Source organism: Ylistrum balloti, unplaced genomic scaffold (genome assembly GCF_031769215.1).
Source record: "Ylistrum balloti isolate Yb309-2 unplaced genomic scaffold, AGI_CSIRO_Ybal_v1 Utg369954, whole genome shotgun sequence".
NCBI classification, from domain to species: domain Eukaryota; kingdom Metazoa; phylum Mollusca; class Bivalvia; order Pectinida; family Pectinidae; genus Ylistrum; species Ylistrum balloti.
Genome location: NW_026782055.1, coordinates 374900 through 663257, shown reverse-complemented (window position 1 = coordinate 663257; position 288358 = coordinate 374900). Strand labels below are relative to the sequence as shown.

Here is a 288358-nt window from a genome sequence, read left to right as displayed (position 1 = left end):
TAGATAACATGTGGATAGGATAACTAATCGAAAGCTTAGCAATATCCATGGCAGTACCAGTATGGGTATTTTTGCCATTGGAACATGTCAGACCTTGTATATATATAAAAAAGAAGAGAATATCGTAACAGAGAATATTGACGAGGTGATCCATAATAAGAGTCCATACTGATGTGTTCACAGATTTTACAGCTAGTACAAAAACAAAAGCAAAAAATTAGTAAACAAACAAACAAGAAGAAAATACCAACATGTCGACGATAAAAAACAATCCAAACTCAAACAACTTGAATAAAACAAGACATAATGTGAACAAAAAGATTTACACGGAGACTCATAAAAAATACAAACAAGGAGAATAAGACCAGGTGTTCCAAAAAAGTAAACGTCATCTGCATTAGCAACGACATCGGCCACCATGTGAATCATTGCCAATCCAAGTCAGTCATGTCACGTTCTCAAATTAGAACAAGGTATACAACAACGGAACCAATAAACACAGTGAAGAGCATTAAATACGTACAGCTTTCTATCCACAAAGAAATAGAAATTTCTCAATGAGACAACTAGTACGACCATACAGCAGATTAGGACGACTCTTGATTACAACTGACTTCGAGAACGGCAAGTTTCATACTCGATATTTTCAGTTTCCGGAAACAATACCGAAGAAGAAGCAGATTTTAAGGTCCCTGGGGCCTTTGAAATAGTTAATAATGCATTTGTGTTCAAACGTCGAAGGGGCCAGCAACGGGTTAACTAGACTTATAACTTGCAAGAACGGTATAATGAAAAAAAAAGATCATCACGTATTCTGAACCTGATGTCACCGCTAAACTGTTTTCCCCAATAATAATTAGATTGCTACTGTTTACAAGGCCATCAGCGGGGCTATCACAGTGAGCGCTAAAGTCAAACACAGTTTACATACAAATATGACTGACAAATTTATTTCAATACTACTGAACAAGTGTCATTGTCGATAAAAAAGCAAAAATGTACATGCTCGTGCAATAAACTGCATTGACATTAATTTACAAATAAAAGGAAATTAAGTTTTGTTTTGCCTCTACATCTAATATTGGATACAGGAAAAAAAACCCAAAGCAAATTATATTTGTAACCTTTACTCCCCCTGTTTTCATGCTTGCCGCCTCTGAAGATTTGATGACGTCATACATATTTTGACGTCATTATATCATGAATATTAATGAGTTAAGAGAGCCCATTTCACCACATGCCGTAATTGAACTTTCCCGTGTGTTACGAGTTTGTCCGTCAGAGAAAATCGTGAGAATACTTATAAGGAAATCGGTCTGTAATGTATAGCGATCGCTTTATGGTATTGTTTGGTTATTCAACCCAAACAAGCTGCCCATACGATCCCCTTTAAAAGGAACTTCATTACCCACAATTCACTTATCACAGCACACAATGAGAACTGCTGATCCGTTGAATGGATTAAAAATGATCTTGACCGACAAAATATCGTTTTAAGCTTTCACGTGGAAATGAAGTCATACTAAACGTAATAGATAATTCAGATGAATTTAACAAACATATACTTTACCTGTTTGAAACGCATATATCAAATAGATCGTTGAAAAAAAATCAATTTTTACCATTCAAGATTTTAGCACGATTGTGCTACGATGTGCCTGATTTGCGGTTTCACCTTCGGGAACTATCACGGTGAAATGGGAAACACATCGTCTCTTACATGGAAGTGGCCGAAAGATCCTGATTTGGTGTTTAACCTGTAACGGCTCCTAATTACAGGGGCAAAATGTGGATGTTTTTTCGAGAACTGTTTGAAATTACTTATGATCAAGTATTAGAAGTATATGATAACTATTAGTGGTGATTTTTTTTTTAGATAAAAGCAGTTTATGTAATATTGGTGACTTTGATAAGAATTTCATTTAGCTGTATATATTTATATTGATTTTCTGAATAACAATGTATAACAGAATAGAACTTTTTACAACTTCACACTCTTCTTTTCTACCAAGAAAAGTCAACATTGCTTGAAAACTGAGGGTTCTAAAGCTTTTTTTTATGATTTATTAAGAAACAGAACGAAAACTCTCAATAGCAATGAGAAAAGAAAACGATAGTGTGTCTTCCTTTAAATAGCGGGGCGCGGGGATAATGTTAAACTTTGTGTTATCTTGTCGTCTTTTGTTCTTCTTCGTCTTAATGTTTCATGATTGTATGTGCATGACTTATTTTCATATGGAAACATTACTATTTCAGCTTATTAAAATAGCACCTGTTGTAAGCATGCGAGTGGCCTAATTATGGCTGGAAACCCGTACCCCTTCAGGTAATCGAAACTCTTGCTAGATGAAAGACAATTGGGTTACAATTGTGCCATCAAACCAACGCCTGATCATGACTGGTGCATTTTTTCATGAAGAAGATATTGTGCTCGCTTTCAGGCAGTGTCTATTTCACATTAGCTATCTAGAACCCTACTAGTAGTAGGTCAAGAAAATCGACCGTGTCATTCAATGTAGAGAGAAAGCTAAGGTGTTCGAATTCGCCCGCGCGATTGAAGTACAAGTCCGGTTCCGGTGTCAACGCTCTTGTTGTTTCTACAGCGATTATTCCCCTTTAATTGTAATTGACTTCCGCTATTTTATTCCAAGATGGAAGCGACTGCGATTTACGACTTCTCACCGACTAAAGAGGATGAACTGGCTTTCAAAAAGAACGACACTATTGTTGTGAGTAAAATTTACATTAATTTTTAAAGTTCTTAATCGACTCTTTCTCAGAGTACTTCCATAAACTCTAGTGTAATCCGATAAAAGACTCTCTAACCAATGGTGCTGATGTAATTAACTTCCTGAAATGTGTTGATCTGTAAATGAACTATTGTAGAGTGGAAACATAAGACACTGTGCTCTTGTAAAATTATATGTGGTCATGATTTTCAAAATCAAGGATCATGTGATGTTTTAAAAGTTCAAGAGATAAGAATATCCTTTCATAAGTTATTCTGTATTATACCCGTCTGTCTGTTGACACAGGGATGGCACTTGAACATTAGTTTGACTATAAATAAAAAACATTTTTAAAATTTTTGATACTGATCAAAATCGAAAGAAATCACAAATGATTATTACTTTTTTCACAATTTGAGCTGGTCATGAAATAGTCAATATCAACTTGACAAGTTCAAGTGAGTTGCAGTTTCGGCTCTGCCATTGCCTACTAGAGAAAACTAAAAGCTAAAAGGAGAGATGAAGAAAAGGGACGGTTTGTGTATGACAATAAGTTCGATAGAAAGGAGAATGAAGAGTCAATGTCTGTTTTAGGGAAACACCATACTGCCTGATTAAAGGGAAATTTCCACTAGTAAAGACTAGACACTAGAACCAAACATTCTCTATATTTATAACGTAGAACTGTGTAAGGATAGTTCATAGCCAATTTCAATAGATGGAGAAAATTAATGACACACAGTATACAATCAAACATTTTCATATGTCTAGGTCAGCTTACTGCATTTCATGCCATCTATAGATGTACAATATAAATACATGATATCACTAAAATGTAACAACTAGGCTGTTGTAACAGGAATTGAATGATGCTGCAGTAATCTGATATTCCAGGAAAGCTCTTCATGCTCAGTATCTTAACCTGAGTCAGGTCATTACCCACCACTACTCAACATGAATTAGATAACACCTCCAGGTACTCCAATGTTTTAGTAATACTGGATTGTGTGTTACACAACTTTCACAAGCAGTATCACAAATAGAGAAAAAAACATCATCAGCAGGCATACCACAGTGGAGCACTAGTTTTATTAGATATTTCCAGAAGATCAACATAAACACCAATAATCACAGTCATGACGTCAATGATATGCCACATGCAATAACATACGCTCATTGGTGTATATCATCAATAAATTACAGGGTACAGGATCTTTGACTCGCGACTCTGGGTCTCTTTATATCGAGTAGGGTAACAGATCACATCAATTGTCTGTTAGTATGGTTTTAGTCTATCGTGCTATGACACTTTGATTTTTTCACATATATTATTCAAATATCTTTTACCACACAAAATCTTAAACCCTACTACCAGTATCAATAAAGGTAACATTAAGTGATGCTGTATTACAGGCATACTTTTACAAATTGTAACTGAAATATTTACAGACACCTTTGATCTGTAGCTTGAGAAAAGAACTAAGTCATGTTTTACAATGCTTTGCATTTTGTTCATCTGTATTCACTTTGTACAAATCAAGGCTGTATTCCCTTGGGGAAAAAAGTATGGGCTTCTGTTTTTTTACAGTTATTGTGACCAAACCAAATCAAGTGAGCATACAATGTAAAATATTGTGAAAGCAAAATACGAATTAAGCTAAACATAAAAAAAACTTATCTTTTTAAAGATAAAGAGATTTAAAGAAGATGAAATGGATTTTTCCTGTGTAAGCAGGACCATAAGGCCTTTTGTGTTTATATAAGAAAAAGCTGATTTATTTTTTTCTTGTGTTCAGATAACAGATAAGCATTCAGATGAGAATTGGTGGTCTGCTCAGCACTACGATAACCCAAAAAAGAAAGGAATGGTTCCGAAGAATTATATTGAAATGAAGCCACACAAGTAAGCTGTAATTTTATCTTGATGAAATCATCCAAAGGTTGACTGTGATATGGTAGAGAAATTTTTTGATTGTACATTTGTTACTAATATCATTTTTTATTTGTTTTGACTTTAAGATCTATAAAAATGACAATAGTATCTTGGCTTCTTCAGATTTTTAGCCCATCTGATAATTATGTGTAGATCTTAGTTTTCTGCCTGTACAAAACTATAGGAATGCATGAAGGACTGCATGAGACATAAGATATCATCAATTTTTGTGAATGCTTGGAGTATATCCATTCCAGTGTTAACACTGCTGATGTATTATCTTTATAGATCTTTGGCACATTTGTCGCCATCATGGTTTTTACCATTATAACTTGTTTGATAAATTTTATTGTACAGAGATAACTCAGCGATATCATTTAAACTGTGATTCACATTGCCAGGTATTATGTTTGTGGTTGTATATGTATGACCTTATATACCATACTTCACTGTGATGGCCATTTCTGGCAGAGAATTTTGTCAACAGGAAACATTAAAATGAACTCTATATCAAGGTTATCAGGTTTTGTTTTATAAGCTGATAGACAATCCAAAATTTGTCATGTACACAGTTGACAAAGAAACTTAAAATATGCAATTAATGAGCCAGTGATAACAAGGAAGGATATCTAGATCTGTCTGGATATGGTGATATGGCCGTCCTGGTGTAGTGCTAAGGTGAGAGTAGGGCATTGATTGCCCTACACGCGCAAAGTGAGGTAAATGGCTCGTACATCATGCAATATGCGTGCACAGTTTCTTTTGGCACCTGCATGTTACAACCAGCTACAGGTATCTATAATGTACAGTATGTTTTGTGCCATTTGAGATGTATATAGGGTTCTCAAGATTTATCTTCTCTTTTGCAAAAACGGGATAATCTCTTGCGTTAGGTGAGAGTATTGGGTGAACTGATACTGTGGCCACATCTAGTTGAAACATAATTTGATGAGCATTATCAATTAATTATGTTCCACCTTTATCGGCATATGTTTAATTTTTTTGATTTTTTGTAAAACATTTTACAAATTTCTAGAGAAATGCAATATCTCCTTTTTGATTGGATAGATATACATTAAGTAAAATTCTTTTATATTCTTCTACTAGACTTTAATCATTGAGCAACAGAATATGTAATGACATAAAGATGAGTATATATATATCAGTTAACTTAAGACCATGTACACTGCTATGGTTTTTAAACCATTTTCAAACTGTATTGTTGGTTTTTGGTGATAAAAGAAGAGTTTTTATCATGAAATCATATTTAACCCATCAATATGTGAAAAGCATACAATTTCTGTTAATACATATACAAACATCTCAGAAATTGTGATCTTTGCTATAAATATTACTTCTCTGCACCATCGTTTCATGCCTTTTTACTTCCCGCATAAAGAGTTTCAATATAGGGAGCTTATAGGTTACATTGATATGCGAGGAAACACTGGAGATATTAGGGTTTTCCTCCTGTAAGAGCTTGCGGCAGTATGCTTTTTACTCGTGTTTGTTCATTGTTAATGTCTTTTCTTGTGGTGGAAAGGGTACAATATTGGCCTGTCATTTTCCAGGCGCAAATTTGGACAACAGAAATCTTTTTATATTTTCTTATCTGTCGTTGTTCATCAGGATTTAGTAGACAATTTCTTTTGACTTTGCCCTGTGTGGTCCACATACACAATGTAGTTTCAGCAACAATTAAGATTGTCCTGATCATCACAAACACCTACATTGTCCATTGTGTTTATGATGACCAGTGTGTTTATGATGACCAGTGTGTTTATGATGGCCAGTGTGTTTATGATGACCAGTGTGTTTATGATGACCAGTGTGTTTATGATGACCATTGTGTTTATGATGACCAGTGTGTTTATGATGACCAGTGTGTTGTTAGTATCACAAATACCTACAATGACCAGTGTGTTTATGATGACCAGTGTGTTTATGATGACCAGTGTGTTGTTAGTATCACAAATACCTACAATGACCAGTGTGTTTATGATGACCAGTTTGTTGTAAGTATCACAAATACCTACAATGACCAGTGTGTTTATGATGACCAGTTTGTTGTTAGTATCACAAACACCTACCTTGTCCATTGTGTTTATGATGACCAGTGTGTTTATGATGACCAGTGTGTTGTTAGTATCACAAACACCTACCTTGTCCATTGTGTTTATGATGACCATTGTGTTTATGATGACCAGTGTGTTTATGATGACCAGTGTGTTTATGATGGCCAGTGTGTTTATGATGACCATTGTGTTTATGATGACCAGTGTGTTTATGAAGACCAGTGTGTTTATGATGACCAGTGTGTTTATGATGACCAGTGTGTTGTTAGTATCACAAATACCTACCTTGTCCATTGTGTTTATGATGACCAGTGTGTTTATGATGGCCAGTGTGTTTATGATGACCATTGTGTTTATGATGACCAGTGTGTTTATGATGGCCAGTGTGTTTATGATGACCATTGTGTTTATGATGACCATTGTGTTTATGTTGACCATTGTGTTTATGATGACCATTGTGTTTATGATGACCATTGTGTTTATGATGACCAGTGTGTTGTTAGTATCACAAATACCTACAATGACCAGTGTGTTTATGATGACCGCTGTGTTTATGATGACCAGTGTGTTGTTAGTATCACAAACACCTACCTCGTCCATTGTGTTTATGATGACCAGTGTGTTTATGATGACCAGTGTGTTGTTAGTATTACAAACACCTACCTCGTCCATTGTGTTTATGATGACCAGTGTGTTTATGATGACCAGTGTGTTGTTAGTATCACAAACACCTACCTTGTCCATTGTGTTTATGATGACCATTGTGTTTATGATGACCATTGTGTTTATGATGACCAGTGTGTTGTTAGTATCACAAATACCTACAATGACCAGTGTGTTTATGATGACCGCTGTGTTTATGATGACCAGTGTGTTGTTAGTATCACAAACACCTACCTCGTCCATTGTGTTTATGATGACCAGTGTGTTTATGATGACCAGTGTGTTGTTAGTATTACAAACACCTACCTCGTCCATTGTATTTATGATGACCAGTGTGTTTATGATGACCAGTGTGTTGTTAGTATCACAAACACCTACCTTGTCCATTGTGTTTATGATGACCAGTGTGTTTATGATGACCAGTGTGTTGTTAGTATCACAAATACCTACCTTGTCCATTGTGTTTATGATGACCAGTGTGTTTATATGATGACCATTGTGTTTATGATGACCAGTGTGTTTATGATGACCATTGTGTTTATGATGACCATTGTGTTTATGATGACCAGTGTGTTGTTAGTATCACAAATACCTACCTTGTCCATTGTGTTTATGATGACCAGTGTGTTTATATGATGGGTGTTGTTAGTATCACCGTGGGTGTTGTTAGTATCACCGTGGGTGTTGTTAGTATCACCAGGGGTGTTGTTTACCTCAGATAAATTGCTTTATTTCCTATTTTGTATAAATCAGGTGGTATGAAGGACTAATAACAAGGAAACAAGCAGAAGAAAAACTTATGCAGAAAAATGTTCAGAATGGACATTTTCTCTTGAGGGATAGTGAAAGTTCACCAGGAGACTTTTCTTTGTCGATCAGGTAATCATGTCACAGTAACGTCCAGGTAATCATGTCACAGTAACGTCCAGGTGATCATGTCACAGTAACGTCCAGGTGATCATGTCACAGTATCATCCAGGTAATCATGTCACAGTAACGTCCAGGTGATCATGTCACAGTATCATCCAGGTAATCATGTCACAGTAACGTCCAGGTAATCATGTCACAGTATCATCCAGGTAATCATGGCACAGTATCATCCAGGTAATCATGTCACAGTAACGTCCAGGTGATCATGTCACAGTATCATCCAGGTAATCATGGCACAGTATCATCCAGGTAATCATGTCACAGTAACGTCCAGGTGATCATGTCACAGTATCATCCAGGTAATCATGTCACAGTAACGTCCAGGTAATCATGTCACAGTATCATCCAGGTAATCATGTCACAGTAACGTCCAGGTAATCATGTCACAGTAACGTCCAGGTAATCATGTCACAGTATCATCCAGGTAATCATGGCACAGTATCATCCAGGTAATCATGTCACAGTATCATCCAGGTAATCATGTCACAGTAACGTCCAGGTAATCATGTCACAGTATCATCCAGGTAATCATGTCACAGTATCATCCAGGTAATCATGTCACAGTAACGTCCAGGTGATCATGTCACAGTATCGTCCATGTATAAGTATCATCCAGGTAATCATGTCACAGTATCGTCCAGGTTATCATATGTTTAACGGTTAGCCATGATATCAGGCCCCACTTGTATAAAACATCTCAACTTGAGATTTCCTCTAGCCCAGATTTTCCTCGGCTAATATCTCCTTGAAAATATCTGGTATGAAAATTCCTCAAGGAATTTCAGGACATCCTAGCCAATGCCTTCCTCCTGTTCCTGGAGAAAATTTTATACAAGCCGTTTTTGAGGAGATATCAGCTGAGGAAAATCTCGACTTCAGGAAATCTCAAGTTGAAATGTTTTATACAAGTGGGGCCTGATCAAATAAGGAATTATTGCACTTGATGTACAGGAAGAATGACTTAATTATCTATGGATAGACTTGAAGATGATGTGTAGTTTGTTTTGTCTTTCTTGTTGTGGTGGCGAATTAATCTAACATTTTTTTTTCAATTGCTTATTTAAATAGAAATACTATGATCACGAAGAGCATCTTAGTCAATGATTTTAATGAGATATTAACATGTAGCAGACAGTTTTAAATGGGATATTGTTAAGTAATTGTACCATGTTTAAGTTTTGCATTTAGCTCCATATTTAGCTTAATTTCTTTCTTAAGTATATAAGTTATCATTCAGGTAGTGAAACATGGAATGTGCTGATGTTTTTGACCGTACAAACAAATATCTCAGATTGAGGATTTCATCTAAGTTTACTGTAGATTAGACTTCATTGTTACTACCCGGGTAATTGGGCCATATTTAAGTTTCCCATTCACCTTGGTGTCAAGCTGTGTTTCTTGTATTTATGCTGTCTCAACCAAACCTGGAATATATTAACATTCATGTATAGCCATCCCAACAAACATTTCAGGTCTGAATTTCACCTACATTGTACCAATTAGCCTTTGATACTTAATGGTGCCATGTCAAAGTTTTCCATTTAGCTCTTCACTATGCTTGATTTCTCTCTAAGTACATACATTTTTTGTTTTTAATCCTGATGATATGTAGAAGTGGGGACAGATGAAACATGTAATTATATGTAATTGTTTATGTTTTTGTTTTAGATTTAAAAATCAAGTACAGCATTTTAAAATATTACAAGAAGAAAATAAATTCCATTTGTGGGTAGTCAAGTTTCCCTCCATCAACAAGCTTATAGAATACCATAAACAGTCCTCAGTCAGTCCTTCAGATAACATCATATTGAAAGAAGGACCAATTCAGGTAAATACATGTTTTGATTTTATGTATTATTTCAAACTAAAGTAACGACTTACAAAAATGAGTGAAATTATAAAAAACTTACATCAAATGTAGGTTTATACTTCTAGACAATGAAAGTCAGATGAACGGTTGATACAACAGAGAAATTTAGTGATGTGGAGGTGATGTGTCTTAATATAACAGAGAATTTAGTGATGTGGAGGTGATGTGTCTTAATATAACAGAGAATTTAGTGATGTGGCGGTGATGTGACTGAGTATAACAGAGAAATTTAGTGATGTGACTAAGTATAACAGAGAAATTTAGTGATGTGACTAAGTATAACAGAGAAATTTAGTGATGTGGCGGTGATGTGATGGAATATAACAGAGAAATTTAGTGATGTGAATGTGATGTGACTGAGTATAACAGAGAAATTTAGTGATGTGAATGTGATGTGACTGAGTATAACAGAGAAATTTAGTGATGTGGCGGTGATGTGACTGGGTATAACAGAGAAATTTAGTGATGTGAATGTGATGTGACGGAATATAACAGAGAAATTTAGTGATGTGACTAAGTATAACAGCGAAATTTAGTGCTGTGACTAAGTATAACAGAGAAATTTAGTGATGTGGCTGTGATGTGACTGAGTATAACAGAGAAATTTAGTGATGTGACTGAGTATAACAGAGAAATTTAGTTATGTGACTAAGTATAACAGAGAAATTTAGTGATGTGACTAAGTATAACAGAGAAATTTAGTGATGTGGCGGTGATGTGATGGAATATAACAGAGAAATTTAGTGATGTGAATGTGATGTGACTGAGTATAACAGAGAAATTTAGTGATGTGAATGTGATGTGACTGAGTATAACAGAGAAATTTAGTGATGTAGCGGTGATGTGACTGGGTATAACAGAGAAATTTAGTGATGTGAATGTGATGTGACGGAATATAACAGAGAAATTTAGTGATGTGACTAAGTATAACAGCGAAATTTAGTGCTGTGACTAAGTATAACAGAGAAATTTAGTGATGTGGCTGTGATGTGACTGAGTATAACAGAGAAATTTAGTGATGTGACTGAGTATAACAGAGAAATTTAGTGATGTGGCGGTGATGTGACTGGGTATAACAGAGAAATTTAGTGATGTGAATGTGAGGTGACGGAATATAACAGAGAAATTTAGTGATGTGACTAAGTATAACAGAGAAATTTAGTGATGTGAAAGTGATGTGACTGAGTATAACAGAGAAACTTATTGATGTGTCTGTGATGTGACAGAATATGACAGAGAAATTTAGTGATGTGGAGGTGATGTGACTGAGTATAACAGAGAAATTTAGTGATGTGGCTGATTATAACAGAGAGATTTAGTGATGTGACTTAGTATAACAAAGAAATTTTGTGATGTGGCTGTGATGTGACTGAGTATAACAGAGAAATTTAGTGATGTGAAAGTGATGTGATGGAATATAACAGAGAAATTTAGTGATGAGACTAAGTATAACAGAGAAATTTAGTGATGTGACTAAGTATAACAGAGAAATTTAGTGATGTGACTAAGTATAACAGAGAAATTTAGTGATGTGGTGGTGATGTGACTGAGTATAACAGAGAAATTTAGTGATGTGAATGTGATGTGACTGAGTATAACAGAGGAATTTAGTGATGTGGTGGTGATGTGACTGAGTATAACAGAGAAATTTAGTGATGTGACGGAATATAACAGAGAAATTTAGTGATGTGACTGAGTATAACAGAGAAATTTAGTGATGTGGTGGTGATGTGACTGAGTATAACAGAGAAATTTAGTGATGTGAATGTGATGTGACTGAGTATAACAGAGGAATTTAGTGATGTGGCTGAGTATAACAGAGAAATTTAGTGATGTGGTGGTGATGTGACTGAGTATAACAGAGAAATTTAGTGATGTGACTGAGTATAACAGAGGAATTTAGTGATGTGGTGGTGATGTGACTGAGTATAACAGAGAAATTTAGTGATGTGAATGTGATGTGATGGAATATAACAGAGAAATTTAGTGATGTGAATGTGATGTGACTAAGTATAACAGAGAAATTTAGTGATGTGACTGAGTATAACAGAGAAATTTAGTGATGTGAATGTGATGTGACGGAATATAACAGAGAAATTTAGTGATGTGACTGAGTATAACAGAGAAATTTAGTGATGTGAATGTGATGTGACGGAATATAACAGAGAAATTTATTGATGTGACTGAGTATAACAGAGAAACTTATTGATGTGTCTGTGATGTGACCGAATATGACACAGAAATTTAGTGATGTGGAGGTGATGTGACTGAGTATAACAGAGAAATTTAGTGATGTGACTGAGTATAACAGAGAAATTTAGTGATGTGGCTGATTATAACAGAGAAATTTAGTGATGTGACTTAGTATAACAAAGAAATTTTGTGATGTGGCTGTGATGTGACTGAGTATAACAGAGAAATTTAGTGATGTGAAAGTGATGTGATGGAATATAACAGAGAAATTTAGTGATGAGACTAAGTATAACAGAGAAATTTAGTGATGTGACTAAGTATAACAGAGAAATTTAGTGATGTGGTGGTGATGTGACTGAGTATAACAGAGGAATTTAGTGATGTGGTGGTGATGTGACTGAGTATAACAGAGAAATTTAGTGATGTGACGGAACATAACAGAGAAATTTAGTGATGTGACTGAGTATAACAGAGAAATTTAGTGATGTGAATGTGATGTGATGGAATATAACAGAGAAATTTAGTGATGAGACTAAGTATAACAGAGAAATTTAGTGATGTGACTAAGTATAACAGAGAAATTTAGTGATGTGGTGGTGATGTGACTGAGTATAACAGAGAAATTTAGTGATGTGAATGTGATGTGACTGAGTATAACAGAGGAATTTAGTGATGTGGTGGTGATGTGACTGAGTATAACAGGGAAATTTAGTGATGTGACTGAGTATAACAGAGAAATTTAGTGATGTGAATGTGATGTGACGGAATATAACAGAGAAATTTAGTGATGTGGTGGTGATGTGACTGAGTATAACAGAAAAATTTAGTGATGTGACTGAGTATAACAGAGGAATTTAGTGATGTGGTGGTGATGTGACTGAGTATAACAGAGAAATTTATTGATGTGACTGAGTATAACAGAGAAATTTAGTGATGTGAATGTGATGTGACTAAGTATAACAGAGAAATTTAGTGATGTGACTAAGTATAACAGAGAAATTTAGTGATGTGGCTGTGATGTGACTGAGTATAAAAGAGAAATTTAGTGATGTGGCTGAGTATAACAGAGAAATTTAGTGATGTGACTGAGTATAACAGAGAAATTTAGTGATGTGAATGTGATGTGACTAAGTATAACAGAGAAATTTAGTGATGTGACTAAGTATAACAGAGAAATTTAGTGATGTGAAAGTGATGTGACTGAGTATAACAGAGAAATTTAGTGATGTGACTGAGTATAACCGAGAAATTTATTGATTTGTCTGTGATGTGACGGAATATGACAGAGAAATTTAGTGATGTGGCTGTGATGTGACTGAGTATAACAGAAATAGTCAATATGAGAATGAAAGCCAAGTAATCAATTCTCTCTCTGCTAATACAAGGTTAATGTTTTGCACAGTTTACGTTTTCATTATGTGTACAATGTAGTTACAGTTATCCTACTTTTTTAACAAAATAATTTCTGTAACATGCTACAAGTGACCAATAAGGCCCTGGGCCTCTTTGTTTTTCAAACCTAACACCTTGCAGAGTGGACATGTAATGTGAATATTGGTTAATAGAGGAATGATGAAAAAGAAAAAAAATTACATGAAACATTTCTTGAATTGTCTTTGTTTGCTTGTTGCTATCTGTCATTTCAGAGACCTCTGAAAAGGTAGAAATATATCTGTAATGTATATATACTGTATATCAGGGACTGAAAGGTAGAAATATTTCTGTAATGTATATAAACTGTATATCAGGGACTGAAAGGTAGAAATATATGTCTAGAAAGGAAACTTCTCAAGAGATTACCTTCACAGCTTGATTACGTAATAATTCTAATTAAAAATTGGTTCTGACAATTTTTCCTTTTACACCATATGTTGTAAAGTTTTAATACTTGTGAAATTCTTTCACAGGTTACCTGTTTGTTTGATTTCTTAACGGCTGCTGAAGGTGAATTACTATTTCGTGCGGGAGATATGATTGAGGTGCTGGAAAAGGATGATAAGGATTCTTGGTGGAAAGGGAGAAACCAGAAAACAGGAGAAACAGGACTGTTCCCCGTCAATTATGTGAAAGAAAAGTAAAGCTTTGTTATGTGACAATTGTGATAAGTTCAGCTATTCAAAAGACAAATATTCTTGAAATTTGAAATGTCTGAATCAAAACCCAAGTTCTATAAGCTTCATATGCTTTGGTTAATTTTGATAACTGAGCAAAAATGAGTATGTCATTAATTTCTTTACATTGGTATAGCTTGAATGACTGGCAACTTGAATTGTGATAGTGAAGAATGCACCAATTTGCTTCACGATGGATGATGTATTTCAGGTTCACGGCACCAATATATTCATGTTGCTATGGATACAATATGTCAGTCACATAACCATGGGACCATTGAATGTATGGTATATACCGCGGGTACATGTTGCTAGCAGAGGACAGAAATTCTGAAATTTTATTTTAAAACCTAAGCTTATTCTTTGGTTCACATGCTTTTGCATTGTTAGTTTGCCTGAAGTGCCAAGTAAGCTTATGGCATACCACAGCATCAAAGTCTTTCTTCAAAGCACTACCCAATAGTAATCATAAACAACTGAGCAGTTTTGACCAAAGTTTGTTAAAAACATTCTCTAGAACGGAGATTCAGTTTTGTATTATACAGTGGATCTGACATGTCTGGGGCCTGAGGGGCTCAAAAGGGAAAATCAAACTCCTTCTTCTGTAGGAATCATTGATTTTTTTTCTAAATATAGTCTGAGCATCTTAGAGAGAGGGTAGGCCTGATAGGGGTAATCAAGTTATTTATTTAAAATCCTTCTCTCTCTGTAAGAATGACAAGTTTTATACCAAAATTTTTTCTGAGGCATCCTTTGGTGACAAGGACTTAATTTTGCATAAACAATATGTCTTATCCACCCCAGGGGCAGAGGAACTAGACCTGATAATGGAAAGAGATATATAAGTTAGTGATACATGCACCATGGACCTCTTGTATTCAACATTTATGAATTTATGTTTAGATTAAGTTGTCTTTCAAAGTGAAATGTGTAAAGAACTGATTTTGGTTCCACTGCTTAGCACTGTTGGTCCCGGTTCCCACAAGTAATTAACGGAAATGGTAATAGTTATGTCTTTAAGTAATAAGAAATAATCTAGTTTTTATATCATTTCCACACAGTGTTAGTGGATTTTCATTAGTAAGACTGTTGACTTCCATGTAGTACCATCAAAGTTTGTTACATCAAATCTCTTGATTTTTACACAGTACATATGTATTGACAAAGTTTGTTACAACAAAACTCTTGATTTTTACACAGTACATATGTACTGACAAAGTTTGTTACAACAAATCTCTTGATTTTTACACAGTACATATGTACTGACAAAGTTTGTTACAACAAATCTCTTGATTTTTACACAGTACATATGTACTGACAAAGTTTGTTACATCAAATCTCTTGATTTTTACACAGTACATATGTATTGACAAAGTTTGTTACATCAAATCTCTTGATTTTTACACAGTACATATGTACTGACAAAGTTTGTTACAACAAATCTCTTGATTTTTACACAGTACATATGTACTGACAAAGTTTGTTACATCAAATCTCTTGATTTTTACACAGTACATATGTACTGACAAAGTTTGTTACAACAAATCTCTTGATTTTTACACAGTATATAGATACTGTCATACTTTCTCACAATAACAAGTACATCAGTCTTCTTGTATCAATACCTGATATGTAAACAGATGTAAATTGTTACATTGTAACAAGATAATCGTCTGTCCATGACATGTTGATTTTCTATATTCTCTATAGATTAGTCAGAAATACTGGCGTATATAACAGTATTTATCTACATCTGAACTAAGTATCAAGTCATTTTAAAAAGGTTTTCTTTATATTTAATGGTTTCCACAATAGTTATAAATAGATGCTTGGAAACATTGTTTGTTATGTTTGAAAAGAATACCGGGTATATGAAATTATATGTATGTAAATGTCTATTTACTTGATGGTGTTTTCATTTGTAGAGATTGTTTATGGAGTCTCTTCTCATTTATTTGTGCGACACACTTGTCTCCTCATTTTTTGTGTAGATCAATTTGAAGTGACAAACATGTTTTATTGTTTTGTAAATAGTGATATGTACTGTTTTAATTTGAGAATCGATACCACCACTACATTTAAATATTATCATACAACATTATTTTATCACCATATATAATCATTTCCAAACTATTTAATCAGGAAGAGTACCACAGGAACGTCTGTCAATCAGGTATGTTAATCGCCAAATCAGAGCCCTAGTGGGTAGGGAGCTTCTCAACCAGGTACTTCTTTTAACAGATAAAGGTCCCATTGGCAAGGCACATCTATAACCAATCTGGGACCTAATAACTCTGAAACCTCTGAACCCCAGTGGCATGGCAACTTCTTCACTAGTACTTTTTATTGGCAGATTAAGGTACCAGTCGTTAGGGAACTTTTGAACCAACAGTGACTTTTTTGTGCTTCTGGATAATTTATGATCGTTCTAAAATTTCTAAGCATTTTGTGTTGAATCCAGTATGTAGTCGTTTGATAGTAGATAATTTGAAACATAAAACAGAAGTTGGTATTAAAATTTACCATTATTATCAAAACGTACCTAATGCAGATTTGACACCATATGAATAATGCAAGTGTTTCCTTCTATAGATTACATTAAATACATCATGGTGTTTATAGTATGTTTTCTTGTGTCAAGAAACATCTGTTGTTAACATTGTAAGGTAACATAGATATGTGTCTGTCAATGGAAACACAGAAAGTGTGTCGTTAACATTGTACAACATGGGAAGAGTCTACAACATGAATTGTCAATGTTTGTATTGTGCAATAAAGTGTTTTACACTGATTGAGGAACATTGTGTCAGTCAACAGCAAGACTGAAAGTGTGTTGTTTGTATAATGAAGTATTTTTCAATGATGTGAGGGACCTTTTGTGAGTCCACAGCAGAGCTGGAAGTGTGTAGTTGACATTGGATATTAAAGTAGTTACTTTATTCAACACTGATATTAATGCTTTACAGTAAACTACCTTTTTGCAATGATTACATACAGACAGTGAATGTCATTGTAAAAGAAGCATTATATTTTCAAACAAATGAATTTTGGTTTCCTTCAGCATTGATTTTCATTCCTGTAACGTTTTTTTTTGCTAGATTGCTTGACATATATGTAGCACTGTTACACTGTTTTGTGTGCTGCCTTAATGCTAAGCATAATATTTTCAAAGTATGTTTATCAGGGAATATATATGATATTCTATAATGCAAATAAGTATTAGAAGAAAAAAGAAGAGAATTTTGGAACCTGTTTGTAACTTAAAATCAGATTCCATCAGTGCTTGAAAATGGAGATATTTTCTGCTTTTCCCTTTACAACAAACAAATACCATTTGGTGTATGATGAATCACTTTGTTGTTGGTGAATATTTGTATAAGCAGACCAGTAAGTGAGTACAAATTTTACTGTTAAAGTCTCCCCCTTCTCACATATATCTGTCATTGGATGAATCTCGATATAGAATTTTTGAAGATTAAAGAAGGGAGAGAACTCCTCTTGTGTTTATTATTTCATAATTTACATTGACCTCAAATATGGCTAAGCAGCCAAAGAAATGTAACTTGATGGTTCTGCATTCTGGCAACTGGAACAGCATTAACAATTTTAGAGACTTTCATACCCTCCTACACTACCCTGTACAGAAGCTCTGGGATGTCCCCCAATACTTATTTTCAAGTTCATAGGATTGAGATTTATTAAAACACTGTATTCTTTCTGGTAATTAAAAATTACTCTCACCATTTGTAGAAGAAGAACACTTCTGTCTGATGATGATAAGTGGAATTGATTTCTACAATATTCTGAAAAGAAATAATCCTGACTCATATTCATGGTCATGGTTGTCAAATTTGTTGAAATAATTTTGTGTCCGATTACCAATTTAAGCGATTTGGACATTGGTACTATCCATTGTTTGTCTGAAATTTTAAAGTCACGATGAAATGAAATTTTCTGGAAAAGGGTCTATGAGTTAAATAAGTAATAGATGAGTAATATTTGCTTTTGCAATGGCATCATGCTAAATGTTGAGGTGTCCAGCTGAGAAATGTTGGCCATACATCATCAGATGGTGAGCTGTTCGGATCGTCTTTTGTCCATGGTCTGTCCATAAACAATACTTGTTATCATTGTTTAAAACTCAACTGGCCTGAAGGGCCCCCTTGGGCCAGATAGGCAGGGCCCAGCAGAGAAAATCTAACCCCCGAGTAGATTTAGTTCATTTTCATAGTATTGCTTTGCACCATCAACATTTCATTTGGATCTTTGGGTCTCATTGAAACAGTTGTGATCCCCACTGAATAGCTAAAGCACTGCTGAGTCTCCGGAGATAAATACAATCATAATATAATTTGCCCTGAGGTCTGGCCCCACCCCAGGACAGGTTATATCTATGAAGTCATTGAGATTAACATCCATAACATAATAGCATTTACTGGACATGAAAAGATTAACAATGATATCTGTCCCCACCCATGGGGAATTTGAGGCTCATCAGAGGAAGAAATGTAAAGTTTTTTATTATCGACTTAAACATCCAGGGGAGTGATACAGGCCCTCTGGGCCTCTTGTCTTCAGAAGTGTCATAAGAATATTTTTCAAATTTCATATTTAGTTGAAGCTTGTTTTTGCTTTATCTTGAGAAGAAAGGGAATGGACATTTCTGAAACATGATGTGTAGGTTACACTTGTTTCATAGTTGTGCAAAATTCTGAGTCTATTTGGAAAACAAACTGGATAATTATGTGGCCATCTTGGATTTCGGCATTTGGAGTTTGCTATTGCTGTCTCAAGAAGAATCAAAATGATAATTCTCATACTTCCTTTGTTTGTTTCCCTTGGTTAAAATTTGCAAATCTTCAAGAAGGACTGCACCATTCAATCTACAGACAAACAGTTAATACACTGTAAAAAGGAAGAGAATTTGTATCTTTCTTTGTTCATTAGCTTCTGTCTCTTGTTTTAAGGTTTATTATTTTATTTCCAAAATGATTGTGTACATAATACAAGAAAAGGATATAGTTAAGCTTAAATGCTGTGGAATAAGGTAACTAATAGTCTGCAAATTACGTTTTTATGGGTCCTCTACTTTATTCTTTAATGGAAATGTGTTGCTTTCGCCAGACAATCAGAGAGAATGTTCAGCTGTCCATGAAAAATAAGAGTGTAAGTCATGCTGTACTCACTGTGTTTAAGACAAAGGTGTGTAAGTCATGCTGTACACACTGTGTTTAACACAAAGGTGTGTAAGTCATGCTGTACACACTGTGTTTAAGACAAAGGTGTGTAAGTCATGCTGTACTCACTGTGTTTAAGACAAAGGTGTGTAAGTCATGCTGTACTCACTGTGTTTAAGACAAAGGTGTGTAAGTCATGCTGTACACACTGTGTTTAAGACAAAGGTGTGTAAGTCATGCTGTACACACTGTGTTTAAGACAAGGGTGTGTAAGTCATGCTGTACTCACTGTGTTTAAGACAAAGGTGTGTAAGTCATGCTGTACACAGTGTTTAAGACAAAGGTGTGTAAGTCATGCTGTACACACTGTGTTTAAGACAAAGGTGTGTAAGTCATGCTGTACACAGTGTTTAAGACAAAGGTGTGTAAGTCATGCTGTACACAGTGTTTAAGACAAAGGTGTGTAAGTCATGCTGTACACACTGCGTTTAACACAAAGGTGTGTAAGTCATGCTGTACACTGTGTTTAACACAAAGGTGTGTAAGTCATGCTGTACACTGTGTTTAAGACAAAGGTGTGTAAGTCATGCTGTACACACTGCGTTTAACACAAAGATGTGTAAGTCATGCTGTACACACTGCGTTTAACACAAAGGTGTGTAAGTCATGCTGTACACTGTGTTTAAGACAAAGGTGTGTAAGTCATGCTGTACACACTGCGTTTAACACAAAGATGTGTAAGTCATGCTGTACACACTGCGTTTAACACAAAGGTGTGTAAGTCATGCTGTACACTGTGTTTAAGACAAAGGTGTGTAAGTCATGCTGTACTCACTGTGTTTAAGACAAAGGTGTGTAAGTCATGCTGTACACACTGTGTTTAAGACAAAGGTGTGTAAGTCATGCTGTACTCACTGTGTTTAAGACAAAGGTGTGTAAGTCATGCTGTACACACTGTGTTTAAGACAAAGGTGTGTAAGTCATGCTGTACACAGTGTTTAAGACAAAGGTGTGTAAGTCATGCTGTACTCACTGTGTTTAAGACAAAGGTGTGTAAGTCATGCTGTACATAGTGTTTAAGACAAAGGTGTGTAAGTCATGCTGTACTCACTGTGTTTAAGACAAAGGTGTGTAAGTCATGCTGTACACACTGTGTTTAAGACAAGGGTGTGTAAGTCATGCTGTACTCACTGTGTTTAAGACAAAGATGTGTAAGTCATGCTGTACACACTGCGTTTAACACAAAGGTGTGTAAGTCATGCTGTACACGTGTTTAAGACAAAGGTGTGTAAGTCATGCTGTACTCACTGTGTTTAAGACAAAGGTGTGTAAGTCATGCTGTACACACTGTGTTTAAGACAAAGGTGTGTAAGTCATGCTGTACACTGTGTTTAAGACAAAGGTGTGTAAGTCATGCTGTACTCACTGTGTTAATTGCAAGGTGTGTAAGTCACTCTGTAAACACAGTGTTTAAGACAAAGGTGTGTAAGTCATGCTGTACTCACTGTGTTTAAGACAAAGGTGTGTAAGTCATGCTGTACACAGTGTTTAAGACAAGGGTGTGTAAGTCATGCTGTACTCACTGTGTTTAAGACAAAGGTGTGTAAGTCATGCTGTACACACTGTGTTTAAGACAAAGGTGTGTAAGTCATGCTGTACTCACTGTGTTTAAGACAAAGGTGTGTAAGTCATGCTGTACTCACTGTGTTTAAGACAAAGGTGTGTAAGTCATGCTGTACACACTGTGTTAAGTACAAGGTGTGTAAGTCATGCTGTACACACTGTGTTAAGTACAAGGTGTATAAGGCATGCTGTACACACTGTGTTAAGTACAAGGTGTGTAAGTCATGCTGTACACACTGTGTTAAGTACAAAGTGTGTAAATTTTCACTTAATGCTTACAAGAAAGATGAAGTGAGGAAGTTTGTGGGCTGGTGTTGGTCAATATTCTATAAGCATTCCTGTGTGATATTCTTCAATCTTTTCATTTTAAAAAGTAAAATCCTTCCTAGATTTTAAAGAAAAGTTAGAACTGAAGTCTTCAATTTAGAAAGAAGATTGATTACTTACAAACTCCTTCATGTACATCTATATATTTACACATACTTAGTGATCAGAAAAGAAATAGGTTATATTTAGTATGTTTATTGTTAATATAAGAGATTACTACATCAATTTTGCTGTTGACATCAAATTTATTTTTTAGTTTGTAACTTGATGCTGTACATACAGCACTGAATACAAAGATATTTGTGGTTAGATTTTGATATAAGAAAAAGCATTGAATTCTGAATTGCTTTTAAGAAAGTTGATTTTTCTATGTGGCTTTTAATGACACATGAGTTAGGATATATTTAATATCTGTCTTTATGGTGTGAAAAAAAAGATGTGTTATGGAATGTATCTTTCATAGAAATAAATTCTTATGCTATTATTTCTAGTTTGTTATATTGTCATCCTTGTCTTTCTCTGAACACATGGTTAGATGTTCAAATCACCTTTAGTTTGTTGTCTGAAACAGTTCTTTTATCTCTATCTTTTGATCTACTGAGTGAATTTTGAAACGTTGTACCTTGGTTTTCCTTAGTTCCTGATAAAACTTTAGAATATGGGTTCACGTTGAAGAGGTTGAGTCATGTATCAAAAGTAGGTCACACTGACCTACATTTTGACCTATGACAAAAGCAAAGAAAGTGACAATGTTATCTTGTCAAGTTTTAGCTCACTTTGCCTGAAGGGCCAACTGAACTATGTGGATAATGCAGCATCTGTTGTCTGTCAACTTTTGCTACAAAATGCTGCTAGTCATGAACAACTGAGGGGATTTTGATCAAATTTGGTCAAAAGCTTCCTTGGGGAAGGGGAAAATTTATTGTGTATAAATGGTTTGTATAATTTTTTTTACATGAAGCTAATCAATTTTGTTTAAACAGTGGATCTTGGAGACCCTCCTGGGGTGGGGAGGGGGCAGGGCTCCTTAGGGGAAACAGAGCAATTCTTAAAAATCCTACTCCTGCAGGAATGATTGGTTTTGCCAAGATTTGGTGTGAATCATGTTTTGAAGGGGAATCTATTTTGTATTAATGGTGGATCTCAGCTCCCTAGGACAGGAGGGGAGGGATTCAATAGGGGAAACGTGTTTAGTTTAGATCCTCATCCCATAACCATGTATAACACTGCTGGTCATAAAGAGTAAAACACAATTGTGATACAAGAATTGGCCCTAGGGTCTGGCCCCACCCCTCTGAACTTAATTTCTGGGAATCAAAAGATAAAGACAAGAACTGGCCCTGGGGTATGGCCCCACCCCTCTGTACTTATTTTCTGGGAATCAAAAGATAAAAGCTTTAATTTGGAAATATTTCAAATATGGACCTCTTGTTAGAAAATCACTAGATATGTTAGCAACTCCATTCCTTCAGGAATTCTCATCAACCTTCACACATTAACGAAGCATCAAAATATCTTGGACATGTTAAAGTATCAGGGTTGTTGGATCAAGACAGCCATAATTGATTCTGATAGTTATATGTTATGTTGATCTCTCGTGTACCGAGTTTTATTCTCATATTTCATATAATTAAGAAGAAATATATAAGAGAAGAGACAGGAAAAGAAGAAAGCAGATGATCATATTATGGTAGAAACAAAGATAATTCTTGTCTTTTTCTTCAAGTATTCAGCACTCTTGACCGGAAAACAAGTCAGCTTATGCTAATTGGCAGCGTCAGCAATCGGTCAAAGGTCAACTTTTGCCTTTAAATAATATTCTCAATATCTACGAGATACAGGGTACTACTGGGCCTGTAGGATGCTAAAGTTCAGGGCTACGAAGTTTGTTCATCTGTTGTTCTTGATTCATGTTTTTTTGAGACCTTGATAGTTGGTCAAGGTCAATCAGTTTAACAGACTTTATTAGCCCTTCATAATGTATCTCCTGTTGGCCCCCTACCCAATGGGCCTCCGACTGTCCAACGAGATCCTCTAGAGTATTGGACCTTTCCCATTCTTTTCTGTCTTTGCTGTTAATCCTATAAATTTGAATATTTGTCTTGGAAAAACAAAGCAATAGCAATAACAATCTTTAACTACCAAGTCTCTTTGTCAACCATTTTGTTTTTTCTGATCAGTTCCACTATCAAAATGCTACAACTAGGGACTAAGGGGTATCTAAACATGAAATCTAAGGAAGATCCACCCAGTGCTTCTCAAGAAACTTGTTCATGACAGACCATGTACAAAGGATTCTTAAAGAGTCCACCATTTGAAGATTGACAACTGTCAGCAATTTTTTTTCAGCAAGTCAAATGGCCCAACCAGGAGACAAGGGAATCCTACATATTAAATTTGACAAAAATCCAAAAATAGCAATATAAAACATTCAGTCAGATTTCAAGATGGCTGCCTGTCAACCATTCTGTTTTTCTAATTTGTCCCACAATAAAGAGGACACAACAAGGGACAAAGATATACCTACACAGGAAATTTAAGGTTCTCCTCCACTGAAAGGCTAAAGGTCGTATTTGTGGACATAAAACCTGTTAAATAAATGAAGTTTGTGAAACAGCCCTTCAGTACTTCTGAAGATAAGGTGATAACAAAATTTGTTGGGGACAAACTACAAATGTAGGATGATTTGAAGAGCCCATCATCTAATGATGGTAAACTAAAAAAAATATTGCCAACAAGTTATACATTGATAAAATAAATTTATTTTTCATCACTAAATGACATGTACCTATTACTGAATGCATAGCCTACCCAGAGGATATAGGCAAGGCAGGAGACATAATGTGGCACACAGTATATACAAGATGGTTAAAAAACCAGACTAGTGCTTCAACAATCGTTATAATCATTCATAAAAAAATAGATATTGTACTGGTCAAAACAACACCATCCCAATGCTAAGATGCATAGTGAACACACTCCAGTATAGTTTTGCAGACACAAGCAGTTTCAGGTATTGCTAATCGATACATCAAAAATTATAGAATCAACTTCATACCACCCTACTTGAATGAGTTTGATACAATAACAACCAAAATTACTTTTGAATATTTTCAACAAGTATTTAAGAGTACAACTCACAGCTACACTCAACCCGCCACTCCCCCCACCAGCTTTTTATAATTAAAACTAAATTGGCTTAATCAAATTAATACACTGAAGGAAGAAACAACAGTTTCAATACATGGGTTGAGAAAGTCAGTATTGACATCAATGCTATTTTGTTTTTACACATTGGAAAATGAATCCTCTCCAGCATAAATGAAATCAGAACCAAAAGAATGTATGTACATTCCAAATTCAACAAATCCTTAATTTGATGTTAACTTGGAAAAAATGCTCCCATTTGATTCATTTGAATGTCTCTGGCAAGTAATTTTCTAACAGTAAATTCTGCTGAAAGTTATACCCGTAGCAAACTACTCGTGTCACATGGAGTACATTTTATTGTGTTTTGCAGTTTTATGCTCTAAGGACATCCATGGTAGAAGTTGAGAAACTGATGTCACCTCTAGTCATCTTCTATCTATAACAATTCAGATTTCTCATTGTTAATTCTTGAACTGGTCAGTAGAAACTTTTCTGTCCTAAACTGCTCCTGTAATTGGGAATACCTTAACTAGGTCACCTCTAGGACACAGTCCATTGCTTTCATCCATCGTTGTGCAATGTATTTTGTGTGTGATCAATCATTTTTTGTATGATTTCTAGGTTGGATGGATTTACAAAAATCATGCTAGTACATCATACGTTCTATTCTTGAGATCTGTTTTGTCAACTCTTTGAACTGTTTAGGAAACTATCAGGGTAAACACTGGAGAAATAGGGAAATATCATGTAAGAATACCATATCTAAGTCTTATTTGGTTTCTAAAAAATCTTTTCACAACACAATAAATGGGAAAAAATACTGACCTGAAACAAATCCGTACAAATAAGAACAAACATGAAGCATGCATACATGAATATAAATGTTATTTCCAAATAAAATTTACTACAACCTTTTGTTAATAAAATTCTTAGGATAATATGCTGTGTTATACAAATGCTTTCTTGTAAAATAATTTTTCATGATTCTTCAGACTTTGCATACATATAGGTTACACAGTACCATAATACAGCAAATTTGCTATTTAAAATTAGCGAAGACCACAGAAAAGACTGATAAAAAAGATATTGTGAGAAAAAACAATAGATACAACACACTCACACAAAAAAATCTTTACATCTTAAGTCTTTCTAAAGCAATAAAGTGAATGATTCAGATGTATAGGGAAAGTTACCGTAAATATCTTATCTACCATATCCATCAGCAACTATTAGTTCACTTCATCATCAGGTCATTACACATTAAAACACATTTATTAGATACAATCAGTTTTTGCATATCATATGTAATTTTAGTGGAGTTATCACTATACATCATGTATATTCTACAGAAAACAGCAACCATGAGGAGTGCCACACTGACATTGGGTACCAAAGTACATATACAATATACTACAATCAACAAGACATGCACAAAACAATGAATATAAAAATGTAAAAAGTTAACCTCCAATGGTGTCATCAACTGTGTTTCCACATATACATACAGAAATATTTGATATACATTCTTAAAATATACAGGACCAAAAAGCAAGTAATAATCAAAAGAAACATTTTAAAATGGTCTTTGCTGTAATTTTCTCATTTATATGTCACTTAACTGGCATTCAAATATTCTTTCCCCTTCTTCTGGTAAAAAAATGACCTTGTTTAAAAGTCTTGAATTAAGATTTTACTTCAAGACGCAAGAAAGTCAATATCATCAACAAATCCTAAATCCTGATAGTACATCAATTAAAATGACTGCAATAAGTAGTCCATGACAAAGCAACCAGACCTTTAACAAATTGCTTATAACTGGACAGTAAGCCTTGTGTGTATAATCACTAGTCTTATAAGGACTGTTAAGGATAGACTTGTCTAAGAGGCATTTCAGTAAATTAATCTGTAACTTACAAATACAAGGCAGCTAAGTTAAGTCACTCTCAACAGACAGACATTTTCAAAAAGTAATAGAGAAGAGTGTGTACAAGTAGTGTTTCATTACACTTTCCTTTCAGATTTGATAATGGCTTTCCTTCCCTGACCCATCAACCCTATAAAACAAATACATGACGACCTTATGCCACATTCTACCTGTATGTGTGACTTCTCCAGTCTACCTGTATATTTAATCATTTAATATTGATCCATATTTAATCTACACCTCTGCCCTGTTTAGAACCATTCACAGTTTTTCTTTGCAGACCAATATCCTCTGCAAACAACTTTCTAATCTATACTGTTAACGTCAAATGATTGGGAGTACATTTTCCTAATACAAGTTCTCCTGGAGTTGATAGCAATATTTGCAATATTTACGCTGTAAAGTGTACCATTACTGAAAGTTTACAAAAAGAAAGGATCATGCTTTGCTATGTTAATTGTGAGAATGTGAGGTTTTGTATCACAACCTAGGTAATTATGAATCAATCACAATGCAATTAAAGACATGAAAGAACTTCTTGTAAAGAATACATGTAATGATAACTTTCCTGTGGTTCTATATTATTGGTATCATTGGACGGGATGTCATCAACCTTCCCATTAAATATTCAATACATATATTATAAAAATTTAATCTGTATATTGCAATAAATGGATGCAAAATATAACTGATAGAAACAGTGCAATTCCTATCAACCAAATATTTAAATCAAAATAATACACTGCAAATGAGTCAATATGTCCTCACAAACTACAAAGTGCATTCCGACTACAATCTTATAAAATCAAAAGTCTTTAGCAAGTCATAACTGCACTTGATATAAAAATCAGATCATTTGTTTAAAAGAGCTATTTCTGTGCCACTTGTAACAGCACTTATGTATAAAGCATTCCTTTATATATCAACACTATGACTGATAATAACTGGTGTTAATCAGACTAGTGGCTCCGGAATGAGCTTACTATCACATTAAAAGCCAAAGGGAGCAACACTATGGTCAAATACATATGCAGTATTAGTGCACTGAAAACATCACATCTGTTAATGTTTTAACAGGGGTTCACAAGTGTCTGTATAAGCACAAAGATATTGATGAACCAAATGCCAGCTAGGATACTGATGAACCAACTAACGGAAAAGTGCAGTCTGGTAGTCTGAATCAAGCTTGAACTGATTGAATTCCCTCAGTGTTCCAGCACTATGGGATGAAATCCACCACTTGGGCAGTTTTCCCTACAATGGCACTATAAAGTGTCCATAACATATACATATGCTGCAGGAAATAGTCCTTCCTTATTTGAACCACTAAGAATGCCACGCCACCAGTTGGAACAATTTTCTCCTGTTTTGATAATTATGTCGCCTTTCTTGAATGAAATTTCGTCATCATTTTGTCCTTCAAAGTCATACAAGGCTCGAAGCTGTGAACAAAGAAAAATGAAATACACACATGACTAAAATTTGTCCTTAATTTACCCTTTTAAAATAATATCTGTATTTATGACTTTTTTACTCCAATTTAATATATATTTTTCACCAGTACATATTACTGAAGTGAGCTGTATATCTCAGGAAATATCTTACACTTCAAAAATGTGCATCATTGCTTTGTTAAAAACAGCAATCTGGACTCTTAATAGATCACCTTCACTGCTAAGGCAGACCACATACCAACTACAGACACTTATATGAAAGGCATTCATTCTCTCTTGTGAACAAAATGTCCATATTCCACCAAGGAGGATTATTACAAGAAGCAAAGGAAATGTAAAAGCATTGTAAAAAGTGATATTTCAGCATTCATGGCTTCAAACAAACTTTGTGAATAATACACAACAGTCCCTACATGTGTTCACATCAAAATATCAATAGTCAATAGAGGTTATCAAGAATTGAAGAAATGCAATTGTTTATATACCTCTTACTAATCAATTAACCTGATGCCTTATCTTGGATACAATGGCAACCTAGACAAGTTTTAAACTGGTGAATAATGAAGATTTTATAGACCCGACATCTTTATCAATAAGATACTACAGTTTCCATGAACATGGCAACAAGGCTAGTTATGTTTTATTGAAAACTTCAACATCAGCTGGACAAAATAAGATTTTTTCCCAAGGGACAATAAAGGGTTGTCCTAGCAAGTTTTAGTGGACAGATGGATGAGAAAACTGATTCATGGAAAAAACCTCTGAACCCTTGCTGACTTTGTAAAGGTAGAGTAAAAATGAAGTGTGTCTTACCTGGACTTCATCTTTCAGCTGAAATTCAGAAAGAAATTACTTATAAAAATGGTTACTAAATAAATGGCTAAATGAATAATATGCGACAGATTTGGTTTTTTTTTCTTCAAATCAAATGTTATTTTGATTTCAATTTTATTTGCAAGATGATACTAGATCTTTCCATTCTCTTATTAAACAAACCATTTCAACTTAGTACATATATCATTTCTAATGTATTTAAAGGTACACAATAACCTTTATGATATCTTGACTCTTCAATCTTGACAAATGACCACCTAAAATCAAGTGTAGAACAAGAGACTCAATGAGTCTGCACAGTTCATCTGGTATTTCATGCTTTCCACAATCACATTAAAATTTTACAACCTTGACATCCAAAGTTTTGGTTAATTAGAAGGATTTGTTTACAGGTTTCAACAATTTTGACCTCTTTGACCTTAATATGGTTCAAGGTCATTTTTAATTCCAAACATTGTAGGGCTTCACACTGGAACCTTCAGTAAATCATTCTAGGCCTTTTGCCTTATCATCAGAAGTTATTTGAATGTTTCAACAAATATGACATCTGTGACCTTGAATACAGTTAAAAGTCATTGATTTTCTCAAACATTACCAGGCTTCATCACAGAAACCTTTTGGTCAATTAACATGATTCTAGACATTTTGGTTAATCTAAAGAATTTTTTCAATGTTTTAACAAATTTGACTGATGTGACCTTGAATACTGGTTTAGGTCATTTCCTTCCACAAACATTGTCAGACATCATGCAAGGAACAATGCAGCCAAATGTCAAGATTTTAGATCACTTGGTTATTGGTCTTTTTTTCAGAAAAGTGATCCCTGTGACATTGAATATAGACCAAAGTCATTTCCAAACATTGTCAAGCTTTTCAACCTAATGTCAACTATCATGATTCTTAGAATTTGGTTATTGAAGGACTTTTTTCAGACAAAATTGACCTCTGTAACCTTGAATATGTATTATATAGTTTCTTTTTAAAACTACCATGGGCTTAATCATAAGAACCTACTTGTTCAGTATCAAGATTCTAGGTATCTTAGCTTATCAGAAAGATGTTTAAAAAGGTAGTAACAAAATTTACACCTGTGACATTAGATATGGGTTAAGGTCATTTGATTTCATTCCTCGTCACTCACCATTCAAACATTTCAGGATTTCAACAAATTTGACCCCAGTGATATTAAATACAGGTTAAGGTCACAGAGGACAAATGTGTATTACCTTTCATCCTAGCATGGCATTGGCCAAATATTAGCACTCTCAGCTTTTTAGTTACAGACAATACCTTTTTAGAATATTTCAAATATCTTAATCCTGTGACCTTGATTGTGGGTCAACAGAATTTACTTGAGCCAATGGAGTTCATCCTAACACTACAGATCCAGTGCCATCACCTAGAGCCCATAATTAGATGTGGGATAATTGTTCATAATGAATTTTCTTTCAGCATACTTACATCTGTTGGAGCCATATCCTTTAAAACCATATTCTGAGAACGACTGATGGACTTTTCTCTATGATAATCAACAAGCTCATTGATGGATGTGAATTTCTGCACCCACAGAAAGTAGTTACCTCGTCCATCTCGTAATATCTTAAAATGCTGGACATTATCACCCCCTGTTCTGAAATGATAAAACAAAACATTTCCAAACACTGACTTTGTGTTTGCAAGCTTAAGAATCCCAAGATTAACAAGCAAAAGCTCACCACTAATAAGCTGACACCTGTTACTTACATACACCTATACCCTAGCCATCAGAAATAAAGAAGGTTGAGGCTGGAGAGTACAAGTGTTGAGTGATGCAATATTTTGGTTGCAATAGCAAGGCAATCTATTATTAAGTAATTAAATATTAAGCCTTTTAAATAAAACTGGATTAAGATCTAATCATCCCCAAAGTAGCCGACCCCGCAAAACTACTATGTACGTCTATCATGTATGCTTAATTCACTACCAGGATTTCTACCATTCTTAAAGACACCATGATGTTGGTGCCATTTTCCAGCAGGATAATGCACAAATGTGCATCAGTCACATCAGCAGAGATTTCCTGAATCAGAATAACTTGTAGGAGTTTGACTGGCCGTCGAAACCACCCGATTTGTCACCAATTGAGATTGTTTCTCAGGTAACACCTAAGAAGCTGATGACCTTGCAAATGGTGTTCAAACCTGTTACTAAAGCAGTTATGTTATGTTTGAAATTGATCCCATCTGAACACAAAGTTTTGCAATTAACCATGACAGCTGTTTTATCCAAATCGTTAATTTTTTTTCATTTGTACATGACTGATCAAGAATTTATAAAGGGAATAATTAATCACAACATGAAGTTGTGTTACCTTCCTTTTTTTGTTCAGTACATGGCAATACTTACTTCACCGATAAAGAAAACTCTCCTTGTTGACTTTCACTATTTCTGACGAGGAAAGCTCCATCAGGGTGTAAATATGCTCCATTACCATCTTTCTGAGTCAACATCTCTTCAGCTTGAAGTCTTTTTACATCCCCCAGGTACCATCTGTCATAAAACATTAATACTTTAACAAATTAACACCATCATAAGAAATTTAATTAGTGTTCCATTTAAAATGGAACTAGCTAGATAATCATAATTCATTAGAAATGAATTAAAATTACATGTCAAAATTACTTTAGCCTTAGTCAGGTATTTATTACAGCCCTAGAAAAATAAAAGGAACCAAGCTTGTCAAATGACAATTTCAAAACAATATTATGTAGGTGCATGTACACCTAACTAAGGTTTAGTTTCAAAGATTCAATGATTATGTTATAATGAATTTGCTTTATTTTCATGAACATAACATTTCCTCATACATATTCATACATACGGTGCTGATTTCCATTCAATGTAGTTGTTAGGAATAAACCCCTCCTTTCCACATATTTCTGCCTTGAACCAGTTAGCATCCTTTTTCGTATCTGTGATCTACAAAGGATAGAGTAATTATATATTATATATCATTAATGAATATTTCAAAACACCTGTTTTACCAAACTAATCCCTTCAATACTTTTTGTCCTTATCAGGCAATTCATCTGATTAAATAGAGTGTATAAAACATGAACACTGACCACAGACATTAAATGCTATACATAACGATGATTATATTTAGAATCCAAAAGTAATATGATACAGCAAATCATATTATTAGCAATTTTAGTGTTGGCATGAAAAACAAGAATTTCTAAGTTTTCAACAAGATATCCCAGTGCAATTTTAGCCCCTGCCATTGTTTGATCTTTATTTGTTCTTTAAAACTTTTTTTCTCTTCTTTACACTCATTTTACTCGGAGTTATATGGTATTTGGGAATCCCTCTAAATTCTAAATGTTTTTTTCTTATCATTTCCAAAATCAAAATAGCACAACTACTGATCAGTAACAGGTAAACTGTGCATGACATAAAGATCCATCCAGTATTTCTCAAGACATAGTGATAATAAACTATCACTGTGAAAATCCATGACAGTTACATTATTTTCTTTTTGCCAATCACTCCCTAAATCAAAAACACACAACTAAGACCATGGACAACCTACTTCTGAAATCTGATAAAAAAAATCCAGTACTTCCCAAGAAATAGAAATACATGTATAACAAGTCAAAGCTTCATAGACAACATGTCTGCCTGTCAGCTATTTTGTTTTTCTAATCAGTCATAAACTCAGAGGGCACAACACAGGGACCAAGAGGCATGAAATCTGTCAAGATCCAAAGTAACTTAATTTAGTTTAAACATATTTTATTGCCAAGTGTAAGAGCAAAAGGATTAGACACAAGTTATTTCAACTCACGAGGTCTTCTCCAATATAACTTTCCAGTACCTGCGTTATAATCCCTTATTGAAGTCACATTTTTCCTTAGTTCTGTCTTATTCCACTACCTTTCAACATTTATCCTGATGTTTCATCGATAAAGATGTGAATTTGTAAAATATAACTATTACTAAAACAACTTTTTTCATATTATCAAGTTGTGATCAATTTAACATCAACAACAAATACACCCTAGACATTGGCAAGAATGTGTCGATCAAGTGAGAAAAAATGTTCTATACATCAAGAAAACGTTCGCAGAACACGAGGACGTAAAGGTACCAGCAAATCTCTCATTGCAGCAACGATAAAAACTACTGTGCATGACTCATGCCAAGATGACGAAAAAACATTCATGAATTTTGAAGCCCAGTTTGTTCACGGTGACGTTATGGAGTACCAAGAACAAAGATATTTTGGCATCGAGTTATCCCAAAAAATCCATCAACAGTTAAACTACGTTCCATATATTACAAAACAAAGAACTTTATAAATAAACAGTACCTGACAGTCTCAAAATACAGTAGACATAATTAGCTACACATAAACATTTGTGCACCGAGGCGACGAGACCCATGGTTTTTGACAGTTTAATAAACAAAAAATATTGAAGAAGAATAAAAGTTATAAATACATCGGAACAGAATGCAAATCAATAGCAAACCTTCAGTGTTACGTTTCTTGTGAAGCTTAATTCATCTTCAGCGGTTGCGTTGAAGTCGTGCTTGGCTCTCGCCTCCATCTTGGATTTTGTTAACTCTTTTGTCCACACAAGATTACTGCGCCGTTCAAAATGTGTTCATTACTACAACCCTCTGAAATACTCCTCCAAATTAATATGAAGCAATAAATTACAACTAAATGGAAACATCATTGGTTTCATCAAAATAAACAACATGTCAATGTCTAGGAATCTTTAAATGATGACCTATATTCGACGTCGAACGTGGTATATTATTGTGAGTAACTCGGTTGTCAGAGCCAATAGGCCTATACCATTGGTACGGAACTTTAGGAGTTTCTAGCCTTCCGTGACTGCAAATATATTTCGGATTCTTAGACCAATTTCAACTAAAGTATCGATTTGATGCACAACTCTACACCCTCAAAGATAAGCCTTAATGTAGAATAGATACGTGTTGGCAACTGTACCTGGAATGTAAACAGCTGAAAATCAGACATTTTGCACGCAGCGTGTCCTAATGATAACTGCTATGTGAAAATTTAATATACTTAAAGTAATCGGACCAATGGCACATAAACAACTTGATTATTAAGCATTCAAACATTCAAAGTGAACTATGATAAAGGAAACCGCCGAGATTAAAATCTTGATAAAATTACCTCTCTGAGAAAACAAAAAAAAATCCTATTAAAACAATTTTAAAAGTGTTAAAATGACCACATCTCAAACGAATTTGATAGAAGCTCGAGCTGTCTAAGAAAGACCTTGGGGAAAATATACACAAATATGATAGATGGCGCTAAAATGTACAACATTTGTGTTTGTTTACGTCGTTCTCATGTCGGCCCTGGCTTTGTAGAGCTTACTTATCTCCCCTTCATCAAGTTACGGAAGGAACATCGAAATGACGTAGTCAGTGAGTGTATCAGATCAACAGTCATAGGATATGGTAATATACGTGATTAAAATGTCCATCAATCACATTTTGATTCAACTCTTTCTGAACAATTTGTAAAAAAAGTTGTTAACGTAAAGCAGGTATCAATACAGGTATCACTGAAATCCGAGACATATATATGTGTTATATACGTCTCTGTTGAAATCAAGTTGAAATATCTAAAATGGAATCTAGATATCGATTAATTTAGATATTAAAAAAAAATCACATTTTTTTGCAGAATACACAATTTTATATTCAGACATCCACTTAATTTACATCTTGCCGAATGTGTTGATTCTTAGACAGCCAGATCCGATGTTGGAGAACGATCGTGATAAACGTGGTAGAAATGTTACAAATTTGAGCATTATCTATCATATATTTCGGATATACTAATACCTAAAGAGTTTTGGATAGCATTAGGTTTTTCGTCGCGCCAATTACTTTTTTTTAGTAATCAACTGCCCATATGGAATTTGTGATCCATGCGAAAACCAATATACAGATACAGCCCCTCCCTCCGTTGACCCACCACATCCGAAATTTGATAAAAATTAGAACTGTTTGAGAATAGTTCAACTCGCTTATTGATGCCATATCTCTAAGTTAAATAAAAAATTACCTCTCAGTTATACCCCTAGATACAGTGGCGTAGCCAGGATCTAAAGTTGGGGGATGGGGGGGGGGGGGGCGCGAAGCTTTGGCTGGTGGTCCCCTCCCCCAGAAAATTTTGGCTCCATTTCCTGCACTTTGAGCGTATTTTGTATTAAAAAAAACCTCAACGGATATACACGTTTCACAAAAGTCCCCCTTGCCTACGCCAGTGCCTAAATAAGCAAATAGGATTCAGCATATGGCTAACAATTCGTATTAAAGCATTACTTATTTAGTGACCAACAGCTCATATTGACATGTGATACAGCCCTGCTTGAAAAACTTGAAATGATACAACACAAAGCACTTAAATTAGCTGAGGGCTTGAAAAATAATACATATCCATCGTAAGCCTACATACAGAGTCCAGCTTTAGTGAAATACCATTAAAATTAAGAAGAGAGACGAAATGACACCAAAATATTACGGTCTAGAACTCAAGACTAGAATTTCCACCTAACGTTATGGTAGAACAAGATATGCAGATCACTCTAAAATTTCGCCAAAATAACACAGTACGATCAGGCATATTCTCACTAGATACGACTTCATTATCAGTTTGACATACAAATGTTCAGTCTACACTAGTTAATTAATAGCGTATTAAATTTTGTAGATAAGATAAATGGCTGACAATTTTTCCGTCTCCGTGACTCCTCCCGTGTCCGAGTATCGTCTCACCGACAAACGTCAGTATTCTGGCGACGTGTCTTATTAGTGATTGACAGGTTTTCCGTCTCCGTGACTCCTCCCGTGTCCGGTATCGTCTCACCGACTAACATCAGTATTCTGGTGACGTGTCTTATTAGTGATTGACAGGTTTTCCGTCTCCGTGACTCCTCCCGTGTCCGGTATCGTCTCACCGACGAACGTCAGTGTTCTGGCGACGTGTCTTATTAGTGATTAAAAGCCATATTTTCCGTCTCCGTGACACCTCCCGTGTCCGGTATCGTCTCACCGACGAACGTCAGTATTCTGGTGACGTGTCTTATTAGTGATTGACAGGTTTTCCGTCTCCGTGACTCCTCCCGTGTCCGGTATCGTCTCACCGACTAACATCAGTATTTTGGTGACGTGTCTTATTAGTGATTGACAGGTTTTCCGTCTCCGTGACTCCTCCCGTGTCCGAGTATCGTCTCACCGACTAACATCAGTATTCTGGTGACGTGTCTTAATAGTGATTGACAGGTTTTCCGTCTCCGTGACTCCTCCCGTGTCCGAGTATCGTCTCACCGACTAACATCAGTATTCTGGTGACGTGTCTTATTAGTGATTGACAGGTTTACCGTCTCCGTGACTCCTCCCGTGTCCGGTATCGTCTCACCGACTAACATCAGTGTTCTGGCGACGTGTCTTATTAGTGATTAAAAGCCATGTTTTCCGTCTCCGTGACTCCTCCCGTGTCCGAGTATCGTCTCACCGACTAACATCAGTATTCTGGTGACGTGTCTTAATAGTGATTGACAGGTTTTCCGTCTCCGTGACTCCTCCCGTGTCCGGTATCGTCTCACCGACTAACATCAGTATTCTGGTGACGTGTCTTAATAGTGATTGACAGGTTTTCCGTCTCCGTGACTCCTCCCGTGTCCGAGTATCGTCTCACCGACTAACATCAGTATTCTGGTGACGTGTCTTATTAGTGATTGACAGGTTTACCGTCTCCGTGACTCCTCCCGTGTCCGGTATCGTCTCACCGACTAACATCAGTGTTCTGGCGACGTGATATAAAAATACCCAAGTCGCCTGCCTGATTACTTTGGTGTTAACGGTCATATTTTAACCAAACTTTTCTAACAGAGGAAATCATGGTTTTGGTATTCAGCATCATTTAAAAAACTTCTGTGTGTGTTTAAATCACTCTGTGTGCAAACGCTCACGTTTCCAGTAGAAAAGTTGTCAGATTTAACAGACGCATTTTATCGCCATACTGAATATGACATCAGGTCCGAACTCGAAGTTTGTCCTGGTCATTGATCTATAAATCATCAATGACATTGATTCGTTTGTTTGTTTGAAGCAGTGCCTCTGGATCGTATAGTGGTTGAAATTAACCATCATCCGTCTCTAACAAATTACTTGTTTGTTTTAATGACGTTGACACCTTCCGTCTCGAGTACCGTCTGTTCCAGTCCTCCCCTTTCCTCTGAACTCTCTGCGTAAGTGTACGCCAGTTATCAATATCATGACACAAATTTCACCAGTTATCACGATTTTACATCTCCTCTCCACACAAAGCTACTCAAACTATGGTCACCCTCATTCTCATGATGTGACTAACATACCACATACTGTTAGCTGTTCTGAAAACGAAATTAGATACAATGTTATCCTATCGTATGCAACCACTGTTATTACTGACCATAACACGTGCCTGTACTTTTGGCTAATGCACAGACCTAGACAACGTTCCCTACAGACCTGTTTATTCAGTAAAGAACTACCATCTCTTACGAAAATCTTACTGAACAACCAAATCGAGCTCAACCCGGGTCAAAGGACACCAAGTTGGCCTTTTGGGTCATTTTGAAAAGCTGTAACTTGGAAATCCAAAGCTGTTGAATGTGATACATGTAACGTATGGCACCACATCGGCTGCCAAGGCATATCATGGTATATATATAATATTTACGGCAGTAACATTAGTTGGCACTACCTTTTCTGTGAAGTGCCAAAATTCTCAACTATTCATTCAATGGGATACCTCTTCCACATGTCTCCCTAAAATTCAGTCTCGAATTTGAGCAACAACTTTAATAGTCCAGGTGTGCTGCTTTTCACCAATTCCACACCATTCCAGCAAAATCAACGGAGACCAGCCAACCGATATAATCAAAGACTTTGACAATAAATATTCAATCGATAAACACAACTGGATCTCCTTATAGAAAGTATAAAACCTTATGTTATTACTGGCACTGAAACCTGACTTTCTCCATCATCATCCTTTTTTGAGTTCTTTGAAAGCGATAAATACCAAGTTTACAGGAAATACAGACCCCAAAATAAACAAGGCCACATTCCACGGAGGTATTTTAATTGCTGTGAATAACCAATTCCAATCTGTTTCCGTTCCTAACCTGAGTGTAAATGCTGAAAACACCTGGGCAGAAATATCTACGTTCAATGCCCTCCTTCTGAACAAAACACTCTATCACTTGACCAACTTTGCCAATCTCTTCCTAAAATGCCAACTCCATCCTGATCCTTGAAGGAGATTTCAATCTGAATAGCATAGGCTGGACTGTCTCCGGTTCCAGGCAAAACAGACATCACCAACCCCTCTAAAACCTAATAAATGACCATTCTTTACACCAAATTGGTAACCAGCCTACAAGAAATGACACAATCTTTGATGTCATTCTCATAAATAACCCAGGAATTACAGACCACATACGTACACAACCACCATTAGGCAAGGCAGACCTTGATATTATTTTGGCAGATTTTCGCATTTCCCTTACCAGAAATAAATTCCCACCACAAAATACATCTCTTCCGGAAAGCTAACTTTACAAAAATGACAACGATCTGAAAGACACATACAATACCCTTAAAGCAGAAAATTATAGCACAAACATGGAAACTTTATGGACCATACTCAAAACCAAGCATTGTAAACAGAACGTCATACTAAAAACCTCAAACACAAAAACATTCTCTTGATCAATGGCCAACTACAGAAATAAGTTATCAAATATAAAAAAAAGTTTATTCCCAAGCGAGAAAAAGGGGGAAAGCACAAAACAAAACAAACTACAAACGATGAAAAGAGAAACAAAAAATCTGTCAATAGCGTCCTCAAGCTCTTAAAAACACTAACGCACATAATGCACTGTCATGTACCCGTTAAGGAAAGGTCTTTTCAAGATGACGGACGCAAACGGCCAAAAAATGTAGGTGCTCACTTTAAACTAAAAAATCGCTGGTTTATGGATACAAGCTGACAGGGACAAGTACCGCGCGAATAGTCAATATTTGTATTACACTATTTGTTTGGTGATGTTATGGTCATCAATAACTGTCCGTCGCAAAGTCGAGCTAACTGAATTCGGCATCGAGGCGAGACTTGTTGTGAATTTTGCTTATATCGAAATATTTAAGCAGTCTTAGGTTTATTTGTACTGTCAATGAGACACTCAAATAATATCCGTAATAATCATAATCACAGCTGTGCTAGGCTAGGTAATTAGCGCCCCTGTGGCTTGAAAAAACAATGGCGAGACGACACGCCTGTAGGCTAACAACAGACGCTTACCAGTACTTGGGTAAAAACCAGTCAAATCATTGTATAAATTTCTAAAACATCAAATTTTTATTATCAACACTGCGGAGGGTGTTATAATTGGTTGTTAACACCCTATCTTTATATACCGTCCTAACACTAACACGGATGGGGTGTCGATGCATGCCTTCCCATTAAACAGGCCAGATTTTTGCAAACAATGAATTCAGTTTACCAGGACATGTGGAAAGGTCCAACGAAATATTCATATTTATGTTCAAAACACTTCGACGGAACCTCATTTCCAATCCGGTATAGTGTAATGAAAGCAATGGATCGGACTCCGCCGAAAAGAGTTCGACTAAATGACGATATTATTTTCCTCCTCACTGGATACATTGTCTTGTAATTCCGGTTCAAATCGGTAGGGCTGGGTTCCGTCTTCAGAAATATCATCCACACCATAAACAGACTCCTCAAAACTCATGTTCAAATCGCTATCAGGTGCGGTGTCGTTGTCACTGTCAGTCATGTTGACTGCCATATCTGTTGAACTTATGACGTCACGAGTAGAAGCGCCTCGATTCCGCGGAAATGACGATTACGCTGATTAGGTCTGAGCGGACAGGTGAAAATCGACAACTTTGAGCTGTAATAACTCGACACTGGGGCGACGGATTTTGACGGGGTTTTCGTAATTATTATTTTTACGGCATTCTTAACAGTATATCTAAATATAAAATTACACTCAGGGTACACTTTAAGCGATATATCATTTATGCTCATCGCCCTATAATATTCACAAAAACGAAAGAAAACAATCTTGTTTACGTTACAGACTGGTCCTCAAAAATATACAACAACGTTAACAGAAAAAATGACTGTAATGGGATAAGAGTAAACTAGAAGTACCTTATTAAAACAGACGTTATACCTTCCTTATTGTGAGTTTTCCACTTTCTGGATAGCAACATGCATACATCCACAACTTGTGATGTTTGCATGCGAGTCTGAGTTCATTCGATATCCAATGGCCTAATTCCGTTATAACGATTTTCATGCAAGAAGTCGTCATCTGACTGACAACCTCGTCACATAGGGTTTCCAAAGATGCAGGTTAATGTAAATCATGAGGAAGTTTTACGTCATCATAGTGATCTCATCGAGAAATATCTTATTTCTTTATGTGATAGGAAGCTTGACGTGCATGATACTCGTTAGTTTGTTTATTGGTTCCGTTGTTGTATACTAATTTCTTTTGAAAACGTTACATTACATACGTGAATTGAGCAAAGTTTACATGGCGGGTGTCGTCGATGAAGCAGAAGACGCTTACTCTTCTGGAGCATATGGTCTTTTTATCTTTGTTCTTTCGTTTATTCATATTTTGCTATTGCCTTACGTTTATTTAATTTGAGTTTGGGTTATATTGACTTGTTGGTATTTTCCGTTGTTATTTTTTTCAGTACACTTATTTTCGTTTTAAATTGTTTGGTCGGGATGTACAGTTAAACTTCGTTAACTCAAATGCATCTTTTTTCTGGTCCAAGCCATACCTGGTAAAATTTGTAGAATGACATGAATAATGATATCGCATTTGAAAAGTACGAATTTACCGCTCTTTCCGAAGTTCCAAAGTTCCCGCTTTAGACGAAATGTTACGCCAGCTACTTTAAACAAAACATAAGCCTCACTACGACTTCAACGAGTAAAATAAAATCCATACGCTTTGAGACACGTGCAAACTTCTACAGACTGCTATAAACGCGCATTCTATCCAAAATCTATCACACAATGGAACTCACGCACCCAGTCTTCTGTTTCTGATGGCACTGTTGACGCATTAATATCACTTGCCACAGTCTTACCATCACTAAATCTCCAGTCTTTAAAACCCCAAACAAACAAATATTTTATCTTTCTAACCAACGTCTTGGGTCTAATCGTCAGAGCTAACGGCTCCAAGTACTATTACTACGAATTAAAGAGCTCACGTAGATATTCCAGACAACGATAAGGCAGACAACCCCCCCTCCCCCGTCCCCCTTCCAAACAAAAAAATCTTGACAACATATATTGTGAGGTTAATCATTCTAACGTTATGACGTCTAGAACGCCAAAATTGAAACAATTAAAATCACTTTTCGCCAATATCAGCACCTTTAGGTGGTACGGTCTCTGGGTGGTATTACTCGCGTGATCACTGAAAACCGTATGTACACCTTGCACGGGTTTCAATTTTATTTGAGGTTAATGAAAAATATCATTTTTTTTCTTTTGCATCGAGTGACGGAACAAATTTGGACTTCAAATTATGTCATCAATTTTATTGATCACCGAATACTTTGGATTTACGTAATCATGCTTTAATTATGTATCCTTTTTATATTAGGAACACCTCCGCCGATTCCAGGGTCATCTAACAATGGAAGGTGATGTAATCGAGGCGAGGTGTTCCGAAAGCTTTACTTAGATCAGTTACTAAATATACTTAATGGCATTTTAAACCAGAATGTTCAGAATGGAACAAGCAAGTGCTGTTATCTACGTCCTTGGAAATAGCAATAGATTATACACCATGAAATATGTTTTATATTTGTAAAGCAGAAATTCTTTATTATTGTAATTTTTCTATAAGCTCAGGTTTGGAGTCATTGTGAGGCCCTTTCTGACATGTCAGTATTGTAAGCATCAATACTCATGTGTGTTGTTTTCCCAGGTATACTTTTAATGATGGAAAAGCTGTTAGTACCTGCAGCTACCACCAGCAAAGTTTACTGAGCAAGCAAGATCAATTTCGCAGCAAATGAGGGAAACTTATTTTTTTTCATGAATCACCTGTAGGCCCCTATGGAGTGCTGTTTCACTGAGGTTCACTGTCATTTCTTTAATCTTTACTGAGACTCTTGTAAAGGAAAATTGTACCCATCACTTATATTCTGAAGGAAATTTTGGAGGTTCCCATGAACTTAAAAAGGTTCTGTGTATTGGCTTACACTGATTTTGTACATACTCTTTACTGTAATGAGATGCTAATGCAGAAATTAACACTAACAAAGTCTTTACAGTTTGATTTTTTAATCAACATGTACACTTTCTCCAAAAACTAAAAATCATTGACAGGTAAGTGTACACTAGAAGTTGTAATTTGCCTGTACATTTCTGCACAGTAAGTCTTTATTTTAGGCTAAATTTACTCTGAAGTTAAACAAATGATAAAGTGTTATATTTGTATTATACATGTAACTTAATAAAATGTTCAATTGCTTTTTTCATAGTTCTCAGTTCAGGTCATCTGACACAAATGGCCATCATGACCTATTAGTCATTTTGTTTCTTCCATTATAGTGTGTTATCTGCCATGCACCTTGCATAAATTTTCAATTCAAATGACTTCTTCTAGATAACTAAAAGGCCCAAGGCTTGTAGCATGCTGGGATGAAGGGCTACTAAATTTGTTAAAATGAATGACCTTGACCTTCTTTCAAGGTCACAAGGGTCAAATGTATAAAAGCAACAAAACATGTTCTCAATAACTAAAAAGTCCAGGCTGTTGATAATGGTTCTTTACCATACATATGTAATTGTATGAAGGGCTACCAAATTTATTAAAATGATTGTCCTTGGCCTACTTTCAATGTCTCCAGGGTTAAATGAACTCTATCAACAAGCAACAGGTCAGGAACTGTGGTATTCATGTAGTAGCATGTATAACGAATAAGATTTCAAGATTGTAGAAAATGTTTTAAAGTGCCAATTTCTTCTTTGTGAGCTGTAGTGTAGTTGAAGAATTTATGCCTAATTACCTTGACCCACTTAAGGTTACAGAGGTCAATATATCTTCTAGACAATAATCTATAAGTTGTTGATGTACCCCGAAAGTTGAAAATGGATTATGTTCAGCCTTAGGTGAGTAGCTTGCTACTCTTTGAAGTTGCATGATTTAAATTAAGATATTTTGACACTTTGAATTGCTTCAGTGATATATAAACTGCACAATATGTCAACATATCGATTTGTGATAAGCCTTGGATATAGCCTCTATCAAAATGAAGTTTGCTAAAACAACATATTCTGTTGTCAGATTTGTTCTTCTTATATCATCTTGTCGAGGCCATGGTTTTTTAACTGTCAAAGTTATCTTGGTGCAAATTCTATTTCACAGATGACAGCAGTGGACTAAATTTAGGTCACTGTGACCATCACCTCAAGTTTAAAGAAGGACAACTACATGTATATCTTGTGTTTCCAGAACATATTTTGGTGGCCATAACTTTGTAAATGTTTATTACTGGGGTACATTACACATACTCTATGATACTTTCTTAAATCCCTGTGTATATTCACGCATGCGCACTCACCACTTGTACTGAATATCTAATGTAATTGCTATTGTGTATCTATGAATATCATTCTTTGTAAAGGTGTTGTATTAATAATTATACATAAAAAACAATGAAAAATTGGTTACTTGATCACCCAAAGACTTTGGTGTTTTAGAAATTTAGTCACTGTAACCTCAAGGTAAATTTTATTGGTGAGATAAGTGGAAATGTTTTAGTTGTAAAATTTTAACTGTAGTATTTTTGAAACCATGTTAAATATGTTGATGAAACTGAGCAGTGCATGGATGTTAGGTCACTGTGACCTTCACCTCAAGGTCAAAGTAAGTATTTTTTGTCACAATATTTTTCAATTTCAAACTAGAACCTTTTAAATATCATGCTGGAACTTTATATAAACATGTATAGAATATGTGACCAATAAGCTTTGATAATTAAATCCATGAATAATTTGATTGGTCAGATATAAAAAAAAGGCATGTTTATCTCCTTCCTAGTTAATATTGTGTAGTGAACAGGACTTATGTTCTTGGCAAGTAAGTTAAAATGTGTAATTAATATTGTTCGCAAACAATTTTCAGTATAATTTGATATGGAATTAATGTATAGTATTAAAGACTATATTTTTCTTTACTTTTTTTATTAGAATAGAGCTCACTGTATAGCATTGAACATTGGTTTGAAACCAGTGTGGCATCAGTCTGGAATTTACATGGATTATGCAAGAAGTACATGTACAGAGTCAGTACATTGAAATCTGTTCCAGGTGTATAGTGTAAGTGTATACTGAGAAATAAAGCCTTGGAATTTCAGAGTAGGACTTGATTAGCATAGTACTGTGCTAACTTTTCCTAAATATCTACAGGGTAACATACATTTCTAGTTCTCAGATGTATTTAGTCAATTTTAATTTTGGAGGGAGAATCAGCAATTAAGTCACTTATAATTCAAAATTGAAATATAGAAGATTGTTGAGCAGTAAATCAAAAAGTTAAAGTATTTTAAAAAGGCTTGACAGGTGACAGGTCTTTTGAACGTACATGTCATATATTGTATATGACTAATCCCCGAGATAGGATGGGGAGGTGAAAATACAGTCCCATGCAATACCTGTCAGATTTCATGTAGATGTTAAGTATAACGTTAGTATAAAATTAGTTCTATGATATACAAATCAGCATATTTACATGTAGTATCATTATTTGGTATGGCATTAATGACACCATATGGAAATAACGAATAGTATAAAGTATTGGTAAAATAGTGGTGAGAAAATCTTTATCATTTGGCCAGCCCCTGGAGTACCAAACAAAGTTACTTTGAAGAAACATCAGAATTGATATTGGTTAATATATATTTGTTTGGCATCAACATCTGTCGGTAATGTACCAGGTTATTAATCAGAAATAATGGCAGGATAACAATCTCTATTCCACATGAATTTGAGATGCATATACCCAACTCAAAAACTTCAGAATATATCATTAATCTAAAGGTTCAAACATTGATGCACACTCAACGAATATTAAGGAAGTTGATGGTAAATATGGAGTATATATTAAAGTATATAAGGCAATTTTAAAAAGCTATTCTACTTAAATAAAGTAGTATAGGATGTTAATATGATGACATCAGAATGCTATTTGTCACATCAAAACAGGATGGGATGGGTTTATATTTGGAGGAATGTCTAAGGGTTATTAGTAAGTAATTCACTATTAACTGGTAATGTGTCACGTGTAGATGACTGTAGGTTGCTGAGAATTAATGGAAAATAATCGTATTTGCAATATATTCACAGTTCAGTAGAGTTTTATTTGAAATAACTAATTAACAGTGTGGCATTTCTTAACCGTTTGTAGCATTCCAAGGCCTGTTATCATTAAGCTGCTTGTTAGGTCCAATTTTAAGTATGTTAGTTCATTGAAATAATTCAGTGTTCAAAACTGATTTTGTTTTATATTTTCAATTATCCAAACCAAATAAAAATGTTCATCAGTACGCCATAAGGTCTTCGTGGCGGGCTTGTGCAAGTCTACTGATTTCCGTTTATTGTGCGTATTTCTGTATTTATTATTTCACAATTAACTGTATAGATGTCTATATGTACATGCGATGATGTTCATACTTTCTATCTGACATGATACGCAAATAATATATAAATAATAAGTGTTTTTATGCCTTTGTAACCATAGCTAGAATAAAAGTAGATCTTAATCAGACTTGAGGTTTTCAGCTGGACACAGCTATCCAATCTCTTCCAGAGTTGTTCCTTAACAATAAGTCATTTCGGTACCACAATGCACGCTGGAAGAGATTGGGAATTATCGTTTTTAAGAATCGAGGTAACAAACGTTCCATGTGTAAAGGGATGTAACTCGTATTATTGTTTTAGTATTTGGAATTGAGTAGTATCAGGCACAAAATCATGGATTAAAAAAACATTATCGGGAGTATGATAATTAAAATCATTAAAGCATACTTGAAACACATGTCCTTGCTATTTTGAAAGTACATGTATAGGGTAGTATTGGGTGATAATTCTACACAAAATCGCTATGGAAATGGAAATGTTCCGGAAAGAAATTTAATTATTAGCAATAATATTTTGACAGACTGATGGCCGATGGGGACCAAGGATGATTGGCTACGGCTTCGGTTAAAAAAATATAAGCAGGCAAATGTGTACGGTTTGGACAACATTTGAGGCATTTTATCAAACAAAAGAATAAACTGAAGGCCCCACTAAAGACAACTCGGATAATTAACTTTTCAACGGACTTGTTATAAAATTACAAGTCCTTCAATTCACTTTGTCCATTGTTTCGGTTAGAGATAAATAAGTAATACATTAATAGCACAAACATTAAAAAATAATAATTGAGTTACGTTACAGATAAGGGAATCGCTAAACATATCATAATTAATCATCTTCCGCATTTAGTAGTTATAAATATTTGTACCGTCGTATTTAGTACTACTTGACGTACAAGGGAGGTCACTCTGAAATTAGATTCGTTTTTGGAACATGCCTCGGTTAACAAACTTTTCGTTAGCTAAACACAAACGTGCATTTGGCTACAGGCCAGACCCCCATCGTTACAAAATATGGAATGCACCGTTTATTTTAGACAACAAGATTAAAGCAAAAGAGGACAGATTATCATCAGGTATGTATCACAATTTTTTTGCCTGGTCAACTCCACAGGTGTCGTTTCCGATATGTTTTGTAATGATAATACACATCTGATTCCTGTACATCTATATAGAGAATACATGGTCAGTGTCATAAAGTATAAGCCATATTGTGGCTCGGAACAGAAAGGCACAAGTGGATCACCTAAAATACCGACCATGTATTCTATTAATCCTGCAACATTGATTGAACGTCAGAGTATTGAAACAAGCAAATTTGTTGTTCAATCTATGTTTACCTGACATAGATTTTACGCTGAATTTGGCCTGATCTCGGACGCCAAAATAATTGCTCCATGCGGAAACATAGTTCACAAACATCATGGGATGTAACAGCGATTCAGGTTGTTTTGGGATATATGCATATATAGCTAAAGGTACCAAGAAAACAAAGGTCATCGGTAGTGATATTTTGCAGATCTTTATATTTGTATCACCTGGGTAGTATCCTGAATCAATTTTCACCTCTCGATTTGGTTGTAGCTAAGTGCATTCGGCTACAGGTGTTTGCTCTTTTCTCCACATATCAGCCTTTTATGGTTGCTTTCAACTGGTTGGACACAATAATACAGGTCGTTCCAACCCTCTACTAGTTGTTATTTGTTTAGTTGATAACTATCACTCAATTTCAGGACTATTACTCATATGAGGGGGTGGGCCTAACATGTTCAAAATCTTGGGTATCGATCTGTGATGTCATTTCTTTCATATCATACCCAGATGCACACATATAGACGTGTGTATTTGGGTTCAGATCCAGACAAAGACGGTGTTAATTACCTGTATATTTTCACACAAGCTAAGCAGGCTGATGAGGGAGTGCATGGCATACTACTATAAATCCTAATGTTACTGGTATGCATGTTAGAATGTGAGATAACAATGATTATGTAATAAGAATTCAAAGAATAGTTAAGGAGATTCAACCCTACATAATACACCAGTAATGTGTCCTGTATCGTTGTGATGTAACTTAATATTTGTGTACCAAGGATTTTGCACTGGGGTGTAATAAAGAGTGAATTTTGTGCTGTGTGAAAGAGAACTCTTCTGGATAAAGAAGATGAAAGGTATGCCATGATATCAACAATGACAAGAAGAGTCTAGAAAATGTGGTTTACATCTTTGATGATAGTACTGGAAGTAACTGATGTCTTGACCATTCATATTCCATGCCATTGACATCAGCTGACATAAGAGATACAAGGTCAGACTCTGATAGTGATGAGAAAAAGAATGCTTAGATTTTTTAGAAAATCATATTCATGTGGTAGCATTTATAATCATTTAAGCAAAAGTTTCAAAAATATCTAATGGTTCATTTGGAAAGGGTCAAGCTTCCTTAAATAAATATTTTTCAAAACACACATTTTTGAAGGATAACAATTAGCAAACACTGAACATTTTGATCATGTTTATGAAGAAATAGTTTAACCTCTAGACCATAATATACATATGTATACACATTTTTTTATCCTACCCATGGAGGTTGATGATGTTTTATGTTTGTTTGTGTTACTGGGTTTAAGCACAGGTTGGTGAGTCTATATTGTCAATACAGATCAAATTTATTAGCACATTTATACAAAAATGCTTTGGGGCTGCGATAAAACATCTACCGCATATATCCAGACGAGTGATTATAGCTGTATTGGCATTTTGTTTTCTTTGTGCATATCAAGTACAGAGCTGGTATGTTGTTTCCAATCATGTGAACTCTGGTACAATACCATTAGAAAGTTGAGAAATGCTGTGACAATATATAATTAGGAGTATAATGGAGAAATATATTTGATGAACATACAGACTTAGATAGAGATATACCAATACCTCAGTCTGTGGTGAAGGTGACTATATACAGGTCTTATTAGGTCTGTTAAATGTTTGTGTACATCAGCATATATACACTGTGCTGAAGTGTATTGGTCCATCATACATACATCCTATCTTTACAAGACTGTCTTATTTTATTTAAAGATTTCAATTGCCCTGAAGATAATATGCTTTGTTTTTCTTAATATTTTACAATTGAGACTTTTTCCAGTTGGTAAAGATAAAATATTTATGTTTGCGTTGGATGGTTTGTAGATAAATCTTACTAAGCACAACATGTACATTTATCAATTTTTATGCTGTCTTGTTATTACTTACACTGGATGTAAATGTCTGATGTTTGCAGAGATATATAAGATATCTAGATGTAACGAGAAACAATCTTTAAATGTTGATTACCTTGGTATGGAATAGGCACCATACCTGCTTGTACTCTCATTATTCATCACCAAACAAACATGGTTGTGAATATTAAAATGGGCTTCATCTCTCCATTTCAGAAGAATTGAGATGTTCATAAGTGGAAAGCCACTCCAACATTTGTAGGTTCCTCAGATTCTTTAGTTTGTGGAAGTTCCATTTAATGAATGATTTGAAAAAAAAAATTGCTGAGAGATGACCTAAATAGATAAGGATACTAACAGTTACAGAGTGTTCAATCTGTTTCTCAAGAAGGACTAGATTGAATTTTCAATTTCATAATTACCTAGAGTTTCCAGTGTCGCCTATATCTGAGAAACTGTCTGTGCAAGCTTAAAGTGCTTCATGGCTATGTGAGTGATATGGTGTCATTGCTTAGCATGCTTATAAATGCTGAAGTATGCTACATAAATGTTATACAAAGTTTCATGAACAGGGAAAATTAATGGTGTTGGTTATCTTAGATTTGTAGGACATCTATTGTTGCTTCCAATTTGAAATAGAACTTATTTTGAATGGGTTTGATTTCAAACATCTGATTTTTATATCAATTTTAGGGCGACCATGTACAGATGCACTGAAGGATATGCTGGACTGCTATAAAATGCATGATTTCAAATACAAAGGGCTATGTGATGGACAAATTCAAGCTTTTGATAAATGCATGGCAGACTTCAAGGTAAGTCATATATAAAGTTTTGAAAATTGTAATTGAAATATGTAGGTAAAAAGTAGCAGAAACTATCTTAGTACCTTATTACATATTATCACACAATACATATGTACATGTAACCCTGGTAAATACAAGCTGCAATACCACTCGGCTACAAAGGACTTCTCTTTAGCTCGATCGGCTGAGCATCACATTAGTACGCAAGAAGTCCCGGGTTCAAATCCTAGCAGAGGTAGTGAAATAAATATTGACCTCTGTTACATTGGCACCCATGTAGGGACTAGGGAATAATGCTTAGTCATGCCCCACCAGTTTCGCTGTAACCCAAGGAAACTAAAGGACAAGGTTTTTCCTGGAGGGGGACTATGTCACCCTGATAAATACTAGCTGAAATATATTGATTTGATAGAGAGTGCTTTTCTTTAGCTCGATTGGTTGAACGTCAGACTAGTAAACCAGGGGTCCCGGGTTTGAATCCTAGTGGATGCATTGAAATAAATAATGACTTCTGTTACATGTGTGTGCTGTGGTATTGCCAAGGTACTCGTGTTATACTTCACTCAATGTAAATATTAATTCAGTCATTCTTGTGAACATTTAATGATGTATGAATATTGGTTCATTCACAATGTTCACATTTTTTCATATGTTAAAATATGATGAGTTAAATTCACATAGGAGACTTTATTTCTTGACTTTGTTTCTATTTGAACATCATACTTTCTCATTTTGAACTGAGAATATTATGAAGAATCCACAATTATTTGTGCAGGTTATCTCCCTTCTACTACTTATTGTGAAAATAAATTCTACATAATTTTGCCCCAAATTTAAAGGATCACCATGTGATGTACAGGCTACTTTCTGATATAGGATCATGATGATCCTGTGATGTACAGCTACCTTGTGCTGTAAGATCTTGATGATCCTGAAATGTACAGCTGACTTGTGCTGTAGGATCTTGATGATCCTGTGATGTACAGCTGACTTGTGCTGTAGGATCTTGATGATCCTGTGATGTACAGCTGACTTGTGCTGTAAGATCATGATGATCCTGTGATGTACAGCTGTCTTGTGCTGTAAGATCTTATGATCATGAGGTGTACAGCTGCCTTGTGCTGTAGGATCTTGATTATCCTGTAATGTACAGCTGACTTGTGCTGTCTTATGATCATGCTTTGTGCTATGATCATGATGATGTACAGCTACCTTGTGCTGTAGGATCTTATGATCATGAGGTGTACAGCTACCTTGTGCTGTAAGATCTTGATGATCATGTGATGTACAGCTGCCTTGTGCTGTAGGATCTTGATGATCCTGTGATGTACAGCTGACTTGTGCTGTCAGTGCTTGATGATCATGTGATGTACAGCTACCTTGTGCTGTAAGATCTTGATGATCATGAGATTTACAGCTACCTTGTGCTGTAAGATCTTGATGATCCTGAAATGTACAGCTGCCTGGTGCTGTAGGATCTTGATGATCCTGTGATGTACAGCTGACTTGTGCTGTAGGATCTTGATGATCCTGTGATGTACAGCTGTCTTGTGCTGTAAGATCTTATGATCATGAGGTGTACAGCTGCCTTGTGCTGTAGGATCTTGATGATCCTGTGATGTACAGCTACCTTGTGCTGTAAGATCTTGATGATCCTGAAATGTACAGCTGACTTGTGCTGTAAGATCTTGATGATCATGAAATGTACAGCTGCCTTGTGCTGTAAGATCATGATGATCCTGTAATGTACAGCTACCTTGTGCTGTAAGATCTTGATGATCATGTGATTTACAGCTACCTTGTGCTGTAGGATCTTATGATCATGAGATGTACAGCTACCTTGTGATGTAATATCTTGATTATCCTGTAATGTACAGCTACCTTGTGCTGTAAGATCTTGATGATCCTGTAATGTACAGCTACCTTGTGCTGTAAGATCTTGATGATCCTGTAATGTACAGCTACCTTGTGCTGTAAGATCTTGATGATCCTGTAATGTACACCTGCCTTGTGTTGTAAGATCTTATGATCATGTGATGTACAGCTACCTTGTGATGTAATATCTTGATTATCCTGTAATGTACAGCTACCTTGTGCTGTAGGATCTTGATGATCCTGTGATGTACAGCTGCCTTGTGCTGTAAGATCTTGATGATCCTGAAATGTACAGCTACCTTGTGCTGTAAGATCTTATGATCATGAGGTGTACAGCTACCTTGTGCTGTAAGGTCTTATGATCATGTGATTTACAGCTACCTTGTGATGTAATATCTTGATTATCCTGTAATGTACAGCTACCTTGTGCTGTAAGATCTTATGATCCTGTGATGTACAGCTACCTTGTGATGTAATATCTTGATTATCTTGTAATGTACAGCTACCTTGTGCTGTAATATCTTGATTATCCTGTAATGTACAGCTACCTTGTGCTGTAAGATCTTGATCATCCTGTAATGTACACCTGCCTTGTGCTGTAAGATCTTGATGATCCTGTAATATACAGCTACCTTGTGCTGTAAGATCTTGATGATCCTGTAATGTACAGCTACCTTGTGCTGTAAGATCATGATGATCCTGTAATGTACACCTGCCTTGTGCTGTAAGATCTTGATGATCCTGTAATGTACAGCTGCCTTGTGCTGTAGGATCTTGATGATCCTGTAATGTACAGCTACCTTGTGCTGTAGGATCTTGATGATCCTGTAATGTACAGCTACCTTGTGCTGTAATATCTTGATTATCCTGTAATGTACAGCTACCTTGTGCTGTAAGATCATGATGATCCTGAAATGTACAGCTGCCTTGTGCTGTGAGATCTTGATGATACAGAGATGTGCTAGATACTTTTGGCTGTTACTGTAGTCAATGAGTAGCTGAATATATCAAAGCATACCTGAATTGACTACAGTACATTGTTACCATTTTGTGTAAACTTTGGTCTATAATCTGTTTACCATCTTGTCACACTTATTTCGACCATAGTGTACATAGGATTATAGTACAGCCGAAAAAGTTGGTCGGTTCCTTACCATCCTTTACACTACATATACTCCACACGGGTGATTTGTCAGGTTAAGGTGACCGTGTGTTCATCAAAATGTCACACATTAATCTTCTAATGGTTGTGTTATAAGAACTGACATTACCCACCTGAAGAAAATGTTCCAAAATAGTAGAGGGTGGGTATTTCAATGGGCAAGTTATTTCATGTTTGTTGGTAAATATTCATAATTTATACCAATATTCAATTATTTGTATGTGTGAATTATACAACATTTTATATATACACATTGATTCTGTGAAAATGCTTGTTCATATTTTAGTGACAAAAATGTGTTAAAGGGTTTTATAGCAAGAGATGTTCTTTACCGTTTCCACAATCTGCTGTGCATCTGTGGAATTAAGTCTCTGTATTTGTATACATCAAATGATAATGTACTAAACACTGAGGTCATCTTGATCATGGTGCCCTCTAGTAATGTTAATTTAGATTGATTATCAAGATAAATACTCAAGTGGTAGCTTATAACACAGAGGTAGCATGTGTTACAGATTCTGATAACTTTCGTATAGAACGACTAGAAATGAGATTGTTGTGAAGCATAACAAGAGCTGTGTGTTGTTGGTTGTGTTTTGTCTCAAACAATTGTAAATTAAAAGTTTTACTTTATTTTCTTTTATTGAATAATTTTTACATACTGTAGATAATAGATATGTACATAAATAGGTAGATAAATGACTGAGACATTGTAAAATACATATATAATTCCAATCATCATGTAAATGATTTTGAACATTCAGGTCTGTTTTTGGATTAAACAGGTTTAATTCAGTAAATTTTGGATGCCTCATCAACAATATATGGAATATTTTCTCTCATTCAGAACTTTGTCATTCTCATCATAACAACTTTTTGAAAAACAATATTTCTTACATATTGTATTTTAATGAGGTAAGAATATATACAATAATATAGCTATATTTTGATAAAGACTTATGCACACCTAAAGTAAAAAGCAATGCTTCACTGGAATTTTCCAGGAAAAAACCTCTCATTTTGAGAAGTTTTCAGATCACTTGATGTAAAACATTGTAACACATACATGTATCCCCATGGAACAGTTTCAAATAGGTATGTAAAGTGAAAAAAAACAACACAATTCTTTTATTTTTCATGACTAATAATTTATGTATGATTATTTTTACTATATTTTTTTTTAAATAATCATACATTTTGTAGAAATCAGATCATATCTACCTACAATTTATGGTTTACACTGAAGGGTCTGTGTTATTATGAAATATTGAGTTATGGCAGTGTTATCCAAACTGTAGGCTCAAGTTCTTCGTAAGTACAAAAAATACCTCTCATTGGAGATTTCTTTATATAAGATCAAAACTCTTGTTGCCAGATCCAATCTTGCACTTGTTATACATGCCAAAATGAAATAAAAATATTGTTAAAACCAAATCTGGTTAGAGTATATATAAGGCCCATGAATCATCTTTTTAGCCCACCATCATCAGATGGTGGACTGTTCAAATCGCTCTGCGTCCGTGGTCCAACTGTCCGTAGTTCGTCCATAAACAATTTTTTTTATTGCTATTTCTTGAGAAGTCCTTGATGGATCTTTCCCAAATTGTGTATGTAGGTTCCCCTTGGTCCCTAGTTGTGCCTGTTCGATTTTGGGACAGATCAAAAACAAAATGGCTGACAGGCAGCCAATTTTGATTTTTTCAGTGAAATTTGTTATCACTGTTTCTTGAAAGGGAAATAAATCTTTGGTTAAACTATTCTTTTGTCCATGACGACAGTGTATGGTGGCCAACTTGCATGAAGAGTTCAATTAATTCCTTTTACGTATACCAGTGGTGTTGGGTGATTGCTTCTGTGGGGCTTTAAACAGCAATATTTATGGCTGCTGAACACTGCCGGATGTATCGCAGATATCTCAGTATGGTATACCATTAACTTGTCATTGGGACATAGCATCTCTGTAAAATTCAAAACTCGTTCTGTCATTGTTTATAGCCAAATAATTTCAGAGAGACATTAAGGAAATAGTCATAAATATAAGTTTTGACAATTGATATTGATTTTATGACAAACATGTTTCCTCAAAATAACTTCTGTTGGAACAACCTATTAATCATCATCATTTGTTTTAAATCGCACTTTCACAGAAAAGACTGATGTAGAGAAAAGCTGTTATGTCCTGAAACTTGAGAGTTTGGGCCCTCCTTCAGTATCATCTTAAAAACAGCTTTTTTGTGACAATGGTACAATGGTATTGGGCTTTGATGACCTCATCAGTAGAGCATTAGAATTCACAAGATTAGAGGTGTATTGGGTGTAAGGTTTGCTCCCAACTCAGGTACATATAATTATATAAGGCACCAGCCTGACTGTAGCCTTGTTCATGGAGAAAGGAGTTAAGGAGGTATACCATAACTAGGCTTATTCCCAAGTTTTTATTGATAAGTGGGGCATGGGGATGGGGATAGGGTGAGGGTTAAGATGTGTACCTGAATTAGTGTCAGTAGAGAGAGGGTTAAGATGTGTACCTAATATATAAGTGTATCTGACTTATTAGCTCACCTGGCATAAAGGGCCAAGTGAGGTTATGTCATACTGCGTCGTCCGTCTGTCCATCGTCCATCCGTCCGTCCTGCGTCCTTCAACTTTTCATTTAAACAACTTCTTTTGAAATACCGAAAGGCGTAGAGTTATCATATTTGGCTGGAAGGTTCCTCTGATGAAGCGCTTGACCCTTATTAAAGGTCACAGAGGTCAAATGTGTTAAAACCTTTAAACGACTTCTTCCAATATACCGGTAGGCCTAGAATCATAACATTGGGCTGGAAGGTTCCTTTGGTGAAGCCCAACAAAGTTTGCAAAAAGAAATGACCTTGATCCATATTCAAGGTCACAGAGGTCAAAAGTGTTAAAACCTTTAAACTACTTCTTCCAAAATACCGGAAGGCCTAGAATCATTATTTGTGGATGGAAGGTTCCTTTAATGAAGCCAAACAAATTTTTCAAAAAGAAATAAGCTTGACCCTTATTCAAGGTCACAGAGGTCAAATGTGTTGAAACCTTTAAACGACCGGAAATACCGGAAGGCCTAGAATCATTATATTAGGCTACTATGTTCCTCTTATGGTGTCCTACAAAATAAAGTAAAAGAAATGACCTTGACCAATTTGCAAGGTCACAGGTGTAAAAATGTTTAAAAATTTCTTCTGAAATATCGAAAAGCCTTGAATCATTATATTTGGCCAGTATGTTCCTTTTATGAAGTCCAAGAAAAATTTGAAAAAGAAATGACCTTGACTCATAGTCAAGGTCACAGGTGTCAAATGTATTAAACGTGGAACATACGCAAATATAGTACTGTTGGTCATAAAGATTCAGGTGAGCGATACAGGCCCTGTGGGCCTCTTGTTCTTAGTGTCTGAAGAGAGAGAGTTAGATGTGTACCTAGCTTATTGTGAGTCACTATAGAGAGAGGGGTAAGATGTGTACCCGGCTTATTGTAAGTCACTATAGAATGAGTGAGTCTGGCTAATTGTGAGTCGTTTTAGAGTGAGTTGTACCTGACTGATTGTGAGTCACTATAGAGAATACCTGGCTTATTGTGAGTCATTATAGAGAGAAGTGTACCTGACTTATTGTGAGTCACTATAGAGTGAGTTGTACCTGGCTTTATGTGAGTCACTATAGAGAGAGGGGTAAGATGTGTAGCAGTCTTATTTTGAGTAACTATAGATTGGGGTGTACTTGGCTTATTGTGAGTCACTATAGAGAGGGGTAAGATGTTTACCTGACTTATTTTGAGTCACTATAGAGTGAGATGTACCCGACTTATTGTGAGTCACTATAAAGAGAGGTATACCCGGCTTATGTGAGTCACTATGGAGTGAGGGATAAGATGTGTATCTGGCTTATTGTGAGTCAACATAGAGAGAGGTAGGTATTTGGCTCATTGTGAGTCACTATAAGGTGAGGGGTACCTGGCTTATTGTGAGTCACTATAGAGAGAGGGTAAGATGTGTACCTGGCTTATTGTGAGTCACTATTGAATGAGGTGTACTTGGCTTATTGTGAGTCACTATAGAGTGAGGGGTAAGGTGTGTACCTGGCTTATTGTGAGTCACTATAGAGATAGGTGTATCTGGCTTATTGTGAGTCACTAGAGAGTGAGAGGTAAGATGTAGGGAGAGGTTATGGTGTGTACTTATCATATCCACAAGCTGTAACTCTTTGCTAACCTTTCATCATTTTCTGGTGATATTCTCTATATGTTACATTCACATTCTATGTTTTGATACAAGTACCTGTATTTATGTGTGGTCTTGGAATGGCAGAATATCACAAACTGAAAATTGATAATTCTCACATTTAATGCTTTTGGAGTTTGGTGATGTGAATTCTTATGTTGCGAATGATTGCATAACATTTCTCATATTTTTTGAGATGTGTATAAAAGTTATGTATGTAGGATATACAACTAGTTTTGTGACGTTCCAAGTTTAATTTACCAGGATTTAGATGCTGCAGGTGTGACCAGGGTTAGGTATACCTGGCCAGTAATTACAATACCTGAGCCTGTTCATGAATCCACTTACCTGGCTTCTCGCCCTACTCAATGGAGTTGGGACATTGTCAATAGTGGAGACTGGTGTGTTGTTTCACAGCACTTACAGCCTGGCATGTTTGTTACCCTCACACCGGATTCACTTATCAATATTATTTGACTTCTGATTTGGTCACACCTGTGAATTTAAAATCTGGGGGCTGTATTCATGTCTTTTTAGCCCCAGATGTAGTGACACACAAATTAGTTACATCTATGCCAGGCAATATTGGTTGAGTAAAGAAAATCCTATGAATTGGTTTTGTGTCGGTATTTAGTTCTAACAGTCAGAGATCGTGCCAATCCAATGCCAGTCATGAGCGTGCATGGTCCACTATGTAGAGGAGTGTATTACTCGCCTCTCCACACCTGTGGCCCATACTTCTACCACTAGGGGGGATAGGCCCTGCCCTAATTCTTATCCAATTTCAATGCCACACAGATTACAGTCATTTCTAATGAAATTGTTTTAATTCCAATTTCAGATTTATTACCTTCTATTGGTCAAAAACTGCTTTTGATAAAATATTTACAAAGTTTTTTAAATTTCAAAAATGTTTGTAATCTGGTTACTGAAAAAATATTGTCATTACAAGTGGGTTCCATGAGGTTCGAGTTGCCACCTGGCTGAGTAGTATATATGTCTGATTCTAACCCAATGGATTAAATGTAATACATTGATTACATATTTTGCTATAAACAGCTGGAATATGCCATGAACATATTTCCTTATTCAGTTTGGAAATACTGTTACCTGTGTGTTGTAGGCCTCTGAGTTTATTGATACCTAGCTTTAGGTGTTTAAGGCTTGTCACGGACACTCATTATTGTTTCTGATCAATATATTTTCTAAAGACTACATGTTACATAAAAGTCCTAGGATCTGCATGAATGATTAACTTTAAGTGTGTTATATTTTATTTTTTGTTCTAAGAGCAGTTAGCTTAAAAGATCAGAAAAATGAGAAAAAAAAAAGAAAATTAACATTCACATATGTTTAAAGTGCATACTGAGTAATTTTTAACTAACAGATTTGACATGAACACAGTTTGTATAAAATGAAATCTTTGCTCCCTGAGATAGCTGCTGTTAGTAATATGTATGTTTTAATCTTTGTTGTTCCTTAAACTTTGCATGAAATAGGCAGATTTCTGCATTCCATTCAGGGAAGGATTTGAACTCTGGTCCTTCATTCTGTAAACAGGTGCCCCTGTTATTAGAACTACCTAGTCACTTAATAGTCACCCTACAATCTCTGGACCTCCGATCTCTGAACAGGTGCTCCTGTTATTAGAACTACCTAGTCAGTTTATAGTCACCCTACACTCTCTGGACCTCCAATCTCTGAACAGGTGCTCCTGTTATTAGAACTACCTAGTCACTTTATAGTCACCCTACACTCTCTGGACCTCCAATCTCTGAACAGGTGCCCCTGTCAGTAGAATTACCTAGTCACTTAATAGTCACCCAACCCACTCTAAAGCTCCAATCTCTTAACAGGTGCTCCTGTCACTAAAACGGTCAAAATCACCTGATAATCACGTTTAATATGTCAATGTTAAGGATAACTGGACAAGGCAGAAAACTCTAATGCAGGGCAATGTGTAAGATTTTCTTACTTGCACAGGTCAAAAGTTTTATTTTTTTCATTCAAGGAGATAATTGAGTTTTAATGAATCAAAATTTCGCAGTCTGGATTTAAAGTAATAGCAGTGAAGGTATATTTTCAGTTTGGTTAGAAACAATTGTCAAAATTTCATTGGGCTTAGTGCTCATATATGTGTGAAAGGATAAACTTTTCTGGAGAATTGAAAAAAAGTTTCCTTCATCAATATAATCAATGATACCAGTGATTGCTTATTAGTTATTCTACGTGTTGGTGTCTTTCTGGTAATAACAAAGTAATTTTTGTTGTGTAATTTATTGAAATGAATTCATGTTTATCAATGATAAAAATGACTTTAATGCCCTTATATGTGATCATAACAAATGGACAATCATAAAAGCAGCCAGCAGGATCGTTGTTATTTCTACTGTCACTGGTTTAGGGAGTGTAAACATCACTATCGGACATTAGGGCAGATCATTTTTACATGTAACATCTGAAGAAATAATGTCTATTCAGTGTTGTTTATGATGCAGATCGCTGATGCTGCCCTTATCATTGTGAAATCAGATTGCTGAGTGTGTGTTTGGTATTGATCTGGGTGATTCCTGGCGATGATTTATGAGGGGGGTTCTGGTTGTTCAGTCACTGAGCTATTTGTCCAGTGGTCTGAGTCAGGATGGAACTGTAAAGGCGGCAGGCAGCTTGGCCCCATTACTTGTTCCCTTTGCTGTGTCTGTGTAAATTGGTCTTTATGAACCAGAGTACAGGGACAGATAAAACATCTACAACCCATTCACCAAGTAAAACAACAGTCACGCTGTACTTTTGTTGTAGTTGTATTACCAGAACACATCAGACTGATATGCCAAAGGTCTGTTTGAGGTGTACATCATTGCCATGTTGAAATCTTCACAAGTCTTGATGTATCTGTTTATCTGGTGGTATTGGTTGTCACCATGATTACCTGGGGTAAGGGGATAGTGTTGAGGAAACAAAAAGGTAAAGTTAATCTTTACACTAACTAAAGAACGATTAGTGGAAACAGTCACCTCTTTAACCAATACAATCCCACAAGTGACTAGTACTACTAGGTAATACAGTCATCCCTACTGTGACTAGTACTACTAGGTAATACAGTCATCCCTACTGTGACTAGTACTACTGGAGTAATACAGTCATCCCTACTGTGACTAGTACTACTGAGGTAATACAGTCATCCCTACTGTGACTAGTACTACTGAGGTAATACAGTCATCCCTACTGTGACTAGTACTACTAGGTAATACAGTCATCTCTACTGTGACTAGTACTACTGAGGTAATACAGTCATCCCTACTGTGACTAGTACTACTGGAGTAATAAAGTCATCCCTACTGTGACTAGTACTACTAGGTAATACAGTCATCCCTACTGTGACTAGTACTACTGGGTAATACAGTCATCCCTACTGTGACTAGTACTACTGGGCATCCCTACTGTGACTAGTACTAGTCATCCCTACTGTGACTAGTACTACTGGGTAATACAGTCATCCCTACTGTGACTAGTACTACTGGGTAATACAGTCATCCCTACTGTGACTAGTACTACTGGGTGATACAGTCATCCCTACTGTGACTAGTACTACTGGGTAATACAGTCATCCCTACTGTGACTAGTACTACTGTGTTAATACATGTGACCCTAGTACTACTGGGTAATACAGTCATCCCTACTGTGACTAGTACTACTGGGTAATACAGTCATCCCTACTGTGACTAGTACTACTGGGTGATACAGTCATCCCTACTGTGACTAGTACTACTGGGTAATACAGTCATCCCTACTGTGACTAGTACTACTGGGTAATACAGTCATCCCTACTGTGACTAGTACTACTGGGTAATACAGTCATCCCTACTGTGACTAGTACTACTGGGTGATACAGTCATCCCTACTGTGACTAGTACTAATAATGTGTTATACAGTCATCCCTACTGTGACTAGTACTACTGAGGTAATACAGTCATCCCTACTGTGACTAGTACTACTGAGGTAATACAGTCATCCCTACTGTGACTAGTACTACTGAGGTAATACAGTCATCCCTACTGTGACTAGTACTACTGGGTAATACAGTCATCCCTACTGTGACTAGTACTACTGGGTAATACAGTCATCCCTACTGTGACTAGTACTACTGAGGTAATACAGTCATCCCTACTGTGACTAGTACTACTGGGTGATACAGTCATCCCTACTGTGACTAGTACTACTGGAGTAATACAGTCATCTCTACTGTGACTAGTACTACTGGGTGATACAGTCATCCCTACTGTGACTAGTACTACTGGGTAATACAGTCATCCCTACTGTGACTAGTACTACTGGGTAATACTGGGTAATACAGTCATCCCTACTGTGACTAGTACTACTGGGTAATACAGTCATCCCTACTGTGACTAGTACTACTAGGTAATACAGTCATCCCTACTGTGACTAGTACTACTGGGTAATACAGTCATCCCTACTGTAATACAGTCATCCCTACTGTGACTAGTACTACTGGGTAATACAGTCATCCCTACTGTGACTAGTACTACTGGGTAATACAGTCATCCCTACTGTGACTAGTACTACTGGGTAATACAGTCATCCCTACTGTGACTAGTACTACTGGGTAATACAGTCATCCCTACTGTGACTAGTACTACTGGGTGATACAGTCATCCCTACTGTGACTAGTACTACTGAGGTAATACAGTCATCCCTACTGTGACTAGTACTACTGGGGTAATAAAGTCATCCCTACTGTGACTAGTACTACTGAGGTAATACAGTCATCCCTACTGTGACTAGTACTACTGGGTGATACAGTCATCCCTACTGTGACTAGTACTACTGGGTAATACAGTCATCCCTACTGTGACTAGTACTACTGGGTAATACAGTCATCCCTACTGTGACTAGTACTACTGGGTAATACAGTCATCCCTACTGTGACTAGTACTACTGGGTAATACAGTCATCCCTACTGTGACTAGTACTACTAGGTAATACAGTCATCCCTACTGTGACTAGTACTACTGGGTAATACAGTCATCCCTACTGTGACTAGTACTACTAGGTAATACAGTCATCCCTACTGTGACTAGTACTACTGGGTAATACAGTCATCCCTACTGTGACTAGTACTACTGGGTAATACAGTCATCCCTACTGTGACTAGTACTACTGGGTAATACAGTCATCCCTACTGTGACTAGTACTACTAGGTAATACAGTCATCCCTACTGTGACTAGTACTACTGGGGTAATACAGTCATCCCTACTGTGACTAGTACTACTGGGTAATACAGTCATCCTACTGTGACTAGTACACTGTCATCATCCTACTGTGACTAGTACTACTGGGTAATACAGTCATCCCTACTGTGACTAGTACTACTGGGTAATACAGTCATCCCTACTGTGACTAGTACTACTGGGTGATACAGTCATCCCTACTGTGACTAGTACTACTGAGGTAATACAGTCATCTCTACTGTGACTAGTACTACTGGGTAATACAGTCATCCCTACTGTGACTAGTACTACTGGGTAATACAGTCATCCCTACTGTGACTAGTACTACTGAGGTAATACAGTCATCCCTACTGTGACTAGTACTACTAGGTAATACAGTCATCCCTACTGTGACTAGTACTACTGGGGTAATACAGTCATCCCTACTGTGACTAGTACTACTGGGTGATACAGTCATCCCTACTGTGACTAGTACTACTGGGTAATACAGTCATCCCTACTGTGACTAGTACTACTGGGTAATACAGTCATCCCTACTGTGACTAGTACTACTGGGTAATACAGTCATCCCTACTGTGACTAGTACTACTGGGTAATACAGTCATCCCTACTGTGACTAGTACTACTGAGGTAATACAGTCATCCCTACTGTGACTAGTACTACTAGGTAATACAGTCATCCCTACTGTGACTAGTACTACTGAGGTAATACAGTCATCCCTACTGTGACTAGTACTACTGAGGTAATACAGTCATCCCTACTGTGACTAGTACTACTGGGTGATACAGTCATCCCTACTGTGACTAGTACTACTGAGGTAATACAGTCATCCCTACTGTGACTAGTACTACTGAGGTAATACAGTCATCCCTACTGTGACTAGTACTACTGAGGTAATACAGTCATCCCTACTGTGACTAGTACTACTGAGGTAATACAGTCATCCCTACTGTGACTAGTACTACTGGGTAATACAGTCATCCCTACTGTGACTAGTACTACTGGGTAATACAGTCATCCCTACTGTGACTAGTACTACTGAGGTAATACAGTCATCCCTACTGTGACTAGTACTACTAGGTAATACAGTCATCCCTACTGTGACTAGTACTACTGAGGTAATACAGTCATCCCTACTGTGACTAGTACTACTAGGTAATACAGTCATCCCTACTGTGACTAGTACTACTGGGTGATACAGTCATCCCTACTGTGACTAGTACTACTGGGTGATACAGTCATCCCTACTGTGACTAGTACTACTGGGTAATACAGTCATCCCTACTGTGACTAGTACTACTGGGTAATACAGTCATCCCTACTGTGACTAGTACTACTGGGTAATACAGTCATCCCTACTGTGACTAGTACTACTGGGTAATACAGTCATCCCTACTGTGACTAGTACTACTGGAGTAATACAGTCATCCCTACTGTGACTAGTACTACTGGGTAATACAGTCATCCCTACTGTGACTAGTACTACTGGGTAATACAGTCATCCCTACTGTGACTAGTACTACTGAGGTAATACAGTCATCCCTACTGTGACTAGTACTACTGAGGTAATAAAGTCATCCCTACTGTGACTAGTACTACTGAGGAAATACAGTCATCCCTACTGTGACTAGTACTACTGGAGTAATACAGTCATCCCTACTGTGACTAGTACTACTGAGGTAATACAGTCATCCCTACTGTGACTAGTACTACTGTGACTAGTACTACTGGGTGATACAGTCATCCCTACTGTGACTAGTACTACTGAGGTAATACAGTCATCCCTACTGTGACTAGTACTACTGGAGTAATACAGTCATCCCTACTGTGACTAGTACTACTGAGGTAATACAGTCATCTCTACTGTGACTAGTACTACTGAGGTAATACAGTCATCCCTACTGTGACTAGTACTACTGAGGTAATACAGTCATCTCTACTGTGACTAGTACTACTGAGGTCATCCCTACTGTGACTAGTACTACTGAGGTAATACAGTCATCCCTACTGTGACTAGTACTACTGAGGTAATACAGTCATCCCTACTGTGACTAGTACTACTGGAGTAATACAGTCATCCCTACTGTGACTAGTACTACTGAGGTAATACAGTCATCCCTACTGTGACTAGTACTACTGGAGTTATTTACATATTTTTGGATTGGAAACTTTGAAGGTCAAAGACCAATGTCACTTGATTTAAGTTTCAGCAATATTACTATAATTGCTTCTTTGTGAGCAAATCTTTGTGTTTGCATGGTTATTTAAAATATAGTTTTTCCTTATTAAATACAAACAGTATGGTTTTCATGTCTAAATGGATTGATGCTATTGATATGGACAATCTGAAACTTGAAGATTGGATTATCTTAGATTCTTTGTTACACAACATTACTCTCTCTAAGATTAATAGCTGCATTATAAGGAGCATTATATATGCTAATGCTATATATATACCAGTAGAGGAACTGAAGTAAAGTTGTATCAACAAATGAACGATATATATATGCCAGAAAGTGTTAAACATCAATTTGTGCCTCCTAGTAACTCATTAGAATATTAGGAGTACCTAAACTATGTTGTAACAAACATTTGGGAAGATTTCTCTTTGCAAGAACATCCAAAATGATGATGGCCATTAAAGAAGCATTTTGTTAATTTGTACATTATGTTGTGGATGAGGTGTAATTGGTTTGCCGAGATAATGGAGTGCTTTCCATTGAGATGTGCAGACTATTTCACAGCCATAGCGATAACAATTACATGACATCAAGAGTGTGTTTTCACCACCGATTTACATCCACCAGCATCACTGCCTCTCAGCTTTACATCAGAATTCTCGACTCTCGTTACAGTTGGCATTGTTCATCAATTATTTCAGGAATATTATATTACTGTTTGTCCATTAATTCAGTGTTGCTCTCCTGTAAGTGTTGTAAAGTTAATTAGAGATTGATAAGGTCCTCTAGGGAACAAACAGTACAATATCAACAGTACCAGATCAAAGTATGAAAAAATATACCAGTCCAAAACAACAGAACAAACAGGTGAACCATGACCTGGACAAACAGGTAAACCATGGCCTGGACAAACAGGTGAACCATGACCTGGACAAACAGGTAAAACATGACCTGGACAAACAGGTGAAACATGACCTGGACAAACAGGTAAACCATGGCCTGGACAAACAGGTAAACCATCGCCTGGACGAACAGGTAAACCATGACCTGGACGAACAGGTGAACCATGACCTGGACGAACAGGTAAAACATGACCTGGACGAACAGGTTAACCATGACGAACAGGTAAACCATGACCTGGACAAACCGGTGAACCATGACCTGGACGAACAGGTAAACCATGACCTGGACAGACTGGTAAACCATCACCTGGACGAACAGGTAAACCATCACCTGGACAAACAGGTAAAACATGACCTGGACGAACAGGTAAACCATGACCTGTACAGACAGGTAAAACATGACCTGGACAAACAGGTAAACCATGGCCTGGACAAACAGGTGAACCATGACCTGGACAAACAGGTAAAACATGACCTGGACAAACAGGTGAAACATGACCTGGACAAACAGGTAAACCATGGCCTGGACGAACAGGTAAACCATGACCTGGACAGACTGGTAAACCATGACCTGGACAGACAGGTAAAACATGACCTGGACAAACAGGTGAACCATGACCTGGACAAACAGGTAAAACATGACCTGGACAAACAGGTAAACCATGACCTGGACAGACAGGTAAAACATGACCTGGACAAACAGGTAAACCATGACCTGGAGAAACAGGTAAAACATGACCTGGACAAACTGGTAAAACATATACAGAGAGGAAAAAGAAACGCAATTAGGAATTTCCAGGTCAACTACGGGAAATAGAAAAGAGTTGTCGAATGTAATTATGGTGTAACTGGAAGATAGTTGACCACTCTGTCATCTACGAGAATTTCATTCATGAAGGTTAAGTTAACCTTTCAAATTTGATGTTGATTCAAGAGTACCCCACTCAAAATGAAGTCCAATCAATATCGTGCGAGCTGCAGTAACTGCACGAACTCTTTTGTGCATTGAATTGATCGGGGGATTAACCCTCCTCATTTGTATATGATTTCATTCCTCATCCAGCGCCAACGCCAACTGAGCGACGTTGATTGGAGGATTCAGCCTACGTCTTATCCTTCTGTCCAACTTGTCCCATAAATGTTCTATTGGGGAGAGGTCAGGGCTGTATGGGGGCCAGTCTAGGGTGGGGACATTGTTTGCTGTGAATAACCACGGCAAACCCTTGCTACATGCAGCCGGATGTTGTCCTGCTGAAACGTCAGTTGACGCTGCTGTACTAGAGGAACAACATGCAGTGCTAGGACTTGATCTCTATAGTGGACGGCCGTGAGATATCCCTGAATAACGACCAGAGGAGTCTTGATACCATGTGCAATCCCTCCCCATATCATGACCGATCCTCCTCCAAAGTGGTCATTCTCTATGACGCAAGCATCTGCATAGCGCTCGTGGGTACGTCTATAGACACGACGTCAACTGACTGCCCGGTAAAGGGAAAACCTGGACTCATCGGAGAACAGGACCTTTCTCCAGTGTTGCATTGGGAAGCATCTTACGGAATGTGCGTTCAGCCATTGTATTCGTCTGGTACAACGCAGCACATTAAGCTGTGGTCCAACATATGGCCGCCGCAGTCTTAGACCGAAGGCACGTAGTCGAGTACCCACTGTCTTTGGAGGATCAATTGGAACATGATGACACCCAATTGTGTTCCTTGCTGTTTCCGTGGCCATCAGAAAGCGATTGTGTAGGTCTGCAAACCTTCCGGTGGCATGTAGTCTTTGGATGAGACGGCAAATGTTCAATGGATGGACTCCAAATTTATTAGAGACCTGATTTTGCAGGATACCTTGCATAAGAAGTGCATTGGCACAGCCCATGTCAACTTCAGACAGTCGTGGCATTTTTTATGGGGAACTGTTTATGCTTAAAATGTGGGAAATCAAGACGGATATGTCTGAAGATTCGCACACACAGATTTTGAACCAATCCTTTATACTGGGTTCGAGATATGGTGCTTTTGTCTCTTATTCTTTTGTACAAGCGGCGTGCGCAGTTTAGCTATGCATCAGCGATTTTAATACGGTACCATAGGGACCTAACTCAAATGCACACATTTGTCAAGTTTCAAGGGTGTATGTCAAGGATTTAATTTACAATATTAACTTTCTGCTAATTGCGTTTCTTTTTCCTCTCAGTATAAAATAAACAGGTAAATTAGCCAACTTACCAATAGCTATTACAACACTGTTGTTAACTAATATCATATCTAAACACTGAAATTAAAATACCATTATTATTAATTGTGCTAATGTCAATCCTTCACAACAGTTTTTATGCCGTGACAGGTAACAAGTTCTTTGATAACTTACTACTAATATGGTTGTTGTATAGATATTTCATATTTTTGTTTGATTTATTGTAGAAAAGTCAGGCTGAGAGTGGTGATGCTTTTAAATCCCGACCAAAACCAAGGGCCATTAACAAGCTATTGCAGAAATATCCACAACCGCCAGTCACTATTAAGCTAAGTAAGTAATTTTATACATAGATATTCCCTTACAACCAACCACTGTCAAGCTAAGTAGGTCAGTTTATATATAAATATTCCCTTAAACCAACCTCTGTCAAGCTAAGTAGGTCAGTTTATATATAAATATTCCCTTACAACCAACCTCTGTCAAGCTAAGTAGGTCAGTTTATATATAAATATTCCCTTAAACCAACCTCTGTCAAGCTAAGTAGGTCAGTTTATATATAAATATTCCCTTACAACCAACATCTGTCAAGCTAAGTAGGTCAGTTTATATATAAATATTCCCTTACAACCAACCACTGTGAAGCTGAGTAGGTCAGTTTATATATAAATATTCCCTTACAGCCAACATCTGTCAAGCTAAGTAGGTCAGTTTATATATAAATATTCCCATACAACCAACCTCTGTCAAGCTAAGTAGGTCAGTTTATATACAAATATTCCCTTACAGCCAACATCTGTCAAGCTAAGTAGGTCAGTTTATATACAAATATTCCCTTACAGCCAACATCTGTCAAGCTAAGTAGGTCAGTTTATATATAAATATTCCCTTACAACCAACCTCTGTCAAGCTAAGTAGGTCAGTTTATATATAAATATTCCCTTAAACCAACCTCTGTCAAGCTAAGTAGGTCAGTTTATATATAAATATTCCCTTACAGCCAACATCTGTCAAGCTAAGTAGGTCAGTTTATATATAAATATTCCCTTACAGCCAACATCTGTCAAGCTAAGTAGGTCAGTTTATATATAAATATTCCCTTACAGCCAACATCTGTCAAGCTAAGTAGGTCAGTTTATACATAAATATTCCCTTACAGCCAACATCTGTCAAGCTGGTATTTATATAATAGGAATGGATTTTTAGAGAGTTGTGTCCCTTTATGCTGACAAAATATTTCTATATTTTTATACTTAGTGTTCAAAATGTACGTTTAGGGTTTGTGTAAGATTGTATTTTATGTGTCAAGAGTGTGTTGCATATGTAGTTTGAGAGTATTTGTGTATTTTAGAAATCTTGTAAGTAATAGTATTTGGGTTGTATGTGTTATGAAAATGAGTTTACACTAATTTATATTTTTCCATCAGTGTTTTGAATGTGTGATGGTATATATTTGAAAATGTATAGACAACTGGGGAGAAGCTGAGGGAATTGGGAGACAGAAGCCATTGCCTGGTATTTGCCCATGTTGTATCTTGGTACTACCTAGGTATTTTGTGGTTTTGATTGATCTTGGTTGATCTTACTTTGTGTTGCTAGATGATGTTTAGAGTAAATAAAGGGAAGGAGTTGTGTGTCTCAGGGTTGTGTGTCTCAGGGTTGTGTATGTCTGTTTTTTTAATGCATAGATGCTTAAAAGAATAATTAGCACCTAGGTTTATAGACACAACAAAATGAACTGTTACACTTAAGACCCTTATTAATAACAGTATATCATCTTCTGAATATCGGTACAACTCATGCTTTCCATGATGGGCCCATATCTTGACATTGTTGATGGAAGGAGTCAGGTTACTGTCCAGTTATGGAAATAACATTCACAACAGGCAAACCTTCATAGCTTGGTGGAAAGCTCTCCCTGTTGGGTTGTTGTAGGATAAGATCGAGGTACAGATTGTGACTGATGTAGAAGGTCTATCTTGTCCTTTTCAGGTTTGATTTCCAACTCCCCTGGGTATCTAGTGGACATTGCCATTAAATTTCTTGAAGACAAACTGTCACCAACTTACTTAGAAGTAAAACTCAAGGACTTTAGTATGTTTTGATCAGCCTTTCATAAGTTCAGTTACGTTTGACAACAAAAATGAGTCAGTCTATAAGGGGAATAGTATTTTCCCATCAGGTATATCAGTAGTCTTCTGTAAGAGCTGACCAAACTTCACGAAGATATTGTCAACCATATTGTCTTACACTTTAATCTTCTATATATATCTTCTTGGTTTATGATGTAGGTTTTCCAACCATATACCTGTACTGCTGTCCAACTTTCCTTTCTGAAACTATTTCTCAGTGGCAAACACAGAAAGTTGTCCATGCTCTTTGCTGTCATATCTCCAAGTTATTAAAAAAATTGGTATTCTCCATGGAATATTGACTTATAAAAATTTTCTCTTTTCATTTTCAGAATATTGACCAATAGAGTTTTGCTGGTGATTGATTTTTGCCGCCTATGATGTTTTTGTGACTTGACCATTAAATGGTAGTAGGTGATGTGTGTACACACTCTGCGGTGGATTAAAATCTTCGTACAACGATGTCATTCTGGCTCTCTTTGACCATAGGATTTCACAGAGTTCACGAAATGAAATTCACAGAGAAAATTATCAATGCTTATTCATGCCAAGTGGTGGTAGAAACTAAGACCTACATAGAACATACTCTATAGGGTTACTGTCTTGTACATGCCTCTGTCTGACTTGGTAAATAAGAAGTGTTTTGATAACATAGTCACATTTCTACTGTATACTGTTTTGAATGAAATCATGAACTGGAAATGAAATAAAGTCAGATATCTATATATATATATATCTATATATTATATATATATATTGGTCTGTTGGAATTACTATCTTCGGACTTTAAATAGTTCTGAATGATACAATGCTAATGAGTTCCAAGAATGATCCGATAATTAAGCTTGTCACTGGTTAGAGGAATCTGTATGCAATCCCCTTATGGGAAACACAATTTTGAAATTGCTTCCCTCATTGACAAATGTTGTAGTACAGTCTTCCCGGTCTCTAAATGTCCTTTGGGCTAATGGAAGGCTCTCTAGGATTCGGGATGCAGCAAAATAATTCTATAGGGATCCTCTTGGTAGGGCAGTTCTTTGGTGTTTTGTCAGTCCACTAAGGAAGGTTCACATTGAGTCAATCTGTACAACCTTTTGTACCAGTACAAGAGTTTTGTCGTTGGATGAAGGATTGTAATTAATTAGCTTGTAACCGTTCCAGACTTTTAATTGGCTACATTTTTATTACGATATTTTGACATTATTCAGTACTTTGTCTGTGAAAAACACAATTATAGGACACACTAAAATTGTATTTGGCAACAATGACAACTTTTCTTCTTCACTGGATCTTTAGCACATATCAAACATTTGGCCAATAGTTCCCATGTCAACTAGAACTTGCTGTGTTTTACCTCCTGAAATACACACAGTAAACACTTTATATGAGAATGAACAAAGGATGCAAAGTGATACAGTATATACTTACCAATGAATGGAGTTACACCTCAGAAGTGTTTTCTCATTTTAAGATGTTAAGGAGATGTTGACTTCCAAAAGGGAACCTAGACACCGAATCAGCCCGAACAAATTACTTACCTTTGATTAACTTTGTATTATGGTCGATTTTAATAGAAATAAAAGATCTAGAACGTTTGTTTGGAAGCTGTGCCACAATTCATAATAATTTAGTCGAAATATATATTGTTTCGGTGTAACGACATCATTACCAATCTGATTCTGACGCAACTGATCTACCGCCTGTGTGTTCTCAAAAAGGGCGACTTAACCATCATCAAACTCAATGAGACAGATAAAAAGTGAAAAACAGTATCAGTGGTTCGGAGTTCGTCTCCACCTTCATTTGAATGAAACAACCAGGAATAAATTGATCAATCCGTTTATTGGAATTGGGGAAATACATCGCCAATTCAATACGTTTGCGGTATGTCAATGCGTTACGATATTCTCTTCGAAGGTTTTAGGAAGCTGTTTAGTGACAGAATTTTTCTTTTTAAGGAGAACCTGTCAACTTCAATGTAGCCGTACTAGTATTCCACATTTGGTAACGTGCCAATAGTGTTTTGCCGTGCACCTATTCACAAAAAGCTTTGTCATGATGATGCCGACAATAATATTTTAGGAATACAGTCAATCATCGATTATGAAGTATTGGACCTGTAGGTGCAAATGAGGAATTAGGTTACTGTTGTGTGATATGTTAAAGTGTTTACACAATGTGGTACGGGGTCGTAGGTCACTAGATAATATTGCTTAAGTAGTATATACCACTGATTTAGTTTGTAATCGATTTGTGATCGAAATATGTGTTATAATGTTATCCATTAACGCCTGACAAAAAATAGACAACAACACAAAGAATATTACCAGTTTACTGCTCTTTCGGTGGTTAACTATCACGATAATTTTTTAAGTGTTGAAAGCAGGGGATCGTGGCCTTGTTGAAAGGTTGCCGCCAACTTACATAGTTATGTAAATTTTCCGCCAGCGCGACAAAACGTGATCATTATGTGTTGATATTGATCTTTCAACATGCGGTGTCAGTAATAGGTCGCTGAGTAATTTATGGTGGGACACTTAGGTATTTGAAGTATGAGGTCTGTGATAAGATTTCTTGGTCCTTTTCTTCAGTATCAAATACGTTCAACTTGCGTCCGCCTGTATTTCGGTTATTGCTAGGTTTGAGTATTGTCTCTTCCTTGGCATATGTTGTGATCTTTGTGAGGTTGATGGTGATATTATTTGGCCAAAGGTGAAGAAACTAGAGACAGGCTATGCCTACAAGACGTCCCAGGTCTTTCGTGTGTATAGGTGATCGTCGCTGAGGAAAGATCACTATCTCTGTCATAATGACAGAATAATCGGACGCACTTTGTAATAAGCAGTGCTATTCCGGTGACGGTCACAATGTCGCATCTGATGACAATCTGGTAAGGAAATCATTATCGGTACGATTTAATTGAAATGACGCCTGACGAGTACGTGGTAGATGTTCCAGCGTCACGAGTCAGCGACCTCGCAGAATATGACATAACTCGAACGGATGTTATCGGGGCGGAGCGTTATCACTGCCACGCCCCTCTCGTAGACATTACAAGATCGTGGACGATTGTTTATCCAGAATTAAATTGTTTTGAACAGGAACTAGAAGACGATGTTATCTTTGTATTCGATTTGCTAAATTAGGAGTTATTTGGACCAAATGTGTTAATGGGACAGTATCTAATCTCTTTAGTTTGAAATAGAAGACATTCATGCATAATTTACGTTTCGGATGTCTAAACATATCAACAAGCGACCGAACGGCAGGAATTAGACCGAAATCTGTTTTTAAATCGACAAGTAACAGTAGTAATTGCCAGTTGTATTACTATACGTGATTGACGTTATATTTTGATCAATTTAAAAACAGTTATTTTGACGAACTAGGCCGAGATACTCGGTCCTTAATATGATTACGCTTGTTTGCATCAAAATGTGAAATTGCATAATTTATGACTGGTTTGTTTTATTAAATTGTCCAAGTCTGTTCTTTTGGATACTTTTATAACGGATCTGCAATACGTTCCCTCGATAGAATGAACGGATCACGTTTCGTGTTGATTTGCCTAGTGTGATAAATGTTGGCCTAATTGGACCTATGAAGGAAGTGATTACTGTGTTGTTGGAGCTCGCATTTCACCCTCATGTTACGGCCCATTGAACATGTTGTGTGTAGCGAGCAACAAGCAGACTGTCGGGTAGCTGGGGACGTGTTTACTCACTAAGATCCTCAAGTCACGCAAAGTCTAGTCAAGTTCTTATGTTTAGGGGACTGCGTGTCGCAATGATAGCATCTTCTAGAGCCCTGAACCCCGAACAGAGAAATGTCCATTCACCACTTAGACGGGCCATCGGTAAATCATCACACAGGCCAGGCTTTAATAAACACAACAGCTAAGTAAGATGAATGCCTTTCAAAAATACAACAGAAAATAGAAAGTAGTGGTTTCTTTCTTATTTCGAAAAAATAGTTGTCATCCGATGAGAAATAGATTAATGTACTCTATTTTCCGGTACCAGTTACCCCACTATAAATCAGACCTGGACAGGAGACAACAACAGTCTCGATTTCAAGCTACAAGACCTTTGTAACAATAAAAGTAATGATAATGTCTTCGTCCTTAGCACGTTTGTGTAACGGACAAAGAGACAAGTCGGCAATATATTAACATTTCACGAAATAATGGGATAACCTTAATGTCAGCCGGACAATTTGTCCCTTGACATTATCTTATACTTTTGCACAGAACAGCGGTATTAGAAGTTTTCCATGATACCGTTCTTTGTCTATAGGGTAATATTGATTCAGTTAAGGTTATATGTATTTAATTAAACATCACCATGAGCACCACATCGCATTTCTCCTTTTGTAATCATATATAGTAGTAAACATCGCAAGTTTCTGTAATAACGCTAATTTATGAGGTACGACAAATTTGTACGGTTAAACCAGCGGAATGTGTAGATTTTCCAAGATAAACAGTTATTTTCATCAGACAAATGACCATCAGGCTAATTTTCGCGAAAGTTTGAAAAGTTGTCGATTGAGTCACATTTCAGGAAAATACGCATTAATGTGTAAACATTTGACTTCATCATATCCATGGAACAGTCGTGCAAAGAACTGCGGTCTGATCGACTAAGGTTTCCTATGTCATGGATTTGAAATCAGTTATCATCAGCTAGCGGTATCTAAGGAGAGAACCACACTTTGAGAAATCAATTCAGCTTTACACAGTTGTATTGCGATTATAAGAGCGATGAACGGAAATGCACGAGTCGTTATGGTTACTGCCGGTTGCGAGGGCGAAGTAGTGGTCAAACCTTATAAAGGCGTCTCGTATCATGACTGAATGGTACTGACAGGATCATGACTGGACATCTTGTTTCATGTCGAAAACTTCGACCTGTCGGACTGATATCAAAGGCATGAAATCACTGTTTTGTAACCGGAATTATACAGAGTAATCAGGAACAGATTCATGCTATTTATACTGAGAAATGAATACACCTGTCGGCTTGGACATATGCAAGACATGTCAAGATCGTTATTCACTATCAGAAAGACGCTTCATCATAATCGTTTGAGTGCGTCCGGATGTTCTACGCAATTTTTAGCAGTTTTAGCAAAAAAATGTAGAACTTCATTCATTATTGAGTTAATACAAGTCACAGGTTAATGGGACCAGGCCAAAGTCATTTGTAAGGAGCACCGCACCTAATCGCTCCGCACCGCACCTAACCGCACCGCACCACCAAGATAGACTTAAGTAGAGTAGTAAGTGCATATAAAATAAGATTTAACATAACAGGACGTCATTGTGTAAATTGTGGTGGATTACAATGAAATAAAATCTACAATAACAAAAAACAGCAAGAAAATACTAACACGTAAATATAATCATAATCCAAACTCAAATTCTGTAAAACTAGGACAAAATATGAACGAAAGAAAGTCTCCTGAAACAGCACAAGACCATTGTTTCGGAAGAATAAATCTTCTGCTTCAATGACGACAACCGACATGTAAACCTTGGTCATTCCACGTAAGTACATTGTAATGTCACATTCCCAAACAAGAACAAAGTATACAACAACGTAACCAACAGGCAAACTAATGAGAATAAAACACGTCCAGCTTCATATCGCACATTCAAATAGATTATTCTAAATAAGATCACTATGGCGGACGTAAAACTTCCCCATCATTTTCATCAACTTGCATCTTTTCAAACCCTGTGTTACAAGTTTGTTTCGTAAGTTGACGACTTGTTGCCAGAAAATCGTGAAACAAATTTTCGTGTTCACCATTTACTGTACACCAATTACTGTACAACATTTACTGTACACCAATTACTGTACAACATTTACTGTTAAGCACTTAGTGTACATCATATACTGTACATCATTTAATTTACGCCAAATAATTTACACCATTTAAAGAAAGCCAAATAATTCACACTATTTCATGTACACCAAATACATTTAATGTACACCAAATAATTTACACCATTTTGATGTACACCAAATACATTTAATGTACGCCGAATAATTTATACCATTTGATGTACACCAAATAATTTATACCATTTTATGTACACCAAATAATTTACACCATTTAATGTACACCAAATAATTTATACCATTTAATGTACGCCAAATAATTTATACCATTTAATGTACGCCAAATAATTTACACCATTTAATGTACGCCAAATAATTTACACCATTTAATGTACGCCAAATAATTTATACCATTTAATGTACACCAAGTAATTTATACCATTTCATGTACACCAAATACATTTATACCATTTGATGTACACCAAATAATTTATACACCAAATAATTTACACCATTTAATGTACACCAAATAATTTATACCATTTGATGTACACCAAATAATTTATACCATTTAATGTACACCAAATAATTTACACCATTTAATGTACACCAAATAATTTATACCATTTAATGTACACCAAATAATTTATACCATTTAATGTACACCAAATAATTTATACCATTTAATGTACACCAAATAATTTATACCATTTAATTTACACCAAATAATTTATACCATTTAATGTACACCAAATAATTTACACCATTTAATGTACACCAAATAATTTATACCATTTGATGTACACCAAATAATTTATACCATTTAATGTACACCAAATAATTTACACCATTTAATGTACACCAAATAATTTATACCATTTAATGTACGCCAAATAATTTATACCATTTAATGTACACCAAATAATTTATACCATTTAATGTACGCCAAATAATTTATACCATTTAATGTACACCAAATAATTTATACCATTTAATGTACGCCAAATAATTTATACCATTTCATGTACACCAAATACATTTACACTATTTAATGTACACCAAATAATTTATACCATTTAATGTACGCCAAATAATTTATACTATTTAATGTACGCCAAATAATTTATACCATTTAATGTACGCCAAATAATTTATACCATTTAATGTACACCAAATAATTTATACCATTTAATTTACACCAAATAATTTATACTATTTAATGTACGCCAAATAATTTATACCATTTAATGTACACCAAATAATTTATACTATTTAATGTACGCCAAATAATTTATACCATTTAATGTACACCAAATACATTTACACTATTTAATGTACGCCAAATAATTTATACCATTTGATGTACACCAAATAATTTACACCATTTAATGTACGCCAAATACATTTACACTATTTAATGTACGCCAAATAATTTATACCATTTAATGTACACCAAATAATTTACACCATTTAATGTACACCAAATAATTTATACCATTTAATGTACACCAAATAATTTATACCATTTAATGTACGCCAAATAATTTATACCATTTAATGTACACCAAATAATTTATACCATTTAATGTACACCAAATAATTTACACCATTTAATGTACACCAAATAATTTACACCATTTAATGTACACCATTTACTGTAAACCATTTACTGTACACCATGTATCGTATACCATTTGCTGTACACTAATTACTTTTCACAATTTACTGTACGTTAAGTACATGTACGATCTACAGGTAATTAGTGTGATTAAGGTGACATATTCAACGATATGTCACACGTCAATATCATTTACTGTCTATGATATATGAACATGTATCTATTTATGTATATTTCGTTTGGAATTCTAAAGCTCCGGGTTGTCGTACTGTAAGTATTTCTCTAAAATAATACAGACACAGTAAATAGCATATTATGCAATTATATGTCAATCGGGATTGGCTATGGTTTATCTTCTGGAGAGATATATTCCGGGATCGGTTTTACGCAAGACTGTACCTGTATTTTAATACAATGTTTTTCCATAATGGGGTATCAATGCTCCTTCGTAATATGTTCTCTTATGTCCTGGCCATGTGACTCACGGTAAGATGATTGGCGGTAATTGATGCTCGGACAGAAGAAATCGTTTTATAAATGGCTACATTAGAGTATAAAGACTCCCTTACCTGACACCAAGTAAGATTGAATACGAAGCTGTGAGGCTGTATGAGATTTGTTTTAACCTGGAGGACTGAATCATTGAAATCGATGGCTGTTTGATTGACTATTGAACAACATGTTTTGTATTATGAAGTGTTGGATTATAAGTGATACACGTCAGCACTGTAATGGTGTTGTGAGCCAAGGCCCAGTGTGTAGTCTGGGTGTAACGATTGCTGACTCAGCTATTATGGTTTTAATTTGATTTACGTAATACTAACGCCATTAAGGACACGTTAGAAAAAAAAGACCCCGTGAAGTGAGAGACCAATGTAAAACTAAGTGGGTGATGAGTAAGAATCCCCAATTTCTTATTTACGAGAAAGTGTGTGTGGCTGATCGGACTACTGTTTAAGCATACTGTGATCTCATTACTCATAGGAAGATCATCAGTTTGAGGGCTACAGTGTCCAACCGTGGCGTCTGAGCTGTTAATCCCTGTCGTCTGTTTGTCTCTACACTGTTAACCAGTCTTGTACAACCGTGGCGTCTGAGCTGTTAATCCCTGTCGTCTGTTTGTCTCTACACTGTTAACCAGTCTTGTACAACCGTGGCGTCTGAGCTGTTAATCCCTGTCGTCTGTTTTTCTCTACACTGTTAACCAGTCTTGTACAACCGTGGCGTCTGAGCTGTTAATCCCTGTCGTCTGTTCGTCTCTACACTGTTAACCAGTCTTGTACAACCGTGGCGTCTGAGCTGTTAATCCCTGTCGTCTGTTTGTCTCTACACTGTTAACCAGTCTTGTACAACCGTGGCGTCTGAGCTGTTAATCCCTGTCGTCTGTTTTTCTCAACACTGTTAACCAGTCTTGTACAACCGTGGCGTCTGAGCTGTTAATCCCTGTCGTCTGTTCGTCTCTACACTGTTAACCAGTCTTGTACAACCGTGGCGTCTGAGCTGTTAATCCCTGTCGTCTGTTTGTCTCTACACTGTTAACCAGTCTTGTACAACTGTGGCGTCTGAGCTGTTAATCCCTGTCGTCTGTTTGTCTCTACACTGTTAACCAGTCTTGTACAACCGTGGCGTCTGAGCTGTTAATCCCTGTCGTCTGTTTGTCTCTACACTGTTAACCAGTCTTGTACAACCGTGGCGTCTGAGCTGTTAATCCCTGTCGTCTGTTTTTCTCTACACTGTTAACCAATCTTGTACGATCGTGGCGTCTGAGCTGTTAATCCCTTTCGTCTGTTTGCCTCTTCACTGTTGACCAGTCTTGTACAACCTTGGCGTCTGAGCTGTTAATCCCTGTCGTCTGTTTGTCTCTACACTGTTAACAAGTCTTAAACAACCGAGGTGTCTGAACTATTAATATCTGTCGCCTGTTAATCTCTGTCGTCTGTTTGTCTCTACACTGTAACCCAGTCTTGTACAACCGTGGTGTCTGAACTGTTAATTTCTGTCTTCTGTAAATCTTTGTCATGTGTAAGTCTCCACACCGTAAAAAGGTCTTGTACAACTGTGGGGTCTGAACTGTTAATCTCTGTCGTCTGTTAATCAATGTCGTCTGTTAATCTCTGTCGTCTGTTTGTCTCTACACTGTTAACCAGTCTTGTACAACCGTGGTGTCTGAACTGTTAATATATGTCGCCTGTAAATCTCTGTCGTCTGTTTGTCTCTACACTGTAACCCAGTCTTGTACAACCGTGGTGTCTGAGCTGTTTAGCTCTGTCGTCTGTTCTCTGTCGTCTTTTTATCTTTGTCGTCTGTTAATCTCTGTCGCCTGTTTGTCTCTGTCGTCTGTTTATCTCTGTCGTCTGTTAATCTCTGTCGTCTGTTAATCTCTGTCGCCTGTTTATCTCTGTCGTCTGTTAATCTCTGTCGCCTGTTAATCTCTGTCGCCTGTTAATCTCTGTCGTCTGTTTGTCTCTGTCGTCTGTTAATCTCTGTCGTCTGTTAATCTCTGTCGTCTGTTAATCTCTGTCGTCTGTTAATCTCTGTCGCCTGTTAATCTCTGTCGTCTGTGTTTGTCTCTGTCGCCTGTCAATCTCTGTCGTCTGTTTGTCTCTGTCGTCTGTTTATCTCTGTCGCCTGTCAATCTCTGTCGTCTGTTTGTCCTTGTCGTCAGTTTGTCTCTGTCGTCTGTTAATCTCTGTCGCCTGGCAATCTCTTTCGTCTGTTTATCTCTGTCGCCTGGCAATCTCTTTCGTCTGTTTGTCTCTGTCGTCTGTCAATCTCTGTCGTCTGTTTATCTCTGTCGCCTGTCAATCTCTGTCGTCTGTTTGTCTCTGTCGCCTGTTAATCTCTGTCGCCTGTCAATCTCTGTCGTCTGTTTGTCTCTGTCGTCTGTTCTCTGTCGTCTGTCTATCTCTGTCGCCTGTTAATCTCTGTCGTCTGTTTGTCTCTGTCGCCTATTTGTCTCTGTCGTCTGTTAATCTCTGTCCTCTGTTAATCTCTCTCGTCTGTTTGTCTCTGTCGTCTGTTTGTCTCTGTCGCCTGTCAATCTCTGTCGTCTGTCTATCTCTGCCGCCTGTTTATCTCCGTCGCCTTTCAATCCCTGTCGTCTGTTTGTCTCTGTTGTCTGTTTATCTCTGTCGCCTGTCGATCTCTGTCGTCTGTTTGTCTCTGTCGTCTGTTTGTCTCTGTCGCCTGTTAATCTCTGTCGCCTGTCAATCGCTGTCGTCTGTTTGTCTCTGTCGCCTGTTTATCTCTGTCGCCTGTCAATCTCTGTCGTCTGTTTGTCTCTGTCGTCTGTTAATCTCTGTCGCCTGTTTGTCTCTGTCGTCTGTTAATCTCTGTCGTCTGTTAATCTCTGTCGTCTGTTTGTCTCTGTCGTCTGTTTGTCTCTGTCGTATGTTAATCTCTGTCGTCTGTTTGTCTCCACACCTCAAAACAATTGTTTTATTAGTTTCTTATGTATTTGTAATACATTCACGGTTAATTGATTTTGCAGAAAGGAAATGAATATTAATTGGTTGTGAAAACGTTCTTCAAACTACCGCCTTAGTTTGTTTAGGACATGGACTCTAAATGTGTGGGTTTTTTTTATCTATTGAGCTAACAACTGGAGAAAGGTTTGTAAAATATCCCGACAAGCTGAACAGGCAAAACGTTTCAGACAGATGTTCTTTCTCGTAATATTTAACTATATGATGAAAAAAGAAAAGTTAAAAACAGACATATTTAACTTGCGTCTACAGCATTTTACACCTAGGGACCTGGGTAGAGGTGTGTTTACCTAACTGATGAGATGATAAAAGCAATGCCACCTCTATATAAACACCTTGTGTTTCACGCCTTCACATCCGTGTGCTAGATAAACAGCCCGAACAAATCTGGTGCGACTACTATTGTGAATGACAAGCTACACTGGCTCTTTTACCGTACCAACACAAATGTCTTCCTGTAATTTAGGGTTCGCGTTAAGTTTGCTGTATCACTTTAGAGTTGGGTGTGGGATACCTCCCTTGCCTCGAACTCTCGTTTGCTTTCATCGTATCGATGCTTCCTTTCTTCTTCTATGAGTTGGGTGTGGGCTACCTCCCTCGCCTCGAACTCTCGTTTGCTTTCATCGTATCGATGCTTCCTTTCTTCTTCTATGATATATTTAGGAAAGTTACCCATATGTGTTCATATATTGGGCTCAAAGGAATAATTCAGTTGTTAAAGGGCTTTCGATTAAGTGTTCAATGGTTTCGATGGTTTAGATATCGGTCAATATCAATTTTCAATAAGTTTTATAAATGTTTATGGTATTGGGTATCCAAAGTTTTTTGTGTAGTAATTGGTCGTGTTGAAGTGATTTTCATACTTATTTCTATCTTGCCGATTGTTACGACGCTATTTCCCCGCAAAATACACAGGAGGAAACACCGAGTGTTTAAAACGTACACATATCGTTTGTTGTCCGATTTAAAAATATGGTAAATAAATGTCTTGTGATATTGTAACTTTGTGTTGTGATATATTGAAAATACTGTGTTAGAAAAGACATCATCAATATCTCTAAACGAGGTATTGAAGGACTTAGTGACCTGTGTTGATAAGCTCTCCAATAAAGTCAGTCTCGTATGTAAAAAAACCAGGCCAGTCTGGAGAGTAGGACGCATTGTGTGTTTCCAGATATAAAAGCAGTAATAGTGATCTGATCTCTTTAAATAAGAAAAACGTTGGTAAGGCACCATGGATTTCTGGTCTGGCGAATATAATTTTAGTAACAGTACATATCAACAAAAAGTGAATTTAATGTTTTGTCTGGCTGTAAGACAGGATATTCTTTAGTAGATCTACACAGTAATAACGATACAATGATGTTATACCGGATATAGGACGTTCTAACTAGTCTTTCCCTGCTATACAACAAAAGGTTAGATGGTGGTCACGTGGTTGGAAGGCACATTGGTTACGCATTCGCCTTTCACTTAGCCATCCGAGGTTCGATTCCTGGAATGGACGTGAAAAGGTATGGGATTGCCTGCCCAATAACACCGGTTTTCCCAGGATCTCCGGTTTCATTCCACACTGGGAACCCTCCTGCGCTCCCATCCGGGCCAACAAGAGTAAAGAATATAAGTTGGAAAACTGCTTAAATAAAATAAATAAAGTTTATTCTGTTATTTTTTATTTTTTATTAGATTTTAATAGGACTCTTGATTATCCCTAGTTAAATACTGATAAGAACAATCGTGGCTTTGGAGTTTTGCGGTACTCAATGCATGATTCTCTCATTATATTTATGTCTGTTCAGAAAGGCTTTACTCATTTTGAAATATTAAAAACAGATTTTGTACTCCATACAAACAAGGAAAAGTTAAAATCTTCGATCTATTATTACAAAAACGGTAACATTATGCAAATAAAAAATAAAAAAAGATAATCTAGTTCCGTTTAACAGCTACAGAAATTCTAGCCATTTGAACACAGAGGCTGTCCATTAAACATGACAGGTTAGTTAATTTTTGGTGAAGTTGATAATGTATAATTAATGGATAAAGCGTGTGCATTCGTCAGACTTGGCAGACGCGAGCTGGGAGACGGAGAACCGCAGACCTATGGTATTGTTCACGCTGTTTCTCATCTTTAAGACACTTCCTTAATCTTTTGCATTAAATCGACACCATCAGGGTTCAGCCCCCAAAATCCCAGTTTTTAGTTATAATTTTCTAGTTTTCCTCAGACACGATATCGTCCCATCAGTTAGTCATTAAGCGCCTCCTAGCTTGGCATCAAAGTAATTTTATGTTAAGACCAAATTTATCTTATCTTTCAGTGAATATAGTGCATTCTATAGACACTTGCCTCGCACCTACGGCGACATTGAATTTAAACTATCTGACTCTGGAGACTTGGTTCTAAGACCCAATTAGTATTTGTGTAGTTTCTTAAAAGATCTTCGTCTCAAGTGCTTTCAGAAAGCCATCAGCAACGAATTACGGCATGTTTGCAAGACGATAACATTTGTTATTTCCCTCATCAACAAAAACGTATGTTAGAATAGGACGAAGCATATGTTTGATATTTATGTGGCATCAGAACATTTGAATGAAATTCTTATGAAAGATTTGATGCTGGAAGGATAGGTATGTAAGTAAACACTGCGATAGCCTGATGGACCAGTAAAAGGAGGGAATAGTGAATGAAAAATAAGCTTTACTTAGAAGTTAAATCGGGAAAACCTCTCGAGTATCACGAGTCCTTAAGATAGGAGCAGATGAGATGTGTTCTGCGTTTGTGATTGTAAAATCCTTCAGACGCCATACTTAAATTCGCATAATTACTACAAACATAACTTTACAACTTATGTTTAGATCTTAAATCTATATATACATCACCGTAAATGATATGTTTCTATTCTATATTGACATATGTCACGATATATAACAGTTCTCGGTGGAAATATTGGCGTAACTACCAAATCAGTAACACAGGGACATGTAAGTGTTACAGTACGGGGGAGAATGATAGAGGAAACAGACAGCGAGACAAATCAGTAACACAGAGACATGTAAGTGTTACAGTACGGGGGAGAATGATAGAGGAAACAGACAGCGAGACAAATCAGTAACACAGGGACATGTAAGTGTTACAGTACGGGGGAGAATGATAGAGGAAACAGACAGCGAGACAAATCAGTAACACAGGGACATGTAAGTGTTACAGTATGGGGTAGAATGATAGGGGAAACAGACAGCGAAACAAATCAGTAACACAGAGACATGTAAGTGTTAACACATAGTACGGGGGAAACAGACAGCGAGACAAATCAGTAACACAGGGACATGTAAGTGTTACAGTACGGGGGAGAATGATAGAGGAAACAGACAGCGAGACAAATCAGTAACACAGGGACATGTAAGTGTTAACACATAGTACGGGGGAAACAGACAGCGAGACAAATCAGTAACACAGGGACATGTAAGTGTTACAGTACGGGGGAGAATGATAGAGGAAACAGACAGCGAGACAAATCAGTAACACAGGGACATGTAAGTGTTACAGTACGGGGGAGAATGATAGAGGAAACAGACAGCGAGACAAATCAGTAACACAGGGACATGTAAGTGTTAACACACGGTACGGGGAGAAACAGACAGCGAGACAAATCAGTAACACAGAGACATGAAAGTGTTAACACAGACAGCGAGACAAATCAGTAACACAGGGACATGTAAGTGTTACAGTACGGGGGAGAATGATAGAGGAAACAGACAGCGAGACAAATCAGTAACACAGGGACATGTAAGTGTTACAGTACGGGGGAGAATGATAGAGGAAACAGACAGCGAGACAAATCAGTAACACAGGGACATGTAAGTGTTACAGTACGGGGGAGAATGATAGAGGAAACAGACAGCGAGACAAATCAGTAACACAGGGACATGTAAGTGTTACAGTACAGAATGATAGAGGAAACAGACAGCGAGACAAATCAGTAACACAGGGACATGTAAGTGTTACAGTACGGGGGAGAATAATAGAGGAAACAGACAGCGAGACAAATCAGTAACACAGGGACATGTAAGTGTTAACACATAGTACGGGGGAAACAGACAGCGAGACAAATCAGTAACACAGGGACATGTAAGTGTTACAGTACGGGGTAGAATGATAGAGGAAACAGACAGCGAGACAAATCAGTAACACAGGGACATGTAAGTGTTACAGTACGGGGGAGAATGATAGAGGAAACAGACAGCGAGACAAATCAGTAACACAGGGACATGTAAGTGTTACAGTACGGGGTGTAAGTGTTACAGTACGGGGTAGAATGATAGAGGAAACAGACAGCGAGACAAATCAGTAACACAGGGACATGTAAGTGTTACAGTACGGGGGAGAATGATAGAGGAAACAGACAGCGAGACAAATCAGTAACACAGGGACATGTAAGTGTTACAGGACGGGGGAGAATGATAGAGGAAACAGACAGCGAGACAAATCAGTAACACAGGGACATGTAAGTGTTACAGTATGGGGTAGAATGATAGAGGAAACAGACAGCGAGACAAATCAGTAACACAGGGACATGTAAGTGTTAACACATAGTACGGGGGAAACAGACAGCGAGACAAATCAGTAACACAGGGACATGTAAGTGTTACAGTACGGGGGAGAATGATAGAGGAAACAGACAGCGAGACAAATCAGTAACACAGGGACATGTAAGTGTTACAGGACGGGGGAGAATGATAGAGGAAACAGACAGCGAGACAAATCAGTAACACAGGGACATGTAAGTGTTACAGTACGGGGGAGAATGATAGAGGAAACAGACAGCGAGACAAATCAGTAACACAGGGACATGTAAGTGTTAACACATAGTACGGGGGAAACAGACAGCGAGACAAATCAGTAACACAGGGACATGTAAGTGTTACAGTACGGGGGAGAATGATAGAGGAAACAGACAGCGAGACAAATCAGTAACACAGGGACATGTAAGTGTTACACATGTAGACAGCGAGACAAATCAGTAACACAGGGACATGTAAGTGTTAACACAATGATACGGGGAAACAGACAGCGAGACAAATCAGTAACACAGGGACATGTAAGTGTTACAGTACGGGGGAGAATGATAGAGGAAACAGACAGCGAGACAAATCAGTAACACAGGGACATGTAAGTGTTACAGTACGGGGTAGAATGATAGAGGAAACAGACAGCGAGACAAATCAGTAACACAGGGACATGAAGTGTTACAGTACGGGGTGTAGAATGATAGAGGAAACAGACAGCGAGACAAATCAGTAACACAGGGACATGTAAGTGTTAACAAATAGTACGGGGGAAACAGACAGCGAGACAAATCAGTAACACAGGGACATGTAAGTGTTACAGTACGGGGTAGAATGATAGAGGAAACAGACAGCGAGACAAATCAGTAACACAGGGACATGTAAGTGTTACAGTACGGGGTAGAATTAACACATTATATACAGACATTGGAAAATCAGACACAGGGACATGTAAGTGACAAATCAGTAACACAGGGACATGTAAGTGTTACAGTACGGGGGAGAATATAACAGACAGCGAGACAAATCAGTAACACAGGGACATGTAAGTGTTACAGTACTTCTAAGGAGATATAAAACATTGTTAACACATAGTATAGGTCAGGTAAACAGACAGATAGACAAAGTAACACAGGGACATGTAAGTGTTACAGTACATTGGTAGAATGTAGAGGAAACAGACAGCGAGACAAATCAGTAACACAGGGGCATGTAAGTGTTACAGTACGGGGGAGAATGATAGAGGAAACAGACAGCGAGACAAATCAGTAACACAGGGACATGTAAGTGTTAACATGGGACATGTAAGTGTTACAGTAACACGGGTAGAATGATAGAGGACAACAGACAGCGAGACAAATCAGTAACACAGGGACATGTACAGTGTTACAGTAAGATATAAGGAAACAGACAGCGAGACAAATCAGTAACACAGGGACAAACACATAGTACGGGGGAAACAGACAGCGAGACATCAGTAACACAGGGACATGTACACAGACACTTCTACATAAGATAAGTGTACAAATCAGTAACACAGGGGCATGTAAGTGTTACATTACAGACATTGTGTACAACACATCTGTAAGTGTTACAGATTCTAAATGATAGAGGACATACAGACACTAAGACATTGTGTAAAACAACAGACAGCGAGACAAATCAGTAACACAGGGACATGTAAGTGTTACAACACGTATAAGACGTGTAAAACAACACAGGTACATTAGAACTTCTAATTAAGGAAACAGACAGAGAGACAAATCAGTAACACAGGGACATGTAACTGTTAACACATAGTACGGGGGAAACAGACAGCGAGACAAATCAGTAACACAGAGACATGTAAGTGTTAACACATAGTACGGGGGAATACAGACACTACAGACATATCAGTAACACAGGGACATGTAAGTGTTACAGTAGAATGATAGAGGAAACAACACAGACAAATCAGTAACACAGATACTTCTAATTAAGATATAAGACATTGTGTAAAACAACACATCTGTTAGACAAATCAGAACACAAGATATAAGACATATAAAACAACACAGGAAACAGGTACATTACGAGACAAAAGAAGATATAAGACATTGGAAAGCAGCATTTGAGAGTAAAACAATACAATAAATCAAATGATTGAGAGCAAGACAACAAAAAGGTGAGAAGCAATGTGAAACATTCACGCGAATGACAGGTACAACTGAAATAGATCACTATAGACATAAGGCATTGTGTAAAACAACACATCTGTCAGGTACAACTGTAATAGATCACTATAGACATAAGGCATTGTGTAAAACAACACGTCTGTTAGGTACATTACAGACACTTCTAATTAAGATATAAGACATTGTATAAAACAACACATCTGTCAGGTACAATCGAGATACTTCTAATTAAGATATAAGACATTGTGTAAAACAACACATCTGTCAGGTACATTACAGACACTTCTAATTAAGATATAAGACATTGTGTAAAACAACACGTCTGTCAGGTACAATCGAGATACTTCTAATTAAGATATAAGACATTGTGTAAAACAACACATCTGTCAGGTACATTACAGATACTTCTAATTAAGATATAAGACATTGTGTAAAACAACACGTCTGTCAGGTACAACTGAAATAGATCACTATAGACATACGGCATTGTGTAAAACAACACGTCTATTAGGTACATTACAGACACTTCTAATTAAGATATAAGACATTGTGTAAAACAACACGTCTGTCAGGTACATTACAGACACTTCTAATTAAGATATAAGACATTGTGTAAAACAACACATCTGTTAGGTACAATCGAGATACTTCTAATTAAGATATAAGACATTGTGTAAAACAACATTTCTGTCAGGTACAATCGAGATACTTCTACAACAACACAATAAATAATTGCCAACATGTGAACATAATCATAATCCAAACTCAGATGCAATAAAAGTAGGGCAAAAAGTATAAATTTGAGCAAAAGAAAGATGGATATGGGAACTTGTGAAAATGTAGAAAGAGAATAAGACCAGGTGTTCCATAAGAGTAAGCCCCTGACGCTTCAGCGGCGACACCCGCCATGTAAAGTTGGGTCAATCTAAGTAGGTCATGTTACATTCCAATATGGGAACAAGATATAAAACCATGGAAAAATAGGCTTACTAGCGAGCATCAAATACGTCCTTCTTCATATTGCACGAAGTAAAGATGTGAGACAGTATATAAAACAATACTAGCGAGCATCAAATACGTCCTTCTTCATATTGCACGAAGTAAAGATGTGAGACAGTATATAAAACAAATTGTATGATAGGTTCTACCCACTTACTTTAAATTAATATTCAAGACTTGAAAAACATGACAACAGTCGATCAGAAAACAGTTGTTATGAAATTTAGAATCTGTATGACGCTAGATTTTGTTACAATAATGAAACGGTCCGGTACAAATCAGCCATTTTATAAATGTACATCTTGGCATGAGGTCGTCGTTAAGCCATCGTCGAACAGTGTTCCGCATTTCTAAATATTTTCCAGTTTTTGATTATGTAAGCAAAATTATTTGAAACAGAAATGACAAACATAGCATCATATTTCCATCGTTATTTGGTGAGTCAGTGCATTGTTTGAGAAATCAGAGGTACTGTCAGGTCTACTTAAGCATGGAGTCTGATAACAATGAGCGACGTCTTTCATTCCGCTCTCGAGAATTGATATCGCGCTAAATTTTCTTCGAAAATACAATGAAAGTCTTCCATCAATTTTATTTTCTGACATTTAAAACAAGGAATTCGAAGAGAGAGACATGATATATATCAAGTCGTGTGTTATGAAGCACCGACAGCGACAGTTTGGCGTTGACAAAGTCCCTACGGTGACGAGCAAACTTTCATCTTAATTAACATCGTCATACACCTCACACTTAAAATCAATCACTGAGGCACTAGCACATTTTTTCACGGGTCAAAATACATTCTATCACTTCAGCGTAATGTTTCGTCTGAAAAATCTGATAGTAAAGATAAATGAATAAAAAGGCAGATTGTGTTATGAGGAATACAACAATTGATCAGACTTGGCGCCAGTGACGGGACTGCTATCACGCTTGGCCACAAGATATTTGAGATGATTTGTTTGAAACTGTCCAGTTCTGTATTATCATAAGCGAAATATATCGATATTTCCATAGGCGATACGGACCTGTGACGCGCTATCTCGCTCACTCTATCTCGCTCACTCTATCTGCTGCAGCACTGAATATGAAAGGTTTATCATGGAATGATGTTTTTTTTAATCGTAGATATATCGATAACCACATCCCGCTCCAGCAGCCGAATTAATAACAATGACATGATACAATATGACCGCCGTCAGAACAACAGGATGTGGTCAAGATTGAGATACTTTCTTGTCGTTTCATTTTCGTTGTTGAATATTTCAACAAAAAATTAGCGTCTTCCATAGTCAGACCATTATCGTATGATTTAAACCTGTCTTCTCAATTTTCACACGGGAAAAATATCCATTTAGACATCCTAGTTATGTTGTGCTCGACATCAATTCCGTGTTGTTTATTGGTGAAAAAAATAAAATGTTGATTGTCCTTGAAATATTAATACGCTGCTGTTTACTGGTATAGTGATAAAATGGTGTTTACCGGTGAAATGATACAATGGTGTTTGCCGGTGAAATGATACAATGTTGTTTACCGATGAAATGATGAAATGGTGTTTACCGGTGAAATGATACAATGTTGTTTACTGGTGAAATGATACAATGTTGTTTACCGGTGAAATGATACAATCTTGTTTACCGGTGAAATGATACAACGTTGTTTACCGATAAAGGATACAAGGTTGTTAACCGGTGAAATAATGCAATGTTCGTTACCGATGAAATCATACAATGTTGTTTACTGATGAAATGATACAATGTTGTTTACCGGTGAAATGATACAATGTTGGTTACCGATGAAATGATACAATGTTTACTGATGAAATGATACAATGTTGTTTACCGGTGAAATGATACAATGTTGTTTACCGATGAAATGATACAATGTTGTTTACCGGTAAAATGATACAATGTTGTTTACCGGTAAAATGATACAATGTTGTTTACTGGTGATATGATACAACGTTGTTTACCGGTGAAATGATACAATGTTGTTTACCTGTGAAATCATACAATGTTGTTTACTGATGAAATGATACAATGTTGTTAACCGGTAAAATGATACAATGTTGTTTACTGTGATATGATACAATGTTTTTGACTTGTAAAGTAATACAATGTTGTTAACATATGACACGATGAAAATGTGATGTGGGGATACGGTAGGATATTTCACTGTGATGTAAGGATAGGTAGGTTATATTACTGTGATGTAAGGATACGGTAGGATATTTTACTGTGATGTGGGGATACGGTAGGATATTTTACTATGATGTGGGGATACGGTAGGATATTTTACTATGATGTGGGGATACGGTAGGATATTTTACTGTGATGTGGGGATACGGTAGGATAGTTAAGTGTGATGTGGGGATACGGCAGGATATTTTACTGTGATGTGGGGATACGGTAGAATATTTTACTATGTGGGGATACGGTAGGATATTTTATTGTGATGTGGGGATACGGTAGGATAGTTAAGTGCGATGTGGGGATACGGTAGGATATTTCACTATGATGTGGGGATACGGTAGGATATTTCACTATGATGTGGGGATACGACTGGATATTTAACTATGTTGGGATACGGTAGGATATTTTACCGTGATGTGGGGATACGGTAGGTTATTGTACTATGTGGGAATACGGCAGAATATTTTACTGTGATGTGGGGATACGGTAGGATATTTTACTGTGATGTGGGGATACGGTAGGATATTTTACTGTGATGTGGGGATACGGTAGAATATTTTACTATGTGGGGATACGGTAGGATATTTTACTTTGTGGGGATACGGTAGGATATTTTACTGTGATGTAGGGATACGGTAGGATATTTTACTGTGATGTGGGGATACGTTAGGATATTTTACTGTGATGTGGGGATACGGTAGGATATTTCACTGTGATGTGGGGATACGGTAATATATTTTACTATGATATGGGGATACGGTAGAATATTTTACTATGTGGGGATACGGTAGGATATTTTACTTTGTGGGGATACGGTAGGATATTTTACTGTGATGTGGGGATACGTAGGATATTTTACTGTGATGTGGAGATACGGTAGGATATTTTACTATGTGGGGATACGGTAGGATATTTTACTGTGATGTGGGGATACGTTAAGATATTTTACTGTGATGTGGGGATACGGTAGGATATTTTGCTGTGATGTGGGGATACGGTAATATATTTTACTGTGATGTGGGGATTTGATGTGGGGATACGGTAGGATATTTCACTGTGATGTGGGGATACGGTAGAATATTTTACTGTGATGTGGGGATACGTTAGGATATTTTACTGTGATGTGGGGATACGGTAGAATATTTTACTATGTGGGGATACGGTAGGATATTTTATTGTGATGTGGGGATACGGTAGGATATTTTACCGTGATGTGGGGATACGGTAGGTTATTTTACTATGATGTGGGGATACGGTAGAATATTTTACTATGTGGGGATACGGTAGGATATTTTATTGTGATGTGGGGATACGGTAGGATATTTTACTGTGATGTGTGGATACGATAGGACATTTTACTATGTGGGGATACGGTAGAATATTTTACTATGTGGGGATACGGTAGGATATTTTACTGTGATGTAGGGATACGGTAGGATATTTTACTGTGATGTGGGGATACGTTAGGATATTTTACTGTGATGTGGGGATACGGTAGGATATTTTGCTGTGATGTGGGGATACGGTAATATATTTTACTGTGATGTGGGGATACGTTAGGATATTTTACTGTGATGTGGGGATACGGTAGGATATTTTACTGTGATGTGGGGATACGGTAGTATATTTTACCGTGATGTGGGGATACGGTAGGATATTTTACTATGATATGGGGATACGGTAGAATATTTTACTATGTGGGGATACGGTAGGATATTTTACTTTGTGGGGATACGGTAGGATATTTTACTGTGATGTAGGGATACGGTAGGATATTTTACTGTGATGTGGGGATACGTTAAGATATTTTGCTGTGATGTGGGGATACGGTAATATATTTTACTGTGATGTGGGGATACGTTACGATATTTTACTGTGATGTGGGGATACGGTAGGATATTTCACTGTGATGTGGGGATACGGCAGAATATTTTACTGTGATGTGGGGATACGGTAGGATATTTTATTGTGATGTGGGGATACGGTAGGATATTTTACCGTGATGTGGGGATACGGTAGGTTATTTTACTATGATGTGGGGATACGGTAGAATATTTTACTATGTGGGGATACGGTAGGATAGTTAAGTGTGATGTGGGGATACGGTAGGATATTTCACTGTGATGTGGGGATACGGTAGAATATTTTACTCTGTGGGGATACGGTAGGATATTTTACTATGTGGGGATACGGTAGGATATTTTAGTATGTGGGGAAACGGTAGGATATTTTAGTATGTGGGGATACGGTAGGATAGTTAAGTGTGATGTGGGGATACGGTAGGATATTTTACTCTGTGGGGATACGGTAGGATATTTCACTGTGATATGGGGATCCGGTAGGATATTCTACTATGACATGGGAATATGGTAGGATTTGTTATTGTGATGTGAGGATACGGTAGGATATTTTACTGTGATGTAAGGATACGGTAGGATATTTCACTATGATGTTGGGATACGGTAGGATATTTTACGTGATGTCGGGATACGGTAGGATATTTTACTATGATGTCGGGATACCTTAGGATATTTTACTGTGATGTGGGGATACCTTAGGATATTTTACTGTGATGTGGGGATACGGTAGGATATTTCACTGTGATGTGGGGATACGGTAGAATATTTTACCGTGATGTGGGGATACGGTAGGTTATTTTACTATGATGTGGGGATACGGTAGGATATTTTACTATGTGGGGATACGGTAGGATATTTTATTGTGATGTGGGGATACGTAGGATATTTGACTTGGATGTGGGGATACGATAGGACATTTTACTATGTGGGGATACGGTACGATATTTTACTATGTGGGGATACGGTAGGATATTTTAGTATGTGGGGAAACGGTAGGATATTTTAGTATGTGGGGATACGGTAGGATAGTTAAGTGTGATGTGGGGATACGGTAGGATATTTCACTGTGATGTGGGGACACGATAGGATATTTCACTGTTATGTGGGGATACGGTAGGATATTTTACTCTGTGGGGATACGGTACGATATTTTACTATGTGGGGATACGGTAGGATATTTTAGTATGTGGGGAAACGGTAGGATATTTTAGTATGTGAGGATACGGTAGGATATTTCATTTTGATGTGGGGATACGGTAGGATATTTTACTCTGTGAGGATACGGTAGGATATTTCACCGTGATGTGGAGATACGGTTGGATATTTTACTGTGATGTGGGGATACGGTTGGATATTTTACTATGATGTGGGGATACGGTAGGATATTTTACTGTGATGTGGGGTACGGTAGGATATTTTACTATGATGTGGGGTACGGTAGGATATTTTACTGTGATGTGGGGTACGGTAGGATATTTTACTGTGATGTGGGGATACGGTAGGATATTTTACTGTGATGTGGAGATACGGTTGGATATTTTACTGTGATGTGGGGATACGGTAGGATATTTTACTGTGATGTGGGGATACGGTAGGATATTTTACTATGATGTGGGGATACGGTAAGAAATTTTACTGTGATGTGGGGATACGGTAAGATATTTTACTGTGATGTGGGGATACGGTAGAATATTTTACTGTGATGTGAGGATATGGCAGTATATTTTACTATGTGGGGTTACTTAAGTGATTTGTTGAAGTGAAGCTATAACTTTTAGATGCGTTTAGGTTGACAATATGAGACACTATATCCTTTCTTATTTAAACCGTGGGATGTTTTATCCATGTATGTCAACAGCGTCGACATTCGATAACGCTGCTTCATTTTATAATAACTTTAAGAGCCGACAGTCATGAACACTTCTCTCGGTATCTTTGGGATCCGGTGAATAGACAGTTACCAGTCTATCCCGTAATATTAAGGTATCCAAGTGATTCGACAGTCACGAACCTATCTATTACTAAGTTTTGCAAATCATTTTTGAATGGTTTCCATACGGAAAGCTATACTTCATTCCGTCTAAGATGGTAGGGCAAACAAAGTTAGGAACCAAATGTCATCTAGTTCGGGGTCATTTCTCGAATTCATGTTGATGTTAACATGAAATATGTTTCACACTTTCGGATACCAGTTTTCCACAAAGTAGGGTACTAAGGTGTTCAGCGAATTTCTCATTACCACTGATATCATCATTATTATTATCATTGTTCTCAAGCTGGTATGTATCGAAAAATCCAATGACACCAAACTAACTTGTAAACAAGAAAGGAGTGAATCTGTCTCATCAACCTCAGTGTAACAGAATAGTGTGTGAGGGGAACAACTGACGCCTGTCTCATCAACCTAAGTGTAACAGAATAGTGTGTGAGGGGAACAACTGACGCCTGTCTCATCAACCTAAGTGTAACAGAATAGTGTGTGAGGGGAACAACTGACGCCTGTCTCATCAACCTAAGTGTAACAGAATAGTGTGTGACGGGAACAACTGACGCCTGTCTCATCAACCTAAGTGTAACAGAATAGTGTGTGAGGGGAACAACTGACGCCTGTCTCATCAACCTAAGTGTAACAGAATAGTGTGTGAGGGGAACAACTGACGCCTGTCTCATCAACCTAAGTGTAACAGAATAGTGTGTGAGGGGAACAACTGACGCCTGTCTCATCAACCTAAGTGTAACAGAATAGTGTGTGAGGGGAACAACTGACGCCTGTCTCATCAACCTAAGTGTAACAGAATAGTGTGTGAGGGGAACAACTGACGCCTGTCTCACCGACCTAAGTGTAACAGAATAGTGTGTGACGGGAACAACTGACGCCTGTCTCATCAACCTAAGTGTAACAGAATAGTGTGTGAGGGGAACAACTGACGCCTGTCTCATCAACCTAAGTGTAACAGAATAGTGTGTGACGGGAACAACTGACGCCTGTCTCATCAACCTAAGTGTAACAGAATAGTGTGTGAGGGGAACAACTGACGCCTGTCTCACCGACCTCAATGTAACAGAATAGTGTGTGAGGGGAACAACTGACGCCTGTCTCACCGACCTCAGTGTAACAGAATAGTGTGTGAGGGGAACAACTGACGCCTGTCTCACCGACCTCAGTGTAACAGAATAGTGTGTGAGGGGAACAACTGACGCCTGTCTCATCGACCTCAGTGTAACAGAATAGTGTGTGACGGGAACAACTGACGCCTGTCTCATCGACCTCAGTGTAACAGAATAGTGTGTGAGGGGAACAACTGACGCCTGTCTCATCAACCTAAGTGTAACAAAATAGTGTGTGAGGGGAACAACTGACGCCTGTCTCATCAACCTAAGTGTAACAGAATAGTGTGTGACGGGAACAACTGACGCCTGTCTCATCGACCTCAGTGTAACAGAATAGTGTGTGAGGGGAACAACTGACGCCTGTCTCATCAACCTAAGTGTAACAGAATAGTGTGTGACGGGAACAACTGACGCCTGTCTCACCGACCTCAGTGTAACAGAATAGTGTGTGAGGGGAACAACTGACGCCTGTCTCATCAACCTAAGTGTAACAGAATAGTGTGTGAGGGGAACAACTGACGCCTGTCTCACCGACCTCAGTGTAACAGAATAGTGTGTGAGGGGAACAACTGACGCCTGCCTCATCAACCTCAGTGTAACAGAATAGTGTGTGACGGGAACAACTGACGCCTGTCTCACCGACCTAAGTGAAACAGAATAGTGTGTGAGGGGAACAACTGACGCCTGTCTCACCGACCTCAGTGTAACAGAATAGTGTGTGAGGGGAACAACTGACGCCTGTCTCATCAACCTAAGTGTAACAGAATAGTGTGTGAGGGGAACAACTGACGCCTGTCTCATCAACCTAAGTGTAACAGAATAGTGTGTGAGGGGAACAACTGACGCCTGTCTCACCGACCTAAGTGTAACAGAATAGTGTGTGAGGGGAACAACTGACGCCTGTCTCATCAACCTAAGTGTAACAGAATAGTGTGTGAGGGGAACAACTGACGCCTGTCTCACCGACCTCAGTGTAACAGAATAGTGTGTGAGGGGAACAAATGACGCCTGTCTCATCAACCTAAGTGTAACAGAATAGTGTGTGAGGGGAACAACTGACGCCTGTCTCACCGACCTAAGTGAAACAGAATAGTGTGTGAGGGGAACAACTGACGCCTGTCTCACCGACCTCAGTGTAACAGAATAGTGTGTGAGGGGAACAACTGACGCCTGTCTCATCAACCTAAGTGTAACAGAATAGTGTGTGAGGGGAACAACTGACGCCTGTCTCATCAACCTAAGTGTAACAGAATAGTGTGTGAGGGGAACAACTGACGCCTGTCTCACCGACCTAAGTATAACAGAATAGTGTGTGAGGGGAACAACTGACGCCTGTCTCATCAACCTAAGTGTAACAGAATAGTGTGTGAGGGGAACAACTGACGCCTGTCTCACCGACCTAAGTATAACAGAATAGTGTGTGAGGGGAACAACTGACGCCTGTCTCATCAACCTAAGTGTAACAGAATAGTGTGTGAGGGGAACAACTGACGCCTGTCTCACCGACCTTAGTGTAACAGAATAGTGTGTGAGGGAAACAACTGACGCCTGTCTCACCGACCTAAATGTAACAGAATAGTGTGTGAGGGGAACAACTGACGCCTGTCTCACCGACCTCAGTGTAACAGAATAGTGTGTGAGGGGAACAACTGACGCCTGTCTCACCGACCTAAGTGTAACAGAATAGTGTGTGAGGGGAACAACTGACGCCTGTCTCATCAACCTAAGTGTAACAGAATAGTGTGTGAGGGGAACAACTGACGCCTGTCTCACCGACCTAAGTGTAACAGAATAGTGTGTGAGGGGAACAACTGACGCCTGTCTCATCAACCTAAGTGTAACAGAATAGTGTGTGAGGGGAACAACTGACGCCTGTCTCACCGACCTTAGTGTAACAGAATAGTGTGTGAGGGGAACAACTGACGCCTGTCTCATCAACCTAAGTGTAACAGAATAGTGTGTGAGGGGAACAACTGACGCCTGTCTCACCGACCTCAGTGTAACAGAATAGTGTGTGAGGGGAACAACTGACGCCTGTCTCACCGACCTAAGTGTAACAGAATAGTGTGTGAGGGGAACAACTGACGCCTGTCTCACCGACCTAAGTGTAACAGAATAGTGTGTGAGGGGAACAACTGACGCCTGTCTCACCGACCTTAGACCTCAGTGTAACAGAATAGTGTGTGAGGGGAACAACTGACGCCTGTCTCACCGACCTAAGTGTAACAGAATAGTGTGTGAGGGGAACAACAGACGCCTGTCTCATCAACCTAAGTGTAACAGAATAGTGTGTGAGGGGAACAACTGACGCCTGTCTCACCGACCTCAGTGTAACAGAATAGTGTGTGAGGGGAACAACTGACGCCTGTCTCACCGACGTCAGTATAACAGAATAGTGTGTGAGGGGAACAACTGACGCCTGTCTCACCGACCTTAGTGTAACAGAATAGTATGTGAGGGGAACAACTGACGCCTGTCTCACCGACCTTAGTATAACAGAATAGTGTGTGATTGATACGTCTGACACCTGTCTCACTGACCTTAGTGTAACAGAATAGCGTGTGGGGTACAACTGAAACCTGTCTCACCGACCTTAGTGTAACAGAATAGTGTGTGAGGGGAACAACTGACGCCGGTCTCACCGACCTTAGTGTAACAGAATAGTGTGTGAGTGATACGTCGGACACCTGTCTCATCGACCGTAGTGTAACAAAATAGTGTATGTCGGATACGTGGAACACCTGTCTCACCGACCTCAGTGTAACAGAAGATTGTATGTCGGATACGTCGAACACCTGTCTCACCGAGCTCGGTGTAACAGAATAGTGTGTGAGGGATACGTCGAACACCTGTCTCATCGACCTTAGTGTAACAAAATAGTGTATGTCGGATACGTCGAACACCTGTCTCACCGAGCTCAGTGTAACAGAATAGTGTGTGGGGGATACGTCGAACACCTGTCTCATCGACCGTAGTGTAACAGAATAGTGCATGTCGGATACGTCGGAACACCTGTCTCACCGAGCTCAGTGTAACAGAATAGTGTATGTCGGATACGTCGGTCACCTGTCTCATCGACCGGAGTGTAACAGAATAGTGCATGTCGGATACGTCGGTCACCTGTCTCACCGAGCTCAGTGTAACAGAATAGTGTATGTCGGATACGTGGAACACCTGGCGAACTGCGTGTTTCCTTGACCCAGAGTGTATGTAACAAACTTGTGACAAAACAATTTGAAAAATGTTCTAGCTTTGTTTTTGTTGTGTATTGTGTTAAAGATTTGGTCGATATACTATTTTTGCTGAAAAATCTTTAAGATTCAAATTTCCTCCCCGGGATGACAAAGACTGTTTTTTTTAAAAAAACGTTTTGTTGTAAATATTCCCCATGCTTAAATACCGCGAAAACGTAAAATTTCTACGACTGTGTGATTTACAATACGGCCATGTTTATCTTCTGTGTCATCATATTGTTGTACATTCATTTTCACAAAGAATTCCTAAGATTCCTACATCGCCGAGTAGATTTACATCTGTCGACATGCGTCTAGATTGTCGTCGATAGCCAGGATATCTATGGTTCCTCCTTGTCTTGTCTTTGTTAAAACTCTTAAAACAGCTCAGCAAGCAGGCTATTAACAATTTATTTATGATATCACGAATTTTTAGACAAAAAAACCTTCATAAACCTTCCAGGTTTAGTTCCTTCAACAATATATATAATTCCTTACTAAACAGCAAAACCAAAAAAATGCACGATTACTGATATTTGATTGTGAAACAAAACTACACAAAACCGCGTGTTTTATTATCTCTGTCTGGAGATACGTGTTCCTACCTCCCACTCCATTCGTAAAAATTATCAAATACATTTCCTTTTCGACAGCACTAGAACAATAAAAGCGTTTTAAAGTTTGCGAGGAAGATGCTGCTAATGTTGTCTACTGATTTGGAATAATCAGGAATAAACCTTTCTAAGAAAACAATAGACTAGCTACAAAAACAAGTAACAAAGCAAAAAACGTTTTACAGGGGACCTATTGTAAATCTTCCTTTGATTAAGTTTCCCACAGTTTCGTGGAATTGAAGTTTGAATTAAGATTGACATGTCGATATGTTGTTTGTTGGAATGATATACTTATAGACATTAAATCCCGCTAAAAGTATAACGTTGACCCACAGAGAACATCCTCTTTTATTATTGTCGATAAAATACAACAAAACACGAATTTTTCCGATATTTGGTAATTTTATCTCGGTTTTTCTTACAAAATATTTCATTATTTACAACCTATGGATGTGCCGTCAATACATTTGTATGTACAAAATGATAGCGAAAATAAACAAAATGGCAATAGGTTCATGGTTGGCTGTAATAATTATAAAACCAGAAATAGTATAGCGTTGGTATTCTAATCGACATTGATGACCTCTTCGACAACACTTGTATGTCCCGTGTGGAAGTGTTCAATGGAGGCTGATCACGCCACCATCCGAAATACAGAAGACGTTTAAAACACACTGTGCAGGGAGTTATCTTTATTTTGCCATTGGAATTGACATACAATGCACAGTCGAGATAAATGACACATGGAAATGCAACACATCTACCATACACGCATCCTTATTACATCAAAGCAGCACCAAAGTAAGACCGGTGTCAGGTAGGGACCTCACCAAAGTAAGACCGGTGTCAGGTAGGGACCTCACCAAAGTACACCAAAGTAAGACCGGTGTCAGGTAGGGACCTCACCAAAGTAAGACCGGTGTCAGGTAGGGACCTCTCCAAAGTAAGACCGGTGTCAGGTAGGGACCTCACCAAAGTAAGACCGGTGTCAGGTAGGGACCTCACCAAATTAAGACCGGTGTCAGGTAGGGAAATCACCAAAGTACACCAAAGTAAGACCGGTGTCAGGTAGGGACCACACCAAAGTACACCAAAGTAAGACTGGTGTCAGGTAGGGACCTCACCAAAGTAAGACCGGTGTCAGGTAGGGACTTAACCAAAGTACACCAAAGTAAGACCGGTGTCAGGTAGGGACCTCTCCAAAGTACACCAAAGTAAGACTGGTGTCAGGTAGGGACCTCACCAAATTAAGACCGGTGTCAGGTAGGGACCTCACCAAAGTAAGACAGGTGTCAGGTAGGGACCTCACCAAAGTACACCAAAGTAAGACCGGTGTCAGGAAGGGACCTCTCCAAAGTAAGACCGGTGTCAGGTAGGGACCTCACCAAAGTACACTAAAGTAAGACGGGTGACAGGTAGGGACCTCTCCAAAGTACACCAAAGTAAGACCGGTGTCAGGTAGGGACCTCACCACTGTAAGACAGGTGTCAGGTAGGGACCACACCAAAGTACACCAAAGTAAGACCGGTGTCAGGTAGGGACCACACCAAAGTACACCAAAGTAAGACCGGTGTCAGGAAGGGACCTCTCCAAAGTACACCAAAGTAAGACCGGTGTCAGGTAGGGACCTCACCAAAGTACACAAAAGTAAGGCCGGTGTCAGGTAGGGACCTCACCAAAGTACACAAAAATAAAACAGGTGTCAGGCAGGAACCTCACCAAATTACACCAAAACGGATCTCACAGTTCTCATCAATAACATATTCGTTAATACAGTCAGGAAACATACTGATAATACGTCTATATTGTCTGAAATCAACGCTATCTTGGCTGTTAAGGCAGGAAGTGTAGACTATTTACTATAAATACTACTTATTGTGTTGACAATCAATGTTTATCCGTACTTGTACAACCTTTCTCGCCCTAGACCCTTTTCGCTCTAACCCGACTTCATGTATACACATAGAAAACTATGTAGGAAAAATCACGTAGTCTTAACCGTACATACGGAACCAAAACGCGACTCTCTGTAGATTCTATTGAATCATATGGTAATTATTTTTGAAACCTATGCAGTGCTTGTAGAATCATTTAGTGATAATATGTAAAACCTAATTAGTTTACACAGATATTCCACTGTAACAACTTTAATATATTTATGTTCAATCACTCTGGTCTTTATTTCACTATAGCGTGTCTTGTGATACGCATACTACATAGAAATTTCTTTCTTTGAACACGGTGTGGGGGTAAACCTGTACCAGATGATCAACCTGTGATGTAGAAGCCACGCCCCTCTGTTGCCTGATCCTTCACCTTGCAGATGAGGCTAAGACGTCATATTACGCTTTAGTCTCACAGACATGGTGAGTATATCAAACAATTAAGCAATATTGGTCCAAATAATTTCAAATTAATTCATTGAAAAAAATCCCGTATGACAAAGTATTTAATGATAAATACCAAAACGTATCAATAGTAAACATCAATACAGTTAAAAATAAGCAAATGTTCCAAATGGCATAATGAGTTATTCTTATACGAAGCAAATAAATCCACGATCAATCACATGTTTCTGTCAACAGTCATACACATACGGCAATCATTTGCACGTGTCGCTCAACATACTCATCATTATACACCGTCAACATTTCACTTCCACAAAATGCGTATGTCTATTCCACATTCATATCTTTCGTACCTTTTTAAATACAAATGTTCAAAGTAGACATACAGTTCAGAACATAAATAAGACAGGGCGCCCTACAAACAAATACATTTTTATAGGTCCACGACTATGTAATGCCATTTCACGGCAGTTCACGAAAGATCCTATAACTCGGAAGTGTCTGTCGTACAAGACACTTCCTTACCACCATCGTTGAGACTAGTGTCTGTTGGACAAGACACTAGCTTACCACCATCGTTGAGACTAGTGTCTGTTGGACAAGACACTAGCTTTCCACCATCGTTGAGACTAGTGTCTGTCGTACAAGACACTTCCTTACCACCATCGTTGAGACTAGTGTCTGTCGTACAAGACACTAGCTTACCACCATCGCTGAGACTAGTGTCTGTCGCACAAGACACTACCTTACTGCAATCGTTTGACAAATTTCTGTCGTACAAGACGCTACCTTACTGCAATCGTTTGACTAATGTCCGTCGTACAAGACACTACCCTAACATTATCGCAGAGACCAGTGTCTGTCGTACAAGACACCTACTTTCCACGATCGTTGTGACTAGTGTCTATGGTGTTAGTCACTACGTCGCCGCCAAGACATCGTCTATCACATTTACCTACTAATATCAAATGGAGACAGCCTTTTTGACATTGGCGTAAGCTTCATTTTAGCATAGTCAATTGTGTCCCACTTATTTTGTTTTAATAAACAAAGCGTTTTAGCAAACAGTTGAGCCCCAAATCTACCAGAACATTTCACTGAATATCAGAAGAACACGGCATAACATGTATAGCGAATGGAACGGCTTTTTTGTGGTACCACAGTTTTCATTGGAGCATTCAGGAAAGTATTCTATCCTTGTAAAACAGGTCCATCTCCCTCATCTCCCTTGCCATCAGAATCAATTATTGATATGTTTTCCCTGCATTTGTGGAGACATAGTATGATTCACAAAACACAAACATTGTACATCCCCCAAAGTAAGTTTATCGGAATCAGTAACGCTGATGTCTTCGACACAACGATTCCTAACACTCACAGAAGGTGCTCTTAAGGTTACATCCACAATCACAATAACAAATATGTTGAGCAGGCCGAATACTTCATTGTTGACATCACCAAATTGTTTATCCTGATAAGCAACAAAATACAGAAGATCAAAATTAATGACACCCACAGCTGGCGGCGACCATGTCGTCATATTGTTTTAAAATAACGTTTTCATCATCATCAAAATAAAGCAGACTTATAGAATACAACTTATTGGGAACACAGCATGGCGTTGAAACGTCCTTCCCAACTTTAAGTGCATGAACTATGCTTTGAACAGTCGCATGGTTCGTTGGTTTTTGACTCTGACCGAGGGGAAAAGGACACGCCCCTTTGCAATGATATGCGTTGTAGCCCTTGGGTGAGATTATCCACCCTGACCAGCCAATTTCGTCAAAATCTACGTACATCTGGTGGCGAGCACAGTTCCTCCGCTGACGTCGATACGGCCGGAAATAATCCAGAGCTCTTTTGTCTTTTCCTTTCTTTTTGTTACGTTTACGTTTCTGTCGCTTTCTTCGTCTTTCCTCTCGACGTCTTTGTTTTCTCAGACGCCTCTCTTCCTTTGTTAATTTCTTTTTTACCTTTTCCATTCCTGATGTACTCGACGTAGTCACACTATCCTGCGCGACACTCCTCCGTCGCCGTGTCTGTTCTGTCGTTCCTAATATCTTCTGCAAATGTTTGTTTCTAAGCTGATCTTCTTCTCGCTCTTTTTCGTTCAAAAGCCGAATTGCTTGACGAAAATCTTTCCCCTTAAACTGTCGCATTCTCTGTCTCTGCTTCTTTAATATGTCCTTTTTAATTTGCATATAATCTGTAAAAATGGAATATGAAATAGTTTATAAGACTTATCAATAACTGTCACTACCCTGTTCACGGTCATGTTGATAAATTTGATAAACATTTTGTCCATTTTACTTTCCTTTATCAACACATTCGTGCGATACACAAAATAGATAATTAAGTAACAATATTTTCAAATGAATTTTCGAGTAAAATTGTATCTTTATCTTGAACCAACTTGCTCTGTAAAATAAATTGGTATTATACATTACACATGAAATCATTTTGAGTGTCAGAGTGCCGATAAAGCATATGTATAACATCAATGACAGACCCATTGACACGTTATGAAGGTCCATCCATCATTTGCCAATTTTTGAAGAGTAGTATCACGCTTATATTAAAATTATTTACATATCTTAATTAAAGAAATTTTAAATCTAGATAATACTGATGAAATATGAAGACTACACTGATGCATGTATACATGAGAGTAAGGTGCTTGTTTATTACTATTTATGTAAAGTTGGATATTGTTGACCCCGTCGGTATCTGGCAATCGTGTAGAAAGGAAAAAGTGTATTGTCAGCTTTAAACAAAGATGATCTTCTTTAAATCAAGCTTAAATCGATTGACATGAACAGGAAATCAATCAGAATTTGTTCGTGTTATTTCAAGAATAAGTATTCAGAAATGGTGGATTCATTTTCATTTAGAAATTATATCCTTCCTTTCAAGAGAGTAGTATGTTTTCGTTTCTATAGTTCATTGCGTGTCTCTTTAAACATATCGCAGTGTTACCCAAAGTACAGGATAATCATTTAATATTAATTTGATCAGTTTAGCACTTGTAACGTAACGCCCATTACAAGAGTCCGCATAAACCTAGTTCCTTGTGATAGGAGGATTGGGAGCCGAACACTTGGCCGAGATAGCCACCTAAATATCAGTGTGCTGTGATATGACGGCGGGGGCGACATCAGAGATGGACCGGTAGATGCCAAGTGTACAACACTGTCTATTCTCGACGTATATTACGAAAACCTATAAAGTGCTTTGCATTAATATCGTGTGAGAAGTAGCTGCCCCGCCGGGCTTTAGATAGCCAGTGTATATAATGTTGACCCCCCGCCTGTTCACGTCAGAGAAAATTAATCCACACAACTTGTAAGTTATACAAGTAAAATGGAGCTATTTTCTTCTGGCTTTGAAGACGATTTATGTGTGTAATATCAGTTTCCAGAACAGAATGTGGAAACGTTAGAATTTCAATTTGTTATCATGTAAAATTTAACAAATGACAGAAAAGATACTAATATCTCTTATTAGTTTTCTTCATTAGAGGAGAAAAAATTCCTGTGATCTTAGCATATTGGCGCGATTATCGAATTCCCCTGGCTTGATGCAATGTGGATATAATACAGTTTTACGACTCGATGGTTGGTGCAAAACGATAGTACTCGTGATGGAATATGTAAATCGAGAGGAGAGATGTCTGCACAATGTCGACTGGGCTCTGTAACATAATCAATTACAAATTGCGTGCAAATGTATATTTTACTTCCTCAATATCGCCTTTGATGCCAAGCGGCAGTCTCGAAAGCTTTAGTTTATGGCGTCGAGAAAGTGTTCCCCCTGATGGGCGTAACGATAAGCCCAGGAGCCATTCAAGATTGCATGCCTAAAGAATACCATGTTCTGATGCGAGGCAGGCACATTTAAATTGGAAAACATCGATAGAAATATTATTTCCATGTCACTTTTAATTTAGCATTGTGCCAAAATTATATCTTTAGACTGAAAAAATCATCATTTGAATTTCTGATTGTGTTATATATTGTGTTTGGGTGAGACTGGAATAAGAGTTGGCAGTTGGCATCCTTTACACTATGTCAGGGGACAATGATACAGACTTGATAACAATACGAAAAAGTCAGTGGGTATCCTAACATCGTTTACGAGTTTTAGACTTCTGCATGGCGTTATTTGATTATTCTCCTGCTAGACTAGATTTTATATGCGGTATCTTGGTCAATGTTGACGTCAATTCTCCTACAGACACATTTATGAATATGCAAAATTACATAAGTATATCGGTACCTTGAACCCAGGCTTTCAATTTGAATACATTTTGTCATGAGAATGTATAACAGATTCTTCCACGGCATAAGATAATGGTGGTATTTATAGACAGCATACTCTAAACAGATATTAAATTTAGTTATAATGGTTGATATTGTCGCTTTAGCAATAGCGTTACTTTAATGGCGATATATGGTTTTACTCATTACCTGATTTATATTTCACTGGCAACAATATATCCAAGGATTTCATTTCTGTTGTGGTGACGTTATCCGGCTAAATGTCATATATGTTTCACGAAAATGACATAACATCTGTATAAAATATACTATTCTAACATATTCTGTCATTCTCGTAAAATATTTAATCATATTTCACGGAAAACCATTGAATTTTCTTTTTTATCACATTTTAAAAGGAAAAACAAGTGTAGAATAAACGAGTTATATAAATGTTCGTTAAATATTTACACGTTTTTTGACGTTGCTAGTTTAACATTACGATTGACAACAAGACGAAGACATTTTGAATTGGCCAATTGCGTGGTATTTTACAATTGTACGATGTTATATGGTATGAACAGTTTACAATATTGTTTATCAATACTAAGAGAAAACTCGAAATGTACACCGAAAAGACCTGATGGAAAACTGAATTATTCAAAATTCACTTCATCTGCGTCCGAATAGGAAAAAAATAGCGAATGTCAATGCAGCGACTAGAAATTACCGATTTGATTGGTAAAATATACAAAACTCAATTGAAAGATATTTTATCAACACTGCAGTTCGTATCAAAGATATCACACAATTATTAACTTTTTGAGCAGAATACAATTATCTATCTATTTCCTTTATAGGTAGATACCCCAAAAAATCCAACAATTAATTGATTATATGACAACGACTTGGTTTTTCGTTTTCTTATTTCGAGTAACGACGTCGTGTTCACCTGTCGACATTTGTTCGGAGTAAACATTGAGATCATTTTCATATAAATAAGAGCGAAAAGTTTTCACCGCTAAACCAGTAGCTTTCCAGGTATTCTCGAAATCCTTCTCAGTCAATAGTTGTTTGAATTTAACCTCATCAAAGGTGGCAACCCCATTTTTAAGCTACCCTGGATGATCGTCCGTCCGTCTTCGACATTGCTTACGTCTGCTAATAACAGCAACCCGAAGCGTAAAAGAAAGCGACGTTCTGATTGGACGTTCAGGCGATCAAATATTGGAGATACCGTTGTTACTATCTAATGGTACGACTGAATTGTTACATTTACCTGCTGGGAGCATGCGAGGTAAAGAAAATTATTTCTTCAGCTGAGCATATTGGAAAAGAGTCAATCAGTGACCAGGAAAGTCGCAAGTCTTATGATAAAGTCCTATATTTCACTTTACAAAATTCAATATTGGGTTTCATTACATAATATACTTGTTATCCACAGTGTTTTCCTGTAAAATATTTTAGGGTATATGACACTAGTGCAGTATGTAATATTACTTCGAGCGTTTTTCATTGGCTGCTTCAAACACAAATCGAATGTGATATTATAATTTGGACAAAGGCTTTACGTTACGAATTGAAAATGGGCAACGATATGGTTGGTTTCCTTTGATTTTGTACTCCACATTTTAGCTGTAACACCTACCAAAACGTAACTATTATATCGTGTAATAATAAATATCTTAAATTTGTTTTCACTTCATTTGAATTTTTTAAAAGTTTAAATCAGAAAAAAAATTCAAAGACTCGTTTCATAAAATTTCATATGAAATGAAAACACATTTAGATTCTATATCTATTCTGTTGTAGTCACGTTATGAGGATAATCTTTCCGTTATAGTGACGTTGTAAAGGGGCTTATAGTAAAGTTGAACAGATGTTTAAATTTGTCACCACAATTGTTGTAATGTGTCAGAAACAAAGCTTACTTTCATCTGTAGGTGAGATGTAGCTTGGATGACGTGTCATGCCGTCATCTGTGTACGCAACCAAGATTGGTTGTTTGCTCTCGTGATGTTCCTTTCGTTGAGCGAAGCGTACGTAACTTCCGTTCACGTGTCGTCCACTTGGAGAGGTTGTCGTTACTAAAAATCCTGAAATGTCAATAAAATAATCAAATATTTATATCATCTATGTAAGCATCTAAAACAGATAACTGCTTTGTTTAAACAAAATTATTGGATTCAAAGTCCTTATTTTTGTTGCGACTCTTAAACACTTTAAATGATCTTTAATAGCTGATGATGATTTATATGTAAGAAAAATACACATACATTAAAATGCTTTATGATATCATAATTATCTGGTAATTTCCAGGTTGTTAAATATTGACAACTCATTTCTCTGACGCTTGTCTTAGACGTAATCATAATGATATCTATATATATATATCTGATAACGACCTTGTCAAGGAGATTTGTCTCATTCTTATCAATAATGACGTATTTTTTATATTAGAATGTAAATGACCCCAGAACTACTGCTGTGTCGACGTGTTTTTGTCCTCTCCTTTATGTATGGTCCAGCTGGGGACGTAGTGGCATTATCCAAAACGTTAAGCAATCAGAGTTTTTCATCAAGGGACCAACTATCGTAAGAACCCTGTCAGTTAATCGGATTATGGATTTCAAGATACTTATGAATTCCGTGGAAAATTGTACAAGAGAGTGGGTAAAACGAAAACGAGTACCGTGTTGCACTTTCAGAGTAGATAAAACCCATTCGGTCAATCATTTTTGAAAGAATTAGTAATTTGAAATCTCATTTTTATCATAATTGTATACTCCTGGATCCTGTTGTTAAATACATACTCCACGATTTACATGACAGCATGTTATTGTATCAGCAGATAAGGCGTCCTTGTCTACAGACATTATAACAATCCTTGTCTACAGACATTATAAAAATTTCGCCATATAAAAAGAAAAGAGCTTACTCTATAACGAAGGAAACCCGAGCTACACATTATCCAATCTTTCCATAGAAAAATGCTAGCTGAGCATTCTTCAGTATTAAAATCATTCAGATTGCCTATAAATGCCGACCTCCCTCGTTTATATTGGATTTCGAAACTTCACAAGAATAGATATAAACAACTTTTATTGCTCGCCTGTCGAGTTGTTCAACCAAAATGTTATTAAAAGCTATTATTCTTAGTACTATCAGTCTATCCAATAGGGGTTACAGTCTTAGTGCGATACTGTCAACGCAAAAAATGGAATTAATGATTTGTGGATTTCAAAGTACACGAACGGAGCTTTTTTTACCAATCTTGAACGTCATTCCACTACGCATCTCATTCCAAATTGAAGGAACCCGTTGATCTCCTGCTATAGGAGTTATTTTTTCCAAAGAGAAGGGAAAGGCAGTACAAATGTGTGGTTGTTGTACAAAGGGCACCCAAGTTCGTGAAAAGAAGAGAAATTAAGGGAGGAAGGACCGAAACAAATGAACAAATTACTGATTGACAACATCTCCGTCGAGTTAAGTGTTAAATATTCCAACAAACTGAGGGCATACCCCTGGTATGATTATTTTTCTATTTCTGGATAGCAACAACCTTGTATCCCCAAACAATAGTGTTCACATGTTAATTATTAAGAATAAAAGGGTTTTTCCCCAATATCACGATAAGATATGTTTATATGTTGGTATTTTTTTTATAATTTCATTCCACTTGAGTTTTTCAGGAGTTTCCGTATAAATATTTCTTTTGTTCTTATTTTGGCCTAGTCTCGTTGACTTTCAATCTGATTTCAGATTCTGTTGATACATCAGCGTTTCTATGCCGTTTTGATGACGACCCAGACACGGAATATTATTTATAATTATCTGTTAATATCCTTGCTGACGACCCTCTTAGGAGACTTGTTAATGAAGGAGAAAATTAACGTATGTACAATCAGTTACATTGAAATATTTAGGCCAGCATGAAAACAGCACAATAAACCAACATAGAAAAAAAGCTTAAATTGACAGAAAAAATGTGAATAGACAGTGAGGTAATGTCCATACCATGATTCGTCTTATTGGAGTTGTTTATAGTGATAAATTTCGTGATTACATGAGCACTGTCGAGCTGGTCGTATTATGGAAAGTCAAGGAAAGGACAGTCAACAGTTCCAGGTGTACGGGGATCCACGTCAGGTGTGCGGCCCTCCCCAACCTTTCATTGTGTAACCCCTGTACACCTTCACAGAGCTAAAGTCTCATACATTTGTCATTTTAGTTAATTAAACTTCCATGGAATCGGGATTCTAAACCGGTATTTTGTCTGGTTCCGTGCATTGTCGAAATGTCAATTTGTCAAGTAGCACAGTGGGTTCCCTATACACACAAAGGCAAGCCTTAAAATCCAGCTACCGAAAGCCTTCGTCGTTCTTATCATAAAGCATGCGTTTAAGATGAAACATCATTACTTTGGCGAAATTTATCCATTTGACGTTATTTTCTATAAACAAATTAGCCACACTGACAGCAATGCCTGGCTCATCCAGGTGTGTTATATGGCGGACTGTCCAGAATACCATGAACTCCATAACTGAGAGCAATGTCTGGCTCATCCAGGTGTGTTATATGGAGAACTGACCAGAATACCATGAGCTCCATCACTGAGAGCAATGTCTGGCTCATCCAGGTGTGTTATCAGGAGACCTGTCCAAAATGCCATGAGCTCCATCACTGAGAGCAATGTCTGGCTCATCCAGGTGTGTTATCAGGAGACCTGTCCAGAATACCATGAGCTCCATCACTGACAGCAATGTCTAGCTCATCCAGGTGTGTTATATATGGAGGACTGTCCAGAATACCATGAGCACCATCACTGAGAGCAATGCCTGGCTCATCCAGGTGTGTTATATATGGAGGACTGTCCAAAATACCATGAACTCCATCACTGAGAGCAATGCCTGGCTCATCCAGGTGTGTTATATATGGAGGACTGTCCAGAATACCATGAGCTCCATCACTGAGAGCAATGTCTGGCTGATCCATGTGTTTTATTTATGGACAACTGTCCGGATACTATGAGCATAGACTTATACATTAACAGTAAAGCATTGGTATTTACTGATACGTTCAATAGGAAACACAGAAACGCAACGGCAATATTCAAACCTAATAGCACACCGATGACATCACGTGCCGTGATAAAGGAAATTCGAAACACTTTATCAGTGTATTTGATATGTTCGCCGGAATACCCGTACACCCCTCCCACCCATGACGTCATTGTTCAAGTTGTTGATTTAGTTAGTGTTACTTTTCTCTACATTTATCGCTAATCGAAGTGATTATGTATCCATACATTTACAAATTTACGGAGTTTCTCGCGTACCAGTAGCAGTACACACACTTTACGCTTTAGGAATCATTTTACGGCACGTCTCAAGGTCAAAGGTGACATCAGACTTATCTGACACGTTTTAACACTAACACGGTACTAACCTACGGTTCCCGTGAAACATTTAGATGAAGTGTGTTTGGTTCCAAAAACAATTTATTCTTGCGATGTTTTAATCTGACAATTTTCTGCTGTAGACCACCTAATCTTTATGTGTTTGGTACATTTAACCAGCCCCTATTTTCCGCCCATCGATGTGCAGGTTGGATTTTCACCCATGCGCGTAGTGACCATGAACCGTACAATAGCAATCAATTACACAACTTCCGCTCAAAGATTTCCGGTGAAAGATAACTCTAAGTTTTAATATCATTCATTTTCTGGGTACTTAATCTTTAATCGAGTCGTAAAGGATGACATAGTCATACTCCTCACAGGAAATGTATACCCACATGTACGGCTCTGGAACGGGATCTCATTTCTATACACATGCAGCTTAAATACGAGAAAGCTTGTGAATCCCTGCAATCTAGTAGTAATCTTAAGATATTCTGCAGAAAACAGTGCGCACTTCATGTTGTACCTTCTGCGAAGAGTTCAGTTTATTTACTGTTAGCGATAGCATCAGTCAATAATAAATCCACATTGTTGTATTCATTATTAATTGGTTTGTATGTTTTCCCCGTATTTGTAACCCGGAATTTAATAGGAATATGAAATATTGATTATCTTCCATGTCAGATATAGTTGCAAAAAGCTAGTTTTGTATTTTTCTTCGGAAAAGGCACAGTTGGCCCGCATAATGTTGTTTTCTTGTCATTAGAATATAAATAACGTTACATGTATTGTGAATCCAAACGGCAGGTGGTTTTATATTTGTGTCGATTCTATTGATATATTGATAAGTTGCCTGTCACGTTTCAATTCTAAAGTGGTTTTCCTGGGATTTATTCTTATTCTTCTCATGATGTTTTAGAAGCATGTTCTGTCTTGGTACATTCTCTCTTTATTGGAAAGCAACAGTTTATTTTTTCAGCTATATCAGACGTTATCCAATGAAGGATGTTTTTATTTCTTAAATGATAGTTTGCAAATACAAATATCATTGAACTTGAAAACTACTTTATTACTTCACAATAATAATGTATCTTTTATTATTTTACGTTGATCATGTAAAAGAATTACGGCTTAAAACATGGAAAAGAAAACAAGAAGTATTCTACTATAACATGTGTCAGGCACATCCAAATAGATATACTAAAAAACTAGAAATACACATCCAAACATAACTCACCATAATTTACTGCCGATCCGTTGATCCATTCATTGACGGCATTTTTCACTTGAAACACAAACCATCCATGAAGATGTGCACTAGTCCGTTTTGCATCTAATAATTTTAATCCACGTGGAGAATTAATATTTTCCGGATCCAAAACTTGGTAAACTTTAATCTACAATAGAAATCATGAAATTCTTATGTACGATACAATCTTATACCTAATGTATAAGTGTTAATCATTACCCATGGTTCTGCTTTTAAGAACATGACATTACCTGAATATGGCATACCATTTCCTGACGGCTGTCGTTAAGAAATCGATGAGTGATTCATTTGTGTATATTTTATCGCCGTTTAAATCATTTGATTGGTGTAGAGCATTCTTTTATTTATATAAATAACTTCTTACCGGGGCCGAGTTATTTATATAAATAACTCTAACACTACCACCTCTACCGGGGCCGTGTCGACTAAAGAAGTTCACTACCACCTCCACTACTACCGGGGCCGTTATATAGAAGTTCACTACCACCTCTCAACACTACCACCTCCACTACCGGGGCCGTGTCGACTAAAGAAGTTCACTACCACCTCCACTACCGGGGCCGTGTCGACTAAAGAAGTTCACTACCACCTCCACTACCGGGGCCGTGTCGACTAAAGAAGTTCACTACCACCTCCACTACCGGGGCCGTGTCGGGGCCGTGTCGACTAAAGAAGTTCACTACCACCTCCACTACCGGGGCCGTGTCGACTAAAGAAGTTTACTACCACCTCTACTATCGGGGCCGAGTCGACAAAAGTTCGGGGCCGTGTCGACTAAAGAAGTTCACTACCACCTCCACTACCGGGGCCGTGTCGACTAAAGAAGTTCACTACCACCTCTACTATCGGGGCCGTGTCGACTAAAGAAGTTCACTACCACCTCCACTACCGGGGCCGTGTCGACTAAAGAAGTTCACTACCACCTCTACTACCGGGGCCGTGTCGACTAAAGAAGTTCACACCTTCACTACCACCTCCACTACGGGGCCGTGTCGACTAAAGAAGTTCCACCTCACCACCTCTACCACCTCTACTATCGGGGCCGAGTCGACAAAAGAAGTTTACTACCACCTCCACTACCGGGGCCGTGTCGACAAAAGAAGTTCACTACCACCTCCACTACCGGGGCCGTGTCGACTAAAGAAGTTTACTACCACCTCTACTATCGGGGCCGAGTCGACCAAAGTTCACTACCACCTCTACTACCGGGGCCGTGTCGACTAAAGAAGTTCACTACCACCTCCACTACCGGGGCCGTGTCGACCAAAGAAGTTCACCGCCATCTCTACTACCAAGGCCGTGTCGACTGAAGAAGTTCACTACCACCTCCACTACCGGGGCCGTGTCAACTAGAGAAGTTCACCGCCACCTCTACTACCGGGGCCGTGTCGACTAAAGAAGTTCACTACTACCTCCACTACTGACTATCCGGATATTGTAAACTTTAAATTTGATTATTCATCCAATAAGACATCAAAATTTTCCAATATTGAAAACGTGTCACCTGAAAAATTGGGTTCAAGATTGCTGACTTGATTTTAAATATACTATAGGACCGTTTATCAACAAAAAGAAAATTCTAACCATTCTAAAAAAATCTGACATCCGAATTCGCTATTCAATGATAGGTGGTAATTTGATGATATATTCAATCTCCTTTGTAAGAGTCGAACCTTTAGGGAAACAAATTGATTTCAGTTTACTTGATATGTCGTGTTTTTAACAATTAGAACGCCAGCTGACATGCTGTTTGCTTAACAATGAATTATGAGAGACGTGATAAAATCTCCCTTGTCAGTCGGCACACGCTCAGAACACATGACTGCGAACTAGTCAACTGCTAGCACTGACTTCCTATTACTATTCTATCTATGATAGTAAACTATTATCTCTTTAGACCGCAGTCTGTGTTGATTATTGTCGTTTCCTCTATCGCAAGGTCAGTCTTGGCATTTCTAGTGTTATATATTTTATTCCAACACAAGTTTGATGACTAGATATAAAAATGAGTCTGGTGATTCCTTGTTGAACGCCAGTATTAGCCCACGTGTAGCATTCAGAATAAAACTTAGTGCGTATTTATTGCACGTGCCGAAACAGACACACATTAATACACTTTTTAACTTGATGTTAATCGCGTCATTGTTTACGTGATCGTTTTAGTGACGTCATCTTGCCGCTTATGTTGCCCAACATTGCCCGGATTGTGTATTTACCTCTATAACGTGTGAAGGCATCTGCTCTCCTTCTGAGGATGGTCGAGGGTTCAGTTTAAATATATGGAATTCAGCAGCTAATAATTTTTCTCCCTCTGATAAGTACGATACATTGTAGTAGAAATGCATCTGTTGGCGCCATTCTGAAAATTAGATAAGAAATAGTTATAAATTACAAATTCTTTCGCACGTGTTATATGTTTTCAATTTTGTCAGTCGTTGTTTAAGGTGTGTACACTATAGACATACTAAAAATCGATATCAATTTAATTTCTTATAAAAACTTACTATTTACCAGAAATGTGTTAAATTTATCGTGAAATGTAGTATTTACCACATATGTGTTATATCTATCTTGAAACGTACTATTTAACAGATAATGTTATATTTATCTTGAAACGTACTATTTACCAGATAACGTTATATTTATCTTGAAACGTACTATTTACCAGATAAACGTGAAACAACTGTATTCTCTTAAAACTGTAAACAAACAATACGCCAGTCACGTGACTAGCGTATAAACAAATACGATTACTCAAAATAAAATTGATTCTTAAAGAAAATAATTGTCTTGAATCAAATATTTATCTGATATTCTTAATAATAATATGTTTATCACATGTAAAGTCGTTTTCTTTAGAAGTGTGTTTATTGTTGTTGACTATAAATCGGAGGGTTTCAGTCACAGGCGAACCACCTATACCTAATGCTATTTCTTCTTTCCCACAATATATGATGAAAACATGAACACCTGTTGAAGCTCAGGTGCGAATGTCGACACGTCGATTGAAAAGACCAGGTACACTTCATATTTGCAATGGAAATTGAATAGAAAGGTAGGAGGTGGGTTACTTAGTAGTATACACTGGGGCATTAGCCTCCTTTGTGTACCCATGTCATAGTGTTAGTGGCTGTATCAACAACTTTTATCAAGACACCTGTGAGATGGACCCTTCACACTCCGATCCATGCTAAACACAACGCCAATGCCCCCCTTTAAATTACGCAAGGCTTTCTGATCATTCATTTTGCATACTAATCGGATATTTTCCGACTGATCTTGCTGAATGTGTTTAAATGAATGGGACATTTTACCTGGTACAAAACCACACAAGTACTTATATTATCATTTAACTTAACTCGACGGACTGGATCCACGTGCGGAAACGATTTGCTCATATCGAAACTCGTTAATTTTTTTACCTTCCCAATTATGTGAAGTGTGTTGGCCACTAATACGACACAGATAAGAGTAGTACAAACACGTTAATGAAACCTTAGGTATCAAGTAATTAAACGTAACTACAACTGGAATGGGACAAAAACGGCCGTAATATGACAAACACTTCCCCTTCATGCATTTTCATTAAAGAGGGAACCTACCACGAAGTACACGTCTGAACTTAACGAGCCAATAACAGGTAGAATGAATTTAACGAATATATGTATTGGTGCCGTGACAAGATAACCTTGGATTACGTGAAAATGGCGACTTTTCAAATACATACAAATGGAAAGTTATTGGAAATAAAAGATAATAGAGTAATAGAATACCCGATAAATGTGCCTGTAAAGACGGGGGTTTTCAACATGAAGAGTTTACAGCGCACCTATTGTCAGTACATATAAGATATATGGCTTGGGTTTCACTTAGCTTTCGTCATTGGAGTGATGTAACATTGTTACTTAATTTTCACTCTCGGCCTCCTCGCTTTCGTCATTAAAGTATGTAACATTGTTACTTAATTTTCACCCTCGGCCTCCTCGCTTTCGTCATTGAAGTGATGTAACATTGTTACTTAATTTTCACCCTCGGCCTCCTCGCTTTAGTCATTGAAGTGATGTAACATTGTTACTAAATTTTCACCCTCAGCCATCTCGCTCCCGTCATTGAAGTGGTGTAACATTGTTACTTAATTTTCACCCTCGGCCTCCTCGCTTTTGTCATTGAAGTATGTAACATTGTTACTTAATTTTCACCCTCAGCCTTCTCGCTCCCGTCATTGAAGTGGTGTAAAATTGTTACTTAATTTTCACCCTCGGCCTCCTCGCTTTCGTCATTGAAGTATGTAACATTGTTACTTAATTTTCACCCTCGGCCTCCTCGCTTTCGTCATTGAAGTGATGTAACATTGTTACTAAATTTTCACCCTCGGCCTCCTCGCTTTCGTCATTGAAGTGATGTAACATTGTTACTAAATTTTCACCCTCGGCCTCCTCGCTTTCGTCATTGAAGTGATGTAACATTGTTACTAAATTTTCACCCTCGGCCTCCTCGCTTTAATCATTGAAGTATGTAACATTGTTACTTAATTTTCACCCGCGGCCTCCTCGCTTTCGTCATTAAAGTATATAACATTGTTACTTAATTTTCACCCTCGGCCTCCTCGCTTTTGTCATTGAAGTATGTAACATTGTTACTTAATTTTCACCCTCAGCCTTCTCGCTCCCGTCATTGAAGTGGTGTAAAATTGTTACTTAATTTTCACCCTCGGCCTCCTCGCTTTCGTCATTGAAGTATGTAACATTGTTACTTAATTTTCACCCTCGGCCTCCTCGCTTTCGTCATTGAAGTGATGTAACATTGTTACTAAATTTTCACCCTCGGCCTCCTCGCTTTCGTCATTGAAGTGATGTAACATTGTTACTAAATTTTCACCCTCGGCCTCCTCGCTTTAGTCATTGAAGTATGTAACATTGTTACTTAATTTTCACCCGCGGCCTCCTCGCTTTCGTCATTAAAGTATATAACATTGTTACTAAATTTTCATCCTCGGCCTCCTCGCTTTCGTCATTGAAGTGATGTAACATTATTACTAAATTTTCATTCTCGGCCTCCTCGCTTTAGTCATTGAAGTGATGTAATATTGTTACTAAATTTTCATCCTCGGCCTCCTCGCTTTCGTCATTGAAGTATGTAACATTGTTACTAAATTTTCACCCTCGGCCTTCTTGCTCCTTTCATTGAAGTGGTGTAACATTGTTACTTAATTTTCACCCTCGGCCTTCTCGCTCCCGTCATTGAAGTGGTGAAACATTGTTACTAAATGTTCACACTCGGCCTCCTCGCTTTAATCATTGAAGTATGTAACATTGTTACTAAATTTTCATTCTCGGCCTCCTCGGTTTCGTCATTGAAGTGATGTAACATTATTACTAAATTTTCATTCTCGGCCTCCTCGCTTTAGTCATTGAAGTGATGTAATATTGTTACTAAATTTTCATCCTCGGCCTCCTCGCTTTCGTCATTGAAGTATGTAACATTGTTACTAAATTTTCACTCTCGGCCTCCTTAGAGTTGTAGACCTGATACAAAAATTGTATGTGCCAACACCACTGCAGATTCCGTGTTTATTTCTACACTTAATGTTTAAATAGCTTTTATTGCCTACAGTGTTAAGCAAGATGAAACCACAAAGATATTTTAAAATGATTTGTTGTCGAAATTGTTCAATAAAGCGGAATTTTTTCTGTGTGAAGGAAGCGCCAGATCTAGTACTGTATACAGTTTAAGTTTCACGAGAAAGAAAGTAAATTGCGAATCTAATACTGCAGCAGAGAGATATTATAGAAGTAAATATACAATGCCAGAATCTCAGCACAGCACGATATTGTGATAGTCTGTATTTAGTGTACAAAAACGGAACGGGTTTGAACTACAGTGGCTGCCCAGACTGCAGTATACACGCTGTATAGACTTCGGTGGATTCACTATAAAGGGGCTGTATAAATCGTTTATGGACCCTTGTAATTGTAAACGGACGGGGGTTGTTCTCTGTGTGATTCTATCCCTAGCACAGTTCAGATATAACGGTTACGTACATGTGGTTTGTAAGTACTAAGAGAAATCTGAAATAATAACTAATTAAAATAGCATTAGATGTCTTTACTACTATCATCAGGCAGTCAGTGTACTGCCAACAATGGTCTAACCTCTTTAGAGCCACACCAAATAATGTTTTAATTGGGAACTTTAACTGGGAGAAGGATTGAAGCACTCCCTTTTTGACTCAGTTTAAAGGATGTTGCCGAGCAATTAACGTAAGATTTGAAACATTCTTTTAACCATTATACCACCGCGCAGTTTTAAGCACTTCTTTTCTCGGCATGTTTTATGAAGAATATAATGTGAATAATTAAGATAATAATAATAATAATTTGGTAATTTCAGCACATCGCATGTTTAAAATCCAATCCATTAGCCACAGGCAGTAATGTAAACTATTGTGGATACTGAAAAACAAATATGAAAGTGGGCACGGAAATGATATAATGCTTACTAGGAAAAAGAGAGATTCAATACAATTATAACATAACTATGGTGTTCATGAAAACACATTTAACAGAACAATCAGCCTATTGTGTGACTTTACTATATGCAAAGCAACATAATAATATCAACCACGTTAACAGTCTCAGTGGGCTTACAGTTAATATCAAGGAACCTATTGTCATTACAACAATTAAAAATTAATAACGTTCGCTAATCAATTTAACATTCTGACGTCCCTTAACTATTAGTGAATTATTTAAGAAAGGAATTTTTATATTTGCACGTGCATATCTTATGAGTCATTACATATTTAAATGCCAAACACAAGTGCGTTATAAAAACCCACAATTGACTTGTTTGAAGTTTATATCATATTTTTTTTATTATTTCTTTATTTCTTCCGAGTTTAAGAGCTACATAGAATAAGAACATGTAAACTTGATGAATAGGTTAGCCTGCGCCTAACCACTCATTCCCATTTCTAAATATTCCACACTTCGAAGCAGTAGAGGAAAACAAACAAAAGAATTGTGGTGTTATACATCATGGAACCGCTTACTGCACGTCATTCTGTGGCACTGTGTGTGTATACTACGATACAGGTAGTTTAGAAGGAACTTAATAGAACTTTCATGCTTATTGAAATAAGGAGGTAATGAAATAAAAGCCAAACTACATATCGACCCCAAAGATAAAAGAAATAGAAACAGGAAGGAAAATGCTTACTTGAGGAGTACTAAATCGGACGATCGGACGATAATCCATACGTTTCATCAAAATCAAACCGACAACATGACAAAATAATTCAATTTTGTAGAAAGACAACAATGAATTATTATTAGTTATACAGAGAACAACGCTTCCGTTCTAGTTTTTACAGAACCCGATTCAAGTCACGCATCGAAGCACAGCGTTCGTGAGAGATGCGACCAATAGAACACAATATATAACAGTAGAGTTAATTAATCAGAGGAGGACTATTTCATTCAGCGAACCGTTTGAAAAGTTAAGGTTAATAAGAAATGGTGGCACAGTGTGGGTGCTAACTGCATGGTAATGGGACGGAGAGGCAGCTCATGTTATCTGTTAACTATTGTAGACAACTACACAAAACAAACAAAAAGAGAAAAATAGTAATTTGGTCGGTGTTAGCCGTGTCGGTGTGCGGATTGGGAGCCTACATGGTCTGTAGAACACTGATACAACCGCCGATACTGTCAATACATACGATAGAGATCAGATCCTACTCTACTCCTTGCGGCGTCGCAATCGACAAATCTCAACGCACCATTAGAGTTTTGCCAACTTAAAAAAAATTTATGTTCGTTGAAAAATAAAGTCAAACAAATAAAACATTTTATCTGCCTCTCCACATCGCATGTTCAACAATGCTGAAGAATAAAAACTAGTTATATCTGCGAAGCAGACCCGGGTGCCTAAGTGTGAGATGTAATTACCGTCTCCTATATCTACTCGTTAATATCATCATACTACCCCTAATACCTCCATACTACCCCTAATACCTCCAAACTACCCCTAATACCTCCAAACTACCCCTAATACCTCCATACTACCCTTAATACCTCCATACTACCCCTAATACCTCCATACTACCCCTAATACCTCCAAACTACCCCTAATACCTCCATACTACCCCTAACACCATCATACTACCCCTAATACCTCCAAACTACCCCTAATACCTCCATACTACCCCTAATACCTCCAAACTACCCCTAACACCACCATACTACCCCTAACACCATCATACTACCCCTAATACAACCATACTACCCCTAATACCTCCATACTACCCCTAACACCACCATACTACCCCTAATATCACCATACTACCCCTAATACAACCATACTACCCCTAATACATCCATACTACCCCTAATACCACCATACTACCCCTAATACCTCCATACTACCCCTAATATCACCATACTACCCCTTATACCTCCATACTACCCCTGATACCACCATACTACCCCTAATATCACCATACTACCCCTAATACCACCATACTACCCCTAATACATCCATACTACCCCTAACACCACCATACTACCCCTAATACCTCCATACTACCCCTAATATCACCATACTACCCCTAATACCACCATACTACCCCTAATACAACCATACTACCCCTGATACCACCATACTACCCCTAATATCACCATGCTACCCCTAATACCTCCATACTACCCCTAATACCTCCATACTACCCCTAATATCACCATACTACCCCTAATACATCCATACTACCCCTAATACTACCATGCTACCCCTTATACCATCATACTTCTCCTAATACCTCCATACTACCCCTAATATCTCCATACTACCCTTAATACCTCCATACTACCCCTAATATCACCATACTACCCCTAATATCGCCATACTACCCCTAATACCTCCATACTACCCCTAATACCACCATACTATCTTAATACCACCATACTACCCCTTATACCATCATACTTCTCCTAATACCTCCATACTACCCCTAATACCACCATACCACAACTGCCTATCTTAACAAATGCTACGTTGTAGTGGCTAAACACAAATTGATACACACGAGAACATATTGGATGTGGCATTTGCCTGTTATAGAATTTTTCCTCATCAGAAAGGTTTAGAGTTCCGGAGTTCATTGTCAGGTTTCTAAATCCTTCCGTAGCCTTTATCTCCAATCTTCTCACCTGTATTGAATAAGAGTCTAATTCAGAGGTCAATGATATTCATCTTTTACACCCTAGGATAAATTACGGAGAAAAATCCACATTATATCACAGTAAAATCAGCGAAAATGATGTATGTAATTATATAGATTGATAAGAAATGTAACAATCTGCCTGTAATTAACAAAACGCTACTGACTAATGAGCCTCAGACGTTTCGTGAAAACTGAAACAGATTTTCTAGGCGGTTTGTAGTAGTTATGATTAAGTTCGACATTAATTCTAAATTGTTTGTACGTATAAGATTCTAATTTCTAAACTATTTCACCAGCATGTTCAGTAGAGGATGGAAGATCATCTTAAGAAAACACATATTGGTCAATGAAAACCACATGGAAACAAGATTTGTAATTAAACGAAACACCCGATCGCCCATTTCACTGAATCACGTACGGCAGTCAAAAAAGTACTCTAATGAATGACGTATTCTACTGAAAAATACAAATGTACTTAGAGATGTTGTAAAATATACCAGTATATTTACAGTGATGTAAAAATATAAGGACAGGTGAAAACAGTGATGTACAAATATAAGGACAGATAAAAACAGTGATGTAAAAATACAAGGACAGACAAAAACAGTGATGTAAAAATACAAGGACAGGTAAAAACAGTGATGTACAAATATAGGGACAGATAAAAACAGTGATGTAAAAATACAAGGACAGATAAAAACAGTGATGTAAAAATACAAGGACAGGTAAAAACAGTGATGTAAAAATACAAGGACAGATAAAAACAGTGATGTAAAAAATATAAGGACAGATAAAAACAGTGATGTAAAATACAAGGACAGATAAAAACAGTGATGTAAAAATACAAGGACAGGTAAAAACAGAAGAATGTGTATTTAAACATATATGTAAAAAACAATGAATATGTTATAAGATGAAATGAAAGTACCGACATGTCAACAGAAATTTCCTTCGAACTCAAATTCGATGAGGCCAAAAAATAAATGAAAAAAAAAAGATATCTCTCCGAAAAAGCAGAAGGACCTTAAGACAATGTGTTCCGGGAGGGTAAGCATTTTCTACTTCGTCATCGACTACTGCGATGTCAGTCTTGGTCTATCGAAGTGACTAATATCTCATTCCCCAATAGAACAAGAGAGCATCAAATGAGTCACCAGACGTACTAGGTTTTAGTTTGAATGAGTGTGATTTTGTAGTCTTTTAGCGACCAATGCAATATAGGTATGGAGTAGTATAATGTTTGGGGTATTCCTTAGTGTTTATGGGTCCCTATTCCGGGTGTTTCATAGAATGATGTATTTTCTTTAATTTTATCCCAGACAAACTTTTATAACCTAACTGGATATGTATATATATATTTAAATTTGATTATCCTCCACTTGCCCCAAACACATCATGCTTACTACACGACTACAATCTTCACGGGTACCTGTCTTCTCTCAGAATGGTTGGAGATATTCGGGCCCCCATCGTACAGTTCTGTGAGCTCTAAGATACCAACTCAGTTGCTGTGGTTATTCACTTTGAAACGTCGAAGTTTCATAAAACGTGTGCATTATACACTAGACGAAGGAAAGAGATAAACGTGCGTGCTTAGTAGGGGGAGTGGTGCTAGATAGATACGTAATGGAGTTGATTTCTAGCTGTCTTACAAACCGCTGAACACTAACATCTAATGCATTGTTGCTGTGTTTTAATTTGTTGTTGTGTTTCCATGCTGTGATATATAGTGTCCATGTGTTTTCAGATGATACAATGTGTTTTAACATTGAGCTTTATTTTGGCCCTATGTATTTGAGTTATGCTATGGTGCAGATACGGCGTGTGATTTGTACCTACTGCCCCCATGGCATGAACGTAACAAGCAACTTTACTTGGGATCTTAGCATTTTCACTTTTCTTAAGATCTTTCTTTTTCTTGTAAATGTGTGTCTCCACTAACACAACTTTACACTTCTGCCCTTTAATTAAAAGTTCGTCCCTGTGAGGAAGGCTTTGGGTTCTGTCCTTTGGCCAAGACATACTAGATATAAAATATACGTTTTGGTGTTAATGGATATAGAGAATGTATGGTCACTGTCCTAAATATTGTCGTGTTTTGTGAGGATGAAGAAAGGCAAAGGTTCGGCAAGGCGAAATACACAAACGTGTGGATGACAGATGATGAAATATACAAATACATGTTGACAGGATGTGTAATACACAAACACATGGTGACAGAATGTGTAATATACAAACACATGGTGACCGGATGTGTAATATACAAACACGTGGTGACCGGATGTATAATAAACAAACACATGGTGACAGAATGTGTAATATACAAACACATGGTGGCCGGATGTGTAATATACAAACACGTGGTGACCGGATGTATAATACACAAACACGTGGTGACAGGATGTGTAATACACAAACACATGGTGACAGAATGTGTAATATACAAACACATGGTGACCGGATGTATAATACACAAACACGTGGTGACAGAATGTGTAATACACAAACACATAGTGACCAGATGTATAATATACAAACACGTGGTGACAGAATGTATAATATACAAACACGTGGTGACAGAATGTGTAATATACAAACACGTGGTGACAGAATGTGTAATATACAAACACGTGTGACAGGATGTGTAATATACAAACACGTGTGACAGAATGTGTAATATACAAACACGTGGTGACAGGATGTGTAATACACAAACACATGGTGACAGAATGTGTAATATACAAACACGTGGTGACAGAATGTGTAATACACAAACACATGATGACAGAATGTGTAATATACAAACACGTGGTGACAGAATGTGTAATATACAAACACGTGGTGACAGAACGTGTAATACACAAGCACATGGTGACAGAACGTGTAATATACAAACACGTGGTGACAGCATGTGTAATATACAAACACGTGGTGACAGAACGTGTAATACACAAGCACATGGTGACAGAACGTGTAAGATAGAAATATATTGGTGAAAAAAATGAAATACACAACCAGATGGACGAGAGATTGTATAATATACAACCATCCAAATGAGTAACAGAAAGTGTAAAATACAAGCACATGGGTGACAGAAGTGTAATATAGACACGTCAGAATGCGACCAGATACGGATATATTATGTGGAGGGCGGTGACTACAGGTGTAGCTCATTAACCAGTGAATTATGTTCTTCAGTGATTGAATTATATTTGCTGATGTTAATGAAGCTTGCAGTCAATATCTTGTAGTTTGCTATACAAGTAAAGCCAGAGACCGCATGTAGAGATAAGTATAGATAAAAACGAGGGGGTGTGTCAATGACTACAATGCAGCCACGCCCCGTCAGATAGAAATGATTGGGTGATAACACCACAATAATTGAATACGTTGCCGCGCCATTCAAGTCAGGTTGAAAGCAAAAAGAATAGTTTATTCATAGAATTAATATATCCAGTGACCCAGGTTCGGAATCTGATACCTCTGCAAGATCTGGCTAAGGGGCAGATGTGGTTAAAATCAGCACAAGGTCAACAGGGTCAAAACTCACCTCCCGATTTTTTGTGTTATGTCATCTATTATGAATCCTTCATCGTTGAGACGCTATAGTCGAAGCCCGTCTGAATAGGCAATACTATGTCACTGCCGTGATATCTCTAGACGATGACAGAGGATTTCAGTTTGTGTAGAGAGAGGCAGTATTTTTCAAGTGGTTTACACAATAATTGATTTACTTGCAGATGTGTGGTTATCTCAACACTGCCTCGACTATCGCGAGAAAATCTGGTGAAATTATTATAGGTTGTCTCTTAACAACAGGGCATCATCTGTGGAATCTTCGGTCATTTAGCCTTTGAAGCATATATATACCGGAAGGATGTATCACGATTAAAGGTGTCCTCGTGACAGCGGTTGTCTTCAATCTTGCTGAGCTCCACTGTGTTCCATCATGTGTAGTGTTTTACTTTGTCGAGTGTTGAGCTACATTGTGTTCCATCATGTGTAGTGTTTCACTTTCTTGAATGTTGAGCTCCACTGTGTCCTTGTGAGGTGTAGTGTTTTACCCTGTCGAGTGTTGAGCTCCACTGTGTCGAGGTTTAGTGTTTTACTCTGTCGAGTGTTGAGCTCCACTGTGTCGAGGTTTAGTGTTTTACTTTGTTGAATGTTGAGTCCACTGTGTCGAGGTTTAGTGTTTTACTCTGTCTAGTGTTGAGCTCCACTGTGTCGAGGTTTAGTGTTTTACTTTGTCGAGTGTTGAGCAACACTGTGTCGAGGTTTAGTGTTTTACTTTGTTGAATGTTGAGTCCACTGTGTCGAGGTTTAGTGTTTTACTCTGTCGAGTGTTGAGTCCACTGTGTCGAGGTTTAGTGTTTTACTCTGTCGAGTGTTGAGCTCCACTGTGTCGAGGTTTAGTGTTTTACTTTGTCGAGTGTTGAGCAACACTGTGTCGAGGTTTAGTGTTTTACTTTGTCGAGTGTTGAGTCCACTGTGTCGAGGTTTAGTGTTTTACTCTGTCGAGTGTTGAGTCCACTGTGTCGAGGTTTAGTGTTTTACTTTGTCGAGTGTTGAGTCCACTGTGTCGAGGTTTAGTGTTTTACTTTGTCGAGTGTTGAGCTCTTCAGTGTCACATGAGGTGTAGTATTTTACTATGTTGACTGTTGAGAAGTCCTGAAGTTAGTGTCATTGCTACAGACATATGATTAAAGCCTCCTAAACATCTAATTATTGTCTGCTATCCTATAAGTCTGCGCCCGCTTGACGACAACACAGAGAGAAAGCAGGGCAATGAGACGCCACGCGCAGATCTTATAAAATATTAACCATCCATTTGACGTCTTGAGAATCCCCACAATTCAAGGGGAAGAAAATCGACTGTTTTTGCCTGCACAATTTAGAAGGCAGAAACAACTGTTGTCCCCGTACATATGATGGGCAGAATTCAACGGTTTTCCCGCACAATTGAGGAGATACAAATCAACTTTTTTCATGCACATTTCAGGAAGCAGAAATTAATTAGGATCTGATGTTCATTCGGGTGGTATCACAATTCTCGATAAAAGATTCTAAGTTTTACATCTTCAGCTGCACAGTTTTTCATTATCAACGGAATGTGTCCACTGATGTGTTACAGATCAGATCAGTGTTGACAAAATCTGTTCGCTATCAACACGTTTCTATATCAGGTAAATAAACAATATATTTTTCTGGTGAACAATGTCAAATTGAGATGATACTTCACCTTTTAATGGGAATGTCAAATCGAGGCTGTTCTTTATTGTTTTAATTAGTATAATTATGGCTAAGCTCCACATGGGGGCAGATCAACAATACTTCAGACCAGAGTATACTTGACAGTGTTTCCGAGACACTGTGAGTATTACTCTACACCTGGTACGGTTTGAAACGCTGGTCTAGTACCTACAGTATAATTATTGAATAAACATTCTTAACTCCAGATATAACTGGATCGTCGGAATAAAGAAATTAATTGGATATTTTCGTTTTTTCTCTCCCTTTTTTAATAGTAGAACTAATGATTACTATATACCTATGTAAGACATCAACAAGCTAGACTTACACGTGTATAAACATATTCCAAAATACGTATATAATTGTAACTTGTTTCAGGTTTGTATAATTGTTATCAAACGATGATTGTAGCTTCACAATGTTTGTAGCACGAAAACTGGGCTAAATGTTATGTAGACCATATACATGCAGATCATTTACTGATCAATATATGTTTCTTGAATAAATAAAAATTAAAAAAAAAAAAGAATCGACAAAACGCTGTCAATGCAATGACCCTGACGCTGATATCAAGGTGACTAGATAGTATGATCAGGCAGGAGACATTGACATAAGAAAAAGCCATTGTAACGACACGCCAACATTTTACGTCGGTTTGATCTTACGGTCAGTCTTTCTATTCTAAACTGTTAACTCAAGAAGTGAAAGTAACAGTATGTGGATTTTAAAGAGCTTCTGACCAATCTTGATAATTCTCACCCAGAAAACAACCCTTCTATAACAGCTTTTCATTCTATCCCTTAGCACACTATGATACAGTATTACGGTCCAAAGAAACGACTTTATTCTCTGAGTTTTATTTTGAACGAGGTGTAATCGATACTTGGACATAACTGAGTAAAGGTTAGTCTACAGCGAACAAGTATACTGAGGATTAAATCCTGAAATCATCAAATTTGTGGTTGACAATATTCATCGAGTTTGGTGCTAAGCTTTTCAAACAGATCATTGACATACCGTTATGCGCTAATTGTGTCCCCTCTTGACTGCTTTTTTACCAGTCTAAATTTATCGCAGAGCTTATCAAAGAAAGACCTTGGCGAGTCATTGGATTATACCATTACATTAATCATGTCTTATCTTTAAATAACAGGAAATTTATTGACCATGTCCACTGTATTTACCACAATAATTGGAAATCAAGGACAGGACAGACACGTCTACGTCAACCACTTACCCATACCTTTCCTATAAGAAAAACTTGAACAACTACCCACTAAGCTGTATGATAAGCGTGATGGTTTCAATTTCCCTTGTTTGCACATTTTTTATAACTGGCTTGAAATCACTTGTTTTTTTTTTTTTTTTTTACATCCTTTTGTATTCATGTCACAGTTGATTTGATGTTTAAGGGTTTGGTCCAAATATCACGATTTTTGTGCTAGAAGACGGCTGACAGATAAAGACACAACACACGGTTTTGAGAGATGTAGGTTTATGAAGATTTGGCAAAATTTTATGATCGCCATGAACGTTTCATCTTATTGTCATCGTGCTTTTTGATGGTTTCCGTGTAAAAATCTCTTTGTTTGATCAAATCCTCGTTTCATCCTATTTGAGTTTGAATTAAGATTTTGTTAGTAAGTCGATTCTGCACACCGGGAACACAAACAAACAACGATTTTGACAGAATTTCTGATCTGCACACCGGGAACACAAACAAAAACGATTTTGACAGAATTTCTGATCTGCACACCGGGAACACAAACAAAAACGATTTTGACAGAATTTCTGATCTGCACACCGGGAACACAAACAAAACGATTTTGACAGAATTTCTGATCTGCACACCGGGAACACAAACAAAAACGATTTTGACAGAATTTCTGATCTGCACACCGGGAATACAAACAAAAACGATTTTGACAGAATTTCTGATCTGCACACCGGGAACACAAACAAAACGATTTTGACAGAATTTCTTATCTGCACACCGGGAACACAAACAAAAACGATTTTGACAGAATTTCTGATCTGCACACCGGGAACACAAACAAAAACGATTTTGACAGAATTTCTAATCTGCACACCGGGAACACAAACAAAAACGATTTTGACAGAATTTCTGATCTGCACACCGGGAACACAAACAAAAACGATTTTGACAGAATTTCTGATCTGCACACCGGGAACACAAACAAAAACGATTTTGACAGAATTTCTGATCTGCACACCGGGAACACAAACAAAAACGATTTTGACAGAATTTCTGATCTGCACACCGGGAACACAAACAAAACGATTTTGACAGAATTTCTGATCTGCACACCGGGAACACAAACAAAAACGATTTTGACAGAATTTCTGATCTGCACACCGGGAATACAAACAAAAACGATTTTGACAGAATTTCTGATCTGCACACCGGGAACACAAACAAAACGATTTTGACAGAATTTCTAATCTGCACACCGGGAACACAAACAAAAACGATTTTGACAGAATTTCTGATCTGCACACCGGGAACACAAACAAAAACGATTTTGACAGAATTTCTGATCTGCACACCGGGAACACAAACAAAAACGATTTTGACAGAATTTCTAATCTGCACACCGGGAACACAAACAAAAACGATTTTGACAGAATTTCTGATCTGCACACCGGGAACACAAACAAAAACGATTTTGACAGAATTTCTGATCTGCACACCGGGAACACAAACAAACAACGATTTTGACAGAATTTCTGATCTGCACACCGGGAACACAAACAAAACGATTTTGACAGAATTTCTGATCTGCACACCGGGAACACAAACAAAACGATTTTGACAGAATTTCTGATCTGCACACCGGGAACACAAACAAAAACGATTTTGACAGAATTTCTGATCTGCACACCGGGAACACAAACAAAAACGATTTTGACAGAATTTCTGATCTGCACACCGGGAACACAAACAAAAACGATTTTGACAGAATTTCTGATCTGCACACCGGGAACACAAACAAAAACGATTTTGACAGAATTTCTGATCTGCACACCGGGAATACAAACAAACAACGATTTTACAACTAATCCACACATAGAAACGCATCTAAGGATTCCATGCTGGAGGGGCGATATGATTGTTCCGAATACTTAGGTGTCGTTTTTTGTTGTTTTTTATACTACGATATTTACATCGCCTTAAACTCTAATAATTTTAGATGAGAGATATATGTTTGTTTCTACAAAAATAAACGGCCTCCAAGGAAAAGTTGATGAAAATTGAAAATACATGAATTTATCCTGTTTTGGGCCCTCCGTTATATCCTCAATATTGTGGGGACAACGATAACCTTTAGGTTGCGAGCACTCTTGTTAAGGCTGGCTAATGGTAGTTTTCATGTAGTTTTAAAAGGAAGAGACTCCAAGTAGAATAATTAAGTATCTGTGAACATTATAAAATGGTCTGATTCTGATATTAAGTATAGACTTAAACAATAAAGTTGTCATCATTTCCTCACCCCCACCCGTCCTCCATTTACACCCCAAATGTTTTATGAGCCCACACAATACCTGATTATCAATATTATACTCTATGCCGCTGACCTTTAGACATCTACAAGCTTATCCGTGAATGGTCACTGATTAAGGAACACTGTTGAAGAACTTAATTGAAGAGCAGAGACAAACAATTATTGACGAAGTTGATATGTTTGCTCTAGAAATTCTGAAGTTCGGAATCTCAAGACCATTTTTATGGGAAGACAGTTTGGTTACTACTTGCAACAAAAATTATAGTCGAAACTGGATTTTTTCAACAGCGGTTTGGTCGGTTCGAGCGTACGCACGCGCTGAAATACATGGACAATAATTGTAGAGAAGATTTTTTTGTAAAGGCACACTATAAATACTTTTCTGTCTCGTTTTTGTATAATTTATATTGAAGTGTACTTTCCATGTGGTAAACATCGTGATGTTCAACAGGGATATAGTTGTCGGGGCGAAAAACAAGAAGCGCGTGCGCCCTTTTTAAAACTAAACATAATGTTTTTTCATTTCATCCTGATACCAATGTTATCGGGTCTATGATTTCTAGAACAGTATTTTGTACAGATAATACCAATGTTATCGGGTCTATGATTTCTAGAACAGTATTTTGTAGTGTTCCGTTAATACCAATGTTATCGGGTCTATGATTTCTAGAACAGTATTTTGTACAGATAATACCAATGTTATCGGGTCTATGATTTCTAGAACAGTATTTTGTACAGATAATACCAATGTTATCGGGTCTATGATTTCTAGAACAGTATTTTGTACAGATAATACCAATGTTATCGGGTCTATGATTTCTAGAACAGTGTTTTGTACAGTGTTCCGTTAATGTCTATTTTCAGGTATCACTCATTCTCTCCCTCGCACAAAACGTTAAAAATGAGAACACGCATGTAAAGAACGAAAGTGCTACAATACTCTCGCTTTTTATACCTACACACAACAAGGGATTGAAGAATCAGTAGCGAAGGTGCTACGCTAGTTTCATTCCCTCGATATCGTTTTCTCACACCTCAACATCATATTCTAGACCTTCAGTATCGTGTTCTCACACCTCGACATCATATTCTAGACATTCAGTATCGTGTTCTCACACCTCGACATCATATTCTAGACCTTCGGTATCGTATTCTCACACCTCGACATCATATTCTAGACCTTCAGTATCGTATTCTCGATAATGTATTCTGTTTCCTCGATATTATATTAACTTTTCTCGTCATCGACTTAGCTCATTCTCTCCCTAGCCTTCCTGTTTTCGCTTCAATGTTCCTTCGATACGATAGCAAGGGAGCAAAATAAAAACCAAATTATTGCATTGTCATATCTTGACCTCTTGCATCTCCTCCTTTCACAGTCGTTGAGTAAACAGTGTTGTATTTGGGTGTCGGTAAATCACACGATCGTGAACGCGGTCAGGATGCGTTTGTCAGTGGAGCCCTAGTGTTATTGCAGGAGTGATCCTACAGATAACGAGGTCTACACGATTCTACAAATACTCCGTCGATTTTTTTTTTGGGGAGGGGGGTTGACATCATAAAAAGAAAACAACGAGTGAACTTGTAAACCTCAGATATCCTTCATGGCCTGATCTTACAGAACAATGGGAATAATAAAACATCGGCAGCCAAACCGACCAGTAACAAGATTGGCAGTTAAAAAGTAACGAGTTCTGAGAATATGTACCACAAACATGCACTTAGGTACTCCCAAATAATCATCTAGTACGGGAAAAAGTACATTTCCAGTTCATTAACCCTTTAGTGAACTGTAGGTGAGGAACTAATACACACGGTATACAGTGTGCTGTACCAAGGTATAGATACACACGGTATACAGTGTGCTGTAATGAGGTATAGATACACACGGTATACAGTGTGCTGTAGTGAGGTATAGATACACACGGTATAGTGTGTGCTGTAGTGAGGTATAGATACACACGGTATACAGTGTGCTGTAATGAGGTATAGATACACACGGTATACAGTGTGCTGTAGTGAGGTATAGATACACACGGTATACAGTGTGCTGTAGTGAGGTATAGATACACACGGTATTCTGTGTGCTGTACCAAGGTATATAAACACACGGTATGCAGCTTGCTGTAGTGAGGTATATATACACACGGTATACAGTGTGATGTAGTGAGGTATATAAACACACGGTATACAGTGTGATGTAGTGAGGTATATAAACACACGGTATACAGTGTGCTGTAGTGAGGTATATATACACACGGTATACATTGTGCTGTAATGAGGTATAGATACACACGGTACACAGTGTGCTGTAGTGAGGTATAGATACACACGGTATACAGTGTGCTGTAGTGAGGTATAGATACACACAGTATAGTGTGTGCTGTAGTGAGGTATATATACACACGGTGTACATTGTGCTGTAATGAGGTATAGATACACACGGTATACAGTGTGATGTAGTGAGGTATATATACACACGGTATACAGTGTGCTGTAGTGAGGTATAGATACACACGGTATAGTGTGTGCTGTAGTGAGGTATAGATACACACGGTATACAGTGTGCTGTACCAAGATATATAAACACACGGTATACAGCTTGCTGTAGTGAGGTATATATACACACGGTATACAGTATGTTGATCCTGATTGAGGTGGTCTTAAGGTTGGCGAGATGTAATTTCCAATGATATATATTATCATAAGATAAAACTAATCTGTTTTTCGAAGATAGAGCAGTATTTGATATGTGTGTACCTGTAATCAAACTGCGTACCTGTAATCAAGTTAGGACAGTCATATGACACAGCCCCAAACGTTTTATTTTACAGGTGACAACTCCACAGGTAACCCCTCTGTGGCGTTCGTCTTTATGCGATACACCTGCATGTACACATTTCGCACCTGCGAGGTTAAGAAACTCGCTAATTCAATCCGATAGAGACCCCCTACATCAACGGTCTATCTTGATGCTATAACACCTTTTATGAGAAACAAAAGTGCTTTCTTTTTTCTTAAAACCAACACATATGGTTTACAATGTTACAGAGTTTGACAATGATTATATACGTATGTAGTTTACTGTGCCATGCTTAACACCCGGGTACTTTACATCAAAATCACGACTCTCTTTGGTGTACATACATACCTATACCGGACCAAATTCTCACTGGCGCCAACTTGGATATTTACTGTTATGTTTATTTAAAATATTTAAAGTAATTATCTGATTGATATTATATCTTTAATGAACGAATTACGAACACTCCCCAGTTGAGTTTTTACAACCAGTTTTATATTCGCCGTGTGTAAGTGCTCCACCACGATATCAAGTGTCACAATGACTGGAAATATACATAATAACAAAATCTCACAATTAGTAACACGGATACAGGTATTTTTTTTCTCTCCGTCACATAATTATCGAGATTTTCAGCGGTTATTAACACGCGCAGTTATAAGATATTTTTGTAAAGCCTGTCCGTCTCTGATGATCTCTGATAATATGTTCACTCCGGTAATGTGTAAGAATTCTCCCTGATTGATGATGTGTAGATAAATTCCCTGATGATGTATAAAATACACTCCAGAGATGTAGAAGATAAACTCTGATGTTATGTTAGATAAACTCTGATGATGTATAAGATAAACTCTGATGATGTATAAGATAAACTCTGATGATGTTTAAGACAAACTCTGATGATGTATAAGATAAACTCTGATGATGTATAAGATAAACTCTGATGATGTATAAGATAAACTCTGATGATGTTTAAGATGAATTATGATAGTGTATAAGATAAACTCTGATGATGTATAAGATAAACTCTGATGATGTATAAGATAAACTCTGATGATGTGTAAGATAAACTCTGATGATGTTTAAGATAAACTCTGATGATGTATAAGATAAACTCTGATAACGTGTAAGACAAACTCTGATGATGTTTAAGATGAATTATGATAGTGTATAAGATAAATTCTGATGATGTGTAAGATAAACTCTGATGATGTATAAGATAAACTCTGATGATGTGTAAGATAAACTCTGATGATGTTTAAGATGAATTATGATAGTGTATAAGATAAACTCTGATCATGTGTAAGATAAACTCTGATGATGTTTAAGATGAATTATGATAGTGTATAAGATAAACTCTGTTGATGTGTAAGATAAACTCTGATGATGTGTAAGATGAATTCTGATGATGTTTAAGATGAATTATGATAGTGTATAAGATAAACTCTGATGATGTGTAAGATAAACTCTGATGATGTTTAAGATGAATTATGATAGTGTATAAGATAAACTCTGTTGATGTGTAAGATAAACTCTGATGATGTGTAAGATGAATTCTGATGATGTTTAAGATGAATTATGATAGTGTATAAGATAAACTCTGATGATGTATAAGATAAACTCTGATGATGTGTAAGATAAACTCTGTTGATGTGTAAGATAAACTCTGATGATGTGTAAGATAAACTCTGATGATGTTTAAGATGAATTATGATAGTGTATAAGATAAACTCTGATGATGTGATAAGATAAACTCTGATGATGTTTAAGATGATGTTTAAGATTATGATAGTGTATAAGATAAACTCTGATGATGTGTAAGATAAACTCTGATGATGTTTAAGATGAATTATGATGATGTTTAAGATGAATTATGATAGTGTATAAGATAAACTCTGATGATGTATAAGATAAACTCTGATGATGTGTAAGATAAACTCTGTTGATGTGCAAGATAAACTCTGATGATGTGTAAGATGAACTCTGATGATGTGTAAGATAAACTCTGATGGTGTTTAAGATGAACTCTGATGATGTGTAAGATAAACTCTGATGATGTGTAAGATAAACTCTGATGATGTATAAGATAAACTCTGATGATGTGTAAGATAAACTCTGATGATGTGTAAGATAAACTCTGTTGATGTGTAAGATAAACTCTGTTGATGTGTAAGATAAACTCAGAAGACGTGTATGATAAACTCTGATGATGTGTAAGATGAATTCTGATGATGTTTAAGATGAATTATGATAGTGTATAAGATAAACTCTGATGACGTGTAAGATAAATTCTGTTGATGTGTAAGATAAATTCTGTTAGTGTATATGATAAAATATAAGATAAATTTTGACGATTTATGAAATTGTTCTCTCTATTCAGATACAAGATAAAGTATGATGACGTTGAGGATATTCTCTGATGATGTAAACGTTAGTTTTATAATACATAACGTTTACTGTCCTTTTTAGGGAACAGTGTAGACTGATATAAATTGTTTAATCGCTCTACCGGTAGCTCGCATGATAGTCACAGCGAGACTTTTTGTACTGGTCAAAGCAACGCACGACGTGTGGAGTCGGAATAGTACGGTGTAGCATCAGTGTCTGGCACCGTCTGTTTTAACTGTGATACAACTCACCAAAGTGTTAAGACAGTTTTCAAATAAAACCTATTGCTTGCAATTATTGTGAAAGCCATGTGTTTCGCCTTATAGCTTAAATGGATGAAGAGTTGGAACATCACCGGGATGTAACACCTACTGCCGACATACGTTGTGTGAAGAGATGTGCGGCAGTTTAGTATCTTGGCGGAGTATACTTGACTTAAATTAAAATGATTAGGACATCCTAATTAAAACGATCGGAAAATGAATTTTCATAGTTGGTATTTATTATCGTTCGAGTGGGTGATAAGCGTTATGTGCCGAAATGTCGGCTCTTCTGTAATTGTACCAACACTTAATAATGGAAATCATATTAACAGCTCTAAGGAAGGTTACACGTATTAGATGATAACTAGGTAAATAGTATCTTAATATATCCTCACTTAATGTACTTCTCCGACTTACCTCTGTCAGGGAAACTCCTGATAACGTCAGCCCTGTATGGGCTTTCCCGTTTGACCAATCCTCCCGGTTCTGTGATGCTAGCGTACAGGTCGATCATAAACTGGGGAGGGGATTTATGGATAACCCGGGCCGGGACCCTATCTATCCCGAAAAACCTGGACAGTCTTTCGATCACCTCCGTTTGGTTGGAAGACTTAGCAGAGGGGGTCAAGCCCGCAGGCACTTTCATGCGCGCGTGCGAAGGTATTCCAAAACCAACAACAACGAATAAAACTATCACTAAAATCCGTCTGTTTCCGAAATGTCTCGTTAATACTTTCCCAATCATTGTTTTCTGTTACCTTAGACTGATTCTGACAGCCTTTTCCCTGGTGAGGATGGAGGCAAGTCGTCCATGCATGTATAAATATTGCGGTCGCGGAGCCAGTATTGGCTTGGATTACCCTGTGGGCGATATATCAATACACAATTCCTGACATTTAGGTTCTGTTAAAGTGAAAGAACACACACACTAGTAAGTCGGTCTGGGGCACTGTCATGATACAATGCTGTGAACGCCTCATTGTTCTGCACTTTAAGTTTCGGTTTTCCCACATTGTTAGATATTTGGAGTTGTGGCCAGTATCAAAAAGGTATTGTAATGACCTCCAGTGTCCAGGACATCGGCACACCTGCGAACACTTGTATCCTGGGCTAAGTCCAGTGAGTCGCCACCTGGTACACCTTTCCAGGCATGACACCGTCAGTATTGCAGAGCTCGGGAACTACACGTGTTTCTGGTCAAAAACAACTAACATACACACTCCGGGAAAAAATTGCCTGTCGTTTAACTGGACCAATGTGTCATTCATACATCCATATTCAATGTGATTTTACGATGAATATTGTTTCATTGAGAATCAAAAACATCGTGCTTTTCGAAGCTTTTATGAATAACAAGGTAGGAATTTCTATGACAGAATCGTAGAGTGTGGTGTTGGTGTGCGTTCGATTAGCTCCTCCCCCGCCGACTCCCATTGGCTAAGGGAATATGCTTTCCACTTGAGCGATTGCCGACAGTTTACTAAGATATCTCATTTTCACAACCACTGTTTGTGTCCATCTCGTGTTACCACCTTTAACAGCCGAGACCCCTTGTCAGTAGTTAGCATGATAAAGGGCAAAAGTTGGTTTTAGTGTAGCGATCATTTACTCCGACACAAAGCTAGCCAATTGACGCGCACCCCACTACTAACCCCTAGTAATGAGCCTGGTTCACCACCTACAAATTTACCTGTTACACTCCCAGTTGAAACACACGTTTTATTAGCAGGTTACGAACTAAGGTTGACGTTTGAATTTTGTGTTGTTGTAATTTACACAAGGACTATTCAAACAAGATAATTTTGTTCTTTATACCAGAAATTACAGATGGCGATATCCGGTTACTGGAGTCGATCCATTGGCTGTGATATATTTTAGCGAGCGACATGATTACATGGATACAGATATTGGAATGGTCACATATTTCGATATTTCTTGTTGTGGTTTTATATTGATTCGTTGTAATAACGATCGGTTACGTATTAAGAATTAACACCATCGCTTTAATGACGTCACATTAAGTGTCGTTTCCTTTTCCACCCGAAGAGATGACTGATGTCAATATTTGGCCGTCTCGTCCCGTGGTCCTCGTTCGATTAGCCACACACATCATAAAAACAAATATCTGAGATCCGATGTTAAGCAAATGTTACCTTTTCTAACACAAGTGTTCTCCTTAAAGATCAGTAGTGGGTGCCCCTCCTTTGCTATCTATTCGGAGTTATTTACAAAACATGATATGTACATTCATAAAACTATTCTCAGTGCTATCCGGCAAACAAGAAATGGAATTTTCAGTTCAGGTTCCCAGGATAAACGTACTACAAACCTTAAGGATATATCGATTTCTCCCCGTCCACTTCCGGTTATATTCATTATCGTTTTCCCGAATTAGATATGGGACAACGTTGTGATATTGGTGAATTAATTATCATTGTTTGCCTGGCGTTGATTTTTAGAGATTTACCCACACGTTACAATGTATACTTAAGTACGGATGACGTAGGTAATTAGGAGGAACACGTTTGGACCTAAATCCGCCAGATCAAGCCTTACAGCGAGGGATTTTTTCTGTGATTTCAAGGGGTAGTGGTGTTTGTGTAGGAAGGCTGTGATTGGGAGTTTCCAACATCTCGCTAGAACTTCATTCAATCCCCCTTGTCCTTTATCCAAGTAGAATCTTATCTCCTGAAATTTAGGGGCAAAATCGAGTCTAAATCATGTGATGATAATACAGTTGTGTCTTTATTTGTTTTATGTTTAGGAAAGTCTGTACGCTACACTATGGATAATAAAGTAACTAATGTTCAATGAGGACGGTAAGTCAGAATAATTCTCTACAATTTCTGATGGTGTGAGTAATAGCTATGCTGTTTGGTAAATGTAGGTAGTATCCGTGATGTATGTGTGGGTAGTATCTGTGATGTATGTGTAGGTGGTATCTGTGATGTATGGTTAGTGTGGGTAGTATCTGTGATGTATGGTTAGTGTGGGTAGTATCTGTGATGTATGTGTGGGTAGTATCTGTGATGTATGTGTGGGTAGTATCTGTGATGTATGTGTGGGTAGTATCTGTGATGTATGTGTGGGTAGTATCTGTGATGTATGTGTAGGTGGTATCTGTGATGTATGGTTAGTGTGGGTAGTATCTGTGATGTATGTGTGGGTAGTATCTATGATGTATGGTTAGTGTGGGTAGTATCTATGATGTATGGTTAGTGTGGGTAGTATTTATGATAACTGGTTAGTGTGGGTAGTATTTATGATAACTGGTTAGTGTGGGTAGTATTTATGATAACTGGTTAGTGTGGGTAGTATTTATGATAACTGGTTAGTGTGGGTAGTATTGATGATAACTGGTTAGTGTGGGTAGTATTTATGATAACTGGTTAGTGTGGGTAGTATTGATGATAACTGGTTAGTGTGGGTAGTATTTATGATAACTGGTTAGTGTGGGTAGTATTGATGATAACTGGTTAGTGTGGGTAGTATTTATGATGTATGGTTAGTGTGGGTAGTATTGATGATAACTGGTTAGTGTGGGTAGTATTTATGATAACTGGTTAGTGTGGGTAGTATTTATGATGTATGGTTAGTGTGGGTAGTATTTATGATAACTGGTTAGTGTGGGTAGTATTTATGATAACTGGTTAGTGTGGGTAGTATATATGATATATGAGAGTGGGTAATTTATGATAACTGGTTAGTGTGGGTAGTATATATGTATGGTTAGTGTGGGTAGTATTGATGATAACTGGTTAGTGTGGGTAGTATTTATGATAACTGGTTAGTGTGGGTAGTATTTATGATGTATGGTTAGTGTGGGTAGTATTGATGATAACTGGTTAGTGTGGGTAGTATTGATGATAACTGGTTAGTGTGGGTAGTATTTATGATAACTGGTTAGTGTGGGTAGTATTGATGATAACTGGTTAGTGTGGGTAGTATTTATGATAACTGGTTAGTGTGGGTAGTATTGATGATAACTGGTTAGTGTGGGTAGTATTGATGATAACTGGTTAGTGTGGGTAGTATTGATGATAACTGGTTAGTGTGGGTAGTATTGATGATAACTGGTTAGTGTGGGTAGTATTGATGATAACTGGTTAGTGTGGGTAGTATTGATGATAACAGGTTAGTGTGGGTAGTATTGATGATAACTGGTTAGTGTGGGTAGTATTGATGATAACTGGTTAGTGTGGGTAGTATTGATGATAACTGGTTAGTGTGGGTAGTATTTATGATAACTGGTTAGTGTGGGTAGTATTTATGATAACTGGTTAGTGTGGGTAGTATTTATGATAACTGGTTAGTGTGGGTAGTATTGATGATAACTGGTTAGTGTGGGTAGTATTGATGATAATGATAACTGGTTAGTGTGGGTAGTATCTATGATGTATGGTTAGTGTGGGTAGTATTGATGATAACTGGTTAGTGTGGGTAGTATTTATGATAACTGGTTAGTGTGGGTAGTATTGATGATAACTGGTTAGTGTGGGTAGTATTGATGATAACAGGTTAGTGTGGGTAGTATTGATGATAACTGGTTAGTGTGGGTAGTATTTATGATAACTGGTTAGTGTGGGTAGTATTGATGATAACTGGTTAGTGTGGGTAGTATTGATGATAACTGGTTAGTGTGGGTAGTATTTATGATAACTGGTTAGTGTGGGTAGTATTGATGATAACTGGTTAGTGTGGGTAGTATTGATGATAACTGGTTAGTGTGGGTAGTATTGATGATAACTGGTTAGTGTGGGTAGTATTGATGATAACTGGTTAGTGTGGGTAGTATTGATGATAACTGGTTAGTGTGGGTAGTATTTATGATAACTGGTTAGTGTGGGTAGTATTTATGATAACTGGTTAGTGTGGGTAGTATTTATGATAACTGGTTAGTGTGGGTAGTATTTATGATAACTGGTTAGTGTGGGTAGTATTTATGATAACTGGTTAGTGTGGGTAGTATTTATGATAACTGGTTAGTGTGGGTAGTATTTATGATGTATAGTTAGTGTGGGTAGTATTTATGATAACTGGTTAGTGTGGGTAGTATTTATGATAACTGGTTAGTGTGGGTAGTATTTATGATGTATAGTTAGTGTGGGTAGTATTGATGATAACTGGTTAGTGTGGGTAGTATTTATGATAACTGGTTAGTGTGGGTAGTATTTATGATAACTGGTTAGTGTGGGTAGTATTTATGAAAACTGGTTAGTGTGGGTAGTATCTGTGATGTATGGTTAGTGTGGGTAGTATTTATGATAACTGGTTAGTGTGGGTAGTATCTGTGATGTATGGTTAGTGTGGGTAGTATTTATGATAACTGGTTAGTGTGGGTAGTATTTATGATAACTGGTTAGTGTGGGTAGTATTTATGATAACTGGTTAGTGTGGGTAGTATTGATGATAACTGGTTAGTGTGGGTAGTATTGATGATAACTGGTTAGTGTGGGTAGTATTGATGATAACTGGTTAGTGTAGGTAGTATTGATGATAACAGGTTAGTGTGGGTAGTATTTGGTATGTATGTGTGGGTAGTATATGTGATGTATGGTTAGTGTGGGTAGTATCTGTGTGTGGGTATGTAGTGTGGGTAGTATCTAATGTAGTGTGGGTAGTATCCCTCAGTGTGGGTGTATGGTTAGTGTGGGTAGTATCTGTGATGTATAGTTAGTGTGGGTAGTATCTGTGATGCCTGTGTGGGTAGTATCTAATCCCTCAGTGTGGGTAGTATCTAATCCCTCAGTGTGGGTAGTATCTAATCCCTCAGTGTGGGTAGTATCTAATCCCTCAGTGTGGGTAGTATCTAATCCCTCAGTGTGGGTAGTATCTAATCCCTCAGTGTGGGTAGTATTCATTAGATCTGTTTGGTATCTAATCCCTCAGTGTGGGTAGTATCTAATCCCTCAGTGTGGGTAGTATCTAATCCCTCAGTGTGGGTAGTATCTAATCCCTCAGTGTGGGTATATGTGTGGGTAGTATCTAATCCCTCAGTGTGGGTAGTATCTGTGTGTATGTGTGGTAGTGTGGGTAGTATCTGTAATCCCTGTGTGGGTAGTGTGGGTAGTATCTGTGATCCCTCAGTGTGGGTAGTATCTGTGATGTATGTGTGGGTAGTATCTGTGATGTATGTGTAGGTAGTATCTGAGATGTATGGTTAGTGTGGGTAGTATCTGTAATGTATGGTTAGTGTGGGTAGTATCTGTGATGTATGTGTGGGTAGTATCTATGATGTATGGTTAGTGTGGGTAGTCCCTGTGTGGTATCTGTTAGTGTGGTATATCTATCCCTCAGTGTGGGTAGTATCTGTAATCCCTCAGTATGGTATAGTGTGGGTAGTATCTGTGAGTGTGTGGTAGTATCTATCTGTGTGGGTATGTGTGGGTAGTGTGGGTGATGTATGTGTGGGTAGTATCTAATCCCTCAGTGTGGTAGTGTGGGTAGTGTCTGTAATGTATGGTTCAGTGTGGGTAGTATCTAGATCTGTATGGTTAGTGTGGGTAGTATTTATCTGTTTGGTATAATCTGGTCAGTGTGGGTAGTATGTGTGGTTAGTGTGGGTAGTATCTATCCCTGGTGTGGTGTGTAGTATCTATATGTATGGTTAGTGTGGGTAGTATCTGTAATGTATGGTTAGTGTGGGTAGTATCTGTGATGTATGTGTGGGTAGTATCTGTGATGTATGTTTGTGGGTAGTATCTGTGATGTATGTGTGGGTAGTATATATGATGTATGTTAATCCCTCAGTGTGGTAGTATCTGATAATTGTTATGTGTGGTAGTATCTATCCCAGTGTGTGGGTAGTATCTGTTTGTATAATCCCTTAGTGTGGGTAGTATTGATGTGTGGGTAGTATTCTGGTTAGTGTGGGTAGTATTTCCCTCAGTGTGGGTATAACTGGTTAGTGTGGGTAGTATTGATGATAACTGGTTAGTGTGGGTAGTATTGATGATAACTGGTTAGTGTGGGTAGTATCTATGATGTATGGTTAGTGTGGGTAGTATTGATGATAACTGGTTAGTGTGGGTAGTATTGATGATAACTGGTTAGTGTGGGTAGTATTGATGATAACTGGTTAGTGTGGGTAGTATTGATGATAACTGGTTAGTGTGGGTAGTATCTGTGATGTATGGTTAGTGTGGGTAGTATCTATGAGTGTGGGTAGTATTTATGATAACTGGTTAGTGTGGGTAGTATTGATGATAACTGGTTAGTGTGGGTAGTATATATGATGTATGGTTAGTGTGGGTAGTATTTATGATAACTGGTTAGTGTGGGTAGTATTGATGATAACTGGTTAGCGTGGGTAGTATTTATGATAACTGGTTAGTGTGGGTAGTATCTATGATAACTGGTTAGTGTGGGTAGTATTGATGATAACAGGTTAGTGTGGGTAGTATTTATGATAACTGGTTAGTGTGGGTAGTATTGATGATAACAGGTTAGTGTGGGTAGTATTGATGATAACTGGTTAGTGTGGGTAGTATTTATGATAACTGGTTAGTGTGGGTAGTATTGATGATAACAGGTTAGTGTGGGTAGTATTGATGATAACTGGTTAGTGTGGGTAGTATTTATGATAACTGGTTAGTGTGGGTAGTATTTATGATAACTGGTTAGTGTGGGTAGTATTGATGATAACTGGTTAGTGTGGGTAGTATTTATGATGTATAGTTAGTGTGGGTAGTATTTATGATGTATAGTTAGTGTGGGTAGTATTTATGATAACTGGTTAGTGTGGGTAGTATTTATGATAACTGGTTAGTGTGGGTAGTATTGATGATAACTGGTTAGTGTGGGTAGTATATATGATGTATGGTTAGTGTGGGTAGTATTTATGATAACTGGTTAGTGTGGGTAGTATTTATGATAACTGGTTAGTGTGGGTAGTATTTATGATAACTGGTTAGCGTGGGTAGTATTTATGATAACTGGTTAGTGTGGGTAGTATTGATGATAACAGGTTAGTGTGGGTAGTATTTATGATAACTGGTTAGTGTGGGTAGTATTGATGATAACAGGTTAGCGTGGGTAGTATTTATGATAACTGGTTAGTGTGGGTAGTATTGATGATAACAGGTTAGTGTGGGTAGTATTGATGATAACTGGTTAGTGTGGGTAGTATTTATGATAACTGGTTAGTGTGGGTAGTATTGATGATAACTGGTTAGTGTGGGTAGTATTTGGTATGGTTCGTGAATATTATGCAACACGTAATACCGTTGTATAAGTATTTAGTATTGGTATAAGATAGAGGATTCTATGGTAACAGAGTTTCTGAAAGAGCTGCATATTTCCGTTACTCTTGTCGAAACCAATAATGATCCTGCCACAAATTCATTTTAATTTCAAGTGTAGAAATGAAATATGGCGCAATTGTTTGCGCCGGCGGTATGATGTAAGGAGTTGGAGAGGGTGTGATCTGCCCCGACTACTGGCGTCGCCCAGCCTGCCTTAGTGAACAAAGAAACATAGATTTTAAACAACAACATATCAGATATCAATTGTGATTGTCAAGAATATACAGATCTGCTAAAATAAGTTGCCAATTTCTGTAAATATGTTTATTTATATCTTTGCAGAATACCCAACTAAGCATTATGTAGCAGACAATACTATCTCGCCGTTCAATACGCCTAGTGGGGGTTTTGTCGATGCAGTTTTAGTCTGTCGCCATATATGCACGATTTACACAATGCATGTGTCTGGTGCCACACGACCGATCAGGCGTGTTCTTTCTACAGACGAACAATACCAAAAGGCATTCCTGTCAGCGACCAACACTTCAGTCACACACATTTCTATATATAGTAGTAAATAATACGAAATTATTAAAAGAATCACCAATACTTGGTATATCACTTTTATCTGCACCAGGAACCTGTCCTGAAAGAGATCATATCCATGGCTGGTGGTTATTACAAGTCCGTGTAATTAAAAGTGTGTGTTTTTTTTAAATCCTTAAACTTTGGTTTGTCAGCTTAGGAATAGAGTGTGTACAATGTTGAACTTATTTAATACGATATTGAACTTATTGGGTACGACTTTATTTTGTTTGGACAAGATTTCAGACTTATTGCCTTCTTTTATTAACTAATTGTATGCGACTGCGGATTAAAACGGTACACAATTCCAGGACTTATTGAGTATGTCAGAAGAATGAATGGGTTCGATCGCGGACTTCTTGAGTACGACAGTAAATGATTGAGTTCGATCGCGGACTTCTTGAGTATGACAGAAGAATGAACGGGTTCGATCGCGGACTTCTTGAGTATGACAGAAGAATGAACGGGTTCGATCGCGGACTTGTTGAGTACGACTGTAAATGATCGAGTTAGATCGCGGACTTGTTGAGTCTGCCAGAAGAAGGATCGGGTACGACTGCTGACTTATTGAGTATGACTGTGAGTAGATCGGGTACGACTGCGGACTTACTGAGTATGACTGAGTAGATCGGGTACGACTGCGGACCTACTGAGTATGACTGAGTAGACCGGGTACGACTGCGGACTTACTGAGTATGGCTGGGTAGATCGGATACGACTGCGGACTTACTGAGTATGACTGAGTAGATCGGGTACGACTGCGGACTTACTGAGTATGACTGAGTAGACCGGGTACGACTGCGGACTTACTGAGTATGGCTGGGTAGATCGGGTACGACTGCGGACTTATTGAGTATGACTGTAGGTAGATCGGGTACGACTGCGGACTTATTGAGTATGACTGAGTAGATCGGGTACGACTGCGGACTTACTGAGTATGACTGAGTAGATATGGGTATGACTGCGGACGACTGCGGACTTATTGAGTATGACTGGGTAGATCGGGTACGACTGCGGACTTATTGAGTATGACTGTGAGTAGATCGGGACTGCGGACTTATTGAGTATGACTGTGAGTAGATCGGGTACGATTGTTGAATTATTGAGTATGACTGTGAGTAGATCAGGTACGACTGCGGACTTACTGAGTATGACTGAGTAGATCGGGTACGACTGCGGACTTATTGAGTATGACTGAGTAGATCGGGTACGATTGCGGACTTATTGAGTATGACTGTAGGTAGATCGGGTACGACTGCGGACTTATTGAGTATGACTGAGTAGATCGGGTACGATTGTTGAATTATTGAGTATGACTGTGAGTAGATCAGGTACGATTGCGGACGTATTGAGTATGACTGAGTAGATCGGGTACTACTGCGGACTTATTGAGTATGACTGAGTAGATCGGGTACGATTGTTGAATTATTGAGTATGACTGTGAGTAGATCAGGTACGATTGCGGACTTATTGAGTATGACTGTAGGTAGATCGGGTACGACTGCGGACTTATTGAGTATGACTGAGTAGATCGGGTACGATTGTTGAATTATTGAGTATGACTGTGAGTAGATCGGGTACGACTGCGGACTTATTGAGTATGACTGTGAGTAGATCGGGTACGACTGCGGACTTATTGAGTATGACTGTGAGTAGATCGGGTACGACTGCGGACTTATTGAGTATGACTGTGAGTAGATCGGGTACGACTGCGGACTTACGTGACTGTGAGTAGATCGGGTTGAGTATGACTGTGAGTAGATCGGGTACGACTGCGGACTTATTGAGTATGACTGTGAGTAGATCGGGTACGACTGCGGACTTATTGAGTATGACTGTGAGTAGATCGGGTACGACTGCGGACTTATTGAGTATGACTGTGAGTAGATCGGGTACGACTGCGGACTTACTGAGTATGACTGTGAGTAGATCGGGTACGACTGCGGACTTATTGAGTATGACTGTGAGTAGATCGGGTACGACTGCGGACTTATTGAGTATGACTGTGAGTAGATCGGGTACGACTGCGGACTTATTGAGTATGACTGAGTAGATTGGGTACGACTGCGGACTTATTGAGTATGACTGTGAGTAGATCGGGTACGACTGCGGACTTATTGAGTATGACTGTGAGTAGATCGGGTACGACTGCGGACTTATTGAGTATGACTGTGAGTAGATCGGGTACGACTGCGGACTTACTGAGTATGACTGTGAGTAGATCGGGTACGACTGCGGACTTATTGAGTATGACTGTGAGTAGATCGGGTACGACTGCGGACTTATTGAGTATGACTGAGTAGATCGGGTACGACTGCGGACTTATTGAGTATGACTGTGAGTAGATCGGGTACGACTGCGGACTTATTGAGTATGACTGTGAGTAGATCGGGTACGACTGCGGACTTATTGAGTATGACTGTGAGTAGATCGGGTACGACTGCGGACTTATTGAGTATGACTGAGTAGATCGGGTACTACTGCGGACTTATTGAGTATGACTGAGTAGATTGGGTACGACTGCGGACTTATTGAGTATGACTGTGAGTAGATCGGGTACGACTGCGGACTTATTGAGTATGACTGAGTAGATCGGGTACGACTGCGGACGTATTGAGTATGACTGAGTAGATCGGGTACGACTGCGGACTTATTGAGTATGACTGTGAGTAGATCGGGTACGACTGCGGACTTATTGAGTATGACTGAGTAGATTGGGTACGACTGCGGACTTATTGAGTATGACTGTGAGTAGATCGGGTACGACTGCGGACTTACTGAGTATGACTGTGAGTAGATCGGGTACGATTGTTGAATTATTGAGTATGACTGTGAGTAGATCGGGTACGACTGCGGACTTACTGAGTATGACTGTGAGTAGATCGGGTACGACTGCGGACTTACTGAGTATGACTGTGAGTAGATCGGGTACGATTGTTGAATTATTGAGTATGACTGTGAGTAGATCGGGTACGACTGCGGACTTACTGAGTATGGCTGGGTAGACCGGGTACGACTGCGGACTTATTGAGTATGACTGTGAGTAGATCGGGTACGACTGCGGACGTATTGAGTATGACTGTGAGTAGATCGGGTACGATTGCGGACTTACTGAGTATGGCTGGGTAGACCGGGTACGACTGCGGACTTATTGAGTATGACTGTGAGTAGATCGGGTACGACTGCGGACTTACTGAGTATGGCTGGGTAGACCGGGTACGACTGCGGACTTATTGAGTATGACTGTGAGTAGATCGGGTACGACTGCGGACTTATTGAGTATGACTGAGTAGATCGGGTACGACTGCGGACTTATTGAGTATGAGATTACGGACGTGAACTTATTTGGTAGGAACTAGGTTAAATTGCGAACTAGATATCATTGTAGCTAAGTCACATGGACGCATCAGTGTCTGTTGTTTCCACTGAAGTAAAACGATAATTGTATAAGGGGTTAAAAATTATCATTGCAGCAGTGGTGACTTAACTACACAATGAGAATGATGTTTTCTGCCTTCTTTGAATGATGCTAAAGTTGAATTGTCGTTTTCTACCCTGTTACAACATACACCGAGGTTTTTGTCAAATTCATAATAGATACCGGCTTTAGAAATCATTTCTTCCAGATATTGTCAGAAAGCAACCCCCCTCCCACTCTACCACCTCTCTCCCAGATATTGTCAGAAAGCAACCCCCCCCCCCCACCACCACCACCTCTCTTTCAATTGTCATCAACGATACCGGTATATACCAAATGCTTTCATGCACATTTTGCACTAGAGAAATACATCGATTTTCTGTTATTCTTAGGAAATACACAGTCTTCAAGATAACCAATGGGGTTCCATCAGGTGTCATCTGTATGTAAAATAAAAATAAATAAGGAGATTGATCAGATTACCGCGAATGAAGAAATGACCACCTTAATATGTTGAAAAATGTCGGAAGATCATTGCCACCGGACTGTATGTTACCTTATTATGATGGACCAATCGCCGATGACACGGTAAGGCAGTGGCCGATTAACTCCTGTCAACGCGTCACTTCGCACGTGAAACATTACCCACTTATTGGCCAAATTATCTACAAAACATTCCATAGACCTGGAGGAGATAACCAGATATATGCAATACACGTTTTAAAAAGTCACCAGAATCCGTCAGGAAAATTGGCTAATTACAGAATAAAGGACAAATATGAGGAGCCTTTTGATGACAACGTGAGACTCCTTACAAGTGTCATCGACAGAAGTGACAGACTCAGTGGGAAAGCTGATGTACACTCGCTCTACATGTAACGATCTACACGCAGGTGTGGTGTCACGGCAAAATTAACTAACACTTAATTGAAATCTTGAGAATATTTGTAGGATAAAGCTTAGAGCACACCTGCGAGAGCTATAACCTGTGTACGTAATAGCATGACAAAATCCGGTATGTGTTTGTTTGGTCAGACCCGACCCGCCTCTACACGGATAGAGGGTACTAAAGATATAACACACACCGCAACACCATAAACAACGTATACCACATATCACAGTGACACCATATAAATTCTTAACATTTCACACACCGTATACAATCACAACATTTCACACACCATATACAATCACAACATTTCACACACCATATACAATCTAACACTTCACACACCATATACAATCACAACATTTCACACACCATATACAATCACAACATTTCACACACCATATACAATCTAACACTTCACACACCATATACAATCACAACACTTCACACACCATATACAATCACAACATTTCACACACCATATACAATCACAACACATCACACACCATATACAATCACAACACATCACACACCATATACAATCACAACATTTCACACACCATATACAATCACAGCATTTCACACACCATACACTACCACAGCATTTCACACACCATATAAATTCTTAACATTTCACACACCATATACAATCACAACATTTCACACACCATATACAATCACAACATTTCACACACCATATACAATCACAGCATTTCACACACCATATACAATCACAGCATTTCACACACCATTTCACAACACACACCATATACAATCACAACATTTCACACACCATATACAATCACAGCATTTCACACACCATATACAATCACAGCATTTCACACACCATATAAATTCTTAACATTTCACACACCATATACAATCACAACACTTCACACACCATATACTATCACAACATTTCACACACCATATACAATCACAACATTTCACACACCATATACAATCACAACACATCACCCACCATATACAATCACAGCATTTCACACACCATATACAATCACAGCATTTCACACACCATATAAATTCTTAACATTTCACACACCATATACAATCACAACACTTCACACACCATATACTATCACAACATTTCACACACCATATACAATCACAACATTTCACACACCATATACAGTCACAGCATTTCACACACCATATGAATTCTTAACATTTCACACACCATATACAATCACAACACTTCACACACCATATACTATCACAACATTTCACACACCATATACAATCACAACATTTCACACACCATATACAATCACAGCATTTCACACACAATATACAATCACAACACATCACCCACCATATACAATCTTAACATTTCACACACCATATACAATCACAACATTTCACACACCATATACAATCACAGCATTTCACACACCATATAAATTCTTAACATTTCACACACCATATACAATCACAACACTTCACACACCATATACTATCACAACATTTCACACACCATATACAATCACAGCATTTCACACACCATATACAATCACAGCATTTCACACACCATATAAATTCTTAACATTTCACACACCATATACAATCACAACACTTCACCCACCATATACAATCACAGCATTTCACACACCATATACAATCACAGCATTTCACACACCATATACAATCACAGCATTTCACACACCATATAAATTCTTAACATTTCACACACCATATACAATCACAGCATTTCACACACCATATACTATCACAACATTTCACACACCATATACAATCACAACATTTCACACACCATATACAATCACAACATTTCACACACCATATACAATCACAGCATTTCACACACCATATACAATCACAGCATTTCACACACCATATAAATTCTTAACATTTCACACACCATATACAATCACAACATTTCACACACCATATACTATCACAACATTTCACACACCATATACAATCACAACATTTCACACACCATATACAATCACAACACATCACCCACCATATACAATCTGAACATTTCACACACCATATACAATCACAACACATCACACACCATATACAATCACAACATTTCACACACCATATGCAATCACAGCATTTCACACACCATATAAATTCTTAACATTTCACACACCATATACAATCACAATATTTCACACACCATATACAATCACACCATTTCACACACCATATAAATTCTTAACATTTCACACCCCATATACAATCACAACACTTCACACACCATATACAATCACAATATTTCACACACCATATACAATCACACCATTTCACACACCATATAAATTCTTAACATTTCACACCCCATATACAATCACAACATTTCACACACCATGTACAATCTTAACATTTCACACACCATATACAATCACAGCATTTCACACACCATATACAATCACAGCATTTCACACACCATATAAATTCTTAACATTTCACACCCCATATACAATCACAACATTTCACACACCATATACAATCACAACACTTCACACACCATATACAATCACAGCATTTCACCCATCATATAAATTCTTAACATTTCACACACCATATACAATCACAGCATTTCACCCATCATATAAATTCTTAACATTTCACACACCATATACAATCTAACACTTCACACACCATATACAATCACAACACTTCACACACCATATACAATCACAGCATTTTACACACCATATACAATCACAACATTTTACACACCATATACAATAACAACACTTCACACACCATATACAATCACAACATTTTACACACCATATACAATCACAACATTTCACACACCATATACAATCACAACATTTTACACACCATATACAATCACAACACTTCACACACCATATACAATCACAACATTTCACACACCATATACAATCACAACATTTTACACACCATATACAATCACAACATTTTACACACCATATACAATCACAACACTTCACACACCATATACAATCACAACATTTCACACACCATATACAATCACAACATTTCACACACCATATACAATCACAGCATTTCACACACCATATAAATTCTTAACATTTCACACACCATATACAATCACAACACTTCACACACCATATACTATCACAACATTTCACACACCATATACAATCACAACATTTCACACACCATATACAATCACAGCATTTCACACACCATATACAATCACAACACATCACCCACCATATACAATCTTAACATTTCACACACCATATACAATCACAACATTTCACACACCATATACAATCACAGCATTTCACACACCATATACAATCACAGCATTTCACACACCATATAAATTCTTAACATTTCACACACCATATACAATCACAACACTTCACACACCATATACTATCACAACATTTCACACACCATATACAATCACAGCATTTCACACACCATATACAATCACAGCATTTCACACACCATATAAATTCTTAACATTTCACACACCATATACAATCACAACACTTCACCCACCATATACAATCACAGCATTTCACACACCATATACAATCACAGCATTTCACACACCATATACAATCACAGCATTTCACACACCATATAAATTCTTAACATTTCACACACCATATACAATCACAGCATTTCACACACCATATACTATCACAACATTTCACACACCATATACAATCACAACATTTCACACACCATATACAATCACAACATTTCACACACCATATACAATCACAGCATTTCACACACCATATACAATCACAGCATTTCACACACCATATAAATTCTTAACATTTCACACACCATATACAATCACAACATTTCACACACCATATACTATCACAACATTTCACACACCATATACAATCACAACATTTCACACACCATATACAATCACAACACATCACCCACCATATACAATCTTAACATTTCACACACCATATACAATCACAACACATCACACACCATATACAATCACAACATTTCACACACCATATACAATCACAGCATTTCACACACCATATAAATTCTTAACATTTCACACACCATATACAATCACAATATTTCACACACCATATACAATCACAACACATCACACACCATATACAATCACAACATTTCACACACCATATACAATCACAGCATTTCACACACCATATAAATTCTTAACATTTCACACACCATATACAATCACAATATTTCACACACCATATACAATCACACCATTTCACACACCATATAAATTCTTAACATTTCACACCCCATATACAATCACAACACTTCACACACCATATACAATCACAATATTTCACACACCATATACAATCACACCATTTCACACACCATATAAATTCTTAACATTTCACACCCCATATACAATCACAACATTTCACACACCATGTACAATCTTAACATTTCACACACCATATACAATCACAGCATTTCACACACCATATACAATCACAGCATTTCACACACCATATAAATTCTTAACATTTCACACCCCATATACAATCACAACATTTCACACACCATATACAATCACAACACTTCACACACCATATACAATCACAGCATTTCACCCATCATATAAATTCTTAACATTTCACACACCATATACAATCACAGCATTTCACCCATCATATAAATTCTTAACATTTCACACACCATATACAATCTAACACTTCACACACCATATACAATCACAACACTTCACACACCATATACAATCACAACATTTCACACACCATATACAATCACAACACATCACACACCATATACAATCACAGCATTTTACACACCATATACAATCACAACATTTTACACACCATATACAATAACAACACTTCACACACCATATACAATCACAACATTTTACACACCATATACAATCACAACATTTCACACACCATATACAATCACAACATTTTACACACCATATACAATCACAACACTTCACACACCATATACAATCACAACATTTCACACACCATATACAATCACAACATTTTACACACCATATACAATCACAACATTTTACACACCATATACAATCACAACACTTCACACACCATATACAATCACAACATTTTACACACCATATACAATCACAACATTTTACACACCATATACAATCACAACACATCACCCACCATATACAATCTTAACATTTCACACACCATATACAATCACAGCATTTCACACACCATATACAATCACAGCATTTTACACACCATATACAATCACAACATTTTACACACCATATACAATCACAACACTTCACACACCATATACAATCACAACATTTTACACACCATATACAATCACAACATTTTACACACCATATACAATCACAACATTTCACACACCATATACAATCTTAACATTTCACACACCATATACAATCACAACATTTCACACACCATATACAATCACAACATTTTACACACCATATACAATCACAACATTTCACACACCATATACAATCACAACATTTCACACACCATATACAATCACAACATTTCACACACCATATACAATCTAACACTTCACCCACCATATACAATCACAACATTTTACACACCATATACAATCACAACACTTCACACACCATATACAATCACAACATTTCACACACCATATACAATCACAACATTTCACCCATCATATAAATTCTTAACATTTCACACACCATATACAATCTAACACTTCACACACCATATACTATCACAACATTTCACACACCATATACAATCACAACATTTCACACACCATATACAATCACAACATTTCACACAACATATACAATCACAGCATTTCACACACCATATACAATCACAGCATTTCACACACCATATAAATTCTTAACATTTCACACACCATATACAATCACAACATTTCACACACCATATACTATCACAACATTTCACACACCATATACAATCACAACATTTCACACACCATATACAATCACAACACATCACCCACCATATACAATCTTAACATTTCACACACCATATACAATCACAACACATCACACACCATATACAATCACAACATTTCACACACCATATACAATCACAGCATTTCACACACCATATACAATCACAACATTTCACACACCATATACAATCACAGCATTTCACACACCATATAAATTCTTAACATTTCACACACCATATACAATCACAATATTTCACACACCATATACAATCACACCATTTCACCCACCATATACAATCACAACATTTTACACACCATATACAATCACAACACTTCACACACCATATACAATCACAACATTTCACACACCATATACAATCACAACATTTCACCCATCATATAAATTCTTAACATTTCACACACCATATACAATCTAACACTTCACACACCATATACTATCACAACATTTCACACACCATATACAATCACAACATTTCACACACCATATACAATCACAACATTTCACACACCATATACAATCACAGCATTTCACACACCATATACAATCACAGCATTTCACACACCATATAAATTCTTAACATTTCACACACCATATACAATCACAACATTTCACACACCATATACAATCACAACATTTCACACACCATATACAATCACAACACATCACCCACCATATACAATCTTAACATTTCACACACCATATACAATCACAACACATCACACACCATATACAATCACAACATTTCACACACCATATACAATCACAGCATTTCACACACCATATAAATTCTTAACATTTCACACACCATATACAATCACAATATTTCACACACCATATACAATCACACCATTTCACACACCATATAAATTCTTAACATTTCACACCCCATATACAATCACAACACTTCACACACCATATACAATCACAATATTTCACACACCATATACAATCACACCATTTCACACACCATATAAATTCTTAACATTTCACACACCATATACAATCACAACATTTCACACACCATATACAATCACATTTCACACACCATATACAATCAAACACTTCACACAACATATACAATCACAACATTTTACAACACCATATACAATCACAACATTTCACACACCATATACAATCACAACATTTCACACACCATATACAATCACAACAGTTCACACACCATATACAATCACAACAAGTCCACCACCAAAGACAATCATCACATTTCACACACCATATACAATCACAACATCACACCACACACCATATACAATCACAGCATTTCACACACCATATACAATCACAACATTTTACACACCATATACAATCACAACATTTCACACACCATATACAATCACAACATTTCACACACCATATACAATCACAACATTTCACACACCATATACAATCACAACACATCACACACCACACACCATATACAATCACAACATTTCACACACCATATACAATCACACATTTCACACACCACACCATATAATACAACACACCATATACAATCACAACACTTCACACACCATATACTATCACAACATTTCACACACCATTACAATCACACACACACACCATATACAACAGCATTTCACACACCATATAAATTCAACATTTCACACACCATATACAATCACAACACACACCATATCACACACACATATACAATCACAACATTTCACACACCATATACAATCACAACATTTCACACACCATATACAATCACAACACATCACACACCATTACAATCACACACACATATACAATCACAACATTTCACACACCATATACAATCACACACCATATAACACACACCATTTCACACACCATATACAATCACAACATTTCACACACCATATACAATCACAACACACCATTCACACACCATACACACACACACACATATACAATCACAACATTTCACACACCATATACAATCACAGCATTTCACACACCATATAAATTCTAAACATTTCACACACCATATAAATTCTTAACATTTCACACACCATATACAATCACAACATTCACCCACCATATACAATCACACACATTTCACACACCATATACAATCACACACATTTCACACACCATATACAATCACAACATTTCACACACCATATACAATTCACAACACTTCACACACCATATACAATCACAACATTTTACACACCATATACAATCACAACATTTCACACACCATATACAATCACAACATTTAACACACCATATACAATCACAACAATTCACACACCATATACAATCACAACATTTCACACACCATATACAATCACAACATTTCACACACCATATACAATCACAACATTTCACACACCATATACAATCACAGCATTTCACACACCATACACACCATATACAATCACAACATTTCACACACCATATACAATCACAACAAATCACACACCATATACAATCTTAACATTTCACACACCATATACAATCACAACATTTCACACACCACACCATATACAATCACACACCATTACACACACACACCATATACAATCACAACATTTCACACACCATATACAATCACAACATTTCACACACCATATACAATCACAGCATTTCACACACCATATACAATCACAACATTTCACACACCATATACAATCACAACATTTCACACACCATATACACAACATTTCACACACCATATACAATCACAACACTTCACACACCATATACAATCACAACATTTCACACACCATATACAATCACAACATTTCACACACCATATACAATCACACCATATACAATCACACACATATACAATCACAACATTTCACACACCATATACAATCACAACATTCACACACCATATACAATCACAACACTTCACACACCATATACAATCACACACACACATATACAATCACAACATTTCACACACCATATACAATCACAACATTTCACACACCATATACAATTACACACCATATACAATCACAACACTTCACACACCATATACAATCAAACACTTCACACACCATATACAATCACAACATTTCACACACCATATACAATCACAACATTTCACACACCATATACAATCACAACACTTCACACACCATATACTACCACAACATTTCACACACCATATACAATCACAACACTTCACACACCATATACAATCACAACACTTCACACACCATATACAATCACAACACTTCACACACCATATACAATTACAATATTTCACACTAAAACACCGTGACACTGATATCAAGACATACAATGACCTCGACAACACATACAGTTGTAACATAACGGTAACACATACAGTTATACCATAACGGTAACACATACGGTTATAACATCACGGTAACACATACAGTTGTAACATAACGGTAACACATACGGTTATAACATAACGGTAACACATATAGTTATAACATCATACATAACGATAACACATACAGTTATAACATAACGGTAACACATACATTTGTAACATAACGGTAACACATGCAGTTATAACATAACGGTAACACATACAGTTATAACATCATACATAACGATAACACATACAGTTATAATATCATACATAACGATAACACATACAGTTATAATATCATACATAACGATAACACATACAGTTATAACATCATACATAACGATAACACATACAGTTGTAACATAACGATAACACATACAGTTATAACATCATGCATAACGGTAACACATACAGTTATAACATCACGGTAACACATATAGTTATAACATCATACATAACGATAACACATACAGTTGTAACATAACGATAACACATACAGTTGTAACATAACGATAATAATACAGTCATAACATCATACATAACGGTAACACATACAGTTGTAACATAACGGTAACACATACAGTTGTAACATAACGGTAACACATACGGTTATAACATCATACATAACGGTAACACATACAGTTATAACATAGCGATAACACATAGAGTTATAACATCATACATAACGATAACACATACAGTTATAACATAACGGTAACACATACAGTTATAACATCATACATAACGATAACACATACAGTTGTAACATAACGGTAACACATACAGTTGTAACATAACGATAACACATACAGTTATAACATCATGCATAACGGTAAAACATACACTTATAACATAACGGTAACACATACAGTTGTAACATAACGATAACACATACAGTTATAACATAACGGTAACACATACAGTTATAACATCATACATAACGATAACACATACAGTTGTAACATAACGATAACACATACAGTTATAACATCATGCATAACGGTAACACATACAGTTATAACATAACGGTAACACATACAGTTGTAACATAACGATAACACATACAGTTATAACATAACGGTAACACATACAGTTATAACATAACGGTAACACATACAGTTATAACATCATGGTAACACATACAGTTATAACATAACGATAACACATACAGTTATAACATAACGGTAACACATACAGTTGAAACATAACGATAACACATACAGTTATAACATAACGGTAACACATACAGTTATAACATAACGGTAACACATACAGTTATAACATCATGGTAACACATACAGTTATAACATAACGATAACACATACAGTTATAACATAACGATAACACATACAGTTATAACATAACGGTAACACATACTGTTATAACATCATATATAACGGTAACACTTCATACAACGTTCTCACCACCCATAATTCCGATATGTTATAGTGTAAGGGGAATAACTCTTTTACTTATTACAACGTTTTTTAATCGCTGTTTGACGGACAATTTTAACCGATTGATCGCTTAGGATACTCCCGTAAGAATGAAATATTAAAAAATGAATACACTTTTATTAAACTAGAAAACTGGTCGAATTTCAATACAGTGCATGGAAAGCATTCTTCTGACTGGTCAGTAGTAAAAATCTACATCGTTCTTGTTGATTAATATACAAGATTGCTGGTACCATCTTTTGGTAATATTACCTCCAGCACAGCGAAAATCCAATAGACACATCTGGAATACGCTTACATAGTTTGGGACAATGATATAATTGATGAATTAGAAAGTATACAGCTAAAAGCAGTGAAAATTGTAATATGGGAAACACGAAAAACTCAAACAACCAATCAAATCACACTCAGCTATACATATTATCACTATCACAGCAATAACCCACTGTCATAGACATATATCAGCACCATCATCACAGCAATAACCCTTTGTCATAGACATATATCAGCGCCATCATCACAGCAATAACCCTTTGTCATAGACATATATCAGCACCATCATCACAGCAATAACCCACTGTCACAGACATATATCAGCACCATCATCACAGCAATAACCCTTTGTCATAGACATATATCAGCACCATCATCACAGCAATAACCCACTGTCACAGACATATATCAGCACCATCATCACAGCAATAACCCACTGTCACAGACATATATCAGCACCATCATCACAGCAATAACCCTTTGTCATAGACATATATCAGCACCATCATCACAGCAATAACCCTTTGTCATAGACATATATCAGCACCATCATCACAGCAATAACCCACTGTCATAGACATGTATCAGCACCATCATCACAGCAATAACCCTTTGTCATAGACATATATCAGCACCATCATCACAGCAATAACCCTCTGTCATATACATATATCAGCACCATCATCACAGCAATAACCCACTGTCATAGACAAATAACAGCATCATCATCACAGCAATAACCCACTGTCATAGACATGTATCAGCACCATCATCACAGCAATAACCCACTGTCATATACATATATCAGCACTATTATCACAGCAATAACCCTTTGTCATAGACATATATCAGCACCATCATCACAGCAATAACACGCTGTCTTAGACATGTATCAGCTCCATCATCACTGCAATAACCCTTTGTCATAGACAAATGTCTGCACCATCATCACAACAATAACCCACTGTCATAGACATATATCAGCACCATCATCACAGCAATAACCCTTTGTCATAGACATATATCTGCACCATCATCACAACAATAACCCACTGTCATAGAAAAATATCAGCACTATTATCACAGCAATAACCCACTGTTATAGACATATATCAGCACCATCATCACAGCAATAACCCACTGTCATAGACATATAACAGCACCATCATCACAGCAATAACCCACTGTCACAGACATATATCAGCACCATCATCACAGCAATAACCCACTGTCATAGACATATATCATCACCATCATTACAGCAATAACCCACTGTCACAGACATATATCAGCACCATCATCACAGCAATAACCCACTGTCACAGACATATATCAGCACCATCATCACAGCAATAACCCTTTGTCATAGACATGTATCAGCACCATCATCACAGCAATAACCCTTTGTCATAGACATATATCAGCACCACTATCACAGCAATAACCCACTGTCATAGACATATATCAGCACCATCATCACAACAATAACCCACTGTCATAGACATATATCAGCACCATCACCACAGCAATAACCCACTGTCATAGACATATATCAGCACCACTATCACAGAAATAACCCTTTGTCATAGACATATATCAGCACCATCTCATAAAAAAATCCTCGAAAATCTTGAAAGTTTATCAAAATCACTCTTATTCGTAAATATCACCTCCACATGAAACCCCCCCCCCCCCAAAAAAAAAAAAAAAAAAACAACAACAAAACGGAAAACTGAAAAGACCATCATCAAATTCAAGGTTAAAGACAAATATTACGACCATCACGAGAAACAAGGGAACTTCAGAAGGGCATCAAAACTAGTGCTATAGGCAATTATCATCACTATCACAGCAAACTAAAACGAAAAATCACCATTAGCTTTGTGACGTGAATAGTGGACATTGTACTACCTACAATTCAGATGTCGGGTCGTGAAGATTAGTCATTACACTTTGGGCAGGGGACTTCGAAATGTAGTTACTGGATTGCACAACGCATCGAAATACTGTATAGCATGTGTTCATTCTCGTGCGTGCTTAAAATTGTATTAATAATATAGCTAATAGAGAAAGGAGACTGACCATGCGGAAACAATCAACGCGAGCCTCACAAATGCTTTATCATATTGTGTATGGAAATTCAAAGTGGCTTTAACAAAACCCAGCAAACTGCATATGCCATCAGGCTTGGATACCTGGCTCGCTGGAACTTTGTACAACATGGACTGTAAACTTCCATCCTATCGATTGGTTAAATAATGAAGCCTTGCCAACAAAATATTCCTTGAAACATGATGGGAAAGTAGTAGAAGATGGCTCATGGGCCTTAATGGAAATCTGAGTATCAAGACCTATACATGAAAGAGGCCAAATAGGCCTTAAATAAATTGCTCAACTACTATACATCTTACATAGAAGATATTGTTGGTTCATAGAGACATTTTCTGCAAGCTTGAAATCATATTCTTTATACATATACATGCACAATTGCCATTACTTTGGATGTATTGCTTGTTGTAAAAGCAAGCTACAGGCCCAATATCAAGGTTTTTGAAAAGAGGATACTTAAGCATTTCAACACATTTGACCCCCGTGACCTTGAAAATTGATCCAATACCAGCACCTTGGGTCTTTTGGTAATTGAGAAGAAGTCATTTAAAGATTTAAACACAATTGATCCCTGTAATATTTCAAGCGGATCAAGGTCATTCCTATTAACCAGGAAAAAGAGCTACAATAATCCTGAAATATCTTTATTTTTTCGAGAACTTTTAAGTTCATTCATGCAAATGAATCAACTGGCAGGCTAACCTTATATAAGTCTTCTCCAGTCTAAAATAGATGACCTTGAATTTTAATAGATAGAACAAGAAGGAGCTTATAAATATTCATAGAATATTGGCCAATGAGATTTCACATCGTCCACTGATATACAGTAATTGGTTTAATGAAGGTAATGAGCTTTGATACATTTGCAGTATATCCATTTGAAAAATCTTATCATATAAGCTGTTGTTAAGATGTTGAACTTGTATCCAGTCTTAAATCCAATATCATTAAAGTTTCTGGTACAAACGTCCGTTATCTCCTCTTGCCTTCCAATCAGGTGTGCTAGATTCAGACTGGATGTCCCAACACCCTACGAATTGAACCTTCGTACAACTTTTAGATTTTGATTTGATTTAAATATATTTTATTGTATCAATATATACATTGGGATTGGGCACAAGTTGGCCAACTTATATTAAGCCCTTTCTTGAAAACTATTGTACAAACAAATATACAAGGTGGCATGTTTAAGTTACAAATGTATCAGAGAGAGAGAGAGAGAGAGAGAGAGAGAGAGAGAGAGAGAGAGAGAGAGAGAGAGAGAGAGAGAGAGAGAGAGAGAGAGAGAGAGAGAGAGAGAGAGAGAGAGAGAGAGAGAGAGAGAGAGAGAGAGAGAGAGGAGAGAGAGAGAGAGAGAGAGAGAGAGAGAGAGAGACAAGGACAACACCATGAACTGTTCACTGTACATTGCTTTCTAACTTTTCTAATGTTCATCACGTCCCGTCAAAACTTAAACGATATCATCGAGTATATGCCAGCAGCTCAGAGTACCATTACCCAAGGGATATTCCTAGCGTTGGCTAAGGATGTCTTGGGTCACTCAAAGTTTTTTTTTTTTTTTTTAAATTTTACAAATGATGTCTCGCCCGATTGTTGACATTGACTGAATATTACTGAAAATGTCTCATTGCCCTCATGTCAACTCCCAGGATTTCCCTTCCAGCCGTCTGAGTAAGAATGATTCCAGAATCTTGAAAACGTCCTTCATCAAACGACAAACAACAAATTTGTTTCCGAGATTACAAGGTACATGTTTTTGTATTTCTCTATAAAAAACCTATATAAATCACATTTAAAGACAACAAACATGTTTCAGTTAAAGCGATAGAGAATGTTCTTTGAAGGACGATAACAATCGTTGTATCATCTCTTATTTTAGGAACGTGAAATACTGTGTAACTATTTGTACATGGAATTATAGGTCGTGGTTTCTATTACACATTTTCCCCTTCAGGTCGTTCTATCACGTGCCTATCTTATACAGGTAAGTAGAGGCTCGTTATTGATGCTTTCTACGTCTCAGGTAAGATAAAAGTGATCGCGTCTGAACCTAATTAAATTCGGCATTTGATTAGCTGTAAATAATTAAGGACTCGGCAGTAACAGGTAGAAGAATTCCCCTGATAACATATACATGTAGACCTCGGTCTTAATCAAATCGATCCCGGGTTCTACCATCATCAATTTTTCATGTTATTTATGATGTTAAGGGACTGTTTTGGTCAAACTGACTTCAGGTAAGATATATACCTCTTACTTACCTGCAGAACCGACCAGAAAGGCAGGTAACTTGGCGGTACAGGTACTGTACAAATTTGTATGGTGAAAACTGCGACATTTATGAAAGCCATATTCCTTTTCGCCATTCTCTGGGGTAAGCCTGTTTAGTCTCAACAGGGATGTCTTTATTATTGTATAATATGTCCAATGTTAATATGTTAATAAGCCGCTGTTTCTCTTTTATGTCAGTTAAAAAAATCATTTTATTTTTCCGTCGATTTAGTTTCAGAAACTCTAGCTGAAATTATCACGTTAAGGAATGTCTATGTAAAGGTGTCACGTGATGCATCTTTGCAAATTGTCGATATTTTATATATATTATTCCTTATTAAGTTGTTTTAGATTGAATAATTGTTTCACACATTGTAAAACTGCCTAGCCATCACCGATTACAGTTTGTACTCAATTCAATTCCTTTACTTTTGGAACTTGTTGTTGACTGTATATACAAAGTGTAAGCTATAAATATTTATTTGTAAAAGAACAAAAACTTTAACACTTTCTTGCACAAGCGAGCACTTATTGTTATCAGCGTTCTTCACAACAACATTTAAAACAAATAACGACAAATTATTGAATTTTTGTCCTTTCTTAAACATAGAAAATATTACAAAACACGTGCATTCTACTTGAGATTTAATGATAGAACCTTCATTTGCCAACGTCAAATATTTTCCTATAATTTACACCTTAAAAAATTCTGGTAAGTGGATGACATTATATTCATAAATGTCATTTGAACGATTTTATGTCAACATTTTCCAGGAGCTGTATATGCCATATCCAAAGATAGTGTCAAGCTACAATATTACGAGGATGGGGTGTTGAAGGTAACAGAAACAGACCCCCAGGAGGGGTCGTACGCCAATCTGGGGTTATATCCTCACTGGTGTCTCGGCAACATCCACCAGTGTCCGCACGGTATCACTGTAGATTTCTGGATAAATGTAGCTCCCGTCACCGAGGATTCGCCGGAGGTTGTCCTTTTCACTTCCGGTGGAAACTTCTACTTTTCCGATGGCTTGTATCTTATCCAACGATTCGGAGATCAGTATGAGTTTGGGGTCTCTAAACAGGAGCATGTTTGGAAAATTAACTTCCGGCTGTTCGCGGACACGTGGGTGAAAGTTCATGCTGAGTGGGATGTATCGGAGGGTCTGATGCTTGTCGTAGATAACTCGGAATGGTCACAGACTACACCAGTGAGAAGAGACTACTTTCCGGGGACGTTTGACAGTTTTGCTGAAGTTGTTACTGGACTCACAAGTGATGGCATGATCATTGATCAAGACGAACTGTTCAAAATACGACATATTATTATTCACGATCGTCGTATCAACTCGACCATTGAGGATGACAGTTTTGGTAAGTGTCGTTTTTGTTTCGCTTACTTGTTTGTTTTGACTTTCACGTTCTTGCTGTTGTCAAGGTATGTGTAGATGAAGTCGAAGGACGATAGCCCCATTCAAGAATCTTGCATTGTTTGTTTTTGGTGGAAAATATCAAAAGTAAAGGTCACCGCACAATAAATAAAAAAGATCGTTTTCACTCTATAACTCGAATTCCCTCAGAAATTCCTTCTGTATCAAAATGTCAAACGGTAAGGTCACTGTTACTATTAATAGATCGTTTTCGCTCTGCTGTTACTATAAATAGAAAAACAACAAAGAAAATATCCACATGTCAGCATAATTTAAAAGTCGATGAAACGAGGCTAAAATATGGAAAAATGCAGACTAACACGATGACTTTTGAAAAAAGTACAATCTCGGGTGTTTCGAAAGAGTAAGCGTCTTCTACTTCATCGACGACACCTGCCATGTAAATATTGATCAATTCAAGTAAGTAATGTCACGTTCTCAACGGAGGACAAAGTAATCAATAATAGAACCACCAATTATACCAATGGCCATCAAACACGTCCAACTTAATATCCCACACAGAAATAGAGTAGTTTCGAATAATACCTTTATGTTGACCGGAAAACTTCCCCATAATCTTCATCATCCTGCGTCTCTCGAAACCCTGTGCTGTGAGTTAATCTGACAGTTGTCGACATGGCATAGGGGATGTAGATTGGACGGCAAGAATGATCATTTCTGTATGATAAAGGTAGTTAGGTAGATCTGTCTCACTCAAACTTTATTCACTGCTTATTTTTGTTTCCTTGACATTGATTAAAGGTCCTATAAATAGAATGGTTTTGGTCCAATGACTTCACTCAGTGCTTCCACAGACTTGAATTTCTTTCTGATTTGAAAGGTCAAAGGTGAAGGTTACTGTTATAAGTGAAAGTAATCATTTCCCCACAATAACTTGAGTTATCTTGGACCGATCATACTTAAACAATTGTGGTTGCTATTTTGGGTTGATTTTCTATTTAGGTAAGGTCATTGTTATCATGAATAGAATATTCAACTCGACTCTTTATCTCGAGTTCCAATCCCCTGGACTGATCCATCTGAAACAAACAGTCCTTTACCGATTTACATTGTTTGTTTGTATTCATTAGTCAAGTGAGAAATTGTTTAGTTATAAAATCAGAGGGATTTTCTTCCTCGATGATATTGGGGTGCTGACGACGAGATTACACTGACGGTGACGCAGATCGAAATTTGAGAACCCAAATAATCTAGTAAATTAAATTTGTTAACCCAATCAAATCGGACCTCCAATGTCAGTGAGCCAATCAAATCGGACCTCCAATGTCAGTGAGCCAATCAAATCGGACCTCCAATGTCAGTCAGCCAATCAAATCGTACCTGCAATGTCAGTCAGATTACATGTAATGGTTCGGTTAAAGGTGGGAAATCATCTGACTTGTTTTATTTTCCAAGATTCTGATCATTGTTTCTTGGCTTACCGCCAACCTCCACCCGAGGTGACGTGGGTTGTTATAGATAATTCAGTCGTCTTACGTCAATAGTGTAGATTATTGGACCAAAGTTCGCTATCTTACCTGTATTGATCAATAACACAATAAGACAAAGGCGTGCAAACAGGATCCATTTCCATCATGTGCCATCCTCTAATAAAATACACTGACTGCCGACACTTTGATCTGCGTATCAATATTTCACGGATCTCGCTCGGCCCAAGTTGTCGGAGGTGATTGAACGGAGTCCCCTTAGTTACCGTGTCGCATAAATAGGTCTTAAAAAGTCTCATATAGGTAGCTTTACATTAAACAAGTCTTATGTAGTACCAGTAAGATAGCTTTACACTTAACAACCCTTAAATAGCCACGGTAGCACAACCTTACATTAGACTAACTTGCATAGTCACAGTAGAACAGCATTTTATCAAACAATCTAAGTTAATCATATTAAGATATGTTTATAGCATCATTTCCTTATTTAAAACCAATTTGTAAGTATTGTCTATGAAAAACTTACTTTGAAATGTACTTCATACCCACACACATATTACCTTGTTGCGATAAACAGACCGACATCATATTACACCTGTAAGTCTTATTATCCAACTGATGTAATATGGAGTCTTAAACCTTCTTCATTATCCGGAATAACTGATGTAATACGGAGTCTTAAACCTTCATCATTATCCGTAATAACTGATGTAATACCTTCATCATTATCCGGAATAACTGATGTAATACGGAGTCTTAAACCTTTATCATTATCCGGAATAACTATCCGGAATAACTGATGTAATACGTAAACCTTTATCATTATCCGATGTAATAACTGATGTAATATGGAGTCTTAAACCTTTATCATTATCCGGAATAACTGATGTAATATGGAGTCTTAAACCTTTATCATTATCCGGAATAACTGATGTAATACGGAGTCTTAAACCTTTATCATTATCCGGAATAACTGATGTAATACGGAGTCTTAAACCTTTATCATTATCCGGAATAACTGATGTAATACGGAGTCTTAAACCTTCATCATTATCCGGAATAACTGATGTAATACGGAGTCTTAAACCTTCATCATTATCCGGAATAACTGATGTAATACGGAGTCTTAAACCTTTATCATTATCCGGAATAACTGATGTAATATGGAGTCTTAAACCTTTATCATTATCCGGAATAACTGATGTAATACGGAGTCTTAAACCTTCATCATTATCCGGAATAACTGATGTAATACGGAGTCTTAAACCTTCATCATTATCCGGAATAACTGATGTAATACGGAGTCTTAAACCTTTATCATTATCCGGAATAACTGATGTAATACGGAATAACTGTGTAATACGGAGTCTGTAATACCTTCTTCATCATATCCGGAATAACTGATGTAATACGGAGTCTTAAACCTTTATCATTATCCGGAATAACTGATGTAATACGGAGTCTTAAACCTTTATCATTATCCGGAATAACTGATGTAATACGGAGTCTTAAACCTTCTTCATTATCCGGAATAACTGATGTAATACGGAGTCTTAAACCTTCATCATTATCCGGAATAACTGATGTAATACGGAGTCTTAAACCTTTATCATTATCCGGAATAACTGATGTAATACGGAGTCTTAAACCTTTATCATTATCCGGAATAACTGATGTAATACCTTTATCATTATCCGGAATAACTGATGTAATACGTCTTAAACCTTTATCATTATCCGGAATAACTGATGTAATACGGAGTCTTAAACCTTTATCATTATCCGGAATAACTGATGTAATACGGAGTCTTAAACCTTTATCATTATCCGGAATAACTGATGTAAAACTTTAGCAAATTTATTCTTTATCGCTATTTGGATTTTCTGTTTTCTTTTGTTAATAGAGAATCTTACATGATAAGTATTAGTTACTTATCAGTGTAACTAATGTTTCACCAAGAGATTATTTTGCTACTTTTTGAAGTGGTTGTATTTGGAGTGGTATTCTCTGTCCTTACTCTATTAATTAGACACATTCACAGATGTAATATTCTTGTTGCATTCTTTGTTTCCAGTCCAGACTTTGGCTTACCCCGGCTGTGTTCCTGAAACATCTTATACCGGGAACTTCATTCCCATGGACTTGGCCGGAGAGGAACATCCTATAGAAAGCTGCCGTAGCATGTGTAATGCAGCTATTATCCTGATGAAGAATGGCTCTTTCTGCTCGTGCGCAGGCCGTGAAATACTTTCCGAAATTGACACTCGGAATGGCTCTTGTGACAGTAGCTCAGTATGGCAGGTGTTTAGTGCTTCTGGTGTTGCCGAAGAAAATCCGTACTCAATGACAGTGAGCGTGAGAACATTACAAACTAGAGACTACGTCAAACCCATGGAAACCGTTATTATCGAGATAAAACCCAATCATATAGCAAAGACCAGCTACGAGGTAGACTGTGGGGACGGTGTCACTTTTGTGACCCACAAGACTTCTATCAACTACTTCTGGAGGTCTGCGGGCAAACACACGATCACAGTTCGCTCGCGCGTAGGCATTCTGTCCTTTGAGTCGTACTTCAGTTTTGAGGTACTTGACGTCGATGAGAACACAGCTCCAGAAATGGTTGTTTTGTTTGGCGCTCATGACGAGACACATCAATTTCACGGCTCTTTCGAGTTGTTTCTCACAGATTTGGCAAATATCTCTCGTTGTGACGTAGCGTTTGGTGATAGCAATCAGCTGAGCTATGACTTCAAAGACCAATATTTTTACCATGAAGAATTCCAGCATATTTTTAACACTTTTGGACAGTACATAGTATCAGCTCACTGTAAAAACAACTACGGGGTCGATTCCAGCTCTTTGATGTTTCTATCAAAACGGTTTGACGTACCGTTCTATCATAAAGTATTAGGTGATGCGTTTGAAGTACCACTGGCTGGAGGACAAGCATTCGTCGCTGACATCGGAGTCGTTCGTAACTATGACAAGCCTGTAAACGTACACAAAACAGATAATAACATAACAGTACCTGCAACACTACTTAAGCCATTTGAAAACATAATTTCGCTGGAGTTGAATGGTGAAATTTTTCATGAAACAATGTTTTTCATGGAAAATATTCCAGCAAATGCCTCGATATTACCCGACTACCGGGAAGGAGCATGGAATCTGACAACAAATATCTCTGTGGTAGTACCCCCTGGTAACAACATGTTTGTAACATGCACGTTCGGACTGGGAGAGGAAGAGTCTTTCTTTATATATGAGGCGACAGAGCCGGTCACATTTCCCTTTGAGGTTGAGTACGAAAACCTTGGATATTATCCTCTACATGTGATCGTGTCTAACGACCTTGGAAAGACCGAAGTTGAGGATCTGATATCAGTTGAAGTCCCCATCGTGTCCATAGTACTGACGGTCAGTAATATTACCAACAAGGAGGATCCCGTCATCCTTGGTGTTGTCCTTAATGATGGCATTGACGGTCCGGACAAGGTCACCTTCGAGATTGACCACGATGACGGCAACGTTTTACCATATACCTACAGAAGCCATTCCAAGTTCTTTACCCAATACAATAACAGCTACGTATACAGGGACTGGGGCATATATACAATATGTGTGTCCGCTTCCAATAGCATAAGTCGAGTCATGGACTGTGCTTTGGTTCAAGTGGGCAAAAACATCACTTACATGGACTTACAGACAACAACGACCGGGAGAGTTAGCACTAGTCAGTATGCAGAAATCAACATAACAGTTCTCACCGGAAGTGACATAACGTATCATGTAGATTTCGGGGATGAGCATCCATTCACATTCACTGACCGCGACTTACTGACCTCGGAAAACACGGAATCGTCCCATTTAATAAGAAGAAAGCGGGAAACTAGTGCCGTGCAGGCAGATCCGGCCGACAATAGCAGTTTCGTCATAACCACTGTACTGCCTAACTTCAATACCAGCGAAACCACTGAGGAAGAAGTTGCCGTGTCCAGGGCCAGGTCCTTTGTTGTCAGAGGTTGTTCATGTATCGTTACAGTACGACACTTGTACTCAACTGTCGGTTATTACGAAGTGAAGGCCAATATCTCCAACGTGTTCTCGTCGGCAAGCGCCGTGTTATGTCCCTACATCATTGTGGATGACAGTGACGACACAATGTGTGGTGACACCGTCGTAGAGATGCCTGGGTATCACACGTCACGAGATAACCCATATGTTCACATCAGATCAACTCCAATCGACATCGACATACAGGCACAATCACCAAACTGTGGAGGAAATGGATACGAATACACGTGGAAGGCTGTAAACATCGTCGATAACCTGGAAGTTCCGTATACCGACTTATGTAAACTCGAACAAACTGACAATATATTCACCATCCCAGCAGTTTCTCTCGAATTCGGGATGTACAAGCTGGTGACTACCGTGTCTCCCATTGGGTATAAACGTAAAGCCAATCAGAAAGAAATTTATATTCAGATCATACCGTCCAATCCTATTGCGACCTTCAAAGGTGACCCCTCAGAAACGTTTTTCTCCAACGGTATACTTACCTTGGACTTCTCGGAATCGCATGATCCTGATCTGACATCCAACATCAGACAAGGGGTGGAGTACGACCTTATCTGTTTCCAGAGAGAGGCTTACGACGCATTTAGTGGCATGACCTTCGAGAATTTCCTCGAGGGCAACATAACACAACTGCTGATCGAGGACGTCATTTATGAGTCTGAGACGATGAACCCCTTGAGAATTTATCAATATGAGAATTGCTTGACGGACTTAGATGATTTCGTAAACGCCATTATGATCTCTAATGGCAGGGTGACGACCTCTACGTCGTATTTTGTTGCCACTGAGACTGTGTTTTCCCTGATAGTGTCTAAGGAAGGACGCATCAGTACCGTCAGTAAAGTAATACGAATGGAATATGACAACTTCGAGGAACAGATGAATATGCTTGCAAACGCAGCTAACTTGAAAGATACTGGGAAAGCCCTGGATATCGTCAATAAAATCGGAACCGGTGGTGCGGTAAGTGTTCTCTATGTCTGATATTTACCAGTAAGTCGACACATTCAAACATAAAAATGATCATGATTTGATTTGATCTAAATCTATTTAGTGCTGCGAGTCACATTTCACTGTTATCAACCGTCAGTCGGATGACATGTAGGTGATAATAACGATGATTATAAATGCTAAGTGTGTGATAATAATCGTTATGTTTCATGTATGCAGTAAATAAACGATGTCATATGACACGTTTAAGATAATAAACGGTGCCATGATACTTGAGTGTAGAATATAAACGGTGGTCACTTGTACATGATGTATGTGATAATAAACGGGAAAATGTTGACTTCGAGGTGATGATAAACAGTTGTGTCTCGTACGTTATGCTAAACTAAATATGAAATCGCATCTTGTAATAAATGATAAAGTGTTGACTTGTGCTAGACAATAAACGGTATATTGTCGATGTGTTCGTGATAATAACCGGCACGGTGTTCACATGTGCGTGACAATAACAGGAATAATGTTGACTTGTATATGATAATAAACGGTATAGTGTTGATTTTTACCTGATAGCAAACAGTAACATATACTATGCAACGTTGAAATGTGCGTAAATGATGATAAAAATGATAAATAGTTTGTTGCTTGTGTATGAGTATCAATCATCTTTTGTGTTGTAGAGAGGGAACGACTCGGATGCACAAGAAAAACAAGACCAGGTCAGTAGCAATGTGACATAACTGAAAGGAAGTTGCAGATCTATAATTGGGTTCCAGGACGCCTCATTAATTTCCCTACAATGTTTGCTATAACATCTGACTATTGCGCTGGAGTTTTAGCTTTGGTATCTAAACACCTTTAATTTCACCCAAGATTTTATTCTCTCGCCCACTATTTCGTCCGAGTTGTTACTTGAGTGTGAAAATATTCAATAAATAATAATAAAAAAAAAACTTATCGAATTTTGAGTTAGTGTACCTCCCTACTGATTCTTATTATTTCTTTCGGCCAGTTTTGATTTTTCTTTCCGTATTGGTGCGGGATAACAATAGGATGGTGTTTTATTAAATATTTCACTGTAATGTATATAATTCTAAAATGGTATTGAAAGGTGTTTTTCACTTGTGTATCTTGTTCCATCCTTGAGTCTCCAACAATCTTACAGTTGACACTTGACACCCAGCTGCTGTAAAACAATCACATTATTTGTTACAGTTGAAGGAGTTAGCGCTGACCGTGGTAGCCGCTGTGACTAATTACGCAACAAACACAGACCAGGTCAACCGGGTTGTCAGTACATGTAGCATGTTCACGGCAGAGAAGTCGACGGACACGGCAAGGGTGAGCTTAGTAACATAGATAAATATAGTCAGGGTAGGCTTAGTTACATAAATAAGTATAGCCGGGGTATGCTTAGTTACATAAATAAGTATAGCCGGGGTAGACTTGGTTACATCAATAGGTTTAGTCGGGGTAGGTTTAGTTACATAAATAAGTATACCCAAGGTATGTTTAGTTACATTGATAAGTGTAATGAACTTGTCACACAATAATGTGTTATCTTCTGTAACATTGATATGACGGTAGAGTTACATTGTAACATTGATATGACGGTAGAGTTACATTGTAACATTGATATGACGGTAGAGTTACATTGTAACATTGATATGACGGTAGAGTTACATTGTAACATTGATATGACGGTAGAGTTACATTGTAACATTGATATGACGGTATAGTTACATTGTAACATTGATATGACGGTATAGTTACATTGTAACATTGATATGACGGTATAGTTACATTGTAACATTGATATGACGGTAGAGTTACATTGTAACATTGATATGACGGTATAGTTACATAGTAACATTGATATGACGGTAGAGTTACATTGTAACATTGATATGACGGTATAGTTACATAGTAACATTGAAATGGTGGTATAACTGGATAGTTACATTGAATCATCGATATTGCACAGTTAATTAAGGATAACATTTGTTCATGTTATGATAATCTACGCCATGTAATTCTTTATAGCTAAATAGAAAAATACTTTCTCCGATGCTGATTTCATTATTTCCTGAAAATCTACTTCTTTTGTATCTTATTCTATCTGAACTACATCTCGTAGGAAAAGGCAGCTGGAGCTATCAACAACACAGGTGATCTCATCAAAACAAAATTTGCCAATCAGGACAACACAGCGCTGGAATCCACTCTCGGAGGTACAATTTAGAATACTTTATGCCTACATACGAATTTTACAAATTAATGTTACATTTAATTAATAAACATGTATCTATAAATAATAAAGTTACAACATCTTGTAGCCTTGGCATTCGGATCAATATACATTAGAGAATATAACGATTACACGTTAGAAATGTGTTTATATATAACATTATGTCCCTGCTTACAACAAAATTCTCAAGTTGGACATTAAAACTGTACTGTTTAACATTATGTCCCTGCTTACAACAAAATTCTCAAGTTGGACATTAAAACTGTACTGTTTAACACTATGTCCCTGGTTACAACAAACTTCTGAAGTTGGACATTAAAACTGTACTTTTTAACACTATGTCCCTGGTTACAACAAAATTCTCAAGTTGGACATTAAAATTGTGAATTACTGAATTTTTTTCTAGGTTCAAGGGATGTAACTCTATCAAATATGAAAGCCTACCTCTGACGGTGCAATAGTTAATGCCGATGTTTAAATTTATGAAATGTAGGTAAAAGGTCACGGTCAAGGTCACATGGTCAAAACTTTTGGTAACACCAGAAAGGTTTTTTTTTACAAGGAACATATATGCTAAATATGAAAGCCCTACCTCTTAGAGTGCAATAGTTGTGGGCAAAGTTAAGTTGACAACAGAAAAACAAACAGCACAAAAACAATATGGCGCTGATCTTTCGATCCGGGGGCATTAAAACTGAAACACCGACTATGTGTATATGTGGATCGTGGTATTATATACAACTAACCCATTACTTCCCCTTATTAAGGTTGTCATGTCACTTAGGTAGAGAACCCGTTACCCTCGAGTTACCATAGTGACTAGTAGTATGTTTATTGACACGGATGTCTGGTTCAGATTAGAACTATATCCTTTAATAAAACCACAACTAAGACATTTTGATCCCTGATATAACATATCTCTATTTGACAATTTGTTAAACTTTAAAAAGTAACACAGACATTTAAAGAAAATTTTAAACCAAACTCAAAATAGATGAATCTGGGCGTAGAAAAATCTTAACAAGGAGACCACTGAAAGAGAAAAATAAGACAATGTAATCAGGAAGGGTATAAATGTTAGTCAATGAAACATGACAATGCCACATCTTTAACTGAGAATAAAATAAGTAACACCCGTCTTCGTAATACTCTGTTTGTTGTTAGTTGTGATAATCAGAACAATATCGTTGGATATCAAATTATCAGAGCCATACACACATCGTAGGTAGGGAAGGTGTCTCTTACACAACCATCATATGTTGACGCGGTGATCACATATTGCGCGTTATTCTGATTCGCGCGTGCTCTTCAGATGAAAAGAACAATTAATTCCCGAGGACATCAACAGGGTACATGTATATCATCATATCAATACAGACTGAAAATAATCCAAAGTTAGCACAGTCTCAATCTTCTGTACGTAGATTACCAACGTAACGTTTTACCGTAAGTAAATCAATTTTACATACACATATATACATTTACTCTTTCTAATGTGGAATTTACAGCTTACGATGAGGAATCAGCTGTTTTATTATACGTACATTTTTAATGCAGATCAAGTTCAGACATTGAGCAACGTTGCACCTACTGGAGAAGCAGAGAAAAAAGAGGAGAAAAAAACGCTCCGTTGTAAGCGTCGAGCTGACCCTGACGCCCCTGACGAGGACACGGAGTCTGCCACTCATTACGATGCTTTAATTAAGTCCAAGAATCTCATGGCGAATGCCATTCTACGAGACTTGTACGACTTCCTGTTTCATCACTACGCAGAGTTCAGGACAGCAGTGCGGAAGCGGATCGACAACGTCAAGCTCCCACAGGCTGTTCTTAAGGAGGACCCAGTGAAACTGTTTCTCCGTCTTGGGCTGGAGTGGGATCCCTTCGATATTCAGAATGTCATTCTGGATGCCTGCGAGATCGAATTAGACTTGTCCATTAAACGGACGAAGGAAGCGGTAAGTTTATTTAGGACAACCTTTCGTCGACCTGATGTGCATCAACTATAACAAAAAACATGCTAATTAGATACGAATTTGACAGCGAAAGAACCGATAACATCGAACAGGCTTAAGTCTGAATAATTGTATCAAACACATGCATGGATGCTTTTTTATTTCCTTCAGGACAAAATGGTACAAGCCGGAAGTGCTGGAGCTGTGTCCTCCATGTCAGGCCTTGTCCTGAAAAATTTTGAAAAAGAACGTTGTCGTCGTCGACGTCGACGCAGGAGTGGAACGAGCACGCCAGAAGACGAAGCCCCGTTAGCAATGAAGGTTACATCTGAGGGCATTTCTCTCAACATCGAGATGGGAGGTAAGTGACATGAAGGTTACATCTGAGGGCATTTCTCTCAACATCGAGATGGGAGGTAAGTGTCATGGTAATATTTGAGGGCATTTCTCTCAACATCGAGGTGGGAGGTAAGTGACATGAAGGTGACGTCTGAGGGCATCTCTCTCAACATCGAGATGGGAGGTAAGTGACATGAAGGTTACGTCTGAGGGCATACCTCTCAACATCGAGATGGGAGGTAGGTGACATGAAGGTTACGTCTGAGAGCATTTCCCTCAACATCGAGATGGGAGGTAAGTGACATGAAGGTTACATCTGAGAGCATTTCCCTCAACATCGAGATGGGAGGTAAGTGACATATCTAACATTATGATCAATCGTAGGAAGATAACTCAACAAGATTATTAAGATGGCAAACGAAAGGCAAGCACGAGAAAAACATCCTGTTTGGTTGGTGTGAGAGGGGGGATCTCGATAATTTGAGAAACATCAGTAAGATTGATAGAAAAGGTAAGCATTATCGCTTTAACCAAATTTAGAACGCGTTCATCCTATCTTTACCGCAAATGATATGAAAAATGAAGAATCAGAATGAAGGTCGATATTCATTTCATCACACATTCTACATTTGGATTTTCCCTTGTGATGTAACACGAGAATACACTGTGTTGTGGTAGCGGCGGTTACAGTGGCGAGCGGCCCGAAATGTGTTTTCTGTCTGTGGAGCTATTTCTATCATTTTATTACGGTGGTCTATTCAAATTGTCCTACGTCCGTGGTCCGTCCGTGGTCCGTCCGTTAACCATTCTTGTTGAAGTATCGGATGGATTTTTACATTGTTTCCTTCTTAAGATTTCAGCTTAGGGACACTGTTTCAGGTCAAAGCTCAAAATCACAGCTGCTAAATGAATACCAATATGCAATACGGCATTCTTAACGATTTGAAACTATAATTTTGATATCAAGAGTTAGGTACACCCACAAAACAATTACTTGTGTCGCGTTTTCGGATCATATCTATTGTTTTGGCCAAGGTAGGCATGCAAATGGGTTGCCTATTTCCTATGGATTTACCACTTTCAGAAGCACTCATTTTCTTTCAGACAAAATATTGTTTTTGTTAGAGAAATGTGAGATTGTACTAGAATAGGCCAATGTAGAGAATAAAACACCTTTCAACTTTTCAACACTCTCATAACTGTTAAATAAAACGCTGTACGTTTATTGACAGAAAATCCAAATGCACTGACAAGTAAGGTGGCGAAGCAGAAAAGGAAGAAGGTGAGTGTGGATCCATGTAGCGTACACGACGCGGAATACGAGGCTGAACTCGCCGCGTCGTCTACTGCTAGTCCAGTGGGTGTAGTCACGCCGGCCAACTCAGGAACTAGTCCAGGAGCCACAAGTTCTCCGGCTTCTGATCAAGTAGTTACGTCAACCAGAACACCAATAGGTGATCACGATGACATCACTGACGGATACGAGGTAGGGAAGTCGAAATATACCACACAACTGTCTGTTGACGACGGGAACTCAGTTACTCATGAAACAGGTGGTGCGGACGAACAGACACATACTGAGTCAAGTGGAGGAACGGGAACGGACAGCGGAACAGATACAAGTGGCACCAACGGTCAGACCGACACCGGTTCGAGTGGGGGATCGAACGCTGACTCCAGTGGAGGAACGGACAGTGAGACAGACACAAGTGGTACTGGTGGACAGAGCAACACCGGGACGAGTGGAGGATCAAACACTGACTCTAGTGGAGGAACGGACAGCGGGACAGATACAAGTGGTACTGGTGGACAGACCGACTCCGGGACGAGTGGGGGATCAAACACTGACTCTAGTGGAGATACGGGAACGGACAGCGGGACAGATACAAGTGGTACTGGTGGACAGACTGACACAGGTTCGAGTGGAGGATCAAACACAGACTCCAGTGGCGGTACGGGAACGGACAGCGGGACAAATACGGATAATACTGGTGGACAGACTGGCACTGGATCGAGTGGAGGAACAGACAGTGGGACAGACGGTCAGACAAACAGCGGTACGGACGAAGAACAAGACTTCACCGAAGAAGCAGGAACTGGAACTGTGGTAAGTACATATTGAAGTACAGTGATATAAAGTTGTAGATGTTTAATTTATTTTTTGTGATTTTGAATATCTTGGATTAATATTGTCACTCAAAGTTTAAGTCAGGGATACAAAACTGGCTATTTAAGTAGCAATTTCTAACATATATCAGATACGCTAACACCCTTCTTAAAGGTGTGTGGCAGTAATATGATTAGGTACATGACCTGTTTTCGCAATAATCTTGTCGCCACTTCGGACCCATTTCAAAATACCCCGACGAAAGTAACACACAGTAGAGAGTACAGGGAGTTCTGTGATCCCCATTAACAATGCTTAACAGTTTTTATTGTCATGTCAAAACATTGTACATTTCTACATGTAAATAAAGCCATGGTAATTTGGAGATTATTCCTGTTTATGTCAGAGAATGGTATTTGTTGGTATTTTAGAACGCTGTCAATAAAAACAATCCTTATACGTATGGTTCTAACTCGGCCCGAGTGACGTCAGAGGTTTCCTCTATCAATCTGGTGGACCCGGCACTAGGGGAGCCAATAAAAGTGGAGGATTCAGAAGAGGAGATGCCTATCTTAATCAATTGTAAGTAAAACCAATGTACACTGTCTGGGTATAAGAGCACACAAATCTTAAACTTACAGTTCTTTACCTTTTACTTGGGAATTGTTTTCGTTTAAAAGTCTCGCTGTTTACTCGAGGAAAACGAGATCTGAAATACATGCATATACTGTTAACGTTTAGCTAGGATAAGGTAGCCAGGTAACCCGTATAGATAGAACCAGTGAGCACTAGAGATACATCACAATTAAACCATGTTCATCACATTGATATAATTGTCACTGAGCTATAATTTTCTGGCATTCAAAATATCTTAAATACGAATTGTTTTTGGAGGTCATTGTTTCAGGTAAAATATATTCATTTCACTGGAATTTTTACAGGATAGCAGGATATTGATTCTAGGAATTGTGTGATGCATGTAAAGTAGTTAGAATATACCTGAAAGTAAGGAATTCCTCTATCAGTCGTATGTGATGTGTAAACAAGAGCTCCCAGAAAGCATTTCACGACAGAGACTTGAGCTTTGAAGTTCAGATCGGTGTGCAGTGAACGTTTTATAAGTACAAATCTGTTACCCTTGAAAAGCTAAGTTTGGCCTCCATATCTTTTTTGTGATAAAGAATATTGATGAAATGTTCGGGACAAAATGAGTTAAATGATAGACGGCGAATTATTCCAACCAACAGAGATGACCGAGTAGAAAGTCCAATAAATAAATAACATTCGGTTTACGATGCAATAATATTATTTTCAACTGGTGTTTTACAGCAAAGTGCGCGGTCCCAGTATATAACGCCACCATCAGGCAAGTACGAGATGCACCCCCCGTGAGTTTGTACCACTCTATCACCATGGCTAACAACGGCTCGTCCCTTCACTTCCGGATAACTGCACGTGAGAATTGGGACATGACTAAATTCCGAATCTGCCTTGTTTACAACGCGTCCACCGTCGATCCTCCGTGTATTCACGAAGCAATCATGCCCCTGGGAGAGGACGTCTTCCCGGAAATAAGAGAACAAAATTACAGCCACTGGATGGAACTTCGGAACACCTACTTCCCTCCTCAGAATTATACACCGACCAATGGCGATTTTACTGTGTCCGTTAGTCTCGAGAGCAAGTATTTCTGTATTTTCAATGTCATTACAATTTTAATATACAAATGTAATATTTGTTATCAAATTAAATATAATTTTGAAATATCTTTTTACATAAGATATAATTTTACACATAGGTTACCCTTCAGGTTGTTCTCCCTCGTTTTACCTAAATTCGCCACGGTATATGTCAGGATTGTGAGGATTTCGTTTTTACATTGGTTTGAATGTTCCGGTTACTACAGAGGGACACGTTGACTTCCGGGAAACCGTGACGGAAGTTGTGTATGACTACCAGTTGTGGACTTCAGGGTGTCTGTTCTGGGATACAACCACGGAATCCTTCATCGGTAACGGCACCAGGGTAAGTTCCTGGGTAATGCAAGTGAGAAGTGTGTCAAAGTGATACTGATTTATTAGAACGAATTACCGTGGTAAGAGTATAGGAACACGGCAAAGCCTCGTGGTAGAATTATTGGAACAAGAGCAAGACAAATGAACAAGGCCCTTTATAGCACTATTGGGGAAAACAAATGTCGTAGTAACTTTGATAGATAATGAAAATCTCGCTATGTAATATTAACGATCTAACAAAGTATCTGACAGGAGAAAGACGCATGGTAGCATTTAGGCATATTCAGGACTAGTAAGTATAATCGTAAACTGCAAAGTGCATTCTTATAATATTTAATAAAATTATTAAAACTACAAAACAAAACGGAGGTAACTTTATTAAGACATTGAGCATTTTAACATAAAGTAAACATTTTCCTGTACATATCAGATATATAAACTATTTTTTGTAATACTAATTCCCGACAGGTGAGCAATCTAACGACACCTGAAGTGACAGTATGTATGACCAACCATCTGACGTCTTTTGGAGGTGACTTTGCTGTTCCGCCAAACACCATCGACTTCACTAATGTGTGGGCAAAGTTCAAGAACCTGAACGAGAACGCGGCTGTGTTTTCCACGGTTATATCGCTGATTGGTCTTTACATCATCATAATGATCTGGGCCCGATACAAGGACAAGAAAGATATACAGAAGGTAGAGTATCGCTTAAACTGGACACGGACAAATAGATGTACAGAAGGTAGGTCTCACTTTAACCGGACACGGACAAATAGATATACAGAAGGTAGGGTCTCACTTCAACCGGACACGGACAAATAGATGTACAGACGTAGGTCTCACTTCAACCGTACACGGACAAATATATATACAGAAGGTAGGTCTCACTTTAACCGGACACGGACAAATAGATGTACAGAAGGTAGGTCTCACTTCAACCGTACACGGACAAATAGATGTACAGAAGGTAGGTCTCACTTCAACCGGACACGGACAAATAGATGTACAGAAGGTAGGGTCTCACTTCAACCGGACACGGACAAATAGATGTACAGAAGGTAGGGTCTCACTTCAACCGTACACGGACAAATAGATGTACAGAAGGTAGGGTCTCACTTCAACCGTACACTGACAAATAGATGTACAGAAGGTAGGGTCTCACTTCAACCGGACACGGACAAATAGATATACAGAAGGTAGGTCTCACTTCAACCGTACACGGACAAATAGATGTACAGAAGGTAGGTCTCACTTCAACCGGACACGGACAAATAGATGTACAGAAGGTAGGGTCTCACTTCAACCGGACACGGACAAATAGATGTACAGAAGGTAGGGTCTCACTTCAACCGGACACGGACAAATAGATGTACAGAAGGTAGAGTCTCACTTTAACCGTACACGGACAAATAGGTATACAGACGTAGGTCTCACTTCAACCGGACACGGACAAATAGATGTACAGAAGGTAGGGTCTCACTTTAACCGTACACGGACAAATAGATATACAGACGTAGGTCTCACTTTAACCGGACACGGACAAATAGATGTACAGAAGGTAGGTCTCACTTTAACCGGACACGGACAAATAGATATACAGAAGGTAGGGTCTCACTTTAACCGTACACGGACAAATAGATATACAGACGTAGGTCTCACTTTAACCGGACACGGACAAATAGATGTACAGAAGGTAGGGTCTCACTTTAACCGTACACGGACAAATAGATATACAGACGTAGGTCTCACTTCAACCGGACACGGACAAATAGATGTACAGAAGGTAGGTCTCACTTTAACCGTATACGGACAAATAGATGTACAGAAGGTAGGTCTCACTTTAACCGGACACGGACAAATAGATATACAGAAGGTAGGTCTCACTTCAACCGGACACGGACAAATAGATGTACAGAAGGTAGGGTCTCACTTCAACCGTACACGGACAAATAGATGTACAGACGTAGTCTCACTTTAACCGGACACGGACAAATAGATATACAGACGTAGGTCTCACTTTAACCGGACACGGACAAATAGATGTACAGAAGGTAGGGTCTCACTTTAACCGTACACGGACAAATAGATATACAGACGTAGGTCTCACTTCAACCGGACACGGACAAATAGATGTACAGAAGGTAGGGTCTCACTTCAAGCGGACACGGACAAATAGATGTACAGAAGGTAGGGTCTCACTTTAACCGTACACGGACAAATAGATATACAGACGTAGGTCTCACTTTAACCGGACACGGACAAATAGATGTACAGAAGGTAGGGTCTCACTTCAACCGTACACGGACAAATAGATGTACAGACGTAGGTCTCACTTTAACCGGACACGGACAAATAGATATACAGACGTAGGTCTCACTTTAACCGGACACGGACAAATAGATGTACAGAAGGTAGGGTCTCACTTTAACCGTACACGGACAAATAGATATACAGACGTAGGTCTCACTTCAACCGGACACGGACAAATAGATGTACAGAAGGTAGGGTCTCACTTTAACCGGACACGGACAAATAGATGTACAGAAGGTTGGTCTCACTTTAATCGGACACGGACAAAAATGTATACAGAGGTAGGTCTCGCTTTAACCGTACACTGACAAATAGATGTACAGAGGTAGGGTCTCACTTTAACCGTACACGGACAAAAATGTATACAAATAGTGGTGTCTCATTTCCATATATACCTCTCATTAGGCATGATCTGGACCCGAAACATTAAAATTAGGACTCACTTGTATCCATTCTGGGAAGTATAGTAACAATCTGGAAATCTGTTTAAAGTGAACTACTGTATAATTCCGTGTGTTGTTGTATGTCTAAAATCTGTTTCAGTGGGAAGCCTCTCCATTGGATGACAACCTACCAAAATACTGTATAATTCCGTGTGTTGTTGTATGTCTAAAATCTGTTTCAGTGGGAAGCCTCTCCATTGGATGACAACCTGCCATAATACTGTATAATTCCGTGTGTTGTTGTATGTCTAAAATCTGTTTCAGTGGGGAGCCTCTCCATTGGATGACAACCTACCAACAGATAACTATCATTATCAAGTGACCGTCCAGACGGGGGTACGCAAACTGGCCGCAACCAACTCAGCGGTCAGTTTTATCTTATCTGGCGAAGAGTGTGACACAGGTGTCCGGCGTTTATATGATGGCCGTCGAAAGGTAGGCAAACATCTCCCAAAAACATACAGTACGAAGATATCATAACCGAGGTAGTTATACGTCTGAAACAAAAAACAGCCGAAGTTCAATTAATTGTTTGACTCTACTGTATCTTATCCAACTTTGTATCAGATGGAGCTATTCATTTGTGTGTCCTTTTTATAATCTTGGAGATTGCAGGTGGTAGACACTACTGGTGGACTTCAAGCCTCGAGGTTTGCCGTAACCTGAATGCCACGTTTTAATTCATTCGAATAGTGGCAAGGTTTCGTATATGGCACATCTATTTAAAACTGTTCTAAAATTATCTAATATTTGAAAATTATGAAATAATGGGGCTTGTACATCTCCCTATCTAGATTTGAACATTTCTTTCGATCACTTTGGAATATCCTCAGTCGCCTCTAAGGTCTAACATTTAGGCTCTTGACATCATTGACGTGTCCTAGAAGTACAACTGTACGATGCAGTTTAATTCAGTGTTTGGCTTTATCAAATCGTATGCAAATCTGTATCAAATGGTGCATTTCATTTGTGAGCCCTGTACAAACTACTGATATGAAGTATCTTGCTTCACAGACGTTCGTTCGAGGCAGTATCATGAACTATATCCTAAGTGTGGAAAATTGTCTCGGATCTCTGAACTTTTTGAGGATATGGCATGATAATACTGGAAAGGGCAAGATGAGATCTTGGTATCTGGACCAAATACAAGTTACAGATCTTCAGACAGGGGACAGGTACGTTTATCTTCTACTGATGTTAAAACATTTGCAGAAAATTTTAGTATGAAATAATGAATTATTTCGCATCAGCTGTAGGGATTACATGGCGCTGCACATCGATGTCTGGTATTGAAAAGGACATTCGAAACTTTGCTGTTCTTGTTATTTTCACCAAACAGTGATGATACGGAATCCAACTGCTTATCTTGGATGCCATATTAGATGGGAACCCATTTTTATTACAAGGCTTGATCTTGTGAATAATCAGTATTTTGCAGGACTGTCAAAGGCCTCGTTACAATCGCAGATAGAGTGCTGCGGCGTTTCAAAAAATAAAAAGCAAACCTAGAAGACATGCGCAGTAATGCATTATTGAAGGATTTTGGAAACTCGATATTGATCTTAAAATCATGTATTTAGGAATATATTGGATTTCAATTGTTAGGTACTTTTTCCTGTGTGATCGCTGGCTAGCTGTGGAGGAGGACGATGGGATGGTGGACAGAATTCTACCTGTTGCTGGTCTAGAGGACTTAGCAGCATTCAAACAACTCTTTTCCTCCTCTGTAAAGAAGAAATTAACCAATGACCATATATGGTTTTCTGTGTTCTCCCGCCCGACCCGGAGTAACTTTACTCGAGTACAGCGAATCTCTTGCTGTGTGTCTCTGTTGTTTATGACTATGATTACCAACGCCATGTGGTTCAAATCAGAAGAAAATAATGCCAACACGTCAGCTATGAAAATTGGACCTGTTTCCTTCACACTTCAACAGGTAACTCACATAACTCTAGTAACTTTAAATTCCCTTATAAAACGCAACTGTTTGATATTTTATACGAACACGCAAAAGACACACGACCTCTAATTTTCAGTAATCTGTAAATTCAGGGTTAGTGATTTTAACTTTTGCAGGAGGAAGTCATGGCCGAAGAGAGATAGTTTCCGACTATAATAGAATATGGTGATAGTTGTTAAGATTTGCACTAGATATTTGCTCTAATGCACAGGTTATTAAGACGGGTTATTTGTAACAAACGGTAGCACTGACTCACGAATACGTCGATCTAACATGTGCCACACGTGTTCAGATAGCGAGAGTCGAGACTGCATGAAGGCCAATGTAATGTATCTTTATTTTTTATTTATTTATTTTTAATTAAACGGATCATCACCTGGTCTCATCGGTAAATCATGAATTATGACTCATTAGAAAATAGTAAAAGAAAAAAATATTGCTTAGAACATACATTCAGACGATGTCGCTTGACCATATAAGCATCCCCAAGCAACGCGACACGACGAACGGAGACATGTCAGCACAGTATATCTGCTTATTTCAGGTGTTTCTATGATACTATGTCCGACATGACTAAAGCATTCTGACTGTGTTGATCTTTTCCAGGTCTTTGTTAGCTTTGCCAGTACCATGATTGTGTTCCCTGTGAATTTCATCCTGATGACGTTTTTCCGAAAATGTCGTCCAAAGAAAAATGGTGTCATGCATAAAAACCAGCAGGTCCCAAAACGAGGCAAATGGAAGAGTGTTTCGGCCACTCAATCACAAACGTGGAACAGTGTCCCTATGAAAAGTAGGTGGCAAAGATTCAAAGAATCCATCACCAACTTCATCAATTTCCAGCGTCACAAGTCAAAGTATCAATCTGAACCGGATCCTGATGAATGTGTTCGGGAAATGAAAATTGCCGGAATACCCGAATCGGCTCAAAAGAAAAAGAAAAGAAAGAAGAAACCAGGGACACTGCCTCACTGGTGCATATACATCGCATGGGTTTGTACGTAATTACCGGTTTTAATCCATCTAATATCTCTTGTGTATATTATTTCAACTTCATTACATTGAACCAAGAACACATCGAAAAATTATGGCACATTGATACACACAAAAAAATGACAAAATACAAGTTTAAAGATAAATACCTGTGATATTTGACGTTGTTAAAAAGCAATTTGTAGGAACAATTTCACGGATTTTTCACCTATATTAAACCTCTTACCTCGTAGGTCAATTATTTCCACAAACATAATAGCCAACCTTGAAAGTAATTTATATATTAAATATCTAGACTACACTGTACAACGTTATATTATCTATTTGATTTACCCGATAAATAACTGACTAAGATCGAACCCTACCGAAAACTGAATATTGACACAATATGTTTGACTAATATCAATAGTAATTGATCGCATTATGCAAATGACAAAATATCACTTTGTACCTCTTGGCTACTGAAAAGCAGTGATTTGTTAATTTTAACAAAATTGACCCCATGTGACCTTGAGGTAGGTAAAAGTCATGCATATTTCATAACCTGATAGATAATAAGACGGATATAGAACATATAAAGAATCCATATTCTTGACTGTGGAACTTGAGAAGATATTTTTCAAAGTTTGTTACCCAAAACAGCTATTTTAACATTGATCCCAATCAAAACCGGAAGTTGAATGTTCAGACAAGGCTTTATCGATACATTCATTAGCATTTGATCAAAACAGTACTTAAAGACTTTTACATAATTCACCTCTGTGACTTGGGTCAAGATCATTTATATTAGCAAATTTGATAGGCAATATCTTGAAAGTTGTCATTTTACCAAAAAAAAAAATGTTTCTTAAGAATGTTGTTTATTTGTTATTTTACATTACGTATGAAAAGATAAATACAATATATTAAGCCATTGATTAAAAATGACAATTAAAGATAAAGTCTGATAGCAGCCATTTTGCTTTTCCGATGAAGTTGAAACTCTAACTAAATGGTAGAGTACATCTGGCGAAAACTTTTCCCTATTAATTAAACAAGATTTACTAACTGATACAAAGGTGAAACATGTTTTACCAATCTTTCGGCATTTCAAAAAACCAAAGGAAATATTCAAAATAGCGTCAAACGTTAATGGTTAATAATAAAGAATCACTGAAGACATTTAATTCATCGGAATGACATCTACATCGATCTGTGAAAGAAAGTTTCAAAAGAAACAAGAGAAAAAGATAAAAACTTTGACCTTTGTCCCAACAGCGAGCTTTCTTAGTTGACATATTTTATTAGACACGTTCAGATACGTACCTACAACGTACTATATAGACAATAAACCTATGTCTTACCAATTGGTAAAAAAACCTTAATAAGCAATTGATCTTAGCATGTCTTTGTGTTCCTGACAGTGTGTTTCTTTAGTATCACGTCGTCCGGCTTCTTCACAATTCTGTACAGTATGGAATGGGGACCAGAGAAGGCAAACGAATGGCTAACAACCTTCCTCATGTCCTTCTTCCAATCCGTCATAGTCGTCCAACCAATCAAGGTAGGCATCACTCTCTCACTTCAATATCTCTGTACAGACCACGCCCGACGTCATTATCTCAGTACTACGGGTCACTCTCTCAGGTCAGTTTCTCAGTACGGACAACTTCTTTAGGTCAGTATCTCGGAAGGGACCATTCCCTTCAGGTCAGTATCTCTGTTCGGACCACTCCCTCAAGTCAGTTTTTTCAGTAGGGATCACCCTCTCAAATCATCTCACCATTGTGATAGGGGTCATTGCCTCTAGTTGTTGTTTCATTGTTTTTTGCATATTGCTCAAAGTATTACGGTCTGTAAAAGTTACAAATGAGACATATGTTTTGTTTTCTCATTTCATTGATTCATGGATGGTTACCTGTTTCATTGTAGGTGTTCTGCCTGGTTGCTTTCATTGCCTGTGTCCTCAAGAAACCAGATCTGTCTGACGAAGACCCTGGAGAGGATCTAAACAATGTGATAGCCGCTCATGACGAGGAATTCATGGCAAAGAGTAACACTGCTATTGATGGTAACGTTCATTAATTACTCCGTGTCTCATCTACCTTCATTTATGACAAATTGAGCTAAATTTGTAAAAGATAAAGGTAATGAAACTGCTAATTTGATTCTTCTTATCGTTGTCTTTTATGTTCGCTGCCCTTAGGTCGCAAAGCAGTTTCCATTTTCCTTTAATTCATGTACCTCTTTTTAGTGTATGCATGCCATTTTTCTTTGAAAAAAAAAACGTTAACACCAAATAGAATATATTAATATGTATACTAGATTTCGTACATTAAGTCATGTTGCCTTAGTGATAAAGTGATATCATTGATTGTTTTAATTTTTTGAGATTTGATCATCGGGTTCCATCTCAAAGAAAACGCATAAGGATATTCAGTGTACAGACTATTTCATTAGTTGCCGTTGGGGTGTATAATATTTAAGTGTAGTGGCAATATACTCAAAGTGGTGTGAATCAATACGTGCTATTGGTGTCTAAAAATGTAAGGCAATTGATCTGTTTCTCTAAACGATGCCTTCGGAGTACACTATACCAAGAAGTAGGTAGCGAACTGTTCCTAAATTTTCACCTTCGTCATTGATTAAAAAAGGCAATGTATGGTTGAAAGAAAAACCAAAACCGAGAGACTTGAAAAATGTACAAGGAATATATGGCCAGGTGTTTCAAAAGATTATCGTCTTCTGCTTCACTCAAGACGATCACCTTATCAATCTTTGTCAGGTCAATAATGTCCCACATGAAGCCCTCATGAACTCAGCAGGAATTCTAACGATCAGCCAATTTTAATAGCATATGGATTAGAGTAGATAAAGTGTTATACATTAAAATGTTTTTTCAAAGACGGTTTTGTTTCTTTATGTTTATTCAGAAATCGCGTTGAGAAGAAAGGTTCAAAACAGCGAATTCAAACCTCCAGATGTGAAAACACTAGAGGAACAAAGACAGCTACGAATGATGGAACTTAAAATGGAAGAGGTTGTCAGGGAGATAGGAATCTATGCCTTATTTGTGCTGATCCTCTTCTTCTTATCCTATCAGACTCGAGATTCGGATTCCTTCCTAATGGCCGAAAACCTTAAAACTACCCTCGGTAGCGGATTCGAGAAGGTAGGTATGACACTTGACACGGATATGTGACGTTAAAGACATCTACTCGTCGACAGGGCACACGACATATATCTATACGTCGGGCGGAAACCTACACAGACATCTGGATGTCAGACAGAACACAGACATCACTCATGTTTACATTTAGGGCTCATTCCGTACTCAAGTGTGCTTTTGGGGTGTATATATTTTCTATAAATCTTCAATTTCTATAGGCAATGGAAGCTACTTAAACGGTAGGGCTTCATTCACTATCTATCATTCAACATCAGTGATAATGTCCTTTAGCGGATATTTAATGAATTTTCAAGGTTTCTGAATAGGCAAAAAATAACACCCAACAAGTCACGACCGGCTTATATTTGCACATACATACATATTGGAAAAGACATAACAGGCATCTTAACACCCTACAGAGCATTGGAACAACTTGATATCTTTACGTCAAATTACAACTATAACGTTAAGATGTACACATTTCCTAAGCCACATATCTGGACCAATACCAATAATTTTAAGAAGGACACAAAACACTAGGATATAAACTCTGACATCAGTACAATACATTATGTCTCCGAATGTCTCTCTTTTAGATTTCTACTGTCTCTGACTATTGGAATTGGCTCGAGAATAAACTGATCCCCAACTTATACGCCACTCAATATTCCGACGGATCAGAAATAAAACCATGGTGGGACAAACGATGTATAAAAGACATGGAATCTCGCCGTGTTGGCTTGCCACGTCTACGACAACTTAGGGTCAAGGAAGGTCAGTTTTATCTTTGTTCCCGTCGTTTGTAAACAAGAGAGTATGATATCCAAATAAGATAAACACAGCAATAAACATAGTGTGTGTTATAAAAGAACCAGGAGGGCTGTTTTACTATGTCTTCAAATATTTTTATAGTGCCTAGAGTAGCAAAATTTAAAATATTCTATTTCACCAGATCTGGCCATCTTCCGTCAACATAGACAAGATGGCTGAAGTAATTTTGTTCATCTTGTAGCTCGCTAGGATATCATGTTATGTTTAACATCAAAATTGATAATTTGATGTACATCAGCTACACAAACATATACTAAGATTGATTCCGTTAGTGATTTCTAGGTATTTTAACACAACAATAAATAAATTTTGATAAAACTAGATATTTTCCATGGATATGCATATATATTTAAGATATGAAATATCTTTACTTCAATATAACGGATATTATGTATTTAGACCCTTGGATCTTTTACAGATACCTGCGTCGTAAATCCGAAATTATCCACGATTATAAAGCACTGCCGTGACGAGTACGGGTGGACAGACGACGATGCTAAACACTACCTCCCAGGCTGGGTAAAACCTCCTAAGGAAAATATCACCGCATTGAGGGAAGAAAAATCACCATGGATCTACCAAAATTCGATCCAATTAAAAAGTGCTCCTTATATAGGGACCATCTCCACTTATAAGGGAGGTGGCTATGTTGCTATGTTCGAGCGCAATGTCACGTGGACGAAACGGATCGTTGAACAACTGAAGAAGGATGTGTGGCTGGATGTGTATACTCGGGGAGTTTTCCTGGAATTCGCTGTTTATAATCCTAACATTAACCTGTTTAGTTCTGCCATCTTACTAACCGAGTTTATCTCTTCCGGTGGAGCAGTAGCAAGGATTGAATTCAAGGTATGATATTTCATTAACGTTGGACTCGCAAGTTCCTGAAAAATATCCGATATCAGTTAAATATCAATCAAATGTTTTTATTTTGTTGATAAAATTATTGATACCTTGTTATCATTGGTTAAAGGAAACAAATGTTGGCATATTGTTTTCATTATGTACGTACAGACAACGGTTTGATTTGGAGGTCGCTTTAGTATTTTAACTGTGGATGAAAAAGTAACTAGCCCATTTCACGTCTAGCGGTTACCAATCTTGGATGGGTTGATAGTTGCTATTTCTATTGCATGTATCTCCCCATTAACAATCTCTCCATTTTTCCCTCCAGGTCTTTCGGCTGCTGAATTATGTTGGCGGCTTCGGTATTCTCGTGATGATATTCCAAGTGATCTACGCATGCTTCAGTTTGTATTTCTTCGTACGCTGTATCAAGAAATTACGAAAGGAAAAGATGAAGTACTTCGCCCGCTTCTGGAATCTCTTAGAATTCATTCTTCTGTGTTTCTGTATTGCTGTCATCGCTATGTATGCGTTCAAACAAATTCTATCCGAATTGACAATGCGTGCACTGAAGGATCCCGACAAGGGTATGTATAGGTTTGGGAATAGATTTAAGTGGTGTTAACTGTGTCATGCTATAAGTCATGAGAGCATGGCATGCTTTCTGGTTATTAATGTGTATCATTCTGAAATTCAAACTCGATTAGCTTTGTATAGGAGATACCACACGTGGCACGTGAACTGTTATCCCATGATAACTTTTCTTGACTTAGTGTAAGAACTGAATTCTGACACGATGTTATTGGTATATTTTTCCCTGTGTTTTCGTATTTATACTTGTACACTAAGCTGTATCTATGTGTTTTACCGTAGAAAAGTTTCGTGTCTTGCCTATAAAGTTTTTTCTCCGACGAAATTATGTTGAGGGAATTTACCTTACCTTTATCTCTAACCTCTCCTTTGCAGCCGACTACGTTAACTTCCAGTCGATGGCTATGTATGACGAACTGTTTGGTTGGATGATGGCGTGCGTTGTGTTCCTGGCTACTGTCCAGTTTCTGAAATTGCTTCAGTTCAACAAGAAAATGAATATGCTTGGCGATACTATCAAAGTAGCCACAAAGGACCTGAAGGTTTTCTCTATAGCCTTTGCGTTATATTTCTTCGCATTTACAGCTTGTGGCCATCTTCTGTTTGGAACTTCCATTCTAGCTTACTCCAGTTTGTTGGGTTCTGCGGAGTCAATGTTTGCCTTTACCCTTGGAAGCTTTGACTTTGCTGCCATGGCTGATGTCAACAAAGTGCTCGGACCTCTCTTCTTCTTCACCTTCGTTGGTGTCGTTTACGTCGGTCTAATGAGCATGTTCTTCACCATCATTGGCGATGCGTTCACAGAGGTCAAGGCTAACGTCGAACAAAGCACCAACGACTATGAGATAGTATCATTTATGTGGAAGAGGATCAAGGCTGTGTTAGGATTGACTTAAACAGTGTTGATATAAATAGTGTTTCTTAGGACACGTCACAACTTTTAATAATACTGTATAGAACAAAGCTGATCTTAATCGACACCTGGTATCGAGATAGATGTATTTGTACGGATAATCACTTTTATTACAGTTGTTAAAGACGACCCTGCTGAGTTTGAAGCAGGAGAATAAGTAATCTTAATAAAATAATACAATAGTTTTGTTCTTTCGTCTAATACTATTGCTATGTATAACACAAGCAGCCAAAAGTGTCAGTTGTAATTTAGAATGTCAAATCCTTAAAATAATCATTCAAGATAATAGCACAATGAACATCAAAATCAAACCACTATTTTGCTCATTGCGAAAGTCATAATTACCAAGACAAAACTCGTTATTTCTGAGAAATATATTCCTTCACCTGTAGATATAGGATTGTTTAGAGATTTCCACTTAGATCTGGTTATGATGTAATGCATGCTAGTCTCATCTTAGTCTACAAGTTCACCGAGACACGGTATTCCTCTATATATTAATACAGACGTTTTATAAACTGTCATGATATGATGAAAATGGATTATTTGTGTCATTGTTGACTCTATGTATCTATTTCAACAGTAATGCATTCTTCGAGGAATTTTTTTTTCTAAATGAATAATCATTTCGGGGTCAGATTCGTCCTTATATAAACAACCCCTATTCGGTGAATTGCTATGGTATTTTATTCTCAATCAGGATATTGGTCTACAAGCACGCAAATGTTCTCTCACGTGTTCAAAGAAAAAGAAAAAAAAAAAAAAAAAAAAGAATTGTTTAGATTTTCCGAACGATCGGAAACACCAAAATATTCCAGTCTGTAATGTTAATCTTTCATATTTCGAAATAATCAAAATTGATTCAAAATGTATCTTCTAATCGTCTTAGACTGGCCCGTTAAATTTTACTTTATCTTAAATTGACCAAATTAAATTTTGATATTATTAAACTGAATAACTGTAATTGTTTCATAGTTAGAAATAAAGCATTTGAATTAGTCGTTTTTCTTGTCTGTACAGTTTAATGTTGATTCATTTTACGATTTGAAAGTAAGGAGATGAAACTTTATTATATATTAGCTAAAACTAATTTGCGAAGGAAAGCTCGCTTATCATAATTTGCCCTTTTTCCTCCTCAGAACTGTGGGTTCAAAAATGCACTGAAAGCCGTTAATTGATTACTTCTCATCTAAAGTAATATGTAATAGATATGGATAATTTAGTTGAAGTATTACCTGCATACATACTTAAATAGCATAAGCAATTCATAGCAAAAGGGAACTGCATTATATATATATATATATATATATATATATATATAGAGAGAGAGAGAGAGAGAGAGAGAGAGAGAGAGAGAGAGAGAGAGCCGTGCGGATTTACATCTATTCTCTTCTTCACGTTAGCTTCCGAGTATCAGCCAATATCTAAGTGCGGATTTCGAAAGAAAAAGATAAACCATCATTCTCTGATTTTCAATGCTCATTTATTTGCCAGTATCTCAATCAGCTCTCAATTGCACACCAATCTTTCGATCAGTTTCGCGTGCTTTTACGTTGGTCATTCATATGCTTTGGAAAATCATTCATGTATTGTGTTTGTTTGCGAAGTCTGTCTGGTGCCTATGACAATATATATCCGTCTAGTGTATCTGTCAGTTCCGTCAATCATTTGTTTAGAATATGTATCTGCCTCGTGTGTTTGTCAGTAAGTTCTATAACGTATGTATATTCGTCATGCTTATGTGATTATTAATTATGTATCTTTAATCAATCCAACTCTATTCCTTCGATTTCCACTGGCGCGTCGTAACAGTTTAACAGAGAGTATTACAGCAGGTGTACAACATGTAAAAGACATTGTGACAATCACAAGGACAACATATAGAGGACAAGAGCGGGTTCCGATAGTATTATAGGTAAATGTGAAATGTAACGTATTTGTTGCGAACAGTACTTACACTTTATACCTTACTTAGATTTTATACCCTATTTAGACTTAATACCCTAAATAGACTTTATACCTTATTTAGACTTTACACATTATTTAGACAAAATATCCTACTTAGACTTTAATCCTTGCTTAGACTTTATACCCTTCTTAGACATAATACCCTATTTAGACTTTATACCCTACTTAGACTTAATACCCTATTTAGACTTTATACCCTAGTTAGACTTTATACCTTATTTAGACTTTATACCCTACTTGGACTTCTTACCCTAGTTAGACTTTATACCCTAGTTAGACTTTATACCCTACTTAGACATAATACCCTATTTAGACTTTATACCCTACTTAGACTTAATAACCTATTTAGACTTTATACCCTAGTTAGACTTTATACCTTATTTAGACTTTATACCCTTGTTAGACTTTATACCCTAGTTAGACTTTATACCCTAGTTAGACTTTATACCCTACTTAGACTTAATACCCTATTTAGACTTTATACCCTACTTAGACATAATACCCTATTTAGACTTTATACCCTAGTTAGACTTTATACCCTATTTAGACTTTATACCCTACTTAGACTTTATACCCTAGTTAGACTTTATACCCTACTTAGACATAATACCCTATTTAGACTTTATACCCTACTTAGACTTAATACCCTATTTAGACTTTATACCCTAGTTAGACTTTATACCTTATTTAGACTTTATACCCTTGTTAGACTTTATACCCTAGTTAGACTTTATACCCTATTTAGACTTTATACCCTACTTAGACTTAATACCCTATTTAGACTTTATACCCTAGTTAGACTTTATACCCTAGTTAGACTTTATACCCTAGTTAGACTTTATACCCTATTTAGACTTTATACCCTACTTAGACTTAATACCTTATTTAGACTTTATACCCTTGTTAGACTTTATACCCTAGTTAGACTCTATACCTTATTTAGACTTTATACCCTACTTGGACTTTATACCATACTTAGACTTTATACCATACTTAGACTTTATACCCTAGTTAGACTTTATACCCTACTTAGACTTAATACCCTATTTAGACTTTATACCCTACTTGGACTTTATACCCTAGTTAGACTTTATACCATACTTAGACTTTATACCCTAGTTAGACTTTATACCCTACTTGGACTTTATACCCTACTTGGACTTTATACCCTAGTTAGACTTTATACCATACTTGGACTTTATACCCTACTTGGACTTTATACCCTAGTTAGACTTTATACCCTAGTTAGACTTTATACCTTATTTAGACTTTATACCTTATTTAGATTTTTAACCTTATTCAGATTTTAGACTTTGATTACACTGCTTGCCATTTTTGCCTTGATCGAGATCATGCATCCATCATATTAGTTGAGCCGTGTTCCCTTCATATCCATGAATATCTAAGTGAAAATAAAATTGAAATTTTATGATACTTTGGACAAAAGATGTACCCGAGATACAAAGTCTACCCGCATGGCATTGAGAAGTTTTTGTGACACAGAAACCATGTCCTTTTCTTATTACAGATCACCCCCGTTCTTACCATATGACAAAAACATCACATTACTGATTTTCAAAAATATCACAGACCTTTCAAATAGTTAAAAGAAATAATGAAGCTGATGCGATTTTATTAGTCCTTTCAAAACCATTATGTACTTGAGATGGCTAAAACATTACGACTAACTTAGATAAGGTTGATGAACTTAACACGAACATAATAGAGATGAGAACATTATGATACTATGTTACTACGATTCCAAACCCGATTGGTTGAATTATAAGATAAGCCAAGGAATAGACAACATTGTGGCAATTCAGTGGAGTTAATTTCTTAACTTAGATGATTTCCCAGGGAGTTAGCATGTTTTATATTTTTGTTTGCTCTCCAGACTTCGGTCATATAGATAATAATTTAAAAATGGCGCCAATCTTTGTAATTTTATTTAATATTCTTAAGTGAAGTTTTCCGTATTTCGCCTTGAAACATCTTATTGAAATCAGGAAAAAATCATTACATGGAGAGGCTTGATATTTTATGATGACAACTACCGCCAGAAATAAGAGCTTTTGTGAGACCGTCGTATACCTGGTTATTCTTGTCTTGTATATCGTCATTATATACACAGCTTCCTCCAATTATTGCGCTTGTAACTAATACCATTCCGATAAAACAAATAGTCACGTGAAAGGAAATGAAAGAATGATATAAAAAAGAATAGTTTTTCCATGTCCATCGTCATGTTAGAAGAACGTTTGTAGGCTTGAAATATTAATAAGTTTTTTTCGGAGCTAATTAATGTTGACTATCAATGACAGTTCCTAATGTGAATTTTGTACAGCAGAAAGGAACACGAAAAGTGAAAAATAGTTTTATAACAACGCGTTGATGCATTTTGTACCGTTTCCCGAGTGACAATGGCGGCCCGGCTTTATGCTGAAAATATTCATTTTCATTGTCTTTGAAATTATCACAATAAGTTAAGGTCGGAAGAATAACTCTACCAAGCTAAAGATACTTTTGTAAAACAAGACTTTAAATTAGAAAATCTTGTAGCTTGTGAAAGCTCATTTTGAACCGAGGAGGCGATAGAATGGTGCTAAGATAAAACGGATCTGCACAGCATGTAAGTACATCTTTGCCTCTTATCATAACAGATCATTGATTTGTTATTCAAGATTGATCTTCTGGCGGCCAAGTGTTGGGAAAAGCCTGGTAAACAGTGGAGTATCAGTACGGATGATGATTTGAGGGGATGCCTGTCTCTGTCCTCCATCCGTCTGTTGGTTGTCTCTTTCTTCTTTATCTAGTTTTTCTAGCCGACTGATTATAGTATCCAGCTTACTGGCGATGTTTTTCATAGAATCATCAATGGTGGGGGGCTTCTCGTCGTTTTTACCTGAGGGTAAATACATCTGGTATATTGGCGTGTATATTAAGACAATACATATCATGGATTATACTGGGTGTTAACAAAGGATCATGTAATGACACAAGTCAACTTTCATTATAAATTTATAATAATATGAATTATTTTATAATTTTATAAATTAATATCTGCAGATAAGAAATTAAAATGCATCAAACATATGTTTTGTTAAGAAAATATAATTGGCATTAGGATTGAAATATAGACAAGGAGGTGTACTTGCAACATAATAAAATTTGTAATTTTCAGAATGTTTAAATACCTCACACCAGACGATATAATCACACACAAATACAAGTAAAACTGACAACAGCTTAACGAGCCATTGCAAATGGATTGTGATCTTGGTTTTAATCGTTTCTAAAATTACTTTTTCTTAACAATACAGAAAATGAATTGCTTATTGCCGATTTAATAAGTAAGGAATAATCTTACCTATCATGTATTTCCTTTGCACGTCCAACAGTATTCTGTCAAAATCAATTCCAATCCAGCCTTTAAACCTTGTCCAAGCGAAACTCACGATTTCAAACTCATTGCTTTGCTTTGATACATCTTTTCTCACAGCAGAGATGGATTCGTTCAGGATTGTGACGAAGACATTTAGAAGAATAAAGTTAATGAAGAGGAAAAATGAGAAGAAAAACAATGGTCCAAAGATTCTATTTGCATTGACCAGCGCCAGGTAGTCGTATTCTCCCAAGGAAAATGCAAGTAGGGTTTCAATGGACTGAATCATACTCTTATATGATGCCATGTTCCGCCCGAACATAATATATCCCCATATTGCAAATCCTGATAGGAACACAAGAAATACAAAAGAGAAAGCGGATATGTCACTCGTAGAGTTTTTCAGTGTCCCTGCTATCATTGACATCTTTCTGTTGAAACGGAACATGTGAATAAGCTTGATAATGGACGCGAAGATAGTAAATGCCATCACATAGCCGAAGACCTCATCCCACATGGCGACTTTTTCAAAATTGTAGAATCTATCTGAAATGATATATCATAAGCGATTTCTCGATACTTCCAAATTGAGGCTAACATTATTCAACAGTGACCGTAATTAGATATCATGGTTCTATGACCGCGATTGACTTGAAGTTAGATATGCAACATGCTGCAGAACTTCTCGTAGACGTCTTTAATTCAAGGCTAATACATCAAAGGCGATTTAAAATTGGTACGACAATGATGTGAAACTCGCATAATCTATGGCTAGTTACCAATACACCAAGGATTCAATCGGTCTTTTCCAAAAAATAAAAATAAAATGAATTTAAAAAATCATATCGTTTCATATTGCTATTGTTTCGTATTATTGAATAAATAAACTTCCTTTAAAAGTGTGATAATTCAATTTACAGTTTTTTTCATTCTTTTTCGAACATTAAGATCACCATATCTTAGTGTAGCCTTCGTAAACATCAACATATACAGACCAACTACCTACATGGCTATGAGAAAGCTAGAAATATTCAGATACATGTCGTATCAAGCACACTATACCAGAGGATGTATCATATGTTCGACATTGTGTTTGTAGCGTTTTGTCACTTACCTCGGAGCTTCGTCACACTAGACACGGCAATAGCTGTGATAAAGTGTCTGATGATATACATGATAATGGAAACCAATGCCGTCATCATTGTCAGCAGCTCCAATATATTCCAAAACCCTTTAAAGTAGTTCTGCTTTTCCTTTCGAACTCGTTTACATTCTCTGACGAAAAAGTATATAACGCTAATAGCCGCCGATACCTCACAGAATATAACAAATATACCGTATCCTCCCAGGTAAGAAAACAAGCGAAAGGTATGGATGTTTTCCTTCACCATAAATTCACCTGTGTTTGGCATTTCAAATACGATGTTAAGTGTTGAAAACATGTTTATATTCGCGTTATAGACCGTGAACATGAGAAACACTGAACGTGTATATCTGTCTATCCAGTTCTTCTGACGTAATTCGTTTAGAAACTGAAAAGCTCGTTCTCTCTTTCCTATAAAATCCACTATATACCCTCCACCTGGGTAGACACCAATTTCCCCGGCATACGGTAGTCCTCCCGTGTCCAAGAACGGGCGGTACTTCCAAGGATAGTTGACAATGTGATCAAACGATTCATTTGCTGTAGCTTTGTGCCACGCTTCCCTATAAGCGTCGTTGTCAGCATCATCATTGTCCCAATCAACTGCACAACTGTCGATAATATTGCGCATGTACGTAGATACTTTACAACCACCTGTAAAAATTAATACAATATTCTTAATCATATCCCAAATGTACGATTTGTCATCCACCTTTGCAAATACAATTTATCGAGCTCTATAATACTTCTTGAATTGTAAAAAGACATTTCGTTCCAAAATTTGTTGGGAAAAAACATGAGACTTTTTTATACTGAAATGTTCAATGCGACCTAATCGTACATTAAGAAGTTGTTTTATTCGGAAAACTATATCAACATAAGACTTTTATGGCGAATAAAGATTACAATACCATTCAATCAACAAAATATGTATACAAATATAAACTAGGTGCATTAACATAAAGATTTTACTCTTGAGCACTTACAGTGGACATTTCTTTCTAGTGTGATACATTCCGACCAACCACAATGTCAAATGCATGATTTATAAAGTATCTGAAATGATCATCGAATCATGACAAACACATCTCGATCTGTGAAGTCTTTGGTCACATTCAACAAGCAAATGTATCAATAAAGAAAGAAGTTACACGTGACTACTCTTCAACCTCAGCAAAATGTCAATCTTCTTTAACACAATAAAAGTACTACTTACACATTACAAACTGACAGCACATTAACTTTATGAATCACTCATGCCGCTTTAATAACTAGACCTAACTTGGGATAACATAAAATCGAACTTTGCCTTTCTTTACGCGTTGTTGGCGGACACGAATCGGCCCGACGCGGTATGCTGTACGAGTAGAGATGAGTCGTTGCTCCTCATCATCAGCCGGAGCTCCGTTCCATTTGTGGGTGAGGTACATATTTGGAAGTAGAATCTTCTCCATCCAATCCCAAAAATCAGACACTGTCCTCACCTTTAGTTAAACAATGAAAAGATATTGAAATAAAGATATAGTCCCTGACCTTATCTCAAGGATTTGTAAGTAACATGAAGAATGATCTTTTAATTAACGATGTAAAATGTATGACGGGTTCCTACCTTGGTCATTGCGTTTTTCGGGTTAACCACATTGAGTATGGCCGTTTTTGCATTGAATGCTTTAGGATCCCTATTATGACTAGCCACTAATAAAATCAATGCCAGGAAGATGAAGTAAAAGATAATTTCTCTGATAATCTGATGCATGTGAATCTCATTCAGGCGAATTTTTCGAGCCTCTTTCAGTTTCTCGGGATCTGGTGTGTCTACTTTCACAAGTGGTCGCAGAGCTACAACGAATAGAAAGAAGAACCGACATCAATGGAAATGTTATATCGAATGTAGGTTAGTTACCTGTATATATAATAACATTACTATCTCTAGTTAAATAACTGTATGTAATCTGACATTATTACTGGTTAGGTAGGTACCCGTATGTATCTGACATTATTACTGGCTAGGTCAGTACCAGTATGCAATCTGACATTATTACTGGCTAGGTCAGTACCAGTATGTAATCTGACATTATTACTGGCTAGGTCAGTACCCGTATGTAATCTGACATTATTACTGGCTAGGTCAGTACCCGTATGTAATCTGACATTATTACTGGCTAGGTCAGTACCCGTATGTAATCTGACATTATTACCGGCTAGGTCAGTACCCGTATGTAATCTGACGTTATTACTGGCTAGGTCAGTACCCGTATGTAATCTGACGTTATTACTGGCTAGGTCAGTACCCGTATGTAATCTGACGTTATTACTGGCTAGGTCAGTACCCGTATGTAATCTGACGTTATTAATGGCTAGGTCAGTATCCGTATGTAATCTGACGTTATTACTGGCTAGGTCAGTACCCGTATGTAATCTGACATTATTAATGGCTAGGTCAGTACCCGTATGTAATCTGACGTTATTACTGGCTAGGTCAGTACCCGTATGTAATCTGACGTTATTACTGGCTAGGTCAGTACCCGTATGTAATCTGACGTTATTACTGGCTAGGTCAGTACCCGTATGTAATCTGACGTTATTACTGGCTAGGTCAGTACCCGTATGTAATCTGACGTTATTACTGGCTATGTCAGTACCCGTATGTAATCTGACATTATTACTGGCTAGGTCAGTACCTGTTTGTAATGCGAAATATCTATTTATTACAATTATAAACGCTGTCTTTTAACGCATTAACTAGAGGTATTATGATAATGAATTTACTTAATTATGAAGACGGTTTCATCACTATCTCTCAGTTTCTAGTTTTTTACTTGTAAAGTTATTAAGATAAAGGCAGATATAAATGTTTTCGATTCTGAAATATGTTGCTATCATACTTATCAACTTTATGACGATGTTCTATCTTTAAAGTTCAAGATACCCACGTTTATCGTTCTACCTACTGATCTGCTGAAGTTTGATACTTATAATACCGATGGCAAATTATACGTTGGTTGAATCTAAGGGTCATTCATGATTTGGTAACTACCCAATTAAAAATAATAAGTCTTGTAGGCTAACCTTTGGTTGGTTTAGTGAAAAGAAGTTCTTCGTCATGTTTTGGAGCCATCGGTGTATCCTCATTTTCTTCGACCTCTTCTACGTCCGGCTTCTTTAGCAGGGCAGATATTATCACAGCAATTGTGATGATCTGTTCAAAATAACTTATTTTCATTAAATTCTTAAGTAGCGTAGTAAAATATTACAGTCATATTCTTCTTAGAACAAGGAAAACGTTATGACGGATGGCAAGAAGGACAGACGAACGAACAACTACATGATATAGTTCGCCCCGTAAAAATGTAAGACGGGCGTTAAAAGCAATCGTTTCTGATGGGTATCTGCGAATAGAGAACTTATTCAATTTCCGTTTCTGCAAACAGCAATTAAGTTACTATTTCACAAGCGGTTTGACTATTGAATTTTCTGTTCTTATACATCTATTGGCGCAGTTTTATTGGATTATTGATGTTGTATTTTGAAATTTAAGTACAATTATCATATATACCTTTGTTGGTTGGATAACTGTGATTGATTCTCCAATGGACAGAAGCATTGCTGATAACCAAGCCAACGACTTTTCCTTTCCCCATTCCATGCTGTAGAGGAAGGTGATGAAAGCGGATATAACTGACGATAAAAATACCAGTACCCATGCTATGTATATACATGGAGGCGGGAGAGTGAATTTTGGTTTCTGTTGTTTCGATCGTGCAGTTGCTGGCCTTGATACCGATTTCTTACGGATTAAAGCTGTATCTGAAGTGGTAGATACGCCACTGATTGTATTTGCGGATTCACTTTTAAGAGTGTTCTTTTGGACGTCAAAATCGTCTTCCGTTACCTCAGATAATTTGGTGTCATCATCAGTTTTGCATGGCCTAAGGTCTACTTGTGAGAGAGTTCTCAAGGGCTGGATGTTACTCACAAATGAATTAGTTACCTTGTTTTGACGAGGTCGTGTTTTACGGAAAATGTTATCGATGATCAAATTAGCAGGAAGCACAACTAGACTGCTAATAAAACTTATGTAAAGTCCGCTGAGTGAAAATTCAAACGGTCCTATAATGAAGGATTCTTTGTTTTCTACGTTATCTTCCGATCTGTAAAACATAGCATTTGCTACCATGGTTGTCATTACAAGAGAAAGAATACAGGAGAGACGCTGCACTCGTGTGAAATGGCTCCGCTGTGGTCGAGAGAACACGGATATCCACAAATGTGAATCAGTCAGGCTGCGTTTTGTCTTGGTAAGGAACAGAGTATTGAATTTCGTGAGGTCTTCCTTTCCAGCCACAGGTAACATCCGATCGATCATTCCATCCTCCTCCTCTACAGCCAACCAACGGTTGCACATAAAAAAGTACCTAAGATAAAATCAAACAAAGTTTAATACACTGAATGGTAAAAAAATCCGTTTACAATCAGTCAACCAACCAACAGTGATGTTGTTGGAATGTTTAGAAGTAACTTATCTTATTTTCATATCTAAATATATTTGACATTGTAATCAAACGCTTCTGAAAAAATACAAAAAAAGTCTGTGAATTTACATTGTCAGGTAACATAAGTTAAGAATTAGCAGAACACTTACGTCTGCCCTGTCTGAAGGTCGGATACGACGACTTTGCTTAAGTACCATCCCTGGTGTTTTCCTTTTCCCTTATTATCATGCCAGATACGTAGGTAGGTGAGTGGTCCCAGCCACTGTTGTGTACTCATCACATAGTTGTTTACACTACCTCGACTACAATTCTAACAGGTAGGGAAAAAAAGACACGTGTTAACATTCATTCAAACACAAATTCAACACAAGAAACAAAATAAAAACAGAAGAAATATATTTAAAAAGACTCCTGATGAAGTACAAAGAAAACAAGACCAGATGTTCCGGAATGGTTATCGTCTTTTGCTGCATCGAAGAACAAAAAATACATGATTTCTTTCTGAAAAACTTATAAAATAACCGTTTCCACACAAAATGGACCATATATGCATTAATCCGTATTACAGTTCAAATTTAGCTTCAAAGAACGAACATCTTGCATACCTTGATATTTTTTTCGTCGGCAAGGATTCGAACACCAGTGTCTTCGCTATCTCCTGCCAATACAAAACTGATCTTTGACTTTGTGCCTGCACCCCTCCTCATACCAGTGAACACGGAGATCTGATAAAAGTACGGGTCACTGACCACGTTGTCTGATAGAGGAGCCACGCCCCACTGAAAATGGCAAATAAGAATTTCCTATATAATAAACATATTATCGACCCACTTGGTTAGAAAATGGTATAGACATTGAAACAATTATCATGTTTGAAATAGCATTTATCTAACCTATCATCTCAACCATTAACATGTCTTAGTTCAACGATAATACCACCATCAAACATTCATATAATATTTTTATAAGTTCCCATTTTAGTGAATACAAAAGCAGATATGGTTAAAACTCTTATGAATTAAACTTACAGCGCAATTTAAGTAAACACATGCTGTTTTATTAATGTATCACCTTTACGATGTCAAGTTTGTCTTTGTGACGTGCCCATATAGCAAGTATAAAGAATAAAACAAAAATGGAGCATAGCGTAGCCAGAACTGCCCAGTTGTCTGCGATCTTTGCTCCCAGATTGTCAAATACAGTATTAAAATTTATCTTGTTAGGTGGTGTATAGAAATCAGCCCCGAAAGATGTCAAATGGTTACAAAGGCATCTTGTAAATCTGCTGTTCGAAAGCGGACTGACCTGAATAAAAAACAAAAGTAGAGGTTAGTGCCGACTACTGATGGATCTGTTAATTTCAATCGAACAAATATCCTGAAGCAACCATTGCTCTCGTAGAAACACAAACAACATCAATGCATAAACACATTACTTGAACATAATATTATAAAGGAAAGAAACATTATCACCAATGACAGTTATCATTCCCGATGATGCCAATTAAACACTGAATATAAAGCCAGGTGTTCTGAAAGGTAAGCGTGGGTCAATATTTCAACGCTACTTACTCTACAGCCATCTGACATCCATCTGTCTGCTGTTTCATTCCAGAAAAGGCATCCGCATATTCTATACGTGATACTGAAGTTTACTGCTTTTTCGTTTTTGATGGTTGGTCCTAAATAGTCAGCGTAGTATTCATCATATGTTTCAACTTCACCTGTGTCGTTTTCTGTGTAAAAATACATCACTTACTGATAAATATAATCCTATTTTATGTGTAACGTATAATACAGAAAGTATTCGAATATGTTTTTTCAATGGAGTACAAAACTTATATTCCATTGTCGGAATATCCCGCTACCAATCAAACAGTTGTCTTTTATCGTGTATACGGTTAGATGGGATAAAATATTTGAAATAGGGTAAACAGATGATAACTCACCAAAAGGTTTTAATGCTACTACATAAGATCCTATACCATGCTCCTGTATAAACTCTGGTGTAATGAGTATGGTGTGCGCAAGTTCGTCGGCCATATTGTCGTCCTCGACACCATCTGGAACTGCGTCGTATTGGGGAATGAGAAATACGGCATCATATGTCTCCTCAGTGGGTGCAACACCGTACCGCACATACACTTGTAACAGTGCGTCATCCTCAGGCCTGATAATCAGGTGAATAGATGATTCATTCGAACCCGCTTCTACGACAAATTGCATTAGTTTCTTATCCAAGTTGGAGACGGTGGCGCTTCGGACATTGTTAGAGTTTCCAGATGGAATGGCTATGTCGATAACGATTTCCTCTTTTAAATCTGCTACAGGGATTTCATTCTTGTCACTGTCATATAGCGATAGAGACAGTACTGGGGTCTTTATCTTACTGGAACTGTCGTCCCAAACGAACGTATTCTGTGCTGCACTCAAAACCTGGACAACAGAACAGCTTATTGTTGAATAGCCATTAAATACTACAAGTATATATCAATCCCCTCACATGTCACATGTTTACTACAGTCAATGTAGTAAAACATATAACGCTGTACCACAAGATGATTCACTCACGACGCCAAAATTGTAACCGAAACCTTTACTAAGAACGTTAGAGAATATTTACAAACCAATACTAATATCGTGTGCCAATGGATTGAAAAGTGTCTAATGTTTCAACTGGGTGAGTAAATCATCTTTCCCTGGTGATCATAGGTTAGTTAGTCAGTGGTTAGTTAAAAAATTAAAAATGCTTCCAGCGAACAAACAAAAACATTTAAGTAGCACTCAAGATATATCAATCACCACCAATCTACAGCCGTGACAAATAGTGTCCGCGATTTTTTGAATTCATGCTTGACAATTTTAACCACTGACAATCTCTAACCAGCATTTTGAACAGCCGGGGCAAAGATAACACGCATATCACGTATGCATATAACGATAGAAAGTTGCGCTGTAGTGTGTCATCAAATAATATGTTAATGAAAAGTTGATAATTTAGAAAACGTATTCCGGTATTATAAGAGAAAATAAATCTTACAAACGACATAGTTTTGTCAAATTTTAGACATCATTCTACACACGTTTAGTGAGCGCTTGAAAATGTTGACGTAGCCAATACATTCACTGACATAATGATAAGTACTGAATTAACATATTTAACAGACACAGTCATAATAAATCACTATTTCATCACTTTCTAACGTTACCTTAGAATCTATATAGGATGTATTCGCACTGCCGTTGATGATTTCGTTTGATGATGGCAACGCGAAAGAGCCGCTGGTAACATTCAGCACGGCACTGACCAACTTGTTCACTTCTCTCCTTTCGGCAACCATAGATAAATGTTCTGCCTCCAGACGCAATGGTGGACCACCAGGTATACGTGTCTTAATGGCGGTTTGATACAACATCTCGGTCACCTCCAGAACCTTAGTAGCGATTTCCTTAACCTGAAATATCAATTGTGTTACAACTCGGTTCCGTAATTAATGACACAGTTTTTTTTTTACTTTTTAGTCAAGTCAGTTTTATACTCCTGACTAAAATGACAAGAACAAAACCACAGGGAAGTACTGGTACAAAGAAATACTTTCCCGTGTGTAATTGTGCTGCGTTGCCATGACAATAATTGGGAAATAATAATTCCAACAACACTTTCCCAAATCCTTCGTTGTCTGAAAATGTGAAAAGCGTTTCCTCATATGATTGGTCTAACAACTCTAGCTAGATTTCTTTAATTTACGGAGAATCTCTAATGTTTATTATCAGATTCCAAATTTGATGTGAATAGTTACGGTTAACCTCAATTCGCCAGTTTTTTTCGATTATTAAACAAATGGACAAAATCAATTTCTACTTTATGTTTCTGGCTACCAGTGTTTAATGTTTAATCATCGGTCAAATTCCTTTATTTTAATGTTCTTGAAAAATGTGTACCTTTTGTCTCCGGATTTCCTTATTAGATAAGGTTGTCGATCGCGTGGATTGGGTTGTCGTCGACTGCGTCTGCGTAGTGTTAAGGTTAGTGGTGCTCCCTACTGGCTGTGTAGGACTTTGCGTGTGTTGTGTTTCGGAGACATGCGAGCTCACGGCGACCTCTTCTAAAGACATACCAACAGCAGCCATTGCCACACTTCCAAGGGAAGCTAACATATCTAGATTAAAACATATACACATGTGAACAATAATGAAATTAAGATTTCAAATTTTATATCGCGAACAATGTTTCACCTGATTTACAACTATAGTTTTACATACCAACTGCAGTGTCCCATTCTTGATCCATCGATTCAGACTTGGAATTATCCACCAATATGTCGAGAGAGTTGGCCATTATCAGCATTGAAGAGACTACGATGTCCTGTTCGTTAATAAAAAATGGTGTAAATGCATATACATTGAAACGATATAAATATGATGTATGCATACACAGGAACTGTATCGGTAACGATGTCGATAACATAATTATACTTCTCCTTGCCCAACAAATCCAAGAATACTGTATAGCGTAGTTGCTTTTCACTGTAAACATTCACCTTCGTTTACCGTTTCATCAACACTCTAGACATAATGTTGCTTTACTACAAATCGTATCCCTCGTGATATATTATCTTATCTAAAAGATGTTCTTCTTTGTGATAGTATCAACCATCTTAATACCATCCTACACATTATACAATGTGAATGATAAAAAGGTGAATATATTTACAGCATAATCGCAAACAAGATTTTACTTTTAATACTACGAATTCAGAACTTAAAAATGTTTAACATTTAATAGCAAGATCTTCCAACAAACTATTCACATACAAATGGGTTGGTTCACGTGTTTGATTTTACTATGACTATATGGATGGTTTCTTGTCTTTAAATAACTAGAAATTTATTGACCACGTCCATCGCATATATCCACTAGAACTGGAAATCAAACACACTACGAATTCTTTTACATCAGCAACTTATCTCAATATTTTCTTATAAGGATTCAATATGGCCAACTTTTAACCAGGCTGTATGATAAGGTGATGATTTCAATTTCCTAATTATAAATTCTCTAGTTCTGGACAGCAACATTCTTGCATTCAAACTATGGTGTAAATGTGTCGTGGTTGATTCGATATTCAAGGACATGTTTCCATTATCAAGATTTACGTGCAAGAAGTCGTCAACTAAAGGACGAAATCGTGTGACAGTGTTTCAAAAGATGCAGATTGATGAAAATTATGGGGAGATTTTACGGTCGTCATTACTATCTCATTGAGAAATTTTCTAGTTCATGACGCTGGACTTATTTGATGCTCGTTAGGTTACTTGTTGGTTCTGTTGTCCCTTGCTCCTATTTGAGAACCAAGATTAACATGGCGGGTGTCATCGACGAAGCAGAAGACGCTTACTCTTCCTAAACTCCAGGTCTTATTCTCTTTGTACTTTTTCAATAGTCTCTATTTTAATCTTTCTCTTATTTATATTTTGCCCTAGTTTGATTGATTTTGATTTCTGATTAAGATTATGCTGACATATTCGTATTTTCTTGATATTGTTTATTATGTAACAAAATACATTTTTTTGTGAACAAAACGCCATATTTCCTTGTTTTATATTTTTACAATTTGACCATGTATATAAATCAAGTTATTTGATTTTATCCACAATTTTCAGAACGTTAGAGAATATATAGTATCATATTAAAAATTTGGCTTGACCACACTAACATATCATATGTTTAAAAAATATAACAACCATAATGGTTTAGAAGATAAGGCCCAGACATTAACGAACTAATATTTTGTTGTTATTTGACCTTTGATCTCTAGTTGGAGTTCGTATAATCCACATTTCACCGCCTGTGAAGGATGCATGTATGTTAGCAAGCATGGCTTGTTCAAGGAGTTGTTTTTTTAAGTTGCAGATGTATATTTTCAGAAAGCTTAGCTTGTTCAGAGAGCATTTCGGGTTTTTAGTTAGTTAGTCGTACCTGCGTGTTATCGGAAAGCTCGGTTGTAGCGTGTGCCACCATTGCAAAGCACATGGCAGTTTGTTGAAGGGAGTTTATTGACTGTGAGTTTGTCTGTTGCTCTAGAGTGTTTGCCAGCACCTCTCGAAACTGAGAAACAAAAGAGAAACAATGATAAGTTTTCAACAAAATCAAAGAAGATAACACTTCTGAAGTTGTGCACCAGATCTTTGTCCAACAACTCACTTTCAACACTTTAATCTCATATGTAAAATAAGTTATGGAAACTCAATGCTCACTTTGAATATTTAATCCATTCAAGGCAGAACAAAATGACCATTACAATCTTGACATCAATAAATATTCCCTATACTTCACTGAAAATATAATTCAAATAAATAAATGCCCATTACAGGTTCCAATGACAACAGATTAACATTTCAAGTATAAAACATGAAGTTTTTAACAAATAAATCATGTAGGAAAAGCATAAGAAAAGAAACGTTAAGCATAATATGATAAAGAAAAAAATAAAATACTCCAAAAGAAACCCTTAGAAACTAAAGAAAAGTATCTAAAAAGAAACTCAGAGTAAAACACGGTATGGGAAACATTCTCAAAAATAAAAGTTCTAGGTTTAAACGATACAGAAAAGGTATTTAAAAAGAAAACACAATGGTAAATAAGAAAATCGAAAAGAAACTTCTAGAACAACTGTGTAGGATAAGTGACCAAAAAGAATCTCCAAGTCCTAGAACAAAACAATGTAGGATAAGTGCCTTAAAAGAAAAGGGTGTAGGATAAGTGCCTTAAAAAACTCTCCTAGTCCTAGAACCAAAACAGTGTAGGATAAGTGCCTTAAGAGAAAAGGGTGTAGGATAAGTGCTTTAAAAGACTCTCCTAGTCCTAGAACAAAACAATGTAGGATAAGTGCCTAAAAAAGACTCTCCTAGTCCTAGAACAAAACAGTGTAGGATAAGTGCCTGAAAAAGACTCTCTTAGTCCTAGAACAAAACAGTGTAGGATAAGTGCCTTAAAAAGACTCTCCTAGTCCTAGAACAAAACAGTGTAGGATAAGTGCCTTAAAAAGACTCTCCTAGTCCTAGAACAAAACAGTGTAGGATAAGTGCCTTAAAAAGACTCTCCTAGTCCTAGAACAAAACAGTGTAGGATAAGTGCCTAAAAAAGAATCTCCTAGTCCTGTAAATAAAGGTGTAGGATAAGTGCCTTAAAGAATCCCTAGGGAAAAGAGTTACAAGAAACGTACCCAAAAGGAAACAAGTAAAACATAACATAGGAAAAGCAACAAAAAGGTAAAGAAAAAGTACCATAAAAGGAACTTCTTAGAATCAAACGTAATTGGGAAAAATACCGAGTAAGAAACTCTCAGCACCGAAAAATAGTCCATCGTGCTAAGAGGTAGGGAACATCCGTTTCCATAAAACTTCACACTTGATATTGTTACCACCTGACTATATTCTGTACCTGTATCCGTTTCTCTTTTTCTTCTTCTTCTCTTTTCTCCTTGTCCTGCTTTGCCTTGACCGGATCAACCGTTGTTGGGACCGTTGTCGTACCGGTAATACCGGTCGTACTCGTTATAGTGGTGATTTCCGAGGTTGTGGCATTAAAGTTCGTTGTGTTGCTTGTTACATGTACTGATGTGGCAGTTTCCTGTACGCTCTGATCGTGTCCCGCAAACTGACAACGATATACGACAAACATTGATTATGGTTATGGATGGTTTGCATTCGGTTCAGATTTACCTTAGAATTTGAGTTGACGGTTCAGAGCGAAACGGTACACTATGGTGACCGGAACGATTGTTGATTCATTCCAGACATGTCAACAGGCCACTTACAAAAAGGCCAGGTCTCTGGTTGGCTATGCCTCATTATCAAGTGATTACTGAATTGAGGTCGGAGCTACATTACACCCTTTGACATCCGTCCGACTTGAAAGACAAGCAAGTACAGTGAATAAACTATATACAAAAGTGCAAACACCGATTTATTGTTTTCTATCGGATAAAAAAACATAACATCGTACTATAAATCTTTGTATTTATTTCAGTTGTACTGATTACTCATTAGACAAAGAGAAATCTATCTTTTCTAGCGTCAAGAGAAAAGTACGCGTTTCCGCAACCTCAGACCACATGCTTATTTTTAAAAATCTGCAAAATATAGTTTGAGCTACGGTAAAAGTTAATTGTAATATCATGTTAAATAAAACAAATACACGCCAACTTTTTTGATCGTGAAGACGACAAACATTAATTCTACCTCATAGAGATATGCAATATTAAAATTACCACTGACAATGACTACGTGGTGGTTAATACTGAAATGATATACCACTTTGATCACGAACCAACATATATATCTAAGTCCATGTCGCGATTATAAAACAGAAAACATTCACACCATTTGATCCTCAGTGACTGAAGTCTATTTCTTGTTTCACTAATATTATTATTAAAGTGGTACGTAGTTCCACCCCAATGCAATGATCCCTTGGTAAAAGGCATCAACACAGTCATCAAAGGCACAACACCGTTTCTTTCACTTTATAAACATTGTCCCGTTGTCCCAAACTCAAATGTAAATCAGGACCGGGTGTAACATTGAAAACTTCCTCAAACTTTGCAGTACAAGTCAAATCCATTGCCTCCTTCAGTTCGAATAGGTGTACATACGGTAGTATATCTCTTCTACATCCATATTACAATATCAAGACAGTACGATGTTGCTTTATTTGAACACTTGATATTAGTAAATAAAGAACTCCACATGTGATTTTGAATCATCGAATGGTAAAAGTATTTGTTAGCTAGTAGATATATGTATAATTTATGTGTTTATATAGTCATTTATTTATTGTAATTGGGAAACCGACATTCAAAAAGCAAACATGACTTGCGGTACCGTAAAATGTTATATTTATTCAATTCATTTTTCAATAGTGCAACTTATTTTTCTAACTAAAATTAATCAAACATGAATTATGGTACTCACATTGAGCGGTTCATCATTGATGAGGGAGACCATGGCAACGATTAGCTGTTTAGCCTCTTGACTCTTGCCTGACGACAGGAGACTAGAGATCTCGTTATTCTCACCTGAGGCAAGTGTTATCAACGAGTCAACATCTTCCTCCTTTGTTGGATTCATCACCTTTAGATACATGGAATAATACATCGTCCAATGTACAAGGCCAAGGTGTCATGAAACAGCACAAATAATCACATTATTTACAGAGTAAGAGTATGAATAAAAAAGTTTTCCTTTTATTAAAAGTTAGTATATCGGAAAACAACAGAGATCAAAGGGATGACAAAATTGTATACGTGGATCACCATACAATCATACAGTGGAATTATATCTCATTTGTACACCTCATAACATAAAACGTGGCTTTAGTTTTCAATTTATATATAGAATGGTGGTGTTTGATATTGAAGTATCTATCGACTTCTTCAGTACCTGAACCTCGAGTGGTGTTTCGATATATTCCCCGATCGGGTTTTGGATTCTGACGATGATGTCGATGATATAGTTGTGTTCGCTAGGTCCGAGCGGGAACTGTGAATCGGGCGTGTAAGGCTGACGTCCGTAGAACACGAGCTGATTGTGATTGCTATCCAGTGGTCTCAACCAAAACGTATACTCCAAGTTTTCTTGATCCTCGCCATGATTCTTCCAACCGTGGCATGCGATTGTGAAAGTCGTTTCAAGAGCAAATCCTGTTTGTCGTTGAAATAAATAAATGGTTTGTAGTGAATATTAGTGACAATATGTGCCATGACCAATGAAGAGAGGAATATTTGTCTAACGGTACCATGGTACGTTAAATTGACTGATAACGAAATGGAAAGTATAAATGCATAGATTATTTAACGGGTCTCACCTTTTTCAGGAATGACATTACACATACCACCATATGGCGGTAGATTGGTGACAAACTCGTATACAGTAAAGGAATCAGCGTAACCATGTACTTGTGCTTCCAGTTTAAGACGATACTTTCTACCCCCGGTCAATGTCGCTGGTTTCAATAACAACACTGAACTTGAAATACCTTCAAAAATATTACAATGTTTACACGATAAAACACCTTTCAAGTGATGAAACCTGTAACTGAAGAACATGTACCAGCGTATATGACAATGCAAGGTTTATAAAAAATCAGCTTATAAAGATTTTAAAGATGTCGTATGTGTTAACATGACCGAAATTGCTTTGTTGGGTCTAAAAATCTTCGGAAAAACATAAGAAAGTTCTTGGGAAGTCGTTTTCAGTTCAATGCTACTTAAAATTTTAGAAACGTTAACTTTATTCTAAAATTAACGTCTAGACTTACCAGCTTCTGCAAACTCGGGAAGTTCGACGACATCATCAAAACTCAGCGTGGTCAGATTTTGCAAGGATAAGGACCATCTAAACTGGATGTCATCAAACGGGCTACAATCTAGACAACTTCCGACCAGGAGAAATTCACCCGACGGGTTCATCTTGGAATTACAATTCACTCGACATCTAAAATAAATATATACAAGTGAAAGGATACCGATGTGTGCAACGCGGTTTTAAAGATAGTTTAAAGTTTGCTTTGAATTTAGTCTACGTGGTCTCAAACAGTGAACACAGTGGTATACTTCATCAAGAAAGGGCATTCTGAAGTACAAAAAATACTCACTTGATATGTAGTTGCTTAGGTGTTCCATCTATGACAATTAAAGTTTGTTCAGCAATCGATATCCTTTCATCTTTTTGCACAATCACCTCAAAAACATTTTCAGATCTGGGTTGAAATAGAGCCGAATTCAGCGTCAATATTCCAGTTTCCATCTCCAATTTGCCGATTCCTGTTCCAAAACAGCCTTGTCCCCAAGTCATGTTTTGTCGCTGCTCCATGGTCGGAATCTCCACAGTTGGTAAACTGCCCGTTGGAAAAGTTTCGTGTGACAAACGGCACTTCCATGTAAAGGTTAATCCTGTTTTGTTTGAAGTGTCGAGCAAATCCGGATCGTACGTATTCGACAAAACATCCAACTCACCATCTGTATCGAATCCGATGGTTCGCATGACGCCACCGACAAAGCTGGCAGAAAGTGGTGTGTCGGTGATGTTCAAGTACGTAAAGTCGACAGAAGAGAGGCCGTGAATCTCGTACATGGACACATTCAACTCAATCTTATAGTGTCCGGCTAGGAAGGTGCTTGGTGGTAACACCATGATAAAGCGATCAGTTGGTACGAGGTCAATGTTGTATTGATTAAATACGTAGTCCAGATACGTTTTACCTTCATCAATCTTGTAAATTTTCCAGTCATAGCTCACCTCTTTCGAAGCCTTACAGTTGACTTCTGCTGTGCTCTCTAAAATAATTCTCTCGGACTTGTAATGATGGACTGGAAGGTCAATTTGCTGACCCCCGCCTTCGATGTGAACGTCGGGATAGAAACAGGTGATGTTATTGATAATTGCTAAATCAGTGACTGTCTGAGTCGACACATCATTGAAACCCGTCACATTCACCATGAAAGTATCATTAGTTCTATACATGTGTGAATGTTCCAAAACTTCAACTGGCGTCCAACTAACATAGTTTAACTTATTTCGTCTCGCGATGTTTTCACATAAACTTCCTCCGTATATCGTTTCTTGTGACCCATCACCCATATTCCAAGTAAAACATGAGTCTGTACCGGGTCGTGCTAGTTCCATCTTGAACGTGATTATTTCAAAGGCATCACTCGGACCGTTGTTACTTATAGTATGAAACTGCACGATCTGTTGTAAGGTGATGACGTCGTCCGTTACAGCATAAAACAACTGATTGAAAGCGTTCAGTTCTATATTGTAAGTGCCTGGATTGTTGAATTTTCGCCTCATAACTTCATCTTGAGTTTCTAAATATACGCCGTCCCCGAAACTCCAACCGAACGTCAAGTGATTACCACTGGACACGGAGGCGTTTAAAATGATATCTCTCTCTAGGGGAAATATGTTACTTCTATCACCATGACCATAGTTTGGTAGGTCGAACTTATCTGACATAGCATAATATCTCACGAAAGCCAGTCCTTTAACCTCTGTTAATACCCAGATATCAACCTCAGCTATTGATGACCATACCGCGTTTCTGACAGTGAAGGTCACTGGGTATAATCCTTTCTGCTGAAATGTGTGCGTCAGTGAAATCTGTCTATTGTAGAATATATCTTGATCTAACACGCCCAAAACCTCGTGACCATCCTTGAACAATATTTCGTATTTTGCATGAGATGCAACGCCAATTAAGAAATCGAAATTAACTTGTCCATTTACAGGTATGTACAACTTGTTGACGTTAATAGATAATCCTTCTATTTTCCTTTGGATAGTAATCCAATTGATCATAAGTACTGACGTTAACTTGTTGGAACAGTTGACAAACATTTCTATATCTCCCACAGATTCAGAACCACCCCAAGTCGAATTAAGGTAGGTCGGTTTGGCATTTTCCATAATATCTATGTAAACACTAGAGGGGTATGTGTTATTCAGCAATATCAAGCATTCCATGTGGGATGGCGGATCTTGACCTCCGACGTACGAGAGTTCAGCATAAATATGACCAGGGGGAGACAATATTAGGGGATTAGGCACCTCTAAGACAACGTCTCTGACAGGATTCTGGACGAATATTAATTGAGAAACCATCGTTTGAGAAGAGTTAACATTTTTTGCGATAACTGTCACGTTATAGGTACCTATATCATTGTAAGTAAATGGTATATGAACTGATGACTGTCCACGCCGAATGTTGTTTAGTGAAAGGGAAGTGGTTTCGTTACTACCGAAATCTATATGAAGTGTTATATTCGATCCTGTTGATGTCCTTATTGAAATAACGATTTCGGTTCCCTTGGAGAGAACGTACTTATTACTGGAGACAGTTAATCCTGAAACGGGTTCTTCGATGATAAATGTCTTCTTTATCATAAGAAAGCTAACCATGTTTGATATGTTTAAAGTCGTTTCGTAAACTCCCGGAGAGAACGTATGAGTGAAGGTGAAGGACGAGTTGTACTGAGTGTCACCGACGTACTCGTACAATGTGTTACCATCGCCAAACACACAGTGTAAATGGATGTTGGCAAAAGTGATCAAAGACATGGATGTTAACACAAAGTCAATGTCTCCCGGATACGACGTGTTTCGCTCTTTACAATCCAAAAGGAAACTTGAGATGCCGTCTTGGATGAAGACGTGATGACTAAGCGAAGCTTGGGAAATGCTGTTGCTTGCAGAAATTTCAACTGTATAATTTCCAGCGGACATGTATCTGAAAATAAGTAAATTGAATAAATGTTTCTTTTTTTCCATTTTAGAATTAATTTATAACAATTTAAACAAATAGTTGAAGCGGCTGTTTCCAAAGGTTTTTGTTTATAAGTGAACAGGGTTTTTTTCAGCAGCAACACAAAATAAAAACTATAAATTTCAACCGTCATAGAACCAGTAGATACAAAATTAAACAGTAATAGAGCTAAATAATCCAAATCAGAGTGTAAGCGAATGACAGATCTGTAATCATAATCAGTGTATCTAACCTGTGAGTTAACGAAAATGGCAAAATGAATGCAAGGTCTTCCGGGTCATCAACCATCTTCACTGTTCCGTCACCGTAATTAACTGTGTACTTGACATGCGAGCCTCTGGAAAGTTGCAGCGTAAATAACACGTCATCTCCCAAGCGGTAGAAATAGAAGTCAGTAGAAACAACAAATCCCAAGATTGGGTCCTGATTGTTATCGTCAATAACTGAAAGTAGAAGTGTGTGATTGTGTCAGTGCAAAACTAACACCCCCTTATTAGTATTGATTGAAATGTGTACAGGTCTGTTCGTAATGATGAAAGCATACTCTTGGTCCCGTAATACCCCAAAGGTTTGAAGTTGTGGTCATTACCTGCACACGCCGATCCCGGGATCTGTCCATTATCCACACCTATATCAATATATCCAGTGAAACAGGTACAGACGTACACACCAGACGACTGGGTACAGGTAGAGTTAGGCGAACAACTATTCCACTCATCGCTGTCACACTCATTTATAGCTGTAGATAAAGGAAACTTGTTTTATAAACTGACAAACACAATCCGTCGACTAAGCTTATCTCAGTGAACATTACTGACGCATGTTACCCACAGTATAGTGTGATGATGTGAAGGATATGTACTGACCGGATGTTACCCACTGTATAGTGTGATGATGTGAAGGATATGTACTGACCGGATGTTACCCACTGTATCGTGTGATGATGTGATGGAGATATACACTGACCGTATGTTACCCACAGTATAGTGTGATGTTGTGATGGCGATATACTGACCGGATGTTACCCACTGTATCGTGTGATGATGTGATGGAGATATACACTGACCGTATGTTACCCACAGTATAGTGTGATGTTGTGATGGCGATATACTGACCGGATGTTACCCACTGTATAGTGTGATGTTGTGAAGGATATATACTGACCGGATGTTACCCACTGTATGGTGTGATGATGTGATGGTGATATACTGACCGGATGTTACCCACTGTATCGTGTGATGATGTGATGGAGATATACACTGACCGTATGTTACCCACAGTATAGTGTGATGTTGTGATGGCGATATACTGACCGGATGTTACCCAATGTATAGTGTGATGTTGTGAAGGATATATACTGACCGGATGTTACCCACTGTATGGTGTGATGATGTGATGGTGATATACTGACCGGATGTTACCCACAGTATAGTGTGATGATGTGATGGCGATATACTGACCGGATGTTACCCACGGTATAGTGTGATGATACAGTAGAGATATACTGACCGGATGTTACCCACATTATAGTGTGATGATGCAGTAGAGATATACTGACCGGATGTTACCCACTGTATGTTGTGGAATGGTCTGCGGGTTCAAAACAAATGTTGTAATGATGTTTATGTTTTGATTAAAGAAATAAAATTAGGGACATTTCAATGTTGACGTGTCTCCTATACGGAGTTCCCACCTGATACATGTATGTCTCCGGGAAGAACCTCCAGTCCATTTGACTGCAACACGGGGATCCCTGACACAATGGAGTTCTTGATGTCCAATTCCTGAGCAGTACTCTCAGTACGGAAATAGACGGTTGATAAGATGATGATACTTCCTGGAGCGTATCTCTCTATCCTTGTTCCAAGGTAATTGTTTTCAAATCCAGCATTTGTGAACACTTCCGATACCTAAACAAATATTACACGGGAGAAATGTAACAAATTAAATTTCATATGTAAATATAGGAGAACTTTCCAGTAGCAGAGAACATTCAGAAAATAAAAACTTCTCGATAGCAAAACGTTTCAGAAAGTGATTACAACACATACCGATGATTTAAACGAGCTTGTCATATATGTATGTAACTCCGATTGGTCATCCCTCAACTCGTCACTAAAAACAGCGTCACTGTCATTCACCTTCAGCACTTTGATAGACGTATTGAATACTCTGGCATCTGTGAACGTATCATGTGATAGCATCATATAACGATTCCTTGCTATTGACCTTACAAAAAAGTCTAATGCATGAATTGGTTATCACAACGTTTTTTATGATAAACATTAAATAACGTTGTTTCTTCAGCTTCATTAACACGTAAAATATTTGTTGCAAACCACACTTGACTCACTTCTTTTATAACAAAATATTGTCAAGGGCATATGAGATATCTTAAAAACTATGAAAACTCGAAAACAATCCGATCTTCAAAAATACGCCTAACCTGAAAATAAGCCTGTAGTTTATTAAAACGTGCATTTGCTTACTTTTACAGAAAATCAGCCGCGTCTTATTTCGTTTAAGGATATTACTTTATAATACGCTGAATAATGTAAGACAGAATTGAACTCATTAAATCTATACCAATGCATTCGTAAGGTGTGCTCTGGAAAAATCCCTTCTCACAAACACAGGTGTAATTGCCTTGGTTGTTCTGACACTTGGAGTGACTTGGACACGGGCTGCGAGGACATTCGTCGATATCTGAATGGTAAGATACCACTGTATTACCTAATAGTTCTGATACTTCAGAGCTCCAGGCAGTTACAAAGTATTATTAATACATTACAGACATAAGTTGTCATAACTTGTTTCGCAATTGTTGTAAAATAAATAAAGTTTATGTTTATATTTTTTTTGATGCATTACAGAGGTTGAAAAAGTACTACCGTCCCGGAGGAGGCTGTCAAACTACCGATCAGTTAGGCAACACTGACGTACATAAAACATTGGTTACGTACCGACGCATGTGTTTCCGTTCATGATGAAGCCAGGTAGACAGAGACAATGGTAACTTCCGATTATGTTTTTACAAGAAGCAAACTCCATACAAGGTGACAATAGGCATTCATTTATATCTGAATCATACAATAAATAACTTGTCATGTCGAGTCGGATTTGTGTTAAGAAACGGATACAATTCCTGACAAACTTTTAATTCTAATAACGTGATGATAGAGTAAACTGGGTTTATTTAGTGTGATGGAAAGTACTCCAAATAAGACATTTCAAGAAACACAGCGACATTAAATACGGCCTTTTCCTCTTTAACACAATACAATGCAATACATAAAGAGAGAATGCAGTGCCTACCTTCACATACTCCACTATCCACCATGACGTAACCTGTATTACACGTACAGGTAAAGCTACCTGCTGAATTGGCACAATCGGAATGACTGGGACACGGGGAAGGGTCTGTAATACACTCGTTTATATCTGTAATTCAAGGAAAGTAACTCTAACACGTCGTGCAATCTTAATGTTCTAAAAACGCCTTTTACTGTTAAGACTTTGTGTCAGACTGAGATTTCAAACTAAATTGCAAACATGCTAATATAAAAATCTGTTTCTTTTGTTTGATCCTTAAACCAAAGTTCAATAAATTTAGTAGATTTGTATTATGAACTTGCTTATTGAGCCGACCTTCACACTCCGTTCCAATATCAATGAATCCGGTATGGCATGTACAGGTGTAACTACCAGGTGTGTTGGTACAATTGGTATTAGCTGAGCAAAGTCTGTATAAACACTCGTCTATATCTGTAAATATAATGTTGTTAGGTCGTTAGTGTACTGTACTGTTACAATGTTAGAAAAACAGGAAAAACATTTCACGTGGTTCACCGTAGCTTTACAGAACATTTCTGTCGAACAAAGGAAGCACGGAAGGTTCTTGTGATGAATAATACACTGAAATCGGTATCGGTGTTGATCAGTAACAATTAGTAACACGACTGATACATACATTAACAAGGTACAATTAATTGTCGAATCTCCCGCCATGATAGGAAAGATTTTAAAATATCAATAAGCTTACCTTGGCAGTTATTGTTGATTTTTGTGTAGCCTGTCTTGCACGAACATTGGTAACTCCCTTTGGTGTTTAAACAATCTGCATTAACCCCGCAAACACCAGTGAGACATTCATTTATATCTAAAAAAAAAATAAAAAGGGGGTAAGTTAAGGATTTATCATATCCTCATTTATAATCTATAAAATCATATCACTGGCAATGACTTATATTGACTTTCAGCTTGATACAGAATGAAACAGGTGCTTTGTACTGACCTTCACAGTGGGTTACTTGATCTAGGAAGCCGTCTTCACAAACACATCGGTAACTACCCACAGTATTACTGCACTGAGAGTTAGAATGGCATACCGCGCTTGTTGTACATTCATTCACGTCTGGAAATCAACCAGACATACAGATCCTTCCATATTTGGCAATTCAAACATTAAAAAGATATTCAACAAAAGTTGTAGAAACTAGACGTATAATCTTTGACCCTAAATCCTCTTGTCTTTACGTTTTACAACCAAACTTCGTATGATATGTAAACACACCATGTATTGTTATGGCCTAGTATGAATTGTCTAAATGATACTATGTAAAAAAACGACGTTGCTTCATCTAAAAGTTGCAGATTTACACGTAGAACACGGTTATAATTGCTTTATTCTTTACATATAACTAATACATAACTTTTGCTGGTATATCTGCTTGTAAGGTATCATCTTTTGTAAAATTTGATGTATTCGTGGTACCTATCTAAGAAATAGATGTAAGGCATACTATTGGAAACAGCAGGTCCAAGTTTCGCGAATCCTTCTTGAATTAAGGAAATCTTAACAACTAGATTTTAAGGGAAATTCCTTAACCTATGTCATTCTTTTCTACCGGCAAATTTAAGTTAAGGGAATTAAGGAAATCTTAACATCTAGAATTTAAGGAAATTTTCTTAACTTATGTCATTCTTTTCTACTGGCAAATTTAAGTTAAAGAAAATTTCCAAAATTAAGCTATGAAGTTGTTGCAGGTATTATTGCTAAATAGTGATGACTCTTTTGAGTTAGTATTTATCCCAACAAAGTCTATTTACCTTCACACGTGCCATTGACCTTACTGAAGCCATTGCTGCATACACACAAGTGTCCACCATCGATGTTCACGCATTCGGAGTTAGCAGGACACGTGCTCGGGTTTTCCTCGCACTCGTTTATATCTGCAATGATCACGACGGATAAACAACCTCTGTATCCTGTCTAACCTTTATTCTCCTAATAATATATCAGAAAGTTTAAATCTCAGTTTCCAGTACATATATAGAAAAATGATAAAATTGTAAACATTTTTGATTAGTAAGGCATATATTTTCACGGTTCATTATAATAATTAACAAAGTTTTAGTGTAAATATATAATAAAATATTTACACTTGCATTGTACAGATCTGTGCTATCTATATTTTACTTTGTGTTTTTACCTAAATATATAACAACTCCGATGCAGATACAGAAAATTAACGTCAACCTATACCAGTATCCCCGTACAAAACATTATTCGGTTATGAAACATACCTTCGCATGTATCACCAATACTGGCGAAGCCATCGTAGCATTTACACCGGTAACTGCCATCTGTATTGTTACAATGGGCGTTACCGGGGCAAGGGAAATCCAGACACTCGTCTCTATCTGCATGACACAGAACATAAAAAGGAAACATTTCATTTTACAAAAAAAAAAAAAAAAAACAAAAACAACAAAAAATAAAAACAACAACAAAAAAAAAGAAATGAAAAAAAATAAGTGGGTATTAGGCAACAGTTAAAGGGTATATCAGTCCTCTTCATAGGGTAGACAAATCGATACTTATGATATGTAGTACATATTGGTCACACATTCACCGCAACACGAATTGGCATCTTATGTGCCAGTAAAATACGAGTTACCTCCCCTCTCTTGTTCGTACGAAGATATTAAACTCAACTGCGAAACACAGAACATTAAAAAGTTTATATCAAATTCAAACAATCGTCTCTGAGTAACACAGAACCATAAACCAGCTGTATAGGACCGTGGAAATTTGTGTGTTTAGGTCTTTATTACAGAGTGTAGCTATCGTCAGTGTTATTATTCAATATGTTGACATTCGTATATTACAAACACATTCATTTCACTAATGCGATATTTTTCTGTATTCTGTGTTACAGATAAATGTGAAATATAAGAAATGTATACATACATGTAAAAGAATCATTGATAGTGAGAAACTACACAAGGACACTTCAGATGATATGGATCAGCCACAAACCTTTGCACTCGCCGTCAGTCATCACGTAACCTGGGTTACAAACACACTCGTAGGTACCGGGGGTGTTGTAACAGAGAGCGTGATCTCCACAGGGTCCATCCAAACATTCGTTGATATCTGTAGAGCAATAACATTGTAAAGTTGTGTAGTTGAACAAATATTTTAAATCTTAAATATGACCCATTAAAATAGTTAATTCTATATATCAAACAGAAAAAATATCTATTAAAACAGTCATAGATATCTGTATATAATGCTGTAAAATCAATCGTGATTAAGAAACCGTAATTTGTACTGATATGAGAAACACAGTCACATCCTTTGTTCGTCATCACGAAACCCTGTTTACACTGACAGCAGAAATATACCGTCACATCCTTCGGTCGTTACCACGAAACCCTGTTTACACTGACAGCAGAAACATACCGTCACATCCTTTGGTCGTGACCACGAAACCCTATTTACACGGACAGCAGAAACATACCGTCACATCCTTCGGTCGTGACCACGAAACCCTGTTTACACTGACACCAGAAACATACCGTCACATCCTTCGGTCGTTACCACGAAACCCTGTTTACACTGACACCAGAAACATACCGTCACATCCTTCGTTCGTGACCACGAAACCCTATTTACACTGACAGCAGAAACATACCGTCACATCCTTCGTTCGTTACCACGAAACCCTATTTACACTGACACCAGAAACATACTTCCTTCGTTCGTTACCACGAAACCCTGTTTACACTGACACCAGAAACATACCGTCACATCCTTCGTTCGTTACCACGAAACCCTATTTACACTGACAGCAGAAACATACCGTCACATCCTTCGTTCGTTACCACGAAACCCTATTTACACTGACACCAGAAACATACTTCCTTCGTTCGTTACCACGAAACCCTGTTTACACTGACACCAGAAACATACCGTCACATCCTTCGTTCGTGACCACGAAACCCTATTTACACTGACAGCAGAAACATACCGTCACATCCTTCGTTCCTTACCACGAAACCCTATTTACACTGACACCAGAAACATACTTCCTTCGTTCGTTACCACGAAACCCTGTTTACACTGACACCAGAAACATACCGTCACATCCTTCGTTCGTAACCACGAAACCCTATTTACTCTGACAGCAGAAACATACCATCACATCCTTTGGTCGTTACCACGAAACCCTGTTTACACTGACACCAGAAACATACCGTCACATCCTTCGGTCGTTACCACGAAACCCTGTTCACACTGACACCAGAAACATACCGTCACATCCTTCGTTCGTGACCACGAAACCCTATTTACACTGACAGCAGAAACATACCGTCACATCCTTCGTTCGTTACCACGAAACCCTGTTTACACTGACACCAGAAACATACCGTCACATCCTTCGTTCGTGACCACGAAACCCTATTTACACTGACACCAGAAACATACCGTCACATCCTTCGTTCGTTACCACGAAACCCTATTTACACTGACACCAGAAACATACCGTCACATCCTTCGTTCGTTACCACGAAACCCTATTTACACTGACACTAGAAACATACCGTCACATCCTTCGTTCGTGACCACGAAACCCTATTTACACTGACACCAGAAACATACTTCCTTCGTTCGTTACCACGAAACCCTGTTTACACTGACACCAGAAACATACCGTCACATCCTTCGTTCGTGACCACGAAACCCTATTTACACTGACAGCAGAAACATACCGTCACATCCTTCGTTCGTTACCACGAAACCCTATTTACACTGACACCAGAAACATACTTCCTTCGTTCGTTACCTGACGAAACTCTGTTTACACTGACACCAGAAACATACCGTCACATCCTTCGTTCGTGACCACGAAACCCTATTTACACTGACAGCAGAAACATACCGTCACATCCTTCGTTCGTTACCACGAAACCCTATTTACACTGACACCAGAAACATACTTCCTTCGTTCGTTACCACGAAACCCTGTTTACACTGACACCAGAAACATACCGTCACATCCTTCGTTCGTGACCACGAAACCCTATTTACACTGACAGCAGAAACATACCATCACATCCTTCGTTCGTTACCACGAAACCCTATTTACACTGACACCAGAAACATACTTCCTTCGTTCGTTACCACGAAACCCTGTTTACACTGACACCAGAAACATACCGTCACATCCTTCGTTCGTTACCACGAAACCCTATTTACACTGACACCAGAAACATACTTCCTTCGTTCGTTACCACGAAACCCTGTTTACACTGACAGCAGAAACATACCGTCACATCCTTCGTTCGTGACCACGAAACCCTATTTACACTGACAGCAGAAACATACCGTCACATCCTTCGTTCGTTACCACGAAACCCTATTTACACTGACACCAGAAACATACTTCCTTCGTTCGTTACCACGAAACCCTGTTTACACTGACACCAGAAACATACCGTCACATCCTTCGGTCGTTACCACGAAACCCTGTTTACACTGACACCAGAAACATACCGTCACATCCTTCGGTCGTTACCACGAAACCCTGTTTACACTGACAGCAGAAACATACCGTCACATCCTTTGGTCGTTACCACGAAACCCTGTTTACACTGACAGCAGAAACATACCGTCACATCCTTTGGTCGTGACCACGAAACCCTATTTACACGGACAGCAGAAACATACCGTCACATCCTTCGGTCGTGACCACGAAACCCTGTTTACACTGACACCAGAAACATACCGTCACATCCTTCGGTCGTTACCACGAAACCCTGTTTACACTGACACCAGAAACATACCGTCACATCCTTCGTTCGTGACCACGAAACCCTATTTACACTGACAGCAGAAACATACCGTCACATCCTTCGTTCGTTACCACGAAACCCTATTTACACTGACAGCAGAAACATACCGTCACATCCTTCGTTCGTTACCACGAAACCCTGTTTACACTGACACCAGAAACATACCGTCACATCCTTCGTTCGTTACCACGAAACCCTATTTACACTGACACCAGAAACATACCGCCACATCCTTCGTTCGTTACCACGAAACCCTATTTACACTGACACTAGAAACATACCGTCACATCCTTCGTTCGTGACCACGAAACCCTGTTTACACTGACAGGAAAAACTGCCTTCGTTGTTGACACAGTCGGAATGAGAAGGACATGTTGAGGCAGCCAGACATTCGTTCACATCTGTCGCAGGAAAAAAACTGTATTTCATTGTAAATAAGATAGTAGTGCATTTCTTTTCTTATTCAGCTGAATATAATTGTCTGTATATTCTTGCATGAAAAGATTCAATTTTTCAGTTTAAAGGAGGTTAATTAGATACTAATATCAATTGATTATACTATAATGGTCTTATCGGAACATACTTGAATCGACGTGCAGCTACCTGTCCGTTTTGACGGTTTTCCTTTTCGATGTTATATAAGTATTCTCACCTGTGCAGCCGGTTAGGTTATAGAAATACCCCAGGTTACACCTACAAATGGCGATACCGTCGACAACTTGGCAAATAACACCTCCCATGCAGGGTTTTATAACACACATGTCAGATGTGGCTTCCTGGGTCGGAGAGGGGCCTACGGAATCTGGCTCCTCAACTTCACCTGGTTTTGTTTCATCTAAATACAAAAGCGTTGTGCACTGAAGAAGATAACTTTGAACAGCAAACACGTAAATCAAGCAATACCATCATTTAAACAATAAACATTTACCAGATGGGATAAACAGTTGATATAGAGCCAACCCGGGTGGAAGATGAATAGAATGGCGCCCTGTATACCCCATCTGGTAAAAGTTTATAATTTATAATTCCGTTCTGATACAGCTAGAAAAACGAAAACAAAAACGAGGAATACGCCGTTTGAGTTTCTCGCTCCCTGTCATTTGCAAAATACAGTTTTATACTGACACTGTAATTTGAATAAAGATATTGACTGGTTACCATCGCAACCAATATTTTGCGGAGGAAAACAGTTGCATGCACATTTACACATCGTTCCCAACATTCCTGTGTAGTTTCATTGAAATCAATGCTGTTGTTTATGAGTAGTTGTCCGGATATTCTGTACGGGCGAACAGCCAGACTGACAGACTGATTCCAGTATACCCCCTAATTTCGTTACGTGGGGGTATAATTTTACAATGCATTTTCCATTCGTTTAGATAAAATTGCCATTGGTATTTTATTAAACAGTGACACGGCCCTAAGTCAGATTTCACGAAACAATGTGTTTCTTCGGGAATTATTTACGTTTTCGTGTCGAGGAGTGTATTGATGTGATTATCAGAACAGAATGAATGACCACGGAAATTATAAATGGAAGTCGATCCTGTCAGTAAGTAACGACATTTTCTTTGTAACGGATTCTACATTTGCAATTTGGACTGTCAGATCGACACCTACAGCACCAATCCAAATTGACAAAGTTTGTCATGGCGACAATAATTAGTTTGTGGCAAAATGACATATTTGACAATAAATTTGTTCTATGGTAATTTGATAGCTTTGTAAAGTCATTTGTCTTTTGTGAAGATCTTAGTTAAGTCCCAAAGCTACGGCTATGTCAGTAAAAAGTATATTGATACTGAAGTGAAAGTGACAGGCGGCCAGCTCTGCTTACCAGGGAGACATCTAGATATATTAACTTCAACACCGACCAAATCACTGTAACTTATAGTATACAATCTCATATAATACATTTTCGCGTATTAATGATATATAGGCGAATACAACACAAAATGTAAATATTACATTTATACCCACCAGGATTCCGTTTTGGTGGCCGTCTCCCCTTGTCCACCGGATGTGTAATCACACGCTTGACTAGATAGACAATTAGTACCGGGTTTATTCCCCTTCCCCCTCCCCACCCCGACGGTTTACATAACTAGGTGGGAAACTGGTGGTAGTGTGCAAATATATAGAAATAAAAACAGCCACAGAACCATTATTAAACCTTCCATTCTTTTATTTCTAAAAGGAAAAAACTCCTCCTTTATACAATATGTATTACAAGATTGTAGATGTTGGATTGACACAAACAAAATTAAACCATTAATATTGAAATTACCTTGAAAAGATATGACATCCTCTTTCAACATCATTGACGGAAAATCGATGCCTCCATATGCAGTCCATATGGCATCTTTTAAACTGTCTCCTTCATATCGTTTGCGATTGATGACCACTTCATATTTAACCTTGACACTGCCCGGACTTGTAAAATAATTCACAGGTATTAATACTTCTAATAATCAATAAATCTAATACAAATGTAGAGTTAGATACATCAGAGTCAAATTATGAATTTCACTTCACTACACGGCTTTATTGTCCTAGGACTCGTCACTGATGCCAAGGCCTAAATTTTGAAGCCTTAGAGGCGACTGAGAAAAATTCAAAGTGATCGGGAGAAAAGTCAGAATATAGATCTGTAAGATGTACTAGCCGAATAACAAAATACATATATATGTATTCATATATCTGATAAATTGATAACAAAATAAATGTTAAAAATAAATTAAATGAAGGATCGTTTCAAAAGGATGTCAAGTGCTCAACGGTGTCACTTATGCGATTTAACACGTGGCTTGTAGGTTACGGAAAACCTCGGGGCTAAAAGTCCACCGTCAGAATCTACCATATGCAATGTCTGTTTTTGTTCCAAATAATAATCAGAGCATTCATTATAATGCTATGCCAGCATGATGAATTAAATTTTACGATGGTAAACAGAATTCCCTTTACTTAGGGTTTTTACACGTGCCAGTGGATTCAACAACCCTTGTTTTGTTTCTCATGTTATGTGAAAAACAGACAATAACGGAACCTGACTGAGAGTTATCCTAGTCATCCTGACTTTATTCTTTAAAATTTAACCTTGTGGTAATTACACCTAAATCTATACGATGGACTCATCGATAAAACAGAAGGTTTATTCCCGTCTTGTAGTCATCTTCCGACTCTAAACTGATATTACAGTTTAGTTGTATTGTTGAGATTCCCCATACTACTTACGAGAATCCCACGAATGTTATGCTGGAAACATCTGCTATGTGAGCCTCCCTAAACAACTGCAAAATCTGAAAAAAGAAACTGATTTACATTGCTGCTCGACTTTATGTCACAAGGCAAACATTTCATCTATAATTTGTTCGCAAAATCATTCGAAATTAATGGTTTTATGTTGATCATTATAAGATGTTCATGATTCATAGTGCGTGAATTCTACTTACAAATGCCATGACGGCGTGGAGGAGAGCCCAATACTCGTCCGACGTAGGATCTTCGTAGGCCGGACTCCACTCCGCTACCACAGACAGCGTCGCCAGGAAAGTGGACAGTGACTGTTCTGGGGAGGGGGTGCTGGTCCTTACTGATGTCGGCTCGAGAGTTGTAGCTGGCTGCCCATCAGTCGTTATCAGTGTAGTAACTGGCTCCGTGGTACTTGGGTTGGATGTAATTTCTGTTTTGGATGAAGAGGTTACCGAAGCTGTCGTTGTATCTGTCTGAGAATCTGTAGAACTAACAGTGTTACTCTCAGTCATGTGTCCAGCATCCGTTGCTAAGGAAACATTCGTCACTTCAAGGAAATGAAAATATCAACAGCCCATTAGATATATCAAACAGACAACAAGTTCATTTTATAAGGTTAATCAGCAATGCAGTTTCTCAATCAGAAAAGGCATATCAACTTTACATTGCAGCAAACAACACGGTCATTGACATCCATCATGTGCTTTGAAAACAGACATTTGGTTTAAATCTATTATGAGTAATTCTATCAGTGTACCGCAAAAATCTGTGACGATAACATAAAATCTGAAAAATAAACACACTGAAATCTTCAAAATAGAATCATTTATATACCCAACAAAAAAGAAACGCACAATTAAATTATGCAATCAACAGCCTATGATATTTTGGGAATTTTGCACAAAATTTTACATCAATGTGAAGAGACAAGTCTACTCTTAACAATACTGTAGAAAAAAAGTCTGTGTGACGCCACTCGTGTCGTCAATAGTTCCCAAAGTAGGATACCCACGAAAAACAAAGCGAAACTTCAGTACATGGCATGGGCACCACTTGCACAAATAACTGCTCGGATTCTCCCATGTATTGAATTCATTATTTCGCCTTAAAGGAATGTTGTTCCATTATTAATGATGCGATCAACTGGGCGCGGTAAGTTTGAGGGAGTGAGGGAGGTTAATGTTTCCTTATACGCCTGTCCAGCTCATCCCACAGATGCTCAATGGGAGACACATCGGGGCTATATGGGGACCATTCCAGAGGCTGAACGTTGTTTGCCGTGAGAAAATTACGAGACTCTGGCAACATGCGGTCGAGCATTGTTTTGCTGGAAAATTAGGTTATGGCGTCTGAGAAGTGGAAGAATTTGTGGTTGGAAAATCTGGTCTCTGTATCGAATAGCATGGAGGTTTTGATCCAGGACCACTTAGGGGGATTTTACTCCATGGGAGATGCCTCCCAAACTATTACAGAATCCTCAACGAATCTATCGCGTTCGATCACGCATGCGTCGGCGAAACGCTTACCGCGTCTGCTATATACCCTTTTTCTTCCGTCTGAACGATACAGACAGATTCTAGACTCGTCGGTGAACATCACACGCCTCCACTAACGCATCCCAAACCCATTCAAGCCATGTCTGCGCATCAAGTCAAGACGCACTTGCCGCCTCCGTGGTGTCAAAAGGTAGGCCGACATAAGGTCGGTGCGCAATGATTCTCTCGGCACGCAAGTGGGTCCTAGCAGTTTGAGCACTAATGGGTGTGCCATGAGTACCTAAAGTATGCGACACAGTCTCTACAGCAGTCTTGAATCTGTTGCGCAAGTGCGACAATCGAATCGTCTTGTCTTGTCGTGCAGTTGTTACATGGGACATCGGTTTGGCTCTGAACATCCATCAACATCACAATTGCTCTACCTCTCTGAATTTCCACTAAGTGTGGCAGCTCGGTCAACAGCGAAATCAACGTGGAAAATTAACGTGGCTGAACTTAAGAGTATCCGTTGAAATTATTCGTTTAAAAATCTGGCTTGGCTTGATCACGCCACGTGAATGGTACTAAAGAAGCTCACAAAGTCAGACAATGACATCGTCATGCTTGGCTGATTTTAGGGTAGATTGTCCAGAACGGACATCATTCTTGATGTAATACCAGATAAAATATTGTATACTGCAGGGGGGTGAGAGGACTTTGTGCGTTTTTATTTTTGTTGAGTAAAGTTTTAACATTCGTTATATATACAGGTTTAAGCGGATTAAATTTACGCATCAACTGTCATCAGCTTGTCCAAGCCTTTCCAGTAGACAAACATTTGTCAACGATAATGATTCATCTGTATTACCTGAGTTAGGTGACGTTTGATTGAAATACGCTGTAATTGCTGATGTGTCTAATCCGTCACGGACTGTGGATGTTTCGTTCTGGTGAGCTGAACTTAAGGTTTGGTAATTAAGAGGTATATTTGTTGTTGAAGAAGTTTGATCATGGTCAGCCGACCTTGACATTTGGTCTCCTTTCGTTGTATTTGCCGGTTTGTCCTCGGTAGAAGTACCTGATGAAGTTGAGATCAGATCTCCAGATGTTGTACTTGATGTAGTGGATATTTTATCTCCAGTTGTAGTATGTAATGAAGTGGACGATTGGTACCCAGTTGTAGTATGTGATGAAGTGGACGGTTGGTCCCCAGTTGTAGTATGTGATGAAGTGGACGGTTGGTCCCCAGCTGTAGTATGTGATGAAGTGGATTGTTGGTCCCCAGCTGTAGTATGTGATGAAGTGGATTGTTGGTCCCCAGCTGTAGTATGTGATGAAGTTGATGGTTGGTACCCAGTTGTTGTATGTGATGAAGTTGATGGTTGGTACCCAGTCGTAGTATGTGATGAAGTGGACGGTTGGTCCCCAGCTGTAGTATGTGATGAAGTGGATTGTTGGTCTCCAGCTGTAGTATGTGATGAAGTGGATTGTTGGTCCCCAGCTGTAGTATGTGATGAAGTGGATTGTTGGTCCCCAGTTGTAGTATGTGATGAAGTGGATTGTTGGTCCCCAGCTGTAGTATGTGATGAAGTGGATTGTTGGTCCCCAGCTGTAGTATGTGATGAAGTGGATTGTTGGTCCCCAGCTGTAGTATGTGATGAAGTGGATTGTTGGTCCCCAGCTGTAGTATGTGATGAAGTGGATTGTTGGTCCCTAGCTGTAGTATGTGATGAAGTGGATGGTTGGTCCCCAGCTGTAGTATGTGATGAAGTGGACGGTTGGTCCCCAGCTGTAGTATGTGATGAAGTGGACGGTTGGTCCCCAGCTGTAGTATGTGATGAAGTGGACAGTTGGTCCCCAGTTACAATATGTGATGAAGTGGACGGTTGGTCCCCAGTTACAGTATGTGATGAAGTGGATGGTTGGTCCCCAGTTGTAGAATGTGATGAAGTGGACGGTTGGTCCCCGGTTGTAGTATGTGATGAAGTGGATGGGTGGTTCCCGGAAGTAGTATGTGATGAAGTGGACGGTTGGTCCCCGGTGGTAGTATGTGATGAAGGGGACGATTGGTCCCCAGTTGTAGTTTGTGATGGCGTGGATTGGTGGTTCTCGGTGGTGGTATGTGATGAAGTGGACGGCTGGTCCCCGGTGGTAGTATGTGATGAAGTGAACGGTTGGTCCCCAGTTGTAGTATGGGATGAAGTGGACGGTTGGTCCTCGGTGGTAGTACTTGATGCTGTGAACGGTTGGTTCCCAGTTGTGGTATGTGAGGAAATGGACGGTTGGTCCCCAGTTGTAGTATGTGATGAAGTGGATGGGTGGTTCCCGGTGGTAGTATGTGACGAAGGGGACGATTGGTCCCCGGTGGTAGTATGTGATGAAGTGGACGGTTGGTCCCCAGTTGTAGTATGGGATGAAGTGGACGGTTGGTCCCCGGTGGTAGTACTTGATGCTGTGAACGGTTGGTCCCCGGTGGTAGTACTTGATGCTGTGAACGGTTGGTCCCCAGTTGTGGTATGTGAGGAAATGGACGGTTGGTCCCCAGTTGTAGTATGTGATGAAGTGGATGGGTGGTTCCCGTTGGTAGTATGTGACGAAGGGGACGATTGGTCCCCGGTGGTAGTATGTGATGAAGTGGACGGTTGGTCCCCAGTTGTAGTATGGGATGAAGTGGACGGTTGGTCCCCGGTGGTAGTACTTGATGCTGTGAACGGTTGGTTCCCAGTTGTGGTATGTGAGGAAATGGACGGTTGGTCCCCAGTTGTAGTATGTAATGAAGTGGATGGGTGGTTCCCGGTGGTAGTATGTGACGAAGTGAACGGTTGATCCTCGGTGGTAGTATGTGATGAAGTGGACGATTGGTCACCAGTTGCAGTATGTGATGAAATGGATGGCTGGCTCCCGATGGTAGCACTTAATGATGTGAACGGTTGATCCCCGGTGGTAGTTTGTGCTGAAATGGATGGCTGGCTCTCGATGGTAGCACTTGATAAAGTTGATGGTTGGTCCCCAGCTCTAGTATGTGATGAAGTGGACAGTTGGTCCCCGGTTGTGGTATGTGATGAAGTGGACGGTTGGTCCCCAGTTGTAGTATGTGATGAAGTGGATGGGTGGTTCCCGGAAGTAGTATGTGATGAAGTGGACGTTTGGTCCCCGGTGGTAGTATGTGATGAAGAGGACGATTGGTCCCCAGTTGTAGTTTGGGATGGAGTGAATGGGTGGTTCTCGGTGGTAGTATGTGATGAAGTGGATGGTTGGTACCCAGTTGTAGTATGTGATGAAGTGGACGGTTGGTCCCTAGCTGTAGTATGTGATGAAGTGGACGGTTGGTCCCTAGCTGTAGTATGTGATGAAGTGGACGGTTGGTCCCCAGCTTTAGTATGTGATGAAGTGAACGGTTGGTCCCCAGTTGTTGTATGTGATGAAGTGGACGGTTGGTCCCCGGTTGGTGTATGTGATGAAGTTGATGGTTGGTACCCAGTTGTTGTATGTGATGAAGTTGATGGTTGGTCCCCGGTTGTTGTATGTGATGAAGTTGATGGTTGGTACCAAGTTGTTGTATGTGAAGTTGATGGTTGGTCCCCGGTTGTAGTATGTAATGAAGTGGATGGTTGGTCCCCGGTTGTAGTATGTGATGAAGTGGACAGTTGGTCCCCGGTTGTAGTATGTGATGAAGTGGACGGTTGGTCCCCAGCTGTAATATGTGATGAAGTGGATGGTTGGTCCCCAGCTGTGGTATGTGATGAAGTGGACGGTTGGTCCCCAGTTGTAGTTTGTGATGAAGTGGACGGTTGGTCCCCGGTTGTAGTATGTGATGAAGTGGAAGGCAGGTCCCCAGCTGTAGTATGTGATGAAGTGGACGGTTGGTCCCCGGTGGTAGTATGTGATGAAGTGGACGGTTGGTCCCCAGGTACAGTATGTGATGAAGTGGACGGTTGGTCCCCAGTTGTAGTATGTGATGAAGTGGACAGTTGGTCCCCAGTTATAGTATGTGATGAAGTGGACGGTTGGTCCCCAGTTGTAGTATGTGATGAAGTGGACGGTTGGTCCCCGGTGGTAGTATGTGATGAAGTGGACGGTTGGTTCCCAGTTGTAGTATTTGATGAAGTGGACGGTTGGTCCCCGGTGGTAGTATGTGATGAAGTGGACGTTTGGTCCCCAGCTGTAGTATGTGATGAAGTGGACGGTTGGTCCCCAGCTGTAGCATGTAATGAAGTGGATGGTTGGTCCCCGGTTGTAGTATGTGATGAAGTTGACAGTTGGTCCCCAGTTGTAGTATGTGATGAAGTGGATGGGTGGTTCCCGGAAGTAGTATGTGATGAAGTGGACGGTTGGTCCCCGGTGGTAGTATGTGATGAAGTGGACGGTTGGTCCCCGGTGGCAGTATGTGATGAAGTGAACGGTTGGTCCCCAGTTGTAGTTTGTGATGAAGTGGATGGTTGGTTATCGGTGGTAGTATGTGATGTAGTAGACGACTGGTCCCCAGCTGTAGTATGTGATGAAGTGAATGGTTGGTTACTGGTTGTAGTATGTGATGAAGTGGATTGTTGGCTCCCGGTGGTAGTACTTAATGAAGAGAACGGTTGATCCCGAGGTATTGTACTTGATGAAGTGGACATTTTGTCCCGAGGTGTTGTACTTGATATAGTGGTCATTTCCTCAGTGATTGTTTTGCTAGAGGTAGTGGACATTTGGCCAGTGAGAGCTGTGCTTGAGGTAGTGGACAGTTGGACAGTGAGAGCTGAGGTTGAGGTAGTGGACAGTTGGTCAGGGGATAATGTGCTTGAGGTAGTTGACCGTTGGTCTGTGAGAGCTGAGGTTGAGGTAGTTGACCGTTGGTCAGTGAGAGCTGTGCTTGAGGTAGTGGACAGTTGGTCAGTGAGAGCTGAGGTAGTGGACAGTTGGTCAGTGAAAGCTGAGGTAGTGGACAGTTGGTCAGTGAGAGCTGAGCTTGAGGTAGTGGACAGTTGGTCAGTGAGAGCTGAGCTTGAGGTAGTGGACAGTTGGTCAGTGAGAGCTGAGCTTGAGGTAGTGGAGTGTTCGTCACTGTGAGTTAAGCTTGATGTAAGGGGCGGGTGGTCAGTGAGCATTGCGCTTGTTGCACCGTACGGTTGATTATAAAGAAGTGTGCTTAATGAACGTTGGTAAGTTATTGTTGAGCTTGATGTTAGTAAGGATTGGTCATGGGCTATTGTACCAGATGCCGAGGACGGATGCTCAGGAACGGTTGTAATAGGGGCAGTGGACGGTTGATCCCCGACAGTTGTAGTCAGTGTAGTAGACGGTTGATCCCCGACAGCTGTAGTCAGTGTAGTAGACGGTTGATCTCCGGCAGTTGTAGTCAGTGTAGTAGACGGTTGATCCCCGACAGTTGAAGTCAGTGTAGTAGACGGTTGATCACTGACAGTTGCAGTCAGTGTAGTAGACGGTTGATCCCCGACAGTTGTAGTCAATGTGGTAGACGATTGATCACTGACAGTTGTAGTCAGTGTAGTAGACGGTTGATCATCGACAGTTGCAGTCAATTGTAGTCAATGTAGTTGATCCCTGACAGTTGCAGTCAATGTAGTAGACGGTTGATCCCCGACAGTTGTAGTCAATGTAGTAGACGGTTGATCACTGACAGTTGTAGTCAGTGTAGTAGACGGTTGATCACTGACAGTTGTAGTCAATGTAGTAGACGGTTCATCATTAACAGTTGTAGTCAGTATAGTAGACGGTTGATTACTGACAATTGCGGTCAATGTAGTAGACGGTCAATGTAGTAATGTAGTAGACGGTTGATCCTCGACAGTTGTAGTCAATGTAGTAGACGGTTGATCACTGACAGTTGTAGTCAATGTAGTAGACGGTTGATCCCCGATAGTTGAAGTCAATGTAGTAGACGGTTGATCCTCGAGAGTTGTAGTCAATGTAGTAGACGGTTGATCGCCGACAGTTGTAGTGAATGTAGTAGACGGTTGATCCCCGACAGTTGTAGTCAGTGTAGTAGACGGTTGATCCCTGACAATTGCGGTCAATGTAGTAGACGGTTGATCACTGACAGTTGTAGTCGATGAAGTAGACGGTTGATCCCCGACAGCTGTAGTCAATGTAGTAGACGGTTGATAACTGACAATTGCGGTCAATGTAGTAGACGGTTGATCACTGACAGTTGTAGTCAATGTAGTAGCCGGTTGATCCTCGAGAGTTGTAGTCAATGTAGTAGACGGTTGATCCTCGAGAGTTGTAGTCAGTGTAGTAGACGGTTGATCATCGACAGTTGTAGTCAATGTAGTAGACGGTTGATCGGTTGATCCCTGACACAGTTGTAGTCAATGTTGTAGTCAGTGTAGTAGACGGTTGATCCCGACAGTGAGTCAATGTGGTAACGGTAGTCAATGATCCCAATGTGGTAGACGGACAGTTGCAGTCAATGTAGTAGACGGTTGATCACTGACAGTTGTAGTCAATGTAGTAGACGGTTGATCACTGACAATGGCGGTCAATGTAGTAGACGGTTGATCCTCGACAGTTGTAGTCAATGTAGTAGACGGTTGATCCTCGACAGTTGTAGTCAATGTAGTAGACGGTTGATCCCCGACAGTTGTAGTCAATGTAGTAGACGGTTGATCCTCGACAGTTGTAGTCAATGTAGTAGACGGTTGATCCCCGATAGTTGTAGTCAATGTAGTAGACGGTTGATCACTGACAGTTGTAGTCAATGTAGTAGACGGTTGATCCTCGATCACTGACAGTTGTAGTCAATGTAGTAGACGGTTGATCCCCGATAGTTGTAGTCAATGTAGTAGACGGTTGATCCCCGACAGTTGTAGTCAATGTAGTAGACGGTTGATCACTGACAGTTGTAGTCAATGTAGTAGACGGTTGATCCCTGACAGTTGCAGTCGATGTAGTAGACGGTTGATCACCGACAGTTGTAGTCAATGTAGTAGACGGTTGATCCCCGACAGTTGCAGTCAATGTAGTAGACGGTTGATCCCCGACAGTTGTAGTCAATGTAGTAGACGGTTGATCACTGACAGTTGTAGTCAATGTAGTAGACGGTTGATCCTCGGGAGTTGTAGTCAATGTAGTAGACGGTTGATCCCCGATAGTTGTAGTCAATGTAGTAGACGGTTGATCACTGACGGTTGATCCCCGACAGTTGTAGTCAATGTGGTAGACGGTTGATCCCCGACAGTTGTAGTCAATGTAGTAGACGGTTGATAACTGACAATTGCGGTCAATGTAGTAGACGGTTGATCACTGACAGTTGTAGTCAATGTAGTAGACGGTTGATCACTGACAGTTGTAGTCAATGTAGTAGACGGTTGATCACTGACAGTTGTAGTCAATGTAGTAGACGGTTGATCCTCGGGAGTTGTAGTCAATGTAGTAGACGGTTGATCACTTGTACAGTGTGTAGTTGATCCCCGAAGTTGTAGTCAATGTTGATCATAGACGGTTGATCCCTGACAGTTGTAGTCAATGTAGTAGACGGTTGATCCAATGTAGACAGTTGTAGTCAATGTAGTAGACGGTTGATCCTCGACAGTTGTAGTCAATGTAGTAGACGGTTGATCCCCGACAGTTGTAGTCAATGTAGTAGACGGTTGATCCCCGACAGTTGTAGTCAATGTAGTAGACGGTTGATAACTGACAATTGCGGTCAATGTAGTAGACGGTTGATCACTGACAGTTGTAGTCGATGAAGTAGACGGTTGATCCCCGACAGCTGTAGTCAATGTAGTAGACGGTTGATCCTCGACAGTTGTAGTCAATGTAGTAGACGGTTGATCCCCGACAGTTGTAGTCAATGTAGTAGACGGTTGATCCTCGACAGTTGTAGTCAATGTAGTAGACGGTTGATCACTGACAGTTGTAGTCAATGTAGTAGACGGTTGATCCCCGACAGTTGTAGTCAATGTAGTAGACGGTTGATCACTGACAGTTGTAGTCAATGTAGTAGACGGTTGATCCTCGACAGTTGTAGTCAATGTAGTAGACGGTTGATCCTCGACAGTTGTAGTCAATGTAGTAGACGGTTGATCCTCGACAGTTGCAGTCAATGTAGTAGACGGTTGATCACTAACAGTTGTAGTCAGTGTAGTAGACGGTTGATCCTCGACAGTTGCAGTCAATGTAGTAGACGGTTGATCCCCGATAGTTGTAGTCAATGTAGTAGACGGTTGATCCCCGACAGTTGTAGTCAATGTAGTAGACGGTTGATCCTCGACAGTTGTAGTCAGTGTAGTAGACGGTTGATCATCGACAGCCGTATTCAGTGTAGTAGGCGGTTGATCACTGACAGTTGTAGTCAATGTAGTAGACGGTTGATCATTTACAGTTGTAGTCAATGTAGTAGACGGTTGATCCTCGACAGTTGTAGTCAATGTAGTAGACGGTTGATCACTGACAGTTGTAGTCAATGTAGTAGACGGTTGATCCTCGACAGTTGTAGTCAATGTAGTAGACGGTTGATCCCCGATAGTTGTAGTCAGTTTAGTAGACGGTTGATCATCGACAGTTGTAGTCAATGTAGTAGACGGTTGATCCCTGACAGTTGCAGTCAATGTAGTAGACGGTTGATCCCCGACAGTTGTAGTCAATGTAGTAGACGGTTGATCCCCGACAGTTGTAGTCAATGTAGTAGACGGTTGATCACTGACAGTTGTAGTCAGTGTAGTAGACGGTTGATCATCGACAGTTGTAGTCAATGTAGTAGACGGTTGATCCCCGACAGTTGTAGTCAATGTAGTAGACGGTTGATCACTGACAGTTGTAGTCAATGTAGTAGACGGTTGATCCCCGACAGTTGTAGTCAATGTAGTAGACGGTTGATCCCCGATAGTTGTAGTCAATGTAGTAGACGGTTGATCACTGACAGTTGTAGTCAGTGTAGTAGACGGTTGATCCCCGATAGTTGTAGTCAATGTAGTAGACGGTTGATCCCCGATAGTTGTAGTCAATGTAGTAGACGGTTGATCACTGACAGTTGCAGTCACTGTAGTAGATGGTTGATCACTGACAGTTGTAGTCAATGTAGTAGACGGTTGATCACTGACAGTTGCAGTCGATGTAGTAGACGGTTGATCACTGACAGTTGCAGTCGATGAAGTAGACGGTTGATCCCCGACAGTTGTAGTCAATGTAGTAGACGGTTGATCACTGACAGTTGTAGTCAATGTAGTAGACGGTTGATCCCCGACAGTTGCAGTCAATGTAGTAGACGGTTGATCCCCGACAGTTGTAGTCAATGTAGTAGACGGTTGATCCCCGACAGTTGTAGTGAATGTAGTAGACGGTTGATCACTGACAGTTGTAATCAATGTAGTAAACGGTTGATCCCCGACAGTTGCAGTCGATGTAGTAGACGGTTGATCACTGACAGTTGCAGTCGATGAAGTAGACGGTTGATCCCCGACAGTTGTAGTCAATGTAGTAGACGGTTGATCACTGACAGTTGTAGTCAATGTAGTAGACGGTTGATCCCCGATAGTTGTAGTCAATGTAGTTGACGGTTGATTATTAACAGGTGTAGTTAGTATAGTAGACAGTTGATCACTGACAGTTGCAGTCGATGTAGTAGACGGTTGATCACTGACAGTTGCAGTCGATGAAGTAGACGGTTGATCCCCGACAGTTGCAGTCAATTTAGTAGACTGTTGATCACTGACAGTTGTAGTCAATGTAGTAGACGGTTGATCACTGACAGTTGCAGTCAATGTAGTAGACGGTTGATCCCCGATAGTTGTAGTCAATGTAGTAGACGGTTGATCACTGACAGTTGTAGTCAATGTAGTAGACGGTTGATCACTGACAGTTGTAGTCAATGTAGTAGACGGTTGATCACTGACAGTTGTAGTCATTGAAGTAGATGGTTGATCACTGACAGTTGCAGTCAATGTAGTAGACGGTTGATCACTGACAGTTGCAGTCATTGAAGTAGACGGTTGATCCCCGATAGTTGCAGTCATTGTATTGGATTGTTGATCCCGGACAGTTGTAGTCGATGTAGTAGAAGCAATAGAGGTATTTGGTGCGTTTGATATCACAGATGGTATGTTCTCAATAGAAGCATCCGTTGGCTGATAATCAACAGAATTGTTCGACGGAGTCAAAGCCTGGTCACTTGTCTGTGCATGGAATACTGTCGCCTGCATTGAATTTGACCCAGCAATCGTCACTGATGCTACAACATAGTAAAGCATTCACATGTGATTTCGGAAAAATACTCGGTCTGTGTAAAACAAACTCTGTGGAGGTAAATGTGAAATCTGTGTCCAAAATAATGAAGCAAGCAATGATTTGTATTTAAAACAAGAACGATGATATATTAAAGCATGTAAAGTTGTTAAGTATTTGTGACGCCCACTCTGTAATTAGGGTGCGGTTTTGATTGTTGATTCCAGTCTGTGAAGAAACGTTTCTTCTAGACACGTGGTCAGTTGATCATGTAAAGACAACTGTATTTACTGGCGATCTAGTGTTGATGTCCGTGGTGCTTTCTCATTCTGTAGCATTTACAAACAGATAATTGCCAGTGACAGCAGGCTTCGACTGAATTAAACCGTATAACGACTTTCGAAGTTGTCTGGTCAAGGACGATCACGTGTAAGAATTCCTTTGGTTTTAATTACATTGTACAGACTGGTCATTTTTGCAGTCCAAGTTCTTGCAATGTTGATATCAAGTTCAGCTCAACGTCTGCGTTTCTAGTTGAAGTGAATGCAGAATACATATACATATGTATCACCTGTTAAAATGATAACTCAGTGACTCTTCTTAATCTCAAATCAACGTTTCCAGGTAAACTAAGATTAACGCGTAAGTTGGTAAACCATAACCAGGATATCCCAAAGGATAAAGACAAAAGTTCTGTACCTAATAGAACATGTTCTTTTCCTTAAGGAAGTTATCTAGACTTCGAGAAAAAAATAATGCTCCCATTATGATTGTTTATGTTTTGTTGTGAAAGAGTCACCAACGAACACATATTTCTCGAGAATCGTCTCATCCAGCCTTGTGATCTGTTCAATGCCCATTATTATATGGCTTGTTTTGAGGACATTCTGGTCAAATTGTACGGGAAATGACATAATTAGTAGTGAGTTATCTTCTCTTCGAAGAGATTGGACTACCAGAAACCAGAAAAAGAATACTGAAATACGAAGCAAAAACATTATGTCTCCAAAGTCTCCGAACTTCCTTAGATGGATATAAACACAAAGGAAATGGAGCTATTCATGTTGACAGTCTTGGTGCCAAGGTATTCTCATATTTGCAGTGTCATTTTAAGGACGAATCGCTGGTCAAAGCAGCATTCGGCGTCGAGATGAAAACTGTTGACTATTGCACTCGCATAAAAATGTCCTTTCGTTTTTATGTTCCGTACCTGTTCCGCTATTAACAGAAAGTTTAACTCTGAGAGGCATGTTCTTGTGTTTTCATTCATGACTTGGGTTCGCTAGATTAGCTAACCGGATAAGGTTTATCGTCTTTCCAAGCCGTTATCTTTTTAGACAAATAGACACAACATCAGGAAGTTTGATGGGAGTAGAACTAGGGTATTGATAACTAAGCTCTTCAACAGTAAGATTGGGTCAAGGGTAGCTACACTGTACTGTTACTCAATGACAAGTAGGATATTCCTTCAAAAGTGTTAACTGAGTATCGGCAAAGACATTTTAGATAAATCACAATGTTTATAGGTGTAACCTACATTGTTATAGACCACGATTAACGGTTCCTAAGTACAATTATGTCGACTGACTTCTAGGATATCATACAACACATTTATAGCCTACCAAATTGTCCAATCAACATTGTGCATTACTTGTAAAGAGTATTTGTCTGTTTGCTACTAATAACTTACCTCTCCTTGATATGAAATTTCCAGGAAGTTTGCTTTCATGGCGTAGCAAGTTGTTTGTGTGTGTATAATGATAACTAGTAGGTCTTAATGATATTCGTGTTTTTGTTTATTTCTTTGTTTTTGATTTTTTTCTGATGTTTTCTTTGCGCAGTCGCTTTTAGAAGTAACACACGTTTAGTTCTGGTTAGTTCTAGGAAATGTCTTTCATTTTTCACTGTTAACATTGTTGTTTTGTGTTCCCTGGTACTGGCCTTGTACAGTTATAACTTATCTTTCCTCTGTAATTATTGTTTAGCGTAGCGATAGCAGTTTGTAGTTACCAAAATTGTATACTTAATGCATTAATGTTATTCATATAATGGAACTTTTGGCTTTAGCTGTAATGTGATGACCTGTTAATATCCCGCTTGTTTTTCTTTCCTTTTTTTAAGTAATAATCTAATTTTATTGTTCATGATGATAAATATCAAATACAAATAACAATATATAATTTTATTGGCCGGGAGTATAATTCCCTTTACTGAGAAGGCGTTCGTGCACGTACCTGTTGAACTGGTGGTAGCTTCTGTAGGACTGATGTCTGTCGTTGTCGGGTCAGTGTTTCCAGTCGGCTGAGATATTGTACTAACCTCGTCTGTCAGGAGCATGCCAGTGTCCAAGGTACTGTCTGAAAGAAAGACAAAAAAATAATGCTACCCTCAGGTGTTGGTGATTTATGTTTAACTTAGACAAATTGCTGTTTTATCTGGTATCAGGATTCAGGAAAAAAAGACAAACTTCTGATATTCTGCTTTACGACAAAAGTGTCAAACTTACTCTGAATAGTATTACTTGCTGCAGGATCGAAAACTGTTGACAAAATAGTGCTTGTTATTGATTGACTAGTCACCGATTCAGCGGTACTCGTAACCTCAGAGGACCTAGAATCAGTGAACGTTGTTTCAAGAGGGATCGCTGCAGAAGACGTTGTTTTGATTGCGACAGCTGCATTGGACGTTGTTTCAGTTGTGACAGCTGCATCGGACGTTGTTTCAGATGTGACAGCTTCATCGGACGTTGTTTCAGCTGTGACAGATCCAGCGGACGTTGTTTCGGTTGTGACAGCTGCATTGGACGTTGTTTCGGTTGTGACAGCTTCAGCAAACGTTGTTTCGGTTTTGACAGCTGCAGTGGACGTTGTTTCAGATGTGACAGCTTCAACGGCCGTTGTTTCAGCTGTGACAGCTTCATCGGACGTTGTTTCGGTTGTGACGCCTTCAGTGAACGTTCTTTCGGTTGTGACGCCTTCAGCGGAGGTTGTTTCGGTTGTGACAGCTTCAACGGCCGTTGTTTCGGTTGTGACAGCTGCAGTGGACGTTGTTTCGGTTGTGACACCTTCAGCAGACTTTGTTTCAGCTGTGACAGAACCAGCGGACGTTGTTTCGGTTGTGACAACTTCAGCGGACGTTATTTCGGTTGTGACAGCTTCATCGGACGTTGTTTCGGTTGTGATGCCTTCAGCGAACGTTGTTTCAGTTGTGACGCCTTCAGCGGAGATTGTTTCGGTTGTGGCAGCTTCAACTGACGTTGTTTCGATTGTAACAGCTGCAGTGGACGTTGTTTCGGTTGTGACACCTTCAGCGGGCTTCGTTTCAGCTGTGACAGAACCAGCGGACGTTGTTTCGGTTGTGACAACTTCAGCGGACGTTGTTTCGGTTGTGACAGCTATATCGGATGTTGTTTCGGTTGTGACAGCTTCAGCGGACGTTGTTTCGGTTGTGACGCCTTCAGCGAACGTTGTTTCGGTTGTGACGCCTTCAGCGGAGGTTGTTTCGGTTGTGACAGCTTCAGTAGACGTCCCTGTTGTGATAGCATCAGAAGACGCTGCTACAGTTGTGACAACTTCAGTAGACGTTGGTTGGGTTGTGATAGGTTCAGTAAACAGTGCTGCGATTGAGACTGCTTCAGTAGACGCTGCTTCACTCGTGACTACTTCTGTTGACAATGCTTTAGTTGTGAAACTTTCTTCAGATGACGCTGCTTCAGCGGTAAATGCTTTAGTCGACATCGATTCAGTTGTCACAACTTCGTTTAATGTTACTTCGGTTGTTATAGCTTCAGTAGACACTACTGATACTATGAAAGCATCAGAAGTCGTTGCAGTTTTGAAAGCTTCAGTAGACGCCGACTCAAAATTGATCGCAACAGTAGATGTTGCTTCGGTAGTGTCGACTACATCAGCAGTCGTTGTTTTAATAGTGTCTGCTCCTGTAGTTATTGATTGAGGAGTGATGGATCCAGTCGTCGTTGTTATTGTTTGGGGATTTACTGCTTCGGTAATTATTGTATCGTTAGTAACTGCTTCAATTGTCGTTTCGTCAGAGCCTGATTCGGCAGTCGTCGTTCCGATTGTGACTGCTTCAGTAGTCGTTTCGCCATTAACTGCTTCAGCAGTCGTTGTTTTGTTAATCACTACTCCAGTTGTCGTTGCCTCGTCAGTGACTGTTCCATCAGTCGTTTTGTAAGTGACTACTTCAGCAGTCGTTGCCTCGTTAGTGACTGCTCCAGTAGTCGTTGCCTCGTTAGTGACTGCTCCAGTTGTCGTTATTTCGTTAGTGACTGCTCCAGTTGTCGTTGTTTCGTTAGTGGCTACTTCAGTTGTCGTTGTTTCGTTAGTGACTACTCTAGTAGTCGTTGTTATGGGGGCGACCGCTTCATCAGTCATTGTTACTATATTTTCAGTAGTCGTAGTTCCAGTAGAGGATGAATCAGTGACTTTTGTTTCAGTAATGACTGATTCAGTAGGTGTAACTTTATTACCTTCTAATTCCGTATACTTTGTGTTAGCAGCGACAGCTTCAGCAGATACGTCTTCAGTAGCTATTACCATAGTAGAATTTAAGTCATCATGCATTAATACATTAGTCACTGCTTCAGCACTTACCGGCTTAATAGTCGCTGTTTCATCAGCGACTACTTCGCTAGTCATTGCTGAAGAAGTGACTTTTTCAATATATACTTCCTCAGAAGTGCCTAGAATAATAGTCGTACCTGTTGTAATGGCTGTTGGATTACTGGTTTCAGGATCTGATGAAGGATCTGTTATAGTTTTCGAAGTCGTTGTTTCCAGAAGAGTTGTATCCGTTGTGGCTACCATTGGATTTGTTCCAGTTTCTGTTGTAGATATCACTGGTGATGTAATTGGTTCTAGAGTATTTGTTGTTATTGATGATGCTACTGGTGCTGTAACTTCTTCCACTGTACTCGTGGATGGTACTAACGTAGTGGTTGTTCCATGAACAGTTGAAGTCTTTGGAGATGATACCTGTGTGGTTGTTATTTCCGGAACGGTTGAAGTCATTTTTGAGGTGGTTGTTTTCGGGAAAGGGTCAGTCGTCGTGGATAATACTTTTGTGGTTGTCTGTTCTGAAACAGTTGTAGGCGATGAGGCTTCCGGAAGATTTGTAGTCGGCCTGGATGATAATGAGGTCGTTGTTACCGGAACAGTCATCGTGGTTATTGTTTCCATAGTAGATGTGGCTGAAGCAGGTGTTGTTCTTCTTGTCGTGGTAGTTATTTCGCCATCAGTAATAGTTTTTGTGGATGATACCGACGAGGTTGTTGTTTCAGGAAGAGATGCAGTAGTCGTGGATGTTATTGAAGCGGTTGTTGTTTCAGGGACAGCTGCTGTAGTCGTGGATGGAATTGAAGCGGTTGTTGTTTCAGGGACGGATGTAGTCGTCGTGGATGGAATTGAAGCGGTTGTTGTTTCAGGGACGGATGTAGTCGTCGTGGATGGTACTGATGCGGTTGTTGTTCCAGGGACAGCTGCAGTCGTCGTGGATGGTATTGATGTGGTTATAGTTTCAGGGACAGCTTCAGTCGTCGTGGATGGTACTGATGTGGTTGTTGTTTCAAGTACAGTTGAAGTCGTCATGGATGGTATTGAACCGGTTGTAGTTTCAGAGACAGCCGCAGTCGTCGTGGATGGTGTTGATGTGGTTGTTGTTTCCGGATCAGCTGAAGTAGTTGTTGTTCTTGTTGTCGTGGTAGCTATTTCGCCATCAGTAATAGCTGTTGTGGATGATACCGACGAGGTTGTTGTTTCAGGAAGAGATGCAGTAGTCGTGGATGGAATTGAAGCGGTTGTTGTTTCTGGGACGGATGTAGTCGTCATGGATGGCATTGAGGCTGTTGTTGTTTTAGGGACGAATGTAGTCGTCGTGGATGGTATTGGTGTGGTTATAGTTTCAGGGACAGCTTCAGTCGTCATGGATGGTATTGATGTGGTTATAGTTTCAGGGACAGCTGAAATAGTTGTTGATGGTAGTTTTGTTTCCGAAACATCTATATTCGAACTCGCCGAGGTTGGTACTGATGTAGTAATTGTCTCCGGTAGACTCGTATTCCCCTTTTCTGTCACTGTGGTGCTTGTTTCAGTAACAACTGTAGTCGACGTGGATGGTATTGATGTGGTTGTTGTTTCAGGGACACCTGCAGTCGTCGTGAATGGTATTGATGTGGTTGTTGTTTCCGGATCAGCTGAAGTAGTTGTTGTTCTTGTTGTCTTGGTAGTTATTTCGCCATCAGTAATAGCTGTTGTGGATGATACCGACGAAGTTGTTGTTTTAGGGACAGCTGCAGTTGCTGTGGATGGTATAGAGGCTGTTGTTGTTTCAGGGACAGCTGCAGTAGCCGTCATGGATGGTATTGAGGCTGTTGTTGTTTCAGGGACAGCTGCAGTAGTCGTGGATGTTATTGAAGCGGTTGTTGTTTCAGGGACAGCTGCAGTCGTCGTGGATGGTATTGATGTAGTTGTTGTTTCAGGGACGGATGTAGTCGTCATGGATGATATTGATGCTGTTGTTGTTTCAGGGACAGCTGCAGTCGTGGTGGATGGTATTGATGTTGTTGTTGTTTCAGGGACGGATGTAGTCGTCATGGATGATATTGATGCTGTTGTTGTTTCAGGGACAGCTGCAGTCGACGTGGATGGTATTGATGTGGTTATTATATCTGGAACAGTTGAAGTCGTCGTGGATGGTATTGATGCTGTTGTTGTTTCCGGATCAGGTGAAGTAGTTGTTGTTCTTGTTGTCTTGGTAGTTATTTCGCCATCAGTAATAGCTGTTATGGATGATACCAACGAAGTTGTTATTTCAGGGACAGTTGCAGTCGACGTGGGTGGTATTGATGTGGTTGTTGTTTCAGGGACAGCTGCAGTCGACGTTGATGGTATTGATGCGGTTGTTGTTTCAGAGACGGATGAAGTCGTCGTTGATGGTACTGATGCGGTTGTTGTTTCAGGGACAGCTGCAGTCGACGTGGGTGGTATTGATGTGGTTGTTGTTTCAGGGACAGCTGCAGTCGACGTGGGTGGTATTGATGTGGTTGTTATTTCAGTGACAGTTGCAGTCGACGTGGGAGGTATTGATGTGGTTGTTGTTTCAGGGACAGATGAAGTCGTCGTTGATGGTACTGATGCGGTTGTTGTTTCAGGGACAGCTGCAGTCGACGTTGATGGTATTGATGCGGTTGTTGTTTCAGGGACGGATGAAGTCGTCGTTGATGGTACTGATGCGGTTGTTGTTTCAGGGAAAGCTGCAGTCGTCGTGGATGGTATTGATGTGGTTGTTGTTTCAGAGACAACTGCAGTCGTCGTTGATGGTATTGATGCGGTTGTTGTTTCAGGGACAGCTGCAGTCGTCGTTGATGGTATTGATGTGGTTGTTGTGTTAGGGACAGCCGCAGTCGACGTGGGTGGTATTGATGTGGTTGTTGTTTCAGGGACAGCTGCAGTCGACGTGGGTGGTATTGATGTGGTTGTTATTTCAGGGACAGTTGCAGTCGACGTGGGAGGTATTGATGTGGTTGTTGTTTCAGGGACAGCTGCAGTCGACGTGGGTGGTATTGATGTGGTTGTTGTTTCAGGGAAAGCTTCAGTCGTCGTGGATGGTATTGATGTGGTTGTTGTTTCAGGGACAGCTGCAGTCGACGTTGATGGTACTGATGCGGTTGTTTCAGGGACAGCTGCAGTCGTCGTGGATGGTATTGATGTGGTTGTTGTGTTAGGGACAGCTGCAGTCGACGTGGGTGGTATTGATGTGGTTGTTGTTTCAGGGACAGCTGCAGTCGACGTGGATGGTATTGATGTGGTTGTTGTTTCAGGGACGGATGAAGTCGTCGTTGATGGTACTGATGCGGTTGTTGTTTCAGGGACAGCTTCAGTCGTCGTGGATGGTATTGATGTGGTTGTTGTTTCAGGGACAGCTGCAGTCGTCGTTGATGGTATTGATGCGGTTGTTGTGTCAGGGACAGCTGCAGTCGTCGTTGATGGTACTGATGCGGTTGTTGTTTCAGGGACAGCTGCAGTCGTCGTGGATGGTATTGATGTGGTTGTTGTTTCCGGATTAGCTGAAATAGTTGTTGATAGCAGTTTTGTTTCCGAAACAGCTGTATTTGAACTCGCCGAGGTTGGTACTGATGTAGTAATTGTCTCCGGTAGACTCGTAGTCCCCTTTTCTGTCACTGTGGTGCTTGTTTCAGCAACAGCTGTAGTCGATGTGGTTGTTGTTTCTGGAACAGTTGTTGTCGACGTGGACGGTACACCTGTGGATAGTGTTTCCAGAACAGATGAAGACGTAGTGTACGTCACAGATGTGGTTGTTGATTCCGCAGTTTTAGTTGTCCAAGATGGTACTTGTGTAGTAATTTGTTCAGATGGTATTTGTGTAGTTGCTGTTTCAGAAACACCTGCAGTGGTGGTATGTTGCCCTGATGTGGCAGATACTTTTTCAGTAGTCATTATCATAGTAGCATTGATGTCAACATGCATTGGTTCTGTTGTCACTGCTTCAGCACTAACCGGCTCAATAGTCGCTATTTCACTAGTGACTACTTCGCTAGCCATTGCTGAAGAAGTGACTCGTTCTATAGATACTTCATCAGAAGTGCCAGGGATATAAGTCGTACCTGTTGTGATGGCTGTCGGATTACTGGTTGCTGGATCTGATGAAGGATCTGTTATTGTTTTCGTAGTCGTTGTTTCCGCTAAAGTTGTTACCGCTGATGTTGTATCGGGAAAAGTTTTAGAAGTCGTTGTGGACATCACCAATGTGGTTAATTCTGTTCCAGTCGTCGAAGGTGGTACTTGTGTGGTTATTGTTTCTGGATTAACAGTTGAAGTCGACGTAGATGATACTTGTGCGGTAATTGTTTCTGGAGGAACACTTGTACTCGACGTAGATGCTATTTGTGTGGATATTGTTTCTGGAAGAACACTTAAAGTCGACGTAGATGCTATTTGTGTGGATATTGTTCCTGGAGGAACACTTCTAGTCGACGTAGATGATACTTGTGTGAATATTGTTTCTGGAGGAACACTTGTACTCGACGTAGCTGGTGATTGTGTGGATATTGTTCCTGGAGGAACACTTGTAGTCGACGTAGATGATACTTGTGTGGATATTGTTTCTGGAGGAACACTTGTACTCGACGTAGATGATACTTGTGTGGATATTGTTTCTGGAAGAACACTTAAAGTCGACGTAGATGCTATTTGTGTGGATATTGTTCCTGGAGGAACACTTGTAGTCGACGTAGATGATACTTGTGTGGATATTGTTTCTGAAGGAACACTTGTAATCGACGTAGCTGGTGCTTGTGTGGATATTGTTCCTGGAGGAACACTTGTAGTCGACGTAGATGAAACTTGTGTGGATATTGTTTCTGGAGGAACACTTGTACTCGACGTAGATGATACTTGTGTGGATATTGTTCCTGGAGGAACACTTGTAGTCGACGTAGATGAAACTTGTGTGGATATTGTTTCTGGAGGAACACTTGTACTCGACGTAGATGATACTTGTGTGGATATTGTTTCTGGAGGAACACTTGTACTCGACGTAGATGATACTTGTGTGGTAATTGTTTCTGGAGGAACACTTGTAGTCGACGTAGATGATACTTGTGTGGTAATTGTTTCTGGAGGAACACTTGTACTCGACGTAGATGATACTTGTGTGGTTGTTGTTTCTGGAGGAACACTTGTAGTCGACGTAGATGATACTTGTATGGTAATTGTTTCTGGAGGAACACTTGTACTCGACGTAGATGATACTTGTGTTGTTGTTGTTTCTGGAGGAACACTTGTAGTCGACGTAGCTGGTGCTTGTGTGGTTGTTGTTTCTGGAGGAACACTTGTACTCGACGTAGATGATACTTGTGTTGTTGTTGTTGTTTCTGGAGGAACACTTGTAGTCGACGTAGATGATACTTGTGTGGTAATTGTTTCTGGAGGAACACTTGTACGCGACGTAGATGATACTTGTGTGGATATTGTTTCTGGAGGAACACTTAAAGTCGACGCTGATATTTGTGTGGTAATTGTTTCTGGAGGAATACTTGTAGTCGACGTAGATGATACTTGTGTGGTAATTGTTTCTGGAGGAACACTTGAAGTCGACGTAGATGATACTTGTGTGGATATTGTTTCTGGAGGAACACTTGTAGTCGACGTAGATGCTATTTGTGTGGATGTTGTTTCTGGAGGAACACTTGTACTCGACGTAGATGATACTTGTGTGGATATTGTTTCTTGATGAACACTTGAAGTCGACGTAGATGATACTTGTGTGGTAATTGTTTCTGGAGGAACACTTGTAGTCGACGCTGATACTTGTGTGGTAATTGTTTCTGGAGGAACACTTGAAGTCGACGTAGATGATACTTGTGTGGATATTGTTTCTGGAGGAACACTTGTAGTCGACGTAGATGCTATTTGTGTGGATGTTGTTTCTGGAGGAACACTTGTACTCGACGTAGATGATACTTGTGTGGATATTGTTTCTTGAGGAACACTTGAAGTCGACGTAGATGATACTTGTGTGGTAATTGTTTCTGGAGGAACACTTGTAGTCGACGTAGCTGATACTTGTGTGGTAATTGTTTCTGGAGGAACACTTGAAGTCGACATAGATGATACTTGTGTGGATATTGTTTCTGGAGGAACACTTGTACTCGACGTAGCTGGTGCTTTTGTGGATATTGTTTCTGGAGGAACACTTGTAGTCGACGTTGATATTTGTGTAGCTGCTGTTTCAGAAACAACTGCAGTCGTTATGGATTTTACTGATGTGGTTGGAGATGTTGTTGCTTCCAGAACAATAGTAGTCGTCGAGATGTGTAATTGTGTAATTTCTGTATCCAGAAGAGCTGAACTGCTCGTTGATGGTGCTGATGTGGTGCTTAATCCCTGAATATTTGTTGTAGATGTGGATGGCACTGATGTAGAAGTTGTTTCCGGAAAATTTGTTGTCGTCGTTGATGGTACTGATGTGGTTGTTGTTTCGGGAATAGCTGTAGTCGTCGTTGATGGTACTGATGTGGTTGTTGCTTCCGGAATAGCTGTAGTCGTTGTGGATGGTACTGATGTGGTTGTTGCTTCCGGAATAGCTGTAGTCGTCGTTGATGGTACTGATGTGGTTGTTGCTTCCGGAATAGCTGTAGTCGTTGTGGATGGTACTGATGTGGTTGTTGCTTCCGGAATAGCTGTAGTCGTTGTGGATGGTACTGATGTGGTTGTTGTTTCCGGAATACCTATAGTCGTCGTGGATGGTACTGATGTGGTTGTTGTTTCCGGAACGGTTGAAGTCTTCGTTGATGGTACTGATGTGGTTGTTGTTTCCGGAACAATTGTACTCGTCGTTGATGGCACTGATGTGGTTGTTATTTCCGGAATATTTGTAGTTGTAGTTGATGGTACTGTTGTGGTTGTTGTTTCGGGAACAGTTGTAGTCGTCGTTGATGGCACCGATGTGGTTGTTGTTTTCGGAATAGTTGTAGTCGTCGTGGATTGCAGTGATGTGGTTGGTGTTTCCGGAATTGTTGTAGTCGTCGTGAATGGTACTGATGTGGTTGTTGTTTCCGGAATACTTGTAGTCGTCGTGGACAGTACTAATGTGGTTGTTGTTTCCGGAATAGCTGTAGTCGTTATGGATGGTACTGATGTGGTTGTTGTTTCCGGAATACCTATAGTCGTCGTGGATGGTACTGATGTGGTTGTTGTTTCCGGAACGGTTGAAGTCGTCGTTGATGGTACTGTTGTGGTTGTTGTTTCCGGCATAATTATGGTCGTCGTTGATGGTACTGATGTGGTTGTAGTTTCCGAAACAGTTGACGTCGTCGTTGATGGTACTGTTGTGGTTATTGTTTCCGGAATAGTTGTAGTAACCGCGGACGGTACTGTTGCGGTTGTTGTTTCCGAAATAGCTGCAATCGTCGTTAATGGTACTGATGTGGTTGTTGTTTCCGGAACGGTTGAAGTCGTCGTTGATGGTACTGAGGTGGTTGTTGTTTCCGGAATAGTTGTAGTCGTCGTTGATGGCACTGATGTGGTTGTTATTTCCGGAATATTTGTAGTTGTAGTTGATGTTACTGATGTGGTTGTTGTTTCCGGAATAGTTGTAGTTGTCGTTGATGGCACTGTTGTGGTTGTTATTTCCGGAATATTTGTAGTTGTAGTTGATGGTAGTGTTGTGGTTGTTGTTTCCGGAACAGTTGTAGTCGTCGTTGATGGCACCGATGTGGTTGTTGTTTCCGGAATAGTGGTAGTCGTCGTGGATTGCAGTGATGAGATCGTTGTTTCCGGAATTATTGTACTCGTCGTTGATGGCACTGATGTGGTTGTTGTTTCCGGAATAGTTGTAGTCGTCGTTGATGGCAGAAATGTGGTTGGTGTTTCCGTAATTGTTGTAGTCGTCGTGAATGGTACTGATGTGGTTGTTGTTTCCGGAATACTTGTAGTCTTCATTGACGGCATTGATGTGGTTTTTGTTTTCGGAATAGCTGTACTCGTCGTTGATGGTACTGATGTGGTTGTTAATTCCGGATTACCCGAAGTTGTTATGGATGGCAGTGATGTAGTTGTTGTTTCCGGAATTGCTGTAGTCGCCGTGGAGGGCACTGATGTGGTTGTTGTTTCCGGAATAACTGTAGCCGTTGTTGATGGTAATGATGTGGTTGTTGTTTCCGGAATAGCTGTAGTCGTCGTGGATGGTACTGATGTGGTTGTTGTTTCCGGAATAGTTGTAGTCGTCGTGGATGGTACAGATGTTGTTGTTGTTTCCTGAATAGTTCTAGACGCCGTGGATGGTACTGATGCGGTTGTTGTTTCCGACTTAGCTGCAATCGTCGTTGATGGCACTGATGTGGTTGTTGTTTCCGGAATAGCTATAGTCGTCGTGGATGGCAGTGATGTGGTTGTTGTTTCCGGAATTGTTGGAGTCGTTGTGAATGGTACTGATGTGGTTGTTGTTTCTGGAATACCTGTAGTCGTCGTTGATGGCACTGATGTGGTTGTTGTTTCCGGAATAGTTGTAGTCGTCATTGTTGGCACTGATGTGGTTGTTGTTTCCTGAATAGCCGTAGTCGTCATTGATGGCAGTGATGTGGTTGTTGTTTCCGGAATACTTGTAGTCGTCGTTGATGGTACTGATGTGGTTGTTGTTTCCGGAATACTTGTAGTCGTCGTTGATGGCACTGATGTGGTTGTTGTTTCCAGAATAGTTGTAGTCGTCATTGACGACACTGATGTGGTTGTTATTTCCGGAATAGCTGTAGTCGTCGTGGATGGTATTAATGTGGTTGTTGTTTCCGGAATAGCTGTACTCGTCATTGATGGTACTGATGTGGTTGTTGTTTCCGTATTAGCCGAAGTCGTTATGAATGGCAGTGATGTGGTTGTTGTTTCCGGAATTATTGTAGTCGTCGTTGATGGCAGTGATGTGCTTGTTGTTTCCGGAATAGCTGTAGTCTTCGTTGATGGTAATGATGTGGTTGTTGTTTCCGGAATAGCTGTAGTCGTCGTGGATGGTACTGATGTGGTTGTTGTTTCCGGAATAGTTGTAGTCGTCGTGGATGGTACTGATGTTGTTGTTGTTTCCTGAATAGTTCTAGACGCCGTGGATGGTACTGATGTGGTTGTTGTTTCCGGAATAGTTGTAGTCGTCATTGTTGGCACTGATGTGGTTGTTGTTTCCTGAATAGCTGTAGTCGTCATTGATGGCAGTGATGTGGTTGTTGTTTCCGGAATTATTGTAGTCGTCGTTGATGCCAGTGATGTGCTTGTTGTTTCCGGAATAGCTGTAGTCGTCGTGGATGGTACTGATGAGGTTGTTGTTTCCGAAATAGTTGTAGTCGCTGTAGGTGGTACTGATGTTGTTGTTGCTTCCGAAATAGTTGTAGACGCCGTGGATTGCAACGATGTGGTTGTTGTTTCCGACTTAGCTGCAATCGTCGTTGATGGCACTGATGTGGTTGTTGTTTCCGGAATAGCTGTAGTCGTTATGGATGGTACTGATGTGGTTGTTGTTTCCGGAATACCTATAGTCGTCGTGGATGGTACTGATGTGGTTGTTGTTTCCGGAACGGTTGAAGTCGTTGTTGATGGTACTGAGGTGGTTGTTGTTTCCGGAATAGTTGTAGTCGTCGTTGATGGCACTGATGTGGTTGTTATTTCCGGAATATTTGTAGTTGTAGTTGATGTTACTGATGTGGTTGTTGTTTCCGGAATAGTTGTAGTTGTCGTTGATGGCACTGTTGTGGTTGTTATTTCCGGAATATTTGTAGTTGTAGTTGATGGTAGTGTTGTGGTTGTTGTTTCCGGAACAGTTCTAGACGCCGTGGATGGTACTGATGCGGTTGTTGTTTCCGACTTAGCTGCAATCGTCGTTGATGGCACTGATGTGGTTGTTGTTTCCGGAATAGCTATAGTCGTCGTGGATGGCAGTGATGTGGTTGTTGTTTCCGGAATAGTTGTAGTCGTCATTGTTGGCACTGATGTGGTTGTTGTTTCCTGAATAGCCGTAGTCGTCATTGATGGCAGTGATGTGGTTGTTGTTTCCGGAATAGTTGTAGTCGTCATTGATGGCACTGATGTGGTTGTTGTTTCCGGAATAGTTGTAGTCGTCATTGATGGCACTGATGTGGTTGTTGTTTCCGGAATAGCTGAAGTCGTCGTTGATGGCACTGAAGTGGTTGTTGTTTCCGGAATAGTTGTAGTCGTCATTGATGGCACTGATGTGGTTGTTGTTTCCGGAATAGCTGAAGTCGTCGTTGATGGCAATGAAGTGGTTGTTGTTTCCGGAATAGTTGTAGTCGTCATTGATGGCACTGATGTGGTTGTTGTTTCCGAAATAGCTGTAATCGTCGTTGATGGTACTGATGTTGTTGTTGTTTCCGGAATTGGTGTAGTCGTCGTTGATGGTACTGATGTGGTTGTTGTTTCCGGAATTGGTGTAGTCGTCGTTGATGGTACTGATGTTGTTGTTTCCGGAATAGTTGTAATCGTCGTTGATGGTACTGTTGTGGTTGTTGTTTCCAGAATATTTGTAGTCGTCGTTGATGGTACTGATGTAGTGGTTGTTTCCGGAATAGTTGAAGGCGCCGTGGATGGCAGTGAATAGGTTGTTGTTTCCGGAATAGTTGTAGGCGTCATTGATGGCACTGATGTGGTTTCTGTTTCCGGAATAGCTGTAGTCGTCGTTGATGGTACTGATGTGGTGGTTGTTTCCGGAATAGTTGTAGTCATCGTTGATGATAATGGTGTGGTTGTTGTTTCCGAAATAGTTGTAGTCGTCGTTGAGGGTATTGAGGTGGTTGTTGTTTCCGGAATAGCTGTAGTCATCGTGGATGGTACCGATGTGGTTGTTGTTTCCGGCACAGTTGTAGTTGTCGTTGATGGTATTGATGTGGTTGTTGTTTCCGGAATGGATGTAGTCGTCATTGATGGCACTGATGTGGCTGTTGTTTCCGGAATAGCTGTAGTCGTCGTCGATGGTACTGATGTGGTTATTGTTTCCGGCACAGTTGTAGTTGTCGTTGATGGTATTGATGTGGTTGTTGTTTCCGGAATAGCTGTAGTCGTCGTTGATGGTACTGATGTGGTGGTTGTTTCCGGAATAGTTGTAGTCATCGTTGATGATAATGGTGTGGTTGTTGTTTCCGAAATAGTTGTAGTCGTCGTTGAGGGTATTGAGGTGGTTGTTGTTTCCGGAATAGCTGTAGTCATCGTGGATGGTACCGATGTGGTTGTTGTTTCCGGCACAGTTGTAGTTGTCGTTGATGGTATTGATGTGGTTGTTTCCGGAATGGATGTAGTCGTCATTGATGGCACTGATGTGGCTGTTGTTTCCGGAATAGCTGTAGTCGTCGTCGATGGTACTGATGTGGTTGTTGTTTCCGACACAGTTGTAGTTGTCGTTGATGGTATTGATGTGGTTGTTGTTTCCGGAACGGGTGTTGTCGTCATTGATGGCACTGATGTGGTTGTTGTTTCCGGAATAGGTGTAGTCGTCGTCGATGGTACTGATGTGGTTGTTGTTTCCGGCAGAGTTGTAGTTATCATTGATGGCACTGATGTGGTTGTTGTTTCCGGCACAGGTGTAGTTGTCGTTGATGGTATTGATGTGGTTGTTGTTTCCGGAATAGTTGTAGGCGGAGTGGATGGTACTGAAGTGGTTGTTGTTTCCGGAATAGTTGTAGTTGTCGTTGATGGTATTGATGTGGTTGTTGTTTCCGGAATAGCTGTAGTCGTCATTGATGGCACTGATGTGGTTGTTGTTTCCGACACAGTTGTAGTTGTCGTTGATGGCACTGATGTGGTTGTTGTTTCCGGAATAGTTGTAGGCGGCGTGGATGGTACTGAAGTGGTTGTTGTTTCCGGAATAGTTGTAGTTGTCGTTGATGGTATTGATGTGGTTGTTGTTTCCGGAATAGCTGTAGTCGTCGTTGATGGTACTGATGTGGTTGTTGTTTCCGGAATATGTGTAGTCGTCGTTGATGGCACTGATGTGGTTGTTGTTTCCGGAATAGCTGAAGTCGTCGTTGATGGCAGTGATGTGGTTGTTTCCGGAATAATTGTAGTCGTCATTGATGGTACTGATGTGGTTGTTGTTTTCGGAATAGCTGTTGTCGTCGTTGATGGCACTGATGTAGTTGTTGTTTCCGGAATAGCTGAAGTCGTCGTTGATGGAACTGATGTGGTTGTTGTTTCCGGAATAGCTGAAGTCGTCGTGGATGGAACTGATTTTGTGGTTGTTTCCGGACTAGCTGTAGTCGTCATTGACGGTACTGATGTGGTTGTTGTTTCCGGAATAGCTGTAATCGTCGTTGATGGTACTGATGTGGTTGTTGTTTCCGGAATAGGTGTAGTCGTCGTTGATGGCACTGATGTGGTTGTTGTTTCCGGAATAGCTGAAGTCGTCGTTGATAGCAGTGATGTGGTTATTTCCGGAATAGTTGTAGTCGTCATTGATGGTACTGATGTGGTTGTTGTTTCCGGAATAGCTGTTGTAGTCGTTGATGGCACTGATGTGGTTGTTGTTTCCGGAATAGCTGAAGTCGTCGTTGATGGAACTGATGTGGTTGTTGTTTCCGGAATAGCTGAAGTCGTCGTTGATGGAACTGATGTGGTTGTTGTTTCCGGAATAGCTGAAGTCGTCGTTGATGGAACTGATGTGGTTGTTGTTTCCGGAATAGCTGAAGTCGTCGTTGATGGAACTGATGTGGTTGTTGTTTCCGAAATAGTTGTAGTCGCTGTGGATGACACTGAGGTGGTTGTTGTTTCCGGAATAGATGTTGTTGTCGTTGATTCTACTCTTGTTGTTGTTACGGTGGAAGTGTTTTCCGGAATAGTCGTGTCGATGGACGTCGTATCTGGATCTTGTATTCCCGATGTAGTTGTTTCAAGTCTAGTTGTTTTCAGGTTACTTGTCGATATCTGTGATATTGTTGAAAGTTCTGGTACATTGCTCGTGTGTACATTTGATGCTGTAGTCGGACTGGAAGAGCTCATTTCTAACGTCACCGGACTATCAGTAGAAGAAGTCATTTCTGGTGCATCAGTCATTCCTGGAGCAATAACGGATGAACCTGTTATGAAATAGAAAATTGTCTTTAATCTTTTTTTTTATATTCTGATCGACTGAACGACACAATTAACACAATTCCCAGGGGTTTTCGCATACTTAGCATACGAGTGTCACCGGGATATCGAAACCTAAATTGAATCACTTACCGTATTAAGGACAAATATTCTTACCCTTTTTAACGTCTATGCTTCGACCATTTAGTTGATAGCGATATCCCCTCAAAGGCAGGTTGTACCGCCTAAGTCAATAGATCCTTGGTCTTAAATCTAATCCATTGAAAACTAGTCTTAAAACTCGTCTGCAATGTTAGACTTGTTATTTCGAAACAATATCAACAACACCCCAAAGAAGTGTTCGCGAAATTTCTTTGGTAGCGTTGTAACATAATCGTATGTGAGAGAGACAGAGTTCTGATATTCCCAACAGTTACTTTAGTAGTACCAGGGGACTTCTGAGGGGAAGAATGGGTGGCGCTATAGCAGCGCACCATTCATTCAACAAGACGTACGGGGTTCGATTCCTCGAACATAGGGGTAAAGGTATTTGGTGCCTTGCCAGACCGCACGGATTTTCAAAAGGAACTTCCTTAGAAACCTCTAGTTCCTTTCCATCCAGGTCAAAAAGAGAAATTGATATAAGTAAATATATTCTGGTGTTGTATATCACGTGATCTCTACCTATTATATCGAAAGTCAGAACACTACGTTCCTTTCTGCAGAACATTTTACGTGCGTCAATAAAAACAAACATGACAACACATTATCCCCCGCGCCCCGCTGTTTATAAGGAAGACACACAATTATACATATATCTTGCTAATATTTTGATAACAGGTTACTCCATTCCACCACTGTTACTGATATTTTAATGTATATCATATTTTACTGTTAATAATGATGAATGAGGATTGACATCATTGTACTGATAACTTAATCAACCTTTCTTACAAGATTTATTACAATTGTTACAGTTGTAGACTGTGATGTCGGTTCTGTTGTAGTTGTGGACTATGGTGTCGGTTCTGTTGTAGTTGTGGACTATGGTGTCGGTTCTGTTGTAGTTGTAGACTGTGGTGTCGGTTCTGTTGTAGTTGTAGACTGTGATGTCTGTTGTAGTTGTGGACTGTGGTGTCGGTTCTGTTGTAGTTGTGGACTGTGATGTCGGTTCTGTAGTAGTTGTGGACTGTGGTGTCGGTTCTGTTGTAGTTGTGGACTGTGGTGTCGGTTCTGTTGTAGTTGTGGACTGTGGTGTCTGTTGTAGTTGTGGACTGTGATTTCGGTTCTGTTGTAGTTGTAGACTGTGGTGTCTGTTGAAGTTGTGGACTGTGGTGTCGGTTCTGTTGTAGTTGTGGACTGTGATGTCGGTTCTGTTGTAGTTGTGGACTGTGATGTCGGTTCTGTTGTAGTTGTGGACTGTGATGTCTGTTGAAGTTGTGGACTGTGGTGTCGGTTCTGTTGTAGTTGTGGACTGTAGTGTCGGTTCTGTTGTAGTTGTGGACTGTGGTGTCGGTTCTGTTGTAGTTGTGGACTGTGGTGTCGGTTCTGTTGTAGTTGTGGACTGTGGTGTCGGTTCTATTGTAGTTGTGGACTGTGATGTCGGTTCTGTTGTAGTTGTGGACTGTGATGTCTGTTGATGTTGTGGACTGTGGTGTCTGTTGTAGTTGTGGACTGTGGTGTCGGTTCTGTTGTAGTTGTGGACTGTGATGTCTGTTGAAGTTGTGGACTGTTGTGTCGGTTCTGTTGTAGTTGTAGAATGTGTTGTCAGTTCTATTTTATTTTTCAGATTTTGTGTCGGTTCTGTTGTAGTAATGGACTGTAAAACCAATAAGTTGGTGTGTTTTGGAGCATAGTAATAGGTATATAAACCTTATGGATTGAGAACCTTCGCATTTTTAAAATTTCTTTTCAAAATTATCTCGATATTTAATTTTCCGTGGGTAACAAACACCCTCAACAGAATTCAAAGGTTGTTGATAACGATTTGTTGATGGTTTTGTGAAGGTGAGATCGGACCAAGCAGATCTCAGGTGTGGTAAGTCCGTATACAAAGGTTAGATAAGTAAACCATCAAGTGATTCCATTCTTTATTATTCCGCTGTACATTTCATTACAATCTTACCTGTATGTATCTCCGGTGTAGTTTGTGAATAGGATGCTGAAGCGGTTGTACTCTGCAACATTGTCTCAGTCCTACTAGTTACAGGTGTTGTTGAAATCGTAGTCAGCATATTGGTGGTAGGGTTCATGGTGGGTACAGTTGTTGTAGGTGTCGTGGTAGGCACAGTTGTCGTAGTAGGCACAGCTGTTGTAGGTGTAGTGGTAGACACAGTTATTGTAGGTGTAGTGGTAGGCACAGCTGTTGTAGGTGAAGTGGAAGTAACAGTTGGTGTAGGTGTCGTGGTAGGCACAGCTGTTGTAGGTGTAGTGGTAGGCACAGTTGTTGTAGGTGTAGTGGTAGGCACAGTTGTTGTAGGTGTAGTGGTAGGCACAGTTGTTGTAGGTGTCATGGTAGGCACAATTGTTGTTGTTATTGTGGTAGATAAAGCTGTAGGTACAGTTGTGGTAGGTTTCGTGGTAGGTATAATTGTCGTAGAGCTCGTTGTTGGCTCTGTAGTTGTCGGTTCTGTGGTTGTCTGTCCTGTAGTTGACGGTTCTGTGGTTAACGGTTCAATAGTTGACGGTTCTGTGGTTAACGGTTCAATAGTTGACGGTTCTGTGGTTAACGGTTCAATAGTTGTCGGTTCTGTGGTTGTCGGTCGTGTAGTTGTTGGCTCTGCAGTTGTCGGTTCTGTGGTTGTCGGTCCTGTAGTTGACGGTTCTGTGGTTGTCGGTTCTGTGGTTGTCGGATCTGCAGTTGTCGGTTCTGTGGTTGTCGGTCCTGTAGTTGACGGTTCTGTGGTTGTCGGTTCTGTGGTTGTTTGTTCTGTGGTTGTCGGTTCTGTAGTTGTCGGTCGTGTAGTTGTCGGTCGTGTAGTTGTCTGTTCTGTGGTTAACGGTTCTGTAGTTGTTGGTTCTGTGGTTGTCGGTTCTGTGGTTAACGGTTCTGTGGTTGTCAGTTCTGTGGTTGTCGGTTCTGTGGTTGTAGGTTTTGTAGTTGTCGTTTCTGTGGATGTCGGTTCTTTGGTTAACGGTTCTGTGGTTAACGGTTCTGTAGTTGTCGGTTCTGTAGTTGTCGGTTGTGTAGTTGTCAGTTCTGCGGTTAACAGTTCTGTGGTTGTCTGTTTTGTGGTTGTCGGTTCTGTAGTCGGTTTTGTGGTTGTCGTTTCTGAGGTTAACAGTTCTGTAGTTGTCGGTTCTGTGGTTGTTGGTTTTGTAGTTGTCAGTTCTGTAGTTGTCGGTTGTGTAGTTGACGGTTCTGTGGTTGCCGGTCGTGTAGTTGTCGGTTCTGTGGTTGTTGGTTCTGTGGTTGTCGGTTCTGTGGTTGTCGGTTCTGTGGTTGTCGGTTCTGTAGTTGTTGGTTTTGTAGTTGTCAGTTCTGTAGTTGTCGGTTGTGTAGTTGACGGTTCTGTGGTTGCCGGTCGTGTAGTTGTCGGTTCTGTGGTTGTCGGTTCTGTGGTTGTCAGTTCTGTGGTTGTCGGTTCTGTGGTTAACGGTTCTGCGGTTAACGGTTCAATAGTTCTCGGTTCTGTGGTTGTCAGTTCTGTGGTTGTTGGTTCTGTGGTTGTCTGTCCTGTGGTTGTCGGTTCTGTAGTTGTTGGTTTTGTGGTTGTCGGTTCTGAGGTTAACGATTCTGTTGTTGTCTGTTCTGTGGTTGTTGGTTTTGTGGTTGTCAGTTCTGTAGTTGTCAGTTGTGTAGTTGACGGTTCTGTGGTTGTCGGTTGTGTAGTTGTCGGTTGTATAGTTGATGGTTCTGTGGTTGTCGGTTCTGTGGTTGTCTGTTCTGTGGTTGTCGGTCCTGTAGTTGTCGTTTCTGTGGTTGTCGATTCTGTGGTTGTCACTTCTGTGGTTGTCGGTTCTGTGGTTGTTGGTTCTGTGGTTGTCGAATCTGTAGTTGTCGGTTCTGTGGTTAACAGTTCTGTGCTTGACGGTTCTTTGGTTGTCGGTTGTATAGCTGACGGGTCTGTGGTTGATGGTTCTGTGGTTGTCAGTTCTGTGGTTGTCTGTTCTGTGGTTGTCGGTCCTGTAGTTGTCGTTTCTGTGGTTGTCGTTTCTGTGGTTGTCGGTTGTGTAGTTGTCGGTTCTGTGGTTGTCGGTTCTGTGGTCGACGGTTCTGTGGTTGTCGGTTCTGTGGTTGTCGGTTTTGTGGTTGACGTTTCTGTGGTTGACGGTTCTGTGGTTGTCGGTTGTGTAGTTGACGTTTTTGTGGTTGACGGTTCTGTAGTTGTCGGCTCTGTGGTTGACGGTTCTGTAGTTGACGGTTCTGTGGTTGTCGGTCCTGTAGTTGTCGTTTCTGTGGTTGTCGGTTCTGTGGTTGTTGGTTCTGTGGTTCTCGAATCTGTAGTTGTCGGTTCTGTGGTTGACGGTTCTGTGGTTGTCGGTTGTATTGTTGACGGTTCTGTGGTTGATGGTTCTGTGGTTGTCAGTTCTGTGGTTGACGGTTCTGTGGTTGTCGGTTGTATAGTTGACGGTTCTGTGGTTGTCGGTTCTGTGGTTGTCAGTTTTGTAGTTGACGGTTCTATAGTTGTCGGTTTTGCAATTGACGTTTGTGTAGTTGAGTGTTGTGTAGGTATCGGTTCTGTGGTTGACGGATCTGTAGTTGACGGTTCTGTAGTTGTCGGTTCTGTGGTTGTCGGTTCTGTGGTTGACGGTTGTGAAGTTGCCAGTTCTGTGGTTGTCGGTTTTGTGGTTGTCGGTTGTGTAGTTGACGGTTCTGTGGTTGTCGATTTTGTAGTTGACGGTTCTGTAGTTATCGGTTCTGTAGTTATCAGTTCTGTGGTTGAAGGTTGTGTAGTTGACGGTTCTGTGGTTGTCGGTTCTGTGGTTGTCGGTTCTGTGGTTGACGGTTCTGTGGTTGTCGGTTCTGTGGTTGACGGTTCTGTAGTTGACGGTTGTGTAGTTGACAGTTCTGTGGTTGTTGGTTCTGTGAGTGACGGTTCTGTGGTTGACGGTTCTGTAGTTGTCCGTTCTGTGGTTGTTGGTTCTGTGGTTGACGGTTCTGTGGTTATCGATTCTGTTGTTGGTTCTGTGGTTGACGGTTCTGTGGTTGTCGATTGTGTAGTTATCGGTTCTCTAGTTGTCGGTTCTGTGGTTGACGGTTCGCTGGTTGTCAGTTCTGTAGTTGTCGGTTCTGTAGTTTTCAGTTCTGTGGTTGTCTGTTCTGTGGTTTTTGGTTGTGTAGTAAACGGTTCTGTGGGTGTCAGTTGTTTTGTTGTCGGTACTGTGGTTGTCGGTTCTGTTGTTGAAAGTTCTGTAGTTGTCTGTTCTGTAGTTGTCCGTTCTGTGGTTGTTGGTTTTGTGGTTGTCAGATCTGTAGTTGTCGGTTGTGTAGTTGTCAGTTCTGTGGCTGTTTGTTCTGTGGTTGTCGGTTGTGTAGTTATCGGTTTTGTGGTTGTCGGTTCTGAGGTTAACGGTTCTGTAGTTGTCAGCTCTGTAGTTGTTGGTTTTGTGGTTGTTGGTTCTGTGGTTGACGGTTCTCTAGTTGTCGGTTCTGTGGTTGACGGTTCTGTAGTTTTCGGTTCTGTGGTTGTCGGTTCTGTAGTTTTCGGTTCTGTGGTTGTTTGTTCAGTGGATGACGGTTTAGTAGTTGTCGGTTGTGTAGTTGTCGGTTCTGTGGGTGTCAGTTGTTTTGTTGTCGGTACTGTGGTTGTCTGTTCTGTGGTTGTCAGTTGTGTAGTTGTCGGTTCTGTGGGTGTCAGTTGTTTTGTTGTCGGTTTTGTGGTTGTCGGTTGTGTAGTTGACAGTTCTGTAGTTGTCGGTTGTGTAGTGGACGGTTTTGTAGTTGTCGGTTCTGTGGATGTCGGTCCTGTGGTTGTCGGTTCTGTGGTTGTCGATTCTGTAGTTGTCGGTTCAGTGATTGTTGGCTCTGTGATGGTCGGTTGTGTAGTTGTCGGGTCCGTAGCTGTCGGTTCTGTGGTGGTCGGTTGTGTAGTTGTCGGCTCTGCAGTTGTCGGTTCTGTGGTTGTCGATTCTTTAGTTGTCGGTTCTGTGATTGTTGGTTCTGTGATGGTCGGTTGTGTAGTTGTCGAGTCTGTAGCTGTCGGTTCTGTGGTGGTCGGTTGTGTAGTTATCGGCTCTGTAGTTGTCGGCTCTGTAGTCGTCGGTTGTGTAGTTGTCGGTTTTGTGGTTGTCGGTTTTGTGGTTGTTGGTTGTGTAGTTGTCGGTTGTGTAGTTGTCGGTTCTGTGGTTGTCGGTTCTGTACTTGTCGGTTCTGTGGTTGTCAGTTCTGTGGTTGTTGGTTGTGTAGTTGTCGGTTGTGAAGTTGTCGGCTCTGTAGTTGTCGTTTGTGTAGTTGTCGGTTCTGTTGTTGTCGGTTCTGTGGTTGTCTGTTGTGTAGTTGTCGTCTCTGTAGTTGACGGTTCTGTGATTGACGGTTCTGTGGTTGTCGGTTGTGTAGTTGACGGTTCTGTGGTTGATGATTCTGTGGATATCGGTTGTGTAGGTTCTATGGTTGTCGGTTGTGTATTTGTCAGTTGTGTAGTTGATGGTTCTGTGGTTGTCGGTTCTGTGGTTGTCGGTTGTGTAATTGTCGGCTCTGTAGTTGTCGGCTCTGTAGTCGTCGGTTGTGTAGTTGTCGGCTTTGTAGTTGTCAGTTGTGTAGTTGTCGGTTTTGTAGTTGTCGGTTGTGTAGTTGTCGGTTTTGTAGTTGTCGGTTGTGTAGTTGTCGGTTGTGTAGTCGGTTGTGAAGTTGTCGGTTGTGTAGTTGTCAGCTCTGTAGTTGTCGGTTGTGTAGTTGTCGGTTGTGTAGTTGTCGGTTGAGTAGTTGTCGGTTCTGTGGTTGTTGGTTGTGTAGTTGTTGGTGGTGTAGTTGTCGGTTGTGTAGTTTTCGGCTCTATAGTTGTCGGTTGTGTAGTTGTCGGTTCTGTGAATGTTGGTTGTGTAGTTGTCGGCTCTGTAGTTGTCGATTGTGTAGTTGTCGGTTGTGTAGTTGTCGGTTGTGTGGTTGTCGGTTGTGTAGTTGTCGGTTCTGTGAATGTTGGTTGTGTAGTTGTCGGCTCTGTAGTTGTCGGTTGTGTAGTTGTCGGTTGTGTAGTTGTCGGCTCTGTAGTTGTCGATTGTGTAGTTGTCGGTTCTCTAGTCGTCGTCTCTGTAGTTGATGGTTTTGTGATTGACGGTTCTGTGGTTGTTGCTTGTGTAGTTATCGGTTGTGTAGTTGTCGGTTCTGTAGTTATCTGTTCTGTGGTTGTCTGTTCTGTGGTTATCGGTTCTGTGGTTGTCTTTTCTGTAGTTGACGGTTTTGTGGTTGACAGTTCTGTGGTTGTCGGTTCTGTAGTTGACGGTTCTGTAGTTGACGGTTCTGTGGTTGACGGTTCTGTGGTTGACTTTTCTGTAGTTGACGGCTCTGTGGTTGACGGTTCTGTGGTTGACGGTTGTGTAGTTGTCGGTTGTGTAGTTGTCGGTTTTCTAGTTGCCGGTTCTGTGGTCGTCGGTTCTGTGGTTGACGGTTCTGTGGTTGGCTTTTCAGTAGTTGACGGTTCTGTGGTAGTCGGTTCTGTGGTTATCGGTTCTGTGGTTGTCTTTTCTGTAGTTGACGGTTTTGTGGTTGTCGGTTCTGTTGTTGTCTTTTCTGTAGTTGACGGTTCTGTAGTTGACAGTTCTGTGGTTGACGGGTCTGTAGTTGTCGGTTGTGTAGTTGTCGGTTCTGTGGTTGTCGGTTCTGTGGTCGTCGGTTCTGTGGTTGACGGTTCTGTGGTTAACGGTTCTGTAGTTGTCAGTTCTCTGGTTGACGGTTCAGCGGTTAATGGTTCTGTGGTTGTCGGTTGTGTAGTTGACGGTTCTGTGGTTGACGGTTCTGTAGTTGTCGGTTGTGTAGTTGTCGGTTCTGTGGTTGTCGGTTCTGTGGTCGTCGGTTCTGTGGTTGACGGTTCTGTGGTTAACGGTTCTGTAGTTGTCAGTTCTCTGGTTGACGGTTCAGCGGTTAATGGTTCTGTGGTTGTCGGTTGTGTAGTTGACGGTTCTGTGGTTGACGGTTCTGTAGTTGTCGGTTCTGTGGTTGACGTTTCTATAGTTGATGGTTCTGTAGTTGTCGGTTCTGTGGTTGTCAGTTCTGTGGTTGTCAGTTCTGTAGTTGACGGTTTTGTGGTTGACAGTTCTGTGGTTGTCGGTTCTGTAGTTGTCGGTTCTGTGGTTGACGTTTCTATAGTTGACGGTTCTGTAGTTGTCGGTTCAGTGGTTGTCGGTTCTGTAGTTGTCGGTTCTGTGGTCGACGGTTCTGTGGTTGTTGGTTGCGTAGTTGTCGGTTTTGTGGTTGTCGGTTCTGTGGTTTTCGGTTCTGTGGTCGTCGGTTCTGTGGTCGACGGTTCTGTGGTTGTCGGTTCTGTGGTTGTCGGCTCTGTGGTTGACGTTTCTGTGGTTGACGGTTCTGTGGTTGTCGGTTGTGTAGTTGACGTTTTTGACGGTTCTGTAGTTGTCGGCTCTGTGGTTGACGGTTCTGTGGTTGTCGGTTCTGTGGTTGACGGTTCTGTACTTGTCGGTTGTGTAGTTGTCGATTCTGTAGTTGTCGATTCTGTAGTTGTCGGCTCTGTGGTTGACGGTTCTGTGGTTGTCGGTTCTGTGGTTGACGGTTCTGTACTTGTCGGTTGTGTGGTTGACGGTTCTGTGGTTGACGGTTCTTTGATGATCGGTTCTGTAGTTTTCGGTTCTGTGATGGTCGGTTGTGTAGTTGTCGGCTCCGTAGTTGACGGTTCTGTAGTTGACGGTTCTGTGGTTGACGGTTCTGTAGTTGTCGGTTCCTTATATGTCGGTTCTGTAGTGATCAGTTCCGGACTTGTTGTTTCCGTAACAGTAGTTTCGGTTGTTGTACCTGAAGTAGATAGTTGTGAAGAAATAGAATCAATTGTAGCGGAATTGGTGGTTTTTGACTCCGTTTTCGTTGTTTCTGTAGTCGTTGTTTCTATGGTCGTTGGTTCTGATGTTGTTTCGTGATTCGTTGTTGATTCCGAAGCGGAAACATGTAACGCCGTTGTCTGTGTAGTTGGTAAGTTCGTTGATGTAGACCCTGCATATATATTAGCTACCGTAGTGGTTGATGGTGTCGATGTTGAGAAGAGCTGTGTTGAAGGGTCGGAGGTTATGGGGTCAGTGCTAGTCAGTATTCCCTCCTTCGTTGTTAAGCTATCCACATCGCCTACTTGTCCTTCAGATTAAAAGAAATGGAAAGAAATCAATCGAGATGTCGGCTATTCTATAATCTATATTTATCAGCGTCGATACGGAAAAAAATCCATTGATAGTGAAAAGCACGAGAGGGAACAAACAAAACAAAAACGGACAAACTGGAACAGAAAAAAACAATACCAACAAAATTACAAAATTACAACAACAAAAAAAAAAACCGAAAGTTTATATAGAATATTGCTGGTGACTGTTATAAAATATAACTACCAGTCCAATCACAAAACTGGACCTCTTTTTATATCGATTGATTTCTTTGTCATTTCTTAGTGTTCAGAAGCCATCAAGTGCGGTGGATATAACTAGCCAGTACATGTTCCATAATTCTTTACTTAAGCAACGGAAAGAATGTATGACTGTTAGCCAGCCACTGCTTGGCCGAATCATTGATCATGTATTATTTCATCAGAATTCATCAGGTTGTATCAAAATTCCAACATGTCAAACATTAGTGTTACTCAGCTTTACTTTACAATACTGAGTGTAAGATAACTGATTACAAAACGGCATTGTAGGCATATCATGGCAAAATGATTCTCGGACATTAAAGCTGTCCGGTTTGTCTATATAGAAACCTTAACAACCTGTATGTTAGGTTATTACATAAAACACGTTGCCAGATAAGATGTCCCATGTAGTGCGGATGATTTACTGAAGTTCACGTCAAGCGATTAAAACGTTGTAATATCTTAAAATCTTGTGATCTACAGTGTTATCAAATTTGTGAATTGTTTTGTAAAGCTTAAGTTACCTCACAAATATATATAAATCAAGTTTATCAAAATAAAAAATAGCATTTCGATAAAACATGATAATATTATAAAGCATTTAAATCATAAATCACATGATTTGGAAAAACAAAATTTAGACCATAAATCACAAGATTTTAAAATTTACACGCCTCAATTAAGTTGCAATGTTTTTTATTGTTCCTATTGTATATGTGATTGAATGTGAGATCATCTGGGAATGTTCACTGCTGTGTATTCTTTCGGTGAAATGCGGAGGTAACACGATACTGTGATGGTGCACTGCAGACTAAAGAGAATCTGCAGTCGTCACATCCGCCTCAGCACCCACGTTACTGATGTCAAAACATCGATAGTGTCGTTAAATGTTTCTGGATGACGTGCGATACGACGAGACGTGAACATGGGATTGTACGCGACGCATTTAGTCTCAGAATACCAATATTTACTTTTAGCATACTTGTTTCCTGTTTGAACAATAATTGATATTTTATGGCACATCTTCCTTGGGTATAAAGGAAACTGTGGTACAGTGGTATTACCGGTCACTCATAGCATAAAAAATCATAAAAATGTATTTGTGTAGATATGAGCGGAGTAGCGTGGTACCAGCAAACACGACACGGTCAAACACACATATTATTGATAATGAGCGTGGTTATTGCTACATCCGGATACCAATGAAAATTGATGTCATTATACAAACAAAGTTAGACTCGCCTGGTAGTTGTGTGTTTTTAAACTAGAGCACTATTTCCTCGCTGCTACCAATGAATTTAAATCGAGAAAAACTTAGAGACTCCCAACATTCCGGTCTCTGACAGCGGAGAGAGTTTTCTGCAGTGTTTTCTCTCGTTCTTCTTTTTGAACAGACCAGAAAACTCGGGATATATGGGTTTACATATCTGATATAGTGTATACTTGCTTGGACCAAAGGGGCACAGTACGTAAACAAATTAAAAGGAATAAAACTGGGATTAAACGTTAAACTGTAACAAACAAAATCACACACCAATGTTACCAAGTGGTTGTAAACCAGTATGTACAACGTATATCAATATAGGAAAGTAATACTCATTCGAAAATCGACGAAGGTCGGTGCCAACACGAGCCATTCTGCGGACACTCACTCATAAACAGTTTTTTTCGGTAAGACTCTCTAAGACTAGCGAGATTATAATGGCTATTGAGAACAAAAGATTTTGTATGGGCATACACAAAATTTGGGGGCCAAGTTGATCGAATGTAAAATGAAAATATCATTAAGTTCTGATAAACTTAATATTGAAGTAAAGGATTAATATCAAGTCATAGGAATAAGTTCAAACCCCATCCCCGAAAACTGAAAGTAGATCTCAGTGATGTAGTAAATTACTGAAGAATGAATCGAATTGGCACTACTCCTTCTCATATCAAAAGTCTGTTTAACGTTTACAAGACGAGGTTTGTATGCGTGCACGAGCTGATCCGTGCCTGCCCAAAGTTAGGCCTTAGCTGTAGTACGTAGGAAGGAAAACGTTCTTGACCCAACAAAGTCTGACATGTAGTTACGTAGAAAGGACATATATTCTGGTCACAGTTAGGTCAGGGCTGAAGTTATATCGGTTGGACAGAGATATATTGATTTCTGTACATTATAGTGTACTCACTATTGTCTCTATATTATAGGGTACTCACTATTGTCTCTATATTATCGGGTACTCACTGTTGTCTCTATATTATAGGGTACCCACTATTGTCTCTATATCATAGGGTACCCACTATTGTCTCTATATTATAGGGTACTCACTATTGTCTCTATATTATAGGGTACTCACTATTGTCTCTATATTATAGGGTACACACTATTGTCTCTATATTATAGGGTACTCACTGTTGTCTCTATATTATAGGGTACTCACTATTGTCTCTATATTATAGGGTACACACTACTGTCCCTATATTATAGGGTACTCACTATTGTCTCTATATTATAGGGTACCCACTATTGTCTCTATATTATAGGGTACACACTGTTGTCTCTATATTATATGGTACCCACTATTGTCTCTATATTATAGGGTACTCACTATTGTCTCTATATTATAGGGTACACACTGTTGTCTCTATGTTATAGGGTACCCACTATTGTCTCTATATTATAGGGTACCCACTATTGTCTCTATATTATAGGGTACTCACTATTGTCTCTATATTATAGGGTACCCACTATTGTCTCTATATTATAGGGTACCCACTATTGTCTCTATATTATAGGGTACTCACTGTTGTCTCTATATTATAGGGTACTTACTATAGTCTCTATATTATAGGGTACACACTTTTGTCTATATTATAGGGTACTCACTATTGTCTCTATATTATAGGGTACTCACTATTGTCTCTATATTATAGGGTACTCACTATTGTCTCTATATTATAGGGTACCCACTATTGTCTCTATATTATAGGGCACTCACTATTGTCTCTATATTATAGGGTACTTACTATAGTCTCTATATTATAGGGTACTCACTGTTGTCTCTATATTATAGGGTACTCACTTTTGTCTATATTATAGTGTACTTACTATTGTCTCTATATTATAGGGTACTCACTGTTGTCTCTATATTATAGGGTACTTACTATAGTCTCTATATTATAGGGTACACACTTTTGTCTATATTATAGGGTACTCACTATTGTCTCTACTATAGGGTACTCACTATTGTCTCTATATTATAGGGTACTCACTATTGTCTCTATATTATAGGGTACCCACTATTGTCTCTATATTATAGGGCACTCACTATTGTCTATATTATAGTGTACTTACTATTGTCTCTATATTATAGGGTACTCACTGTTGTCTCTATATTATAGGGTACTCACTTTTGTCTATATTATAGTGTACTTACTATTGTCTCTATATTATAGGGTACTCGCTATTGTCTCTATATTATAGGGTACTCACTGTTGTCTCTATATTATAGGGTACATACTATTGTCTCTATATTATAGGGTACTCACAGTTGTCTCTATATTATAGGGTACTCGCTAATGTCTCTATATTATAGGGTACTCACTGTTGACTCTTTATTATAGGGTACTCACTATTGTCTCTATATTATAGGGTACATACTGTTGACTCTTTATTATAGGGTACCCACTATTGTCTCTATATTATAGGGTACTCACAGTTGTCTCTATATTATAGGGTACTCGCTAATGTCTCTATATTATAGGGTACTCACTATTGTCTCTATATTATAGGGTACTCACTATTGTCTCTATATTATAGGGTACCCACTATTGTCTCTATATTATAGGGTACCCACTATTGTCTCTATATTATAGGGTACTCACTATTGTCTCAATATCATAGGGTACTCACTATTGTCTCAATATTATAGGGTACTCGCTAATGTCTCTATATTATAGGGTACTCACTATTGTCTCTATATTATAGGGTACTCACTGTTGTCTCTATATTATAGGGTACTCACTATTGTCTCTATATTATAGGGTACTCACTGTTGTCTCTATATTATAGGGTACACACTATTGTCTCTATATTATAGGGTACTCACTGTTGGCTCTATATTATAGGGTACCCACTATTGTCTCTATATTATAGGGTACCCACTGTAGGCTCTATATTATAGAGAACCCACTATTTCTCTATATTATAGGGTACTCACTGTTGTCTCTATATTATAGGGTACCCACAGTAGGCTCTATATTATAGAGAACCCACTATTGTCTCTATATTACAGGGTACTCACTGTTGTCTCTATATTATAGGGTACTCACTTTTGGCTCTATATTATAGGGTACCCACTATTGTCTCTATATTATAGGGTACCCACTGTAGACTCTATATTATAGAGAACCCACTATTTTCTCTATATTATAGGGTACTCACTATTGTCTATATTAAAGGATATACACTGTTGACCGATATTATAAAGTACACACTGATGTTTCCTCATTATAGGGCTGTTATGAATGCCGCCCTATCCTAGAGTATAACATGATACTATCTGGTTCTATACATGCGGGAGTACTCACCTATAATTGATGTTTTGTTGGCGTCCACGGTGAAGTTTCCAATAGTACTGTTACTGATTGCGCTCAACAATAAGTTGGTTACGCTCTCGGAATCCAGGGTGACGGTGGAATTGGTGCCATTGGAGGACAGAACCATCGAGAATGTGACCACAATACTTCCTTCTCTGTAGTATAAGTATAACAAGTAGTATTACCAACCCTGGCATTCATGGATCACTACAAAACCCTTCAAACAATGAAACAATGACAGAAGTTCCCTCAGCCTAGACACAAAACCCTTCAAACAACGAAACAATGACAGAAGTTCCCTCAGCCTAGATACAAAATCCTTCAAACAATGAAACAATGACAGAAGTTCCCTCAGCCTAGATACAAAACCCTTTAAACAATGAAACAATGACAGAAGTTCCCTCAGCCTAGATACAAAACCCTTCAAACAACGAAACAATGACAGAAGTTCCCTCAGCCTAGATACAAAATCCTTCAAACAATGAAACAATGACAGAAGTTCCCTCAGCCTAGATACAAAACCCTTTAAACAATGAAACAATGACAGAAGTTCCCTCAGCCTAGATACAAAACCCTTCAAACAACGAAACAATGACAGAGGTTCCCTCAGCCTAGATACAAAACCCTTCAAACAACGAAACAATGACAGAAGTTCCCTCAGCCTAGATACAAAACCCTTCAAACAACGAAACAATGACAGAAGTTCCCTCACCCTAAATATCAAACTACGTCACAAATGAAGGAGTGATACCATATTTGAGAACTCTTTCTACCAGTATTTTAAGAAAAACGGACTATTCCGCTGAAAGTTCGCAAGGCCGCAACAGTAGATGTAAAACACTTTAGATATATAAAGAATTAAGAGCAAAGTAAAACACGGACAGAAAATAAGCATTAAATACGACTAAACATTCACGTCTTGTTGATTTAATTTTATATTTTACCTGTATCATCTGCTTGAACAAAATATATCATCTTTGCGAAATCAAGTTTGAAGCGATATACCTGGCATTGAGCAATAAATCAGGCCCTGATAATAAGGGTTGGTGACGTACCTGAAGTCGTGAATGAGCGTTGTCTGATAAGTCTCAGCCAGTGGACCACTTGAGAACAAGTCGTTGAACTACAAAATAGATTTATTGAATTTTTATTGCATTTTTTGCGCCTGTAAAGCTGTGCGCATCTAATAAATCATCTACGCGATGGTACATCATTGAAAATTGAATTTCAAAACAACAATTAACGGACATATTTCACCTGAAAATCATTATCGCCTGTATGAAATTAATGATCACTGGCGCGTCCCGTCGATTTGTATTTATAAGGACGGGATGATTGAAACAAAACATTAACATTATCGAAAGGTATGAAACATTTAATCATTGATATATTGTCACTTTTTATAGCTAAGGATAACGTCAAGAGTTCATAGACGAGGTTATAGCAAAGCGTTAATAACCAGTTTACGTGTCCGTGGTTATAGCAACGGGTTAATAACTAGTTTACGTGTCCTAGGTTATAGCTAAGGTTAATAACCAGTTTACGTGTCCTAGGTTATAGCTAAGGTTAATGACCAGTTTACGTGTCCTAGGTTATAGCTAAGGTTAATAACCAGTTTACGTGTCCAAGGTTATAGCTAAGGTTAATAATGACCAGTTTACGTGTCCGAGGTTATAGCTAAGGTTAATGACCAGTTTACGTGTCCGAGGTTATAGCTAAGGTTAATGACCAGTTTACGTGTCCGAGGTTTTAGCAAGGGTTAATGACCAGTTTACGTGTCCGAGGTTATAGTTAAGGTTAATAACCAGTTTACGTGTCCGAGGTTATAGCTAAGGTTAATGCTGGTATTGATATAATAATTAATGAATATTTTATTGAATATAGGGATATTTTTTCACCAATGTTGTTGCGACTTTTTAATTGAATGTTACAAATAGGATATTTTCCGGAATCATGGGCTCAGGGCGTTATTATTCCGTTACACAAAAAGGGGGATAAAAACAACGTCAATAATTATAGGGGAATCACGTTGATTAGTCATTGAACTAAACTGTTTACATCTTTGTTGAATAAGAGTCTTCTAAAATGGAGTACAAGTGAAAATATTGTTTCTGATGCACAGTTTGGTTTCAAACCTGGGCTTGGTACTAGGGACGCAATTTTTGCATTAAATAGTTTAATCCTTAATTCAATAGAACAAAACAAAAGACTTTATTGTGTTTTTGTTGACTATAGCAAGGCATTTGATAGTGTGATACACCAGAATCTGTGGTTTAAACTTTGGAGAAGTGGTATAAGAGGTAAATTGCTTAATGTAATTAGATCAATTTATGATAATGTACGTTCATGTGTGAAATTAAATGGTAACGTATCCGCCATGTTTGATATACATGTCGGTTTATTACAAGGAATCGTTATCTCCCATCCTTTTGTCATTATTTGTTAATGATGTGGAGAGCGAATTTATTAATTCAAATTGTCAAAGTTATGCATTACAGTTTATAAACCTTTTTATGCTAATGTATGCGGATGACACAGTTTTATTCTCGGAGGATGCTACAGATCTTCAGCATATGCTGGATCATTTACAAATGTACACTGAGAAGTGGAATTTAAATGTTAATATTGATAAAACAAAAATTGTTGTTTTTAGAAAAAAAAAACGAGTACTACCTTTTGAAAATTGGACTTTTAATGGTAAATCTATTGAAATTGTTGATAAGTTTTGTTATCTTGGCTTAGTTTTCAACTATAATGGGAGATTTACTGTAGCACAGGATACATTAGCATCTCAAGGAAGGAAAGCATATTACTACTTAAAACGAAAAATTAAAGATTTTACCCTTAATACTAAAACTCTAATCTCTTTATTTGATACATATGTCGTTTGTATACTGAATTATGGGTGTGAAGTGTGGGGTCATAGTGCATCGCCACAAATTGAAAAAGTTCATCTCCTTTTTCTCAAAGATTTATTGAAAGTAAAGAAAACGGTCAATAGTTCAATGGTATATTTTGAAACTAGGGTGTATTCATTACATGTACAACGTAAAATTGCTATGATGAAATATTGGGTAAAAGTTTTAAATACGAATAATTGTATAGTAAGATCTTGTTATAATGCTTTACTTGGTTTCAGTGTCAGAAAGCCAAATTGTAAAGTGAACTGGGTATACCAAATCAAGAATGAATTATGTAGACTGGGTTTTAACTATATTTGGGTGAGTCAACATGTACCAAATGAAAACAAGTTTATTGAAATGTATACACAACGTCAGCATGATGTTTTTATTCAGGAATTGCGAAGTGCACTTGATACATCTCCTAAGTGTTATTTATATAAACATTTAGTCGATAACTTTCAAATTCAGTGGTATCTAATTAAACCTATCACTTCCAATATTAAACAATTACTGAGCCAGTTTCGAATGCAATGTCACACTGTTAATATAGAATCTGGTCGTTATAACGGTACACCTAGAAATCAACGAGTATGTACAATTTGTAATACAGGTGATATTGAGGACGAATTACATTTTATACTTCTTTGTCCAGCCTGTTTAGAAATAAGAAAAACTTACATTAAACAATATTATCATCGACGTCCATGTGTGTTGAAATTAGTAGAACTATTTACATGTAAATGTGTTAAAACTTTAAGAAAATTTGGTAGATATTTATTGTGTGCAACAGCTAAAAGAAAAAACCTTCCTGTGTAGTAGTAATACATTGTATATTAATTTCATTTGTTATTATATGAGTATGAATTCTTCTCTATTACCATAGCTTATTACTTGAGTTTTGATTGAAAGTCAACTTTCATTGTTAACACTGTGTGACGTCATAACTTTCCCGTATCATCTTTATTATTACGTCACAAACCAAAGGATATAATTATGAATATTGATTCTCGTGACATTGTTATATGTTAATTCCTGGAACTGTTTGGTGTCAATATATGTTATATTCACCATCTCTATGGAATTGCCCTCCGCCATCTTGAACATTTAATATGATTTAAATAATTATGTATCATTGCTACCTATATGCTGTAATTGCATTTGGAAATAAAACAATGAACAGTTTACGTGTCCGAGGTTATAGCTAAGGTTAATGACCAGTTTAAATGTCCGAGGTTATAGCTAAGGTTAATGACCAGTTTACGTGTCCGAGGTTATAGCTAAGGTTAATGACCAGTTTAAATGTCCGAGGTTATAGCTAAGGTTAATGACCAGTTTACGTGTCCGAAGTTATAGCTAAGGTTAATGACCAGTTTAGCTAAGGTTAATGACCAGTTTACGTGTCCGAAGTTATAGCTAAGGTTAATGACCAGTTTAAATGTCCGAGGTTATAGCATGGGTTAATGACCAGTTTACGTGTCCGAAGTTATAGCTAAGGTTAATGACCAGTTTAAATGTCCGAGGTTATAGCATGGGTTAATGACCAGTTTACGTGTCCGAAGTTATAGCTAAGGTTATTGACCAGTTTACGTGTTCGAGGTTATAGCAAGGGTAAATGACCAGTTTACGTGTCCTATGTTATATTTAAGATTAATAACCAGTTTACGTGTCCTAGGTTATAGCTAAGGTTAATGACCTGTACAAGTGGCCGAGGTTATAGCTAAGGTGAATGAACAGTTTATGTGTCCGAGGTGTTAGCAAGGGTTAATGAACAGTTTATGTGTCCGAGGTTATAGCAAGGGTTAATAACAAGTCACTTGTCTGAGCTTATAACTAGGGTTAATGTCAAGCATACGTAGCCGACGCTATAACAAAGGTTAACTTGCAATAAACGTGACAGAGGTTATAGATAGTGTTGATGTTTCAGTGTTCAGCATCCGTCCGAGCGAGGAAAGCTGTGTGTTTGAAACCATGACAGACACTTAAATTCACTTCTACTGCCCTTCCTTTCCGTTCAGTTTTTGATGCGACCGGATAAATAAGACCAGGTAAATTGTCATGCAGGTTATATTTCATTGTGATTGCACTATCAAAACCTATTATCTGTTAACGTTGTCTTCGTATCACTTGAGCTGATACTCAACATCCAAATACTTTACAATATGTTCAGCATAAGTAATGAGCTAGCTGTCAGCTGGCATTCACATGCATATACAACTGTCATTGAATGGCTTGGAATGTTAACTGGAGCAGTTCAGTGCTTAAGTAAACACCTTTCGGGGTGCATTTCCAACAAGTTCCCTTTGTTTCAATAGTGACGCCAAAGTAAAACAATGCATTGACATATATGACTCGTAAAATAAATTGACGATATTGTTTATTTTCCTAGCAAAAGCTTAATGCAACAGCAGTAACACGCGGAAGGGATAAAGTAATGTAACCTCCCCGTCGAAAAATGATACGACGTCACATTGACAATTTGCTGACATCACACCAACCATTTATTAACCCTTTCATATCAATGATGTCATGTCAACGACGCGAAGCACCGGGACAGCAAAACAACAATCTACGGCCTTGTTGTTATTTTATAAGATTCTCTAAATCAGTCATCTACTGTTTTGTTGTTCTTTTATAAGATTCTCTAAAACAACCACCTACTGTGTTGTTGTTCTTTTATAAGATTCTCTAGCACAGCCGTCTACTGTCTTGTTGTTCTTTTATGAGATTCTCTAACACAGCCGTCTACTGTCTTGTTGTTTTTTTATAAGATTCTCTAACACAGCCGTCTACTGTCTTGTTGTTCTTTTATAAGATTCTCTAACACAGCCGTCTACTGTCTTGTTGTTCTTTTATAAGATTCTCTAACACAGCCGTCTACTGTGTTGTTGTTCTTTTATAAGATTCTCTAACACAACCGTCTACTGTCTTGTTGTTCTTTTATAAGATTCTCTAACACAGCCGTCTACTGTCTTGTTGTTCTTTTATAAGATTCTCTAACACAGCCGTCTACTGTCTTGTTGTTCTTTTATAAGATTCTCTAACACAACCGTCTACTGTCTTGTTGTTCTTTTATAAGATTCTCTAACACAACCGTCTACTGTCTTGTTGTTCTTTTATAAGATTCTCTCACACAACCGTCTACTGTCTTGTTGTTCTTTTATAAGATTCCCAAACACAGCCGTCTACTGTGTTGTTGTTCTTTTATAAGATTCTCTAACACAGCCGTCTACTGTCTTGTTGTTCTTTTATAAGATTCTCTAACACAACCATCTACTGTCTTGTTGTTCTTTTATAAGATTCTCTAACACAGCCGTCTACTGTCTTGTTGTTCTTTTATAAGATTCTCTAACACAGCCGTCTACTGTGTTGTTGTTCTTTTATAAGATTCTCTCACACAGCCGTCTACTGTCTTGTTGTTCTTTTATAAGATTCTCTCACACAACCGTCTACTGTCTTGTTGTTCTTTTATAAGATTCCCAAACACAGCCGTCTACTGTGTTGTTGTTCTTTTATAAGATTCTCTAACACAGCCGTCTACTGTCTTGTTGTTCTTTTATAAGATTCTCTAACACAACCATCTACTGTCTTGTTGTTCTTTTATAAGATTCCCTAACACAACCATCTACTGTCTTGTTGTTCTTTTATAAGATTCTCTAACACAGCCGTCTACTGTCTTGTTGTTCTTTTATAAGATTCTCTAACACAGCCGTCTACTGTGTTGTTGTTCTTTTATAAGATTCTCTCACACAGCCGTCTACTGTCTTGTTGTTCTTTTATAAGATTCTCTAACACAGCCGTCTACTGTGTTGTTGTTCTTTTATAAGATTCCCTAACACAGCCGTCTACTGTCTTGTTCTTCTTTTATAAGATTCTCTAACACAGCCGTCTACTGTCTTGTTGTTCTTTTATAAGATTCCCTAACACAGCCGTCTACTGTCTTGTTGTTCTTTTATAAGATTCTCTAACACAGCCGTCTACTGTGTTGTTGTTCTTTTATAAGATTCTCTAAAACAGCCACCTACTGTGTTGTTGTTCTTTTATAAGATTCTCTAACACAACCGTCTACTGTCTTGTTGTTCTTTTATAAGATTCTCTAACACAACCGTCTACTGTCTTGTTGTTCTTTTATAAGATTCTCTAACACAGCCGTCTACTGTCTTGTTGTTCTTTTATAAGATTCTCTAACACAACCGTCTACTGTCTTGTTGTTCTTTTATAAGATTCTCTAACACAACCGTCTACTGTCTTGTTGTTCTTTTATAAGATTCTCTCACACAACCGTCTACTGTCTTGTTGTTCTTTTATAAGATTCCCAAACACAGCCGTCTACTGTGTTGTTGTTCTTTTATAAGATTCTCTAACACAGCCGTCTACTGTCTTGTTGTTCTTTTATAAGATTCTCTAACACAACCATCTACTGTGTTGTTGTTCTTTTATAAGATTCTCTAACACAGCCGTCTACTGTCTTGTTGTTCTTTTATAAGATTCTCTAACACAGCCGTCTACTGTGTTGTTGTTCTTTTATAAGATTCTCTAACACAGCCGTCTACTGTGTTGTTGTTCTTTTATAAGATTCTCTCACACAACCGTCTACTGTCTTGTTGTTCTTTTATAAGATTCTCTAACACAGCCGTCTACTGTGTTGTTGTTCTTTTATAAGATTCTCTAACACAGCCGTCTACTGTGTTGTTGTTCTTTTATAAGATTCTCTAACACAGCCGTCTACTGTCTTGTTGTTCTTTTATAAGATTCTCTAACACAGCCGTCTACTGTGTTGTTGTTCTTTTATAAGATTCTCTCACACAGCCGTCTACTGTGTTGTTGTTCTTTTATAAGATTCTCTCACACAGCCGTCTACTGTCTTGTTGTTCTTTTATAAGATTCTCTAACACAGCCGTCTACTGTGTTGTTGTTCTTTTATAAGATTCTCTAACACAGCCGTCTACTGTCTTGTTGTTCTTTTATAAGATTCTCTAACACAACCGTCTACTGTGTTGTTGTTCTTTTATAAGATTCTCTCACACAACCGTCTACTGTCTTGTTGTTCTTTTATAAGATTCTCTAACACAGCCGTCTACTGTCTTGTTGTTCTTTTATAAGATTCTCTAACACAACCGTCTACTGTCTTGTTGTTCTTTTATAAGATTCTCTAAAACAACCATCTACTGTCTTGTTGTTCTTTTGTAAGATTCTCTCACACAACCATCTACTGTCTTGTGGTGAAAACAATAAAAATAGACGTGTAATCACACACTAACATAAGGTTATAAAGATAGTAAAGAAATATTGTTGTTTAAGAAACTAATAATTTACGTAACGATTTAATACTAAAATAAGACATAAACGATGTCAAGGCAAAGAAAGGAAGTAAAGAGAGCAGGGACAATTACAATGCTGCACGGGAGAGGTGTATGTACCTACTTACAATCCGCACATCCCGTCATTGAAATATTGATCGCAATCGACTGTGATGTCAGGCTTGTATTTTATAAAATTACCACAATATGGGTCGTCTGTCAGACATAGTTAAGAATTGGATCAAAGATATATATATATATATATACTTATTACAGCGCCTGCTTTTATATAGATATATATACTTATTACAGCGCCTACTTTACATAGATATATATACTTATTACAGCGCCTGCTTTTATATAGATATATATACTTATTACAGCGCCTACTTTTATATAGACATATATACTTATTACAGCGCCTATATTTATGTATATATATATATATATACTTATTACAGCGCCTACTTTTATACAGATATATATACTTATTACAGCGCCTACTTTTATACAGATATATATACTTATTACAGCGCCTACTTTTATATAGATATGTATACTTATTACAGCGCCTACTTTTATATAGATATATACTTAATACAGTGTCTACTTTATATAGATATATATATATTTATTACAGCGCCTACTTTATGTAGATATATTTACTTATTACAGCGCCTACTTTTATATATATACTTATTACAGCGCCTACTTTTATATAGATATATATACTTATTACAGCGCCTACTTTTATATATATACTTATTACAGCGCCTACTTTTATATATATACTTATTACAGCGCCTACTTTTATATAGATATATATACTTATTACAACGCCTACTTTTATATAGATATATACTTAATACAGTGTCTACTTTATATAGATATATATACTTATTACAGCGCCTACTTAATGTAGATATATATATTTATTACAGCGCCTACTTTTATATAGATATATATACTTATTACAGCGCCTGCTTTTATATAGATATATATACTTATTACAGCGCATACTTTTATATAGATATATATACTTATTACAGCGCATACTTTTATATAGATATATAGTTAATACAGTGTCTACTTTATATAGATATATATATTTATTACAGCGCCTACTTTATGTAGATATATTTACTTATTACAGCGCCTACTTTTATATAGATATATATACTTATTACAGCGCCTACTTTTATATAGATATATATACTTATTACAGCGCCTACTTTTATATAGAGATACTTATTACAACGCCTACTTTATATAGATATATATACTTATTACAGCGCCTACTTTTATATATATACTTATTACAGCGCCTACTTTTATATAGATATATATACTTATTACAGCGCCTAATTTTATATATATACTTATTACAGCGCCTACTTTTATAAATATACTTATTACAGCGCCTACTTTTATATAGATATATATACTTATTACAGCGCCTACTTTTACATAGAGATACTTATTACAGCACCTACTTTTCATTAAAAAAGAACAAACGAGGTAAGTAAGAACGAACCTGCATTGTATTCCATAGAAATGAACAGACAGATTCAAGGATATTTAAAGTTTCCTAGTTGGATCATGGATGGAAGACTTTTGTCTTTTGGATGACCAAATATACATAGCACGGCGTCTGTGTTATAAAAACATTCAGCATGAGAGTGGAACTGTCCTTCAGGAGCTCGATTGAAGTATCCTGGTAATTAATAGGTACACTACTATCTTCAAACATTGATTATTGTCGAACTTGACTCATAGTTACACCCGGTCTTAACATTAACAAAGTATGAAGCTATGAAAACATTTCATGAAGTACCAACGATATTTAAAAGGGATTCAAACTAAATGTGATCTAGAGACGTCATACTAGAACTACCCAGAAGTGTCAATGCTCTCGTCTTGACATTACAAACATTCTGAGTTGCCCAGTTACACCCCAAAGGTAATGACTTACCCATGACAGAAGTAATGACTTAAGGTCCAGAAAGGCACCCGACGTCTTGTGTTGGAAATCATCCTGCCATTCAATACCCTGATCGATGTACAGGTGACCAGTATGATACACAAACGAGTAATCCGCTTCCTCCTCCAATGACCGCCGTGCCCTGTGCCGAGATATGTCTCCTTCCACATCTTTTACAGTTTTCTCATCCAGCAATTTAATGTAGTTCTCATTCTTCAGTTGCCGTCCAGTAGCATGCCACGTGTTCTCATCATCAGACACAGCATCTCCCACCCCATCGTCTACACTTTCAGCTAAACCGTCATGGGTAGAGAAAACGCTACTTACTCCTAATGCTGAAAAAATATGTATCAGACATTTAAATGTTGACATAAAACATATAACGAGGGCAAATAAAAAGCAGTGAATTTATGATAATTAGTTTTTATTTTAGCTCGTCTTTTCCTGTTCCTGAATATGAGTATTTTTATCCTTGTATGTACGAAGCAGTGGGTCATTGTATGATAGTCTCGAGGACAGCGCGAACTCCTGGAATTCACCGTGTTTACCGTTATGTCCAAAGATATTTCATGTCAACATCAACAGATATCACGATATGAATGATGAACATGATCAACATAATTTCTCTTTTATCGACATCAAGAACATCAAAACAAATTATTGTCAAGTTCAGTTTGTGATATAAAGTACTGACATATTTTACGGGGCTAATCGGAAATACATCGACGATAACTGACCTCTAGTTTTGTGATCATAGATTACTTAACCAGTGAGGGATTATATCCGAGTTTATAGAAATTTGAAGAATAACTGTTAGAAAAATATGGAATTTTCAAGGAATACCCACCTGTTATTATAAAAGTAGTTACGGTAGCCAGTCGTAGTAAGATTTTCAGCATTGCAATATAATAGTCCAAGCTACACCGACTGGTGCCCAGTGCCCAAGGTCCCGGGTAGCGCTCTCCTGTATCGATCTCACCAGAAACAGCTTTTGCGACCAACTTGTCAGCATCCTAACGATGACATGAGCAGGTGCTCCTCGTGAGAAGGTTCCGTGCGTGACAACAATCACATCAGGTACAATGTAAAAACTATCCAAATTCCATTTCCAAACGGAAATGTCACTAGACGAAATGTGTGTACAGCTCATGTTTAATGCATCTTGTTTGCGTCGAATGGTTGCAAGACTTCATTTTGATTCGAAAACAAATAGTTGGGTGGCATCGTTTAACACGGTAGTGGAGGTACATTTAATGTAATACGCTTATTCATACGAAAGCTGCTGCAGTACCAGAGATTAGTAACACAATCTAAAAGATTTCGACAGGTGAAATATTGTTATACTTAATATAGGAATAACAGTCATTAAAGCGTAGTAAACCACAAACTCCTTGAAGGCATGGACTTTCCACATGTTCTTTATCAGTATCCATCCAAAACGTTATTGAACTGTACGGTTGATGAACGTCCCTGAATGGTTTTGATATTAATTTCGATCAATTTCCAATAAAGCAGGTACAAATATATGGTTGTTAACTATACTGAAGCATCGTGAAAAATACGTCCAATCAAGAAGAAATATACCAGAGACGAAATCCTAAAAATGATCGAGTTTCAAGTTGACATCATTTTCGTCGAATTTGGTGGTAAGATCTTCCAGCAGACTATTGGCATACCTAAGGGAACTAACTGTGCTCCTCTGTTGGTTGTCTTGTTTTTGTTTTGACACGTTTACAAGAAGTTTTGAGATATGCGTTTTCTATTCTTTCTGCTATTCGGCACCACTGGTTCCTGAAACCATTACCTCTCCTTGAATCACTTTAGCTTCCTTGGTTGAGTTTTTTTCTGGGTATCTTTCTCTCTGGGAGAGCTGAGACTGGACACATCTTTCACTGAACTATCCAAGTCCAGGGACCTTTAGTCTCAGGAGGAGGATAGGGAACACCCATAGCTAAATTCCTTGGTCTTTGTTTCTCGGAAAGGATGGAGATTCGACGCTTCTCCACTGAAGCGCTTCGGTCTCGTTTTTTTTTTTTTAGTTGATGACAGGAGAACGGTTCACCCTACATGGGCGTACTAATCTTAGTGCGTAATGTTCTTATTTCTGACACGTCTCTCGCAGATTATATAAAGATATCATGATGTTTATACTATGTGTGATCATATGCGAAATAAAAGCACCTTTTTAATACCAGTCTGGTCCCGCAGGCGCATTTAAAAGTCAGTTTATAGGCAGCGTATTGATAGCCATAACTTTTTTTTTGTTATCTTGAAAATCGGGGTCATTTGTACGGAGGCCGAGCTACCCTTCATCATTGTAAAATTTCTCGGTTTTGCGCAAAGTTGGGTTCGATAATCCCCAATTATATCACGACTTGTTAGAAATATTTCACCAACACATGAATTCATTCTTATTCTTACAGACACTTCATCGTTTTTCGGATGATATTATTCTGTTTTGATCGCGAAGACCATTTTCTGTATTGACAGGCAGAATCCACGTTTAATTAAGATTTATCTATCGATGTAATGATGGCGAACGTATCCTCCGGCTGCTACGTGTCAGAGTGATCGATGGTTCGGTAAATTTATAATGTTCATAATATTCCAACTTTATATGTCGCAGAGTATTACCAGGTTATGACTACTAAAAAACAGCGTCTCTATAGCAGCGGTGCTGACACCCGCTTAACTCGGATTTTCTCTGGTCCAGGTGTCTGATGTTTGGGTCCGAGGAAACTCGGGTCAGCGTCCATGTTACTCTGATTCATCATTATGGCTGACGCTTAGCGTGATTGGAGACATAGACAATAATTCGTATTGTTGGAATAAAAGCTGTTCTTCTGTGACGATTAGTATTAAGTTTCATGTTTTCACGACCCAAGAGCTATGAACTTTGTATTGCGTAGGCAATCAACTATAAATCTTCTATACTTGTGTGATATTTTTCCATCCTTGTCAATTTTAGATCTGCTGATTTATAAGACCCAATTTCAAATGGTATTTTTTTGTCGTTTCCATAATCTTTATGTGAAAGAAGGGCGGGAGATTATTGTCATCTTGAAATAAATAATGACTTAACTGTGTTGTAAACGTCATTTTTTTTTTTATATTTTCAGGAGTTAACATTTCCACTGACTTCGGCAATCATTCCTAGTCCATTGAAAAATAATGGACAACCTATAAACTCCAAGCCATCCCTTCACCAAAAAGTGGTTAGATCGGCACCAACTGACCTGAGAATATCTGTTACCTTTGTATCATCATCGCCGTATTTTTAATTTCCTGATATGGAGACATTTTGTAGATGACCGATAGTACAGGTCTAAGTCATAAGCTGTTAACACAGTTAATAACGGCGACAAATTTGCTTTTAGCACCAGTATGTATAAAAGTATTGTTAAGCGTAGTGTAAATTAACGGAATACTTAATTGTCTGTATCCTCGTTCCTGTTATATTGATGATATCAGATAAAATATGTATTTTAACCCGAGCACCATTTGACAAGATGCAATGTGTTCAAACAGATTTGGAATAGATGTAGACAGTACACTTTCTGAAGTCATCTCTGGTGACCAGGTATGTCGGGTGTCATGACACACAGGAAGTCCTTATCTTCGATTTTCAGCAGGTGGTTGTACACAGGCCATATTCTAGAAGCGAATTAGATAAAAAAATTATCGTTCACGGTGTTAGATACATGATTGGTAATATTCAGGATGTCTATTTCACAACAGCTACATGTGCAGGCGGTGCACATCACAAATGGACGGTGGGCCGTGTGAACACTGAGTCATTCAACGTCGTCATTACGATTGACAGAATGACGTCATCAGAATAACTGGGCCCGTTTCACGAAAGCGTTCTCATGCTCAAACTCAAGGTTTTGTACTCAAAATTCAGCTTTTGTGCTCACCTATTTTATTCTCGTGCTCAAGTCGTATTCACGAAAAATCCTGTGCTCAACTTTTGTGCACGTTCTCAGGTTTACTTGAGCATGGTCTTGCCCATGCTCAGGATATCATTCTCATCATGGCGGCAGCACGTTTCATATGAGGGTAAATGTGGCGTTTCAAGTATTTACATGAATTTCCTATACGAATTTATCATATCAGTGGTGTCATCCCAAGGTTTTTTCTCCTTTTCGCAGGTAGTTTGATGGCCCCAGAACCAGTCATTGATCCAAACAGTACGTCCTCATTGGCATGTACTGCTTGGATCAAGGAGACTTCTTCCGCTGTACTCCACTGTACTTTCTTCTTCTCGATGGCCATTATTATGTCGTCTGCTCGAATACAGGTGCACGTACGCGAAAAACCGCGCGACATACAAAATAATCTCCAATCATTAGAGAGTTCTCTTAGTTAACGCGCTCTGCATAGCACATTCTCAAAAAGTTTGATGAATACGAAGTTTGAGTACGTTCTCACTGGAACCAGAGACATATATAACACATATACGTCTCTGATTGGATTAACAAAAAATTTAGGTCACTTCTTCTGTTTTCAATGGCGATCACAAGAATGATATACGGTATTTTCTCAAGAACTATGTTATTCCGATCATTTTAAACGCCTAATTATTTCGTGAATTTGTACAGAATGTCGAATAAGCTGACACTGTTATTACAACACCCTCCCCTCTAACGCCACATAATATTTGGTCTGTACATACACAAGCCTTGGTGGATTTGTAGATATTACAATTATGTTAAACGTATGCTTAATGATAAGTCAACTTATTGTTAAGCAGCAGTACTATACCAGGATGTTTTCTGTTGGCATTTATAGCCCAATGTGTTGGTTACAGTTGCCTTCCATAGTCAGTTGTAAAGAACCAA

At 38.3% G+C, this 288358-nt stretch overlaps 7 protein-coding genes across 7 annotated transcripts; 3 read left to right on the top strand and 4 right to left on the bottom strand.

Annotated features, from left to right (window-relative positions):
• The first annotated feature begins 2651 nt into the window (after positions 1–2651).
• LOC132547438 (growth factor receptor-bound protein 2-like) lies at positions 2652–17999 on the top strand. Its single transcript, XM_060211194.1, has 5 exons — positions 2652–2729; positions 4526–4632; positions 8154–8279; positions 9999–10158; positions 14301–17999. The coding sequence occupies exons 1-5, from the start codon at positions 2652–2654 to the stop codon at positions 14469–14471; spliced, it is 642 nt and encodes a 213-aa protein (XP_060067177.1). The 3' UTR covers positions 14472–17999.
• A 6371-nt stretch (positions 18000–24370) lies between these two features.
• Positions 24371–33587, bottom strand: LOC132547452 (growth factor receptor-bound protein 2-like). The gene is made up of 6 exons (XM_060211207.1): positions 33505–33587; positions 31854–31951; positions 31379–31522; positions 30455–30623; positions 28973–28990; positions 24371–28147 (listed from the first exon to the last, which is right to left on the bottom strand). Exons 1-6 carry the CDS (start codon positions 33580–33582, stop codon positions 27971–27973), a joined length of 684 nt encoding a protein of 227 aa, XP_060067190.1. The 5' UTR covers positions 33583–33587; the 3' UTR covers positions 24371–27970.
• Positions 33588–46687: 13100 nt separating this feature from the next.
• Positions 46688–70480, top strand: LOC132547436 (uncharacterized). The gene is made up of 4 exons (XM_060211191.1): positions 46688–46854; positions 49690–49811; positions 67843–67948; positions 70080–70480. Exons 1-4 carry the CDS (start codon positions 46713–46715, stop codon positions 70085–70087), a joined length of 378 nt encoding a protein of 125 aa, XP_060067174.1. The 5' UTR covers positions 46688–46712; the 3' UTR covers positions 70088–70480.
• A 32820-nt stretch (positions 70481–103300) lies between these two features.
• On the bottom strand, positions 103301–136918 carry LOC132547448 (bone morphogenetic protein 2-like). The gene is made up of 5 exons (XM_060211203.1): positions 136591–136918; positions 114942–115084; positions 112693–112852; positions 107986–108150; positions 103301–104004 (listed from the first exon to the last, which is right to left on the bottom strand). Exons 1-5 carry the CDS (start codon positions 136916–136918, stop codon positions 103301–103303), a joined length of 1500 nt encoding a protein of 499 aa, XP_060067186.1.
• Positions 136919–164050: 27132 nt separating this feature from the next.
• Positions 164051–193296, top strand: LOC132547416 (uncharacterized). The gene is made up of 24 exons (XM_060211173.1): positions 164051–164177; positions 165477–166076; positions 169655–172626; positions 173292–173330; positions 173827–173952; positions 174749–174842; positions 176417–176817; positions 176986–177175; positions 178386–179260; positions 179692–179842; positions 180590–180940; positions 181167–181285; positions 181744–181974; positions 184296–184466; positions 185046–185206; positions 185637–185967; positions 186598–186988; positions 188388–188527; positions 188896–189034; positions 189897–190135; positions 190729–190906; positions 191382–191812; positions 192138–192396; positions 192776–193296. The coding sequence occupies exons 1-24, from the start codon at positions 164051–164053 to the stop codon at positions 193294–193296; spliced, it is 9237 nt and encodes a 3078-aa protein (XP_060067156.1).
• A 4657-nt stretch (positions 193297–197953) lies between these two features.
• Positions 197954–231789, bottom strand: LOC132547415 (uncharacterized). The gene is made up of 41 exons (XM_060211172.1): positions 231644–231789; positions 231213–231346; positions 230220–230566; positions 230002–230057; positions 229055–229200; positions 227465–227602; positions 227049–227168; positions 223949–224065; positions 223213–223329; positions 222736–222858; positions 221921–222040; positions 221669–221785; positions 221275–221391; positions 220942–221067; positions 220213–220332; positions 219678–219805; positions 219320–219536; positions 218216–218365; positions 217859–218069; positions 214957–217590; positions 214621–214796; positions 214168–214338; positions 213744–214003; positions 213276–213434; positions 211744–211959; positions 210280–210408; positions 208563–208665; positions 208242–208459; positions 207509–207754; positions 206249–206735; positions 205872–206035; positions 205372–205605; positions 204906–205079; positions 204450–204610; positions 203364–204222; positions 202877–203006; positions 201417–201646; positions 201117–201291; positions 199778–200461; positions 198649–199209; positions 197954–198183 (listed from the first exon to the last, which is right to left on the bottom strand). Exons 1-41 carry the CDS (start codon positions 231787–231789, stop codon positions 197954–197956), a joined length of 11151 nt encoding a protein of 3716 aa, XP_060067155.1.
• Positions 231790–239335: 7546 nt separating this feature from the next.
• Positions 239336–287792, bottom strand: LOC132547414 (mucin-3B-like; the record flags this gene model as incomplete). Its single annotated transcript, XM_060211171.1, is given in 12 exon segments — positions 239336–239392; positions 241370–241668; positions 243896–244018; positions 244168–259260; positions 259430–259497; positions 260328–260686; positions 260688–261124; positions 261378–268490; positions 273328–273491; positions 274392–274459; positions 283509–283852; positions 287690–287792. Coding segments are annotated over 12 exon segments (24228 nt in total), but the record flags the coding sequence as incomplete, so codon positions are not given.
• Positions 287793–288358: the final 566 nt, after the last annotated feature.

Coding starts and splice junctions, on each gene's coding strand:
- LOC132547452 (XM_060211207.1), bottom strand. CDS start 33,582: ATGGAGGCGAGAGCCAAGCACGACTTCAACGCAACCGCTGAAGATGAA. Junction 31,952..33,504: donor CAAGAAACGTAACACTGAAG/GTTTGCTATTGA, acceptor TATCCTTTGTAG/ATCACAGATACGAAAAAGGA. Junction 30,624..31,378: donor GAGTTTTCTTTATCGGTGAA/GTAAGTATTGCC, acceptor TTATCATTTCAG/AACAGGGGGTGATAATGTCC.
- LOC132547436 (XM_060211191.1), top strand. CDS start 46,713: ATGCCTCGGTTAACAAACTTTTCGTTAGCTAAACACAAACGTGCATTT. Junction 46,855..49,689: donor AGAGGACAGATTATCATCAG/GTATGTATCACA, acceptor TATCAATTTTAG/GGCGACCATGTACAGATGCA. Junction 49,812..67,842: donor AATGCATGGCAGACTTCAAG/GTAAGTCATATA, acceptor GATTTATTGTAG/AAAAGTCAGGCTGAGAGTGG.
- LOC132547438 (XM_060211194.1), top strand. CDS start 2,652: ATGGAAGCGACTGCGATTTACGACTTCTCACCGACTAAAGAGGATGAA. Junction 4,633..8,153: donor ATTGAAATGAAGCCACACAA/GTAAGCTGTAAT, acceptor TGTATAAATCAG/GTGGTATGAAGGACTAATAA. Junction 8,280..9,998: donor GACTTTTCTTTGTCGATCAG/GTAATCATGTCA, acceptor TTTTTGTTTTAG/ATTTAAAAATCAAGTACAGC.
- LOC132547448 (XM_060211203.1), bottom strand. CDS start 136,918: ATGATTGGGAAAGTATTAACGAGACATTTCGGAAACAGACGGATTTTA. Junction 115,085..136,590: donor CAGGAGTTTCCCTGACAGAG/GTAAGTCGGAGA, acceptor TCTAATTTTCAG/AATGGCGCCAACAGATGCAT. Junction 108,151..112,692: donor CGGATCGGCAGTAAATTATG/GTGAGTTATGTT, acceptor TTGACATTTCAG/GATTTTTAGTAACGACAACC.
- LOC132547416 (XM_060211173.1), top strand. CDS start 164,051: ATGTCTCATTGCCCTCATGTCAACTCCCAGGATTTCCCTTCCAGCCGT. Junction 191,813..192,137: donor TAGCAAGGATTGAATTCAAG/GTATGATATTTC, acceptor TTTTCCCTCCAG/GTCTTTCGGCTGCTGAATTA. Junction 192,397..192,775: donor ACTGAAGGATCCCGACAAGG/GTATGTATAGGT, acceptor TCTCCTTTGCAG/CCGACTACGTTAACTTCCAG.
- LOC132547415 (XM_060211172.1), bottom strand. CDS start 231,789: ATGGCACACCCATTAGTGCTCAAACTGCTAGGACCCACTTGCGTGCCG. Junction 221,068..221,274: donor TATTGGAACGGAGTGTGAAG/GTCGGCTCAATA, acceptor CTTGAATTACAG/ATATAAACGAGTGTATTACA. Junction 199,210..199,777: donor TAGTGTGACGAAGCTCCGAG/GTAAGTGACAAA, acceptor ATATCATTTCAG/ATAGATTCTACAATTTTGAA.